Source organism: Clytia hemisphaerica, unplaced genomic scaffold (assembly GCF_902728285.1).
Source record: "Clytia hemisphaerica strain Z4C2 unplaced genomic scaffold, Clytia hemisphaerica genome assembly, whole genome shotgun sequence".
NCBI lineage: Eukaryota > Metazoa > Cnidaria > Hydrozoa > Leptothecata > Clytiidae > Clytia > Clytia hemisphaerica.
This window is the reverse complement of record NW_027103962.1, coordinates 2,045,760-2,290,404: the sequence shown is the minus strand read 5'-3', so window position 1 is coordinate 2,290,404 and position 244,645 is coordinate 2,045,760. Positions and strand designations below refer to the sequence as shown.

The 244,645-nt window shown below is 35.9% G+C and overlaps 15 protein-coding genes and 1 long non-coding RNA gene across 16 annotated transcripts in view; 11 read left to right on the top strand and 5 right to left on the bottom strand.

Annotated features, from left to right (window-relative positions):
- The first annotated feature begins 36,455 nt into the window (after positions 1 to 36,455).
- Positions 36,456 to 41,209, top strand: LOC136810279 (uncharacterized). Its single transcript, XM_067066847.1, has 4 exons — positions 36,456 to 38,287; positions 39,115 to 39,344; positions 39,583 to 40,560; positions 40,896 to 41,209. The coding sequence occupies exons 1-4, from the start codon at positions 36,460 to 36,462 to the stop codon at positions 41,175 to 41,177; spliced, it is 3,318 nt and encodes a 1,105-aa protein (XP_066922948.1). The 5' UTR covers positions 36,456 to 36,459; the 3' UTR covers positions 41,178 to 41,209.
- A 3,040-nt stretch (positions 41,210 to 44,249) lies between these two features.
- On the top strand, positions 44,250 to 44,849 carry LOC136810348 (cyclic GMP-AMP synthase-like receptor 1). The gene has a single exon (XM_067066903.1). It carries the CDS (start codon positions 44,250 to 44,252, stop codon positions 44,847 to 44,849), a length of 600 nt encoding a protein of 199 aa, XP_066923004.1.
- Positions 44,850 to 46,857: 2,008 nt separating this feature from the next.
- LOC136810317 (zinc finger HIT domain-containing protein 3-like) lies at positions 46,858 to 66,140 on the bottom strand. The gene is made up of 4 exons (XM_067066880.1): positions 66,005 to 66,140; positions 65,397 to 65,428; positions 64,220 to 64,432; positions 46,858 to 47,331 (listed from the first exon to the last, which is right to left on the bottom strand). The coding sequence occupies exons 1-4, from the start codon at positions 66,085 to 66,087 to the stop codon at positions 47,120 to 47,122; spliced, it is 540 nt and encodes a 179-aa protein (XP_066922981.1). The 5' UTR covers positions 66,088 to 66,140; the 3' UTR covers positions 46,858 to 47,119.
- A 991-nt stretch (positions 66,141 to 67,131) lies between these two features.
- On the bottom strand, positions 67,132 to 80,377 carry LOC136810293 (beta-1,3-galactosyltransferase 5-like). Its single transcript, XM_067066861.1, has 2 exons — positions 80,354 to 80,377; positions 67,132 to 68,673 (listed from the first exon to the last, which is right to left on the bottom strand). Exon 2 carries the CDS (start codon positions 68,580 to 68,582, stop codon positions 67,446 to 67,448), a length of 1,137 nt encoding a protein of 378 aa, XP_066922962.1. The 5' UTR covers positions 68,583 to 68,673; positions 80,354 to 80,377; the 3' UTR covers positions 67,132 to 67,445.
- Positions 70,945 to 73,691, bottom strand: LOC136810278 (uncharacterized). Its single transcript, XM_067066846.1, has 2 exons — positions 73,249 to 73,691; positions 70,945 to 73,047 (listed from the first exon to the last, which is right to left on the bottom strand). Exons 1-2 carry the CDS (start codon positions 73,488 to 73,490, stop codon positions 72,618 to 72,620), a joined length of 672 nt encoding a protein of 223 aa, XP_066922947.1. The 5' UTR covers positions 73,491 to 73,691; the 3' UTR covers positions 70,945 to 72,617.
- A 583-nt stretch (positions 80,378 to 80,960) lies between the features above and the next one.
- Positions 80,961 to 82,857, top strand: LOC136810316 (uncharacterized). The gene is made up of 4 exons (XM_067066879.1): positions 80,961 to 81,730; positions 81,884 to 81,993; positions 82,242 to 82,411; positions 82,629 to 82,857. The coding sequence occupies exons 1-4, from the start codon at positions 80,978 to 80,980 to the stop codon at positions 82,808 to 82,810; spliced, it is 1,215 nt and encodes a 404-aa protein (XP_066922980.1). The 5' UTR covers positions 80,961 to 80,977; the 3' UTR covers positions 82,811 to 82,857.
- Positions 82,858 to 95,327: 12,470 nt separating this feature from the next.
- On the bottom strand, positions 95,328 to 115,207 carry LOC136810347 (protein unc-80 homolog). Its single transcript, XM_067066902.1, has 23 exons — positions 115,091 to 115,207; positions 114,695 to 114,835; positions 113,852 to 114,039; positions 112,676 to 112,754; positions 111,267 to 111,317; positions 110,601 to 110,675; positions 110,188 to 110,295; positions 108,017 to 108,124; positions 106,199 to 106,359; positions 105,286 to 105,452; positions 104,599 to 104,804; positions 104,310 to 104,389; positions 103,446 to 103,563; positions 103,092 to 103,131; positions 102,623 to 102,678; positions 102,200 to 102,360; positions 101,681 to 101,817; positions 101,266 to 101,457; positions 100,513 to 100,608; positions 98,743 to 98,831; positions 97,868 to 98,210; positions 97,066 to 97,585; positions 95,328 to 96,232 (listed from the first exon to the last, which is right to left on the bottom strand). Exons 1-23 carry the CDS (start codon positions 115,205 to 115,207, stop codon positions 95,497 to 95,499), a joined length of 3,969 nt encoding a protein of 1,322 aa, XP_066923003.1. The 3' UTR covers positions 95,328 to 95,496.
- A 926-nt stretch (positions 115,208 to 116,133) lies between these two features.
- Positions 116,134 to 124,096, top strand: LOC136810345 (histone-lysine N-methyltransferase set-1-like). Its single transcript, XM_067066901.1, has 6 exons — positions 116,134 to 116,190; positions 119,841 to 119,867; positions 121,293 to 121,383; positions 121,570 to 121,726; positions 123,437 to 123,635; positions 124,016 to 124,096. Exons 1-6 carry the CDS (start codon positions 116,146 to 116,148, stop codon positions 124,094 to 124,096), a joined length of 600 nt encoding a protein of 199 aa, XP_066923002.1. The 5' UTR covers positions 116,134 to 116,145.
- Positions 124,097 to 124,814: 718 nt separating this feature from the next.
- LOC136810277 (uncharacterized) lies at positions 124,815 to 125,905 on the top strand. The gene is made up of 3 exons (XR_010847084.1): positions 124,815 to 124,924; positions 125,604 to 125,675; positions 125,893 to 125,905. It is a non-coding gene; the product is annotated as an uncharacterized lncRNA (long non-coding RNA).
- A 3-nt stretch (positions 125,906 to 125,908) lies between these two features.
- On the top strand, positions 125,909 to 141,017 carry LOC136810276 (uncharacterized). Its single transcript, XM_067066845.1, has 10 exons — positions 125,909 to 126,424; positions 127,943 to 128,233; positions 128,451 to 128,741; positions 129,655 to 129,768; positions 130,672 to 130,748; positions 131,633 to 133,709; positions 134,090 to 134,167; positions 137,701 to 137,796; positions 138,032 to 138,177; positions 140,189 to 141,017. Exons 1-9 carry the CDS (start codon positions 126,388 to 126,390, stop codon positions 138,175 to 138,177), a joined length of 3,207 nt encoding a protein of 1,068 aa, XP_066922946.1. The 5' UTR covers positions 125,909 to 126,387; the 3' UTR covers positions 140,189 to 141,017.
- Positions 141,018 to 144,725: 3,708 nt separating this feature from the next.
- LOC136810344 (sorting nexin-18-like) lies at positions 144,726 to 158,439 on the bottom strand. The gene is made up of 12 exons (XM_067066900.1): positions 158,345 to 158,439; positions 150,312 to 150,398; positions 149,823 to 149,897; positions 148,963 to 149,213; positions 148,585 to 148,678; positions 147,884 to 148,009; positions 147,521 to 147,635; positions 147,101 to 147,240; positions 146,772 to 146,875; positions 146,052 to 146,155; positions 145,684 to 145,761; positions 144,726 to 144,808 (listed from the first exon to the last, which is right to left on the bottom strand). The coding sequence occupies exons 1-12, from the start codon at positions 158,354 to 158,356 to the stop codon at positions 144,726 to 144,728; spliced, it is 1,269 nt and encodes a 422-aa protein (XP_066923001.1). The 5' UTR covers positions 158,357 to 158,439.
- Positions 158,440 to 161,834: 3,395 nt separating this feature from the next.
- Positions 161,835 to 165,246, top strand: LOC136810275 (uncharacterized). The gene is made up of 3 exons (XM_067066844.1): positions 161,835 to 161,995; positions 162,370 to 163,609; positions 163,809 to 165,246. Exons 2-3 carry the CDS (start codon positions 162,436 to 162,438, stop codon positions 164,570 to 164,572), a joined length of 1,938 nt encoding a protein of 645 aa, XP_066922945.1. The 5' UTR covers positions 161,835 to 161,995; positions 162,370 to 162,435; the 3' UTR covers positions 164,573 to 165,246.
- Positions 165,247 to 186,991: 21,745 nt separating this feature from the next.
- Positions 186,992 to 188,545, top strand: LOC136810274 (galanin receptor type 1-like). The gene has a single exon (XM_067066843.1). The coding sequence runs from the start codon at positions 187,050 to 187,052 to the stop codon at positions 188,436 to 188,438; it is 1,389 nt and encodes a 462-aa protein (XP_066922944.1). The 5' UTR covers positions 186,992 to 187,049; the 3' UTR covers positions 188,439 to 188,545.
- Positions 188,546 to 189,656: 1,111 nt separating this feature from the next.
- Positions 189,657 to 196,368, top strand: LOC136810273 (uncharacterized). Its single transcript, XM_067066842.1, has 8 exons — positions 189,657 to 189,883; positions 191,434 to 191,637; positions 192,059 to 192,150; positions 192,537 to 192,849; positions 193,141 to 193,371; positions 193,985 to 194,284; positions 194,482 to 194,670; positions 195,601 to 196,368. Exons 1-8 carry the CDS (start codon positions 189,769 to 189,771, stop codon positions 195,813 to 195,815), a joined length of 1,659 nt encoding a protein of 552 aa, XP_066922943.1. The 5' UTR covers positions 189,657 to 189,768; the 3' UTR covers positions 195,816 to 196,368.
- Positions 196,369 to 215,439: 19,071 nt separating this feature from the next.
- On the top strand, positions 215,440 to 217,440 carry LOC136810295 (uncharacterized). The gene is made up of 2 exons (XM_067066863.1): positions 215,440 to 215,626; positions 216,018 to 217,440. The coding sequence occupies exons 1-2, from the start codon at positions 215,492 to 215,494 to the stop codon at positions 216,501 to 216,503; spliced, it is 621 nt and encodes a 206-aa protein (XP_066922964.1). The 5' UTR covers positions 215,440 to 215,491; the 3' UTR covers positions 216,504 to 217,440.
- Positions 217,441 to 219,911: 2,471 nt separating this feature from the next.
- The window catches only part of LOC136810284 (uncharacterized), a 34,858-nt gene continuing 10,124 nt past the window's right edge, over positions 219,912 to 244,645 (top strand). Inside the window, exons 1-5 of the mRNA XM_067066852.1 lie at positions 219,912 to 220,341; positions 240,012 to 240,281; positions 241,246 to 243,672; positions 243,949 to 244,094; positions 244,246 to 244,519. Coding sequence (XP_066922953.1) covers positions 220,278 to 220,341; positions 240,012 to 240,281; positions 241,246 to 243,672; positions 243,949 to 244,094; positions 244,246 to 244,519 — 3,181 coding nt within the window. The 5' untranslated portion in view covers positions 219,912 to 220,277. The remainder of the gene's footprint in view (positions 220,342 to 240,011; positions 240,282 to 241,245; positions 243,673 to 243,948; positions 244,095 to 244,245; positions 244,520 to 244,645) is intronic.

Here is a 244,645-nt window from a genome sequence, read left to right as displayed (position 1 = left end):
ATAAAAATTTGGGCCATTCGGGGAAATTTTTAAGAAATTTTTTCTTAGAGGAAAAAGAATTGAGTAAAAGAAGAAAACAAGAGAATATTTCGCCATTTTTTTGCGGAGATGTGTACCCAATAAGTCCCACGCTGGGGGCAATTTTCTGAGCCACAGCAGTACAGCCTCGTTAATCGGCAGTGGTAAAATTCATCCCCTGGTGCTACCTCCGATGGTTTTCGAGGTCCGGACTGTACATATGCGTAACCTAACATCCCATGAGATAAGTCCTTAGAACGTTAGATGAACGTTGGAACAACATTATATATCAACTGTGCAGATACTATGTAACTATGATATTATGTCTTCTTATGTCTTTAATATACTACAATATTGATAAATATACACGTTTTTTATAAGAAAAAACTATATAAGAACATAAGGCTTTGATGGCCAAAATGTTAAGAACAAGTTAAGAACATTCTAAGGCTTTGCAAACTCTAAAACACCCAATTTCTTAGGAAAAAGGACAAAAATGCTCAAAAATTTTAGGCTTAAAACTCAAAAAGTTAAGAACATCCGAAGGCTTCAAAAATGATTGGCATGCCAAGTGCTGCTCCTTTTATTCATTTTATGAGGAAATGAAATCGTGTATGTTACCCAGTTTTGCGCATCTTTACCAGGAAAAAGTTTACCATGAAATAAATGTTCTTTTTCTGCGAAAATCCCCTTTCACTCACATTTGGCACGGAGAACAATCCTTTCAGCTACAAGCACATTTGACCAACACAACTGACATACTCTTGCGAAAGGTTTTTTTACATAGAAGGTATTTTATTTAGCATACTTGAGATAAATAAGAAGAATTTTTAATAGAAACGACCCTCAGCTCACGTAGTTGTTTCCGGAAATATGGATTATAGAAATTTTTTACCGAAAATTCAAACTGAAAAGTAAAATTTTTTAGAATATTTCGAATACTGTTAAAATAAAATATCTTTGTCCGTCATCCGAAAGCTCTCAAATTTAATATACCAGAGGGGTAAAAAAAAAGTATTCCAAAATTTAAAATCTTACAACTCAAGAATAGGTTATTTTTTGGACATTTTATTCATCCTATTACAGACCTTTGGTCAAAATTTCAAAGGAATACATTGATTTTTCGGGAAGATACAAGATTTTATGAAATTTTATAAAATTTTCATTGTTCAAAAAGCTGACATCAAAAAGATTATTGGGAACGATTCTTTAAATAACAAAAAAACTAACTACTACAAATCAAGGATAAACTGACTTAAAATCTAATAAACTGATTTTGACAAAGGTATGTAAGGCCTATAAAGATCTAAAAAAATCGTAACGAAGTAAGTATATGCCTTATGGGTACAGAAAGGTGATACCTTTGGTTTGAAAGATGAACTCTCTTGTTTAGTTTCCAAAATTTAAGATTCCAAGGCATATTGCAATCCCCCTGAAAATCGATTAAGAGAGCGTCAACTGCAATGTACTTAAATTATCTAGAATTCCACAAAAGTTCAAGGCTATGAAGGGAGGCTATGAAGCCCGAGTTCAATACCCACCGTGTCTCTACGATTCACTTGGCAAGTGAATATACCTTTGCCCGGATCAACCAATGCCATGTGAGGGGAATTGGGTACCATCACTCTGATACGATAGTGTGGGTAGATTAGACACTCATAAGGTTCGGCCTCGCGTGAGCATTGCTCCCCCAGTGTCGTTCGAGTGTCATGGTATACGCCATAGCTTGGCAGCTCGCGTCTGTCAAGTTGTAGTGTCTGTTAGCGCCGTGATTCCTGGGGCTCATATCCTAGGGCTCATATCTATCAAGGCTATGAAAAAAATCCCTCGTATGCAAGCAATACATGCACAAAAATGATGCACTTTTCGTGTGTTGATAGAATGCATGGGAGGGAAAACATGGCAAAGAATTTTTCTCAGAAAGATACAAACTTCATCTAGTTTTGATTTTTTGTATCATATACTGGCCTCTGATTGGCTGATCCATTGAACAAAAGGTTCAAATTGATTGGTTAGATTTTTGGATAAATTGAAGGGCTTTTCAGACTTAGAATCTAAGAAACTGCGTTCAAAAAGAAACGACATATCAGCTCAATGAAATAACAACTTTCAAAAAAATTTTCACGTACATACAAGGTAAGCTTTTACAAGATTGTCAAAATTCATCTCATCAAATCGTCTGATTCTGGACCCACTGTCATACATTCATGACTGATTTACCATTTTTGTAAGGCTTTGAGCTTGTATGTCTTTGAGGGAAAGGACACTCTTAAAGTCAACCAATTCGAACAATCGCTAGTTAGGGTGGAGAATGTGTAAGAGCTACTTCAAATTTTCTCTTCAGCAAATAAGAGAGCACTACGTTGATATTTTTGGCGAAAAAACTTAAACCTCTGTATTTCAAACTTTTCTAACTTTCTCACCTTCTTAACTCGAATTATTTTTCCCTGGCACTTTCGGCATGAAAGAATGGAATGTTTTTCTGAGAAAGAATCTTGATTTGAAACCCAAAATAAAGAGTCAAAAGTTTCAAAAAGATTCAAACTCCTCAATCCATGCATTATTTCTGTTTAGCCGATTAGATCTCCCAAACCACAGAGATGTCATTGTCTTCAGGTTGCTCAAACTCAAAGCTCTCTTCAAGAACAGTAATGAATCAAGCAACTGGCAATGGATCTTTAAACTACAGTTTGACCAGCAACAATAAACCATCACAAGGGACCAGTTATGGGACAACTTCATCAATGAACAGTCGAGATGTCAAAAGAGCCAAGAATGGGAGCCAGAAAAAAGGTGGTGCTCTCAACCCATCAACATCATCATCGTCATCAAATTCATAAAAAGGACGAATCTTATTTTGATCGAATCATAATTTTCTTACAAGGAAATAATTTATTTGAAGTAATTTTGAAAGAGTTTTTTGATTTCAGTTTTTTAGAATATTTTTAACTTTTTTAGAATATCTTAAATTATCATTTAAAGTTTTTTATGATCTTTCTGTAATATATTTAAATTGTTAAATTTTTTTCCAATAAGTCGAAATGACAAGAATCTTTCTTTAAAAAGATTTTTAATTAGAAAATTTATTTGCTGAGTTTTTATAAATAATAAATAAATATCGTCAATATTTCTTAAAATATTATCAAAATTAGTCAGATTAAAGGAAACAATTTATTTGGTAAAGTTTTAAGGGTTTCTATTTTTTATTCAATGTTTTTATAATATGTTGGACGGTGAAAAAGAATGCGGCTATTATATTTTGATTTTTCCCGACATGTTTCGGACTCGGTCCGTTCTCAAGGGAATGATATTTCTATAGCTTCTAATGTTTTTATAATATACATACGTATTGTTCTATAATATATTTTCGATTGCTTTCAAAGAATTTAAAAGGACGTGAGTTTGAATTAAAAATATCCAGCACAAATTCAGAAAAATTAGAGTCTCAGATTTCAGAAAACTGATTTCAAGAGCCCCTCAAGCCACCCAGCTGGCACACAACGTTGTTTCAACGTTCACAACGTCCTTTTAACATTAGGTGAACGTTGAAACAACGTTGTGTGCCAGCTGGGCAAGCATAAGAAAAAATAAAGCGTCTTAAGATAAAATCGTTTTACAAAGACACGAAAACAATTCAATTCAAAAATCTAGAATATTCCATCAAACGTAAATTAAATTGGCGCCCAACAGATTTATCATAACGGAAAAAATATACACCACTAACTTCCTGTACTCAACTTTTTCTTCTAAAATTTGGCAAAATAATTGGAAATATTTAGGCTAGGGAGAATGCCAAAATACTTCAGTATGTAGAAAGCACTTCAAGTTAAGTATAAGTTAGTTCTATTGTTCCTGAGGGATGTAGAATAATGGACCGAACTCGTAGCAAGCCCCTTAATTCGCTTTATACGATTATTGAGATAAAAATCAAATAGAAGTGGTAGTCGAATTCGAGTGTCTTCTTAATTTAAGCAAAACATCCATGGAAATAAATTCACTGAGAGTGAAGCAATCGCTAAGCAATCAACGCCAAAATTTATTGGCAATTTTGGGTATTTTAACGTTTTTCAAAATTTAAAGCTCACTTTGTTTGGTTGTATTTTTCGATTTGGAAGAGATTAACTGGGCTTCAAGACTATATTCTCAGGCTCATTGGAATATTAAGCTTTTACTTAGATCCTGAGATCCTTAGGTCATAAAAAAGAGAAAGTAGCACGGTAAGATTTCTACAACACTAACTTTTTTTTGATCGTGGTATAATGCAAAAGATAATATGGTATTTACAAAAGGGAAGCACCAAAACTCTTGAATAGAATAGATGAATTAATCTATGTATGAGGGAGTTAGCTTTGTAGTGCATTCAAGTTTGAAGTTATCATCAAAATAAAAGAATTAATGGAAAGTTTGAACCTTTTTTGGTCAAATGTTGACCCACAAAAAATAACACAAATCCGACTTTTGAAGTGTGGAAAAGGGGACCCTTAAGACAATAGAACACGTACGCCGGAAACATGCGAAGCAACGCTCGTTAAAAGATCATTACAAATCTTTTCCTTTGATAAGTTCGACAATAGGCGAAGCGAGATGCCCAGCAAAATTTATGAGGGAGTGCAGACGATTATGACATATTTCATTATATTTTGATAAAACAAAGACAATAATTACAGTGTCGTAAAAAACGCTCTCATCCATAAATTTTGCAGGGTATCTCGCTACACATATGAACATGGTATTAAACCGTCCATGCCGTAACCATAATGAAAGTTTTAACCTCGGACATATCGCAGCCCACGATCCCTGACCATATTCTATTGTTTATGGTTGAAAAGAGACTAGATTGTAATCAATCTTTTTCTCCGTGGCCGAGAGCTCGTACTCGATGTGGGTGCATTACTTTTCTTTTCTTCAGGTTGTTCGCACTCGCTTGGGTTTCTTGAGCGCAATTTACAATCATTGTTTTTCATCTGTAGACTACCATTCGAACATTTTTTGTACGCATCAAGTGTAGATTTCGATTCTTTAGCCATTGGTACGTTAGCCTGTAGCTTCTTCTGGTTTGACTTTAACGAATTCAAACTCATTATCTTTAAAGGGACGTTATCGATATAAGTTGTGTTTTTTAAGTTCTGCTCAAATCATAAAGAAAATAATATTTTGTATCACATGTCTCTTCAACGATCAAATTTTGTAAACAAAGCCAACTTTTATTAGAGTTCTACCACAATTGATCATACGAAACGATTCACAACAAAACTATCACCTTTAAATTTCAGTCTGTCAAAAATATTGTTTCAGATATAAAGCACAAGAACCAAACAAGACTATCAAGTACCAGCAATAATACATTTGCAAAGAAAAAGTCAACAAAGATATTTGATGCCTCTGGACTCAGGAAAACAGAATTTGTGTAGTAATTCGATGAGAAAACTTTTAAGTTCGTACACAAAAACACGCACTGCGAAACATCTCAATGGTCCTCTTGCAGCTTTTCGTATAACATTATAATGCTTCTAAATTACTGGTTATCAAAAAGTCAAGAATAAAATGATTAATTAACTCTTGATTGATTATTCAATCGTAATACAAGTCATATCATTAGCGTAGGAGTCATATCTTCCTTTCGAGTACTTTCACTTTAGCGTTTATAATATAAACAACTGATAATTTGGAAAGTGCCACGCGCTGGTATTTTCGCGACCAATTGCCGACCAATTAGAGTTGGTGAACACTTCATTTGTTCATAAATAGCATTTACACTGTAATCTGAAAGCTCCGAATTAATATAATTTATGATGACTACAAACCCGCAAGCGATTAGGATGGACTTGAATTTTTTCTTGATAGAGACTTTCGGTCCAACCGGGCCATAGAGCTTGCCGACACCGACGTCGTTCGTGTGAGCTGGTTCCCGTTGACATCTTGATTGAGTAAAGGACCATTGATACTTTTTGGATCGGTTCGTTTTGCGAGACAATATGTATTTTGATTGCACGAAAGATTACCCAAGGATGTTTTTCGAGTGTTCTTTTTCCCTTGATTCATGGTTAGCCAGCTACTTTCAGTTGTTTGTCTTCAGTGAGGGAATTATCTAGAAAAGCAACACAGTTTTGATGTATATGTTGAAAAAAAGTACAAGTTCCTTCACTTTCATCCGGATAATTTTTTTACGAGCATTTCTTTTAGAAAGTTAACAACCATACAAAGGAAATTGGACAGACTAAACATGAGAACATGGAAGCCTGGAAGCTGAAAAAGTAAGAACATTGCGAGAACATTTTAAGGCTTTCTTGACTTTAGAGCGTGCATATTTCCTCAGAAAATCATACCGAAAACATCTTATGACCAGATTTTGGTGTGATTTCTTAAGAAATCTACAAGGTCTAAAGTCAAGAAAGCCTTAAAATCATTTTAAGGCCTAAAACCCAAAGATTTAAGAGCAAATAAAATGCTTCAAAAGTACTTCTTAGACACTGAAACGTGTTTTAAAAGAACCTCTACAGACTTCTACCTCGTGAAAAACATCATGCTATCCGTTAGCATTGCAGTGGAGAAATTAGTTCCATTTATACTGAGACAGAAAAATCGTCGGAGACGAGTAGTTTATAAAATGTGATCTGTGGAGGAGATTCTATTTATTGAAACATGAATGGAAAGTACACTCCTCCATAATGCTCATTTTCTAAATTGCTCGTCTCAGATAAATTAATCGTCTCAGTACTATTCAGATTTTAATATTGGCAACGTTGTCATATGACATTAGAATGATTTGAATTATATTGTTTGTCCGAACTATACCAGTTTATTATTCAAAAAAGAATGCTTTAGAACTGAAGGGAGGAGGAACTAAAGCAAAGAGTCCTTTTTAAGCGCACGAAGACGGACTGCTGTGACAAAATCCTTTGAGAAAAATGTGCTGTGTACTCTATAGATGAATCAAAGTTGCAGCACTGTCTTAAGCTTGGTTTATGACATTACGAAATGTTTCGTCAGTTCCAAGAAAAGGACTTTATAGAATTTCAACAAATTTAATCTTTGTCAATGTTATCGTTGTTATAGCTTGTTATAAAACTGACATTTTTTAGCAAAACATAAACTTTACTGACAATACATTACAAAAATACCGCAGCTTCTTAACTTTGATGCTTAAAAAAATCTAAAATGATAACAAATATCGCCGAAAGAATTTAAAAGAATTCTGTTTTAGATTTTCAGAATTTTATTAAAAATTAGGTCGAATTAACACAGGAAAAAAATTTCGATTTCCAAGGTTGAAAATTTCAAGATTTCTTAAAGTCTATTCACGATAAGTGTGCACTCTTTTTTCATTTACCTATAACTTTTGAAGGAAGGAATTCTTCAATCTTTATAAATTTGGTATCATTGGAAAGATATTAATGAGTGGAACAATTTGAAATTAAGAAAACTTTAAAAATATTATAAAAATGAAGATGAAAATGAAGAAGAAAAAAATGAAGATCTTGTAGAAAATTGCTATAACTATCATTTTCACTGAAGTGAATCCTTGATCATCGAACGTCATCACTGTGAAAAAAATTCTCAAAAATAATCATTCAGTCAAAAGATATCAAACAAAGTTATAAGCTGATTGACGTCTAAAAACGCTGTTTTCTGCAGTTTTTTGCTGTTTTTTGGGGTCAATCACTTGTTAACTTTGTATCATAACTTTATATTGAATAAATATTTTATTGAAATTTCTTCACAGTGATGATCTCTTAAGATCAAAAAATCTCTCCAGTGAAAATGAAAGTTATAGCACTTTTCAACAAGATCTTCATTTTTTTCTTCTTCATTTTTATCTTCATTTTTAGAGTTTTTTTAAAGATTTTTTTATTTCAAATTGTTCCACTCACTAATACCAAATTTATAAAGATTGAAGAGTTCCTTCAAAAGTTATAGGTAAAAGAAAAAAGAGTGCACACTTATCGTGAATAGACTTTAGTTGGAAAATAGATAAAATCCAAAGGAAAATCCAACCTGGAAACTTGGACGCTCTCCAAGGATGGAAATTTTGCATTTTCCATGGCTTGAAATTTTCAAAAATCCAGAATGAAAAAAGCCAAAATCCAAGCTAAAAAGGTTGGAATTTTCAAAAATCCAGGTTGAAAAAAGCCAAAATCCAAGCTAAAAAAGGTTAGAATTTTCAAAAATCCAGGTTGAAAAAAGCCAAAATCCAAAAAGTGATGATAGAGATGTGGAAAAAGAGATCTTAAACAAGGTTTTTGTTTTTGTGAACATTCACTAGCTAGAGGTTGGCTTCTTGTCAAATACCTTTCTTATACTAAAAATTTACAACGTTTTCCTGTTCCCTCTCCATAATTTCGCAAGGATACCTATTAACTACTGTACAGTTAAACTAGGAATTTTGTTAACCGTTTTCCATGTGATCCGCGAGTCGCCAGAAAAGTCTTTCTTTAAGGTTAAAACAGACATCACGTGCTTTGTGCTACCGTACATGAAAAGGTCAAGCAAAACCAAACAATCTAGTTTGTGTTTAAAATTGAGCAAAAAAGGAAAAGCGAAACAAGTATGACACCCCCTTCTCATATACCCACTGGGTGGGACCCCTTCCCACTGGCAAAATTGGCCAAAATAATGTCTCCGGTGGGAAGTTTCTGCCCCCATTGAAAATAATCAAATAAAGCAATCCTCATTGCAAAATATTATGCAATTTTCCCCACCCTCGAGGAATTTTCTGATTTTAAGTCCACAGCCAAAAAGATATGGGAATATCAATCCCCATCGTGTTTCAGTCCATCATTTTTACCCCCACTGGTTGAAAAAATCCTACCGGTTCTGGTGAGAAGGGGCGTAGGAAGAATAGAAAAGAATGGAATTTATGATTTCTTTACAAAAAGAGGGTTTTGAACGTCAATAAAAGTACGAAAATAACGAAGTTCTATTTACCTATTTACAAATTAAAGATATTTACAGCAATCAAGTGGGTAATAAATTTAAAGGTTTAAATCATTAAGAATAAAAATATATATAAAAAAAACCAAAACAAATTGCAACGAAAATGATTTAGATGGCACCACACTTTGTAGTCTTTATTTGGCAATATTTTATCTCATACCAGCATAATACAGAATATTAATTTTTGGACATTAAGTCCCTGTGAAATCTTAAAATTTCGCAGATGAGCTCAAAGTCGGGGATTTAATCTCCGCAAAATTTTATCCCATGAAAGTACCTTTTAAATGTTTTAGAATACTTTTGTACAACACAAGAAGTTTTTGATATTTTAATCTTATGAAGATGTGCTTAATGACCGTTGCTTTGAAAGTGACGATCGGCTGTTCAATGAAGACAGGGATGATGATGAGGATGTCGCTCCCGATATCGATGTTGAGCGCTGGCGATTCCGACTTGCATCTTGATTTACCAAAGGTCCTTTCGTGCTGTTCACGTTGACTCTTGATGTAAGACAATAAGCACTGCCATTTGGAATCGAACTCAAAGACGGTGTACGACTTACTTTTCGTGTACCGCTACTCATCTTTTGAATGATTTGAAAATGTATGAACAAGAATAAAGAACCCAATGAATGTGTGTCGAAACAAGCAAAACCAAAACTGTCTATTCTGTTAGACAGTTTAACGTAAAATGTCTGCAACTTTCCCCAAGTGCCAAAGTTATGGTCTTTAAACAATCGTTTATTTTTATTTTTCACTCTAAAATGATAAAAGCATACTGTTAAACCCTTTGAAAGTGATCATATTAAAAACAGTTCAACAACAGAATTCCGTTCTACGGGAGTACTACTTTTACAATATTATACCTACAACCGATGTTATTTCTCCTTTTGTAAAGACTACGTTTCGCTATGATGACAAAGATATTTGAGATTTCAGATTGATTTTTTGTATATATAGAGTAAAATAAACCCCCTTGACTCAACCCTTGATTCAACTGTAAACAATAGAAATACAAACTGACGAAGGTAATCTTTTAAATAAATGTTCACGAGGTCACGAGATGAAAAGTAATGGTGCAATCCACCCGGAACTGGAAAGTAATCTCAATCAGTCAAAGCAAGGAATTTGGTTGAAGGTTTCTGTCCAGTTTTCTATATCACAAACATTTCAGTGGAGTCTTCATAACTCGAACCTCCGCCAAGAAAGCATATTTGTTCGTGTAATTTCGAGTAATGGCATATGATAATTGCAAGAAAACATGTTCGAGTTAAAGAGACATTCCAGTTACAGAGGTTCAAATTAAAATGACGCTATGGTATTATAAAACTTTTTGTTTATACTGTATTGCACCAACATGACGAAGAATAATGTTCTGAATCTTTCACAATGAATGATATCCGCATTTCAATCAACTGCTATAACCCACGAAAGCATATACTTTCCTCACCTCAAAATATAGCCTTTTTATACAACTAGGATCACATGATTGATTGTGATTCGTGGAAAAATTCGACATATGTAAAATTAGTTTATACACGTCAGCATATAATCGAAAAGGACATTCAAGACCTTTAATTTGCAACCAAAATAAATAATACGCTGCTGTTGTGGTGATTTGAAACTTTTTATTACGAGGGATAAAACACTAAATATAGCAACCCATTATCGAACCATTTGTAATAATGTTCTACTCGGTCATTATATTAAACTATAAGAGAATCCCAGGGAAGGGTCGTTAAGGGAAAATGTTTACCGAGTAAATACGATTCTTTCTAATGGCTGTAAAAACCAGCCCCTTCTTAAAAAGGGTCACAAAATAACGAAAACCAAGAGTTTCCTCCCACATAGATTCACAAGTTCAAGGAGCTTGGAAAAAATCGTTGAAAATTGAACAAAATCTGGGAGAAAAAACTCTCAAAAGGTCTCACAACCTCAAATTCTTTGGCTCGAGCCACTGGGGGATTTAAGACAATAGAGCAAGTACGTCGGAAACATGCAAAGGAGTGCAACGCTCGTTAAAAATAATTACAAATCTCTTCCTCTGCTAAGTTCGACGTGGTCTAAAACCGCATATGCGAACATACCCTCGTTACCTCATAACCTCTAATACCATTAAAGCTCATTTTATTTCCCTCGTCGACTCGACGACTATTATGGACACTAGCAAAAATCTTTCAAGAAAATTTTTATAATCAATTTAGTCAAGAAAGGTCAAACATCTTTTAGAGGTCATAGTTAGCCAGAAAAAAAAGTCAATTTTTGTAACTTTTTGAGGAACAATCACTACTACCCTTCTCCCACCCAGTGGTTAGCTAATGTATTGAAAGCACTAAATATAATCAAAATCCATAAATCACAAAACATCCTCTCGAACGTGTTTTATGATGTTTTCATTAAACCAATGTATATTACGATGTGTTATTATACCATCACGTCTTATCTATCATATGATCAAATTACAAGCTTTGACACACAGCGAGTTTAAAAAAACAAAACATATAATGAATTAAAGTCAGTGTTTTTATCTTTGATGATAAAATTATTAAATTCCTTTATTTAGATTTCCAGTGGAGTTTGTTTATGCGTAGGCGTTCTGGTATAAATTAGCATAATTAACAAAATGATGCTCAGTATAATTTATGCAACTCATGTTTTTGATGATGAAAAGTAAAACACGTCGTTGTATTTCGCTGCAGCTTACGTATGCGATGGACTCACGACTTTCGCTGAATACAAACCACTGGAAAAATATTCGTCACTTGCTGGTAGTTGGTAAACGCATTAAGGCCGGCAAAATTTTCGTCCGGGAAAAATATTCGTCACTTGGCCAAAATTTAGTCACTTTTCCCCGATGAAGTATTCCCCTACGTTCCTGTGTCCAAGGAAAGACAGACGCTTGCTAGTCTATTCTAAAGGCTGTCAAAAATATTTGTGGGTGCTTTACCATTTTGAAAATTTCTCAGCACGTCTTTATTGTTTCATAAGCAATATATGGTTGGGAAGATATTTCCAAGGAGAATAATCTAATAGAATAAAGATATGTATGTAAACCTGAAAATTGAATCCTGGTTGCATATAGTTTACTCACACTAATTAGAACAATATTAAGAATCGGATTACGGAGAGTAATTTATATGACTTCTCAGCTGAGGAACCAATGCTTTAATTCGAAATCTGAAAAAAAAGTTAACTGTTGCATCATACAGTGTCATTATTATCACATCGACAGTTGTTTCCAAGACAACTCTCCCCACGAACGTTAAATGTTAATCCCTGCATCCAAAAGCAACCTATCTCGAAAAGAAACATTATCACATTCTATTGAATTGCAATTAGTAGGTTGACTCGTGACTTGTGGACACAATCGTAATGTAGAGTAGGCCATTTAAAAGTCAGTTTACTGGTACTTGTCAATTTTCTGCTTTCCTCAACAAAAAAAGGTTTCGCTGACGCTTTTTATCTCAGTAGTCAATCAGGGTTTTTTTTGGCATACAACAATTGCGAAATGCAGGTTGTCAAGATGGAACAGGTCCTACAATTACTCATTAATCAGCAAATATCACATCTGTAATAAGCAAAATGTAAGGACGAGATTGCATCAGTGCAAAATGCGTGTTAAAGCTGGACAAGATCCTAAAACTAGTCATTAAATGACGCGTCAATGTTTAACAAAATATACTAGCAAGTAGCTGTTGCTATGAATGCCCCACAAACGCATTTATAATCGAAAATGAACGTTTGAAGGCCGCATTCCAACAGATCGTTTTATTGGAACGCCATCCAAAAAACGCACAGCTAGTCATTTCTATTCGCTGAGCGCTTGTCTCGTTCCTTCGAAACCATTGCGAACAACACAATATCGAAAATATTTTTACACAAGAAAAAACAAACACCAAAATCAAATCTTATTGGCTGACAAAAAAGAAACGAGGTGTACAGCTTAGCGCACACAGTAAAATATTCCTTGTTTACTTCGTAGGAACTAATTATCGAAAGGTATATGTCTGTCTATTAAGGGCTCTGACCATAGTGAATTTTTAATATTTGCCACTTACAAAATATAAAGTTCTACTTGATGTAGCCCACAGAACTGTGGCATGTTATACATATTCTGTTAGGTCAATTATCCGCGAGTCTGAAAATTTAAGAATGGCAATGAAAAGATTTGATGAAGAAGAAAATGAAGACTTTTGCGAAGAAGAGTATTTCAACTTTGAAGAGCTTGTTTTCGGCAAAGAAAAAACATTTTGAGAATTTTTTTGCGTTAGATGGTGTATGAAAATTTTTCTAAATGCTTATTTGTTCAAATAGTGCTTTTTGACCAGTTTTCGATCCCAATTTTTGTTAGAAAAACAGCCATAACTTTTGATGCTTTAATTTGAGAATTTTTCCGAAAAATTTAAAACACTTCAATATACTCTTCTCGAGATGCATAAATTTATTGTTGTCCTCATTTTCAAACAGATTTCATTGCTATAAAATTACATATTCACAATGATAATTGTGTTGTTTACACCTCATGAGACATTTTGAATTTCAAGTACTTTTTTTTTAGAGTTAACGTTTGCCTTTTGAGAATTTAAATTAGTTTCAATATATAATTTTATAGCAATGAAATCTGTTTGAAAACGAGGACGACAATAAATTTATGCATCTCGAGAAGAGTGTATTCTTTGCAGACAGTTTGAAAAAACTTCGAAACAAAAAGGTTAATTACCCATCAAAACTTTTCATAAAAGAAGGTGATACATACATGGTGCTGCGTCGAGGCAAATCGAGAAAAACATAGAAAACGTACTTCGAAGGGAAAAACAGGAGGAACGACAGATTCAATCCACGGCCTTCATGGTGTTGACGAATCCACTGAAGATTCAGAGGAGTCAACCAAAATCTACGACGAAGAATAATCGGAAAATTTTCGAAGGAAAAGGAAGATGAAAAACGCTATCGACCAATAAAAGTCCAATTTGCAAACGAAGAAGACACAAATACAGTGTTAAGAGCAATAACTAAAAGGAGAAAGATTGCCCTTCCGTGTGACAGAAGATCTTACGAAAAGTGAAAGGAAGACAATCAAAGAGTGGCGTATGAAAGCCCAAGAAATGAATACTTCGCTAAAGGATGCAAACTTTAAATTCAAAGTCAGGGGGAGCCCTAGGAAAAAACTCTATCTTAAGAAAATTGTAAACCGAACAAAGAGCGGTTCATAGAGGCCCATGTGCTCGCACGGTGGCCTGCGAACTTGTATAGCATTATTATTATTTAACATATTATTAATGTCTTTTTAAAGTTCATAACGTCACTTTTGCAATTAAATTCTTAATTACTCTTAAGGGATTTGGTTAAAAGGCAATTTATAAAGGCAATTCTTTGTTAAAAGTGTTAAAGAACCTAAAACATAACTTTTATCTTCAAATACTAAAATCAATTTTCCGACTATGGTCAGAGCCCTTAAACAGTTATCGAAGAAAGTCGAATCCGTAGCCCAATATTTTTCATATTGGATATTGGACAGTAAAGAAGCCAATCAAATATAGTTATTTACGCGCGTCGGATAATAACAAGAGTTATTGATTTGATGCTTATAAAGTAGATTTTTATAAGAAAAATAAATATGCTCATATTATGCGCCGTCCCTTGTTTACTTTGTAAGAACTAATTACCGGAAAGGTAGGCTAGTCACAGATATGGCTAGTCACCGAAAATAGATAAAACGATAGGTGCGCGGGAGGAAAAGGAAGAAACTATTTTATTACTTGAAACTATTTTTCTCGCGAAATAGCCCCCCAGCCGGCACACAGCGTTGTTTTAATGTTCATCTAACGTTATATGGACGTCGTGAACGTTAGATAAAAGTTGAAACAACGTTGTGTGCCAGCTGGGCCACTACGTGAAGCAACAAAAGCCCCAGCAGGACAAAAACGAGATTGCATCAGTGCAAAATGTGTGTTTAAGCTGGATAAGGTTTCAGGATTACAGATTACCCAATAATAAACAAATGTTCATTTTTGAACAGTCATAATACATAAGCAAGTAAACATCTCAGTTTGCGATATTTTCTTACTTCTAGATAAGAAATAGGAGCTCAAATCACCACCATTTTCCGTTTTCTTCTCATTAAAAAAAGTGATCACAAAATCAGTAGGTACGTGCACCCCCTTCTCACTGACCCACTTGGACCCCTTCTCATAGGAAAAATTGGACGATAGAACGACAAATTTCAAAAAAAACGACAAATTTCACCATCAACAACCCCAACCGAAAGTGACTGTTCTACCCCTATTCATTCCTCTTTGTGTTTTGTGTATAATAACGACTAACAGATTATGAAATAAAATATACGCATGCGTTTTAACTTTGTTTTGAAAATGAAACAATGGATGCGAATAGACACTTTCTCTATGTGCACTGGCTGAAAGAACCCTACCGGGTCTGCGAGAAGGGTGTGTGTACGTGCTACAATGCGAGTGCCCGAAGAATCATACTTACGTACGTAAAACTTTTTAAAAGAAACATTATCACATTCTAATGAATTGCAATTAGTAGGTTGACTCGTGACTTGTGGCCACAATCTAACGTAATGTAGAGTAGACCATTTAATTAAAGTCAGTTTACTGGTACTTGTCAATTTTTTGCTTTCCTCGACAAAAAAAGGTTTCGTAGACGCTTTTCTTCTCAGTAGTCAATCAGGGTTTTTTTGGCATACAGTACAACGGAATTGCGAAATGCATGTTTTAGAGATGGACCAGGTCATAGAATTACTCATTAATCAGCAAATATCACATCTGTAATAACCAAAATGTAAAACGAGATTGCATCCAGTGCAAAATGCGTGTTTAAGCTGGACGAGGTTTCAGGATTACGGATTACCCAATAATAAACAAATGGTATGTTCATTTTTGAACAGTCATAATACATAAACATGTAAACATAACTCGTAGAGAAAATGGTGAAATATTTCTTGAATAGGATGTGTGGTATTTAAAAGATTCTTTTACAAGAAGACTGCAAACAATTGTCAACATTTCAGTTTGCGATAATTTATATAAGTGCAAAATTCTCAGAAAAAACATATACGAGCCTGTCCAATGGGGATAGAAATTCTTTGTCTAATTCTCAGATAAAAACGTCCAGTGGGGATAGTCTTGGAGTGCAATTTTTTCTATTGAATTTTAAATGGGGATGAAATCAAAGTCAATTTTCCAGTGGGACTGAAACTGTAGGGTATTCCTCCCACCGGGGACGAAAATTTGGTCGAATTTTCAAGTGGGGCTGGGGTCCCAGCGGGTTTGCGACACAGGAGTGTTCTAACTCCCATAGTAATCATTCAGAAACACAATTCTCTCTTAGAGTAAAATAAAAGCAATTTGAAAGCGGAAATCTGTCGAATTCTAGATAAAAAGTAGGAGCTCAAATCAACACTATTTCCCGTTTTCTCCTTATAAAAGAAATGATGGCAAAATCAGTTGGTACGTGAACCTCCCTTTCTCACAGACCTACTGGGACCCCTAGCCAATGGAAAAATTTGGCCAAAATATCGTCCCCGGTTGAAATTATCCTCCAATTTTTTTCCCCACTGGATAATCAATCCCCAATGAATTTCAGTCCGCTATTTTTACCCTCGCTGGCTGAAAGAAACCTACCGGGTCTGTAAAAAGGTTGCGTTGACGCTTTTCTTCTCAGTAGGGGGGGGGGGTTTCAGGGGGTACCCAATTCCGCAATTCCGTCAATTTTTTCTCCAATTTCCGTCAAACCGTCTTAAATTGAACCAAAATTCCGTCACCGAAAATTCCTTTGAAATTCAATATTTTTGTCGAAAATTCCGCAAATTTTGAATATATTTTACCAATTCCGAAATTCCGCAAATTTTTTTGCTAAATTCCGTTTTTCCGCACTAAAATTGTCCAATTTTCCGTCTCCGTCAGAGAACCCAATTTCCGTAATTCCGTCTAAATTTTCGCCAAATTCCGCCACTCCGTCCGAAAAAAGGGCCGATTCCGCTCCTCCGCCAACCATGAAACCCCCCCCCCTCAGTAGTCATCAAGGGTTTTTTTTTGCACACAACAGAATTGCAAAATGCATGTTTTAGAGGGAATAGGTCCTACAATTATTCATTAATCAGCAAATATCACATCTGTAATAAACAAAATTTAAAATGCGTGTTTAAGCTGGACAAGGTCCTAGAATTAGTCAATAAATGACGCGTCAATGTTTAACAAAATATACTAACAAGTAGGAGGTTTATAGATTATTGAACCTGTTCAATATACACGCGCTTTTTATATAAGAATATACTTTATAAGAAATTGGTCAAAAATTAACAACATGAATGCTAAGAATACCACCATCTTGGAATTTGCATCCAAGCTTCTGATTGCCAATTTTAAAGTGACTTACTCTTAAATTGCGAATTTATCCAGATCATTGCTAAGAAGTCCGTCAAAAATGCCAAATTTTGCTTGAGGTATGTACCACATGCTAGATTTAAGGTGAGTTTACCCTGAGTATCAGAGGTTGAGTTTTCAAAGAACATACTGTATATATTATATTATATATCGCGCATGTTTCAATCTAATCACTGTAGAAAGAATCAAAGATGAAGAGCAAATATTACCATATTAATGTCTAGCAGACTGTATCAATATACATGTTTACTACCCGGGGGGGGGGTACTAGGGTTGGTGAATGAGGGGTATGTGCGGACGGGACCTCCGAAAACCGACCCTTAGAGAGACCAAATTTTAGTGAAAAAGTGACCCTTAGAGAGACTTTTTAGAAAAATTTTCTCTGATTTTGAAAAATTTCCTACCCTTAGTGAGACTTTTTTGTAATTTTTTCTCTCAAAATCAATTTTTTTTTCTAAAAATCGTGATTTTTCCCACCCTTAGAGAGACTACTTTGAAATTTCCTGATTTTTGTAACCCTTAGAGAGACTTTGAAAGGTGAAAAACCCGACCCTTACCGTCCGCACATACCCAGCACCTATTTTTGCCTAAGTACCCCCCCCCCCCCGGATTTACTATTGAAGAATTCCCTAGAAACCTCCAAGTGTAATTGAAATGAGTTTCTTTCAAAAGAAATCTTTTACATGATTCCCAAATGTATAACAGTAATTACTAAACTATTAATTATGGTATTATTACTTTAATGGAGTTGAAACAATTTAGGGTGTGGAGGAGCGGATACAAAATGAGGTCACGGAGGCGCACGATTCAGCAGGCTTATTTTGCGAAAGATAGAAGCGGTGCGCCAACCTGGGCAGATTCTCTTAGGGAGCAATGGTCTTTAGAGTGAATACGTGCCAGAGCGGAGTAATCGGAATCTTCTCGGAGGTTATATTCAAATCTGTATCTAGGCCGTTTATGCATTCTTGCCCCCACCTCTAGACAGGAATCATGGATTTACACCTCCTCGGTTGGGTACACTTCTCAAAATTCTGGAACATTTATTTTTTGAATGAGACTACTTGAAAATTTTCAACATATAAGCCTGAAAAGAAAATTCAAATTGCCCAATATCGATCAAACCTTAGAATTCTATAAAAATATTAATCGATTAATAATTGATGTAGAAATATTTCATAAAATACAAAATCAATTGTTCATCATTTTTGATACAGCTTGATTTTATTTTAGATTTCTACTCAAAGGACGGGGGTCATACATAATTAACTTTTCAATGAAGAATATGCTAAATCGTATTGTTTTCATTGATGTACAGTTTTGGTTTGATTTGATTGATGAATGAGACTTCAAGTCACAGTTTGGTTTGCGTTTAAAAAAATCAGTTTCAACGAAGCAATATTTCTAACAGAGGCATTACTTGTCACAATTCGTGATAGTAAAAATTAAAAATCGCAAAATAAAGCAGAATTTTAAAGATATAAACTTTGCAGTGTAATTATGAAAAAGAAAAAATGAGGCTTAATTTTTTTTAATGGAAAAAATGATTTGGTATTTTGTAAAGCTGCTTTATATCAGGTATCTATTTATTTATATTTTCTACGTCTTTCTATGTTCAAATATATTTTTTGGAATTTTTCTAGCTTATTTTGAAAATGCTCATAAAATAAGTCAAATATCTTGAGAAATTGTGGACTATTCCCCATTTTATCTCATTTTCTTGGACACTTTCGGAATCTTCATGATATTTTTAGTTTCTTTATAAAATAACTTTCAGATTATGCTGCAAGCTTTTGTTACCAAGATTTGCCGAAAATTCAAATTTTGAAGAACTGTCTTCTTTTCAGTTTTTCACGGAATTTTGATCCTGCTGAATTTTTTGATATTAAAAACATTTTCAAACTTTATAAATAGGCTTTTTATATGAGCTTTTGATACCAATAAGATACGCTAAACTTTGGACATCTAAGAAAGCTTTTTCGGGTTTAAAAAGTTAGGGAGGCATAGCATACATACCATATTCCCAGATGTCGCAATTTTCGGCTTTTCGAAAAAGATATGGGGATGAATTGTACAGACAATCAAAAATAGTCTGTCTTAAAAATTCCGATTATCGGACAAAATTTATTTTCAATCCTACCCACCTAAGATTGAGAATATATATTTGAACGATTCAAAAATGTTTACTACAATTTCAAAACCTCATCAAATGATAAAAACATCAATCCAGTATAGACTTGTCACTTTGTTTACGGGAGTCACAAATTGAATCGATTTCCTGGCATGCTGAGAGTCCATTCATGAAGTCGGATTACTTTTCCTCTTCCTTTAGATTTTTTAAAGAAAATCATTCTGAGTCATTCGGCGTCTTGCTGATAATTTGATTTTTGCTGATTCAGTAAATCTACATTTCTCATGAAGATATTGACACCTCTTGATTGTCCCTTCCTTCATCATGTATCGCTTTTGGTAAACCACTTACCCCGGTGGATTTCGGTTATGTGCGGTATTTCCGAACCCTGACTGAATATTACCCTTAAAAAGCTTTGTCAGTTTTTTCAATACACATTTCATAGTATGCCAATACTATAAATTTGGCTTTGGGAATACAAAATTATCAAAAATGTTTGGTGGAGTACAATGATTTGTTTTGAATTAAGCACCGAATCTTCTGCATCGAAAAAGGCTAATTTTTCGATGGTTTGCGACGACCAGAAAATTCCTATCCCGGTTGCGAAAATAAAACAACAAGAAAATTTATATAGACTAAACAGAACTGCTTAGTTGAGATTATGTTTAAACGCAAATTTTCATTCATTTCATGTTATTAGAAATTAGAAAATTCCATGACCAGTTTAACAGGTCAGAAATAATTCTGGGTGAGGTCATTTGGAGTAATATAAACATTGATTGAATAAGCCGAAAGGCAAGACAATGGATATTTAGAAATTAAAAATTGATAAATTATTTAAATTGCATTTTGTAACAACTAAGTAACACTGACCGCACGAGTTGTTTGATGTCCGGCCAACCTTATGTAAGCATGATCGAATGTGTGGTTTTTATGAGTACATTTCGGAGAAAAACTACTATGACAAGAAGGAAAAATTTTAAGTTAACTATTTTGAGCTAATCATTGATGCGGTAAATATTGAGGCTAATTTTATTTTTTGATAAAATGTTTAAGAAAGAGCAATCGAGTCAAAAAAACAACAACAACAAAAATTATCACTACTAGGTTAGTTGACCCATGAAACCAAATTTTGAATCTGCTGATCGCTGAGGTTCAAACAATGGAACCCTTTCTTATCCATAGGTTTGAGAATGTTTTGGAATAACATATAGCTTTTATTGAAAAGAAATTCTCAAACTTTAAGACAATTTCAGTATCTTATAAAAGAACACTTCCCTAACTTCAACTACCTAAAAATGATTACCACACTGGTCTAAAATTTACTTTTCATTCGTTTAATTGAGAGGGAATTGCAACGACTATCCAGTCTGTCCACGATTACCAATAAATTTTGGAGGTAGCTTAATTTGGAGGATTGTCGAAAAAATTTATTCGGTGAGAATTTAACTTGGACAGAAACGTTATTATAAGAAAAAAAACCTGTTTTGAGGCCTGAAACAGCACACATTTTGGGGAATAAATACATTTCATCAAATTTGGCGGATCACGGGAAAATTAAGTTTGGCAGATTTAAATTTCTTCCCTTGAGGTATTTAAAAACGTGTACAATAATATCTAAACACAATACTTTTCCCGTTAATTTTTTCAGCGCCCTGGTACAAACAGTGTTGTGCACCAACAAACCAAAGCCAGCCCTGGATAACAACAACATTACAATCTTAGCTGACATCTATCGCTACTCATTCAACCTCCAGAAAGAACTCATTGTCGACCATGAAGATGGGGATCTTCATAACCTCAAAGTCACATTGAAAACAAAGGATGGTTCTACAACCTCACAAGATAGTTGGATCCAATTCAATAATCAAGCAAAAGCACTCCAATTCTACACCTCCAGAAACCTCATAGATACATATCACCAGAAATGGTTGAGTTATCGCTTAGAAGCTGAAGACAGTGATGGACATTCAGCTGTGGTACCATTCAACTTCTATTTCGGATCCAAACGTACCATCCCAACATATGTTTTAAAACTCACATTAACATCAACTCAATCAGCAGTTTACTCCAGTAACAATGTTCAAATCTTATTCTTCATACAATCAAATATCCTTTTCCAATACTCAAACACGTATAACCAGGGTGTTGGCAATATCAATGATTTTGTGACTGAAGTCTTAACAGTAAATCGAGCAAGCAACGGTGATACATCCATTTCAATCGAATACAGTACCAAAGCCTTCGTAACAAACCAATGCAATACTCAAAACATCATTCAAATGAGATCTAAAATTATACCAAGCCCTTACCAAACAATTTTTAAGAATACATTTTCACCTCAATTCACGCTTACTAAGCTAAAAGAAAGTTTTAATGGACCGTGCCAATACTTATCCCCAGACTCCCCAATCTTGCGGAACAATGCTTTTAACAGTATGAATATAGACTATAGTGTTTATTTCACACAAAATGTCCCCTCGGACATGTTCTCAGCCCCTTCCTCTGGACCCAACATGCCGATCACATTGGAGGTCAGGTCGCAAAACGGCGACGTTTTGGGGCCAGAGAGTTGGATACAAACAACAGATGCGACGTTAGCAGACGGTATCCAAATCCAGGGCCTAATCCCTTATTCAACAGCCACTAAAGAGACTTCATATGTTTTCCAACTTGTCGCTAAAACACCAATCATTGAAACCGTGGCTTCCTTATTTACAGTGTCGGTGAAAAACTTTCAACTCTTGATCGAGAATTATATCGTGATTTTCAAATCAACATCTTCAAATACTATTCAGTACTCCTCATTCATCAAATCTTTTATCTCTCTAATAGCAACCTTCCTGGGAACTCAAGAATCGAGTATAATCATTTACAGTTACGTATTAATAGACGGTAAACCTGAACTCCGTTGGACTATTAAGGAGTTAAGCGGTACGTCACCAGATATCCGGAAAGTGTCAGAAGTTTCTTCAAAACTCTATCAATCAAAAGGAGTACCAAACCAATCTTTGAAACAAGAAATGGCGAAGATAAATTTCGATTTATCATCCATTGAAATTAAAGTTGGAGGCAATTTAGATAAACCACAAAATTTGAACCCAATAGAATCGCTCATGGAATGGAAAACCTTTTTCAAATTCGTTATTCCTCAAAATGCGTACGCGGATGCCAGAGACGGAGTACATCTCAAATTTGAGGTTCTCCCCGAAGGTAGTGCGTTCTCAAGTAAAAATTGGCTAACAGTTTATGATCAGAACCGAACAATCCAGGGTGTCCCGATCGGGTTTGTGGTGGAACCCGATACCATCTACTCATTCAAAATCCGGGTTACAAATAGTCTGGGAAACTTTATCGATGATACGTTCCGTCTTAAAGCTTCTAGTCCCATACCAGCATATAACTATTTGTACAAGTTCGATTTGCAATATAATGAGCAAGAGAATTCTTTGTCAGAAATGCTTATCAAAGTCATGACAAAACTTTTGGGTTATCTAGGCAAAAAAGACGAATCGTTGATTGTAACTAACGTTATTACAATCCCATCCTCCAGAACGATGTCTGTATTCTACTTTGACTCGTCCTTCCGCATGGATCCTTGTGACACTCAAGCTATCATTAACACAAACGCAAAAATGTTCCACGGACGTGACGCAAACCATGAACTGGTTAATGCCATGAAACCGGAATACATTATTGCTGAAGTGACAACCACCCCTTATGGCGTGTGCCGCCCCGAGAATAATCTACCACCCCAGATTAAGCCGAAACATCTTCCAAAGGCAGGACCTCATAATTTGAAGTGGGGTTACACAATGCTAAATACCATCCCTGAAGACTTCTTTTATGATGAAGAAGATGGCACAACAAGCCAGCTTACAGTCACCTTCCAACAGATTGGATCCAACATTGAAGTACCGATAGACTCTTGGATTTATTACAATAAGAAAACGTTGAGTGTTTACGCTGTTGCGACTAGAAAGAGTTTCACACAAATGGAATCTAAGAATGAGGTCAAATACGTCATCAGGGCGCGCGATTCGGGCGGTAAGAGCGTCGCCAGTGAGTACATTATAGTATTATCTGGACAAGCAACTACTTTGTATAATGTTACGCTTTCAATCAGACTTTTCAATATCGCATCTCTCTCAAACGCCGAGCAAATGTATGAAATCGTCAACAAGTTGGAGACCGTTTTTCGTTCAGCATTCGAAAACAAAATCTGCGTACAAAGTTATGACGTCACAAATAAAAATGGGAATGACGGATCGGCCATTCTGGTTTTTACACATCGTGAAATACCGTTAACAACGTGTAACTTTGAGTTGATCAATCAGATTCGTTCGGTAATTTATCAACCTGGTTCGAGTGTAATTAACAGCAAATTAAGTCAAAGATTTGATACTTTCCAAGTGGAGGGAGTTGTTGATTTGGGAATAGCAGCGTGCGGTTTAAATGCTCCTGACATCACAAACCAGGTAAACTCTTGTCTCTTTTAAATCGTGTACTTGACTGGATAAAGGATTATTTTTCATTTTCAAAGTTATATTTCTCAAAAAATTAATTTTGATTCGTGATACCATTGCAATGTATTCTGATAATTCATCAAAATCTCTATAGCTGATTGGTTGTAAGTGATGTCGAATCAGTCAATACGTCACTTGCAACCAATCAGCTGTTGGGTATGTCATGATGTCATATATGATGTAATATCAGACGACATTGCAATGGTGCATCTTACGAATAATGACGCCAACCATTTTAACATTCTTAAACAAGTGAAAGCATTGTTTACAGTTTGTCCAGGAAAAAATGGCACACTATTTGTATGTCGGTAGACACAGTCATAATTTATGCTAATTTTAATGACCCAATAAATTGATCCAGGATTTTTTTCCCTGTATTAGAAATTGATCATCTATAAATTGATTGAAAAAAACATCACTATCTAATTGCAACAACTCCAAACTTAGTAGATAAAACCATACAAGGATTCAAGACCGTTCCGCTTTTTGCGGACACCTTGTAAAATCATGATTGACTCAAAACACAATTCCGTTCTGTAAATTACACAATCTTTTTATCATCGCCAGGTTCCAGTACAGATAATAACGTTCTGTGGATTACACACCTATCAAATCCCTAGCAACACTTTTACGGATAAAGAAGATGGATCAACGAGAAATTTGAAACTCACTTTAACGAAAAGTAATGGTCAGCTTCTTGACGATTGGATGGAGTTTGACGACCAAACACAGGTTTGTTTGCTAATGCATGAATTTCGAAACTTTTTTATTGATGCAACTTTAAAAATCCTTACTGTATAGGCCATTTCACACTTGAAATGGATCATGGGTAATCAGGACTGATTGCGCCTCTATAACGGCTTTGTGTCGGCTATACGTAGAAATCTTCAACATTTTTCAAAACTTCGGACCGATAGTAAGTCGCCATTAGCGCGCAGTGGTCATGATTACCCATTACACTTTGCGACTGTGAATTGGCCTATGCTATTTAACTTTATTGTAATTTAATTTAATTTGCCATGGTGGCCAAAATCTTCTGACCGATATCAACACTTTCTAAATAAGTCACATTTTCTTTAAATTTCAATACAAAAACTTAAAAAAATTACCTTCCTTTAAGGTCTTGTGCATAAAAAATGTAAGCTGATTCACAGACCTCTAAAATTCCTGTGAGAAGCTTTTTCGTATCCTCGTGAGAGATTATTGTAATTAACTTCTTATTTTCAAGGTTTTATCGATGCTTTTGAAATCAACAATGGATGACGTCATCTTAGCTCGTCAGCAACAGTTCATTCTGACGGCTACAGACTCTTCCAAACTTTACAGATCCCAATTTCTGACTGTGAACATCCAAGGTGATGCTGAGGCTATAGATTTCAAGAAAATCATCACTTTTACAAAGTCAAGTCAATTTGTGGCCTCTGGTAAGAATACTTTCATCGAAATTGCACGAAAAGTTGGGAATTATTTCAATGATGCTGGAAGCTCCTTTGAAGCTATACAAACATCTAAAACCTCTGAAGGATATGACTTTTACCAGTTTGGTAATTGTAAGATCAAATCATCTCCTTGTGATGCTGTAGCAATGCAAAACTATCGACAACAAGTCAATCTGCAAAGTTTCTTGAATATCTTTCAACCGGAGTTCATCTTGAAATCGTCAAGTAATAGTTTAACAGGTAATTGGCATTTTATTTTTCATTAATTCTCTGAATAGTCTGAAACTTAGCAACTACCCTACTAATGTTAAAAGGAGACAAATTAAAGGGCGGTGGGTGTTTGGTTAAAAAAGGCTGCATAAGAAATCAAAGAAAAGTTGATTGACTCAATTGAATTACAAAAGTTTCACAGTAAGTTTTGACTGTTCTTTTCAATTTTCCCTATCTATGCTCAGGTCCATGCTCTAACGACGAACCACCCGAAGTCATGAGCAAAATGAATACAATCATTGTCGACATTACAAAAACATTCACCATCAAAATACCGTCCATCACTTTCAAAGACAAAGAGCAAGGTTTCACACCAAATCTGAAATTGGAACTGCGCGATTTCGCAGCCCAGCCTTTGCAGAAGAACTTTTGGATACAGTTTGATGAAGCAACTCAAACAATGACAATAGTCGCTACCAAGGACATTGCGTTAGCCTTGAGACCTGAAAAATCTAAAATCACAATTAAGCTATACGCTTACGACATTAAACAACAATATGCCGTGACCGAAATCAATATTGAAATTCGGTTACCGGTGAACGAGTTCAGCCATTTTGTGACCATGCAATTAACAGTTGTCTCGAAACCATTACAACAAAGCTCGTTCACAACCATATACAACACTCTTCGAAACGAGATCCTCACTTACTTTAACAGTGATTCGACGGATGGTATCGTAGCCTACACAACAGCCAGCAATATTTTCACCACAACGATGGAGATCAAATGGTCAAACACTACAATTTTCTCCACAGTGTGCGAGAACAATAAATTGAAATATCTAATGGAACAAATCTTCTCATCTGGTGTTACGGTTCACCCCGAATTTATCAGAGCTTTAAGTAGCTTCAACGTTATCAACGTCTATTTTTCGTATAACGGGATATGCGCCGACGAACGTAAACCCCCGACAGTCGTTAACCCGATCCCCGTCTTACAAACGTCTTACTGTGGCTCAATATCGTTCATCATTCCCGAAAATACATTCAACGATGAAATTGACGGCAATACCAGAAATCTACAACTATCTATGACATATCAAAATGGTAGCGATCTAGGGAGAGATGACGTAATCACATTTGACGCTCAGAATCAACACTTATATGTGACACCAGTATCCAGTTATTTTAAGGACGTTTTGCAACCAATGAAGGTCAATTTAAGAGCAACTACCAATAGAGGATTATACGTCACAACAAGTATAGAAGTCATTGTCCAAAACCCTCCTCCAAGATACAGTTTTTCAGTCAAAGTAACAGGAGAATGGTCCACAACTGACCTTTTTTCAAAAGTACTGCAAGATTTACAACAAAAAACTTCAACATATCTCGGATACTCGACTCCACAAGTCCATTTGATCAACACAGTGAGACACTCTTCGACCTTCACAGCTACTTTTGCGTTCTGCAATCTTAAGTATGAACCATGTGATAAAACACAGATCGGAATCATAACGAACCAAATTAAAGACCAGAACAATCCAAATCTAAAGTATAAGAACTCACTGGCACCTGGGATACGCCTCTTGACACTAATGACCATAACTAGTGGACCCTGTTCTGAAGGGGACAACCCACCAGTCGTGACTAGATCCATCCCAGATGTCACTCTGAACATGTGCTCGGCCTTTAAATACGATATGGACCCAAACACCTTCACTGATCTAGAAGATGGGAACAACCTTCAATTTGTTTTAACGTCCATCAATAACGTACCAATAGACGAAACGACGACATGGATATATGCGACGACGGATAAAACAGTCTTAGCAACGGTTGGTAATAGTGTTTACCAAACGTCGAAATCGTTCAAAATTAACGTCAGAGGATATGACAAGAAACAACAATATGCCGATACCATTTGGAATATCCACATCATAGGTCATTCTAAGAAAGTCTACCATTCCTACAAACTAACCTTAACACCAAATGTTCAAAGCAACCAAGCATTCAAAGATAAATATCGTATTTCCATGTTAACCAACACGTATTTTGGTGGAAATATCACCGATATCATCTCACTCGAATATCAAGATTCTGGCCGTACAATTCTCTTCGTTTTCTCATCGTGCGCGCTGCCCGAATACTGTGACCCAAACGGAGCAAGAGATTTTCTTTCTAGGCTTCAAACACAAGGATACAAAGATCAACTATCCAGTGATTATGTATTGACGGGAGTGGATATGCAATCAGACAGTGTTTGTAATGGCCCACTCAATCCTCCGACTCCATCCAGAATCGCTTGGGATTTAGAGGTATTTTATTGTTGTAGAATCCCGTAAATCTAAAAAGAGTCTAAATAATTGTAAACTGAAATATTATTTCTAAAATCTCTGAAGATTTAATAATTTCGCAAAAAGCATGATATAGATTTGTAGATTGAGCATCTAGAGTTATGTTGGTTTTTGCATGACGAAAATTGCCTCTAACTCTTACGATCATTGTTCTTTAAGACCGGCATTTCACACCTTGTATTTATTGTCTCATTGTTGTTTTCTTGATCATAGGTGAACGTATGTGGTGGATTAAATATCAACGTTCCTTCCAACATGTTTATCGATTCGGAGGATGGAGACACTCGAAAATTGACGTTGAAATTCAGCTCCTCAAGACATTCTATCGTCCTCCCGAAATGGATTTCCTTCGACACATTAAATCAGATGTTACACGTACTGCCAACATACCAAGAAGCTCTAGACTTCTCACAGACACAGGCTACTTATCGTTTAACAGCTACCGATAGTTCTGGGCTTTCCACTGATATTGTAACAAGATTTAAGTTCAATTTACCAAACCAACAGGCTAAATATCAATTCAGATTTCAATACAAATACACAGGTGTGACGTTGTCTGAAGAAGCGAGCCGTAGATTGTTTCTAGACAGTCTAACAGGCTATCTAGCCTCTGCACGAGATGCTATATCCATATATTCGTACACGCCAAACGTGTCTGCTGGCAACACTAAAGAAATCGTTTTTGGAGACTGTTCCATTACTTATTCGCCGTCTTGCGATCTGGCATCTCTGAAAAATCTAAAATCAAGACTAATGAATGATAATAACTTCCCACAGACCGCATTTCAACAAGCTATGCTGAAAGGTGGAATCAGCTTGTTGTTCGGTCTAACCGTAATAGAACCTCCGTGCACCGAAACCTATAATCCACCCAGGGTTGAGAATCGAATCCCAACAATAAAAATACAACTATGTGGTGGAACACAACAATATGTGGTGCCTAGCAACACATTTTACGACCCGCAAGATGGTAGAAATCTCGCGTACATAATGTCGACTGTTCAAGGGGTAGCTTTTGATGATCAGAGCTGGATTCAGTTCGAAAGTGGGACACGTCAAATATCAATGTTCCCTCTGGTTATTACAGGGATTGTTGAAGTCAGTACCTTTGTATACTCGGTGAAAGCTACAGATTCGTCAAGTCTTGCTGCTTCGACGCCAGCCACCATAACAGTTGAAGGACCTCGAGAGATACTGAAGGAGTGTCAAATCCGTGTACAACTTCGAGTTGCAACCACCTCTCCATTTAACCTTATCAAACGTCTTGAAACGCTCCATGCACGATTTACTAGTTTCTTTAGAATGACCAAGAATGAGGGAATAGCTTTTGTAAAATACACCAATCTCGGTCAATCAAGATTTACATTATCATTCAGCTATTGCTCGGCAATGTACACTTCATCTATCTTGAATGTCGATTACCAAAACTTCGTTAACAAAATTTTACGAAGAACTTTTCAAAATGATCGGAAGACACCAACGAGAAGCTTTCTCACAGCTTTTGGAAATGACTTCACCGTTGAGAAAGTGGAGACTCAATTCTCTGGTAGGTGTTTGAATATACCACCCGTTACACCTGAGAATCAACAACCGATATCTTTGTCAGTGTCTACTTGTGGTTACCAGCAAACTATGGTCAATGAAAATCTCTTCTATGATTTTGAAGATGGAACGACATCCAATTTGAAACTTGAACTCTACGATTCACAAGGTACGTAACTAATTTCTTTGGCTATCACACCCAATGAAGTATTAGCCTGAATAATCTATAATAAATAAGAAGTGAATCTCTAACCTTTCTCAGGCAAGAGAAAGTGAAACCTTAAAATACCCGCCGTATTTTTGACGACGGATTGAATCTAGTGATTCCTTTGTTATCGGTATATTTTAGTTTCAATCTAGCATTTGTGCAAAAACTAGACGGGTCGCGCTAGACCGCGCAACTTTGGTAGTATTTATTGGCTTCAAATCCTACCAAGGAGATTCGATTCTAGCCCTTCGGGCTTATACTTCATTGATCACACCCCTGTTTTGCAAGCACGGTGGAGCTTTATCCCACAGTGGAAACAAAAATTCCTTTCAAAATCCCAAGAGGATAGAAATTCTATAATTCCAAGTTTAAAAAACCGAACCCAATCAATCCAAAAATGAGGAAGGTTTTGGAATCAAATTTCGAATGGATATGAGATCAAAGTCAATTTTTCAATGGGTTTGAAACTGGAGGTTATTTTTCCCACCGGGTATGAAATCTAGGGAAAGTTTTTTCAGTGGGGCTAATTGAGCTAATTGAGCTAATTGAGCAAATCAATGGGTCTGTGAGACAGGGGTGTGTTATCAACATACATGCTTTGTATATAGATCGATTTTATAAGAACTTTATAAGTGTATTTTAAACCTTAACCTTTTGGACCCGAATGCCGTACATATACGTCCTTGAGACGTTCCGAATGTCGTACATATACGCAATTTGATAGGCATGTCTTTCTCGCGCAATATCTTTAATTGGCTTGCTTTCTGATCGTTGAAAAATAAAGAAAAAGAAAGTAGAGAGTCTAAGCTTTCCGTTGATATATAATGATGTAATGTTATGATCACAGTGTGAGTCAGCACTTTTCAAATAAAAACACTGATTCAAGATGGCAGACGGAAAAACACTGATTTTGGAGAAAAGTGAACAATGTTTGAAAAGCCCTTGTGACCAGTAGAATTGTTTTTGGATGCTAATTTTTGGTATATGGCTTCATGAGTAAGTATATATTGATAAAATAGTAAAGAAAGATTTTATAATTAACTTTCCCCCACTTTTTTTTTGCATAGAAAGTGAAAAATGCCAAAAAAGTGACATTGTCGAAAAATGAGGAAAAAAGCATTGGTGTATGTAAAGCTACCATTTAAGTTAGAATACTTTAATTGAACTTGTACCCAACCTAAAAGCTGCAAAACTTAATTAGCTTTTCAGGGATAGTTTACTTTTTGCCAAAAGATTTCTAGTTCTTGAGTTATGGCAAATTTCCCAAACCCCGCGTTTTCTCAAAAAAAGTTGCGCGCAGACAGCGTGAAAATATAAAAAACAGCGCGCTGGAAAGGTTAAAACGTTGTTTCAACGTTTATTTAACGTTCACAACGTCCATATAACGTTAGATGAACGTTAAACCAACGCTGTGTGCCAGCTGGGAGCAGTTGACCTGTCTAAGCATAAGTCTAAAAATTTCCAAAATAAAAGGCAGTTGTTAAGACAGTTGGGGATTAGTCTTGAATCTAGATAACCGAGGGTATCTTTCAGAGCAAAGTTGAAACACAAACTTAAACTCCTTTAAAAGCAATGATTTTATCTCTTGATAGGTATCCTTATGCCACAAGAACATTGGGTGAATATCGATCAAACCTCCCGTTCAATTATCGCTATCTGTAATGACCAAATACGAAACACCAAAGACACTGTTTTCATCTACCGCTTACGAGCGAGTGACGCGAACGGTGCAAGCAAAGATGTCTCTGTTCAGGTTATCAAAACAATGAGCACACAATATCAGATAGCACCTTTCGAAGTGACGTTCGAAGTTAGTTTTAATGGCAACCGAAATCGACCCATGGTCTACGAAACAATGTCTTTAATACAACAAATCAAATCATTTTATGGTATGACACAAAACCCGAGCATCTATATCAAGAAATATACTCAATCACCAGGCTTTCCTAACTACAAGACTTTAACATGGACGTCATGTACCAGCAATTTATGCAGCACAAATGGAATTCTCGACAAGACCAAAACATTGTATAATTCTCGGACGGGACAACTAAGCAATACCTTTGTCTCTGCTTTTTCCCCACAATTTGATGTTAAGCGAGTGTACTATATGAGTACCCAATGTACGCCGCCCACTGACCCGCCCAACGTACTGAGGTCGATTCCAGAGCTGACACCAAGCTATTGTAGTATTTTCACATACAATCTACCTAAAGATATTTTCTATGATAAGGTTAATGGAGAAACGCCAAATTTGAAATTATCATTACTCGATAGCACTGGAAACCTAGTAGCCTCGTCATCTATGTTGCAACTGAACCAGGCTAGATTGCAATTATTTGCGATCAATGTTCAAGGCTATACACCGAGAGCTGTAACATACCAACTAGCCGCAACGAACAGTAAAAAACTCACAACGACAACACAATTTCAAGTTAGGTACACGTCAACACCCTACATAGCTGATTGTCCAATGACAATGAGTTTCTCTTACAAACATTTAACAAGCACCACTTCAGATCTGGATGTCTTAATACAAATGGTCAACACAATAACACAATATTACAAAGACCAAACAATCAAAATCAAAGTCTTGAATTTCAAACGCCTAACAAATACAATGTTCCAAATGCAATGGACAAACTGCTCGTTCCAATACTCCACATATAAACAAGCTCTCAATGGACTTGCAGAATCTCAACGCAGTGAACTCACCTCTATTTTCAGTCAAATTGTTAATTTAAATGTTATCAACACTGACTTCAACAAAGCTGTTTCATCCATGTTTGATTTGAATTCAATTTCCTACAGTTTCAACTGCATCGAGGAAGGACCCATACCAGGCAACACCGAGCCACAGCGTGAATTTGCAACTTATTGTCAAAAATATGAACGCAAATTACAAAATGATTTATTCACAGACGAACGCGACGGTGATATACGAAACATGAAGTTACATCTCGCTTACATCACTGGTGAACCAATATCCAAAAGCGAGTGGCTGCAACTTGATACAACTGACCGAAACAATCAATTCTTGTACGGTATGGTCACACCGAACGTCGAAGCTAACACACCGAATCGAACCTACTTCTACGATATTGTGTGCACCGATTCATCAGGCCGGACAGCTAAGAAACGTCTTCAAATACAGATATACGGCTCAAAACCAAGCTCTTTCACGAATATCATCACGCTAGGGCTTACCAGTAAATACTCAATGGAGCTTCCTGATGCATACGTTTTAAGACAATTGACCGACCAACTGGCAAGTTATCAAAATCCTTTAGATACAAACACACGACTTTTTGTTTGGTATTTCAATCGAAACTCAATGCTCAGTTTTTCATACTGCCAGCTATCTTGTACTCAACAGAACATGGATAGTTTGTATTCGAAATTCCAGGTGATTAAATACAGAACACAACCATCGATTACACTACAAAGCGTACTTCAAAGTGGATTCAATATCGACTATGTTTTTATGGACACGTCAAGCTGTGCATCATCAACAAATATCAACATTATAGTCAACCAATGCCCATCCATCACAATCCCAATCTGTGGATCCTTCACACAAATGATTCCAAGAAGCTGTTTCTCAGACACTTCTGGAAGTGACACCAGAGCCTTCTTACTGGATCTGAAGACAACAACTGGAGAAAACCTACCAGCTTCTTCTTGGCTCCAGTTTGACATTCCCAGGCAGACGATATACGGTAGTGTGGTGTTTGACCAAGCCTCACAATCTCAAGCATACACAATCCAGGCTAAACATCCATCATCAGGTGACGTCGCCCTAAATAATATTCAAATCAACATCAACGGTTTTGACGATTATAAATCGATTCGAAACGAGGTTTGTAAGCTTACTATTGAGTTCACTGAGAAACACAAATATTACACTAAAGATGCAGATTTATTACAGAATCTATTATCCACAATCGCTAAGTACACTAATAACCCGTCCAACGCTTTAATGACCATGGCTTTCAAACGAGAACAAGGCATCTATAGGCTGACTTATGGCAACTGTACCTGGTTGCAGCAGCTACAGCAAGGGATACCAACAAACACCTATCTTCAATCAGTCAACCAAGTCTTAGAGCAATATTTCAGAATCACACAAACTACTGTTGTCGGGTTAACGTCAGATTTTCAAAGTTTCCTTTCAAAAAACGGTTATCAATATTCGAACGTCATGGCTTCAAGCGGCTGCACACAACCACCGAATCCACCGCCAACTCGTGTTAAAGATATAGACATTGTTGTGGAGCAGCCATGTGGAATTTTCGAATATCAAGTTCCGGAAGATGTTTTTATTGACCGGAAGTATGGCAACACACGACAATTGTTTTTGGAACTTTTCGAGGAGGACGGAGAAACTGCACCATCTTGGATTGGTGTAGATTCGAAACAAATGATTTATGGGATGATTGACAAGAAGGTCAGCCAATTACAGCCCACCAACGGATATAGTTTTAAGTTAAAAGCAACCAATCCAGTCGGTCAAAGTTCCATGGCTTCAGTTCATGTTCAACTCAAAAATAAAATCTGGACGTCCGAGTTTTTCAGTATTGTGATGCAAACGATCCCAAGTCAAGAAAAGAAAAATCATTTACCGTACAAAGTTGGTCTTGTCCGAAAAATGCAGGAATATGAGGGCTTTAAATATTTTACCGGTAATTTTTACGTGCAAGCCATGAACTCTATACCACTGTTCAACTTAATACGGATATCGTACTGTGAACAATGCAGTGCAACAAATCTCTTGATCGCCGAGACGTTTCAGTTATCTTCAGTTCAACAAAATTTGATGACATATCTGGTACCTTCGTTTACAGTTCAAGGAAATCTCATTATAGAGCTTCCTAAAATGGATCAAGTCACTCGTGAATGTCGAGGTTTGCCAGCAGCTAATATTAAACCAATTGAAATGACAGTCAAGTTCTGTCAACGGAATCTATGGCTACTTTCAGATATGTGGACGGGCAGTATCGAGAAATTTAGAGTCTTATTTCTTAACGAAAATGGTTCCCCGATTGAATCCGATTCTTGGATATACCTGGCTTCGGATCCGTATCGGATTATAGCATTCCCAACAGAAGAACAATGGCGACAACAGATGGAAAAAAGGTATAGATACAAACTTGAGATTCGAGATTCTAAAACGAATGAGCTTTTGGGTTCACCACATTATTATAATTTCAAAATTGAAGGAACACCCAAATCTGATGGGTTGACATACACGATGGCACTAGCAACTTCGGCAAAAGTCTCAGTAATGACCGATGTAAGGTTTATCAACGAAGCATGGACCAAGATAGATTCATACATGGGTGGAGTAGCTCATCTTCAGCATATTGAGTTAAAAAGGACTGGGGTGATTGCTGAGATCACGTGGTTTAATTGCTCATTACCGACAAATTGTGAAAGCGCAGAAACACTGGAAGTTAAAAATAAATTATCCATAGGAAACACTGTTAATGAAGGTCTTAAAACATTATTTGGCAGTGAGTATCAGATCCAATCAATATCAACAACATGCAGTGACAGCAACCCTATTGTCCAACCAGAGTTGAATTTAACCATCCCACTATGCGGTTGTTTCGTATATCAATTACCCGACCAATTTGCCGTTGACGAAAAAGATGGACAGAATCTGGATATCGAACTACTTGCTGAAAACGGTGTTACAAGGTTGACTCGTACTTCTTGGGTTGTTTACAAATCTTCTACAAGAACAATAGAAGCTATGCCAGACGCCACTGTTATTAGTCTTTATAACCAGCAGAAAGGATATGTTTACATCTTAAAGGTTATGGACACTACAGGCAAATTCTCAACCTCCAAAGTCACCATACGTTTGAATGTGACTGATACAGGACTTGACGAATATTTGACTTACACATTCTCTTTTCAAAGTAGTTATCCAGTATCATTCACATATGTTGATCTGAAGAAAACATTCTTACGGTATTTCGTGCGTGAAATTAAGCCTGGTCAGCAAGAATCGATAGAGGGTTACCAAGTATTATCTTTAGCGGTTATAGACCAAACAAGACAAGAATTTATGATTAAGTTTAAAGATTGTTCTGTTACTGAGTACACATGTCCAACGCGTTATCAAGACAAACTCCAAATATCTGATACATTGGTTAGTAGTGGGAGTACGCGGTTCATACAACAAATGTCCTTTTGGACAAGTGGCAAAATAACCATCAGTATAGGAGGTATATCTAAAACAATGAAAACAAGAATTAATCAACCACCCATATTCGCCAACACTATAAAAACCATTGATGTCACTTATTGTAGAAATGGGGGATTCGAAATACCGCCGAATTCATTTCGTGATGAGAATCCGGGAAAAATCTCTTATAAACTGTACCAGCAAGACGGAACACCAGTGGCTGTAACAAATTGGGTAAACTTGGTCGGGAATATGGTTTACGTGTCGCCTTTGACGTCTGTTCCACCGAATACTTATACGTACAAATTAGAAGCTATTGATGAATGTGATCTAAAAGCAGACACGGATTTAGTGGTGCGTCTATCCGGTGATCAAACAAGCACACCATATTCACTGATCATGCAGTTTCATTATAAAAATATTCAAAAGAATTACGCGCATTCCATTGCAAACGTTAGAGAAGCCGTTCAAAGGTGCCGTGGATTGATGACGTCAGATGCAATGATTACGGACGGAATAAAAACTGAACAATTCTTGTACGATTCAAGCGGTTATATGAGGTTTACATGGAGCGATTGTAATTTACAGACCAGACCATGCTTACAAGAAAATGTTGATAAGTTAACAGCCCCCATATTTTCGTCACCTAATCTTGTGAGTAACACTTTTAAAGAATGTTTCAGACCAGAATGTGAATTACTCGATGTCCGTGAATCGAGAACCGGTGACTGTAGACCACCAGAAACACCCCCGGCAGTACGGATACAGCCAAAATTCAACACAACTTTCTGCCGAGAAACCATCTTTAAAATTGACCCTAAGACTTTCATAGGGAACACTGGAAGTGACGCATTAACAATGCGACTGGAGCTTTTAACAGAAAATTTTGAACAACTCCCAAGCAATGAATGGCTATATTTTGATCCACTAAGCCTGCGGATATTCGGCTATCCACGAACCGGTGAAAATACACAAAATTTGAAGATGAAGTATAAGTATAAGTTGAGGGCGACTGAGATTAAAACAGGAGCCTCATCCAGTACTGATGTTATCATCAACTTATTGGAAGCGCCAACCGTCAATTATGTGATGCGGCTTCAAGGCACCAAGTCTGTTACGAATCAACCGAATATTAAAGAGGAAATAGAACTGATAAAGATTCTCATGAAAGGAATGGGTGAACAAAAATTAAACGATGTCTCATTTAATAGAAGTGGTACACAAATTGATTTCAAATGGAGTTTTTGTCATCTCCAAAACACGTGTGATTGTGAAAAGATAAAAGCGTTTAAAAATATGATACCCAGGTTGAAGAAAGATTTGAGTCAGGTTATGAGTGTGGAATCGATATCAAGTCAAAGAAAAGGGAAATGCAATGAAGGACCCATTGCACTGAATCCAATGCCAAAAGATCAAACCATCCCTGTCGGACAGTGTTATTCGATAGAATTACCGGACAATTTTTACTACGATCGCCAAGATTTAACAAACCTACAACTATTCATCCAATCAAAAGATGGATCTGAAATACCGGAAGATCATTGGTTGCAAATGGACCAATCACAGAAGAGGATTTGTGGAATATTACCGTATCAAACATATTTGATTGAAAGAGATCAATTTCCTGGGGATAATTATAGATACAAAGTTGGTGCAGAAGACCAGTGTGGAAACCAGGTTACAAATAACACTGAAGCTGCCATTGACCCCAGTACCTATTTTTCTATTGATTACGTTATAGTCGGAATTCTTCAAGAACGAAAAGGAGATTTTATGAGCAACTGCACGAGGATCGATTTGTTTATTACCAAGGTGGCCAATTATAGTGGAGTCAATAAAACTGAAGTTCTTGTTAAAGAGATTAGAGTTTGGAACGAAACTGTACAGAATCTAACGGAGATAATCTGGGGTTATCGCATCGCAAATTGTACCAATGAAACATTCGTGACATTACAACAAAAATTTATTGATGATCAAAACAAACCGAATCTGGAATTCCAAAAGTATATGAAACCTGATTTTGAATTTGAAAAATTACGTAATGAAAGTGCAGGTGACTGTGGTGTGGTTTTACCGCCCTTAGCAAGGGTGGACCCGGAAGGTAATTTCCCCTGGTGGGTATTATGGTGTATTCTAGCGCTTGCTTTGTTGATCCTGTTATGTTGGTTCCTCTGGATTTGTTGTCCAAGAGCGTGTCCTGGTTGCTGTGATAGAGTGCCTTGTTGGCGGATGTGTGGCGGTCTCTGTGGGGAATGTTGTACACGCCCTGGCACGTATTCTTCGTTCAAAGACGGAATGGGTGGAACGGGTGGAGCACCAATCGAAGAAGGTATACCGATTAATTTCAGTTGCAGTCTTACCTCAATAATTCAAAACTAGTAGTTCGAAACTTTCAACAATTCGAATTGAAAGTTAATTGTAACTTATTTTCTCATCCACAATTCAGAATTTTTGTACATGCAATTAGGCTGTTCCATTTAAAAATCATACAGGGGGGTGGACGAACGTTTTCAAGTGAAAAAGAAATTATTGAAAATGTGTGGATACCCCCTGGAAAATGGCAAAATTTGAAAGATTTTCATACCGTAAATAAGGGTGAACGAACTAAAATCTTTAAGTCTTTTACCCCCTGGAAATTCTGGAATAACTTTTTACCCAATTGGAAAATTGAAACAACATCCCCTGGAAATCTTTCTCGGATAACCCTCTGGAAATGTTCGTCCACCCCTGTGTATAGATATAAAATGGAATGGCCCAAAAATTGATAATCGAACTTGAAAAAAAGATTTTTGATAATGTTGGAACTCTCAGAGGGATTTCTTCAAAAAACTTTGGTAGATTTTCACCAATTTATTTTTAAGAAATCTTTTTTTCAATTTTGGATCCTTTTAACTCCCTGTAAATTGGTATTTGAAGCGCTTATAGCAAAAGGTACCCTTACCTCTAGCACATACGGGGTTGACTAATACCCTCCCCCCGTCCGGACGTCCGGAATAGAAAAAGTGCAACCTCCTATTACATAGGTGTCATCCCAGCTGGCAGACAACGTTGCTGCAACGTTTATCTAACGTTCACAACGTCCATTTAACGTTAGATGAACTTTGAAACATTGTGTGCCAGCTTGGGTAAGCACTAAATTCTCTACTATTCAAACAGGAGTACTTGCTCAACCTCGAACAGAACCTGAACTTTATGGAGAGCCACCAGAAATACCGGATATGAATTTCAACCGGCCAAATGATGGACCAGAAACAGCTCCTCAACTACAACCAGTAGATGAAATAGACGCACGACCGATCGTTGCCCAGCAACAAGAAGGTGAAATGGACCCTGGGTTCTTTGGTTCCGATGTTGAGGATTATCCTCAAGGAGCTGCTCTACCACAGGTCAGAATATTTCATTTTTTAAGGCTGTGTTTTGTGTTTCGTATTAGCAAGGTCACGCAAGTGTAAGTGTTGTAAACGCATTCTCGATGTGGTAAGTCCTTTTGCTTCTTGACCACTTCTCAAGACAAGATGCTACTTATATAATTGTCATGTTACGAAGTTACAAACTTTTTCATTTTAGTGGGTCACTTCTTAATTAGAGATCAGTGAATTTTAACGTCACAATTTTCTTGTTTAGAGCCAAGATACTTTGCCGACACCTCACCAACAAGCCACTCTCCCTGTACCACAAACAGGAGTATTGGCGGCACCTCATAGGCCCACTCAACCGTTGCAAGGGACCGCCTCTCATCTTAAACCAACCTCTTTACCAGACCCTAGAAAAATATCGGAGTCAATCATCCAAGAAAGCTTTGTAAAGAACGATGAAGCAACACCCGAAATGCAATCCGATTTTAGTGGCAACAAATCTGTCAAAACAGAATCATATACCGAAGAGCGCGTGGACAGTCTAGCGGCTGCGCATCAAGCATTAGCGGATATCCCATTAGATGAGGAGGTTAAAGTTGAAACGTACAGAGACAACAGACCTTCAGTAATAACTATTGATGAGAGAAACACATCTTACAGTCGACCAAAGAGAATGATGGTAAGAGGGCGGTCTAAAGAACGCAATTTTCAATACGCTGATGCACTTGTAGATAGTCCGATCATTTTCAAGACCAGACGAGTCCCGAAAGTCAGTGTTCGACATGAAAGGAGGAATAGTGAAAGCGATGGTCTTGGAATTAGGCGAAAGAGTAGATCATCTGTTCGAAGAGTCGGCGAAGAACTCCCTATCACATTGCGAGTGGAAGATAAACCAAAAACTAAGCGAACTAAGAAAGAAGCAAAACTAATATACAAAGAGCCTCGAAGGAGGAGTAGAGGAGCTGAATTTGTTGAAATAAAAGCACCACGGAGAAGAGATAAGGTCATCTCATTGGTTGAGGATGAACATTTTATAAGACCAACACGAAAGAGAGACTTTGTTGAGTTTAAGTTACCGAAAAAGGAGAAACGTTTCTCCACCATGGTAGATAATCATGGCTTTTACGAGGATGATTTTGATGATGTTTTGGTGGAAACACGAGGGCGGTCTAAAGAGAGGCGTGATCGAATACAAATGGCGAGTTGGGCGTCCGGGAGTACCGATGATTCTGGTATCTATGACCAGGTATATAATAGTAGAAAGTCTTTAAAGTTTTTAAGTATGTAAGGTTTTTTTTCAAAAAGTGCCTTAGAAACGGTTAACTTTGTCACTTTGAATCAAACATCTCTTTGTCACGAGAAGCAATGTTTGGAGGTAGGAAGAAAAGATAATAAAGTTTGATCAATCGTTTTTGATTGACAACTTGAAGCGAAAATTTCTCTGTGAATCTGAATACTAAGATTTGCAATCTGCCTCCCAGCAGCACTTGCTATATTTGAAGTCCCAATCCTTTTTTACAAGTTTTTCTACTTAGTAAATCTCTGAATGAAATATTCTCTTCACTTCAATATTTCTGAAAGGTACTGATCAAACCGTCAAGAAAAAGTAAACGATATAAAGAAGACACTGGAAATTTCATCTCCACTAACACTATCGCAAACAATAGTCGACGTCACAAGTCTTCAAGCCCTTCTCGACGACGGCATGAAAAAGTCTCGATGAGCAAAAGGTCGGGTGCTTTTGAAAGACAAACTAACGATGACTCGATGAACTTTGTGACTTCTAGAAGAAGCGGTGGAGGTGTCGGTAGTGGAACCACAACTCATTATTTTTCGAATAAATGGGACGATTCATCCGTGTGATAAATGTGTTACAGTATATTAACTTTAGATTAGATTTTTAAATGTTTAGAGCCAATTTTTCCCGAAATTTCAGTTAAAATCTTACATTCTTCTGTTCTTGAAATCCTTTGAAAAACCTTTGGTAATATTTCCCCCAAGTACCATAGAAACAAGGCGAGGAGGGGAATGTTAAAGGAGATTTTGTCAAAAGAATTTAAAATTTTTCCGAGCACACTGAAATAAAAAAAGACCAATTAGATTTAGGCTTTCATTTTATGGAAGATTTTTATTGTAAATTTTCATCTGTATGTATATTATATAATCTTGTATTTATTAAACCTAGATATTAGGAAGAGATTTTTACCCAATGAGCTAAAAAAGTTCTTCCACACCAAAACTTTTTTTGACAGTAGGAACAGTCATAATCTAACGTACTCTCACTTTCATGCTTCGCCCCGTTTATCTATTCCTCTTGTGAACGTAAACAAAAAATGTCAACAAACAGCAATATTAATAAAGCATGTATTTTTCAAAGGTCTGACTCGCGAAATTAAACCTAGATATTAGAAAGAGATTATTACCCAATGAGCTAAAAAAAATTCTTCCACACCAAAAACTTTTTCTGACAGTAGGAACAGTCATAATCTAACGTGCGAAAACATGCCATGCTATTTGAAATCTAGCTACATACACTTTTATATCAGCAGACGAGCTGTAGCGTAAATTTCTAACACTCCACGACGGTGCACAAGATAGAGTATTCTATCATTGGCCAGGTCATACCAAAGTTATCTATCAATCAATTCGGGAAGAAACTCTCACTTTCATGTTTCGCCCCGTTTATTTATTCATCTTAAGAACGTAAACAAAAAATGTCAACAAACAGCAAAATTATTAAAGCATACATTTTTCAAGGGTCTTTACCTCTTTCCGTTTGAGCTTGATACTGACATGTTCGAGAAAAATGGCGGCAAAAGAGCGCAATAAAATCGATTGTCGACATAACAATTCTAGTGACATGGTTTGAAACTTTATCCATGATCGTATCATTACCTACTGAAGATACATCGTCATTATTTCCCAATAAATATTTTTAAAGGCAAAACCAGAACTTTGTATTTTAGGTCAATGTCTGAGAGGTCTGTTATAACCAATCCTATGCTAATTGGGTCAAATGCTATCGTATGCCATATAATAATAAAATTATCCAAAAGCTTTTCCTGTATGAGATAATAATAATTGTCATTAGCTGATATCAGGGCTTGAGCCTTATCAATCTGGTTGCTTATAAAAAAATGCGTACGAGGCCTTTTGATTGACATATTTTTGGTGCGATTTGATCCTTGGATTTTTATCGCAAGTTGATAAACAAAAAACATCATCACTGTGCATTATATTAATCTCTAACTTTCATTTTCTGAGGGAAACTACACACAAAAAGTCCCTTTTGCCAGCAAGTTTTCTACGTATATAATGTTTTTATGTACAAAATGGTTTTGGTTTTGGTTATCAAAAGATGACTTTGAATTTTTTTTGAATCATTTTTTTTAGCGAGGTAAAAAATCGCGAAATCCACTAAATATTATCTCACAAGAACCAATCCGATTGAAGTTTTATCGTTTTCCTCGTTTATTTTTATCATCTTTTAATATTTAGTATCAATAAAAAATTTTTATTTAAATTTGGTGCATCAAAGAAAGATTACGAGAAAAATGTACATGAATAGGACAACTTATACCAACCGTTCGAATTGGGGGAATAGCACCAATGGCAACGAAACAACAACAGATGGTATTGATGAACCATCGGTTTATTCGATTATTTTCAAATTCAGCCTCGTCGTGGTAAGCTGTGTAATAGGTATTCTTATGGGATAAACTTTCGCGGGGACTAAATTTCGAGGTTAAGCTTATTCGTTCGCGGATTGGGAGACAATATTTTCACGAGCTGCAATATTTTCACGACTCTATCAAAAGTACAATCTTATAGTGCATTTCGAGGGTCTCAAAAACCTACCCTTGGCGGCACATGCCGTGGGTCGGTCCTTACGAGTGCCCCCTCCCCCGGGTTCCAGGCTCGTAATTGTTAAACTCGATCTTGAACCACTAATATTTTTTGACATGTTTGAGAGCCTCCTTTGTTATTAAAAGTGAAAATGTGATTTTTAATTTTTTTTAACAGGTATTTGGAATCATTTGCATCACTTTATTGATAAGCTTTCTCTACTGGGTGGTGGCCAGAACTGTCCGATCAAGAACAGTATTAGTATGTTGTGTGACTGGCTCCTTAATTGTATATATAGTATATTATGTGATTTGTATTGTTTTTTTGGGACTGGTTCCGTTTTATTACAGCAAAACATGGCTCATAATTATTTCAATGACATTGATATTAGCCATAGAAACTTTAATTTCGTTTTGCTTCAGGTCTTTATTGCATAGGCGTTTATTCAAACGATACCAACTCTTTTACAATGTTCATTTCAAGCACAATGTTTCATTAGAACAAAAACTTTTGACAATTGATAAAGATTTTCCAACTCTAGCTGAATTAAATAATATCAAATATCACGCTAAGAATACGATGGAATGGATCGTTAAAGAAATTTCAAAAGAATTTGAATATGCTGAATCATTCGACCTTATGTTAACTGGAAGCACATGCGAAAGACTCAACATACCTTTGACCGTAAACTACCAGATGAGCCAGGAAGAGGGTGTAATGGCTAATACACATGCATTATTAACTGATTACGACTTTATGATTTGCGATGAAATGAATCAAGCAGATTTCCGTTGTGGGGAAAAGTACGAAATTAGAAATGAAGATACGCCGCCTGATTCTGCAAAAATTTATTGCAATATGTCAAACACAATTGTTTCACCAAAAGAGATCAAACGCAAGATTTACACATTTATCATGAATATGCCAGAAGATCGATTACCTTTTCTTGACAATGGAAAAAAAATACGTGCATGTACGCAAATAAGCAAGTTATTTTTTCATGTATTTTTTACTGTATTAAAAGTTAGTCGAAAAGGACCAGCAATTAATATAAAAGTACACACTTCTGGTTCAAGCTTCCTGGTAGATATGACTTTTTCCATTAAAGCTAAAAAATGGCCGACAAATTCCGATTGGCTAACAAGAACAAGAAAATGGCCTTGTTCCGATCTTGTTGAGAAAATTGTACAAGAAGGGTTTCATTTGGTTCCGAAGTCACATCCAAAAGATAAAAAGGAAACAACTTGGAGATTTTCATTCTCAAAAGCAGAAGTCACATTACTAAACGAAATCCAACCAACCGCTAGAAAATGTTTTGTTTGTCTCAAAATTATTGTCAAAGATTTTCTCATCCCATGCAGCAACAAACTAAGTACGTATTATTTTAAAAGCATCTTCATGCATGTGTTAGAAAAAACGGAACCGAGTTATTGGCGGGAAGATGACATCGAGGAGTGTTTCTATTGGCTGTTCAAACACGTGACTGAAGCCGTCCAATCAAAACAATGTCCGCATTTCTGGTTGAATGGAATCAATTTCTTTGAAGAACTGACAGATAGAGATATGAACAAGTTGTTAAAAATGTTGAACAAAATCAAGCAAAATCCTTCAGCTTATATTGACGATTCTTTTGTCAGAGACAATAGAAATGAATACAACGAACTTTCTCCTCTTGTACAAAATGTTTGAATTATAATCTGGACAAAATAACTCTCCACCCAGGCTCTCCACTGTATTTATCAGAAATTATCAAAATCACGTTAACCATGAAATCAAAATTTACTATCATCCAAAAAAGGAGTTCAGTTGGTGCTTTTGATTATTGTTAATCACTTTTTTTTACGTACATGCATAATATTTTATGTATTATGATAGAACTTTGTCTGCCCTTTGTCTGACAAAATATTTTGATTCAAACATCATTTAAATAATATTTAAAGAAACATCAGCTGTGTTCGCTCTGGGATCGAGGGTGTTACTAGCCACAGTTTGAACTTTAGAAAAAATTGATTTAAAGGTTTTTAGTAAATTGGAAGTTGTCATTATAATTTCTTAACAAATTTTATCGTACTTTGTATTGTTGAAATTGTTTATTTTGTTTCGAAAATTCGTCATTATGTTTCTGAATTTTTTTTTGTAATGTTTTTTTTTTTGTATTAGAATTTCTTATTTTGTATTTGTTTGTGTTTTTGTTTGTTTTGTAATGGAATTTATAATCTTGCATTTATTTTTTTATTTTGAGTGTCCCTCCTCGGCCACCGTAGCACACCATTGTGGAAGTATTGCGAAAGAAATGCAGAGTATTGCACCCGGGGGAGTACTTAGGCAAACGGAGGGTACGGTATGTACCGCCCTTAAGGGTACCTTTTTGGATTTCCAAAGTCCCGCTAAGGGTCGGAGAAATAGGAAAATTTCAACTTTTTACTCCCGGAAAGATAGAGATTTGGTCAATATTGGTCTAATTTGATAGACGGGCAGCACCCCCTGTCAGCTCGCAACCCTAGTACCCCCCCCCCGAGGTATTGTAACACTACGGAGCTATTCAGTTTGCCGAATTGAGATAGCATGCAATATTGTTTAAACGTTCATTCAACGATATACGAAACGTTATAGAAGAACTTTGGGCTGTTTCATTAAATTTCCATAGAAAGGGAAAAGGATTCTTGGAAAATGGGAAAATTTGCAAAAGAACCCTTGGAAAAATTCTTTCATACCTTAAAAATGAGTGCGGACGATTTAAAATTGGTCTTTTACCCCCTGAAAATTTCAGAATATCCTTTGACGTAGCTCCTGAAAATTATTTAAAAAAATACTCCTTTATACCCCCTGGGAATTTTTTTCCATCCCCTGTATCGATAGAAAATGGAACGGAACCATTTGCCAGGATTTCTTTCCTCCCTTTCATTGGAGTCATTTTAACTGAAATGTGACTGATTTAACATAGGTTTTTGAAACCAAAATGATTTTCTTCTTTTTAGTACGATCTTGAAAATGACTGTAAATTCGTTATAATTCAAAGTTTGTTTCTCAATAAATTTTTTTTATTCCGATTTGTCCATCGTATCTGAAACATTCTCAACATACTGTATAAACAAGACGTTATTGACAGCAGCTAAGTTACCTCTGAGCCTTTATCGAAATAAGTCGATATACTGTTATCAATTCCATTTCACTTTGTTTATCAATACACCATTAGAGGTTGTTACTATAACGAGGAACAAGAAGTAACGAGAAGTAACGAGTAGGTAAAGAAGCATTCGGCGAGCCATTTGTACGAAATATCTGCTGTTCTTTACCAGGTGGTGGGTTTTTCTTTGAAAGTGACCAGCACATCCCATTTTCTAGTCTCGGCGCACGGCATTTTAGGCTACAGCTAATAGAGTATTCCTACACTTCATGATATTCATAACGTAATGTTTTCTACGGAAATACCCCGGTTTTAGCCAGTGGTGACAAATTTAAACTAGACAAAATTTGTATAAAATCTGCCACCAATGGCAAAAATCGGGATCTTTCCGTAGAAAACATTACGTCATGAATATCGTGAATTGTGTTCTTGATACCATCGCCGAGAAGAATTTCCCCTGTATTTTTGTTCCCAGTCTCCTTAAAAGCGCCGCAAAAGGTTGATAAGTGTATAAGATTATGTAAATCTCGGACGGTAAATTGTTTAAAGCAAACCATTATTGAAATCGCATTTGCTTTTCATTGTTCGTCTATTCATCACAAAACTCAAGATTTATATATTGAACACGAGATAAAGTGTTGTTCCACAACTTATGATTTTGACTACACGTCACACGACGTCAAAACAACGTCCATGTGACATTCATAACGTCCAAATAACGTTACTTGAACGTTAAAACAACGTTGTGTGCCAGCTGGGTGACTATCAGGTAAATCAAAAGCCAGATAAAAATACCTTTCAAAGGTATCTTGGAGTGTATGTACAATTTTTTTCAACTTGAAGTGAGAGATAGATCAAGGATTTGTTGTGGTTGTTCCTCATCAGGTTCGATAACGTTCAAACATTCGTCAACAAATTCGGTGAAAATTGGGATCTGCATCACCTTTTCCATGGTCTTGGATTGGTTTTGTGATGTGTTGATTTCATGTAACATATCACGAAGGTGTTTGTTGTTCAGTAAACCTTTCAAATGGTTTGAATCACCTGAAATTTTGAAGAAAGAATAAAAACGTTTGTTGAAGGAAGTCTGAAATTTACCCTTTGAAAAGCCGATCCATTAAGCCTCATTTACTTTACTATTCAGTCAAAACAGAGTTTTTCACTGAATATCAAATTAACCCTATCTGCCCTGTGGTTTAAAGAATTGTGATTGGCTACAAAAGAATTCCATCTGTAATCCAAAATTTTCATAATGGCGGCCTTAAGACCGAAAAACTTAAAATCGGCCTATCAGCTTGTCCTGAAAAAGTGACCACATGGTGATTAAGTATTTTCGTGGAAATCTGAACGGCCGTTTCTCCTATATCCCCTCTGAAAAGGCAAATCTTGAAAATATTTTGCTACCTCTTCGTATAATTTAACCTATTGTTCTTTTGGTTTCTTATTTTCCGAGAGAGGATGCTGTGATGTAAGGGGCTCCTCCCTCAGATATCGGTAAGGTATAAAATTTCGATTTTGATTAATAAAATTTTGGGAGGCGTGCTCCTACCTACGGGGGGAAGGGTCTTGACCTCTCCCTCTAGATACTATTAAAGCTCACAAGATTTGTCTTTTCTTTTTGGGAATTTTTTTTCTTAATTCATGTATCAGGAAACATAATTATTGTCATTACAAAATCCACCAGCACAGATATTCTACGCTCCTGACTGAAGGAAAATTATACGCCATCTTTACGATTTAGACCATACTCTCGACTTCTCTTGCCTAATCACCTCCCTTCACTTCATGTTGGCTGTTTGTTCTATCTAAACAAATAGTTTGTTTCATATAGTCCCTTTTTTGAGTGGTCTAATTTAAGCAAAGATTACGCGCTCTAAAGATTACTTATTTTTATTATCGTCTTTGATGGGATTTTAGATCACTATTTAAGAAATAAGCCCAAAGCCGAAGAAGATTCGCAAACGATCCCGCCGATTTTTTCCGTATACATATTTTTTTATAAGCATAACGCTTATAAGCATACGAAGGCTCAGATTTGCCAAATTCCTAAGCATAACATGAGCATATATGTCAGCCTAAAATATTTTTCAAGAGATCATTTTTATCTGTTTAAAAAGGTTTGGTAGAGGTCAAGTAAAAAATAAGACATTCCACGGCTCGCTAACATTCCACTGCTCCCAAAGTCTGAACAAATTTTTACAAAATTTCTGAAATTTAATTAAAAACTTGGCTCGGGGTGAATCATAAGCATGATTCTTAAGCATATACACGTTTTTTTTTTTTTAAGAAACACACTTTTAAGAAACATGAGGCTCAGAATGCCTAAAAACTAAGAAACATCTAAGAAACATGCTGAGGCTGAGAATGAGAAAATAGCATTTTTTAATTCGTTTTTTTTAAGAACTTTCAAATCAAGGTTCCAGAAATATACATACATACCAGTTAGAAACACTTCAGAAAGTCAGAAAATCTATAAAGAAGATAGGAAAGTACCGTAGATTAGTCAATTAGACTATTGTATTATCGACATGCGTCCTTTAAGCTTGACAAAGTTTAGAAACATGTAAGAAACATTTAAGGCTCAAAAGGCCGATTTCTTAAAAAACATTGAGGCTGCTTGGTAAAACTAGTTTCTTAAAAAAAAAAACGTGTAATAAGCATAAACTATGCCTGGATGCATTGAGAACTTAAGCATACACGAGACTGACCAAGGGGCATACACTTGCTTATAAAAAAAACATGTACTGCCATATTTTCCCGCCTTTACTATCACTGTACTCTTAGGTTCCAAATAAACGGGGGGTTGAATTTTAATAAACAGGGGTCGTAATTGCCGGAGGCGGTTGGAAATTGTACTTCTGAAAACCCAAAAATAAGGTAAATATAGGCTGAAATCAGAGAGCACAAAAAGGACCTTCTCTTTGACACCTGAAAATATTCTCACAAATAATAAACTGGGAGGTCCTAATAAGGTCCGGGGGGAGGGAGAGGGTTGGAAAATTTTTTGAAAAATTAACAAGCGGGGGGGGGGCGTTTATTTGAAACCTAAGAGTAACGAACGATAACATCGTTTAATGGGATTTTGGAATATGTTTTATACTTTTGTTGTTTTCAGATAATTTTTGAAAACGAAAGTCAAAAAATTCAAGATGACGATATCCTCTAGTTTATTTATTAGTTTACTCTACATTTTCTTTAATTCGAAGAAGTTTGCTGGTCTTTTCAGTTAAAAATGTCTTCTAAACCTGTGTCTATACCGTGTGTGTTTGGGTTTTGGAAACTCCACTGTAAAAAGGATCTGTCGTACATCCTGACTACTGCCAAAACTGGTAATGAGCCAGCGATGTTATTTATAGGTCGAGTCGACTAAAGATCCATGCTTTTGGGAAATTAACGGTCTTGTGCTAAAATAAAGGAGCTATGACAGTTTTTTTTATAAGGAACCTTAACTTTGCTCTGAGCCTGGAGTTCCTTATTTTTACAGACAATTTCAGCCTCAAAGTTCCTTATCGAGTTCCTTATTTACATAGCTGCTAAGTTTGGATAACCATCTCTTACTGTTCCTTAAAACTTGTTTTCTTATTCTCAGCCTGAGCAGTTCCTAAACAAATCCTTATTTTTTTTACCATTTTCAGCCTCGAGTTCCTTATATAAAAAAAACGTGTATGACGTTGAGATAAGAGTCGACTTAGAAATATCTAGGCAATGCGCTAAATAAAGTCACAAAGATTTACTCAACTGTGTTAATAACATTCGGCAAACACCATCGGTAAATGATCGCAAACAAAAGAGAAACAACTTTTTTCATTTCATATTAATTTCCATCGATTGTTTGAGGTGCTTTTCACGGATACTTATGAAGAAATAAGGAAAAAGGAAATTTCTGAATTTTCAACTTATTCGAGAAAAAGATGGTTGGTGGATTTGCCAAATAACCTAAAATATGTGCGAATTCCCAGAAATTTCTCTTCTCTCCGTATTTAAAATTTTATAGGTCATACCAAGAAACTTGGTTATACGCCGAGTCTGTACATCCACTCTTTTCTCTTAAGGGTATGTCGAATGTGATGATCTGACCTGGTTGTTCAGCCAAAACAATCAAAAACACCTTTTACTTGAAAACGAAAGTGAAAGCGACTGGGTTCTAATGTTCATTGTTGTGATTGGCTTTGAATTCTGCTGCGATTGTTTTGCTTTAGCCAATCGCTGCGCTCAAAAGCTTATTTGACATTAATCCCAAATCTGGATAAAAAAGATCAAAGCAATACACCAACCAGAGCAGATTCCCTTTCGAAGTCATGACCTTTAGAGTGAATACGTGCCAGTCTGGAGTATCAGAATCGGCCCGGAGATTAACAAATGACAGGCTATTTGCAAATTTTAACATGTCTTAGATTGGAATCGCCAAGATAAACTCTGCCAATTTGCAGCAAGCCTTACTTCCTACTTGCAAAGGGAAAAAGAAAATGCCTATATTTGTAATATTTAATCTGTTTTATTTGATCAATATATACAAACTCTTTAATAAACCAGCCGAGGCTGGAAAGTCAGCCAATATAGCTAGTTGGATAGCTTGTAAAGAAGTTAAGTAGCTGCGATGGAAGGAAGGACTAGATGCACAAAGAATCAAGCGAAATTGGAAAATTTTAAGAGCTAAAAACCACATTTTGCTTAAAAATGTTTGTCCAGGTTACTCAAAACTCCTAGTAGTTAGATTGAGTAGAAAATGAACATTCCGTATGTTAAGCATTTAAATTCAACTTTTAACATTTTTGAAGATAAAGTAAAAATCTAGGGACAAATTACAAATTACAAAATTTTAGATATGTCCTGTTATAAACCTGTACAAAGATTTTATCAAAAAAATCAAATAGACGAATCATTTACATTTATAAATACAAGTAGTTTTCTTTTTGAATAATAGTTCATTAAATTTATGCCAGTAGCATGTTTACAATAACCAAGCAAAACAAAACAATATAATTTTTAAAATATGCATGATACAGTAATTATGCATGGCTGTATCATTGTTTTTATGCTGGAGTACATAATTATTCAACATGGCTGCCTCTTTAAAAAAAGGTCTTAGACCTTTTTTTCAAAGAGGACGTCCTGTTGAATAATTATGTAGTCCAGCCATAAAAACAAATGCATAATTACTGTATCATTCATATTGTAATAATTATGCATGGTTTTATCATTGTTTTTCTGCTGGACTACATAATTATTCAACAGGACGTCCTCTTTGAAAAAAGGTCTATTATGAACAGGTGGGTGTTTCCAACCAAAAAAGCCCAAAACATGCGCCAAGGTCACAAAACACAATCTGCGTCCAGATGTGTGAACAATAAAAAAATAATATGTGATGGTCGTCATTTTATCCAGTGTTCTGGCGGCAATCAAATATATGTTTCGTTCATGTCAAAAATCTTCATAAAATAGAGTCAGTCAGTCGGTCGGTAGTAAATCTAGTCAGGTTTTTAGGAAAATGGTTTCAAAGTTTAGTTTTTAATATTTATTCGCTCGCTTGATGAAAAATTCTGACAATTTTCTGAATCCGCCAGCATTTTTGTCTGCCAAGTTGGTTGGATTGGTTGGCCGACGCAAACAGCCGGCGCGAACAGAACATATTTTTGATTGTCTCCCTCTGCTGTTGTTGTAGCCAAACACGCCAGTACAGTATGGATTCCACAAAATCTTGCGTCGAAGATATTTTTCCGTACAGCAAGCCTCACGCCAAGCAAAATTTCTTTTGTACCAACATTCAATTTTTAATAAGGGTCAAGATGGGAAAAGAGGCGCATGCGCCAACATAATTAATAAATTGACGCAAGCGTAAGCGAGCAAAAGCAAATTTAGCCAAAATGAAAGCTAAAAATCAATGAATTATGGAGTCATTCACGCCGAGCTGGAATTATTACTTTACACCAACTGAAAATCAAACAATCTTTGTAAGTACCCTTAAACCAATGCGTCAAAAACGTTTCAGTTGCACGTTATAGTTTACACGAAATCCATGCTGGCAAATACGTCCAAGTCCAAAAACATGATTGCATCCTGTCTTTATCAAATTTAGACAGTAGCTGTACTTTTTTATACTTTATCATATTCCAATAACATTATAACATGATCAATTCCACCTACAGCTAGAGGCAAACAGGAAAAATATGTTTATTTATTATGCAAACAAAAAGCAGAAATTCTTAAAAATAACAAAAACTTGAGCAAATTGCTAAACCTTCAACAAATATAAAAAAGAATCCCCTTGATGAAAATCATGTGTTTGATTTGCCAAGTTTCAAAGTCATTATAAAAAAGATATGACAGAAATTGAAGCTTGCAACATGCATTTTACTTCCTGCATTTACACTGAAAACACTGAGCCGTTTAAACCGCCATCTTGATTGAAACACCACATCTATGTTTTCTAAAAACAACACACGCTAAAAGTACACTAAAACTTAACCCGATCGGATATAAACTTTAGAAATCGGGGAAACACGGCTTACGAAATGAGCATATCGGGGTAACATGTTTTTTTCGATTTTGGTCTGATGATGATGGGGAAAAAGCCTATTTGAATAATCAGCTGTTGGCTGACTAATAAACTTAAAGGGATCGAAACGTTACAACATTTAGAACTTAAATGTGATAAATGACTTTAAAAGAAGATGTGTGGCATCCCTCCACAAAATAAATACAATTTTTGTATCAAACTACAATATACACCACACGATAAGAAATGACGTCAATCTTGCAACACGATCCTTGTCACTTAACCTAACATGCTACTTCAAGTCACAATTTTCTTTCGAAGTTAATATATGTACACGTTTTTTTAATAAAAACATCCAAATTTTTTGAAGCCAATGTTCTTATTTTCACCATTTTTACCCATTTTATTAAGAAATTGGGTGTTTTTGAGTTCACAAAGCCTTAAAATGTTCTTCACTTGTTCTTAACATGTTGGCCATCGAAGCCTTATGTTCTTATATAGTTTGTTCTTATTAAAAAAACGTGTATTTTGTATGTAACAATCCATTAGAACTGTTTTATTCCATAAGATTCAAACAAAAACCCAACAATAAAGAAGTCAATATCGTCCCAAGTTTTGATTACAAGTGATATATGCATAGAATGAATAAATGAATATTTTATCACCGATATACACAAAAGGTTAGGATGTTTTATCATCCGTGTAGGCGTGTACGCAAGAGGTTAGGATGTTTTTCTTCTTAACAGAAGACGGTGAAGAACAACTTTCCGTTCTACTCAACTCGGCACCGTCAGAGCTGAACGATTTCGTTACCGGTAATTTCGAAAGCTTAATACTTCCGACTTTTTCACATATTGCCTTTTGCGGAGAGTCATTCGAACAGTCAGATGCGGACGGATTTTCAACGTTTTCCGGTATTCGACCGGAAGAACGTGATGCATTGTCAGCACTATTCACACGGTGCCGATTCGGTTCGTTCATGTTATCCCTGGCAACGTATAAATGATAAGTTGGTGCCGACACCGTTCTAGAACGTTGCAGAAACGGTGAATGTCCGTTGCGCGATGTATTAGGAGCATGACGTTGTATAGAGCGACGTCGACTTTGTTCTTGATTTGCGTACGTTCTCTTTTGATACAAATGTAATTTCTTTAACGTATCTTCATCCATTTTGTTGTTGTGATTAGGATCTTCAATTTCGATTTCAACTGCTTGTTGGTGTTGTTGATTTTGTTTCTGTTTCTTGGTAAAGAAAGGCATAATCAACATTCTCGCTTTCAACACTGTTTATTGTGGGTGAGATGCCAGCGATTATTGTAAAAAGAACTTGTCTGATCTTTGAAGATTACCTGTCAATCAACTTCAATCAAATCAACTCTTGAAGAAGGCTATATAGTTGTTGGTGTAAGAATACCTGTCGGTATGATTAAGTCTACAAGGCCCATTAATTTTCTACAAATAATGTCTTCTTGCAGTTTTTTACTGGTCAAATGATTAAACGATTGCTAAACTAAAGTCTTATAATAAATTCAAGATCGGGATACCAAAGTGATGTTTTTTTAAATCAAGTTCCACTCAAGTTCAAATAAGTGCTCGAAAGATGATCCAATAACAAGGACTTTTATTTTTCGTAATGATATCCCAAAAATAAGCTCAACTTGAATGTTAGTTTTTAATATAATTTGACACCTTTCAACCAATGAACAGAGCGATGAAAAGTTGTATCGTATTTAAACAAACAATAAAACCTCAATCGCAGTATTAAATCCTTAAGCTTTGTTGCTTCTGCGTTGACCTCGTTGATTTCTCGTCTTGTCTTTAAGTTTTGAAGTTTGATGAGAAAAACAGCACACTTTTCACGTCCTTCTTCTTCTTCGTTCTTTCTTTTTCTTATTTTGAAGACGTCAGAGAATGTTCTGAAAGTCGTTGAACGCAACCTTGCATAGATACGACTAACTCAAAACGCGTTTTTGCGTCTTTTTTAAAAGATACACATGTCTAGAATCTCTCCTACGCAGGGGAAGTATAAATCTTACCATTAAACTTATACTGCAAAGTTAAATCCCGTAAGGTGGAGAGTGAAAACAAATAATAGAGGAGGGATACTTCCCTTTGTTCATCGCACTTTCGTTTTCTCGTTAAAATAAATAGAAAATCTTTTTAAGCGAATTAAAACGAAAACGAAGATGAAGAACTAACTCAAAAAATGTACACGTTTTTTTATAAGGACAAACTATATAAGAACACGAGGTTTCGATAGCCAAATTGTTAAGAACAAGTTAAGAACATTTTAAGGCTTTGCGGACCTTAAAACACCCGATTTCAAAGGATAATGGACAAAAATAATTAAAAAAGTGACGAAAATAAGAACATGTTAAGAACATTTTTAGCCTTAAAACTCAAAAAGTTAAGAGCATCCCAAGGCTTCAAAATTTTTGGATATTCTTAGAGAAAAACAACGTGTATTTTCATCAACAGAAAGATGAGGGTGAGGTCATTTCACTTCTTTTATTACCGAAAGTTTCTAGTGAAAAGCCTTCCAATATTTTTTGCCCTTTTTTTGATAAAAATGAAAATACGCGAATAACAAGATGTTCTTCTTTCTTTCAATCGTCTCTCTTGAGATTAAATGAAGAATTAATCCTATTAATCCTATCCAAAATGAAAATCAGATAGGAATCAGATAAAACAAACTAGATTTCGGTACAAGTGTACCTGATCAAATTTTGATGATTATGCAAATTTGTTATGGATTTTACTTTCCGTTTAAAGGTTTTATTTTTACATAAGTGTTTCCATTTCATATCAGACACATATTTCATGTCGGGACAGTGTCTTGCTATTGTTATATTTTGCTGGATATAAACAAAAAATGTTTTTCTTTCCCTCTTTCTGATCATCTTGCTCCACATCCGTGTCAGTCCAATATGAAAAACCTTGTAAATTAAATGTGATGAGTAAGCAAACGATGTCACTCTTATTTAAAAACAAAACCTTTACTTTAACACCTTGATTTCGAATGGATTTCAAATGATACATAACGTTATTTTATGATAGATGTTTTAAAACAGCCTACAAACTGGTCAAAATATAATGGCAATTCTGGGTATTTCTTCATATTTCGAAATTTTAAGTTCGGTTTACACAATACAGCTCCAGGCTTTCAGAAGTATTACGCTCGAATCGTTGGGGGCCTCTGTTATGGCACAGATTAACTGAAATATTTCCATTTGGCCTTAGTCTGAATCGCAGACCTCTATAGATATACTTTCTGTAAGAAATTTTTTTCGCTAGAGGATGAGCAGAAGCCTGATCCAGCCTGTGTTTATTAATCTTCAAAACGGGGCGGTAACCTACACTAGTTAATTATCAAATGTTTTAATCTACTCCAGACCTTTTTTGAAAAAGAGTTGAGGAAATGATTACAGAGCTCAGGCGTCTTGAGATAAATCTTCGAAAGATTCTCATTTCCTGAAATTCATTTTATCGTGAAATCATCCGATTTTTTGGAAAATAATAGATGAAAATAAAACGAGCGATTTGTTATTTTCAAGGAAAACAGTATATTCAAAGAATAAACTTCGACTGAGAATAGAACGTCAGAGAAATCTACAATAGAGTCTCCTTAACTCCGACGTCCTCTTAACTCGAATGAATATGTTGGCATCGTGAAAATTACCTAACAAACTCTTATAAAAAAGCTCTACTACTCGAACCTTCATAACTCGAATGTTCGGTGATTATAGGTGATTTCTGTACTGAAGACATTGAGTGCAAGATGTGGACAAAACAGCTATTTCTGGCTAAAAACACTAGTTTTAAGGGTCAGAGAGCTTTCCTAAAATATACAACTAGTATACAACAACTCTCTTTCTCAAGCCAAAAATTTCCATTAAATTTTGACCTTATGATTTTTCCCTGAGACCGTCATATTTGTCCGAAGAACGCACCAAAGTGTCCGAAAAAAAATTGGCACCCATGTTATTTTGATTCCCCTACCCCTTAGCTTTCAAAAAAATGTATATGTAAGTGCGACCTAAAAAAAAATCGAACAAATTTCCCCCTACTAATTGTTAACAATCCATTAAAGTTTTGATTTTCTTCATCTTCACTTTTCATCTTCATTTTTCCATAATTTCGAATTTTTTCTTAGATTATGCCGATTAGTTTGGAATATTAATGTATCCTGATTTTGTAAACTATGTTCACCGTTTTATGCTTGTAATATAAGTAGGAGTGGGCTATACAGGGTGATTTTTCAAAAAATGTCAAACTAAATTTTTTTGAGGTCTAAATTATAAGTGTAGACAGGATCAAATAGAATTTTTGAACAAAAATGAAGAAAAAAAATGTGGGAAGTCTTTTTGTAGACTAAGGTTTGTGCCCTCAAATCAATCTTTTTCCATCTACCCAAGGCAAAAAAGAGGAAGGCTTGACTATAAAGACGAGAAAACATTCTTTCCTGCTTAAATTTGGCACATTACCTCTTCAGGTGAAGATTTGTCAGTGTAAATGTGCAAAAATGGTTGAAATTTAGCAAAATCAAAAACATGAACGAAAAAACCGACAAAAAGCAAGAAAAACAACCATTTGAAGAAGCTAAACAAAACCAAACATGCACTCTCACCTCCTGCTCAGATGACGATGACCAAAACCGTCTAAAATGCCGAAAATGCCACCGCATGGTACACTACGAGTGCACACAATTACCGCTTTATCAGCTGCAAATTTTTGCCAACACTTATAACGAACAATATCTATGTCAGAATTGCGTGCGGATAACACGATCTCTAATGAGTAAAATAGGTGAGAACTCGTATCATATGATGCAGAGGGAGATTGAGAAGAAGGACGACGTCATTAAAAAGCTCAACAACCAGCTAGCCAAGAACCGCAGCCTTAAGAACGATATCGAAAACATCTTAACCAATAAGATGGCTGACTTTGAAATAAAAACCAAGCAGATTATAAAAGAAGAAATAAAACTAACGACGAATTACATAGAAAAATCATCAGAAAAAACATACGCTGAAATAACTAAGAAACACAAGGATAATATCAAATCAGCAGTGAGAGAACATCAACAAGAAAACAAGAATGAAGACAGAGACATCGAATCAAGAAAACGAAATATTATTATACATGGAATGGTGGAATTAGAGGTAGATAACAAAGAGGAACAACAGGAACAAGACAGAATAGATATTGAAGGTATACTAGGTAACATTGGCGTCCAAGATATCAAACCGTCCCACCATCATCGCATTGGACAAAACAGAAAAGGGCTACATTGGCGTCCAATCAAGTTGATCTTAAAAAGTATAGAGGAAAAAGAACGGATAATGCAAAATCTGCATAAGCTGAAACGATTCAATGAAATTGGTGGCTTTAGCATCACAGACGACTTCACCATCAACGAAAGAAAAATTATTAAAGATATGTGCCAAAAGGCGCAAAAAATGAATTCAAAAAATGACGATTTCGTTTGGCATGTAAGAGGAAGCCCTAGAACAAACCTTCGCCTAGTTCGAAAACCTAGGACAAAGACCAAAACAACGTCTTCTCTTCTGTCCATATCTTCTGACGACTGGACGACAGATGAAGAATTAGACAATTTATAAATCTAAAATTATTTCGTAGAGGTCGATAGACCTGTGAAATATAATTCTATGAATAAATTGTGAAATCTTAAAAATTTTATTTTTCCTACTTAGAGGGAGTGACTTCTCGTCCTAAATATATGAAAACTTGACAACCTTTTATTTCTACGATCTTGAACAACAGAAAATCCATCAAAATTTATGTTTGTGAATTGTAAGCACTTCTTCTATATCTGAAATAATGTAAATTCTCGTAGAACTGCCGACAATTTGCTCTATGTGATAAAAACACTTTCCTTAATTTAGCACTACCTCAGTGAAGTTCAGAAGACGTAAAAAGGGATCTGAAAGCGGAAAATTGAAACTTTTACATGAATTTCGACTCTGAAAGGCTTCAAAACTGTTCTTGGATCAAGAATACCAATTTCTAGAGGGAATTTCAATTGAATTACACAATTTATGAATGAGCCCTAGCCCGTCTATATTTCCCCTTTTTTACGGACATCAAAACAATTATTTACGAAATAACGAGTTAACTTTGGGAAATATTCTCAGGATTCGTCAAGATAGATAACTGAGGGTAGGTATGCAAAACTTTAGGGCAAAAATATCATTCCAAAGTTTTCTAGAGCTACCCAATCCTTTTTCCCTTTTTGGGGGTTTGGTCACGCCCTAAAACGTCCGATAATGAAATTTTTTAAATAATACTGACAAAATGTTATTATTGTTATTCAAGTTGTACCAAATTGCAGCAAAATTGAATGATTTTTAAGGTTTCCAGGTCAAATTGGGGGCCAGAAAAGGGGCTCCCACATTTTTTATATTTAAAATATCTCAAAAATTCTTTTTGATCCTGCCTAGATATGCCATACGGAGCTAAAGAAAATTTAGTTTGACATGATTTGACGAAAAAAATGACAATGACCCTGTATAGCCCACTCCTAATATAAGTTATAGAGCTTTGAGCAATCGAAAAATACAGTATAAAAGAAGGAATGATTTTACAAAAACAAGATGGTAGGTATCATTGAAAACAAAGAACAAAACAAGCTATAGACTCTCAGTTGGTGTTTGTAGTAGGTAGCCCCTCGTCGTTGTACTTTTCCTTCAAGCCTTATGTGCAAATCGTGGGCATGAAACTTGCAATAGATTTTTTTTCTTCGGTGAAAATCATTTCTTTTTTCCGTTTTTTTTTTCATCCCTACACGTCAGCAAACTGGAAACGGAAAAACTTACACAGAACAGATGTCAACCTGTGACTACTTTCGTACCACGCAACTACATGTAAATTAGTTCAAAAATAGATGCCATTTCGAGATTTTGACCTACAAAATCTATAAATGCTTTATTGACCTTACAAAAATACTGCTAATCCCAAAGGACCCCCCCCCACCGGGGGTCCGATTTAATTATCATACGAGTAAGAAAGGTTCTAATTATGGACTTTCTATTTTATCGTTGTTGAAGCAATGAAAATTATTGTTTCAATACTGGCAGTTTCATGTTTAAGACTTTCTATTTTATATATTTTTCTCACATCTCCAAATTGCAAGGACCTCCAAAAATAGAAGTTTTGAAACATCTAACGTAGGCATCGTAAAAGAATGCTCAAAATAGATTTTAAAAAACTGAAGATTATTTTTACGTAGCAAAAGCTAAACGTAATAATCTCTCGTGTCCGAACTCAAAAAAAAAGTAACAAGAAAAAGTTTTGCTGACGTATATAGAGGCGGGGGCTTGGACAGATATTTCTGGTACGGAAAACTAAGATATGGGAAGTTGGCCTAACTAAACTGATTATGGGACGTTCAAATGCGCATACAGGCTAGTGTGGAGCAAAAGAAACTCATGAAGACTGGAGAGTCTCTGAGAACTTTTAAAATTTTCCACCCAATACGTCACTTAAACAATAGAAAAAGTGACGTATCGGGTGGAATAAAAACAGAAAAGTTGCATATTTCGTGAAGTCGTTGCAGTGGTGCATATCATGAGTACACTTTATAACATCTTTTAACAAAAAGCAACTTGGAAGAAATACTAAAGCAGGTTGTAAGGTTTTTTTAGGTGATCAAAGCTTTAAGCTCATAAAAAATAAAACTTAACAAGCCCGAACACGAAACCCTGACTAATAGAAACGAAATCAAAGTCAATTCTTTTTTATTGGTAAAAAAATTAAACACATGAGTCAAGTAGGAGAAAATGCCTGAGCTGAAAATTAGAAATATGTAAATGTCCAAAGTGAAAATGAGAGAACTACAAGAACTACAACAGTTTCGCTTATATTTTTGGCCATTTGTTTATTGCCATTTGCCTACTTTTACTCGCAACAGTCCTAGTGTGTCACTGGCAGTTTTTGTTTTTTAATTACTTATTTATTCAACCAAACTTATTCAATCTAATTTATTGCCCTTATTGTAATTGGTATTAATGAAACTCAACGAAAATGCTTTTATCATAAAAAAAAATTAAAAAAATAAAAAACTTCCGCAACGATATGTTTATAAGATCAGAACGCCAATATGGGTCGTTGTAAAACATAGTCGAACGTGCGCAACGCACTGGGCTCAACTTCAGTGGCTTCAAATCATTCATAGGCCCAATTGTATACCCCCAGATATTCACCCAATGAACAAGTGTGCCAAATTTCAACCAAACCCGATCATTTTGGAGGCCTGTAGACTGCTCCAAAGCTTTAGCCTCGTTTTGGCAAAAAACTCGTTCCCAGGCCCCAAAAATCAAAATTTTTGAAAAATGCGAAGAGAGCCCTCAGATATTCACCCAAGGAACAAGTGTGCAAAATTTCAGCCAAATCAAACAATTTTTGAAGTCTCTAGGCTGCCCCAAAGTTTTAGCCTCGTTTTGGCGAAAAACTCGTGCCTAAGCCCCAAAAATCAAAATTTTCAAAAAAAGAAAAAAACACCCCCAGATATTCAACCAAGGAACAAGTGTGCAAAATTTCAGCCAAATCCAAGCATTTTTGAAGTCTCCAGGCTGCCCTAAAGTTTTAGCCTCGTTTTGGCGAAAAACTCGTGCCTAGGCCCCAAAAATCAAAATTTTCAAAAAAAGAAAAAAACACCCCCAGATATTCACCAAAGGAACAAGTGTGCAAAATTTCAGCCAAATCCAAGCATTTTTGAAGTCTCCAGGCTGCCCTAAAGTTTTAGCCTCGTTTTGGCGAAAAACTCGTCCCCAGACCCCAAAAATCAAAATTTTCAAAAAAGAAAAAAACACCCCCAGATATTCACCCAAGGAACAAGTGCGCAAAAATTCAGCCAAATCCAAGCACTTTTGAAGTCTCCAGGCTGCCCTAAAGTTTTAGCCTCGTTTTGGCGAAAAACTCGTCCCCAGGCCCCAAAAATCAAAATTTTCAAAAAAAGAAAAAAACACCCCCAGATATTCACCCAAGGAACAAGTGTGCAAAATTTCATCCAAATCCAAGTATTTTTGAAGTCTACAGGCTGCCCTAAAGTTTTTGTGACAGACAGACACACACACACACACACACACAGACAGACAGACAGACATTGTCAGATTGTAGCTCAACTGAAGTTGAGAATGGATTAGCTCCATGGAGTACTCCAATGGAGTACCTAATGGAGTACCCCCTAAAATACCAGTCAGAGCGATGAATACCACAAATTTGATAATCAACCTTTTCCACCAGCTGTAAACTTCCAATTTGTAGCAATCAAAAGAATTTCTCAAGTATTTGTTTGTGAAAAAATGGCTACCATCATTTCTGGCACTAAAGCTCATATAGCGCACGCTCTCTGCTTAAAAATCACTGTTGATTCTACAATTAACAGACCAGATTTAGCTTGCAGAATAGCTCTGATATATCAAACACTTTATAATAACGGAAATTCGAGTTATAGAGAGACAGAATAGCCTAACAATCTCCTGAAGAGACCGGAAAAATAGTTCGAGTTTATGGGGATAATCGATTTCCTAGTGATCTTCGGCTCTTCCGGCAATTCTTGAGGAAGTTCAATTGAAAATCAAAAACACTAAATATCATCGGGCATTATCATTGCACGCTAAAGTAAGAAAAATTCGGATGGTGCCACACGGTCAAGTCAAGCTGGCAAAATCATAATAAAGCTCTGACCCCTCATAAAAAGCCCGAAAGAAAAAATTACTTATTACGGGGCCAGCCTTGGTCGTTCCTGAAAACATTCGGAGGTGTGCATTTTCCGGAGTACTTTCAAAATCGAACGTGCGCAACGCACTGGGCTCAACTTCAGTGGCTTCAAATTATTCATAGGCCCAATTGTAGACCCCCAGATATTCACCCAAGGAACAAGTGTGCCAAATTTCAGCCAAATCCAACCATTTTTGAGGCCTGTAGGCTCTGCTCTAAAGTTTTAGCCTCGTTTTGGCGGAAAACTCGTCCCCAGGCCCCAAAAATCAAGACTTCTGAAAAATGAAAAAAAACACTTCCAGATATTTACCCAAGGAAGAAGTGTGCCAAATTTCAGCTAAATACGACAATTTTTGAAGTTTCCAGGCTGCCCCAAAGTTTTAGCCTCGTTTTGATGAAAAACTTGTCCCCAGGCCCCAAAAATCAAGATTTTTGAAAAATGAAAAAAACACCCCCAGATATTCACCCAAGGAACAAGTGTGCCAAATTTCAGCTAAATATGACTATTTTTGAAGTCTCCAGGCTGCCCCAAAGTTTTAGCCTCGTTTTGGCGAAAAACTCGTCCCCAGGCCCCAAAAATCAAAATTTTCAAAAAATGAAAAAAACACCCCCAGATATTTACCCAAGGAACAAGTGTGCCAAATTTCAGCTAAATATGACCATTTTTGAAGTCTCCAGGCTGCCCCAAAGTTTTAGCCTCGTTTTGGCGAAAAACTCGTCCCCAGGCTCAAAAATCAAAATTTTCAAAAAATGAAAAAAACACCCCCAGATATTCACCCAAGGAACAAGTGTGCCAAATTTCAGCCAAATCCAAGCATTTTTGAAGTCTCCAGGCTGCCCTAAAGTTTTTGTGACAGACAGACACACACACACACAGACAGACAGACAGACATTGTCAGATTGTAGCTCAACTGAAGTTGAGAATACATATAATATCAGTGTAATTATAGTATTATGTGTTATATTATTTATGCAACACCAGTAGGGCACTAGAGCTTTCTTAAGCAATATTTTTCTTTTGTCCTTTTGTCAACAGATTGACTTTTATAAAGAAAATATTGTGACAATCATAGAATACATAGCTTATCAACCCATTTCCAAAAGGAATTTTTATCATACTCAATATGATGCAGGTAGTATGAGTGGATATGAAATGGCAGTTGGGGACAGTCTGTGAGAGAGGTTACAGAGGGGTTTTAGATTATTAAATTATTCATTGTCATTTTATTGACAAAATACACTTCAATTAACAAAATAATAAGACAATCACAATAAATGGAGTAAGCCGAATTATTTCTTTGATATGAGAATTTCATACTCAATGTGATGCAGATGACATGAAAGGATATAAAAAGAGACCAACATGACAGCCACATTCTTGCTACAGAGTGGTTTTAGAGCAAATACAAAATTATACAGGTCTTTATTTTCCTCTCGCGGCGATCTAAAATCTGGTCTGCAATATTTTTAGAGTACTCCAATAGGTACTCCATTGGAGTACTCCATGGAGCTACTCCATGTTTTACAACGACCCCGCCAATAGGTATTACAGTGGAAAAGTTTTATTGAGTTACAGAAATTTGAGAACTGAATTACTGGTCTATAAGGGTTTGTTACCTGAAAGGGGTCAGAAAACTTGCTTGAGTTAAGGAGATATTTGGAGGAGAATCAAGGAGACATTCGAGTCATTCTTACCAAGTTTCCGAAGTAGTTCTTCTGGGACGCGATCGTTTTCCTCAGTCAATAACAGATGTTGTGGTACTGATGACTCTGGTGACGTTAGATTGTTGCTCATCCTTTCCCCTCCATCTCCCACGAATGGTGTATTTATGGTAGCTTCATTTGATGGTTCTGTATTTCTGTCATCTAACTTTGTCATGGATTGTTGAACAGTATTGGCACAACTCTCTGGATTGGTTGATAAAAAAGAATAAAGTACTCTTGCACTTCTATCATTCAAATTAAATTTTAGTTTCTGTCAAGGCTAAACTTTCGTAAAATACTTTCTACCATTCTGAACCTGATTCGAATAAATTAAACTTTTCGTTCGAATTCGAATTAGCGAGGGTCAACTGCGTCATTTTGATGTAGACCATTTATCGTTGATGGATCATTGATTTATAGAAAAGGAGATTATTTTGATATAAGAGTCGTGAAAAATGTTTGCTTAATACAGAAAAGACCAGTTGAAAAGAGACCGTACTACAAGTATAAACACATTAACATGGTATGTTGAAGTCAGGAATAAATTTCCGATTCGTGCGCCTTGATATCTCATTCACTAGCTATCCTAATGTTAATAACTCAACTCTCACTCTAACGCCAATCTCTATAATTCGAATCTTTCTGCAATTCGAACTAAAACATTGGCCCTCGCAGCTTAAGAGTGGTAAAAAAAATAAATAAAAGGTAGACCACAAATAGAGTCTTTCAAGGGAGGAGGGGGTCAAGATGGAGCCTTCTCCTCTGGTCGGAATTGAGAATAATTTGTGTTAGTTTATACATTTGTACTTTTCCTTTAAATTTTGTGTTGTACGCAAACAAAAAAGCGGTATTCATGGTATGCAACATTGCAATGTCTTCTGACATTACATCACGGACCCAATTAATTGGTTGTGAGTGACGTAAAGTCAGTTAATACGTCACTTTCAACCAATCAGCTATCGTGTCCGTGGAAGACATTGCAATGGTGCATATCATAAATACAAACAAAACAATCAACAATTAAATAAAATCTGGAAAACCTTAGGGCCAATATTTTTCAAACAAGGTTATGGGGGATATCAAGTAAGAAGGTTGTGTCTCAAAATCATTAATAACCCTAAGTAATAATGACATCTGAGTTAACAAAAAAACAGTAAAATCAAGTTACCTTTGTGTGGCTTGAAACATACCAGCGAACAACTGAAAAATGAAAAAACAAAATCAAAATGCCGTTTTAGTATTAGTGACCTGAGAAATAGAAAGGCTGCAAGAGAGGAGGATTAAGTTAAAATGAAAAAGAGATGTATAAGATCAGGGTGTTGATGTTTTCTCTTGTAAATCTACTTAAAATAGAGTTAGTTTTAAGAATGAGAACTAAATATGAGTCAATACAAAAATACATTTAGTAATTCACTTAGCGACCGACCCGAAGGCTCCCTTTTCTCTAGCTGTATGTGTACCCACTGGTAAGGGAGGGCGCCACTCTCCCTGTATTTCACCACTTAGTGTTAATCTTTCTCTTAACTGCTGAGCATCAAGCTAAGAAGAATCAAGCACCGTTGTGTAAATCTTAAGAATAACCCGGCCGGGAATTGAACCCGCACCCTTGCGTAACGTAGTTAGACGCTCTACCTTGACGTAGGGCCAATAAACATTGGAATTAATAATCTTTAATACATTGGAAACGAGAACCTTTTCTGCATTTCATCTACAGATCAAAATCAGCTGGATAAGATGCCTATAATATTGAAAAGTGAAATTGTGATAAATACTTACTATACGATCTTACATTTAGGGCATCTATACTTTGCATCTGTTTCATCGCAAACCAAACATTTGCCTTCGATTCTTCCTGGCATATTCTTTTATTTTCTATAGAAAATTATTTTTCTAATCTTTTGATTTATTTTTTACCTGAATAATAAAAGATGAAAGTGAACAATCGAAAGCACAATTTAAAAATGAGGATTGCATTCGCTCAATAATTAGGATGGTTGAGGAAAAAAGAAAATAGGGACCTAGTAAATTGGGGAAAAAACTTTTTTTCTATCCTCTAGAGACAAATTCTCACCCCCTTCTATAGAAAGTTGCCGAGGAAAATACCACTCTCAAAAGAAGCATTTCTAAAATATTGAAAAAAATAATTTTGATAACAAAATAATTTATTAAATTATGGAACGATTGACTGTTATTTTTGCTAATAAAAATTCCAAATAAAGAAAAAACTTAACTAATTTACAAAAATCTTGCATGCATGATAATTATTCTAATATAGGGATAACTAATGTTATGAAAAAATGACAAACAGCTCAACACAATCCAAGTATAATTTAAGAATAAAGCATCCAGCCATTAAATCAAAACTTTTTAGTTCTTTTTGAGCATTTGTTATTACATATAAGAATATTAAGAAACTATTTCCAATAATATATAATTTGTCTTTTTAAAATTATAATATCTTCAATCAAGGAAATAACACGTATAATATTTTAAACTGATCAACTGAACAACCAATAAACAGACACCCAGTGAATACATCTATAACTTGTAAGAACAATTCTATAAGAACAATGAGGCTAAAAATCGCCATAAAACAAAAAAAAACAATTTAAGAACAATCTGAGCCTGGAATTACTCAATTTCAAGCAATTCAGGGGTCAAAATAGTTCAATTTCACTCAATTTTAAATAAGAACAGAATAAGAAAAATTTTTGGCTCAAAGTGCCAAAAATGAGAACAGCCTAGCCTCATCAAAAATTTACTGGTTCTTATAAAAAAAGAGTGTCTTGGAGATTGTACATCAAGGAGGAAATATCAAATACCCCTTTTTACGTGTTCTTATCTCGCTTTTCGTAAAATGTAAATTTTTGTTAACAAGGAAACTCAAATCAATCTGAGCATTTGTTTTGCTGGAAAAGATCGATACCACAGATATCACAATACAGATTTCTCATGGAAGTGAGCTTAGTTTTATATAGTCCAACATGTTGTTTTCTAAATTTACTTTAAGATTTTCGAACGTTATCAACCAGAATTGAAAACAAGATAATTGGCTAGCCAGTTATGAAACTGGACACGTTTCCTTTTATATGGGTCGATAATATCTGAAGTATTTTGTGGACACCAGGGTATACCTTTATATATTAACATTCTCTCAAAATGAAAGGACTAAAGCTATTAAAAAATGAAAGTCCCAAAATAATAAAACCAAAATAATTTATTGCTTGTAATGAAAACCGATGATTCTTGCATTCTTCAAAACATTATATACAGTGACCACAATGATAATGATCAAACAAACCACAATAATTGTTGCTCTACTGTCCGTATAACATAAATATCTTGTCAACAACATATTCTCTGAAGCTTTGATTCTCTCATGGATGGAATAAATCATGTCTGCTTGGAAACTATCACTAATAGCAATGATCCGGTTAATAGCACAATCAGTAAGAGTGTACGGAAATGCTAGAAAAACTGTTTTGAAGTGAACAAAAAAATGTAGATTTTCCACTTCAACACCTATGTAGTACATTAGAAGCCCTACGTAAGCATCGTCTACATGCATGTACGGGACGTAATCAGCTGCGTATAAAATCCTTGGTAATAGATTACCACTGAACACATACATTGCTCCTTTGCAGTACGGTGGATAATAATCATCTTTGTACTGTTCTCTAGATATATAATGCCGGTGACCAACTTCGCGCTGCACCTTGCTTCCTTCTAAGACAATCCCACCATAAAAATCACCATCAGTTTCACGTAAAAGACCACCAAATAACTTGGGTGTGTGGATATAAACATCATCATCTGTCTTGAGTATGAACGATGGGTTCAAGCTGCTGGCCCACTTGAAAGCAACCATTAATTTTAAAGTGATAGCTGAATAACGATCAGTATAGTCAACCAATAAGACATCATTATTTTCGTTAGCTTCTTTTCGGATAGCCTCATCATGATCTGAGCGTGCTATGAAGAAGACAAGTTTACAAGCTATATCTTTAGGTAGGTGATGTGATTCACGATACATATTAAGAAGATTGGCACAATTACCCCATGTTTTACGGATAGCATCTCGTTTCTGACGATGAGCCTCGGAATGAGGGCTTGAACTAACCAATATCAGTGCAAATAAATTTGTACCGTGATCAACAGTCGGGTTTATAACAACATCTTTGTAAACAAAAGGTACTCGCTTTGTGTTCTGGCGGAGAGTGAACTGAATAGCAGGTACATGATAGAAAATACTCCGAAGAAACACTAATAATGTTAGAACAAGGCCAATGGTGTATTTACGACGGTAAAGTAAGCGCCATCCTCCATCTTTCAGGCCAAAACTGAAAGAGGGCATTTATCAAAACTCTTACACTACAACCATCAACAAGTGAAAACATCAATGTCAAATGGAAAGTGATCGATTTTTTTGTAATTTTGCAAATTATCTGAAATGAGAAAAATATAAACAAATAGTAAATCAATTAAAATTTCATTTAATTAGTAAGTAATTTGCAGAGCTTATCAAATGTGTGAAGTAAAATCAGAACCTAGAACTTAATTGCTAATATTACATCAGTAGTCTTAAGACCAAATGATTTAGCAGATGGTTGTTAAAAATAAATCCCTACACCATTTTTATCTTGGTAGTTATGCATTTTAATTGATAAAAAAGCACATATGTCAAGAATTTAATTCGATATTGGCAGGATATATTTTTTTCAAATCCACATTTCTTGGTTGATAATTTTTTTGTTCAAACCAATTCAACTTTTTTTTAAAGCCAGAAATAAAACCACTGGTCACGACCATGACACCCAAAATATTTTCCAAGAAAAGCTATTTGAAAACTTAATTTCTAGAAAATCTTAGTTACAGATTGACATGAAATGGTAAAATATTGCACTTTCAGCAAATCTTCCTATACTAGACCCCCTCATCTCAATTAGGCCCTCTTAACCAGGGGCCCTAAGAAGGGTATATTTATCAAGGCATCATCTATGCGTTAAAGAGGAATATAGACATGGAGCTCTACCTTAAAGGAAGAATTTTGGCGGGAATTTAATTTGGCGGATGGCCAAAAAAGTTTTTTAGATGGAATTTAATTTGGCGGATGGACGAAAAAACTAAATTTGGCGGGAATTTAATTTGGCGTTTGCTGAAAATTTTATCCTTAAAATGGCGTAAAAACAGCAAAAAAAATGCAAAAACACCTTAAAAGAGATCATATTTTCAAAAAGTTTAATTTGGCGGGAATTTAATTTGGCGGATGGCGGAAAAAAGAAATTTTGGCGGGAACTTAATTTGGCGGATTCTGGCCAAATCCGCCAAATCTGCCAAATTTTCTTTCCGCCAAAATTTCTTCCTTTAAGGTATTATGTAAAGTGAGGCAGGTGATTCCTTTGTAAGAAAATAAACTTCCATCAAAACAAATATAGCACATGTATTAATAACGTATATCGTCCACCTCTAGGCAAAACGCACTGTCGAATATTTTTAGACATCCGATAGCAAAATATCTCTTCTGTAGCAGCGAGCTTAAAGAATTTAATAGTTTTTTGATCAAATAATTATGTAAATGTCACTTCGAACGTTTTGTAATTAAAGACAAAAAACAATGAAATTGATATCATTAAAATAAGATAGTAAAACGTTCGAAAATGTCATGAAAAGAGAGAAAAGGCCGAGAAAGACTGAATGCGAAATAGTGAAAAATTAAAATGCTTTTCTGCTAATTGGTGAACGATAAACCATATATTCGACGTGAAAAATCGGATATCATAATTATTCAGTCTCGCTTATCTACCCTGATCTATCTGCTTAATACAATTCAGGAATAATTAATATCCGATTAAATTTAAAGGCTTTGTTTTTAAATAAGAGTGATATCGTTTGCTTACTCATCAATTTTAATTCACAAGCTTTTCCACATTGAATCGGTTGGCAAACGATATCATACTACAGGATGCATCGTCTCTTATTTTCCCCCCTATTTTCTACTTTCCTATCTTCTATCCTGATTTTCTATCTTTCTCAAGTGTTTCTAACTGTTTTCTAAGTATTTTTCTGAAATTTGCCCGTACCGGTGAAACAGGTGACCGACCCTGGCTCGAACCACCAAATGCAAGCAATTTTGGTTTAAAAATCCAATGCCTAACCGCTTGTGCCAACGAGACACGACAGAAAGCGTTGTGACTCTCGAGCTCCAACCCTAACCCTAACTAATAATAACCGAACCCCCGTCTACGTCCGCGGATTGAAAAATTTCACTTGCATCCTGGAGTATGATATCGTTTGCCAACCCATTGAATCGGCAGATGTGGAACAATATTGGTCAGAAAGAGGAAAAGAAATTTTTTTTTGCTTATATCAGCATAATATAACAATAGGCAGACACAGTCCTGATATGAAATATGTGTCTGATAAGAAACGAGAACACTTATGTAAAGATAAAACCTTCAAAACCTTGAGAAAGCATAGGTTATATAATATTAAAAGATGTACAAAAAAGTAATAAAAATATTAATCATGAATATTGCCCTTATGTATTACAATGAGGTGAATACAGTCGCTCTCATATTGTTTTCTGACCAGCCACCAGAACCGTTGGAAAACCAACGGATCCGGCGAGACTCGAACTCACAACCATGCCATTCGCGGGCATTTGCTCTACCATTGAGCTCATTGAGCAATTGAGTCATCGGGTTCCACATGGACCCGTAGCTCAATGGTAGAGCAAATGCCCGCGAATGGCATGGTTGTGAGTTCGAGTCTCGCCGGATCCGTTGGTTTTCCAACGGTTCTGGTGGCTGGTCAGAAAACAATATGAGAGCAACTGTATTCACCTCATTGTAATAAAAATATAATTACTAAGATTTTGAAAAAGAAAATCTAATAATCTGTAGCATCAACACAAAGCTTTAAAAATATCTTAATTTAAGGGGCACTTAGGCAAAACAGGCGACGGGTATGTGCTAGCCATAAGGCAACCTTTCTCTGAAAGCGTTTCTATTTTAGGCCTGGTTATACCTGTCACCTTGCAAACCTAGTACCCCCTCCCCTGGACCTTAAATTTTAAATGTCTACTTTATAAAAGACAAAAATAAAATAAAATAAAGATTTTTTCTTGTACATTTTAGAAGTCTGCTCAAGCAAGATTTTCACAGCATTATCTGTAAACTATCATAGTTCATTAGTAGTGCTAATTAGTTTTTAAAAATTCAAACAAGGCGCATTATTTTAAAAAACTATAGAATTAAGAGTAAATAAAATAGTACTTATCTAATTAATTAGATACTTTAGACTTTACAAACTATATCTTGCATCATGGTATCTGTGTCTTGAGTGCACAGAACCAGCGGTGTCTGGACAGCGCTAAGCGCTCCAAATTCGAAAGAAGAAGAATTCCTACTTCGCAAGGAGTAGGACCCATTTTCCACCGGGGAGGGCTCGTATGATATTATATCATATCATATCATATCATATCATATCATATCATATCATTACAAAGTATAATCTAAAAGTTCTCTAAAGTTATTTAAAATATGCTTAAAATAATAATTTTGTCGTCTAAAATAAGAGCATATAATATGTATACTTTTGTCATAGTTTGAAACTATCAGTTATAATCTAACAATAGGAATATATATTTAATAAAGATGTTTAAAATGTTTAGAAAATAATGACTTTAAAAAAGCAAGCTTTAAAAATAAGATCTAGAGTAATAATTATATTTTAGCAATTTAGATAAAAAACAAAACTGAATTTCTATTTAATTAACAAATAATTTAATCACGTGCCTTAGTAAAATAGCTACAGATTAAGAGTAAAAGTGAGACAGACTAAGAATTAAAAAAAAATAGACTGGACATGCTCACACAATGGGGTTCATAATTTTATTTTTCTAATTTACTCATTAATTTTTTGAGACTGAATTTTGAATTTTTTTCAATCAGCTCAAACTTGTATGTAGCTGATGATTGTAAGCATGAAACTTTAGGTTCTACATTTAAAAAAAAGTTTTGACTTATTTATCATCATATTGCTCCTTTACACTAGCACAGTCTTTGGTGAAACAAACCCACATCCTAATACTTACTTATATTGATAAAAAATTCAAAAATATAATCGTTTCTATAGAATTCTGTTGAGAGATTCTAAATAATTAATATGTAAATAATAATTTACTTCCACTATTAACACTGTCCTACAATAATGACCCGATAGTGAGGGTTGTATGAAAAATGGATGAAAAGATTTTTCTAAAATTCTTAAAGTAATTTTATCCGGAACCTAAAGAAGTTTCTATTTAGCAACAAATAGATCTTGACAATGTTTGGAACTTAAAATTATCAAAATATACTATTTTATAAATTTAAAGACAAAAACGCTTTTAGCAGCCTTTTGGCTTTACTTCCTTCCACCAATCATTGGGATAGAAATGCCTTTGAATTTCCATTCCCTCACGAGGTACAGAAATATTCATTCCTAAAAAAGGTAATTTTGGTAACGGCTTCTCAAACAATCTTGCTGGCGCCTGATGAAAATTACGAAAGTGTATGAAAAACACCCATGGTTCAATTCCAGTCCTTCCTCGATCACCGAACCATGTCTCAGAAAATATCATCAAATCACCGTGTGCTTTATTTCTTGAAATCACATACTCTCCTTTCCAATGCCTATACATCACTTTTATTCCTCGATCATAGAACTCTTGGAGAAATTTTGATTCATCAATTTGGGCAACTTCTTCGGACAATATTGCTAGATCAAAGTCATTGTCCCAAGGAAGAGGACCACCAAAGCGCATTGCACCGAATAAACTATTAAAATAAGAAACTTGTGCTAAAGAGTATAAAATGGTTTGAGCAGTGAAACTCTTTTATGGAAAAAGTGAGAAATATCCAAACTAAGACATTAAACCAAGATCTTTTTTTATTTCAAAAGGAATGATTCTTCAAAATCAAATTTTTTTTTAAAAAGGTCGAATTCCAAAACTGCAATCAAGGAAATGTTAAACTTACCTGCCATATATCAAAACATGTGTCAAACCAAATTTAGTTAAGATAATATGAGCATCACGAAATAAAGACTTGAGTTCATTCATGTAGTTATCAGGAGTCTCACAAACCTCTTGTTTTGCCATCTTGTACCAATGCCATCCTTGCACATTCAAGGTGTAAAAGATAAAGAAAGCAACAGAAAATAAACCACAAAGAAACAAAGGTTTGTTTTTTCTCCAACAATTTAAAACCAAACGATACATTTTTAAGTTAGTATATTGATTTTCTACTGTTGGCTAATCATTTTATTCCATTAACTGTAAGGTAGCAAAAAAATATGTTGTTCAATGAGAGTGACATGGAGGACAGTGTATCCCCGCATGGTTGAGCCTGACAAGTAATAGCAACCATACCACAGAGTTGGGCATATCTCCCAACACCCTTGTATCAGAGCCTGGCATGCAATTCCCCTCACATGGCATAGATGTACCTGGACGAAGCTATAATCACTTGCAAAGTGAATCACATCACTGAGTGGGAACTGAAACCTGAGTTCACATACCAAAGTCAAGACTGATAACCCACTACATGCAGTCATAAAATAATGAAATGAATAAAACAATAGAATAGTCGTTTCAGGTCGTTTAGGAGAATGCAAGAGTATATTGAATAACTGTAATTACTACAGCATAAATTTTTTTTATGATAACAGGGGAGCAGGTACCAACTCAGTGTTCTAACCCATAAGATACTTACTTGAATTTTCGATTTGTTTCCAAAAAACTAGACCACAACCCTTTTTATCACTAACTTTCTTTGGCAGCCAGAGCTTTGATTTCACCCTTTTAGTACACTGTACCTACATATTTCAATGAATTTCAACGAGTTTCAAAGAGTTTTGGCACCGCCCATTTTGTAACTTTTCCAGCCTTTTTGGTAAACTGAACTAACTTTCTTCCATGACCAGAGCTTTGGTACCGTCCTTTTTAAAACTCTGTTGAGTTTTTGCACGACCCTTTTAGTACTTAGTTGACCACATTTGGACACCACCCCATAATACTGCTGTAAAACTTTCTTTAATTTGTCACAGGGTGCCACATTTGCTTGGCCCATCAATATAGTCTGATAGAATTAGGTTTTACCTTGTTGAAAATAATAATACGTGGCTTAAATCTGACACAAAGGTTCCTTATGGGTCCAAGAAACACCAAACCAGCTGATTCTAATTCTTACGACATATATACAAGATTTTTTTAAAGTTTTCAAAAAATAAATTTCGACATTTCAACTAGAAAGATCACAACAAGTAGCTAACGACAATGGGGACATTTTGAAATAGTCGTTTGGGAGTACATGACGACCTATTGACTCTGTTCCTTATTTTTAATTACTTCCAGTTACTTCAACACTTTGGGCCGGAAATTATCTGCTCTGTATTATGGAAATAAAACCCTAATATAGTACTGAAGCTTATACAGTACTCAAGCTTATACAGTACTCAAGCTAATACTTTTTAGTACAGTCAGGCACATCCTGGCAAATGAACGGGGTATTTTTCACTTGCGACCATTGGCAAATGAACGGGGTCGAAAACGAAAGCGACCTAATGGCGCCGAATACCCAGTTTAATTGAACCGGGTTGGAAATATTTTGCTTCATTTCAAAGAACTGCATAGATGAATTTTTTTTTCCATGGGTCAATTTTGTCTACGAAGATTGAAGAAACTTTTAACGAAAAAATAAAGTTCCCAGTTTTCTTCATTTTTTCCCTTTTTCAGTTTGAAGTTCATTTTTATTAATTTTCACGCTTTTAGCCTGAGACGTCCTATCTCATTTACACTGGGTGACGAATACCCCATGCAAATGCTCACCCCGTTCATTTGCCAGGATGTGCCTGACTGTAGTACATTTTGCGGGAAGAGTTTACAGCGTTAAAATTTCTGGGAAACAGCCTATCCTAAAAATTATGTACACGCATAAGGGGACTAAAAATACCATATAGCACAAGTTTAATGGTCAACAAATAATAAAATGACTAGTTGTATTTTATTTTTATATAAATGGTTTTGAGAAGAAGTATATCAAAAATATAAAGATATCTAGAGAATTTGACTTTAGTATGGCAATCAAATTGATGCCATACAAGAGGAGCATGATACATAACTGGACAGTCAGCTTGACTCTGCTGGGTTGTGTGACTAACTGACAGACTGAAAGGTTTGTTTTAATTTTAGTTTGTATCTCTGAAAGACCCTATCGGAATTAGGCAGGGCTGTCGGATTTAGGACCAATCACGGTATTACTTTTCACGATTGTATATATATATTTGGAGGATCTAAAAACTTAAAAAAAATTCTGTTAAAATCCCCTCTCCCTCTGTTAAAGTTCACCCCTTTTCTGCTCTGTGTTTTGTAGGGTGGACTTTCCCTCCATCCACAGCAAGAGATCCAGAAAATAAAGAAAAAGAAAGAAAACAAAGCTTTTGAGGAACAAAAAGCACGACCCTGCCGGTGCACCCGACAGTCGGGTGTTGTCGGGTGTTTTGTCGGGTGCTGAAATTTCTAAATTTGCGAAAACACCCGACAAATAGTGCACCCGACAGTCGGGTGCTTAAATTCCTAACTTAGTTAAAACACCCGACGATCAACACCCGACATCGCCTAATGGGCATTTTGCGGGTTTACGCCCTATACTATTTCCCGCTATCTTTGCCATCTTTGCCGATGCCGTGGACGTCAGTCAAGGCGCTATTGTCACTGGGGCATAAAAGGGCCGGCGTGTAAAATCGAATCAGATATCGGAACTACCTGGGGCTTCGATTCCTAATCGGTGAAAACAATTTCGGGGGCAGAGGAAAGTGACGAAAATTCTAATAAGCTTTGGCGTAATAAGGGCCGGTGCATCTATCACCCAAACTCGAGTCGAACCTTAGTTTGCTTTTTTGATTTATGATATTCTGACAGCAATCTATTGTTATCCGTGAAACGATTGTATCGCATCCATCAGTAAAATTAAAAAGTGCGATGCAAGTGGCTCTGGGTACGATTTGGGCGCGCAACCTCGTCCCGTGTATCCTTGGTTCTTTTACGTTATTAGTGATCGATACGATAGAAAGGCCATACCTGACACAGGGATACGCTATAACATATCCCTGCCTGACATTAACCTTTACCCCCGGAAGCCGACCTCCCATACTAAATCTCAATATCAATCATTCTATTTTCAGAGTCGCAAATAAGAGAAAATGAATCAATTAGCGGAACAGGTGATCATTTTTAATTTGATATTTACATTTTAGTCGTAAAAAATTTGCCGTGTCTTTCTTTCGATTCTGTATTTTGATCAAATATCAAATCAATGTTTTGATATTCTTAAATTCCAGCCTGCACTCGATGGTCAATCTAGTTCTCCGTGTTTAGGTTTGAGCATCGATGGTTTGAGGCATGACAATCCGTTCACTTTTTTTCTCTTCTTTTCTTCGTTTTAGTCTTACATTCTGATGGTGAAACAACACGCTGACGTGCTCTGGCTTATCAAGGTAAAACGTATATTACCTTTAATATCATGATATAAATAGCTCGATCTCATCTGATATTTAGTTTCATAATGACGTAATTTCCATTGCGTTCTAAATAGCCTGTAAATGCGTAATTCAGCATTATAAGCTATAGTTTTAATTCAATAACGACGTAAGTGGAGAGAGATTTAAAATCGTGAAGAGGTACCGTGCGTGAGTATCACAGCTCGAATAAATTGCAATGCATCACCTTCCGATTGGAAAACCTTACCTCGTCCTTAGAGGTTAATATTTTCTCTTTGAAAACTTGGCCTCTGATACTCAGGGTAGTGAAGAGAGTGGTAGTCTATAAATAAATCTTTCTACTTTCTATCTCCCTCAGGAAGAAAACAAAAGAAACGATTGTTGGATCTATCGATGGATCAAATTCAAATGGCCTCATAATTTATATCTTACATATTTTTAATTATATATAATGTATTTCAAAGATTGTCTGTAAGACCTTGTTCAGACGTTACGGTTTCATATCGTCCCGGTACGATTTCCGTTACGGATCGATAGTGTTCATATTTGGTTTCGGAACCTTTTGGAGCAAGAAAATGGAGCGGTTCCGTTCCAATGAAACCCTTTTGACCTGTTTTGCTTAGTAATTGTAACGTCTTCTTTTTTGATGTTTCAAATTTTGGCGTTCACACTTGTTTCGGAACCGTTTCGTTTCGGAACGATACGGAACCGTAACGTCTGAACATGGTCTAAATTATTGTTAAAGAATAAAAAGGTTGTTCCAATTTCTTCTTTTGATCAGCATCACACATTGACCATAACGATATACCCACTTTTTTCTTTTGGGTGATTTATTTTTTTATTTATTTTATTTATTCTTTATTGCCCCCGCAGGAGCGCAGCGACGAGGAGGCACTCATAGCTTCACGCATATATATTGGACTGGAATCTCGAATCTTTGCGTTTTTGTTTGTAATTTGATTTCCGGCCAATTAAGTGTTCCGCAAAAATATGGCGGTAAATTATACAGGGGTAAATGTTATACATATTTTCATATTACGTTATATGCTATTACCATTATTATATATTACATTTCATTAGTTTTGATTTAGCATTGAAAAGCTGAAGCGAGTGTTATAAATGCAAATTATAGAAAAAGTATATAACTACACCATAGCACGAATTACAATATTACTTTTGCAAATCAAAACAAACAAAATGGCAGACTGGTTATGATGATGAGCTGATTCTTTCGTCTATGACTGGAAAAAGTGTTTTGTATGGCTAATTTTGTTTCTTGTCTTTAAAACTGAATATATACTGTAATTTAGTCAGAAGTTCATTTCAGCAATGATTTCATTCTTTTTCTGGAATCTTTAAAGAAGTTTGCTCAAGTTTTCAAATGTACATTTGTTGATAATTTTGTTCAAACTGTAATTTATCTTTGTCTGTTATTTTATTAATAACTACCTTTATTGTTTATAGAACTTCTTGAGCTTTAAAGACCATTATATGGTCGTAACTCAGGAATGTCTTTCTTAACTTGGTAAAACAAGATACCGGCAAAGTACAAAAAAGTAGAATGTATGCATATGAAAACAAACTTTTTTTTTCCTCTTCAAAATAGATTTACCTCATTAGAGTGTTTTCACTGTTTGTTCAGTGTGGTAAATCTATTTCAACTTTTTCAGTTGTTGCGATAGCCTACGTAATAACTTGCGCTCCAGTAGTTTGGTGAAATAGCTCCAATTCTGGCTTCCAAGTTAGGAGGGACCTTCCCGAAGGCATTTAACGGTGGTTAGACTAGGCACACAGACAGTCATACAGAAACACCATGAAGTGAAAGTATATAGCTATAAACTCAAAAAGTATAGCTTCCTGAAGGCACGTCTCTTCATTGTCTGCGTTGTGATAATCTTAATGGATTTAATCCTTTTAGCTTAAGGAGAGAAGATTGCATCATGAAAAAGTACTATGCACTTAAAAAAAAAATTAGGCGCATATCTACTTTTCTCGACTGTACGTCTGAATGGACCACAATGGCATTCCTTTATTTTTCTTTTGACCAATAACATAAAAGATTTTGCTTGAGAAGTGCAATCACAGCGTAGGCGAGTGGAGTCCGGGCCCCTTAGCTAGGATTGGTTTCTATTTCGCCCTATTTAAGATGGCGCAGAACTTTTTGATAAATTTTATCCGCAGTATCCTCTTGACTATTGTTTATTAGGCAAAGTAGCAATAGAGAATCAATCAATTAATCAATCAATAATCAAATCAATTAATTATTCCTGATTATTTTTTATGTTTCAATCTTTAAAGAATTAAAAGCTTTATAAATCTTTAAAGCATTAAAAGCTTTATAAATGCATGGCATGACCTTTCAGTGGGGGCATTTAGTGAAAGCTATGACTAGTTTAACGTTGGTACAAAACAAAATAGTACAAGAGACTAATTCAAACCAACATGACAATCTAATATTTACTTAATAGTAAATAATATAGGATAAAAATTCTAAAACCATTAAAAGATTGAGCACAGTTTGCAAGAACAATATATTTTTGCTTTCATTTTTGTTTTAAAGCATTCTAATGATTCAGATGTTTTGGTCTCATTGGGCAATCTATTCCAAGCCTGTCCTGATAAAAGAGAAGAGAAAAAAAATTGTCCCAGCCATCCAAACAGTTTGCATGTACGTAATGGTTACTTGTACAAGAACGGTGGTGGTACGCTAAATAGATAAAACAAAAAATTCGGCAAAGTAGTGTGTCGTTACAATACGAAAACCCAGGTAATATATAGCGTCCAGTTGACGAGGTTACTCAATCAGCTCAGACAAATTGAACGTTACTTAAAAATTTAAAGATACTCAACTTTCAGGTAGGTAAAAGTAGGAAAACCTACCTAGATATGATTTTAATACCCGGAATGTTTTTTTTTTTTTCACTTTGAAAGCCTACCTAAGTACTTGTGAAGGTTGCGTTGATGGTGACACATTAATTGATGAAATGTTGTCTGTTGTCTTCGTCGTTTCGTCGTTTTACCGTCGTTCCATCACCCCATGAATAAAAAGAAAAGGAAAAGGTTAATCTGTGAACTCCTTCCAAGAGAAGAAACATCAAAACTTGATCAAAACCCAAGAATTGGAAATCACATTGTTTGACCAAAGAGATTCGTTTGACAGCACAGAGTAATTTCGTCGAAATCGCCGCGCGCCAACTACAGGCGGGGCGGTAGTAAAAAGAACCCGTTTTCCGCCTCAGGAAATCGCCGCCCGCCCGTTGCATGTCGGGTGCTGTCAAGAGCGCCTAAGGTATAGCACCCGACAAAGTGCACCCGACTGTCGGGTGTTAAAATTTCTAACTTCGAGCACCCGACAACAGCACCCGACTGTCGGGTGCACCGGCAGGGTCGTCAAAAAGCTAGCTTACGGTAGCTAGCTTTTTAATCCTAAAAGCAAAAGTCAATCATTCTTGAATTCATTTTCTTCACTGATTGTTTTTGCTTAGGTATCACAAATTCATACAAAGTTGTACAAGAAAAACTTACATGTGCAGTTTCTAATGATGACAGTTTAAAAGCATGGTATAAAACAGTAAAAATACTTACATGACATGATACAAGCAGTCGAGTGTTTATAATACAAACGGTAATTTTGATTTATTTACTTTGACTTTTCTGCTGATTCAGCGTGTTATCGTTGGAAAACTGCTGTTTTCGGCAATAGGTTGCCGAAAAAGAAATAATTGCCGTTATTATCTTAAACACCCAACTAACAAGCTGACAGGGCCAACTGTATGGTGGCCGAGAGCTGCCACATAAGAAAATATTATTTTAAAATAGAAATAAAAGATTAAAGTTGAAAATTAAATAACTCATTGGCCGAGAACTGCCAAATCAAAATTAAATGTATTTTTAAAAATAAAAATAAAAATATTTGCTAGGCCGACAACTGTCATTTATAAAAATCTTTTTGAAATAAAAATGTAAAATACGACAGGCCGAGAACTGCCACAGATAGTTGTTTTGAGTTATAACCTTTAGAATGATTGCGTACTTCAAATAGATTGAAAGTTGGAATAATTTTCCCGCTAGTTGTTTTGAGGTACGACTTTTAGATTGTATATATTATTCAAATGGATGGTGAATAATATTTCGCGCCAAAAAAGAAAACATTCGATTTAAAAACCCTGAATTTTCTGACCTTTTTAGATCTGCCTGAGAGAATGCAAAATGGCGTACTCTTTTAGTTGGAAGAATAACTACGAACTTAAAGCTGCGTTAAAAAACTATGTGGCTTCAAGAACCAAAAGAGAGGAAATATTGGACTTTGTGCAGAGAGATTTTTCTCAATACCCATGGAGTTTGAGATCTCTTGATCGTCGATTAGCACATTTTGGCATTCGATACACTGATTACACAATTCCAATTGAACGCATAGAAAGTGCCGTGACAAAAGAAATGGCTGGACCTGGTGCTTTGCTCGGATACAGGGCTATGCACCAGAAAATTCGGCAGAAATATTCCATGAATGTGCCACGAGATGTAGTCCATAACGTCATGTATGATGCTAACCCTGGCCTACTAGAGGAGCGAAGACTTCAAAACAAAAAGAAACCAAGAGGTCACTTTTATTCAGCCGGTTCAAATTGGGTGTGGTCGCTAGACGGCCATGATAAATTAATGGGATATCAAAATTGGACCTTTCCCCTTGCTATCTATGGTTGCATTGATACAGCCAGTCGCAAAATTCTTTGGTTAAAAGTATGGGATACAAACAGCAACCCACAGCTGATTGGAAAGTGGCATTGGGACTACCTATCCAAATCTAATTGTATGCCTAATTTTATGCGAATTGATAAAGGTTCAGAAACTGGGACAATGGCAACAATGCAATCGTATCTACGAAACAAGACTTGTAGCGAAGACCAGGTGATTGATGAGCCAAGTGATTCTGTTATTTATGGTCCGTCGACAACTAACCAGGTATTGAGTTATAAACAATGAGGTCTGAGTCAAATGAGCAAAGGATAAAGTTTTTTATTTTTAGCGATGATGTCAAGCAAATTTTATTTAAAGGGAAGGGGTTTAGGCAAAATATAAAATTAATATTTCGAATTTCTCGACTTTAAATAACAGATTGAACGTTGGTGGCGAGAGTTACATGAGCGACTTGAAAAATTCTTCAAAGAGGGACTCGTTTGGCTTAAAGATCAGCATCATTATGATCCAGAAAATGAACAAGATAGGTACATTTTATTTCTGGAATACGTACAACCTCATTCTTTGATGCTTAATTAACATAGGAGGGGTCAAATAAGTTGCCCGGGGTTGTAAAATGTACTATTTAAAAACCTATAAAAATAGGTTATTATGAGGCTTTGTTTAGCAAAATGATGGACTTCTCTTAAGGTCGTTGAGAAATATTAATAAAATAGACTGGACTGGATGTTTTGATCAGTTTATTTCTTAAATCAAGTCCTATCATTTCTAATAGAGATGCAATGAAGTACGTTATGATTCCACTAATCCAACGAGAACTTGATGAGTTTAAAGATCTGGTTTGGAACACGCATAGAATAAGAAAGCAAAGAGGATGTTATTTACCTGATGGTATACCAAATCATATTTATTCATTCCCAGAGAAATATGATATGGAAAAATGTGGTAAGTATAGTTTTTTGTTGAAAAATAGGAAATTTATCTAGAAATTATAACAATAACGTGTAACAATAATGGTAAACAAAGACGAAATATAGATAGATCTTTATTGACCACCAAATTCCCGGCAGACTCTGATTTATTGACTAATTCGAATCACATAGCTTAAAATATTTTACAGAGAAAGAAGTAAAAGACAGTCACATTTTCATTTTTCTTATAGGCTTTCAAATCAAACCAGAGCAACTCCAAGAGGTAGCTGAATTGTCTGGGATTCTTGAAACACCAGAAGACTACTTGGACTTGGATACGAAATTGAAGTTTACACAAATAATTGAAGACCCATCAAAAATACCTTCACAAGAATATGTTAAGGCTTACCTCGATGTAAAATATTTGTCTTAAACAAAAAATTTTAAATGAAATAAAATAAAAAGTACACCTATAAGAGAACTAATACTTGGATATTCTATATTGGACCATTCAAAAAGTATGTACGCTCGAAAAAATTTTTGACTCCCCCTCACCGATTGTACGCTTTCGTACGCTTTATGTGTACCCCCCCCCCCTTCAGCGTACGTACGCTTTTTAGTACAACCCCCTAACCAAAGTCGAAACTTGAAACTCTTGTAACATTAGAATAAGTAGGTATCCAATCATATTTATAACAAAGTCTCAAGAAATTAAAAGAATCTACAAGATGAACAAAAATACCAAAAGAGAAATGAAAAATATCAATTGCAAAAACAATTTTTTGATGTGAAAATATTGCGGTTTTCTCTCAAGAAAGACATTTAGGAAACATTACGAGCGTACGTACTTCTCCTCAAGGACCCCCTCCCCCATGTACGCTTTCATATGCTTTTGGGAGTACCCCCCTCCTCCCTCTCGAGCGTACATACTTTTTGAATGGTCCCTATGGGAATAAAATCATCCTAATAAATTCTTTAGATAGATTGTTTTTAAAAAATAGCAAAAAAAATTAAGAAACTGAAACTCTAAACATAGAAACAGGCCTTTCTCCTAGGGCTTGAAAAAGCAAGGTCATAACTTATGATATCAATAGAAACAGTACAAGTAGGGTAGATGAATTTAAAAACAAAGAATAACGCAACGTTTCAGTGTGATTAAAATTGCACATTTTTTTTAGACAACTTTCATCAATCGTCCTTGTGTAAGTTAAAACAAATCTCAACAATTGTCATTAATAAATCTCGACAACTTTTGTAAAAAAATCTCAACTTTTTTTATCAGTCATATTGCAACCTATTCATTAACATCAACTATTTTCAAACTGTCTATTTTCAATAGTTGACACAATGTCCCACACTTGTGCATACGAAAAAATGTTACTATAGCCTCCTTGGACATATTCCCCATACAAAAATTAAGAGATCCGTTTTCATCATAGGTATCCCCAACTGTAGCAACCTCTGGATCAAACATAATTTCATTTGACCCTTGAATATCTAAAACCATAAGTTGACTGTTTGATTTTGCAAAAGTGAAGTGACTGAATGCTTCTGCCATGTCTTGCATAAGCCCATTAGTTGGAATAACATTACCATCATTGTTTACATACTTAAGAAATTGACCTTCAATAAATCTTTCCACCGTGACTATCTCTTTTGTTTCCATTACTGTACCAAGCATCAGACTATTGTACTCCATACAGAGATACTCATTGGGCAATTCGTTTTTCATCTGAGCTGCAAAATTTGAAGCAAGTGCATTCAATTGTACAGACTTTCGGGCATGGGCATTTGGAGTTTCTTCCAGTCTGTAAAGATTTTTCAACGATTCAGCAGTGTATTTCTTAAGTACATATTCTTTCCCGTCAAATGGTTCTGTTTTGGCTCGGAATGCGTGACGAAAACCTCCGGATGCAAATGGTGTCTCTCCTACCTTAAATTTTACTACAGTTGGCTTGGACCATCCACTGTTTGTTATTTCAAAGTCACTTAATTCAACATTCAAGAATGAAGAATTTATTTTAATTATAGGCTTTCCTAATTTCAACATGGAGGATACCCCAAGACTTTTGGGTGGTGCCACCATTTTTGATTTTAAAATTTTAGGTGGTGGTGCACTTTTCAGTATTTTCGGCAATTTAGTGCTGGTAGAGAAGTTGTGAGAGGGGCCAATCATCTTGTTAGTAGTAGATTGAGTAGTAGTGGTAGTGCTATGGCGAGTGCTTTCATATTCATTATAGTCAACTCGGGTAATCGTTACGCACTCCTAATTCTTACGCACTTTTTGAATCGCCAATATTTCATGATATACTTGGTTTCTAACCTTGAAGTAAAATTATTATGAAAGCCAAAACATTTCCCTACCTTTTGTACCAATAATTTGTTTCTGTTTTGACTTCCCGCTCGCCAAAATTCGCTTTAAAGAAAATGCGCTGTGGCGATACCATTTTGATAGTTTAGAAGGATGAAGTAACTTTTGAACTGAGGAGATCTGGGTACAAGATAGCGCGCAAATGGTTGTTGCTAAGAAACAGCCTATTCAAGTACGTTTTATCCCACCAAATGTTTTTTCTTGAATGTTCCGTGATAAATAACAAGAGCCGCGGATCAATTAGGTGCGTAAAATTAACGAGGGTAGCCCAATCATTACGCACCTTTTCAAGTTACCATTCAAGCTTAAAGTCGCCAATACATTGTTTCAAGTAATATCTTTTCAACACAGTTTAATAGCCAATTGGTTTTCTTAACAGTTTTCCGATCCACTGATTGGCTACTTTCAAACAATGCTTTCTCTCATATTTTCACGAGGGATTTTTCAATGAAGATTTCTTTCCTTTCAAGACCTTCTTCAAGTAAACATGTGCTACGATTACGAGCTAAATTTCTATCTTTTTTATTATATTGTATTTTCAATTGAATTATAATTGTTTTCTATTTTTTAGTAAAATAAAAAAGTATATAATGGCAAAGAAAAAAAACTTTCAAAAAGTAAAAGTTAAAGCAAAAAATCAATGGGTAGAGGAAGATATGGCAAACGCCATCCATGAATACCAGAGTGTTCCAGGTGTTAGTATCCGTGGAGTGGCAAAAAAACACGGGGTAGATGAGTCGACCCTTAGGTTTAGGCTCAAAAAGAAAAACAACAATAAGGAGCTTGGAAGAGGTGGAAGAAGGTATCTAGTTATTGCACTGGAAGGTTACTTTGAGTGACAATACTTTTGCCCAGCGTTCCTAACGAATTTCTTTTTATAAAGGTTGATGTTTTTGTTAGGGTGCGTATATAGCTTAATTTTTATGCAAGTTTTTCTTATTAACACCATAGGAATGCTTTGGGTGACGAGACTGAGGAAGAATTGGCTACGTGCATAGGAGTTGTTTGCAACCATGGCTTTTGCCCCACAAAAGACAACATTCTGGTAATTATGTCAGTTTTTGTCAAACGTAAATTCTGAGATTCTTTACTTTCGTAGGATCGAGCTCGTCAATTACGTGTTTTCCTCATGTTTTTATCTTTCTTTTATAATCAGGATATTGTGCAAGACTATTTGACTATGAACAAGATCTTCCCGACAGAATTCAAGTCGAATGATAACCGCCCGGGAATGCACTGGATGGGAAATTTTATGGCACGAAATAAGCTCTCTAACAAGAAAGCAGAAATGATAAGCGCCCCACGAAAATCCGCAACAGCCAACCCTTTCATCATTTACGATTTTTTTGATAAAATCGAGCAGGTGAATACTAGATATAGATTTTTTACTCTCTACTTTGATGAAATAACTAATTTCAGACAGGCAAATTCTCTAGCTTTGAATCGTTCATTTAAATTTAAGAAACACCATCTCTATATTCTAGGTTTTAAAGGAGAGGCCAGAAATAGACGAATCAAGGATTTGGAATTGTGATGAAAGTGGATTCCCTACCGATCCTAGCAAAGGAAAAGTTGTCACTATCAAGGTTAGTACTGATCTTAATGTGTACAGCATTATTTTTATATCTTTAGCATTTGATTCACTCAATGGAGGACGGGCTTATCTTCATATAATTAGATAGAAAAGTACCAAATCGTAACTTGTATTTTCTATATATTCCTTTCTCTTAACTTCATCAGGGTGAAAAAGCGCTAAGAATGCGCTATGGCGCGGGTCGAGAAAACATCACGGTTTTGGGCGTTAGTTGTGCTGATGGTACAGTGCTCGATCCCTTGATTGTTTTCAAAGGGAAGAACATTTTGACCTCTTGGTATGGAGATGAGGCCTTACCCAATACATGGTATGGGAAGTCTGAAAATGGTATGTTTCTTTAATACTTTACCTACTACTATTTTGACAATCTTGTCGTAATCAGGTTTACTGTAGATGGCAATTAGTATATTGCTACTTTTCAGTAGGGATTTCAAATTGTTTCAAAATTTTATTAAATATTATTATATTAAAATACTTTACCTTTCTACTCTTTTTCTTACTAGGTTGGATGGAGACATCAACATTTACTAAATGGTTTTTCTTGTTTTGCGAGAAGGTCACTGAACGCCCGTTGTTGCTGCTATTTGACGGGCACTTGACTCATATATCCATTGCTGTCATCAAGAAGGCGATTGAAGAGGATATCATAATCATTAAATTTCCGCCTCATGTGACTGATGTCCTACAACCGCTTGACGTTTCATGTTTCGGTCCATTGAAACGTGCGTGGGACAAGAATCTACATAACCGGGTTTCAGTTTTGGGGATCAAACAGCCCTTGACTAAATGCGAATTTGTCAACGAATTGTGTAAAGTTTGGCCCCGTGGAATGACAAAAGAAAATGCCATCTCAGGATTTCAGAAAACAGGTATTTTTCAATTACTAGGGGATTGCTATTTTTTGAAGAATAAATTTTAGTCCCCGTGAGCTAAGATATTAAGATTTGTGCTAACTGGTCGAAAGACTGATACAGGGGTGTCGAAATGATATGACACTACAGTCTAGTATGGTTTATAATTCCTTTTTTCAGGAATATTTCCTGTAGACCGTTCCAAATATCCAGAACGACGACTGGACCCGAGACTGTTGAAAAAGTTTGTGGAATGGAAGGCAACTGGTGAACCATTAGACTGGGATAAGCTGGCTGACGAGTAAGTTCATAAAGATTGTTACTCGTAAAAGGTTATTAAAGAACTCTTTGAAAATGAAACATAAGGTACTTTTCAACGGGTTTAACAATTGTCAACTTAAGTGACATTGATTATCTAATAGCAGGGTAAATTAGCAAGACTAAATTAGTTGATAAGAATCGTAAATGACAGCAGAAACTAAACCTAACCTTACCTTGATACTTGCTTGCACTTGCTTTTCTTTCTTCTAAAGTGAAATTGAATTTGATGTCGCTACTTCGACGGATACAACAACCGACCCCTCAAAATTACCGCAACCTGATCTGGACCAGCCATCAATTTCTACCGCCAATAAAGAAAATATTCAACCTCGATCATGCAATGTTTCAACCCCGAAATCGGCGGAACCTAACGCTGCACGTAACATTTCGTCAAAGTCCAATCAGGAGACCTTATTGACGCTGATTGGACCTTACCCATTTCAACCAACGCCCCCAGGATTCCATTGGATCCCGAAATGGGAATTAGTACCTGATCAAAAACAACAACAGCATCAACAAACACACCCTAGCACAACGTCCAACACAACACCTAACACAACACCGAGTAACACATCTTTTGAGGAGCTCTTCCTTAATCGGATAAAGCCTCAAAACGAAAAGAAGGCCAACAGAAAGAGACAAAAGTTGGATCTACGTGGTCAGGTAAGAAAAATTCAAATAACATTTCATCTTATTGATAATATTGTTCTGGGATATATTTCTCATAGACATAATCATAGTAACTGTGCAGTTGTGGCGGACGATGCAAAAACCTTTCTTCGAAGATAAAGACGTTTCTAATATAATTTCATCTGTTGCTTTATAGGTTGTTACTCAAAAGGAATTTTTGGATGCCATAGAAGCTAAAGAAGCTGAAAAAGAGGAAAAGGAAAGACAAAAAGCGGAAAGAAAGCGTTTGCGAGAGGAAAAGAAGAAGGAGACGGAGGCCGCCAAAAAGGAATCGACTGGAAAGAAGAAGGCTGCTAAAGCCAGAAAGAAGAAAAAATTAGATGATGAATACAATTATGGCGAGGAGAGTTTCGACGAGATGGACGAAGAGGTGTTTGAAGAAGGAATGGAGACAGAAGAATCAGAAGGATTGTCGTCGGAAGGAGAGCAGGAGAGCGAGTCGGTGATTGATAAGCCATTACCATTCAGGTCTGATTTTTCCAGGCTCTATGTCATGGAGGAGCTTTGGAGGAAGTTTTCTGCTCCTAATATGTCTGAAGATGAAATTGTTGGTAGTTGGTTTGGCGTCATCTTTTCGCACGACAAGTCCGATGCATTGTACATCGGACAAGCGAAAAAGAGATTCATTCATGACGAGGAAGGCATCACTGTCGCATTAGCAATGGATTGCTGCGAAAGAAAGCTCGGGACATCTGACAATATCCTAAAGAAGCCCCGGTCTGACGAAGATATCTTTCCAGTGGATAATATCATATGTGGTCCGCTGGAAATGATACCACAAGCCAATCACAAGTGGATTTGTCCCGATTACCAAAGGGTCCACAAGCATTACTTGAACGTAAAAAAAGTGAATCGCAAATGTATTTTCAATGATTTTTTTAATGAAATGCTCCCGAGTACATCTAAAACATAAGAAAAAAAGAAAAGTATTATGTCAATGTTCAATTATTTGTTGATTTATTTGTTTTCCCTTTGATCAATAACCCTGCGTAACGATTAGATTAGGGATGCGTAATCAGGGTTCTCAAACGTTACGCAGCTTCCGCAATCATTCCGCATGCGCGGAATCGATAGGGAAAAATGCGGAATAATTGCAGATTTGGCACCTAATCATTACGCAGTTGAAAAATGTTGTTTAATGAATTTTGGCTTATCGAAGATAGCTTATATGAATGAAAAAGGTTGGAAAATGCATTAGCTATCTAAAAAGAGCTCAACTAGCCTTTAATCGCAAGAATTAGCCGCGAAATCAACCTTTCTCTGAAAAGTGCGTAACGATTACCTGAGTTGACTATATTTCCATTGGCATTGGATCGGTCTTGGATTTTTATGAACCTGACATGGGCAAGTTTTTCCTCTAAATGGCTCAACTTTTCACACGACGGACCAAGATCAGATGTTAAAAGATCACATGTCATACCAGGTGGCAAGACTTTTTCAGACTTGTGTCTGAAATGTTTATTACATGCCTCTTTGATGGTTTCTAATGTAATCTCATCGAATTCAAAGTTGACGTACTCTTGAGATGTTAATCTTGGATATTTCTTGAGAGCACCTGCTGGGTCTGTGGCATGTAATATGCATTTAAATTCACCATGTTTTAAAATAGTCTCTTCAAGTGGAATAATAATTGCAGCTGGTGTTGTTTTATCCTTGCTTGATTTGCCATTTCTCGAGGTTCGCTTCACCTTCACTTTCCCTGCATGCTCTCTCCAATCTGTTTTCTTATCAAAAGTTTCTTGCTTCCTTTTAGACATTTTCAATCAACAGCTTTTCTTTTGTCTTTGACTGATTTTGTTTTGTGTAAAATAAATTTTCTTTTCATTCCGCGCTTATTTTTCTTCTTCACAATCCCATTAACAACCATCGTCAATAATAGTCATTGCCTGAAAGAGCAGTTGGCAGTCATCCAGCAGAAAGACATTTTTGGCGGCTCTCGGCCACAACGGATTTTTTTCTCATTTTTATTTCAATTTTGTTTTGAAAAAAGAAATTATTTTTTTTTTGGCAGTTCTAGGCCTAGAGAAGCATTTTATTTTGAATTAAAAAAGTATTTTTATATCTAAAGTGCATTTTATATTCATTTTTATTTTTAATTATTATAATTTTTTGGATGGCAGCTCTCGGCCACCATACAACTGCTCCTCGTTTCTTTTTTCATCTATTCATTTCTCTCCGTCGTTCGTGTCGGAAACGTTTCCTAATCAGAGGACACGTCTTTATCGCGTGTGAGGGAGGGGTACCGTGAGTTATCACCACAGCGCGAATAAATTCGAATATAGTTAATTCCGGGGGGGGGGGTACTAGGGCAAGATGGGTTACGGGGACACTCCGCTGGTCAGGGTACCTTTTTAATCCTCCACAAGTCCCAGGTAGGGTCGCAAAAACACCAAAATAGAAAAATCAGTCCCTCGTAGGGTGTCTATTTTTGGAAAATTTGGGGAAAAATTAGAAAATTTGAGAATATTTTGGAATTTCAGTCCCATTCAGGGTCACTTTTTTCGCAAATTTCGAGTCCCACGTAGGGTCCATTTTTCGAACCTCAGCGGAGCACCCCCGTCGGTCGACAAGGGTAGTACCCCCCCCCTGGGAGTTAATTTAATAATTTTTCTGTTTGAAAACTTGACCTCTCTGATACACAGGGTAAGGGAGGGGGGGGGTAACTCTTGGACGGGAATTTTACATACGATACGCTTCCCCTACTAAAAAATATCTATCAGGGGGGGGGGGTCAGGGTCAGAATTCGCCGGAAATTTGGCCGTCGAAATAGTTCCTCAGCCAGCGGAATAGTCGTCCGGCCCCGGGGGGGGACACTCATATGATCTGGCCTGCGTCATGTGCCGCGCTTAAGGGTGGGGTTTTTCAGCATCCCAAAATGCACTGTAAGGGTGTGTTTCTGTGAGATTGACTGCAAGGGCCGAATTTTAAAACAAATTCAAAATAATTGTTAAAAAGAAAGGTTTATTCATCTCATTTGTTTGAAAAAGTTTCTATTGTCTGATAATTACAGCTGACAAGAATAATTTTCTCAGTTTTTCTTTGAAACAGAAAATTTCCCAAGCTTTTTCTTTCACGTAGTTTTATAGCTGAGAAATATAGTGCACTATATATAAGGTACCTTTCCAGGCATATTGAACTGCACGCTTGTAAGCGCCGGCCGGGCGTCCGGCCGGCGGAAAATTGGCCGTCGGAAAAGTTATCCGGTCCGCAGAAAGTGAGGTTGAGTTATTTTTTTCGAGTTTTTATTTTGAGCTACGAAAAAACGAGTTATGACAATATTTTTCGTAAATTTTGGTTTAATTAGGATGTCATTCATCATCAATATCGTTATCGTTTTTTTTTCGCTTAATTCAATTGTTCGAGTTATTTCCTGTTTGTTAACTACTCGGCTATTTTAAATTGAATAAATTTAAGATTAGCTATTTAAAATTCCCTTATTTTGAACTATTCTATAACTCGGTTCCCGAATACCAGATTGTTGATAAGGTTATTATAATCAAGCCAAAAATTGCGAAAAAGGACGCAACAACTCGGTTTTTCATAACTCAAAAAAAATAACTCGAAAAAAAACAACTCGACCTCAATTTCCGCAGACCGAATAACTTTTCCGACGGCCAATTTTCCGCGGGCCGAATGACTTTTTCGGCGGTCGGATAACTATTCCGCCGGCCGGACGACTATTCCGCCGACAGAGGAACTATTTCAGCGGCTGAATTTCTGTCGAATTCTGACCCAGATCCCCCCTGATAAATATCAGAGGGGATACGTGCGGCTAATTATCGGGTTTATACGCTGAGAGTGCAAAGGTGACTAAAAGTATGCAAAAAAATGAAAGAATTTCTAATGCAATTTTCACCCTAAAATTTTTCCAAAATAATCAAAAGTCGGCTCTGTCAAATACACATCTTGAAAGTTAGGAAATTATTGAGACCCTGTCAGATATCTTCAGATAGCCTAGAAAAAGTGACCCTGGCAAGTGGCACGTTCTCGTACGTACCCAATTCCCCCTCTGCCCGATCTAACTAAGTAAAGAAACCTTTACCTTTCAACCCTCTAATACTAAATAGTATTTGGTGGGGCGTACTCTTGGGTACCTACCTAATAGCCGCCACACAGTTAATTTCTCAAAAATTTTCCACCCAGGACATTCTTATTCTTATTCAACCCCCCCCCCCATCCGCTCATCTGTTTTTGGGAAAATGTTTTTTAAAAGTTTCCTCTTTTGTCCTAATTCTGCTGTATTAGCCTCCTTTTCAAAAATCGTCCACCCACGACATTTTTTTTCCAACTCCCCCTGCTTATTAAGGTACCCGAGAGTTGGTACTTAATGAATTGTTACCCAATCTTCGGAATTTGTTCTTGTGAACAGGCACGGTCCCGTGAGCAAAAAAATGCATCATTAATTGCACAATAGTAATGGGCCATTCCATTTTATATCCATACAGGGGCTTTACGAATATTTCCAGGGGGTAATTTGAGCGAAATTTCCAGGGGGTCTGTAAAGAGTGTTTTTTGCATTTTTCCAGGAGGTAAAAAATTATTTCAAAATTTCCAGGGGCTAAAAGACTGATTTTAGTTCGTCCACCCCCTGTATGGAAATTTAATGGAACGGCCCAATATAACAAAAAGGAAAGAATCAAGAAGATGCATCCCTTCACCTCAAGCTTCCACAAAAAAACGCAAAGAAAATAAAGAAAGAACACTTTTCTATTTTCGAATGAAAATAGTATTATTCCAAATTGCTAATTTTTGATTTAATAAATAGAAAAATAAAATGATACAATAAACAACGTGCAATAAATAATATCTGATTCCCCCCAAAAAAAGGTCCCAAACATGCATATAAAAGGAATGGTCGGTTTGCAGTCCCGGATAATTCATGATATGCACCATTACAATGTCTCCGGAGATTACATCACGGAGCTAACAGCTCATCATTGGTTGTAATTTGACGTAAAATCAGACAATACGTCAATTACAACCAATCAGCTGTTGAGTCCGTGGAAGACATCGCAATGGTGCATATCATGAATACAAAAAGGTCTCTAGAGTTTTCCTACTGTGAGATTCTTGAAATGGCTACGTAATGCGAACCATCAGAAAAATTGCTGATTAAGAATTCTGCGGGATAAACTTTAAATTATTTCGAATCATTTCAAATTCAGCCTTCGGGGAAAGTATTTCAGCTAAAGAAGTCCCAGGAAAAATCAAACGATGCTATACTCCAAATAATAATAATGGATCAACAAATAAATAAAAAATAAAAACTTGATGACTGAACATAATAAATACTACGATATATCTAAGATTGTGCATATCGACTCCCTTGCGTCAATTTCATATGTACAAACAACGACGCCCTCTAATTTAATTTTCAAGATGAATTGGATTTCTATCAAATAGGAGCGTATTGAATGGTAGAGCGATGTTCATGAGAGTTTTTTGCCCTTATTTAAAGACAATTAACTTTTGTAACACAAAAGACCCGTGCCGGGACTGGCTCCGGTAATAGTATATACTATAAAAAATTAAGGGTTGTCCTCTAATTTAATTGGATTTTTATCAAATAGGAGCGTATTGAATGGTAGTTATTGGTGACTTTCAATATTATCGAATAATGGAGCATATCGAATAGAACGTCGAATTAGAGAGCGTTTATAGGGATTAGTCCTGAATACAAGAAGATGGAAATACCGAAAAGCTTGTTGAGAACTTTGAGCTATTAAAAAATATCGATTTATTATTTATGATTTTCGTATTCCACATAATTATCCATTTTGAATTATCTTTTCGAAGAGGTATACTCTACAACTCCAAACCAGTAAATCTGCTGCTATATGAATAAGTATGGTCGAGCATAAAGTTCGAGGAGAAATCTCTAATGAGGATACTATAAGATCGTACACAAGATCGAATCGAGGGACGCGAGAATGGCGCCATTGATCACCAACTTTGCCGCCCTTTTCCTTATTCACATAAAAAAGAGCAATGTTTTAAGAAAAAACGAGTAAAGTATCCAAACATTCCTTGCTCGCCAACACGCTTGCTTAGATCTTAGAAAGGCTACAAAATTATAAAATCAATGCAAAAATAAAATCTAAATATTAAATAATCAGAAAGAAAGCTCCTGTCTAAATGCTATGTAATCCAAATAATTTTACATATGTTACAAAAACGTGAAGAAAATTTTATGAAAAAAACTTTAGAAAAAGGAAGACTGCGTCGGTTAAGTACGAAAACAGTTGAAATTCAAGAAAGTGCAATGTGATGAGAACCTCAAATAAAAGCAAACGATTCGGTCATAGTCATTATATAAAAACCCTGGTCTGGTAATGTATTGTTTTAGCTTTATTGTCAACCTTTCCTTTGTTGTAAATAAAAGGCAAGTTGCGATTTAAGGTACGCAAGCTGTAACGGTTAAAAATAGAAAGAAACAAAAGACTTCAAAACCGGGGATTTTTATAATGACTATGATTCGGTGCGCGCGAATGGTTGTCAATGCAAAACGTACCATACATACGGTCTCCGAAATTCATTTATTACTAGAATGGGCTTTTCCAAAAAAAATTTGAATATGAGGGGGGGGTGGAGGATATAACAATTTTCAGTGATTTACCCCCCGGACAAAGTGACTTTTGCCCCCCCCCCCGGACAACAGGTTTTTCACCCTGAACAAGCATCAGTTGACCCCTCGTACAACCCAAATTACCTTCAAACAGAGAAAATTGCCCCCCCCCAGAGAAGGCAAATTTTGATGATTTTTCGCTACCCCCGGACAATATATCCTCCACCCCCCATGTACGGATATTTTCTGGAAGAGCCCAATTGTTCAAATTGCCATTGCTGGATATTGGTCTGGACATTGGTACAGAGTACTCAAGATAAGCTGGATACAATGAAATTGATATGCTCTTTTTTTGGTGTGGAGCATTCTCTTTGTCCCACATAGTGTACTAACTTATCTAGAGCCCTCTGTAGCTATCAAAATCTTTTGGCAAAAAATACAAAGCGAAGTGAAATTCAGAGGAAACTCGTGAAATGCCTAAACTACCGGGATGTTCTGGAGTTTTTATAAGATAGTTCAGTAATTGGTCATTTGAAGTAATAAAAATGACGCAATAAAATTGTTGTATTACTGGTTAACGACCAACCAAATCAAGAAAGAGCTTGTAAAAACTCCCAGCTTGTCCCAAACTACCACCAAACAAAAAGATTAAGTACGAAGATACCAATTTCCAATGAATATTTAGTTAGACTCAAATTGGAACCACTAATCATTTTCTTTCCATCAGTTACGGTTGAGGTTTCTGCATTTCCAACGACAGCTTCTTATGAATTTTCGCGATAGATTCTTCGTCAAAGGCGGGCGGTTTCGGGAGCGAACGTTTCTGCTGGGACGGTGATTTCATTTTGGTGGGCGGAAGCGTAACAGGGACGACAACTGGTTCTAAGGGCATCACTGATGGTAAAGGGTCTCGCTCGATTAATGGTGGTGATAGGGCGGTCGAGGGCGTGGCATCATCTTCGGGAAGAGCAACAGCCGGTTTTTGTCCATTCGGATCGTCAAAGAAATTAACGAAAGGTTGTAGTGAGGGAGAAAGTTTTCTTCTTGGTGATTGCGGTGATGAAAGACCAGAGGATGAACTATGGATTGAAGTTGGTGATAATGTATTGTTCCTTTCTTCTGGGAATTCTGTAGTTACAGCACTCAAATCAAGAGCAGGTGGAAGGGCGCTTTCAGGAGATAAAGCGGGCGGTGATAAGGAGTTACCTTGGCGGGTGGAGTTTTCATCTCCTTCATCGATGCTTTGGCGTTCGTCTCCTTTAGCGGACGAGAATCGGTCGCGCGACAAACTAGATAAACGCTGTGTCGACATTGTTGCTAGACCAGCGATTTTGAGCGACGGACGTTCATTACGGCGTTTGACGGCCGGTGAACGTGAGAGCGAAGGATTGTGGCTGAAACATCTTGGACGTTCTTTGAAACCATCATTGGAATCAATACTGGAACTCACCGACAGGGTATACCTGAAAAAGATAACGTAAGAGTACTTTAATGGGATTATCAAATTTAGCGGCTGGGTTCATCGGCGAAATTTTAAGATTTCGCGGAAGCTTAATTTCAATGATGGTTGACAATATTCTCACGATTTTGTGTATTTTACTGTCAAATCATGCATGTTGGTTGTTGAAATACGTATTATTAGTGCCTCTTTGATGCCAGTAAAAATTCTAAACGTATTTATTTGATATTTGTGGAGTTTTTGTTTAGGAATATTTCGCAAGACAAACTTAAAATTTGTTGCTCAATTGGGCATTATCAAGAAAGTGAATAAAAAGTGTGTAGCGCAGTAAGACGATGCAAAGGGTCAATGAGATCTATTATGGTGCCTTCTGGTGTTCTAGAGTTTATCAAACAGTAGGTTCGTCTTGCAAATCCTGCCATTGTAACACGCATGCGTAATTTGTCGTTCTTCTAAACCACATGTAGTTAATCTCCGTGATAAACATAAAAGAATGAGGGGTGGTACAGTCACTTTCGGTTGGGGTTGTGGACGGCAAAAATTGTCGTTCTTTTTGTCTATTTTTAGCAAAGCAGGATTGTTACATAGACCCCCTCCATAATAGCTACCACGATGTGAGTTCTCTTCAAAATGTATCTAGTAGATGTGATGTTATTTGAGGGGCGTCACTCTCGTTGTGAGAGTCTTTGCCCATTGTGGATTTAAAAGATAGGATGTATAGTTCTGTATCCAGCCCACTGAACAATAAAAGAGAGAGATTTTAAAAGACAAAAATGTATCTTATCAAAAAAAAAACACGAAGATCAGTCAGAAAAAAAGGCTGAGAGTGAGGTATACCTTTCACCATTCTTCGGTGATGTGATGGATTCGTTAAAAATTCCCTCTTCACAAAACCTCCCACCACCTCCACCATCTTTCTTGTCGTCATTATTTTCTGAAGACGCCGTGGACGAACTGGAGCTCTTCACCAGTTTCCCTTGACTATCATCTGACAATTCGTGATCATCGTGAAGGTGGCGAGGCGGGCTTGAGCGGGCCGCGCGGTCATCATCATTCGGTATAATACTTTTTTCGTCATCATCGCTACAGTCTGTTGAATCTTGACGCCGAAACATTTTCATGTGTTTGGTACGTTTCGATAGTTTACCGATTTTCCGACGCGGTGACGACAAATTTCTTGTCGGTGAAGATTGGAAATTCGTCGGTACTTCTTGCGTCGTCTCCTCCATGGTAATGTCGGTGTCATCTTCGTCGAGACTTGTTTTTGACGGCTTGAAACTGACCGTTTTGCGTAGACGTTCTTTTTCTTTCGGTGAAGCGTCAGACGTCTTCGTTTGACGTCGTTTCATGATTGAACCTGCAATTGAACAAAATCAAAACAATCAATCTCACCGGTCCTCATTTGCGTTATTATTGAGAGAAAGAGATGTAAAAATGACCGAGAAATTTTCGAATCGCATCCAAAATGCCGTAAAACTAAAGAAAAAGATGAAAATTATCTGTCGTTTCGCTCGAAAAGGTGCCCAATCATAAAATAAAAGAAATAAGTCTTGTGTTTGTTACAGAAACCAATCTGCACAATTTATTTATAAAATTGAAACAAGTCGAGTTCCAGAAGTATGCAAAACATTACTCATACCTTTAGGAGAGACACGTGACTTCTTAGTGTCACGGCGTCCACTTTTCCACGCGCGCTCTCTTTCCGTTTTGACGCGTTTGATGTACGATTCATCGTCTTCTTCTTGGGAAACACGGCGTACTGGAGTGTTAGATAGCTTGAAATCCGTCTCATCAATTTCTCCCTCTTTTACGGTATTGTCATCCAGCGTTCTTACTTCACCTTTAGCTAAGGAGCTGAGCTCTACCAGGAGATGATCCAAGACTTGAGAACGGCTTCCCATAACTGGCGGGTTAGCGAAATCTTTTTTGATACGCTGACATAGTTGTTGAATCCGGAATGGATAGCGTGAAATGTCGGCAAGCTGTCATGGAAAGAATTAAAGAAATTACACGGAAACTATTTTTCGATAAAGCTGGATTCATAAAGAAATCTTTTTGTTTTTTATTTCTAAGCTCCAGGTTGTACAAATCAACAGCAGGTCTCATTCATATATTAACAGAGCAAGCAAGATATCTGCTACTAAAATTGAACTGTTCTTTAAGCTTTAACTAAACAATCGTATTTGTCGCGTTGTAAATTACCAAAAACTGAGAGAAGGCCTTGAAAATGGCTTGCTCTTAAAATGCGTTGGAAATGACCGCTAATACACAGCTTGCAAAAATAAAGTTTGAAGTCAAATCACGCTTTTACTCGAAAATTTTATGTGCTTGTTACATGACCTTTATTTCTGATTGGTTCGAATTTATTAATACTAATAAGCTAATTAACTGTTGTAATTAAAAGTTGTAAAGCAAGTAACATAGGAATAAAATCAGGTGAACTTTTTCGAGTAATCGCATGTTTTGACTGCACTGCTATAATTTTGAAACCTGTGTATTGCAGATGACGATTACCTTTTTCCTGATGACGGGGATGAGGTGCATTAGTACCGGCGAACGATTGCTGACGATGTGTGAGATAAAAAGCCATACTGTGTAATCACCTATGAACATCAAGGAGAGTAAAAATCTACAAATCTTTGGCTTTTCAATCAATAAAAACTGCTTTGTGATGCTAAATGCAATTTAAAAAATATATATGTAGGCAGGGGGGGGGTACCAAGTCAGTGTACTGGACCATAGGGTACTAACTTGATTTTTGGTTTTTTTTCCAAAAAATTAGACCACCACTGTACTAACTTTTTTTCACGGCCGGGGCTTTGACACCACCCATTTAGTACACTATACTAACTTTCTTCCACAGCCGGAGCTTTGATACCACCCTTTTAGTACACTGTACTGACGTTTTTCCACAACTAGATTTTTATTACCACCCTTTCAGTACACTGTACTGACTTCTCCATGACCGGATTTTTGATACCACCCTTTTAGTACACTGTACTAGCTGTTTTTTCGATCAGATAAGTTTAGAAACCACCCCTTATAGTGCACTGTTCTAATTTCTTCTTGGCCAGATAAGTTTAATTGCCACCATATACAAAGGTTTTGAAGCATTTTGCTAAGAAAAGCACCAAATTATATAAAAGGAAAGATTTGGATATTAATGAGGTCTACCGGACGTGCGGCCCTTAAGGGTAGGTTTTTTGGACTTTGGAAAGTGCACTGTAAGGGTTGATTTGTGAGTAAGTGGGAAAAAGTCCACTGTAAGGGTGTAAAATTTTATAAAATACCAAATTTTGAGGTAAAATTTGAGAAATTTCAAAAAAATTTGCCCTGAAAAGGGCAAAAAATTTCGAAAAATTACACTATAAGGGTCGATTTTCAGCCCAATTTTTCCTGCACTGTAAGGGATCGATTTTAGAGACCTGATTTTTGGCCGAACGTACGGTCGCTTTCACCCCCTCCCCCGGTGATTTCACTTATATACAGATTTTTTTCAATTAACAATCCAACAAGGTTACTAAAAAACATAAAACAATAGAGCGGATTTGTTTTTATAAAACTTGTAAGCTTCGATTTGAACGTTTACACATTCAAATTCTTGTTGTTGCCATAATGTAGATAGGGCCTTAAAGAAAACGTAAACAAGATTGGACTAAGGCCGGTCTCCACTTGCGCATGTTGCCACTCTGAAACAAATCCAATCAAGTAAACAGGAAACATTGGGAGAAAATCAGTGTACCAATTTGTATAGCTTAACCAGCCTTGACTTGAAGGTCTCGGACCAGCTTGGACCTGGCAAATTAGGGCAAATATACATGGGAATTCACTGGGTTTGTGTGTTTTTACCACTGAAATTAGTACAATGTACTAACTTCTCAGTGTGTATCAATTCAGAACACCACCCTTTTTAGTAAACTGTACTAACTTTTTCATTGTATTTTTCTCAGAGGACCACCCTTTTAGTACACTGTACTAACTCAATTTAACCTAAAAAATACACCACTCCACCAGCTATGGGCCAGTACACTGACTCGATACCCCCCTGATGTAGGTACTTATAGGGTAGACCTTTTACAAATATAATACATGATGTTTTCGTCTTAAAATCAAGACATTTCGCATTCTTTCCACTGACATCTAAAAATACATAGTACTCGATACATAGATTCCACCTTGTCTCACCGCGAAGAATTGACATAGAAATCGACATGTATTTAATAAAGAATAGCTATCACAAGGGATGTCAAGAGTTGAGGAGAATGGAACATGAAGAACACCTACTTTCATTGAAGTCAATGTAATGGATGAGAGCTGAACGCAGCGACTTCCATAACTTTCCAAAAGCTTCGTTGAAAACATTCAATAGGATTTTCAAACCTGTATCAAAATCGAGTTTTTGATTATGTTTTTGAATTGTTAAAATACCGAACCCTGTTTGTTAGACGTTCAGAACACGCCAATTCTCTGTTATTCGAACATTATATACTTCAAACTAAAAATTTGATCCTAAAAGCTTGGGGACACGAGATGTTTTTTTCGCGTTGGTGCAATGCAACATGCTCCATCCCACCAACCTGAAACGCTGCAACATACTCCATCCCACCAACCTGAAACGCTTTCTCGTGTCTCCACCTCATTTTTCTTTCAATAATATTTGTGCTTCTTCTCACTTTTTGTCCCAGGGACAAAATCAGCGTGTCTTTTGGGTATTTCTCTCACTTTTTGTCCCATGAAACAAAAAGAGAAACCATGAGACACGCACTTTTTTTCGTGTGTTGGTGGGATGGAGCATGTAGCACTGCACTAACACGAAGAAAACTTCTCGTGTCCCCATACCCTTCGGAATTTTGAATCTTTCACCAGTTTAAAGAACATTTTGGTCACTTGAAGATAGAATTAAAGAGGATGTGACCCTGTGTGAACCTCTTAAACCAACTAAGTTATTTATTTTAGCCCTATTTGAAGTCTCATCGATTTAATGTATTAACCATTTTGAATTTTAAGACTTATATGACAAATGTATTTAATTCGTACCCAGGAAGCAGATCTGTGACATGGCCGGACTGATCGTTTGATGTTGTCGACCGAAATTGAAAGTAAAACTGGTCAACATGGAGAATGCTTGATTTGCAACGTGCGTGGAACCATCAGCATTCTTCAGTTGCAAAAGATTCATCAAGACGTTACTGACAAACGTGACGTCGTCCGTTGATAATGTCGGCATGTCTAGATCGAAAAAGTAAAAAGGATTGAGTAGAGTCATTACGAGTCATTTAGATTTTAAATGTTCAAGATAATGACAAAAGTCAGTCGAATAAGATAATATGCGATATTAAAAAACTCAGAGAGCCTAAGTGTTGTCATTGGAAGAATATTTGCATTTAGGCAAGAATGGACGTGTTTAAAACGCCTGGTATTGATTAGAGGGTCTCCTCCATGTAAAACTCACCATAACGGCCAGTACCCATGCGAATACATAGAGGTAACAACCAATGGATCAAGAATCGTTCGACTTTTGTGGCGTCAGGGTCTTGTAAATACATCATCATGTTTGATTCGAGGCCAAATTGATCGTTTCGTATGTACCTGTGATGGATGAGAAGTAGAAGATTTTGCATAACAAACTGATGGACTTTAGAATCATCGTAAAAGCCAGGAGTTCAACAACAATTTTCAATCTTGTGCAACAATAGTGTTTCCGTATAGATTTTTTCAGGTTTGCTAGTTTACACAGTTTCCACTATTATGGAAGAAACATTCGATTTGCACAAGTAATCGTTAACAAAATAACCTTGCAAAATGAAATAAACTTTATAAAAAATTTTATCAAGAAAAAAAACAAAAATAGCCATTTTTTTCTTTTTGGAAAAGAATACCATACCTCGGATTTTCAGCGAAGAAAAGTACCAAACTTTTACAGGCTTGCTTAAAGATCATACATTAGGGAATCTACATTAAAGATGCTTACAGTAACTTAGCAGCAAGCTTGATGACCATAGTATTGAAGCCAGGGGATGAGGGCGACCTAAGGCCGTCAGGAATGTCTGCCGTGGACGAGGTCGGTGCTGATGGGTCCAGTTGAGTGCTGAAATCTCCGATCATAACACGAGTACAAGTGTGTAGCAATGACTGAAAAAGAGATTATTACCAGTGATGACCTTCATCCTTCGGATCAAACTACGCTAGTATTATTTAGCTAACTATTTTTAGCCGAAGTGGAAATTGAGACGCAAATCTACAGAAAAAGATTAATCATTTATTCTCAAGCTCAAGTCATAGTTGAACCTGATAATCTTAAAAACAATTGAATTTTCTTTTGAAATGATTAAGATTATATCAAAGGTTTGACTCATTTGACTATTTCTACATTGTAAAAATGAAAGATGCTTACTCTCAGGTCTTCAACATCCGCTACGGATTCATCTTTCTTGACCGTCAAATTCACACCTTTGACATTGGAAAGAAAAGAAGAAACTCTCAGTCCAGGCGTTTATAGGATTGAGCTACATGGGATAAATGATAGATCTTTGATAGATCGAGCTTCGAGATGGACTGCAGTTGTTTATAATCCGTGTAGTATAGTAATATGGGTGTTATATAATAATAATACTATAGTTTTAACGAGCTTATATTTGTGCTTTTATTTAGTCGTTAAGTCTGGTGTAGTAAGCTAGACTAGCATAGAGATTAGGATACGATGAATTTTCTTTACAAGAAAGGCTGCTTCGCAAAAGAAAGCAGAATCTGCGATTAAAGATGTTTATTAGAATATGGCGGGAGGTTATTTGAAAGAAACCCATATCATTTGGGGGAAAGGGTGTCTGCTAATTCAAATCTCTACTCAACAATCAAGATTTTACCTTTAATCAATACTTCCAATCCATCCCAGTCCACGAAACTCTGGATAAGAAAAGTGAAATAGATATCTTAACTAGTTAATTTTCGCTGAAATTCATCAATGTAATGTGATGAAAGCTTCGCTGAATTTTATGATTTTGCGATAATAACAACTCCTTATTCAAACTCTTTAAATTATTTTTTTGCTCTTCGATTCAGCACAACATACCTTATAACGCTTAGATGTAAAAGCAATTCTATTTTAATTGTGTTACAAACTTCTATTTTCTTTATTTAATTACGTAAAATGAACTTTAACATTGTGTCTTCGAACTTAGTGAAAATATCCATTGGGATCAACTTATTTGACAACATACCATGTAAGCAGGTTTGAGAAGAAGTTTATTGAATATGCGGTTCATCCTCTTGATGATGATTGTGAAAGCTTCCAAACTCTCCGTCCAAGTGATGCTCGGCATTGCCTCCAATAAGAACCTTTAAGGGGAGAGGGAGAAATAAAATGAAAGATTCAGACTATTGAAATAATCCATTGCGCTCAATAAAGGCCGGTCTCCACTTTCGCGCGAAATGAGCGAAAAGGTAATTGGTCGGTTGAAAAATGAAGCAATTCCATTGGTCGAAATTGACGTACCAGATGAAAAAAGTAGAACTTTTTTTGTTTGCGCGAAACTTTTTTATGACGTAATCTTTTCATTAGGCAAAAAAGGTTAAGAAAAAAAACCGACCGAAGTGAGACCGACCTTAACAAAAAAACCACTAGAATGCTAGACTACGAAAGCCCGGGCTCGATTAAGGAAAACAATTTTATGGTCCCTCCTTGTGATATTAGAATTTGATTAATTTCATTTCTGATTGATCATTTTGGCACACAAGTAAACAACCAAATTTTTGAGCTAGCCTTGTGTGTTGTTGTTATTTTTCAAACAAAACCTACCAGTGAATTCAGAGATACTTTTGAGTAAAGGGAAGAGTATCTCGTTGCGTACAAATTCAATTCTGCACTATAAAACTTGACAACCAGTTGATAACCTTTAATTCGATTTTCAAGGAGAATTAGATTTTCATTGAGCATATCAAATAGCAGAGTGTCGTTTACGAGAGTTTATGTTGACAGTGACTTTCAATATTATCGATGGAGCGAATCTTATAATAGAACTTGTAAATAATATAATTCAGTTCAAGACTGAAGAAATTGCTAATTTATTATAAATTGTAAATACCTTTGGAGTCCAGCATTTTTCAGCACATTGTGATCATAAAACACCAATTGCAATAAAGACATCGCTACATCGATTAGGATCTAAAACGAAATTGGAATTTCGCTAAAACATGTATAGTGTAAGAGCTCGAGCACCTTGGCCGAAAGGATGTTCTTGGCAAGAAAGATTCATCACGAACAAATTAGTTACTCTTAGGTTCCAAATAAACGCCCCCTCCCCCGCTTGTTAATTTTTCGATAAACATAGGGATAAGAAACTCTTATTAAAACGGAAAAATACGAAATCTTACAAAAGCATTTTCTTCATCGATGATATCTGAGAATTTGGTGTCATTCTGCCCGCGCGTGTTGGATTTGAGTTGGGAGTAACGTTGAGTGCATTGAAGCGTGAATTCAGATGCCAGTGTTAATAAAACAGTTCGTGGTTGGTAGAAATCATCTAGTTGTTTCTTCTCATCTCTGTTGGTCGCGTTGACGAGAAGCGGGTTCTCACCATCTAACAGTGGAAAGAAAACACAATGAACGTCACTAGAAATCTTGGATTTTCACCAAAGTCAAAAGTCTCGAAATTTAACAAAAAATGGAATATCTAAGTTCGCGTTATCACAACTTTTGTCTCTCTAAATAGTCATGTTTTCACTTAAAATTGTCTCTCTAAACAGACTCACTCTTGCTGCCATCAAGATGTGTATCACGACACGTCAAATTGCATGACTAAATCAATGAAATAACTTCACGAAGTTGTGTACCTTTTATCGTTTTCTAATTCAAAAGAAGTTGCAAGGGAGCAGATTCTCAATTATCACTTTAGAAAACACAAAAGAGCCTTGTCATGTTACGTAACTTTCACCATAATGGAAGAAAACGTTCGAATTACGTAAGGGATCTCCTCTACAGATTCGAACGCTTACTTCCATAACTAATGAATGTAGGGAAATTTCGTCGTTTAACAAAACAAGAAAAACTTTATTTCTTACCTTCGAAGATATGTTCTGGTTCGTCGCCTTCTTGAATCATTTCGCCCGCGTTTCGCCACCAATTACGAACGGCCGTGTACGCGCTTTGCATGCGGTCAAGGATACCACTTGACGACGGGTTGTCAAGGAGATTGTCTGCATTCATACTGCTATCGTTCCGATATCGACTGCAAACAAGAAGAGATTCATCAATAAAATACTCTTTTCGATAATCTAATGCCGAGTTTGTGTATGTGCGTTTTTCTGCGACGGAGACGGTAAGGCTCTAATTGGACTAGATCCTGATCAACTGAAGACGACGGTAAATCAGCACTTTTACCGTCCTCGATTTTGCGGGTAAAACTGCGGGCTATTCCAAATCGCTTCAGTCACTTTACCGTTCTCAAAAGTGCAAATACATAAACTTGCTAATGTCGAAAATGGAGTGGGATCAAATTTTCAAGGGAGGAATATAACTGGGCAACGTCTTAAATTTGACGTCATTCAACCCTGACATACTCGGACCTAATCCGACCTAATCGCATTTATGTTACTTATGGTACAAGAGTTGGTAGGCATATGGATAAACTTTACCAGTACTGTGAGAGGACTAGTTTCGGTTTGATGGGTCAATGCAATGACTTGTAATTGAAGTTATTCCACCATAATTGGACAGATCCCATTGCATACACGTTTTTGCGTATGGGTCAAATGTAGGATAGTCCCAACCCTCTACTGTGTGTGTCCCCCTAAAAATATTTTCTATGTTTCTAAAACGATGTTTCCATGGAAACAAAACGTATAAAATGTTAATCCCTGCTAGATTTAGTCAATAATACTATGACATGGTGTTAGATTATAATCATGATACATTCTTTCAAGCCGTCGATTTTGCAGGTCTAAGAAAACAGTGAAAACAAATGATACAACTTACATCACAAGAGCTTCATTGTGTTCGATGATAGTTGCGATGTATTTGATGAGTGATTTGATCTGGCGCATCTCGTGCTTCTTATGATCACTTTCGTGAGGGTTGGCATCGGTTTGAGATTCCAAATATTTCAAATGGTATGGCACGATGGCGGATAACACGAACTGGAATAAAAAAGCAAAATAAATTTGTTAAAAACAAAGACAAGTTTTGTTTATACAGTTCTCGCTAATACGAACTCAAATGAGGAACTCGGCTTTTTCGAATTACAGAAAGATTTGAATCATTATAAGTGTTTTATGAGGTTTCCCACTTGATGGGGACTGAGAATTTGTTCGAATTATAAAAGGATTCAAATTATAGAAGGATTCGAATTATAGAAGGATTCGAATTATAGAAGGATTCGAATTAGGGAGAGTACTCTGTAACAAATAAAAACATAAGATTTCATCTTCATTGTAGATTTCACTTCATGTCAAAATAATACCAGTTGAATACCCCTATGAACTATCTTAACTTTTCACACGCACTGCACAGAGACTCCAAGATGCAGAAATCTAACACAATTTTACACTTAAAATCAGTATTAATATCATATTGTATTATCATAAGTATTTTTCAAAATCTGAGAATCAGGTCCTTCATGTCAAAATTTTGCAGGAAACGTACACATTTTTTATATAAACAAACTATATAAGAACATAAAGATTCCATAGTCAAAATGTTAATGACAAGTTAAGAACATTTTTCAGGCTTTGGAGACTCCTAAAAACTCATTTCTTAGGAAAATGAACAAAAGTACTCCCAAATTGGGAAAAAAAGAACATGTTAAGAATGATTTTGAGCTTAAACATGCTGAATGGACCTAAGACAATTGAAAAATGGAGATGCCTTGGAGTTTTACAAGATACTTCACTAATTGGTTATTCAATAGAGATGACGCGTTCTTTAGAAAAAGTAATAAGATTCTTTTATTACATCTTAACAACCAACCAAATCAAATAAGAGCTTGTCCCGAAAAATGACAACAATAGTATGAAAATGCAGAATAATACAAGAACAACTCGACAAATTCAAGAAATCCGGCGATTCTCGGCTGTTCTGGCGATTTTTGGAAAGTTGCTGTACCAAAATCAGTTTCGTTGAAAATGGAACTATGCTTAATCGTGGACATTCTTATAAATAATGTTTTTGTTTGAAAAAAACAAAGACATAAAACGAAAAAATCCAATGAAAATCTGCGAACAGTTTTTTCTCAAAAATCGAACTCGGCCATGTTTTGAGCATTGCGAAAACGCATCTCTCTGCAAAAAAATAGAAAAACTACGAATGAAAATTCGAGAAAATGTCTAAAATCCGGTTTTTTCGGCATATTTCCGGCATTTTCGGCCGGAAAGAAATGTTTTTCGACAATCGGGCTCTGTCACATTTTAGGTATTGTCATTTGGCATCAGTGTGCAAAATTTCATAAAAAATATAAAGTAAAGTTCGAGAAATTCAAGAAATACTGTCTTTCCGGCGAAAAAAGGTTTTTCCGGCGATTTTTAAATAGTTCCCGCTTCAAAAATCAATTTTATTGAAAATTGAAACATGCTTGATGGTGGGCATTGCTATTAATAATGTTTTAAAATGAAAAACAGCCAAATATTAAGGAAAAAGTCCAATGAAAATCAAGAAAAAACGGCGATTTCCGGCATATTTCCGGCATTCTCAGCCAGAAAAAAATTTTTCTCAAAAGTCTGACTCGGCCATGTTTGGGCATTGTTTTGGCAATTCTATCTCAATAAAGCAAACAGAAAAGTCAAACTAAAATACTCATACCATCATTTGCAGGGCGCGACTTGATTCTGGTTTATAAGCAATGATAGTCAACGCCAGACGAATGCTCAAGTCGATCTTATTGTGGTCATTATCTTCTAAAACGTCGTCCTATTAAATGAAAACAAGCAACATGCTGAATGGACCTACCTAATGATTAACATCAGATGAAAATAAGAAAAAAGTGACAATATTTGTACAAAAATTCAGAATGGAAAAATAAAGCTTGTGTGTTGAATAATGCAAAATGGTAAAAAGGAATGTCCTCAAATACGAAAATCACTTAAACCATTCAGACCCAAAAAACCTTTTAAGCTGTTTTTGACCCAAATTTGCCCCAAAAAATTTTCCTTAAAAATCTGGCTCCGTCACATTTTGGGCATTGTCATTTTGCATCATTGTGCAAAAAATCAGAAAAATATTATGAGTCAACATTGAGAAAAGCTATATTTTCTTATTTGGTTAAAGGGAATTTCCCCAAAATACGAAAATCCGTCTTTTAAGGCGAATAAGAATTTTCTGGGGAAAACCACTTCAGCCATTCTTTAGAGAATCTTGCCCTCCATCTTTATACAAAAAATCAGAAAAAAGTAATGACAGAATTTTGCACAAAGTCCAAAAAACCCTATTTTTAGGCAGTTTATGGCCCAAATTTGCCCAAATATATATTTTTTCGAAAATCGGGCTCCGACACATTTTAGGCCTTGCCATTTTGCATCATTGTGCAAAAAATCAGAAAAAAATAACGAGTCAATATTGAGAAAAGCTATATTTTCTTATTTGGTTAAAGGGAATTTCCCCCAAAATACGAAAATCCGTTTTTTAAGGCGAATAAGAATTTTCCAGGAAAAAACACTTCAGCCATTCTTTAGAGAATCTTGCCCTCCATCTTTGTACAAAAAATCAGAAAAAAGTAATGACAGGATTTTGCACTAAGTCCAAAAAACCCTATTTTTAGGTAGTTTTTGGCCCAAATTTGCCCAAATATATTTTTTTTCGAAAATCAGGCTCCGTCACATTTTAGGCATTGCCATTTTGCATCATTGTGCAAAAAATCAGAAAAAACTAATGAGCCAATCCTGAGAAAAGCTGGTAACAGACGGACGGACGGACGGACGGACGGACGGACGGACGAACGGACGGACGAACGAACGAACGGACGGACATGGGTTAATTTATAGAACCTCCACCGGGGCACCCGGCGGTAGGTCCAAAAAAAAGAAATATATGAGAATGCAGTCATGAATGTTAAATTCAGGTTTTTAATATAATAGTTTTTATCCTCAAGAATGTCAAAGTAAGTAAATGTGCGATCTGAATTGCTCCACTAGAAGATTATTAACCCTTTAAGTGCCGATGTCGTATATATACGACATGGGCTATATAGGAGGGCGAAGCCCTCCTGTAATGCCCAGTTTGAGTTAGAAATCGTTATTTTTGGTCGAACTCGTAGGAATTAGATTGTCCTTTATGGTCAAGCAAAAAAAATTTCAAAAATGAGTCTTTCCAGCGAGATTTTAAGCAAAAAAGTCAAAAAAATGCAAAAAATTGACAAAAATTCACTTTTTTGAGATTCTGACCGTTTTTTGACTATTTTTGGTCAACGAGTGATCCAAGAACCTCCAAATTTGGCCCTGTTTTACTTTATTCTGTCTTCTAGTGAATTGATTTGAAGTTTTACCACTGGGCACCTTTCCATCAGTTCAGTCAGGTCCGCGCAACTCAAAGGGTTAAGAAAAAGAGCCAAAAATTAGACAGTAGAATGCAGTAGATGATATTAGCTCTAGTTTAGACGGCCGATTTTCTGCCCTGCCTATTCTAATTGTTAGAGTAGGCAGAAAGTGGGCACAAAGTTGGCAGTTAAAATGTTTGCTTGTAAAAGATTGAGTGAAGTCATTGCATTGACGTCAAAAGAGGGCAATGTATTGACTTTAGACAGCCCACTTTATGTCCACTTTAATTCACAATTAGAAAAGCAGGGCGAAAAGTCTTGATCCGTCTAAACTAGAGCATAGACTGCGGACCCTAACAAGGATGTCACTTGAACAAGTTTTATGGTCTCTTCAGTTAATAATCCCTTTATAAACCTTCCTCCTAAACTCGAACAAATTTCAATTCTCCGTGCGTGTTCGAGTTATGGAGAATCCACGAAAAGCAAACAATGGGCAACATACATAAGGTCGTATTGGTTTTTCACCATCAACCAAACTCATGATGTCCAAACGATCTTCTATTTCATGATCTAATGATTCCAACAAGGCGAACAAACAACGAGACGGAATCTGTGGATACAAGAAATGAAATAGAGTGTCGTGTTGAGTAGTGTTCAAGAAGTACAAGGACCTAATCAATGCCGTATTTCATTATTTAGTACCGTCCCTCTGAAGAGGCACCATAGTCTCCAAACTAGAAAGTCTCAAAGATTTTTAAAGAAAGTTACGGCGCTTATAGCTAAGTTAAAGCTTCTAACAAAGTAATTGAATGCAAACGTTTGGAATGATACAAGTGAATCTTGAATTGATAAAACTTAAAGTCTACATCAAAATAAAGGGCATGGAATTTCTACTTAAAATTAGCAATTTCTCACCAATTCATATAGTTCTTCAGGTGTGAGGTCGATCATATCATCTGTCATCAGCATGGGAGATACACTGGCAAACATCTATGAAAGGAAAAATGTACATCTAAATATTTTTCTCTGTTAAATCATTAAAATTATAGCATAATACAATAGACACCGTTAATTTTTGGAGGCTACATTTCCTTGAACTTAAATTTTAAGATTAAGAGATTAAGCAAAGGAAACTTGCTACATCCATTTTTGACACCGAAAGCCAAAGCTAAAACCAAAGAAGGTGGATCTCCTTTCATTTGCTTCTACAGCATTTTCAACGAAAGAAAGGTCTTTTTCTCTCCCTTCCGCGATGCGTTAGCAAAAAATTTTGTAAATTTGCTGTGTCAGCAAATCAGAAATCTGTACACAGATCCTATATTTACAGCTAATTTCAAAATTCATTGCCTTAGAGGGTTTGTTGTCATTGTCTTTTCTAATTTGATATTTTTAAACCAACCGCTGCGATGGAGTGAGGGTAAGAGGGGGGAGACGACAAGATAAGTGTTGCTAGTTATAAATCAAACTTCATCACAAAGGTTTCCGTAGGGGAATTTTTTTATCAAACAAACAATGCTATATCATAAAAAGAATACCTTAAAGTAAAAAAGTTCCCTATTTGTGCATTTGGAGTTTACTAACCTGAAGTAAGAATGGGCTCCGATGAAGGTTGTAAAATTGTGCGATGGCAAACTGATGGAGAGAACGAAAATCAAAATAATTAATCTCCGTTAGTAAGTAAGTCTGCGACCGCAGTCGGAGGCGACCCGAAGGCTCCTCTTTCGATAGTTATCTACCCGAAGGTAGGGGAGGGCGCAAATCTTCTTCCCTGATTGCTCTACTTACCCTTGATCCTTCCCTTAATTGCTGAGGATCAAGCTCAAGAGAGGCATCAAGTACCATTTTTGTACGAAGTCTTTGGTACGACCCGACCAGGGGTTGAACTCACGACCTTGCGCCCCGTAGCCGGATACTCTACCACTGAACTACAGTCGCTGATCTAGGTATACAAATTAATAATGTGCTATACTAAATCGATTCTTAGTCACAAGAGCCCTAATATACCGTCATTTGGGGTTGCAAAGTTTGGGTAACCTTTACAGCCTCTAAACCAAAAATGTTTCTGTTCTTAGTTTAGTTATAAGTCATAAAGTAACAACACAACTTCATTACATTCTTGCCAGCTGGAATAGTGTCCGGGGGGGGGGGTAGTGAAAAAATCTACAAAATTTGCCTTGTTCGGGGGGTTAACTTGTTCTGTTTGAGGGTTATTTTGAATGTCAAGGGGGTCAACTAAGGTTTGTCCGGGGGAGGGGGTCAAAAGTCACAATGTCCGGGGGGTAAATTTCCAAAAATTGTTATATCCTCCACTCCCTCCCATATTCAAGTTTTTTTCTGGAAAAGCCCAATCTGCTGTTTGAAAGCTATGAAAGTTACCCCTTGCTTACGAAAGTAACCACAATTGATGGTACATTCTCATAGCCTAACTGTCGAGAATATTGTTAAAGAAAGTGTCATGAAAATGATCTGACAATAAACAAGTACAAGTGAGCACAAGAAATTAAGACAAATAATATTAATAGAGGGAAAATGCTAAATTTAATATACTGAGGACTTTGGGTAAACCCTACACTACCCTATATCTGCCATCTTTGATCGGGATTTTTAAGAGACATGGTACCTTAAATGGTAGCGCTACTCGAAGTGGGTAAAATTATAATTCTATAACTTTCAATACAAAATTCTTTTGACCAACACGGAGTAGTGGTACCATATGATAGGATACCACTTTCTTTCTTTCTCTAATCAAAGATTTAGTTTGACGGGTATTAACAAATTATTTTCGAGGTTTATAAAGGTCAGTTTAGAAAACAGATTAATTTGCAAAGAGACTCTTCGATAAAAAGTATTTTCATTTTTTGAACTGATTAACCATTCCGTTTAGGATAGTTTTGACCACTTTCGCATAGTGGTACTATTAGGGTAATGCAGTATACCCTGATTAAGGCTATGTTAGTTTGTGCCAAACCCGCATATGATTTAAAAGTTACCTCGAGGACTTCTTTGACGAGCATGTTATTTTCGTGTTGTGAATACACTTTGAAAATGGTCGGTAAAACGTCGAAATACCTGGGATTGAAAGGGAAAGAGAAAATTTGGTAGGTCAAATATGTTGACTAAGTTTATACAAATATTACATATCGGAAAATGACAAAAGTATATAAAGAAATTTTCTAATTTCTTAAACGTTTGATTTACCTTTATTGGAACTAATTTTCGCGGATTTTAATTTTCACGGTTTTGCCCTTTTTTGGACAAATTTCTTTCATTTTCCTAGGGATTTTTCAAATTTTTCGATAAAATTGGTAGACTGGAGTCGTTTATAATGCGTGTAATACTAATAATAATAATAATAATAATACGGGATTTAGTTTGTATAAACGACTGGAAGAATCCGGTGTTCCAGCCTTATAGATACAGGGGCTAGCTACGCAGAAACTTGCGTAGCGAGAAAACAATTTATCAAGCAACAACAAACTCTCAAAACGAAATCAACTCAAATGAAACTTTCAATCAATACACAAATCCACACATATTTTTTTTCTCAAGAATTATTTTGAGCAGGAAAAAATTATAATTGCAATATTGACACTTTTCTTTTGTTTCCAGTTAGTGCACAAAGGTTTCTAGACGACTAAAATTGTTCCATTCATTACTTTTTGTTTTATTTCTACTATGTATAAATTAGTCGTCTAGCTTGCTAGACTATAAAATTGGAAAAAATTGTATTTCGCGGAAATTAATTTTCGCGGTTTTTAACTCTCAAAATTTTTCGAGGGATCAAATTTTCGCGATTTTGACGAAAAACCACGAAAAACGGTAAAATTAATTCCTGCGAAAATTGGTTCCAATAAGGTACGTAAGGAATCGCCTCTATAAATTCGAACGTTTGCTTCCATAATTGTAACTTTGGCAAAACCTGAAACCTCAATTTTGGGAAAATAGTTTGGGAATTATTCTCCTTCAGTATCCCAAGTAAGTAAATTGAAATGTTGAGAGAATAATTAGGACGTTCTTTTGAAATTTCAAGACATAAAGAAGCTTTGTTAGGGACAGTGTGTATCGCCAACAGCCACTCGAAGCCATGAATTCGATACATTGCAAAGAATTATTATGTTGCAATATGGTATCTTATAACACCAACAATGTTAGATTAACATGCTTACCCATCGTTGGAGAATTTTTTGCCATACTCTCGAGCAACGTTGATAAGAGCTGCAATGGATGATCTTAAGATCATGACATCTTCACAATGCAAGAGGAGAGCACCGTTGATTGGCTCCAAGAATATTCCGATTGCATCTTCACCAAAATGGTGCATTGTGGATAAATGTCCCAGCAAGCTGTTGATAAACTGTGTGTGAAATGAATAAAAAAGATTGCAAAACGATTAGTCGAGTAAACGAGCTGAAAGTTGGATTCCAATCGTATATGTTTATCCTTTTAAAGACCTAAATGACGGATATATCCGACATGGTGTGCTCATGTGAACATTCATAAATCAGCTTAGAGTCGACATTACGGAACATCAAAAAGCACATTAGGTCGACATCTTCGTAAGGTCGACAAATTTCGTGTTGACCTAACGTTTGGCTCTAATTTAAGAGGAAAGGCCGAATCTTGATTAGATGACAGGTGCTCGAAATGACTCAGAACCATCGAGGCGCAATAGATTTGGCGTGGAAACGCCCTTGCAGGCGTCTCTCAGCCAAAAACTTCACTTTATTTTTTTCGCTTGTATATTACGCTAGGTCGACACGATATCTTAAATCATACATTAGGTCGACAGCAACTGAATACTCTTCTGAAACGCTCGAAAAAGCCGCATATTTAACTAATTTTGCTATTAGTGATCGCTCATTGGTCTAATCTTTTAATTATGCTACCATGCATTAAATTATTTGTTCTCGTTTCTTGATTATTCAAATTATTTAAATTTATGCAAAAATTTTGCACCACGTTTTTTCAATTCTTGAAAAAATATTTTTGCTGCGTGCATGCTTCCATACACCTTCCAACAAAATGGCGTCAACAGATCGTGTGGATCGTGTGACAAGAAGCAAGAAACCTTCATTGACCAGTGGGGGCGCAGATTGAGGAATCTTCTTGGCACTGGTCAAAATCCAGATAGTTTTGAAACTCTTAACAGACTTTCAACAATGAGAAAAAATCGTTGCAAAGTCGACATGAGATAAAAATTGTAGTTTTGTCGACATCTTTAACTTTAGCGAGTAAAAAGACTAAAGAGTAGGTTTTTGAATTCGGAATGAATTTTCTAAACAAAAAAAAAATCGTTGCAAATAAGTCGACATGAGATAAAAATTGTAGTTTTGTCGACATTTTTAGCGAGTAAAAAGATTAAAAAAAAGTGTAGATCAATTTTCGATTTTCGGTGTCATACTCACCCATTTGCCACCACTTATGACACTGAATTCCTTTATGGATCTTGTTTCTAGTGCTACAAAAAGATTGTGGCGCAAAGTCGACATGAGAAATTGTAATTTCGTTGCTTTCGTTGACATCACGAAAATGCTAAAAAGACAACTAAAAATGGGCTTTGAAATCGTGATTAAAAATTCAAATGTAGTAGGAACAACCTTCGCAAAAGTCGACATGAAATAAAAATTGCAGTTTCGTCGCCCGGGGGGGGGGGGTATTTCTATATATTTATTTGCATAAATTCATTAGAATTACTTTCGCAAATATGGGTACTTAGGCAAAATGGGTGCCGGGTATGTGCGAGCCACAAGGGTACCTTTTCTCATTCCTCAAAAGTCTCTCAAAGGGGTACAAATTCAAAAGTTAGTCTCTGAAAGGGTCCCAAAATCACAAAAATAAAAAATTTCTCTCTCAAAGGGTCACGATTTCCAAGAATTTTGACCAAAATTTGGTGAAAATCAAACCAAAATTTGGAAAAAATGGACCAAAATTTAGGAAAAAGTCTCTCAAAGGGTCCCAAAATCACCAAAATTTTGTCTCTCAAAGGGTCGATTTTCGATTTTCGGCTCGGACATACCCGTCACCTCGCAAACCTAGTACCCCCCCCCCGGGTTTCGTCGACATATTTAGCAGTCCAAAAGAACCCTAAAAATGGTTTTGAAGTATAGCGAATATAAATTTCGTTGCAAAGTCGACATGACACATGAGATAAAAATTGCAGTTTCGTCGACATCTGGAGCAGTAAAAAAACCCTGAAAGAGGTTTTGAAGTAGCGAATATAAATTTTTCACATGTCGGAACGCAATCGTTGTAATAAGTCGACATTAGACTGAGATAAAAGTTGCAGTTTCGTCGACATCTGGAGCAGTAAAAAAACCCACGACCTATTTTTTTCGCGGTCTTTGCCTTCCCAGAAGTCTTTGCGGTTGAACTTTGATCCCTGTCCCCCGCACATGTTTTTAATCATTGGATGCGTCGTCGACCTAAAGTGCTGAATGTGTTGGCGTGAAGTGAAGCAGTCATGCGGCGGAAAAAAGAAAGAATATGTCGACCAAAGCAGCCAAAAGTAAGTGAAATCTAGAGCTTATAAGTAAAATCGTATTTATTGTTCAATGCCTTAAAAGTGTGCTCTAGGACAACACCTTGTCACTGCAATTCGCGGACCTTAATTTTACTCTGAAAGGTGGTTTGTATGTCATGACAATTTTCATTCTATAACATGAACACCAATGGCTTATGCTAACACAGCAACATCAATCGAACCAACAGAAGCATCAATCACACCAACCGAAGCACACTGTATCAATTGTTTCATAGTACCACATCCTAATCCACATCCACAACTTCAAGCTACATGGCTTTCTGAGCAAGATACATATGCCATAGAGCTTCTGAAAATTAGATTTCCCAATATCAATGTCATCTTCATTCAGGCCATGTTCAGACAAAATAAAAGGGAATTAACCAGAACAATGAGATTTCTTGAAAGGATGGGATTGTGAAATATATTTGGTAAGACAGTCTGGGAAATCCTCTCAATTGCACGTTTATGTTCTGAGGGCGTAAGCGCGCAATTAATTGCATGGTTATAATTTACGCCTGCTCCTGCCCCTGTTGAAATTGCTTAGGGATTTCAAGGGGTTCAGAATTCTCTAATTCGGGCGAAGGCATGATGGTTTAACGGGCAATCCATTTTTACGGAATCTTCTTCTATGATAAAATTTGAGTAATACTGCCCTAGGCTTTTGAAATTCAACAGAGCTTTTCGGAAGGAATTGCGTGTCAAAAATATAAGAAATTTTAAAGCGTGCAATTGCACGCTTACCGCAAAAGCCGTCACCCGTCAACCTTGCTTAACGCTTACTGCCCGTTTCAGAACAATTTCGATAAGCGTGTATAAAAATTCTGCCATTTTGATAACCGTGCAATTGCGTGCTTACGGCCTCGGAACATAAGCGTGCAATTGAGAGGATTTCCCAGACTGTAAGAGGCAATGAATTTCTCATCTCATAGTGTGATCCTCCATGTAGTTAAATTGAAACATGTCATTTTCATGTTATTTTAAATTTTTTGGGTTATCGAATAGCTGAGCAAGCTAGACCTTCTTAGGTAAAGTAAAGGTAGGTATAATCCAGACGTTGATCAATCAAATTAATCGAACAGATTTCTAATTGAACTAATCAAACCTAATCGAGCGAGAGTTCGACTATCAAACTTAATCGAACCTAATCGAACACTCACAATTATTTATAAAACTTGAGTTCGATTAGTTTGATTAGGCAAAAAATAGTTTGATTAGTTAGTTATTCAAATCTTCACCTCCTTTTGCAAAACTTATCACAACTTCTTTGACCTTTGTAAAGCTGCTAGTCTCAGATATTTTGCTCGCCCGCATATTTTGCTTGCCCAGAAATTTAGTTGATTTTTTCCTTTAAAATCAGACTTTGAATGGTACAGACTAGTCAAACAAATTAGGTTGTCAAACTAATCGAATCATAATCAGGCGTAGATCACAAATAAGTTGTGTTCGCGTTGTCCGACCTACTCACTTTCTATCTTAAAAATCCGACACTTTTCAGTCGGAAAGTCAGAAATCTATCGGATTATTTATTACTATTTTTCAAAGCATTTTGTACATTCATCGTAAGTTGCCGATTTGATCATCCAGTGTGAGTTCAAAGAAGCTTTCCGTCCGTAATTTTTCAAAGATTGTTTGCGTTAAAAAGCGCTATGCAACTGTTTTTTGCAACCGTGATATGTAACAAAGATCATAATGCAGCTAGTGCACTTGATAATTCTTGCCGGGCGAACAAACCTATATTCAGGGTGCATTTTTTAAAAAATCGGTTCGATTAGTTCGATTGATCGGATCTGGTATAATATAATGTGATCAGCTTAGAAAATGTCTAAAAAAATAGAAAACCAGATGGTGTGAATTGAACAACTTTGAACGAAAATTGCAATCGAACCAATCAAACATAGTTGAACGCAATCCAATAAATTTTAGGTGGGGGATCTATATTTAGTGGTGGGACCATGCATGGGTCCATTTGTTTCAGCACCATTTATGCCACTTATGCCGCATTTTTCCCATTTGTTTCATCGAAATGTGTTCAAAAGTGTTGAAATTACTTATATTTTTACCACCTCGATTTACATTGATCATTTTGTGCTTTTTTGTCAAAGTGGAAGTTTGCCAAGCTTTTCCAAGCAAAAGAAATTCGCATTTGTTTCTACATTCTGGGTCAACAGTGGAAAATGTTATAATTGTAAGTGGTGGCAATTTCGAATGCATAATTACGATGCGTTTCACTTTTGTTTTCTTGTTTGTTTACATTTCCGACATAATTTATGCGGCTATTATTGACGTAACGAAGAGTTTGCAAGATGGTAGACTTTTGCATTTTTAACACGGTTTCCATTTGTTTCACACGATGGTGGCATTTGGGGAAAAGATGGCAAAAATGGAAGTTTTGAGGTAAGAAACAAATGGACTCCATATTTGATTTTAGGTGAAGAGGTTTTTTAATAGACCTTTTACAATGTTTCGATTTTGCCGGTTGCACATTTGCATTTGCTAAAAAGTCTGGAGGCAAAACACTTGATGTTTAGGTGTGAGGCAGTATGTTTTATATAGATATTTCAAAAAGTATAATAATACAAAATCTGCTTGCCTGCAGCTAATGTTGTGATCTTTTTGCCTCAAAAGCTTGGGTCGTTTTGTGGGCTGTAAGTCGCAAATATATAAATGACATTTCAAGTTAAGAGGTCTATTAGTGTTGGGACCTCATGTTTCAAATTCTCAACAGCATTAGCTTTTGGAATGGTATTTTGAATCCAGGTTGTCAGACTCTCGATAGAATCATTGAAGAAACTAGTGAGTTATGTCTAGGGTCGTTCAAATGAATAATTGACAGTTGTACAATCCGACTTCTTTTCCATTTTTCATCAGAGGTCTATTCAGCATGTTGCTTGTTAAATATGAGATAACAATCTTTCAGTAAATAGTTCAATGGAGAAAAAAAGAATTAGTGACATTGATAACAAAAGGCTTGAGATACCCTGCAAGAAAACTAGATTCAACCTCAATGAAGACAACAGCAGCCTTGTTTCAGATGACATACACCGTAGAAGGATGCAAGTCCTTTCACTGAAAGAGTTCTGTGAGAAAAGTATTTCAAGATACAATATTTTGCAGAAATATCTAACACTCCATATGTTTTCCATTGTAAGGCAAACCATAATTGATTTGATTGATATAGCCGTCTGTGGAGGTGACACAATATCTGCTGATGAATCCTGCTTTGATAGCTCTAGCAATGAAACAGGTAACTAAGATCTACAAAAAGGAAACAGTACATTAGACCCTGAATGCTTTTATTAATATAAAAAGTGGTGTCTAGTCTAAATCAACAAAACTACAACATATAAAATACAATCAAATGTTATTTAGTACAATGCATGGTACTTGAAAAAATAGGACAATGGAATGAATGAGCAGTTGGTAAAAAAGGCTATTGAACAATAATTATGTTTTTACATTTGATAATCACAGGCCTGGAAGTAAACAAAAATATTTCAGTGTTAGCAAACAGCACCTTTAAACAAAAAATCTTCACATTATAGTGTGCACATTCATTAGTTCATCAAATCATATAGGTCACAATGTTTGGCTTGTCATAATTTGAATTCATTACATTATGTTCATTTTTTTAGACAATGCAACCAAATGAAAGACCAAAGGTAAATGGATGGACCTTTTTATCTTTGTATCTTTTTCATACTTTTGAAGATTATGATCCCTGTTTACTTTTTTAGGCCAAGTTAAATTGATCTTATGTTTTGCGTAACAGTGGAAAAAGGCAAATACGGGATGTAGTTTCTTTCGGTCATAAATAAGCAAATGTGGGACGCTGTTTATTTGGATCGGAAATCAAAATTCAGGGGTCAATTTATAGAAATCTAAAACATAGATGCGATCGGTCAATTTTTCATAGAAATTAAAGAAAGTTGATTCGCTCTCTATTCCAACGCCTTTAATCCAGATGGCCTAGTTTTGCTATTTTGTTTCATGAAACAGTAGTGTTCAAATATCTTGAAAAGTTCTCACATTTTCGCACCTCAATTTATGTTGATCATCTGTGGCTCTATGTCAAAAGTTAAATCTTGTCAATCTCCTCCAGGCCAAAAACATTTCCCATTTTGTTTCTGAACTTTGGATCAACACTAAATGGCGTCATTTTTCATAAGCATAATTATGCAAAATTTGCATTAATTATCTGATTCTGCTTAACGAATCGTGCTTCTTATAGATAATGCTTAATAGTCTACTAATCCATTGTCCTGAGATTCACTGCTTTTAGCTGTATATCAGCTAAAGATATTTTTAGCTAGCACACTCGCTTGGAAAAACTTGTAAAAATGTTAAATTACGTAATGTTTTACGTATCTGTGAAACACCAAATCATGTATATGCAAGAAAATAGGATCATTAAAAATAACACAAAGCAACAGGCTCAAATAAAGTCTGTTTTCGTTTTACACTTTTTGAAGTATTATGGGGCTTTTTTGTGGAGTTGAGGAGTTTGTTATTGTATTCAATTTGTCTTTTATGATGTATCTTCTGCGTGCACCAACAAAATGTGTTATATATAACACAGATTTTAGCATTTACAAATAATTTTAGGCGTTTGTCAGCGTGGGGGTATGCTATAGCACGCAATTTACAGCTAGACCTGCAATAAATTGACCAATTGTGCTGGGTTTTTGAGATGCAGGCATGTTACGGAAAACATAACATTAATTTAACTTGTCACCCTTCGAATAAACGCCCCTCCTGAAATCGAAAAAATTAAAGTACAGTAATATGGTATTTTATAATTTGAAAAACATTCTCAAGAGATTTTCGTAAAAAATACAGTGTTTTTATTTAAAAATTTCAGACTCTTAAGATTCTATTTTTCACACAGATAGTACCAAAATTTTGTAACTTTTTACCAAGGGATCACCCTTTTTTGCAGTTAATAGAGCACCAAATTCTAATGTTGCACCACAGTACCAACTGGCATAATGTCTTGTACTAACTGCTTACCCCCTGAATATGGTATAATGCTTAATTTTGATGGATGTGTTTTGTCTTTAATTGAAGTCATTTACTATTTTTTTCAGCGACTCTCTCCAAGGGCTATGGCCGAGCATTTTATTCATGCGAAAGTTGATCCGCAAGATGTTTACAAAAAGTTTATCAACACGTCAAAAGGTAGATGATGACATTATTTGTTAATTAATCTAATCGTGATCACAAATGATTTATTTTTTGAAAGTTCTTTTTAAAACGGCTTAAAATTGCAGAGTTGTCTGGAGATTAGTAGTATGTTAAAAAAACTGGAAGTTAGCATATTATTAGAAAGCAGTTTAAAGACTTAGAAAACTATTTTCGTTTTAGGATGGGGAGTATTTGCAAAAAGAAAATTTCAGAAGTTTGACTTCATATTAGAGTACCGCGGAATTTTGCGACAAAAGAATGAAATGGATGTGCTTCAAAGAAAAGGAAAAATTCAAGACACCTATCTATATGATTTTTCCCACAACGGGCCAAAGTGGTGAGAATACAGGCAACAGTTTGAGAGAAATCTAAACGTCAGTTCAGCCCTGCTTTTTTCTTTGAAAAAGTTGAAAATCGATAAGCTTTGGGAAATTGGGGTACTGACTGATATATCAATAACACATTCTTAATTACACTTATTCCCAAAGTTTTCGTGTGGACTTATTTTCACAAAATCACGGTTCTGTTCCCAAAATTTTCTTAATGACTTGATTTCGCGAAAATGGCAGAAATTCGCAAAAACTGTGAAAATTAATCCACACAAAAATTTGTCCACTTAAGGTAGACACACAGACAGACAGACACAGACAAACAGACAGACATACTAGGATCATAGCTTGAAAGAAGTTGAAAATTAGTCACTATTGGCTTAAAACCTTCACCAATCATGCGGTCCTGAAACATTTTTGCGAAACTTTCCACTCCAACAAATTTTTATGTTTGAATTCACCCAGGTTGTGTTCAGCAAACAATTACTTTGACACTGACTTAACAAACTTGACAAGACATTACATCGACAGAAAACTGAAAGCTTCAGGTTTGTTAAATAGTTGGCACTCTCTTGTGTTATTGATATAACTAATTTGCACTTGAAATTTTAGACCAGGACACAGTAAATAGGATGTTCATTATTAAGATAATGAAACAATTACAATAAAAAACATACAAATCAATATTGTAAAGTTATTTTCTTTAAAATAATTTAAGGGTACGGTTTTTGCTATAAAAAAGTGCTATAATTTTGCATGAATTATGCAGATTGTGGGGAAATTCCCTGTTTTCAATCAATTTTTAACCATAAAATTGTCTATAACTTTTGATCTAGAAAAGTTTAGACTTTGATATAATACATTTTTTTGCTCAGTTTGAAGAGCTCTATCACGTGGTATAGGTCTTTTTTGATTTTGAAGACCCCCCCCCTAAAATCATGAATTTTCAGGGCTTACAATTTTGCCTAAAAACGCAAAAAATCCCAAATTTCTCAAAAACTGCAGGTTTTCAAGCTTGGTAACATTTAAATTCCGAATCAGCACCCTCAAATTGACCAAAATCAGTTCTAGAAGCTTGGTCACGGACATTTTGAAAAAAAGTGAAACGTTTGGTGGCCATGGCCATGGCCTAATTTCAAAAGTAAAGATTTCTTGGCTTGTAACTGCTTTTTTCTAACATAAGATTTTTTTTAAAGACACACCACGGTGGAGATCTGCTTTTAAGACTGCTTTTTATTTCTGGTACAATAACTTCAGTCAATAGGGAGTAAAACATAATAGACTTTTTTTGCATTTTTGCAATTTCTGCATTTTTATACATTTTGGGACATAACTCATCAGAAGGAGCTGATGCAGATGAGGAAAAAAATTTATACCGGAAAAATTGTAATAAAACATGAGCTAAAACCGTATCCTTGAATATCTATAAATACTTCTAGACTTTGGAAAATCATCTTTGCAAATTGAATAAACCCATACCTTTTGGTTTAATTTTAGGGGTCATTTTTCAATTCTTTGAAAAGGATTGTGTAAAAGAATTGCATATAAAATATAAAATATATATTTTCTATTAAAAAAGTCAAACTTTCATTCTCTCAGGTGGGGTTTTTAAGAATATTTTTAATTGACCCCTTTTAATTTATACTCATGTTAAATCTAATTTTTTTATAATAGATGTTTTAAATCTAATAATGCTATGCATGATTATTGTATTTCAGTCTTGATGCATCACATGATGATGGTAGTTTGGGAAGACTAGTGAACGACTCTAAAGATTTCCCCAACGCAAAAATGAGGATTTTCGAGATGGAAAATAAACCGCCCCGCCTTTGCCTTTTTGCTACAAAAACCATAGAAATGTATGACGAAATTCAATATTTTTATGGAAAATTCGATCAGCCCTGGTATCATACTCAGGTAAGAACTAGGTACCAATAAGGCCCTAAGCAAAGGGGGTTGGTGCATCCTATAACCCCCTGTCTATTAGGTACCAGAGAGCAGAGACTCAAGCAGTGTTCAAAGTTATTATGTCTCAGGGATTTTAAATCTCTGATCATCTCTTGAACAGTAACAGGTGTGATTATAACAGCATCAATCCTATCAGTTGAGGCTACTGACTAAAATTTTGATTATTTCCAAACAAGCATTAAGTTTTGGGATTTTTCTAACCCTCCTACATATTCTAAACCCCCTGTCTATTAGGTACCAGAGAACAGTCTCGAACAGTGTCCAAAGTTCTTATGTCTCAGAGGGATTTCCATCTCTTAGATTATCTCCTTGAGTTTTTTTAATTGTAGGAAATGCAGCAAATTGAGGTTGAACATAATGGTGAAAATTTCCCACAAACAAGGAAAAAGGTACGAGTTGGCTCAATATAACATACACTTATTTTGTTTTATAAGCATACGGTAAATTTCGGCTGAAGCTCACTATGCTTAAGTAAAGCTCAATTTTGAGCCTCGACTATGCTTAACCCTATGCTTGGTAACAAAATTATGAAGGGATGGTAAAAAAATTCGCGCATTTTCCCCTATCTTTAATCTTGAGAGAAATGAAGACATTCTATTGTTTTCGAATGTTTACCATATGATTTCTTCTGTTATTTTCCGAAGTTTTGGAAATTATGAAATGGAAATTTCTTTGCCTGAGCCTCAAGGTATGCTTAGCATATTCTTAATTTTTCTGGAAATTTGAGCTTAAGTATGCTTATAACCGTTATGCTTATAAAACAAAATGAGTGTACCTTAAGTGGATAGATTTTTGTGTGGACTTATTTTTGCGAGACAAGAATTTGAAGATTTAGCGTGGATTAATTTTCGCAGAGGCCTTTTTTATTTAATTTTGCATAAAAATCGAATAATTTTAGAAAAGTTTTTTCAAATTCATTTTTTTCTTTACAAAATTTGGATGATTAATTTTCCCAGCTTAAAGCTATGCTTAGCAAAGTGTATAAAGAAAATAACACATTTTTTTAGTTGGCAGAAATTGGACTTGAGCTAGATTTTTGTCCTTAAAGACCCCTCCCTTAATTCCAGAGAATTACTTCAATAAAGGCATTTTTTCAACTTCTTTAATTAATCATTATCGTTTAGGATGAAAATCAGTATCCAAAAATCAAATCACAAATGATTTTGAATCAACATTTAAAAACACAGGCAGAAGAAGAAGGGCGTGTACACTTTGACATCATCGCCGATGATGAGAAGGTAGTACTTTGTTTCATAAACAGAAGATAAATAGCTCAAAAGAGATCACCAGTATACATATCTTTACCATCTGGATAAAGCTATCACTACCTCACTAACATTCTTCCTATTGATAGTGTAAAGCAGTGGCATAGTGTATTTTGAAGGCGGCGCCGAAAAAAGAGGGTACCTCAGGGATCTAATTAGCGTATCGCAATTCGCGATGCGTTTTTGGATTACTTACAAGCTAAAAATTGAAAATTGATCCATTTTAGGATGCAAAATCATGCCTATCAAAAAATTGCGATGCACTTTCTATCCCTTATTTCGATGGCTGTACTTAAGGGAGTCTTCCAGTCGCTCTTCTCAAAAAAAAAAAAATATATTGGAAAACTGATAAGTCACGCTCCTTTAGTTCCAAATTTTTTCGCTTGCAACACTCGTTCATTTTCTATAGGAAAGTTCAGTTTACAAGCTCAGTTTTGTTAATATGATAAGTTATGTCTTATTCTTATAAACTGATGGACAGCTACGGTAGATTTTGCGAGTATTTTATATTGAAATTCTTTGATCTGCTCATAATTTTTCCAGTTTTCTCATTATTGGCATAGCATATGTGCCAGATTTAACCATCTTGTTTGATCATGTTGATATTTTTGACTATTGCGTCATAGTATTTTTTGAATCTTTCTCCTTTCAGGACTTGATAGACTTGACATCTGATAGAGACGACATGAGTGATATTTTCACACCAGAAATTGTATCTAAAATGGTGCGTATAAGTTACATAGTAGGGGGTGTTATTTTCCAAAAAAATGGTCAAGATTTGTAAAAAGTTGGTATTAAAAGATGAAAAAGTAATGTTAAAACCCAGTTGCACCGAATTTCAGACCCGTACTATTTTTACAATGTTAAAGACTTTTTTGAGCTCACTCGTATCCTTGAACAAACTTGTTTTAATTTTAGTATATTTTACCCCTCTTTTTTAGAAGGAAGATGTACAGAAGAGTGAGGAATTACAGAAGGACCAAGAGTCATTGCAAAGCGAAAAATTACATAATGATGATAAATCACAGAAGAAAGAATTATCAAAAGAAGGAAACTCACAAAGAGACGAAAAATTACTAAATGCCAAGGAATCACCAAAACGCGGAGAGTCTCGAAAAGACAAAAAATTGCAACATAGCCAGGAATCACCGAAAAACGAAGGATCCTTGAAAGAAGAAAAATTACAACATGACGAGGAGTCGCCGAAAGAAGAATTACCAAAAGACGAAGAATCCCTGAAAGACGATAAATCCTTGAAAGACAAACAATTAAGAACAAACAAAAAGCCACTTGAACAGAAGGATTTACAGAAGACTGATGGATCACCAAAGGATGACAAATTACAGAAGGACGAAAAACTACCCAATGAAGAAAAATTTCAAAAGGTGGAACACAAGCAAGAACTGGTTGAAAATAGTGATGATGACAGTGATGAAATGTTTGTACTGGACAAGTCTGACGTGTGGAGTAATAGTAAGTATCGAGGCTCTGTTTAAAATAGCGATACTAGCAGGGGAGGGTCAGTGTACCAGAAGGTGGCATGTATCCTGGGGTGGGTGGGTGTTTGAGAAAAAAATTTGTCATGTACTACCTGTGTACTATAATTGGGGTGTTGGGTCCAAAATCGATTTTGATTTTTACTACCTGTGTACCAAAATAGGGGTGTTGGGTCCGAAATCGATTTTGACTTTTACTACCTGTGTACCAAAATAGGGGTGTTGGGTCCAAAATTGATTTTGATTTTTACTACCTGTGTACCCAAATAGGGGTGTTGGCAGGTGTTGGGTCCAAAATCGATTTTGATTGTTACTACCTTTGTACCAAAATAGGGGTGTTGGGTCCAAAATCTATTTTGATTTTTACTACCTGTGTACCAAAATAGGGGTGTTGGCAGGTGTTGGGTCCAAAATCGATTTTGATTTAAATTACTACCTGTCAAAATAGGGGTGTTGGGTCCAAAATCGATGTTAACAGTGTGGAAACAAAAAGGTTAAGAAATTATCTGCTAAAATAGAAATGTAAAGTTGTTCTATTATAAATTGATCAAGCCAAGTTTGTCCAAGATCATTCTTCCAAACTTCTTGGAATGAATTGAAATCCTACCAGATCCCACTGAAATGAAGGTATGAGTCAATGTAAACATTCGAACATTTGAATTCAAACATTCAACATTCGTACATTAGAGGTGCCAACTCTCACGCATTAGGTGTGAGACTCATGCATTTCTACATGGTCTCACGTAATTTTTGAAAAGTTTGATTTCTCACCCATTTTGGATTTTTAAGAAAAATTTTCCTGTTTTTCCGATTTTTGGAAAAAAGTTTTCCCAATTTCCCGATTTCCCGAAAAAAAGTTTTCCCGATTTCCCGATTTTTGGAAAAATGTTTACCCGATTTTCCGATTTTCCGGGAAAAAAGTTTCTCTATTTTCTGGATTTTTCAAGGTAGTACCCAGTAGTAAATGGGGGGTATGGGGTGGTTTTGGTTTTTTACCAGGTACTACCTGAGTAGAAAATGGGGGGTATGGGGTGGTTTTGGGATTTTTTCATGTAGTATGGTGTACTTCAGGGGTGGGTGGGTGTCAAGTTTTGAAAAATACCTTGTAGTACACATACATGCCTCTTCTAGTACACTGACCCCCCCTGATACTAGAGTTAAAAAGTTACAAATTTTTGAAATTCTTTAATGGTAGTTGGTTGGGAGTCAGTAGTATCTTTAGCGTAATTAAGAAACGTTTTTTACCAACATTCCTATGACTAGCTGGCTGTATTATTTGAGGCGTGCGATAGTACGCGCACACCTCCACACACCTGAAATGTCTTAGGAGTGCGATTTATTGCAAGCCATAAAATTAGTTTTACAACTCAAAGTTGAGCATAGCACTCATAATCACACATCTAAATTACTAAAATTAAGGTTTTAGGAGTGTTTTTTGTACTCTGTACTAAAAGATGGCCGTAATAAACAATCTCGTTTTATAACAATTTTCCAGTACATAAGGACGATGAATCACCGAAAGAAGAATTACCAAAAGACGAAGAATCTCTGAAAGACGATAAATTCTCGAAAGACAAACAATTACGAAAGAACGAAAAGCCACTCGAACAGAAAGATTTACAGAAGACCGATGGATCACCAAAGGACAACAAATTCCAGAAGGACGAAAAATTACCCAATGAAGAAGAATTTCGAAAGGTCAAACACAAGCAAGAACTGACAGAAAAAAGTGATGCTGACAGTGATGAAATGTTTGTACTGGACAAGTCTGATGTGTGGAGTAATAGTAAGTATCAAAACTCTGTTTAAATTAGTGATATTAGAGTTAAAAAGTTACAAATTTTTGAAATTCTTTCCCTAATGATACTCGGGAGTCAATACAATAGTTCCTTTCGCCTAATTAAGAAACGTCTTTTACCAACATTCCTATGATAAGACATTTTTAGTACTCTGTACTAAAAGATGGCCGTAATAAACAATCTTGTTTTATAATGATTTTCCAGTACATAAAGACGATGAATCACCGAAAGAAGAATTACCAAAAGACAAAGAATCTCTGAAAGACGATAAATCCTCGAAAGACAAACAATTACGAAAGAACGAAAAGCCAGTCGAACAGAAAGATTTACAGAAGACCGATGGATCACCAAAGGACGACAAATTACAGAAGGATGAAAAATTACCCAATGAAGAAGAACTTCGAAAGGTCAAACACAAGCAAGAACTGACAGAAAATAGTGATGCTGACAGTGATGAATTGTTTGTACTGGACAAGGCTGATGTGTGGAGTGATAGTAAGTATCAAAACTCTGTTTAAATTAGCGATATTATAGAGTTAAAAAGTTACAAATTTTTGAAAATCTTTCTCTAGGTAGTCGGGAGTCAGTAGTTCCTTTAGCCTAATTAAGAAACGTCTTTTACCAACATTCCTATGACTAGACATTTTTAGTACTCTGTTTTTCCAGAGACAAATGGCCGTCATAAATACCAATTTTTGCCGTTTCACCAGGTTTCACACACATTATAGCTCCTGTCAGACTTATCCAGCATCCCCAGGAGGTTTTTGAAGAGCATTTAAAGCAGGATTTTAAAAGAAACCTCCTCTCTAAAACTTCTAACAGCTATATAATAAATTATGTTGTTGAGATATCTTTGTTAGTTGATTTTCCAACCTCTTCTTATGTTTTTTTTAAAACCAAACCTTTTTCTTTGGTCACTTTGGTGTTTTTCGGAGAAAATTAATGAAAATTTTAGCTTCAAAGAGAAAGTGACCTGTTATAAACCATTCGAAAGCTCCAAAAAATAAAAACAAGATTAGAGATGTATTGGGAGTATAGGTGGTTTCTCTACCTAACTCCGGATACTAAGCTTCAAAGAGAGCAAAAACCAGAGAAGACAGCTGTTCCTGGCTAAAAATCACTCAGAAATCATCTATACATTACCTGTAATATATATCTAATCTCACTGCGTTCGTTCCATTCGGCTCAATGTCAGTCCATTTTTTCTCGAATGGACCTCCTAAACAGTTACTTAGTAGTATGCGTATTATAACATGTCTCTTTTCTAAAGCCAAAATGTTCATTAAATTTTGACGCTAAGATTCTTGACTGAGACCGTCATTTTTCTCCCCGGAAAACACACCAAAATGTGAACATTGCATAACACAAATTGAACAGATCCCTCCACTAAGCTTTTTCTACGTTTCAGATGATACTGGAAATACTCGAAGATCCTCGAGAAAACGAAAAAAAACGATCGACTACAAAGGAATGGAATTAGAACATGATGGCCTAGAAACGTTTGGTGATCCTGACTTTATCCGTAAGCTACTTTTATTGTGTTTAACATTGAGGAAGTATTATTTAATCATAATCATGGAGATTTATGCTGTCGTAAAAATGAATGCAAGATATAGAACACATGAAAAATGAAACAGGAAATAAAATTTAAGAAAAATCAATCGCTTGTTTTAAAACGTTTTGGCTATATCTGAAAAGTGATTTTAATTCTCAGGTACCAAATAACCGGGGCTGGGCAGACAGGCGTGCGTTTGCGGTGATGGACAAAATGTGTACTTTCTCACTTTTTCTTTTTTGTACCATGGTACTAACTTGTAATTTACGTTCAAAATAGGGGGACCACCCCTTTGTACCATGGTACTAGCTTTTAATTTAAAATCAAAAGTGGTGGACAACCCTTTTAGCATAGGGTACTTTTTTAGAAATTGTGCATAATATTGACTTGGTATTGATAAAGTAAAATTATAGGAATTTTCTTATATCATATATTCTTTATCTTAAAACAAGATCCTTAAAACTTTTAGGGGATATTTTGTACAAGTAAAGAGAATACGTGTATGACATCAAAATACGTCATGATCTTTTTTGTTCAGTTTTGTTTACTGTTTTTAATAAGTAAAAAAATATACCTCATAGTTTGCTGTACCTATTGAGGGAATATAAATAGTACAGCACATTACAGTTGTTTCTTTTATTGATAGAAAACTGTGCGGTAGTTATAATATTTTACATATCATGAACAACTAAAACTGAAAAATAAAAAAAAGGATTAACCAATATTGGGGGGGGAGGGTTAAAAGGGAGAAAATGCACCCCTGAAAACGCAAAATAAGGTTGATAAGGTTAGGATTAGCACCTCTCTTCAGGTTTGACCCTCCTTCTGAAGTTTACCTTTCTCATCAAATTCTATACATTTTTTTCTCAGCTTTTGAAGACGAATTACAGGTAGATGCAGTTGTTAACCCAGATGATGCTTTGGAAAGGGCTATTGCTAAAATGAATGTAAGTTCGAACTGCGTTCTGCTTTAATGTTCCTTAACTTGCTTTAATTGGTTTGGATTGCTTTGGGATTATGTTTCTACTTTTTGTCTTGTAGGTTTTTGTAAAAACCAATTAAGCACAAAATAAAAAATGAAAACATGATAATCCCTGCCTTTTAAGAGAAGGTGGGCAAAGTGATTTTTTATGTCGAATTTTGTGATTAAATTTTTAACATTTGGAAACATAAGGGGATACCCTATGGGGAGAATACTTAAAAAAACTCTTCACAAAGCGCATTTTCAGAGTGACATTATGCCTTTTTTTCTCAATGTTAATTAGAAAAGTTTCCGGATGGACCATCCAGTTGTTCCTTCAACATAAGGTTACTTATTTACGAGTTAAAGTTGTAACTTAGGAGACATCAGACATTGCGTTACTCCAAGGGGGGATAAATCTGATTATGCTCATTTTAAAATGGACAAGTCTGATATTCAATATTTCAAAGTTTTGAATTTTTAGATTTGTAAATTTTGGAAGAATTAAAATGAACACGTCCATAACCCTAAGGGAGACTTTATTCCTGTGTGTTAATTGTTAGACTAAATTCTTGTGGTGTTATAAATTAAAAAAGACTTCAGCATAATGAAAACGTTGAAAAGAAGAACACGACTAGGGCAACCCAACAAATTAAGTCAAATCCCGTAAAACATTAAAACGGCAAATGTTGCAGCACTCCTAGCTTAAACTCACAAGCCTTTTACTCGTAGTGTGGCAGAGTGTCCTAGACGTGTTTTCTTTCTTGGGAATTGATGCTTTCTTAAACTTTGACATTTGGCATTTTTAACACGACTATAACCTGTATAAGACTAAATTTCAATTTTTTGTTGTTTTTTTTTCATTATTAGGAGTTATGTGCTCAGTTTGAAAAAGAAGATGAATACAGAGCGTCATCACCTGTGGATGAGATGCTGATTAAAAACGATTCTGCCATCGGCTTAGGATCAAGTATAGGTGAAATCATTGACACGTCAGCTGATGAACAGGAGATTTCAATACGAGAAGAAGAACAAGACATTGGACAAATTCAAGACAAAAACAACGAAAATCATGAAAGAAACATCGAAAAACAAAGGGAAAATGACGAAAAACAAGGAGCTGGTGCGGAAAAACAAGGAGCCGTTGCTGAACGGAAAGATGATGAGGATGGAAAAAAGAAAAAGAAGAAAAAGCCGAAGCGTCCTTGCCCTTATGGATGCGTAAGAAAACAAAGTGTTTTATCACGCCATTTGAAGTTACAGCACAAAGACGAACCAGCAATAATCCAAATTCTAGCAAAGCCGAAGGAATTACAAAACAAACTTTTCGACAACTTGAAGAAAGAAGGCATATTCAAATACAACCAAAAAGAAATGTTGAAAGACAATCCATGCTACATGAGAGAAAGACGATCTAAAGACTCTGCCAAAATAATAACTGCCAATGACATTGTAGTTTGTTCCGAGTGTAAAGGGACATATTCTAAATCATTCAAAGCGCGCCACCAAATTGAGTGTGGAAAGACTGGAGGAAAAGTGATGATTCCGATGATACCTGTGAAAGACATGATTGTAACCGAGTATCCAGCTGATTTTAAAGATGTCATAAATAAAATGAAACTTGATGAAATATCAAAATTGGCCAAAACTGACCAATATATATTAATCGTTGGTGCTCGTATTTTCAACGGCAACAAGTGTAAATCAGAAAAGATGCAAGAAGTCGAAACACGTGTACGTTCACACATGAGACTCCTGAGTCGTCTTCTTTTAAAATTTATCGAATCCTTGGGTATAGCAACAGATTTGAGGTCAATGTTTGATAGAACAAATATGAAACATTTGCGATATGCAATTGAGTCTCTTACTGAAACTGAAGCCAATGAGCAGAAGTCCGGATTGAAAGTGCAAATTCAAAATGTTATTAAGCTGGCAGCAAAAACATTGGAAGCACATTTTCTTATTGAAGGGGATAATAACTCTTCTATAATGATCTGTGAATTTGTTAAAGTGTTTCATTTGGTTGAGAACGAACTTTTCAATGGAGCACTTTACAAAATAAAGCAAAAACGAAACAAATCAACGAGACGCCCGGAAAATTTGCCAGATGAAGAAATCGTTCAGGATCTGAAAAAATACCTCCTTGATGTGATGTTAAAAGAAAATTTCATTTTCAATCCCCCAAGCAACGAGTACGTCCAAGTCAGAGATGCAACATGTGCCAGACTAACCATGTTTAATGGGCGCAGAGGAGGTGAACCGGCAAGGTTATTTACCTATCAATGGAAAGAAGCTCTTGAAGGGTTATGGCTTCGACCCAAAGTGAGGGAACAATACAAAAGAGAGGTTAAAACGAAAAACAGAATCACCTATCAAGAAGGAAAAGGTGATAAACAGGTATGCGTCTTCTTTCCACCAGACACGGTCGATGCTATGATTTTCCTCTGTGACGAAAAAGTGCGTGTCGAAGCTGGTGTATCAAAGCTAAACAAGTTTGCTTTTCCATCCACGGGAAACAGCCTTCTACATACTGATGGATGGGCAGCACTTACAACTTGCTGTAAAAAAGCAGGGATCGATTCAAAAATCAACGGAACCCTCAATCGCCATCGAGTATCGTCTATTATGGGTGCCCTTGATATGTCGGAGAAAGATAGAAATTTATCTTATGAACACTTCGGACATTCGGAGGAGATGAACAAATATGTTTATCAGATTCCACAAGCAGAACAACAGCTTGCACGAACTGGGGAGTTTTTGGCCCTTATTGACAACAACCATAATCCTTTTGAAAATATTGACCAACCTGCTGACATTAACCAACCTTCTGGCGTTGTACCAACTCCTGACATTGTTCTGTCATCTTCTGAAATTGGCAAGCCTTCAGACAGTTTTTCAACATTCAATTCGAAGAGTGAAAATGAAAAGAATGGACATAAAGAAATAGGTATGAATTAAACATGAGCTAATTATTTAAATAGGTGACAATTTCTAAATGCCTTTTTTGGAGATGTCAACTTTACTGTATTAGAGGATTTTAGAGATTGAGGATTAGAGGATTGTTTTAAGATTGAAGTTTTAGTCTTTCCAAACTCATGATCAATACTACAAAAATTCATTTCTTTACTATTTTTTCTTTTCTTTTAGAGTTTTTCTGAACAACTTACAATTACATCACAAATTATTCCACTCAATGATATTTTTCCAATGGTGCTAAATTTAAGCTATAAGGAAAACAAATAAGGGTGCACATTTATCGTGAACACACTTCAGTAATGTAGTGTGGTGAATAGGGACAGAACGTTGATCAATGTCATTTTTTATCAGGTACAAAAAGACAACGGAAAAGGAAGACTAAAGTCGAAAGTGACCCTTGTGATAGCGATGAAGATGATCCAGTCCAAAGTAAGCTTATAGTCCAGGAGCCAAATCCTATTCTATATCTCTCTTCTTCTAGGGGGTACTTTTTACCCTTTGTAAGGATTTGTTAAGGAAAGTATCTTTCCATGTATGATATAATTTGCTTTATCTCATTAATGAATTGACAAATTGCTTTGAAACTTTGCCAAAATTTTCAAGATAGATTGGTGATCATCATTGGAGAAAAATTATTTTGGGGTATAGGGAAAATTTGAGTATTTTCACTGAATTTTGACACTTTATAAGACTGGGACCTACCAAAACAACTTTTAATGAGGCACATTTATGATAAAATTTGATGCGATATACCAGAAAAATTTCTTGTCAACTGTATTTGGTATCATTTTCAATGCTTCAGGGGTAAAAATGCCCATTTTTACTGAATTTTACCTAATCTGAGCAATTTTCACTGCTTATCTTGCCTGTCTAAAATGTTTTCAAAAGCAGTTTTATTTGATTTTAGTGTAATATACTCTGGGAAATTACAATTCTGACTTGAAACTATCACATTCAGAGTGCAACTGGACAAACCAGGGGGTAAAATTGCCCATTTTAGTGGACTTTTATCGGTTTTTATTTATTTTTGGGCCCATTGGATCCCTTAAATATTAAGGTGTACGAAATTTGATTTCTAATTACTGGAAACATTGATACTTTCTGATAGACAAATTGAGGAAAGCAATCTGTGGTTTTTATTAGCTAGCATCAGGGATACAATTGGCAAATCAGGGGGTGAATATACCACTTTCTAGTTTGCAGTCGCCTGAGTTTGGATGTTTTTCTTGAGAAGTTTCCTCAAAAACTTAAATTTTTAGGAAGGAGACCACCTCTGACAAACTTTAAATACCACTCAATCATTTCTTAGTCCTTTTAAAGGCAACTACACAACATTTTGATGCTTTTAACTGAAGTTATGGCTACATAGTTACAGTGATTTAGTGTAATTTTGTCAGCTTATACTTCCTGAAACGGTCACTATTGCCCGTTTTTAAGTAGAACTTCTTATTTTGAGGCAATCTACTGTTATAAGGAAAGTAAAATAGCGGAAAGAAAGAGAAGTCACTCCAAAGCATGAACTTATAGAGGACATCAAGTTCTACTTTCATCGAAGATGATTTGGCTTTCTTCATCAGGCAGGCCGTACCCCTTTAACCCGCAACATATCACTTTAATTTATACGCCTTCTAGCAAATATTTATCAAGTACAAGACTCCAGATAATAATTGTACTTAAAACACTGCTAGTAGGGACCTTTTTGGGAGTACAAAAAATTTCAGAGCAAAAGCTATCAAAGTTACATTAAGTTACTTTAACAATGCAGCCATAACTTCAGTTAAAAGCATCAAAATGTTTTGCAACTGTTATCAAAAGGACTAAGAAATGATGGAATGTTAATTTAAGTCAATAGAGCTGGTTTCCATCCTAAAAATTTAGGTTTTTGAGGAAACTTCTCAAGAAAAACATCTAAACTCAGGCGACTGCAAACTAGAAATATATATATTTTCCCCTGATTTCAGGGGGGGGTCCATGTACAAAACAGCGGCATGTATCAGTACTTTGTAGCAAATTTCGATTTTAAACACCCACCCACCCCTATAGTACAAAATGTACAAAATACTATCCAGCAAACTCCCAAAAACACCCCAACACCCCCTATAGTTTACAATATACTATCCAGTACTATCCAGCAAACTCCCAAATATAACTCCCAACACCCCCTTACTCTTAGGTGCCAAATAAACCCCCCCCCCCCCGCTTGTTAATTTTTCGATTTTTTTCCAACCCCCGGACCTTATTAGGACCCCCCTGTATATTAATTTTTGAAAAAATTCCCAGCTACAAAAAGGAAAATTCCTTGTTTTACTATAAAAGCCTAAATTTAGTCTATTTTGACCCTTTTTAGGGTTTTTAAAGGTCCATTTTCCAGCTCCCCCCCCGGTAATTAGGTCCCCCCGTTAATTTAATTTGAGAAATTTTCCAACCCCCCCCCCATTTATTTGAACCCCCCCCCCCCCCCCGTTTATTTGGCACCTAAGAGTACATAGTACAATATACTATCCAGAAAACTACCAAATATACCCCTACACCCCTTCATAAAATAAAAATTTTAAGCCAAAAAACTTGAAACTTTGGGGCAAGTTTTTTATTCTTCCCATAAAAGAATTTTCAAAAAACTTTCTTAAAAATTGACAAAAACAATTGAGAATTCAAAAAATTTTCGACAAAAATCTAAAATAAATCACAATTTGATTTGATTTTGGCTTTTTAGTACACAAATACTAAGCAGAAAATCCGAAATTTGACCCTGACACCCCCTGTATAGTACACGTATACTAAACAGCAAATCAGAAATTTGACCCTGACACCCCCATGTTTAGTACACAAGTATTAAACAGCAAAATTTTTTTTAAAACACCCACCCACCCCATGATACATGCCACTTTTTTGTACATGGACCCCCCCCTGCTGATTTACCACCTGTATCCCTGAATGACTGACAATGAAAACCACGAATTGCTTTTTTCTACTGCCTACCAAAAATATCAATGTTTCCAGTAGTTAGAAATCAAACTTTGTACACCTTAGTACTGTTCTATGGGTCAAATGGGCCCAAAAATTAATAAAAACTATAGAAATTGTCTAAAATTGGCAATTTTATCCCCTGGTTTCTCCAACTGCACCCTGTATGTGAAAGTTTCAAGTCAACATTGTAATTTTCTAGTGTATATTACACAAAGATCAAGTTAAAACTTTTTTCGAAGACATTTTAGGCGAGATAAGCAGTAAAAATTGCTTAAATTATGTGAAAATTCAATAAAAATGGGCATTTTTACCCCGTGGAGCGTCGAAAATGATACTAAATACAGTTGACAAGAAATTTTTCTGGTGTATCGCATCAAATTTTATCATAACACAAAGTTTGGTGCCTCTTCAAAAGTTGTTTTGGTTGGTCCCAGTCAAAATTCAGTGAAAATACCCAAATTTTCCCTATTTTCCCCCAGGTAAACCCCCAAAAATAATTTTTCGGAAAACCTTTTTGCCAATGATGATCACCAATCTATCTTGAAACTTTTGGCAAAGTTTCAAAGCAAAAATTATATCATACATGGAAAGATATTTTCCTTAACAAATCCTTACAAAGGGTAAAAAGTACCCCCTAAACTCGGGCACAGAATGAAAAATTTACCAGGAATTAGGGTTGGGGACCAACCATTTCTTAAACTATGATAGTTGAGGATTCCAAAATGTATAGTTTACCCTGTAGAATCTTGGGTTAAGCAAAATGCCATTTTCAGGTTTGGCTCCCGGACGATTATAGAAAATTATTGAATTAAAACTCATTGACTGGTTCCAGTGGTCATTTTGATTACCTAACCCTATAGAAAAGTTGTCTTTTGAAAATTCATTCATATTCCTGGTATGCTTTTGTCCTAAATGTTAACACAGAAAACTTTAATCTTAGATCAATTCGGTAGTGGAAAGCTAAATTTTAAGTCGTCAAATTTCTTCTTTTATAGCCAATCGATCGTTCAAATGGAGCGAGAGATTAATAGAAGCCTTTGATAAATCTTTCCAAGGATATGTGGAAAGAAAAGAAAAGAAAAAAATGCCAAGTAAGCGAAAAAAATGTTTTGCTATACACCCGAAAGCTTTGTTAGCTTAATGGGCTCTTCCAGAGAAAAATTCTTTCATAGACTTCAAATATATACTTCAAGCACTTATCCGTTGACATTTTGTTTTCCCCACATCGTTGTGCATGAGTCAAATTAACCCTTTTTCAAGAATTTATTTGCCTCGGAGCATTTTACCCTTCACTTACCCTTTACTCTTCATTTGATACCATTTTAGGTGTTGAAGAAATGAAAGAATTTATGAAAAGCAACGGTGAGGATGAACGTCTGTTTGGGAAGGTAAAGATACGTATCAATAATGCGAGATCAGCAGTAAAGTCACGTGCTGCAAAACGAGCTAAAGCGATGGGACTTGAAAAATAGGTATGTTTTGATTCTTTGACGTTCAGTGGATTGCAAGGATTTTTTTATAGAATCTGGAAACATGAAAAGTCAAAGGGCAATCAAGGTGTTTCTATTGTTAAAAAAAATGATACGCAAGCTTCTTCCTGAAAGCACAACTGTCATAGGGACCATTCAAAAACTACGTATACGCTCTGAGGGTGAGGGGGGTCACTAGAAGGGGGTCTATCAAGAATTGTATGTTGGGTATGAATAAAAAGATAAAGTGTTTTTTATAACTTAGCGATACCAAACGATTTAGCGAGTTTCAATTTTACGAAAAGGGCGAAAATTCGCGAAAGTGAAAGGGAGGGAGGAGCTGACCCTCCGATATCATCGGACCGGGCCCTATCCCTGGATCTAGTTTCTCATCCCTAGATAGGAAATCACAGCGCTTACCAGACACATAGACGCGCTGTATCGATGATGATGTTCGAACAGTACGGGAGAACCTTACGTTCTCGCAGGTACTGAACACCACACCACATTAATGTCCAGCATATCTCCCCATACTCTTGTATCAGAGTGATGGTACCCTATTACCCTCACATGGTATGAGGTGACCCGGGCCAAGGTACATTCACTTCCCAAGTGAATCGCAGCACCGAGTGGGAATCGAACCCTGACCTCCAGCACGGAAGTCAAGAACGAGGACCACTACACTACTGCGCCTCAGGACTCATCTCTCGAAAGTTAATCCGATTAAATTAGCTTTTTTAGATGTAAGACTTTCATAGTCAAACAACAAAACAAAATATTTGAAAACGGTATTGTTCAAAAAAAGAAATAAAAATCTCTTGAACTGCATTTTTGTTTTATTTCCAAGCGCGGACTGGATCGAGTGGTCAGGACATAAAACTAACAAGCAAACCTAACGTTACCTCCAACTATACTGTTGTTTGAACGAAGTCGTTCTTATTGAATAAGCGTTTGGGGTTGAAATAAAAATGTCTTGGGTGGAAAATTTTCGAAAAGGAGGCCAATACAGCAGAAATAGGCAAAAGAGGGAACTTTCAAAAAAAATTCCCAAAAATCAATGAGAAGAGGGGGGGGGTTGAAATAAGAATGTCCTGGGGGGAAACTTTTGTTAATTCTTGATTTTTTTCAACCCCGTAAGACCTTATTAGGATCACCCCGTCTATTCTTTTTTTGGAAAGAAATCTAGGTCACTAAGGACAATCTCTCATTTTGCTCTAAATAGACGATATCAGCTTCATATGAAAACTCAGATTTGACCCCCGAGAATTCCCCACAATGCGAAGAAAATTTTACCGCGAACTTTTTTCCGTGCAAAGCATTGTGGACAATTTTTGGGGGTCCAATATGAGTTTTCATATGAAGCCGATATCGTCTCTGGCCTCCTAAAGTTGCTATATTTCAGGGTATAGTGTCCTCAGAGTCTCAACTTCCCCTAAGAATTTCTTGTCCCCCCATGTGAGCTTTTCTTCCCTTGGGGTAGAGTCATGCCTGATAAGACCCCATCAGTTTAAATTTTAACTCGTCCCTTAAGCGCCAAGTAAATCAATGAGTGGTTCGGCCTGAAAATTTTTCTAATTTAGGACTCACAGATCCTCTAAAAGCAAAGAATCTTTGGTAAAATTTAGACCCTGAAGAGCTATTATTGAAATGATTAGAAATCTATGGTTCAAACGTTTCTAGGCAGCCTTGATTAACGTAAATCTGAAAATCCCCCCCCCCTTCCAGAGACTTTTACGTATTATTCCCCATAGGACATTCCCTCCTTATTTTTCAAAAATTTCCATTTGTCCCCCCTTCTCTAAGGGGAGAGGCACCATGCGAGGGTTTCCATCCAAAAAGTACCTTGAAGTAGCATCCAGAAATCAACCCAATGAAGTAGCATCCATTTTAAATCATCCCAATACCCTACCAATACCCTAGAGCAGATTCAATTCAGATCATTTTGTTACAATTGATAACTTGAAAAATCTGGTTGAGAAATTTTATCATTGGGTAATTTTTTATTTGTTTACAGGCTTCCTCATCTAAAACTCCTATCGCCGATGCGAATTTATTTTTGTACATGGTGGGAAGTATCCTCGATGGTCGGAAGTATTCATCTCGAAGGTCGGAAGTAGCATCGCCAGTCGGAAGCATCTCGAACTTAGAAAACATAGTTTACGATGGTCGTATGTATGGCGATCGTGGTCGGAGGTATGGTGATCATAACAGCTAGCCTTACTCGCGAGGTCTGTTCATCCGTACATCCGTACATGTTTAGTATACATTTCTTTTTTAAACTAGCCTTGGCTTGGGGCCATCCATATAGTACGTACGCAGTGAAGGGGGGAGAGCAAAAGCGTATTGCGTAAGTACTATATGGACGACCTTCCATTTATTACCACCGTCACCCTTTGCTCGGCACTTTTTTTCTGAGTTTTTAGCAAATTTGTCAGGTCAGACTTTAAATCTCCTGATCTAGAAGGTAGTCAGACTGGTTTGGCAGAGGGGTAGTAAACATCAAATCAATCCACTAGTGGACAGAATTCAGTAAGTCAGGACAAAATTTGGTGACTTTCAGTTCTAGTGTGGTCGTTGAGTATAACTTACAGGAAAATAATATAATTTGGCTAAAATTTTGACCCGACCTCCTTTAAAAAACGATTATGCCTCAGGAAAAATTTCCCCAAAATCCCACTGGTGGAACACCCTTTTAAGGGGCAATTTCTATTTTCCCCAGGCAAAATCCCAAGGCCAATTTTTTTTCGAATTTCAAAATTGATTTTCATGACATATCATATATGCCATTCGAAAGCTTTCGAAAAAGTATATAGAAGACTTTTAAGCGAGTATAGCCGAATTCTTAACCTAGCTCAACATATTTTGGCAAAAAAGGTCAATTTTTCGATCAAATTGAAAGTCACCGTCAAAATCAAGAAGCTCTCAATAGTGTCATTGTGGGTTGGTTGCCCCTCCCCCCTTGAGATTTAAAAAATTCTGGTCCCACCCCCCCCCCCCATTTTAAATCCCCCACCTAGAGTTTGAAAAATTTTCTTTGCCCCAATTGAAAAAATTTTGGTAGCCTGGGAGGCCCCGCAATTTCATGTGTTTTTACTCAAAATTGAGATTACCTAGAGATTTTCACACGTGCACCTAATCCCCCCCTCCTTTGGCATTTTTTTCCAAAAAATATTTACGTTCGAATTAGAACTTAAAAATTCGATTAAGGGCTACCTTTGACTTGGAGTACGAGGAGTAAGTGTTCTTAGAGTTTCTTTATTTGTTTCTAGAAAATAATAAATTCTTGCTTTGAACCTTCTTTGTTCTTTGTCTACATTTTCTCATTGACAGATGCTGCATTCGACGTAGAGTAAAATTACTTGCAAATGAATAAAGCCGTCGTTTTGTCTGCCGTTGAAAGCAAGATTTGGCTGATTCTGCAATAATACGTTTTAACTTCCGACCGTCGAGAGAAGATACTTCTGACCATCGAAATTAGATTTTCTAAGTTTAAGATCCGACTTCCGACTGCCGATGCTAATTCCGACCGTCGAGATGAGATACTTCCGACCATCGAGGATACTTTCTACCAATGTGCGAAAAAAATCGCATCGTCGATTATGATAATCAAGAATTTGAAAGTTGGAAATTAAAGATGTTTTATTTGTTTAAAGAAACTGCCATCATGGGTATCATAAACATTGGTTACTTAACCTTAACGAAAAAGAGTTGCTGTTCCCTGATGTAAAAGTTTTATAGGGTAACTTTATTGGCCATAATAATGAATGAACAAATTTTTCGGGGAAGACTAGCGATTCCTTGAAAATTTTAAGCGAACTTTAAGGTCTGAGTCAAACGGCCGACTTTCTGCCTTCTACCTCTTGGGTACCTAATAGCCGGGGGGGGGTGCACTAATTAATTTTTCAAAAATTTTCCACCCAGGGCATTTTTATTCTAAAAATTTTTGAAAGTTCCTCTTTTGCCCTTTCTGCTTTACTAGCCTCCTTTTCGAAATTTTTTCACCCAGGACATTTTTATTCCAATCCCCCTGTTTAAGTTTTGAGATTTTTCCAAACCCCCCGCACATTCCAAATCCCCCGGCTACCTTAAAGGAAGAAATTTTGACAGAAAAAAAAATTGGTGGATTTGGCGTCGAATTTAATCTATCCAGCTTTCCGCCAAATTAAATTCCCCCAAAAATTTCTTCCTTTAAGGTATTAGGTACCCGAGAGTATAGAAATGCAAAGGGTCGGCAGACAAAATTTTTGTTTGGAAAGGAATTTTTGCGAATTAGCCAAAATGTGCGAAAATTAGTACGATTAAGGTACCCTTTGTTGTTTTAGTTAAGTTTTTTTTTTTCTGGCTGTAAACGCTATTTTCAATCGACGTTGTTCGGAATTAACTTACTTTAATAGTTACTAGATTATTCATTTTTCTTTATTTTTGATACCTTTCAGAACAATTTCTATATTTTTGACCGAAATCATTCTAGTAAACTTACTGCAAAGTTATTTTTATTTAGGAAATCTTCTGACGAAAGAAAACGGGTTTCTCCTATTTCTCTTACATCACTATGTACCGCCTTTCCTGCACTTAACCTAAGAATTTTCATTTGCCTTGTGTTGTTGAATGTATTTTTAAACGTACGCTCGGGTGCCTTATTCCAACCCCCCCCCCTCCCGCACGCTCATTGATTTTCGGGAGAATTTTTTTTGATTGAAAGTTCCCTCTTTTGCCCTAATTCTGTTGTAGTAGCCGCCTTTTCGAAAATTTTCAACCCGGGACATTTTCATTCTAACCCGTCTAAGCGTCTTTACTCAATTTTATTTGACGTCAAAATGGGTCGGTAACTTACATATTGTCTGTATCCTGCGATTGATAAGTTTGTCCATACGAGAAATTTTTTCCTCAGATGTCAACATAGTTCACACATTCTCTCAATTCCACACCTTCGGGCAACATTTCTTATCCTTCGTGTCGACTTAATGCTGTTTCCAGTTTTTTCTGAGTAAAATTTAAATGTCGACCTTATATTGTTTTGAATACACTTCTTATCCTTCATGTCGACTTAATGCTGTTTCCAGTTTTTTTCTGAGTAAAATTTAAATGTCGACCTTATATTGTTTTGAATACACTTGTTATCCTTCATGTCGACTTAATGCTGTTTCCAGTTTTTTCTGAGTAAAATTTAAATGTCGACCTTATATTGTTTTGAATACACTTCTTATCCTTCATGTCGACTTAATGCTGTTTCCAGCTTTTTCTGAGTAAAATTTAAATGTCGACCTTATATTGTTTTGAATACACTTCTTATCCTTCATGTCGACTTAATGCTGTTTCCAGTTTTTTTCTGAGTAAAATTTAAATGTCGACCTTATATTGTTTTGAATACACTTCTTATCCTTCATGTCGACTTAATAATGCTGTTTCCAGTTTTTTTCTGAGTAAAATTTAAATGTCGACCTTATATTGTTTTGAATACACTTGTTATCCTTCATGTCGACTTAATAATGCTGTTTCCAGTTTTTTCTGAGTAAAATTTAAATGTCGACCTTATATTGTTTTGAATACACTTGTTATCCTTCATGTCGACTTAATAATGCTGTTTCCAGTTTTTTTCTGAGTAAAATTTAAATGTCGACCTTATATTGTTTTGAATACACTTGTTATCCTTCATGTCGACTTAATAATGCTGTTTCCAGTTTTTTCTGAGTAAAATTTAAATGTCGACCTTATATTGTTTTGAATACACTTCTTATCCTTCATGTCGACTTAATGCTGTTTCCGATTTATTGCCTTTGCCTACAGATAAATTTCACCCCAAAATCGTATGACCCTCACCCCATCTTATTATGACCTGGCATTTTATGAATTTTCTTCCAGAGTGCCCACCCTCTAAGCACAGTAGAGCATATTGTTTTGAATCCACATTCCATCAATTATGTCGACCTAATGTTGATTCCGATTTTTTCTAAATGTCGACTTATAGTCGATTAAATGTTTTCAATAACGCAAGGGCGACATTGAAGGTATGCAAATCGTTATGTCGACATTTTTTCTAATAAATGTGATTCCTCAAAAAATCAGAGACTACGGTTCTTTTGGTTAATAGGAAAACGCTCTTCTAGCCAAAATTTTGCGTCTAGTATGTGTTTAACCGCGTAAAAACTGTGTCGACATAAGGTATGATTTTATATAGTGTCGACATATGGTAGATCGGTTGTATATAGAATAATTAGTGCAGAGCATATGATGGGGAGGGAATACAAGGCTGATTCAAATGGCTATGAAGATATCCTGATGACTTGAAGGTAATCTCAGGTAAACCTTTTTTTGAAGTATACACAATTAAATATTTTACTGCATAATACTATATAATAAATATTTTACGTTCAACCCTTTCCGTCCCCATGTCCTCATGTCAAGTATATTTGACATGAGCTAGATCCGGATATATAAGCCTTTTAAATGTTCCAACTAGCGATTTTCTTAAAAAAACTTAGAAAAAAAGATCGTGGCACTTAAAGGGTTAATTCAACTTCAATTTGTCTCAAGGAAGACAATATTTAAAATCAAACCTGTTCTTGGCAGAGATCCCCAATCTCACTGTAAGTGTTTGCCGTGTGTTCCATGGCTTGCGTTAGTGCTAACGAGTCTGTAAGGGAAAATAACACACCAAATAAGATTGCGAACTACTGTAAATGATAGATATTCATGATATGCACCATTGCAATATCTTTTGACATTACATCACGAACCCAACAGCTGATTGGTTGTAAGTGGCGTAAAATCAGTCAATACGTCATTTTCAACCAATCAAATGTTGAGTCCGTAGAAGACATTGAAATGGTGCATATCATGAAAATAGTGAGCAGTGATGATTATATACTAGGTATCATTGACATCAAAAAGGGAGAAAAAGGAGTGAAAGATGGTCAGTAAGAGTAAAGCATTTTTTGAAAATATTTGAAAAATAGTAGCAAGGGAATCCAACTAACCTGCTTCTACAAATGGCCCCTCAGAGTCTATACCCTGCTTGCTATCATCTATTTCCCTTTCTAATGAAACATTTTAGTCAACCCTTTTTGTTTCTTGAAGAAATTATTACCCCCTACAAAAATGTAGGTCCGAACCCTTGTTTTAAACACTTGTTTATTGTCACTTCAATGAGCTGTTCCGTTAAAAAATCATACAGGGGGGTGGACGAACCTTTTCAAGTCAGAAGAAATTATTATAAATGTTTGGATACCCATCCCCCTGGGAAATGGCAAAATTTGCAAAAGTACCCTTTGAAAAATTCTTTAAATACCTTAAAATGAGGGTGGACGAACTAAAATCATTTTTTATCCCCTGGAAATCTTAAAATAACTTCTTACCCCCTTAGAAAAGTAAAAAAAATACCCCCTGGAAATTTTTTTCAAATAACCCCCTAGAAATATTCGTTCACCCCCTGCATAGATATAAAATGGAATGGCCGAATGAGTTTACACTGATAAGGGTGAAATACACTAAGATAGAGCCAATACATACTTGGTGCATTATCTGTGACGAATGATGAAGCGATGCTTTCAAAACCACTTGATAAATGCTTGTATTCTTTCTTGTGTCCTGTAAAGAATGGAATAATATTTTAAGTTAGAAAGCTTCCTGATACTATCGTAACTGGTCTTTAAAAGAATGAATGATAAACACAAGTTATGCTCGAATACTCTGTATAAAGTATGCATACTAGATTCAACAGCTACAGAAACATTTAGCCCAAAAATTTCAAATGCCTTGGTAGAGTACTGTATACATTTTCTCAAATAAAAAACCCTGAAAGAATAAGAAAAGCTAAAGATATAATGAGTAGAAAAAAGGGCCTCGACTCTTGGGGTGCCCTATTCAAATATACTTACCCCTGGAGACTTTATCCCAATTATTTTCACCGATTTCAATCATTTTTTTCGTGCTTTCGTCCATGTTTTTCACGAAATCTTTGAACGTGTCAACTTCAATTTCACTGTAAGAAAGAAAGTAAATAATTCTTCGACGCCGAAATCTTATGGTTTGGTACTTTTCTCCATCAAACACTCACTGGATCATGAAAAATTCTTCAGACCTCAACTCCAAGACTTCAAGACCTCATGTTTAAATATAGTTGTTTTTTTGTATTTGACATTATATAAGTTCTTCTACTTTAAGTCAATACCAGCCATAATTTAATCATTCAAAAAGAATATGGGTAGAATACTAAAAATAAAACTATAGATGAATAATGGGGTAAATTTTCGCAGGGATGAAATTTCGCAGCTGAGATCATACGCGAAATACTAAGATTTCATGAATCATGGGGACTTAATTTTGCACTAGAGGAAGACAATATTTTCACGATTTTGTGCCTTTTTACGCCAAATTATGCATGTTGAAATACGCATTATTAGTGCTTCTTTGATGCAAGTAAAGGTAATAATTGTATGAGTTTTTTTTCTTTTTTTTCTCAAAAATATTTCGCGGATAAGGCTTTTCCAAATTTCCATTGCGACTTAATTTTGCGGATGACACCTAAATCCATGAAATCCACAAAATTTAATCTGCGCCAAAATTTATCCCATTAAAATATCCAGCGCATCTCTTACACTTTATGTGGAGGTAGGTTCATCTGTGGTGCAGTGATGGTGTAAAAGAAGTGGGCACCAACTATCTTGTCTTGTTCAGCTTTCCTTTTCCCTTCTTTCCATTCCTGAGAAAAAATTAAGAGTTTTTTGAAAGATTCCTATAGCTTCACTTCAGGAGTAAGGGAGTGGAGGGATTCACGATTTTCGAAATTTTACATACAAGATAATTATAGTCTCAGATTCTTTAAGTAAAGTTGATCATGATGCTGAGGATAAGGACAATGCTATGATTCAAAGACAAAAGATAAGCGATTCAAAGGAAACCAAATATAGGAGAGTAACAACGATACCTTTTCTCTTTGTTCAGAGCAGACATTAATAAAATGTTGGAAAACAGAAGATTCTGCGAGAACGGGATGCCTTGCTACACGGTTGATCCATTTCTCAAGGAGGTATCGCCTTTTCTTTACTAAGTCTTCTGAGTATCGACCTAAGAGAGAAAGAACAAAAATAACACTAAATTCTAGCTTAATTGAAGCGGAATAAAGCTTTCCTGTCATCGGTTGGAAATGATGAAACCTTAAACCAAACCAAAAGCATGGCTTCATTACTGATTTTATCTATCTGTGTTTTTCAACGACAGATACAGTTAGCTTTCGATTTGTCTAATAGATCCTGATGGACTGAGGATGAAGGTAAATCAGCACTTTAGTTTCAGAACAGAATGAAAGAAAAGCTCAACGTGTGAACATGAAATTTATGATCCGTACCTGTCAGTTGTTTGTCGGGCAGAGGTGGTACAGAGATACAGGGGAATTTATTGGTCAACCTTTCGTGCAACCAATCAAAATGCTTGAATCTATGAGCAACTGAAACTGACGTATGCTGAAATGGAGAAAAAATGATTTAAAAGACTTACATTGAAACACTTTGGACATCTTGAAATAGAAAAAAGTGTTAAATTCTTTAAGATCAAGTTTCTGATTTCCAAAGAATCGAAGGACAGTCATAGAATTAATTATACTCTTAATAATGTAATCTTTTGTCCCTTAAGATCAATATGATGAAACTCAATAATGATGAAGTAAGAGTCTTTTGCAAAAAGGAATATAGAGATTTATATCACAACATACTGAGGGTTGAATTTGGTAAGATATATAGCTTTTCATTCCTTTGAATTTACTTTTCTTTTCTGGTTCTGTTATTTTGATTGTGAATGGTATGGAAGCTGGTTGCCACATTGTCCCATCTGGACCATCCTAAAAGACATAACGGAAACGTCAGATAAATTATTACAAAGAAAAGGGAAAAGTTTTTTTTTCTTAGTGATCCAAGAGGAACTATAAATAAAAATTTAAGAGTGACAGACGATAAGTCTTGGGAAAATATGTCTACTTCCATCATGCATGAATAATGAGTTGGCTGGCTATATATTTTTTTTAGATTTTGATCAGGTGATTCAGTACTCTTTTGTTCGAGACACTTAACTTATTAGACTCCAAATCCTTTTCTATATAGGGCTACATACACTACACAATATATTGTCGGGCAATATATTGTCGATATATTGCTGAGTGCCGGCAGTATATTGAAAAGGTGTCCGCAATATATTGTCAGCTTGATTTGCAATATTCTAACAATATAGGGGGATTGTTTACCGAAAAAAAAATTCCTTTTTATAATAGAGTACCAGTTGTTTACTTCGTACATTACGGTCCGCAAACCATATTGTCGAATATTGTTCGTCAATATATTGTGTAGTCTAAGTAGCCCTTATTGTAAATGTTTTAAAGACTTTCGCATGGGCATTGAAATAAGCTTATTGGGCACTTACGATGGTCATAAGTTGATCATATTGAGGAATATCCCCATCGCCTTTGTTACCCAGTAGAAAATCTTCTCCACCAGACTTCACAAAATCTGAAAATCTTTCAAGTAAGTAGCAAAATTAAGTGAAGTTAAGTAAAAAACTAATTATCAATTCAGTTGACTTTATATCATAGTTTTTATTTAATCGATATCTACACTCGAAAAAATTTCAAGAAAGGAAAATGGAAAGGAAAATGTAGACAAATTTTCGCTAATTTGAACTTAGTAGATACACAACTTGACTATTCCTGTATCAATATCAATTCATTCTTACTCTAATGTTTAATAAGGACTAATGGTGCTATAGGATGCTATGATAAAAAGTTATAACAAAAACATTTACCTGTTTATACTTTTCTTTACTGTCCCTGACCTTGACATTGTATTAGATCTTGGTAGGTTACCAAAGCTGTCATCACCTTGAGATATAGTATCTGAGCAAGAAGACCGACTGTCGTTCCATTCTCTTGGTTCTAGTTGACCATCTGGTTGCTCTTGTTGGCCCCATGAGTCGTGTGAAGACTCAGAGGAGCCTTGGTCAAAGTGATTGGTAGCTTGAACACTGATACTTGGAACAGCTGGAGTGCCTAGAACCTGTAAAAAAGTAAGCTTTGTCAATTTTTAACTTATGGTCCTGCACTCTTAGGTGCCAAATAAGCGGGGGGGAGGGGCTTCGAATAAATGGGGGGTTGGCTAAAATTTTGAAATAAAATAAACGGGGGGACCTAATTACCGGGGGGTTCGAAAATGAACCTTTAAAAACCCTAAATTTAGGCTTTTTAGAGTAAAACATGGAATTTTCCTTTTTGAAGCTAGGAATTTTTTCTATAATCAATAAACGGGGGGGGGGTCCTAATAAGGTCCGGGGGGTTGGAAAAAAATCGAAAAATTAACAAGCGGGGGGGGCGTTTATTTGGCACCTAAGAGTAAAGATTAACTAATAATTATCAATTTTTCAATTCAAATTTTAATTTCTGATATCTTCTCTGGTCCTGATCATAGAGCACTCTCTGATGAACAGCAGCTACTTGACACTATTGTGAAATTTATCTAAAATTTTCAATTAAAGTTTTTTACTAAATGTTCTGTTTCATTGTAACGTGCTATCTATTTCAGTTGTGCCGAGGTCATCTACTTTACTTTAAAACACTTTATTTAAGAAGAAATTTTGACATACATAACAGGTATAATTTTCTTAGTTACCTCCACATATCCATAAGGGAATAATCCAGGAGTTCCTCCATTTATTGTGCCTTCCCACCAACCATCTCCGATATCCTAAAAATAAAGTGAACTTTTTTAAAATTTGAAATTCCTGTAGATGAAAATAATATTTTTGAGGAAAGTAGACCACAAATCAAACCAAAATCTGGATGCTTTTAAAGGGACAGTTGGGTGGTTCAAGATCTTTTGCCTGGGGATTCGTGGATTTGTGGACTCCTCAAAGAACTTTGATAAAATAACCATGTAAAAACCCTTTTATAGAGATTTCAACTTGAGTTCAAAGCCAAAACATTTGGCTGTTTTAAGTCAGGACCATCGAAGAAACCTACAAGCAAAAGATGTCAAACCATGTTTAGTTCAAGGATTGTCCCTTTAAAATGAAATTATGGAAAAATAAATTGACACATCCTGGAATTAAACAAGTTGACAAATAAATAGAAAAAATAATTATTTGTTTAAAACTCATACCTGGTTAGTGACAACAATGATATCACCTTCTCGTATAGTGAGCTCACCATTATTAACATCTCCTTCAAAATCATATAATGCCCGCACCTAGAAAAAACATACAAAAAGTTTTGGCAAATGAATTTTAAGCAAAAATGAATGCCCTAGAACATGGTGCTAGTTGGATTGTTCTGTTAAACAAAAGTTAACATTGAGGATTGAATTGAATTCAAATAAACCAGCCGAGGCTGGAAGGTCAGCCAATAGAGCTTAGCTAGATAGCTTTAATAAGTGGGTTAACAGATGTAAGAGATGTACTGAAACAGAGTAGACTAAAAATGTTGAATAATGTACAAAATGTGAAACATTTGATAACTTGATTTAAAATTATTTAAAACAAGCCTGAGAGCTCCTCCACCCCCCCCCCCCCACGAGAAGCTCAAAGTATACTTCTCTTTAGCATTGTAGCACTGTTTCTATGGCATCAAACAATTAAGCTATAGTTCATTACTACAAAATGAAAGAGAAACATAGTGTAATTAAACTTTTTGTTAATTTCATTCCAGTCAGTTATGATACATTTTTTCTGTTGGATGTAGACAATATCCATATCTGACCAAAGTGTTATATATACTAGAAATAAATAAGAAAATTGCCAAAACGTCAGCAGTCTGCGTAAATAAATTTTGTAGTTTAGTACCGTCAAGTTACACAACATGCACACAACCATCTTGAAGACTTTGCTGGTCGCAAATGATAATTGAAAGCAAAACTTAAAATTCATAAGTAGCTCATTTTTCCCCCGTTTTGCTTTAAACTCGCTTTTGATTGGTCTATGAATTTGGGCGATTGATTTACCGCCTTGGCGGAATAAACACACGACCATAATAAATAAATTCAACAGGGCAGCGGTGTAGCAATTAATTTCAACTGGGAGTCCTCTCTTCTGTACCAAGCACTGGCAGTGTTTTTTAAACTTTAAAACAATGTTAAATGAAGACCAGCTTGATCTGTTTGTTATGGCTGTGCAAGTTGTGACGAGAGTGTGCATGTTGTGTAACTTGACGGCAGCCCGCTTTCTGCAAGTCTGATAAGAGATATCTATAAACTGTTATCGCCATTCATTCTATTCCATCATTCAGTCAAAACGTGCGCCAAGGTTAGAAAATGTTAGAAAAACACAATCTGCGTCCGGAACTGCGTGAAAAATAGTTTGATCAAGTTCAACAAGAACTGTATATATTAATATTAATATAAATGATCAAATTCCAAAGACCATTTGTCATAATTTTGCAAGTCTAATAATAGGAGATATGATGTCATCATTTGGTTCCCGTCATCTGACCGACCCTGATTTACGGTCAGCAGGTAGAGTTGGAGGGTCGGAAAGCTTTTCCGCTGCTTTGCTGGATTTCCACTCTGTGTTTACAAGTTTTCAAATCGAAGTAGAGAGCTGCATGCTTATGGAGAGTAAACCGAAAACACCAGTTTATCCACGGTTTCTCAATTTTAAAATTCGGATCAGTCCAAACGGATTCCCTATCAACAAGATGTAGCTGCTTCTTAACAGAAAATTATTTTCGACCGACCGACCGAACGACTCCCACTTTTTAAAGTGGAAATAACAGGAACCAAACAATTTTTTGCGATTCGCCTTTATATCATTTATCACAAACACGTCCAACACCAAGTCCAAAACGATTGCATCCAGTCTTTATCAAATTTATACAGTAGCTGTACTTTTGTAAACTTTATCAAATTCCAATAACATTATAACACCATCAATCCCCCTAGAGGCAAACAAGAAAAATATGTTTTTATTGCAAAAACTATCAAAAAGCAGCAATAGAAATTATCAGAAAATTCAACATAAACAAAAACTTGAGCAAACGGCTTTAAACCTTCAAATGATGTAGAAAAAGAATCCCCTTGATGAAAATCATGTGTTTGATTTGCCGAGTTAAAAAAATAAATGACAGAAATTGAAGTTTGCAACAGATTTACACTGGAAATACTTTGGTACAACAACACTGACTTATCACATCTGACTTTATCGCTTGAACCGCCATCTTGAAACACTACATTATGATCTGTAAAAACAACGCACGCTAAAAGTACCCAAAAAGTTAACCCGATCGGAAGAAAGTTTAGAAATCAAAGTGAGATCGGAAAATCAGATTTTTTTTTTGTCGTCTTATGGTGGAACTGGAAAATTTTACCTATTTGAATGCTCAGCTTAGGCTGACCAATTATTGAAATTACATTATTCTCTTAAGACTGGCTTTCAGGTCAAAAAAGTTTAGCCTAAAATTGAAATTCTAGCATGGATTTTTCACTCATACTTCAATTTTTTTTTAACTTTGCAGACTTTAGTTTGTTTTGCCTTCAAAAAATTCTACTTTTCAGTTATAGGAAGCCCCAATTCATATTTACAAACTTTAAAAGCCCCACAACTTGATATCAATTGCAATTGAAGTTAACAGTAAATTTCTTTGATTTTTGACTATTTCTTTTGTTCAATCTTTTTACAAAATATTGAGCTCAAAATCGCACAGTAAGCTGAACTGCCTTTATTTTCATTTCTAAAACTTTTGCAAAAAAAGGAAAAATAAAAAAAGTTGTAGTATTTTTACGTCACACACTGAATTTGATAGATCTATGTGGCGTTTTTTTGAGAACTTCATAAAACTGATTTTTGTCCTGCTTTTGCGGGACTTTAGCTTAAGTGCTTGTGTGCAGCATTGGGTACAAAGTCCAAATATGTGTTCCCGTAAATTTTACATGAAGAGTTGGGGCTATACTGATTGTAGCCGGATGTTTGTCTAGATCCAGTGTACCCGATTGTTTGAGATCCGGTGTACCCGGATGTTTGTCTATCTATCATCCGGAAATAAAGTAAAAGTCCGTAGCCCATTTCTGTTGCAATTTTGCCTGCAGCAGCATGGAGGAATACTACGCCCCAATAAAACCGCCTCTGGCATTGAAAGGATAAAGGAAAAGTCTGTATTTATGTTATCAGAAGTAATTTCCCAATTTTAATACCAAGTTTGGCTTTTAAGATGTTTTTATTTGGCACAAACAAAATTGGGCTATCAAACTGATCAAACTGCAACTGCATTGATGGAACTTGATTCGATTGACCACTCCATCTTTTTAATCTTAGAGTTCAATTAATTTTTTTGCTCAAACTGTAATTGTTCAATGGAGTTCGATTAGTTTGATTGTTCGATTGATTTGACAAGTTCGATTGATTTGACAAGTTCGATTGATTGGGTCTGGCATAAATCAGCGTTTCATCATCCCCTTTGAATATTTTTTTTTCTTGGATATTTCAAATTTCTGAAGATGTCTTCCCTTTAGAAATCCTTTTTTAAATAGCTCACCATCAACATCAAAACACAATATAAACAGGAAATTTCTGTAGCTGCCTATGGCGTATTTCAATAATATGTTTCGTTCGCGTCATAAAACATCCCAAAATCCAATCAGTTGGTTGGTCGGTAGCAAATGTTGTCCGATTTTTTTAATTTAGTAACTCCTGAAGAATCCAGTCGGCAAAAAACAGAATCCAAAACCGTTGACCTTAAAACCGTACCCAATTTTTGGCCCTCAGAGCTGCTGGCTCTACCACGTCAGTGAATTTCAACTTGACAATTTCAATGAGGGTGGACAGAAAAAAACTCAAACAAGACTCAATAATGTGGGAGAAGTAAACAAAAACTCGAATGGTGATGTAGAAAAGGCTTAGCTAGGGGTCACTCACATATCGATTCTTCCCACGACTAACGTCAAATTGACGCGAAGGGGTGGGGGTGTTAGAGTCTGTGGCGCTAAGAAATTTGACCATAAATATCAATTTTTGAGACGTTTATTCCGTGACAAATGTTACTTTCCATATTTCGTTTCCTTCATTTGCTTTGCTATTTTATAGAACAATTTTAACCAAAAAAAACAGCCAGATGTTTATGTCTCGTGTTCCTTTTGTTTAGACAGTCCGCGCGACCCTTAAATTTCGTCGACGGTCTATCTTTTTTTTATGAAATGCCGCTATTCTGTTGATTAACGGAGATAATCAATTCCGGCAACTTTCCAAAAAAAAGTTTAGAAATTATCTCCATTATTTTTAAAATGTAAACTGAGCAAGCCGTAGCGAAAATTATAGATGGCTGACAAAACAACAATGAAAGTGAAGGGGAGACTTTCATCGATTTTTGATGATTTTTTAAACTTTGACGTTAAGATAGAGGTGGGGGTGGGGGGTTTTTCAAATTAGCGTCAATTTGACATTAGTCGTGGGAAGAATCGATATGTGAGTGACCCCTATCAAAAAAAATTTCCGACATTATTGCGACTGGGTCGACTCGGGATTTATGTTCTGAAGGTGAGTCTGTCGGACGACGCGAACAGAAGATATGTATTATTGATGGTCGCCTATTTAGGCAGCAATCACAAATATCTTCGTTTCACGTCGCCCGACCAACTCTCGAAAATTGAGTAGAATTGAGTTGGTGAGTCTGCAAATTTGTCGGACTTTTTTTGTTGATGACGTTTTTATTATTGCTGATTTTTTGCGAGCGATTTCTAGCGCATTCGCGGCATTTTGACTTTGTTTATCATTACACGCCCCATTTTGGGTTGGAGGTCACAGTTTTTCAAAAGGTCGTAATTTGAAACCACCCATATAACACACGGTTGTTTTGGCTGCTGGGCTGACTGGCAGTTTCCTTCAAGAATACACTCTAAAAATGGATGATTGAGGTCAGACGAGAAGAAGATTTTTCAATCGACCGACCGACCGACTTTAGACCCAACGAGGACGCGAAATGAAGATATTTTGTGATTGCTGCCTTAGGGGTCACTCACATATCGATTCTTCCCACGACTAACGTCAAATTGACGCGAAGGGGTGGGTGGGTTAGAGTCTGTGACGCTAAGAAATTTTACCAGAAATATCGATTTTTAATACGTTTATTCCTCGACAAATGTTACTTTCCATATTTCTTTTCCTCCTTTTATATACCTAAGTATTCGTTCCGGCAGGTACAAAATGCATAAAACATAATGCATATTGCATAATACATAACAGTATTGTGTAATTTACAGAACGATTTTATATTTTCTAAAACTCTCCTTTGTAGAGGCTAAAAACGCAAAAACCTCTTTCTTAAAAGTAAACATTCCAATCAGAGGGATTTCCCTAGAGTCAGACATGATATTTACTTTTCGAATCCGAATGAAAGAGAAAACATTTCGAATCACAACAACAAAGGGTTTTCTGTCAGCATAAATAATAAGAAGATGCAACAGATCAGAAAGGTTTCCCTCTTCTTCTTTCTCAAAAAAGGTAAACACATAAACATTCAAATGTAAATTGATTCGAAGCCTATTTTCTTTGATCTAGCTTTCGCTAGCTGGGAGACCCGTCTACTATGTTCGTGTGATTTCGTAGTATAGCATTTAGTTAATAAAAGGAATAAAAATATAGAAATAACAGAGTAGCTTCTGATGGGACTTTTGCTTTTATGCGGTGTAAGTTTGAATAGAGAGTATGGATCTCCAGACTAAGCTTTCGCATGAAGCTTTAATTTATAGGCTGGATATTGGCCTATCTAACAAAAAGCATTCACATGGTTAATGCTTTGTAAGAGGGAAAACCCGTTGAAATTTATTAGAAATTGTTCGAAAAGATCTCTGAGAAAACCCAGAATAAAGATCTTGCTATAAAATTTACGTTTTCGAGTTTTCGTTTTCGAAAAGTAATATACGGATAGATATTTTCGTGTTTTTTCTACACTATACTATGTTCTGTAAAATACAACTATGAAAATCAAAATGGCAACAAGCATTTTCAGTGGATCATGGATTTTCTTCATCATCCAAAATTCAAATTTACAGCTTTCTACCCTTTATTTTCTGGTAGAAAATGGTATATTTGTTTTGTTGAAAGTAGTATCTTTCAAAATCTCCTCTAAAATAGACATTTTTCAAATATTATGCATTATGCATTATGCAATATGCATTATGTTTTATGCATTTAGCACCTGCCGGTATTCGTTCACTTCGCTATTTTACAGAGCAATTTTAACCAAAACAAAAGGCCCGATGTTTTATGTCTCGAGTTCCTTTTGTTTAGACGGTCCGCGCGGCCCTTGAATTTCGCCAACGGTCGGTCTTTTTTTTGTGAAATGTTGCTTTTCTGTTGATTATGATTATGGAGATAATTAATTCCGGCAACTTTGCGAAAAAATTATCCCCATTATATTTAAAATGTAAAATGCAGCTGAGCAAGCCGTAGCGAAATTAAAAATGGCTGACGAAACAACGATGAAAGTTTAGAGTTTCATCGATTTTTAATGATTTTTAAACTTTGACGTTAAGAGGTGGGGGTGGGGGGGTTTTCAAATTAGCGTCAATTTGACATTAGTCGTGGGAAGAATCGATATGTGAGTGACCCCTTAAACTGAAAAAAATTCTGGAGTGGGAAAACGGAAGGTGATAGAAATTGACCGTCAACCGAACATCCTCCTTCTGTTTTTCTACTTCCTATCTCTCTATCCCAGACCCGATCAATTGAACTTGTCGAACCAATCGAACAATCGAACTAATCCAACTCCATCGAACGATTTTAAAGTTCGATTAAAAAAATTAATCGAACCTAATCGAACACTCACAATTTTTGAAGCAATAGCAGTTCGATTAGTTCGGTCAGTAAAAAGTTCGATTAGTTCGATGATATTAAATCCTCATATCTTCCCTCGCTTGCAAAAACTTTGTCCTGGCACGCGATTGCCATTTCGACAGTTCCGGGAAATTTGTCTATCCGGAATAAAGTCCGTAGCCCCCTCTGTTGCGATTTCGCGCGCTGCCGAGTGGCGGAATACTACGCCCCAACAAACCCCGCCTCTGGCGCTATAAGGATACAGGAAAAGTGTGTAATCCGTTATCGGAAGTAATTTCCCGATTTACATTCCGAATTTGGCTTTGAAAAGAAGCTAATAGCGAGTTTATGTATTTGCACTTTTGAGGACGGTAGAGTGACTGAAGCGATTTGGAAAAACCCGCAATTCCGCCCCGCAAAATCGAGGACGGTAAAAGTGCTGATTTACCGTCGTTCTCAGTTAGTCAGGATCTACTCAAATTAGAACCACCTCACCGTCTCCGTCGCTGCTCGCTGAAAAACACACATACATAAACTCGCTAATATACGGTGGCGGAGCAGCACAAACTTGTCGAACAAAATTGGTTTATCGAATTGATCGAACCGAAACCCATTGATCGAACTTAATCGAACACTCACAATCTTTTAAAAAATCTTAGAGTTCGATTAATTTTTTTAATCGAACTTTAATCGTTCGATGGAGTTCGAGTAGTTCGATTGTTCGATTGGTTCGACAAGTTCGATTGATCGGGTCTGGTCTATCTCTTTTTCTATTTTCTGACTTTCTGAGACTTGTTTTCTGATTTCTACTAACTTTTCTATGAATTTGATATTTCAAACTTTCTCCACCATATATCGACCTGGCTGGGATTCGAACCAACCGCCAAATGAAAGAATCTCTGATCAGAAACCCAGCGCGCTATCCATTGAGCCACACTCGCACAGCAGAAAACAAAATTTGTAAATACTTATAGAATGACAAAAAAGACGGGGGTAATGTTATTATAATTTGGGTAAAAGTACCCCTTTTTTAACCTGACTGAAATTCGAGCCGTTACTAGAGACCCTGCGGGGCCCAAGGCGCCGAGTATGCACCCGGCACAGTGACAAGCCGTTACTAGCAACCCTGACCCTACCTAACTGTTAGTTAATCAATTCTAAACAACAAAACCCCCGGAAACACAAAATCGTAGATAGGAAAAAAATCCATGTTCGACTGACGGTCAATTTTTATCACCTTCCTGGGAAAACACCCACAAAAATAGAATTTTCCTTTTCATTGCAAGCAGCTTTCGATTGAACAGACATAAAAATACAGACATTTAAACCAAAAATCAAGAAAATTGGATCAAAGTGTTTGTTCAGAGTGTTCAAATTACAAAAAAATTTTCCTTACCTGTGTCGCCATTTTGATTTTTGGGCATGTTCTGTGTACTAAATTTACGCGACCGACCAAAATAAACAAACTTTTTATCCACTTTTCGTTTTTGGTATTGGGCGTTAAGGCGGGTAAAAAGGGCGGCGGGTTGGTTTGCGCAAAAAGCGTTTTTCGTCTCTACTTTTAAGTCATTTTTGCCAACCTCGTTTCCGTCGGGGTTCCCGTGTATCGCAGGCATTATTTACGTTATATTTGGGGCTATCGCAGTAAGTATAAAAAAGCTGATAATACGCAGGGAAGTGGAACGAGTTTGAGAAAGGATACAGCCAACCTCGTGCCCGTGTATCCCAGGCTTTATTTATACTACTGATGGACGCCAGAGAATATCTAGCGCTATCAGTAAGTATAAAAAAGCTGATAATACGCAGGGAACGAGGTTGGGATACAGCAATACACAATTTGCTTTCACAGTGTAAGTAGTAAAGATAGTGATTTGTTCATCCTTTGCCAGCTACGAACAATCGAACGAAGTAACTTTTGCAAATTTATTTGTGAGAGCTTAACTCCCTGTACTCCAAAACTCTTCCAACAGTATTCCTTCAAACATACGGAATATCACTGGCTGCTAAAAAAAGATTCATTCAAAATTTGTAGGGGTTCGAAATACCGTTTTTCCGTCAAAATTTTGGCTGAATCCCGGAATCCCAAAAATTCAAAAAACTAATCACACCGTCACACCGGTATGTAGAGGCTTGAATACTAGAATATTGACAAAAAAAGAAGGCTGATCACCATCACCGTCTGATTTTCGTTTTCCCATCTTGTTCTTCATCAAATCCCGTAATACCGTACTAAAAAAGGGCCGATCCCATCACACCGTAAAAGACAACCCCCATTCAATAGAAACGTCTCGACAAGTATTTGTGCTCTAAACCTGACGAACCACACAATAAGTCAAGAAAAACAAGATAGACTGAATCAAGTGCTATTATATTCCATCAAAATCACATGTGTTGGGCTCAACAAGCTGGAGATATGAACATCATCAAATCAACCTAAAGTATCCCGAAGTAAGTATAGAGCCCAAAAAAGATACCCTGACCTAGTCTGAATCGCAGACCTCTACAAAATAAGGAGCACGAATCCGTTAGTGGATGCAAGCAGCCCAACTCCGACCATAAGCGGCACGTCCCCGTACCCATTTAAGAATCTATTGGACAATGCCAGGCATTCTTTCGTTCGAATTCATCGATGATTGGCTTGAAGAAAAGATTTAAAAGAATTTAAATGCAACACAACGCAACGGATACGGCATGTAGGTACGACCAGATTTTTACAAAAAAACCCGGAATTTTCCTCTTCGTTGGTAAAATCGCTATAAAATCACCTAAATTTCCTTATTCGTCGTACCAGATATAAAATTAAAAAGCTTCCATCGTGCCTGAAATGAATATTATTACAGAATGGCTGGCATACATAGAATTGGATAGTGTCAAAAATCGCTAATTCAACGTTAGCCCAAGCGAATTCAAGTAATATTTTTTCGGGATCCAAAACTGCAAGACAACTGACCTGTCTTTTGGTTTCCAAAACATACATTATACCAACATATTCTTCTTCGAATTCGAATTCTTTAATTTGTGGAACTAGCCTTACCATGTACACTTTAAATCCTTTATCACAAAATTTATTTCAAAACATAGAAAAGTTACAAATTAAGTCGCCTTTTCACTGTAATTTTTCATAGACTTGCACTATAGGAACAAATTGATTATACATGCTGGTTTAACTGTGCTCAATTCAATAACATCAATAAATGTTTATAAAGTTTAAAAGACTGAGATCCTCCTTGTCGAATAAATTAACAGAAAATTAGCGAAACATGTTCCCCTTTTATAAACTCATCGAGGATAACTCATCGTATTTTTTTTTTTTTTTGGTCATCCAGCCTCTTCTCTCACACTCCAAAGACTGGGTGGTCATATTACAGGTAAAACACTGTATCCTTTAAAGCGGTAGCATATCCATGTGAAAATGCCATAAGATTTGAAATACCTCAAAAATCTTATTAAGATCTAACCCTTTTTGGAAATCGCAAAAAGAGAAGCCAGCCAAAAAGAAAATGAACTTATCCTATTCATAGCCACCCCGATCGGTCTTTTGAGCTGAAACTAAAGAAATTGATAACCCTATTGGATTTAGATATGAATAACTTTATCTTCACAAGGTAAGAAAGACCAAGTATCCTTGGAAAGACCCAACAAGGGATTGCCGCATCGCAACTTTTTTATAAATCTCTTTGGCTGTAACCTTAGAAAATAATTAGGGATGGAAAAATCTTTTTATGGAAACCACGTTTTATGCAGTGAGGACTTCCACTCCACTAGTAACAATTATTATTCAACTAAGCTTTCGTCTCTTCTCGGCTACCGTAATATTTTTGTACAGGAACCGTACTTCCTGTACAATTTTTAATGATGAAGAAAGCTGTAACTATGGTAACTACATGCTTATCCAAGGCAACGGGATTTGAATTAGAGAATTAGAAGTGATTATTATAAACTTAATGTTATCATACGAGGCAGTGTGGAACAATTACTATATACAGATATGTTTGTTATGACTAAGGAATGTTATTGCTACCTTTTCACCAAATGAAACCCTGTCAATTAAATTTCCTATATAGGCGTACTGCTAATTAATCAAATTTTGCTAGGGCGATAAGATAATCTCCTTAATTACGACGAAGCTGATTTAGATGTGTATTTTACAGACCGGTATCGGTATATTCCATTAATGCTTTTAAAACGCATTAGGATCAAGCCTAGAGAAACTAGGTCAACCAGGGCTCAAAAAGGGCTCTTTTTTCATAAGAGTCTGTATATTTATGATGAGATTCGGCTGTTGGTACTTTCATCGAATTTCAGCCTCACTTTGTTCAGTATAAAAGTGAAGAAGGAACTTCATTTCATTTGAAAAGCTCTCTCCAGGTATAAAATAATCCCGTGCATAATTGCTATTAATTCGCTTCTTTCGTTCAATATAATTAGATGGTTCATACAATATCTATAATAACGAAAGATTCCTGAAATCCTGTTTTCTTCACCTCTCTTTTCCTAGGCTGGACATGTTCTTAAGTTGTTCTTATTTTTTTTTGCCGAATTTCAGCCTCAATGTTCTTATAAACTGGTTTCTATTAAAAAAACGTGTATTCGAGCCTTAATTTCTTAAAATTCAGGCATTTTAGGCTCAAAAATGTTCTTATTTTTTTCATTTTTTCATTGATGATTTTTCTAATAATGTTGTCTATGTAACATGTTATGTAGTGCTCATTTGAAATCTTTTGGAAAATGCAACACTGCCATGCAAAAAGATCTAAAATTTCAAAATGTAATATAGAAATCAGAAAGATTTCCATCAGAGAATAAACAAGCACATGCGCATTTCTAAATTCTAGAGGAATTTACACATTTTCAGCATAATTATTATTCAAATTATGCTTAATATAGACAATTAAAGCAGTTTTCGAAAACAAAACGTTTTGTTTCAAGCATATTTTGTTCTTGGGGAGGTAGTAACAATATTACTATAAAAAAAACAAAGAAATTCGAGGATTTCAAGGGGCATTGTTATATTTCCATATATAGCATATAATAAGCAAAGGCAAAGGTACGAGAGGTAGAGTATTGAAAAAGCGTCAGTAATAAAAAGGAGAATTGTTTTATTGACTAATGTATATGGCATTTTTGAATGATTTTGTTGAAAAAGTTGAAGTAAAGGAAATTTTAAAATCTTCTTCAGAAAATTATTGTAAAAGTGAGAGGATCAAAATACAGAAAACGTTATTTGGATGATTTTTTCCAATGTCGACCCAAATTAGATCCCCTATACTTAAACAGAGAAGAATAGAACTTATTCGAGTGGAACATTTTAGTACGAGACTAGTACGAGAAATCATATCTATGAAGAATATTAAAATCAAAAATGCTGATAATTTCATATTATATTAACTCTAATCTTTTATCAAATATTCAAACTTTTAGAGACTTAACGCACACACATACACTTCCTTGAAGAACACATGATCCGCCGCATTGCGTGGTAAGAAAATGCAGTTTTACAGGGTGTTACTTCTGGTAGTGATACTAAACGTCATTGCTCAAAACCATTGTCATCGAAAGAATCATTCAAGAAAGAGGCGTATCAAAAATGGTAGCGGAGTTGCGGAGAAAATTGATTTGGTTTTCATTATCGACGAAAGTGAAGGAATGTCTAAAAATGATTTTGAAATTAGTGTCAAAGCAATGTACAAACTTTTGAAACATTTCAGTATTTCACCTGGTACGACCCGTGTTGGCTTATATACTGTTGGTCGAAAATTCAAGAAGCATTTCGAGTTCCGAGATCATGTGAACCGGGAATGCGTCATGAAAAGCATTCGGAAACTTGTCTTAAAAACGAGCCCGAGGAACAAAAATTTCACAGAGAACCTACGTACAGGGTTCGATGAGATCAAAGAGAAACATACAGATATTGAAGGGCAGCGTCTAATCTACCTGTACATAACGAATAAGCCAGAAGATGTCAAGCTGATTAATAGTGAGGTTGAACTGGAAAATGGAAGTGAAATGACTGTCCTCTTGCTGGAAAAGGCAGTTCTGCTGAATGAAAAACATCGACACCATAAAACGAAAGCGAAAGAAAGATCTCACAGTAGCCATCATAAGAAAGAAACATCAAAGAGAACTCCGGTCAGTGAAAAGCCATCTAAAAAGGTTACCATCGAAAGAGCGGGTAGCAAAATACAAGTGGTCAACCTACCAGTGGAAACTGAACACATTCTATACAAGATTAACGTAGAGAATAAACAATATGGTGTTTGTGAGCATAAAAAAGATGGTAGCCCAGTCATGGACGAATGTGATCGTCATTGCACATGCGTGAACCAGAAATTGACCAATTGTTATCGATTACGTAAAGAATTCACGTCAATGACGTCAGAAGAGCGTCGACGTTATTTGAAAGCGTATAAAACTCTAACGACGAAATCACCTTATAAAGACACATACGAACGCTTCATATTCATGCACTATAAATACTTTTGTTGGGGAATTCATAACAGAGAAATGTTTTTACCATGGCATCGATGGTACCTATCCATAATGGAGGATTTGTTGCGACAGATAGATTGTGGAATTACAATTCCATATTGGGATTGGTCTTATGCGAGTCATGATCCCTGGAATCGAACTAATCTGTGGCGATCTTCGGATGATGGGTTAGGTAAGAGAGGTATTTGTGTGTGTGAGCTCTTTACAGGCCTGAATCAAATAACATATGTAGAAAAAATAACAACCATGTTTAATTATGGTCTTTTTTAGTTAAGTCGAATAGTCAGTAACTAGTATCAAACTTTCCAAGCATTCAAGAAAAAATAGCCAATCTGGTTTTAAATTAATTATTCTCCATCGTTTTCTCTTAGGTCCCAATGGCAATCGATACAAAGGTTATTGCGTACAAAAAGGTTTATTCCGTGAATCACAGTGGAAAACCCCTTACTGGGAAGACCCTATGGATATCGTTCTCTCATCCGCTGACCAGTTGGGCGGAGATATTGAAGACCAAAGGGGACATTTAGCTTTCTGTTTACGAAGGGCATTCAAAGGTCATACGCCTAGTTATATCAGCGTACAGCGTACATTGTTGCTGCCTGCTCGTCATTTCAAAGACTTCGATATTCAGATGCGACACAACTTCCACGACCGAGTCCACAACACCATAGGTGGTACCATGTGCACCCATTATGCCGCAGATACGCCCGAATTTCATTTCCACCACTCCTTCTTGGATAAAATTTGGTTTAAATGGCAATCCATCAGCTCTGATCATAAATGGGTTCATTTCTTACAAAGGAATCACACCAAAATGTTAGGAACTGAATATAATCAATTTGAGTATACAAATTGTGATAATCTACCTCGTTGTATTAAAGTCACATATAAAGATTTTCCTAATAGAAAACACACTAAAAGACACAGAGAAAGAAGATCACCCATAGATATAGATTCAATGGGACGAATGACGAAAGATTACTGGCAGAGTTATTTGAATGACAGCTGGTATTCAAGTTTTCCAAATTGTTCTCGATCGAAGATAGAGAAAAAACGAGCCAAATTTTTACATTCGATTTTGGATGGTCCAGGCGAGGCTTCCGCTGAAGATTTAAGACATAAGCTTTATGGTTGATGTTGGGAAAAGACTTGAGTTTACACATCATGTGTGTCAGCTGACTGGTTGTAAAAACAGCGCTATTGTGTGTGGATCGATATTGATGAAAGACTTTTCTTTACGATGGATGCTGACAGCATTTGTATCAAATGAGACAAAATTATAGAGGACTTTTGTAGACTTTCAAGGAATCTGTTTCGTTTCAGATTTGGACTCATGGAGGTTAACTAAACATCACAAAAATTATGATAACTTTTACATTCTTTTAATATGCTAACACGGGTGCCATTACATTCATGTATAACCAAAAGGTAAGAAACCTTCATAGACATTTTTATGGGAAGATAGGATTGTCTTTAGATTCTTAAATAACCATTTGAAATTCCAAGAGAATCGCAAGCTCGTTGGTGAACGTTGTCATTGTCGTCAACATAAATCTGAAAGTTCGGATTTGGCGATTGATCTGTTTGTCGCTAGTTTGCTGGAATACAATTTATTACATATCATTTTTCAATGGTAGATATAATTTCATCATAAAATATATGATCCATAATAATTGTACATTTAAAAAATTGAACAAACATTTTGAAAATCTCAAAGATTTCTATCTATATATAAACTAAAAATATACATTAAATTTCTAGATTACATAGAAAATCATGTCTAATCTACCTCAGTAAAGGCCCGTTATCAAACAAACAGTTTATGAATATTTCACTGAAGCCACAGATATTATACTATAAAACACTAAACATGGTTGTGAAGCTACTCAATCTTGTGCAGGCTACTTTTATAAAAAGCTAAATAGAAATCATGCACCGTCCTTGCTTTAATAACAACCCTATAAACTATACATCTTTTCGACCGTAGCCACCAATTGCCGCACGGGCATTTTTTGTACGTTTTACCACCCTAAACTCGATCCAATCCTTTTTTACACTTTTTTCTATTGTCTTTAGGTGTGAAAAAAGACTGGAACGGATTTAGGGTGGTAAAAAATGCCCACGCAGCAATTGACGGATACGGTCGAAAAGGTGTATTGTCCATCGCTCCTTACCACTTGATAGCACAAGTAAGTGTATTCATCTGGAGGATGTCAGCAGAGCATGGAGCGAGGGAGTCTAACCCCTTTTCTATTTGCACTAGTTCTGGGAAGGTTGAATGCTGAAGTTGAGCACCACACATACTCTCAGCTCCCAGGAAATTACCACTTAGATCAGATTACCCTATCTAAGCTGAGCTATTCTCTTTCGTTGAGTTGGCAGTGACCAGGGGTCGAACCCACAGCCCTTGGATTTGAAGGTGAATGCTCTACAGACTGAGCTACCCAGTCTGGCCTACACACGATTATAACGGTCATAAACCAAAAGCTTTTAGTGAGTGGGTGAACAAGCCTACGAGCTTGTATGCCATTTTGAAGTTTTTTAAATTAAAAAAGAATTGGAAGAAAATCAGCCTTAAAGACTTTTTGCGCACCGAAGGGTCAAAGATATCGCATAATATAGCTTTGCCAAGGATAAAGAAATTTCTTTTACTGCTTTAAAGAGGATATCTGTGTTTGCCACCCTATTGGGCGACAAATCTATCACAGAGAGAAATGTTTTTGGCCCACACTGAGTTATAAAGCCTTATAAACCTATATCCTTATGAAAATGATATTTTTAGCGGTTTGTGAAGGACTAAAAAGGATTTCTTTCGAAATGGGGATATCTAACATGAAAACAGAGGGAAGGGACCTAATGAAAAAATCTAATTTTGTATTTATAAACTTTGATTCAAAGGTTGTTGGAATAGGGTTATTTTGTAGTCAGAAATGAGCCTATATAAAAGGCACGAGTCTGGGTTTAATGTTTTATTGGTGAAAGACTCGGATTAACGTCTTAGGGGTTCTTTTTGGTTTTTCTTTTCGTTTTAAAATTTTTGTTTGTTATATTTCCTAGTGTGAGACCAAGAATATAAGAATTAAGAAATCTACACGATAGATTTTTAAAGGAGAAACTTTTGATTGATGCGTTCAAAAAAGAGCAGCGGTATTTTTGACTTGGGTGTTGTACTTACTTTGGTATAGCTTACTGGATGACAAAACTAACCATGTAGGGTAATTAAGATTTAGTGATATAATGAGAATTTTAAAGGGTTGGATCAAAACTCATCAAAGGGGTGTGGTCGTGTTTTATTCAAAATTCAATAAGGTGTAGCCGAAGACTAGAAGCCCCCGGTGGGGGCGGCAGGGCACTAGGGTTGAGGGATGCTGCGTACCGGACCTCCAAACCCTGTCCCTTAGAAAGACTGATTTTTGCTGAAAAGTTGACCCTTAGAGAGACTTTTTTACATTTTTTTCTCTCAGAAACAAATAAATTTCCTAAAAATTTTCCGACCCTTAGAGTGACTTATTTGAAAATTTCAGATTTTTCCGATTTCCGACCCTTAGAGAGACTTTAAAAGGTGAAAAAAACTGACCCTTAAGGCACGCACATACCCAGAACCCATTTTTGCCTAAGCCCCCCCCCCCCCAGGGCTAGAAGCGAATCCTTTTCCCAGGCAAGAGAAAATTATATTTGGGTATATTTGGCTTCGTGTGATTCTCTGCACAATATTGAGTGCTCGATACTTTTTAGGTAGAGCGTGTTACATTAATTAGAAACAGAGTATTTCTTTAATCCTAAACTCGCATTAGTATCTTGCTGTAATATATAAAGATAATACTTTGTCTCATAAAAATCTCCTCTCTCACAAAAATTTTACGTCCCTCTTTAATCCTTGTGATCTTTGGACTTCCAAGAACATTAAATGACTAAAATCGGAAACTCAGCACAAGAGTCGTGAGTGTACCAGTAAACTCTGAAACTCATTCGTCTTAACCAAAACTGGTAAAATGAACTTTCTTTTTGATGTTGATCTTTAAACCTTCTGAGCAAAAAAGGTCTGCAGACTTTGTAAAAGATAACCTAATTTCAATGTTGAGTTGATCCATCTTTTTCAGTTGTCAACCAAACTCCCTAAATCAGAAGAAAATTGGGTTGAATAAAAACAGGTTTTGAAAGTTTATATTTGACCTTTATTTCATCCGAGGAAAAATTACCGAGCATCCCTCCGTCCTTCGACTTTTTGTTGGACGCTACCCCCTTAAGAAACCTCAAACCCCCGAATCATGGTACACAATTTCTAGTTTTTAGGTTTAGAATTCGGCACCTTTTTTCTACAAGTGTCGTAAATTCAAACGTCATTTAAGGCAAACCGTGTCAGCTGCACTCCTCAATGATGGCGAGCATCTAACAAAACCCGGGATTTTTCATTCCGTTTCTTGGTGAGTTCCACTTTGACGATTTTTGAAAAATAGAACCCTTTCAAGTGCCCTGAAGCAAATTCGATTTTTTCGCTAACTACAGGAGCTTCGACAGTTAAAAATCACGTTAAAAAATCGAAAGTTTAAAGCCCAAAAACCTGGGCTCTAAACATTCAAAAAAGTTACAAAGTGGAATAGACGTTGATTGCGTAGAAAAAACGCAGGTGGCGTCTAGTATAGGCTATCCTCAAGGGCAGAAATTAGAGCTTAAAATTCAAAGCGTAGCCAGATCAGCAATACTGTGTCTGATTTAGAGTCTCTAAGTTATGAAAGTTTCGGGACCGATAGACCGATTTCCTGTGAACTTTGACAGGGAATACCATTTCGTAAAATGGAAAGAAGATTTTGGGAAAAGAAGTAAATAGGAAAAGTATGAATGAAGAAAACACGTTTTTTTATAGGAACATCCAAAATTTTGAAGCCTTCGGATGTTCTTAACTTTTTGATTTGATTTTGAGCCTAAAAATGTTCTTAACATGTTCTTATTTTGACCATTTTGTGAATATTTTTTTACCATTTTTCTAAGAAATAGGGTGTTTTTGAGTCCACAAAGCCTTAAAATGTTCTTAACCGTTTCTTAACGTTTTGGCCAGCGAAGCCTTATGTTCCTATATAGTTTGTTCTTATAAAAAACGTGTAACGATTCCTTTATAAAGAGCAAAAGTTCACACCTAAACCAATCAAAACTGTATGATTTCAAATTTTCTCCGTGCGTCAAAAAAGTGTAGAGTGTAGAATATTTGGGAAAATTCATCCATACTAAAGCGTCTGGTAATGTGTTTGACTGGAAAATATTTTTATCGTATTCTGTTATTTTAAACATTATATGTAGACGTTAAATCCGATGTTTTAGGGTTTTATGATGGCTTTTTGAAGGTTAAGACCATGTTCACACTATACCGGATAGCTTTTTGTGACGATTGAAAGTGGTTAGTGTGAACACCCTATCCGATATGATTTTCGAGACGATAAAAAACCTATCGAACCGATTTTTGTAGCGGATAGGTGTTGAGACGATACGATGTCCTAAGTGCTACATCACGTTCCGTCACATTCTGGACCGGTGCATCTTTTGAGTGTGAACACCCTATCCGATATATGATTTTCGAGACGATAGTTATTTTTTGAGATATTTTTCAATCTTTTTCTAGATATTCAACCTCAAAAGTTGTTTATTTTTTGTTTACTGCGAAATAAATACTCTTAATTTATGTTTATCTTTTATTTACTACAAAATAATTTTCTCGGCCTTTGAAAAAAGAGAAATCTGCTTTTCCCTGGTTTCTTTTTCTTGACTGCTGCAGGTCTGGAGATGATGACTGCCCTCTACTTCATGACTTCGAAGGCTTCAAATGAAACAAGCGCTAGACTTTTTCTGCTTTCTCTACAGTTCAGCTAACCGAGAGAAAATATTACTCTTTTTTACCGTTACACCGTCTCAAATGAGAACACAATAAACAATGATACAGTTGAACTCATGTAATTCGAATTTTCAAGGGACCGAGAATTTTGTTCGAATTACATGAGTTTCGAACTAAATGAGTTTTCATATTTTTGACCTGACTTGATGAAAAAAGACTTTCCCTGGTTTACGTTTGAACAATTTTTGTATTTTCGAGCTACAATAGTATAATACTAGTATAAATAATCTTGACACGGTCATGTTTTGAAATTTAAAAGTCAATTCATAATTTTTCAAAAAAGTCTTTGATTGTCGATTGTTTCATTTTCTGCTTTCTCGTTTCTTGGAATTCTCCTCGGATATCTTCTGAGCCAGTGGGATGACGTTCGATGATTCGAAAAGGGTCATCTTTTTTAGAGTGTCGATAGCCTCGTCAATCAAAAAAGTCGAAAATTCGAATTACATGATTAAAATTTCTTGATGAGACCTGAAAATCTGTTCGATTTAAATGATTTTTCGAATTACATGGGTTCGAATTAAATTAGTTTTCTTGTAAGGCTTTAAAGGTTATTTCTGAGGGGACCACAGAATCTGATCGAATTAGGTGAGTATTCGAATTATAGGAGTTCGAGTTACATGAGTTCAACTGCAATCCTTCGTAGCGTTTCATGCCGAAAGGTGTTCACATAATGCCGAATGGGCTATCGAACCGTTTCGAAAAGCGATCCGGTATAGTGTGAACATAGTCTAAGTTACGTAAACTTAGAAAATATTTTATCTTTCTAGATGGTACTCATTCCTTGACGTAAGTATAGAAAATGAGTATGGTCCATGCATGTGAAAACGCACTTTTACACGCATGTGGTTGTCTCACTTTTACATGGAAAAACTTACCTCCGAAAATGGCGACTCCCCACGCGGGAAATAGCTATTTAACACACATGGGATTTCATAATATTTTCCTGCAAAAAGTTTCAAGTTCTTTTTACAGGAAAATATTATCAAGACTTTTTTATTCAAAAACCACATGTTTAATTTTTTTTTAAATTCAAAGCTTTAGCATTTTAGCTTTTAAAAGTCGAGTGGTCAGTAGCTATAGCCTTAATTTTAGCAATCGGTATAATGACTAATGTTGAGATTTATACAGGTCACTGGTTTGAAGGGTTTAGAAAACCTTCCCTAATCCAAGCATTTTTCAGCTATCTTGATATGGCTTTATTTTTCTTTGTGATTTTATTTACGAGAAAAAGAAAGAAAGATGTTGGCGTGTTAACTTGTTACTTTGGTCACATTAAGTCACAAATCAAACTTCTTCAGCAAGAAAAATATTTCAACAATATCGGATATAAAAGAATGATTAAGATTATAATGAAAAATGATTGCACCCGTTGCAGTGTAGGTAGTTCCATAGTCATTACAAAAACACTGGTCTGGAAGGCTTTTGTCTCTTTTTATTGTTAAAAGAGGGAGATTACGTACCAAAATCGATTTTTTTTGCAAACCTTTTGATTATGTGATTAGAAAATAGACCAATCCCAAGAGGAGATTTTGGTAACGTGATCAAAAAGTATGCAAATCGCAACTTGTCTTTAGTTTGTAACAAAAGAAAATCTAACAAAAAAACTAAAACAATACATTTTGCCAGACCGGGTTTTTTTATAATGACTATGATATGGTAGTTCCATAAAGTAAAGCGTAAAAGGGAATATAAAAGCAGTATTATTTTTGTCTTCTGCGTGGAAGGTTTGTCTCTGATGGGTGGACAAACAACGGCGTAACTTGTTCGAATGTCGGCTTGGAAAGATATAAAACGTCGAGGAAAAATAAGATCTCTTAAATGAATCTGAATGAAGGATATTCAACTTTTCAACCTCTGACATAGCGAGCACTTCACCAAAAAACCGGGATTTTCCATCCCGTTTCTTAGTGAGTTGGATGATTTTCCAAAAATAGAAGCCTTTCAAGTGTTTTGACGCAAATTTGATTTTTTGATACTGCAGGAGCCTCAAGGCCGGTCTCCACTTGCGCGCGCTTCGATCGCGCTTTTTCGAGCAAAGCTTCCACGCTATTGGTCAAAAGAAAAATGAAGCAACTCCATTGGCGCGAACTGACGTAACGGTTGAAAAAAGTTGAAATGTGTTCAACTTTTTTTTCAAGCGCGCGCTACATTTTTATGACGTAATCTTTTTTCCAAGCAAAAAGGATTGAAGCCAAAAAGTGCAATCGCAGCGCACGCAAGTGGAGACCGGCCTTCAAACGTTTAAACTGACGTCAAAAAATCGAATGTTTAGAGCCCGAAAACCTGGGCTCAAAACATTCGAAAAAGTCTCAAAGTGGAATAGACGTTACAGCGTAAAAAAAGCCGTGACGTCTAGTATAGGCTACCTCTGACGAAGTGTAAAGAAATTAGAAGAAAGTAACTAAGTTAGATATAAGACTTTAACGAAGTGTTCGTTTCTCGGTAATTAAAATATTTCAACACAAAATTCCTATCATTAAAGGAAATGTTCTCCCTTTAACTTCCAAGAATGGTGTCAATATCAAACTTGTGAAGGATTTCAAATATCTTACTGGCTCTCATATTAACAGCCCAGAAAACGATTTTAAAATTAGGAAAGGTCTAGCTTAGAAAGCTTGTAATAAGTTAAACAAGATATGGCACTCTAATTTTAGAAGTCTTGTCGAGCCCATTCTTGTATATGGCTCGGAGACTTGGACCATGACAAAAACCATGCTGAAGAGCCTTGATGGCTGTTATACAAACCTTTTGAAAAGAGTACAGAATCTTGATCCAGGGTCGGATACAGGAGGTAGGCTATCTTATTCATGGAGAGTAATTAGTTTCCATATAAGGTAATACGATAATAAAGTGCACTCTCCTCCATTGGTTATAGCCTCCCTCTGTATCCGAGCCTGTTGATCGGCGCAACCACCCAACCCTTCAAGAGATCTATCATGGACTCCCAAGAATTTCCTCTGTCTTGACCAGCAGGATGCTCTCTTTCTCAGGTCACTGTTTCCGTGCGAAAAACGAAATCGTATCTGAAATCCTACTTTGGTGTCCTACTGGCCCTAGGCGCTCGAAAAGCGCACATTTCTTGATATTTTGAAACGGGAAACAGGGTTAGAAAGTGAGGAATTGAGTACTGCAATGGGTGATTGCGAGCTGTGGAGGGAGGGTTATTGTTTGTTTCCGACCTAGGTCAAAAAGTTTAAAGATATGTTTCTGTTTGTTGGGAAACTAATGTTAATAGCTCCTGAAATAATGAAGTTAACTTATGTGGCAAAGATTTTTGTGTCAAAATTCATTCAAAAAGATAAACTATCCGATAGCCAACCATCATTCCCGTCGATTTGCATAGGATTCCCATTTCCGCACTAAGATTTCTTTGCCACTTTTCTAGCAGAAAAAAGACCAGGAGTATTCGGGTAGCTGAGAAATAAGCTTCGGAAGGTTAGGTTGTTTCGTGAGTAAACGCAAGATTTCCCCTACCTTTAGAAACAAACCTTTTCCAATCTCATGCCGGTTATCCAGGGAAAAATAGCAGAAAGATTCCAGACAAGAATCTTAAGTGCAGAAATGGGAATCGTATATAAAACGACGGTATTAGAACGAAGCCTACATAGAGTTGAAACAAACAGCTGCACGAGGAACATGTAGAAGAATTCCCACAATTCAGTTTCACTTAGGCACATGCGCAGTATCGAGCCAATCTCTGCCACAAGAGCGAATTTATGTATCTGTGTTTTTTCTGCGACGGTTAGGTACCTATTTGCCTAGATCCTAGATTGACCGAGAATGACAAGGATAAATCAGCACCGTTACCGTCCTGGATTTTGCGGGTCAAATTTCCGGGATATTCTAAATCCTCTCAGTTACTCCAATGTCCTTAAAAATGCAAATGCATAAACTCGCTTTGAGATGAGATTAAAAGAAGGGTGAGTGATTAATATATCTTCTATTAGTGTGAAGCATATGAAAACGTTTCCAGCAAGACGACCAGTGCATCGGATCTGGCTACAATGTTGGACAAAATAACCTTTGAGATAAAAGAAATCCCCCCCCTCTTCCACCCCCAAAATCAATGTTGATAGGTGGGAATGACTTGCTATTGTTTACCAAGTCTTACCCAACATTGAACTGGGGGTAAAAGGGGGCTGGGCCCAAGTTATCCGCTGGAAACAAGAAAAATCGAGTTTTGTCAATATATATTGTCCAGCATTGTAGGAAAAAAAACAGATAAACAGGTTTAAGTATCCAAATGTCCTTAAAGAAATATCCTTAAAGTGTAAATAAGTAAGTCTGCGACCCCCAATCGGAGGCGAAGTTACTTCTCTTGATTCCTGGGCTTATCCACTTACTCTTCTACTCTTAATTTTAGGGCGGTTGGTACTCTGGGAGAAAATCCATAAAATGGGGGGGGGGTCAATATTAAGTGATTTTGGTGTGATTTTTCCCAAACTCCCCTAGGAAAATAAAGGTTTTGGCACTTTTTTAGGAAAGTTTCTTTTCCCGAAAAAATGCAAAGTGTTCACCCCTGCAATTAAACACAGAAGAGTACCCTTAGTGACCTTGTGACTGTAGTCGAATGCTCTACCTTTGCACTTCAGATCAATGGTAAGTCAAGTTAGAGTGAATTCTATAGCTCACAAGATATTGCAGCGGTAAAGAATGATGTCATGTGCCCGAAGCTGGCCGTGCCTGTGCTACTGACAACAAAATTTATATTTAAAGTTTTCCCCGGATATTGGCCTGACTTACCGCTGGAAGGTAAGGAGACGGGTTGGTACCCTTTATAATTCCTGGGTCAAGGCTCAACAGAGTGAATACGAATTTAGTTCATAATAAGTACTCAATATTAAAACACGATACCAACAATAAATTTAATAGAGCTTGGTAGGGTCTGGTTCTTTTTATAGGATAGGAAATACGGATAAGGATATATGGGGGAATTATGCTTAAGAGAAGGGACATTTTTTAATGGAATGAAAGCAAATCTGCTGTGGAAAGTTGAAGTTTTGAAGCCGATTAGAATTGATATCTCTCCTTGATCCCCTTTTATGCTTTCGAAGAGATTTTGTTTGATAAATTATAGGAAGGAGAAAAAAGTCAGGGTTTGAGGATACAGATATTTGTGTTGTTCTGGTTGGCTTTCTCACGAGATGTTTCTATAATCTGATATCTCCAACTACTATTTTTATATATCTGCGTGATTTCAAAAGTTAAAGGCAGAAGTACATTGGTAAGGGGAGGCAGACTATTTACCCCCTAAATGGTCACTTTTAAGGAAGCCCCCAAGCGCTTTTCCTGATGACGTGATAGGGAATTTTTTGGCAGCGTGATTACGCGATTTTGAAATATTTTCTTATCGATTGCGTGATGAGAGGTCAAAACGTGATCATGATTTGAAAGATTTTTGAGCCGTGATACGTGATTTTGACTTTTTCGAAAGAGTTAAGTATGATGTTTCCCTTTTCGATGTTCCAGGCAGGCTGGTCCTCTTGGTCAACATTTTTACCAGTAGCCAAGCTTCGTCTCCCTGGAATCCACTGGAGTTTTGTAGGAAAACGAATATACATTTTGTCCGGAAAAGGCGGGAAAGTTTTGATCGTTTGATTCTTCGACGACTTTAGGAATTAGTAAAAAGTTAGTATTGATCGTAAAAAATTTCATCTCGTAGTAACGATTCTACAGTTAATGAAATGAGTGATTTTTGTGGATTTTTATCTGTACAAACTTAGTTCCGCTCTTTCCTGGACCCACTTCATGCTACATCGCTACCAAGAAGCTCGAGTAAACTCGAAATTCAGATGGAACTTTCGTTTCAATAATGTCAATAGCAAAAGCTTTTTTCCACTTATAATTGCATGCACGAATGTCAATTGGAATACGAAAATTTCACAGGCGGTCCGAATGGATTCTTACAGGGCAATATTAATTTTTCTGGATTTTGGGAAAAGAAATAAGTATATTCACGAAATCATTAGGTGTCCTAAGGTACTTGACATGATAGGGAAATCCTTTTTTTAAATCGATGATTTGCGGTTTACTTTGAAAACTAAAAGTAGATGCCCTGTGGCGAAAGGTGGTACCTGAAAGATATATTCTTCCCGGTTTTTCTTTAATCGAAAGAAAAAACTTCAAACACTTTAGCACTCTAAATTTGAAATATTCCGTTACTTTATGGGCTATGTGGTTTCTTCTTCACCTTATAACTACCTAGAGAAACTGTTCTTATTTTCAGCATTTTGTGAGTATTTTTGTGCAATTTTCGAAAAAAACTGTGTGTTTTAAAGCCCATAAGTACAGTCGTTGAAAGGGTCTTAACTTGCTCTTAATATTGTAGCCATTGAGACAGGCTCGGATACAGCGGGAGGCTATAACCAATGGAGGACTTTATTATCGTATTACCTTATATGGAAACTAATTACTCTCCATGAATAAGATAGCCTACCTCCTGTATCCGACCCTGTGAGAGATTAAAAATGCTCTTAAAATGTTCTTGTTTTCACCATTTTGTGAGTATTTTTGATGTGCAATTTTTTAAGAAATGGTATTTTAAAATGTTCTTAACTTGTTCTAAATATTGTATAATGCCATCAAAGCATTGTGTTTTATATAGTTTGTTCTTATATATAAAAGTGTACGTTGAAAGCACTTGAGATGAAAGTTGGATATGTGTGAGCAATTTCAATGAATTATTGCACCTTTTTTCAATTTTCATCGGATCAACCAAAATGTCGCTGGTATACAAATTTTGTTATGTTCTTGTTGAGTTTGATGATATTGAAAACAAAATTGAACTTTGTTAAGTTGATGATGATTTAAAAAAATTTCATCTTCGTTAGTATAATAATGAAAAAAAAGACCTGGGAACTATTAAATAAATTTTAGCTTCTGAGTCTTCAAGACACTCGTTTGTATCTTTCAATTATTTTATCTTTTTTCAGACCTCCGGTCCTCACAACAATAAGTGATGGTTCCAAAATGTCCGGGGGCTATCCAAGATCTCTTTATCTGAAATTTAATCCTTTCTACCTATGACTAAAATTAAACAGAAAATGCATTTTTATAAGAACAAATTTTATAAGAACAAATTAGGAACAATTATGTGAGTCTCAGCTGATTTTAAAGTCATTGTTAGGTTAAATTCTTTACTAGTTTACTGGTATTTTTAAAATGATATTTTTAAATTTGTGAAGTGCATCTTTGAAACCCCAAAAGACAAAAATACTCAATTTATTGGTTCTACTAGGGTAATTTTACTCATCTGGAAACTTTAATTGTTATTTGTTTAGGTTGAATATTTATACTAGTTTTTACTGGTTTTTAAAACATGCTTTTAGTCCTTTATGTAGAGAAACTTATAACTGCAGAAAACCTCCAAGGCCCCCTCCAAAGGTCGCAAATAAATTAAAATATACAATTTATTTAGTTCTATAGGGCAATTTAGTCGTCTGGAAAACCTTTTTACTACATTTCTTCCATCTTCTTTTTTTGCTTTTTCTTGTCTTTTCTTTGATTTACTTGCTTTCTCACCAATGCTCTAACATAAGGGGGACCTTTTTACATTTTAACATTAAAACAAGGTCCAATAAGTTTTATTTATAAGATCATGAAGAGTCTAAGATGAATTAATTTGCATCGCTGGCTTCTCAAATTTTTGACATATTTGAGATATAATGTCGTTCCAAAAACATGATTTGCTTTAATGCTAGGTTTCTGGGAAACTGGATATTATGTTTGAAGTGTAGCCACAAGGCTAGAAGCAAGAGACAAGAAAACGATCTGACAAGGTGAAATTCTTATAATGAAAAGTCTATAGAGAGTTAGACTACTATTTAAGATGGGGAAGTTTTTTGAATTATTTTTAAGATATTGGTGTTTGTTTGGGCTCGAGATATTGATATACTGGAGTTAAAGGAAACATTGTGGAACATTTTCTATGAGAAAAGCCTTCCAGAAATCATACCCTATTGTCATTTGAGGGATATGGAACTTTATGTGATATTATTAATGCGGCGAGTTGAAAAGGAATTGTTAAACTCATGTTTGATGATTGGTGTGTCAAACTGCTTGGACAACGTTTCAAAAAGTTGTTCATTGTGACAAGTTGGAGATTAGAATGTTGGATGTGGTGTGCTTTGTTCAAATGAAAGGAAGAGGATATAGAGAACTTACTGCGCATGCCACGCTCTGCTCTGACCTTTGCTTGAAAATAGACCATTCCATTTTATATCCATACAGGGGGACTAACATTTCCAGAGGGTGATCCGAGAAAAATTTTCAGGGGGTAAAAGACTAATTTTATTTCGTCCACCCTAACTTTAAGGTATGGAAAGAATTTTTCCAAGGGTGCTTTTGCACATTTTGCCCATTTCCAGGGGGTATCCACACATTTTCAATAATTGGCCCAGAGCGCAGCAAAATGGGCCTTTAAAACACAACTGGTCGAAAAAATTTGACTTTGTCGGGGCCTATGCGCGCAATTATCAATCGACGATTCCAGGCTAAAATCGAACTACCTGAATGTCTATTGTGCGCACGCGTAAGAAAAAACCACATATAATTAATACGTCCAACTTATATGGTCAAATCTTTCTTTCTTAATTAGTAGAAAAAAGTTTAAAGTAATAAATCTTTATTGCTCGCCCGAGTCTTCACATTGAAAAAGTTCGCTCCTGTTGTATGGCGATTCTGCAACGGAAAAATATGATGACAGTGCCAACACTGCTGGGCCTTTACGCCGCTTAGGCTTTCTTGTTATTTTTTTTATTTGAAAAGGTTCGTCCACCCCCCTGTATAGCCCAAAGTCACCTGGTTCCGCTTAAATATAAAGAGTATTGGGAATTATCAAAATTAACTTTTTCAATAGCAAATTGTACGTCAATAGCAGTAACCGTGAGCGGTAATTTGAAAACAAATCTTTTTATATAAATGTAAGTTTATATTACGTGTGTAGTTCGAGCGATAAATAACTAAACGCGAATTGGATTCAATCATTCTATTGCATGTTTTGTAGGTTTAAATCACGAAATATTTCTTCTCAATTTCTTCTTCAGTTTATCTGTTCGAATTTTGTCGTCCGTCACTTTCAACCTGATAACCTGATAACATGTCTTCTTCTAAGGGGTAACGGCATGGCGTTCTAAAGTTACAGGCCTAGCAAGCGTGCATTGACGTCAATTCAATGGGGGCTGAAAAATCGAAAATTTACAAAAACGACGCCAGATCTTTGTCAGTGAAAGACATAATTTTTATCTGAAGAATTTTCACCGGATAAGGTTTCGCGGTTTATATGTTCGAAAAAGCCAAATTTAAAGTTCACTTTACTATTAGTGACAGGGTTCTTTAGAACGTAATGGGTAACGGCAAACTTCAATCTCTTTTAGCAGTTTAGCACGCAACTTGAACTATGTTGCAGGTGTTCAAAGTAACACTAATAGTTTTTAGTCTGTTGGTTTACTTTCAATAAACTTCATGGCCCCGCCGACGGGGTGCAGGGATGCAGGGGGCAAGGGGCAGAGGACAGGGGGCCATGGTCCCCTCACTTTCACTTTTTTGCAGACTAAACTTTTCAAAACTTATTATCCAATTGCATTGTGTTTTATGGTGTTTCGAGGGTGCAAAAAGTGAAAAGCTTTCTTTGTCACCTTACCGGTGGGCGACAATTTTCCCCGGAAACTTTGATCCCTCGCTTTAAGGGGAAAGGTAATAAAATCCTTTGATTGCTGAACCCCCGGACCAGTTAAGGGGAGAAAACCAGGGGGTAGTTAAAGAAAAAACGAGTAGGAAGGAGGTGAAACAAAAAGGGTGGACAAAAGAAGAGTATCAAAGCGACAAATTGGATACCTTGTAACCTTATAAGCTTATCCCTTCAAAGAGAAATGAAAAATATTTCAACAAGAATTCCAAGTAAAAGGGATATATTTTTCATGTTTCAATTTAAAAGTGACTCATACGAATAAGTTTTTGGCTTAATCAAGTTTTCTTTATTTTTTTAGAAAATTAGATAAAAAGTTGTTCTATTTTTCAGAAAGGTCGATCAAGTCTGGCCAAATGTCGCTTTTTTGTCAGTTCAAGTAGGTATGTTATTGTCATATCACAGTGCCGTAGCTACCCCAATAATTTTTTTAAGAGTGATTTCTTTGAGTGAGTATTTTACCTTTAAATTTTGCCTTTATTCGAATTATTTGAGTGTCTTTTTAGCCAATTTAGAGCTCTAGATTTCGAAATTTTCCCTCTCGAGGCCAAACCATGGTTGGCCCTCACGGTGTCACTGAACTTATGCCCCCCCCCAATGTCAAAATACTTCCTACGGCACTGTATCATGTGTAAAATTTTGACGACGGTCTAATCGTTTCATATCTTTCTTGTTCCGTTAAAACCAGTTTCGCAAAAGTTTATTTGATATTTTGCAGCAATATATATTATTTTTTTTGTAAGATACAGTGAAGTCTTCATAACTCGAACAAATATATGGGGACATCGAAATTAATTCGAGTAATAAAAAATTCACGTTAAAGACTTTTTTAAGAACTTATTGCCTGAAGGTAAGGAGAATACCTTCAAGTAAAAACATTCATTAGTTGTAAAGGTTCGAGTTATGGATACACTACTGTCTGAAATCTGGACAGAACTAAAATTCGATTCAACCTGATTCAACTATTCATCCTTTTTTGACAAAACTCTTTGGAACACATGTTATGTTCAAATACTGTAAAAAAACCTCGGGGAGCCAGACTGCAATCAGACAAACCAATTCAAATTCCAGATAGGAAAATTTGATACATATAGAATAATTAATTTCGTGTCTGAAGTTACTTGCTTTTGTAGTTTTTGGAGTAGGGAAATCGAAATTGTATTGACGAATCTTCAAATATTCTCAACTATTTGGACTATGAATGACGGTTCTCAGCTATGAGAAGAAAGTAAATCTGCTTGAATTGCAAGATTGCAAAACTTTATACTTCGAAAGTGTATGAAAGACGTTAAGTTATTTAATCCTATTTGTTATTTTTTTATTGTGGCTATTTACGGGGATTTTACTGTTTTGCTAAGATATATGGCTCATAAGCAGGATAGGTTGGTTCTTCATGGTCCAGCAGAAAAATACGCATATTTGTCTTTTGACCGATATTCTTTTGCCCTTATTTTATTTCATTCTATTCCTCTAAACCAGGACTTGGACTCACTCACTCCACTTTAAGCCAGGTGGTCACAAAGACCTCAGAAAAATGATACTCATCTAAGCTATTCAACTATGAGCGATCTCCCAGCTACTTCTAGAACCGGAGATATAGCGACTTAAAGTTGAAACTAGTCATTTTTCATAAGAACTTTAAGCCTTGGTACTTGATAATAATAAGGTATACTGCATTTACAATTTTGAAAGGTGATTCCTGCGTGTTGATCAGGCATATGATTCGCTAATCCATTAAATGCCACTGGCTTCTACGAGATCGCTCTATTTTTTCGGTCCTGTGCTGGTAGGTCTGAGTCTTAAAGCGCCGCGACCATGCCACCTTTTTTGTCAGTTCGGACGTTTATGAGCATTTGAGATTAAAAGAATTTGAAAATTTGAAGTTACAGAATGATGCATTTAACGGGTTAATTACTCAAAACATAACACAGATGTATATAGGTACTTTCTTATGTTCAAGCTGTTTTAAGAAAAAAATCACCCTAAGTGGTATCTAGAATCACTTTCTGATTTACAAATGTTTGAATTATGATATCAGCATGGTATTTATTGATAAATTTACTAACATCAAGTCGGCACAAGAGAAATAATTTTCGTTATTAAAAAAATAACTTAAAAAAATAAATTTTGGGATATTTATCATTTTATTTGTCGCCGGTTATTCAACTCCGGCTAAGAAGTTTCTTAAAATCAGTGTTTTTCATTTGTAATTGTGCGTAAATCCGATCAGTTGCGATAGTTGGGTTCGATTTCCCAATCTTTCCGGTTTGATTTCCAAATTTGGTTTGCTTTTGCGCTCGCACTTACTAGGATAAACTCTTTCAAATTTTATGTTAGAAATATCAAGAAAGGCTGACCACGATAAAGATGTTTGCATAATGGTTTGCTATTTAAAAATGACAATTATCGGAGTTTGCAGCCGTCATTACGGCTGTTTTATTTTCCTCTCAGCTACATTGAATCGATTTGGTTTGTAAATCAGGAATGTTGTATGGCTTTGGATTTTTACTAATGGGAAGTTACCTCTAGAAAGTCTTGTCCTTATTCAAAAACTGACTTTAAAAATATCTGGGGAATTTTTGATGGTGTTTGCCACTGATTCCCCCCCCCCGTTTGATTCGAATTTTAAATCAGGATTGCTACATGAGTGATAATTTATTTTTTGAAATAATACTTTGGTCAGAGAGATTTTCCCGACAGGTTATTTGCCTGGATAATTTGTCCTTGTCAGTTTGGGGGGGGGGGTCATCTAAGTTAGCTTTCTTCTGTCACCTTCCAACATATCAAACCAGACCCCATTACTCGTACTCGAACTTTCCAAGCCGCTTTTTTACTCGAGCTTTTTCGAACTCCTCACAAACTTTTTCGAACTCCTCACAAACTTTTTCGAACTCCTCACAAATTTTTGAGTAAAAGAATTACTTGAACTTTACTTGTCCGAGTAAGTTCGATCCTCGAACTTTTCGAGTAATGGGGTCTGGATTAAATCCAATCTTTTTTAAATGGATGATCGTTTGTTAATGTTTTTCTTCAAAAGATTACGTCATAGTTTCAATAAAAATAATATTTTGGATCAAAATGAAATTCTTAAAAAAATCCAGCGTAAACAAATGGCGGAAGATATTCTCGATTTGAATTGAACTAATTGTTAAATCGGCCAACGTCTGCTGTGTGTTATTTTCTTGTGTTTTAGGGTTAAAATGACCTTAATCATGGATTTGGTCGCTTAGATGGCTTTTGGCATCGTCTAAGGATTAACTACACTTATTCAAGATTTACTGAGACATCTGAACACCCTTTCTCACTGGCCCGGTAGGATTTTTCTGTCAGTGGGGGTAAAAAATAACGGACTAAGACTCGATATGGATTGATATTACAATGTTTTTTATGGTTGGGGATTTGAGTTCCATTGTTTTCAAGTCAGTGGGAATGGAAATAATAGCACAATGTTTAGTAGTGAGGATTTGCTTAACCAGTTATTTTCAGCAGGTACAAAAATTAGAGTATGTCAGAGTATTTCACTGGGGACGAAATTTTGGCCAATTTTTCAAGTAGTAAGGGGTCCCAGTGGTCTGTGAGAAGGGGGTGTATTTGACATGGTTTTCAGTCCCTAGGATATATTTTGATTTTTACTAGCAGGTGGTGACAACTAGACTGCACGCATAAATTCTGGGGGTGCGTGCAGCCTAGGTGACAACTAGATACTACTAGGTCACTTAGAATCTTTAAATATACCAATAGCTGTTAACATATGATCCACACAACGCTGGACTTTAAATAGAAGTTGGCTCAAGTTAGATTAAGAAGTTTAAGTTTCGGATAAATGATACTTAAAAGATTATCTCTGAAAGAGTACCGCAAATCACCCTGTTAATAGCTTCTTTTTTGGGTCACGTGCTTTACATTCCCGCTGACTTTTTGTCAAACTCCTTTCAAATCGTCTTGTGAAGTCTTTCAATAAATTATTTTGGAAATCAACCTGAACTAAACTTCTCACGTTCTCAACAAAGACAACGTTTTTTTATAAGAACATCCAAAATTTTTGAAGCCTTCGGATGTTCTTAGCTTTTTTAGTTTTAAGCCTAAAAATGTTCTTAACATGTTCTTACTTTCACCATTTTAGGAGTATTTTTGTCCATCTTCCTAAGAAATTGGGTGTTTTAGAGCCCATGAAGCCTTAACTTGTTCTTAACATGTTGGCCATAGAAGAATTATGTTCTTACATAGTTTGTTCTTATAAAAAAACGTGTACTTGGAAAAAGTGATTTTATTGTTTGCTTATCCATCTTTATTTCTTTGGACAATATGATTCTTAGTAATATTTGAATATATTCAATGACCTTTAGGATTGCAGTGGAAAAGCTCTTATTTCAGCATTTCTTTTCTATTCTTGTTCGGAAGCTGAGAAGTTACTCGAGCTGACAGAAATATGGTAGTGTGATTTAAGAGCATAACTGCAATATTACTTTGGAGATGGAAATTATGACAAGATCCCTAGAGACCAGTTAGTGCAACGCAGTCTGTATGAATCCTTGCAAATGAGCATGCGTATTGGATGTCAATCGTAAAGACATCATCAAAACAAAAACAAAAAAATAGGTTCCTGTTCGATGCTACAATGGAAAGGTTTCCAGCAGAAACTTTTGTCTCACGTCGAATCAAAAAGACAAACAAAATTATCAAAGAATCTTGGCTGATGTTTCCAGCTCACCCAAATAGAGACTTATACGCATGCGTGGTTTCTTTTGAACCATACTGTATGCAGTTAATTCCCATGATAAACAAAGAGAAATGAATCTGTAGGGGTGGTACAGTTATTTTCGGTCGGGGTTTTGGCCGGCGAAATATGATAGTTAGGGTTAGGGTTTGTCGTTCTTTTTGTCGCTTTTTAATAGTTATTTGTTCGTTCTTTTTAAATGGTCTAGAAACGTTAGATGAACAGTCTTATATCATAGTATTCTGCTCATTTCGAAAGTCAAGTGGTGTATAACGCGCTGTAATATATAGTTTACTTTGCATTTATCATTTAATGAGGCTGATTAATTAAGCTCAATCAGAATTAAGCTTCTCATTAATACGTTAGAACGAAGTATTAAAGCGTTGGTTCAAAGTACAAAGGTTTGAAGGATTGAAATCTAGAAATGTTAGATTTGAAAACTACCAGGCAAAATGAATTGCTCAAAGCAAAGAATATGTTGCTATTGATGTAGAATCTCCCAAGGATATTGATACATAAATCATAATAAAAGTTTCAACCCTGGCTCATTAAATTGAGATTTTTTATAACATGTTTCTAATAAAAAAATATATCGAAAGGCATTTTACTTTCATTTGTCGCCTTTGATAAAGCCCAGTTTACATTGATTGATCTGAAAAGCCTTTTTAGAACAAATGAGCTACTTCCCTGACCACGAAAACACTTGCTTTGATACCAGCCAACCATAGACATAAAAGCCATTTAGCATTTATCCAAACCCTGGATGAAAACTTGAAAGGGGTACAACTTTGCAGACCTTATCTTACCCCTTAAGAAGCAAAGGCAATAACAGCGCATGCAAGCCATACAACATGCAAGTATGATGTTTCTTGAATGGGAGATAATAGGTTTGACAATTTCTCCAGCCTAGAATCACGGGTTTGCATCTCAAGAACTTTTCTTCGTGCATGCGCTATAGGAATACATCATACCTTTTTGTCTATAGTAATGTACTTTACGAGCCTCTTAATCCTGACTGATTGACATCCTTCATCCGTTGCCTTCGAGTAGAAAAAAATTGGTAAACTATAAGCAAATTTGACAAAATTGAAAAAGTTTTCAGATTAATCCAATAACAGCAAGAGTTAATAAAAATGATAATAACAAATATTTTACGTGGCATGCTTCGAAAAATTCAACATCTTTTAGACAACTGAGGAATTGTTTCCACGAAGGGCCACAAAAAGAGTTACATTAAATACGAGGCGACCAGATTAACCTAGATTCCCGGGGGGGGGGGGGGGGCAGCTGGGGGTACCTTTTCCAATATGTTTAAAATGCGCTGTAAGGGTCGGAAAAACTAGAGATGCACTGTAAGGGTAGAAATTTCAGAAAATTTTTGAAAAATCTAGATATTTTGACCAAAAATGCTAGAATTTTGACCATCTTTTGCACGAAAAGGATCGAACATTTTGGGGAAAATGCACTCTAAGGGTATGATTTTCACTGATTTTTGCTGCACTGTAAGGGTGCAATTTTAAAAGCCAATTTTTGGCCCGTACATACCGTCAGTCCGCAAACCCAGTGCCCCCCCCCCCGGGCCTAGATTAGCCTGCTTGATCATTATCAGCAGGACCTTCGGTAAAGGGTAGTTTAAAAGATCACAGAAAAAAATCCAAAAGTAGTTTTTGTGTAATCTTTAATGCAAAGTAATAAAAATGAATATTATAGAATTAGATTGGGAAATTCAAAGATTTGAAATAAATTTGGTAATGGTGTGAAAATGAGGAACTATTGTTTACGTGGTGCGTGATTAGATAGACCTTGGTATATTGAACAAGCATTTCAATCCTTCCGTGAGGGAATAGGATGATCTAGTCTGCTTTCTTAAACACTCTTGTCTCTCATTTTGTTGTCAGACAGGAAATGTAAATCGAGGTTTAAAAAATTATGGATATTAGAGCAGTCTGTTTTCTGATCTCACATTAATCCGTTAAGCCGATTAAATATTTTTAATTGCACTCAACAAAAACTAATGATTTTCGAAGGTATTTGATAAGTAAATGAAGTAATTGATATCGTCAAACTAGATAGGTAAGGATCAATTTTCTGATAGATAGATAGATGGATAAACTGATAAGATAAATATGAGAAAAAATGAGTATCTGGATACTGGTACTTTCAAATGATTGGTTGGTTTAAAAATAGACTTAGTTTAATGGATAGAATATTTCAGTAACAAGGCATAGCTTATACATCATATTACAAGAAATTAGGCAGTATGTTCTTATACAAGATAAGCCACCAGATTTTACCAGTAATTTTTAGGTACAGAAAACTTAGCTTTTGGGTATTTTGGTATTTTTGATGTAAGTCTTGTGAAATAAATTTTAGTTAAAATTGGTACCCAAAAAAAAATTAGTAAAAATCCACAATTATGTACCAATGTAGGTACGTATAGCTACTTTTTGGTAGAACGACTGGTAATTTGATCACTGGAAAATTTTAAAAGTTCTTTGAAGACTCTCCAGTGGTGCATATCATGAATACCCTGACATAAACGATCGTTTTGCTAGCCAAACCATATAATGATAGCTGATGTAAACCACTTCTTATATCGAGAAAATCCTGCCTTTAAAAGTGCATTCATCAGTAAAGACCTTGAAATCATTGAAATGCGTTGCCAGTAAGTTTTCAGATTCTCCCCAATATGTCACTTAAAATAGAAAATGTGACGTGAATGACATGAATTTGAAAAGTTAGAAGACTCTCCAGTGGTGCATATCATGAATAAAGCCAATTGGTTCTTGAGAAAACTTTTCTATTTTTAGTAAATAGCTTGCTACATATTTGCGAAGAACAGTTGAATCTTTGGAAAAAATTCTGGTGTATAATGTAGGTCTTTTAGTCCCTTTATTCCAGAACCGACCAATAGGTCCCGAACTAAAACCTTAAACTATCTCTCCCCACTGTCGTTTTGTACAAGATTCCCATTACCGCACTAAGATTCTTGTCACTTTTCTGGAATCTTTCCGCAATTTTCCCGTGATAACCGTCACGAGATTGGAAAGGGTTTGTTTCTAAAGATACGGAAAATCTTGTGTTTACACACGGGAAACTGCCTAACTTTCCGAAGCTTATTTTTCAACTAAGTCCTGGTCTTTTTCTGCTAGAAAAATGGCAAAGAAGTCTTAGTGCGAAAATGGGAATCTAATGCAAAACGACTATATGCCAGCTAACCTCAGCTATAACAGTAACTAACATTTTTTAATCTTCTATCTTTAGATAAAACACGACTACAACTTTATTATGTAAAAAGACGAAAGTAAAAAAAAAAACACAAAAAGATGACATCATCCCACTTCATCAACCATACTCTACATTACACACACCACTTTAACGGTACGAATCATACTGGCCATCATACGAATGGCTATCACAACGATTCATTGCATCATAACAATTCATTACATCATATGCAACAAAATATGCCACCGCCTATTATCCCATTATGGTTCCATAAACTGATATTTGCATTGTATATCTTACTATCTTGTGTCGGTGGCATCGGTAACTTTCTTGTTTGTTTAGTGCTTATACGCCGTAAACAACGTGTACGTAGTATACATTTATTAACGTTAAATCTAGCTGTATCAGATCTTATAGTCTGCATAATATACGTACCCACACAAATGTATCAAATCCAAGTCAACTATTTATGGGACCTTGGCGTTATAGCATGCGGCGTGAGTTTCGGCGTCAATTCGTGTACCGTGAATGCGTCAATTGGTACGTTAATCGTAATCACGTATGACCGTTACGTAGCTGTCACGCAACCGATGGTAGCTCACCAGCGTAACACAAAGCGAACTAAAATCTTGATATTCGTAGTATGGTTGATATCAGGTCTTATTACGATACCGTTAATGATCGTTGCAGATATACACCAGGGCTATTGCACTGAACACTGGCCCAGTCGTGAAATGGGGAATATCTACTGGGTTATTATATTCGTTGTCCAGCTGCCTTTACCAATGTTGTATATAGTCGCTGCTTATTGTATTATTGTGTATGCTGTTAAAAGCTCACATTCGCAATTTGAACTTGTTAAACTACATAACGATCTACAGAAACAGGAAGAGAGAAAATTGAGAAATGGAGCTTGTTGCCATAATGATACAAACAATAACAAAGATGGTAACCAAGCTGTGGATATGGACGAGTCAGTATTCTCGAGTAGATTTAATAACAAGACCCGTTTACCGAATCGAAATAACGGACGTCGGTTATCCGTAACACGTCGTAAAAGACGTCGTAGTAGTAACGGTTCACGTAAGAAACAGCAGAATAAATTATTGAAAATGTCCATTATATTGGTCATTGCATATACAGTATGTGTCACACCACAACACGCCGTTTTCTTTGCAGCAACGTACGGAACGTTAGCTTTGAAACCGTACGCAGCATTCTTTTTTATTGTATCAAACTTTTTGATGAGTTTAAATTCAGCAATCAATCCTTTGATCTATGGGACTTTGAATGACGAAATGAAAAAATCATTGGTTAGATTGTTTAAATGTTCGTCGGCTGATGACAATAAATTGACAAGGAATGTTAGTAGCGCGCTAACGACGTTGCGTGAAACAATACGTCTCCGGTTTAAGCCGTCGTCAACTTTCGGTAAAAGCCGACTTTTGCAACGGACCCGGAATATGACAGAAACGTCGGCTTGTTAACAGGTACAAGAAGTATCGGTAGCAAGATAAAAAATGAAATTGTAAATAAAAAGATAATATTTATAATCTAATGAAAACACAAACACGTTTAATACCCACTTTATAAACATCACAAAATTCAATCGTTGGAAATTTAATGTTAGTGCTTCTAGAAGTGCAGACTGCAGCAACCAGAGTGATAGTTTTCGACTTGTTTATTTTCCATTTCAGTCCATTTTCATTGGAAAGCAAACTTTTTTTGAATTATTTCAGTCTGGGATTCTTTCTCCCTTTTCAAAGCACAGGCGAATCTTGCTAATTCAAAATTTTACTATTTGAAAAATATAAGATTTTTAAAGGTAAGAGTACGACAGACCTTTTCATAAATTATGTCACGAGAATCACTTGCCTCGCTTTGAAATTTTTGCCATGGTGATTAACTCCCAGCGGATTTTATTACAACTACTTTCTATTCATAAAAAAATCATTTAATGTTTCAGTGGATATAATCACCATGGAAATTGTTTGAATACGAGGCAAGCGATGTTCGTGACGTAATTTATGAAAAGGTCAAGAGTAAGTATTTCGCGAGAAAAAAACTTTGTAGGGACATGAATTACCTTGGGTTGGAGTTTGAAGACTTAAGTTTTTCCTAAGGGCCGGTCTCCACTTGCGCGCGCTTCAATCGCTCTTCTTCGAGCAAAGCTTCCACGCTATTGGTCAAAAGAAAAATGAAGCAACTCCATTGGTGCGATATGACGTAACGATCAACTTTTACATTCAACTTTTTTTCCAAGCGCGCGCTGCGTTTTTATGACGTAATCTTTTCTCCAAGCAAAAATGATTGAAGCCAAAGTTGCGATCGCAGCGCGCGCAAGTGGAGACCGGCCTTAAGGGCCTTTCTCCCGACACGAATTAGAGAATTAGTTGTTTTTCCTTTTAGAATTTCCTTTTTATCATACGCACAGAAAAATATTATTTTTATAGAGGACGTCCTTAAGAATGACCTTTCCAAATTGTCTTCTTTACGTTTTTGGTGTCGGATTACTAGCAAAACGCTCAGATTTCAGAATTTAAAACAATGCAGGAAAGAATCTATCAGAAAATTAACTTTGACGTTAATCACTTGAAGCTAAACAAAATACTGTAAGTTTTCCCAAATACTGTTTTCTGATTGGCTATGTAATCTGATGACGTCACTCTGAACCAATCAAAATGTTTGTATAAGGACATCAAATAGAGAGCTCTATTTACACCTAAAAACTTGGTATAGATCAGAAAGAAAATCAGAGAGACTAAAAGGAGAAGTTCGAAATTTAACGAGTAAAGCAAAAAGTCGATCGATTCTAAAATGGAGAAGTTGACATGGTTTTTAGTCGTTGGATTTGGATGTCTTTCAGTGTTTAATTTTGTACAGTATCAAGAGATCAATTCTCGTTTTGTGGAATTACAACAAAATTCTCAAGGTAAATTTGCCTTTTTTGAAACTTTTTTCTTTATTCACAAGATCATTGCGACTAGATCAAAAATTACTGTCGAGTATGTTCAATCGAGGGTTTTTGGACCCTGTATAAAACAGGGTAATGCAGAAATGTCTAGTCTGGATCACAGACCCTTACAAACCAAACCGCAGGTAGTATAGGTAGTCGCGCGGCTGAGGTTGAAAAACGTTTCATTTCGTGATACATCTTTTAGATTCCAAAAGAAATAACGGAAACTCGCGAATTAGTATGTGTAGATTACAAATCAAAAAAGTTTCCACGATATTATCGTGCAAGTAACGAGTAATTGGCGATTTTTTGCGTTTCCAGGCAAAATTGCGAGGCCTGTAAATTCATGATTTTGGGGGGTCTTCAAATTAAAAAAAAACCTATATCACATGATAGAGCTCTTCAAACTGAGCAAAAAAAGTGTATTACACCAGGGGGGGGCACGCAGTTACTACAAGACATGATGTGTAGTAAGTGCTTTTTCAACACTTTTTTTCAGGACCACCACCCTTTGCAGTTACTACACCTTGGTAGTAACTGTTTTCAGAAAAGATTTCCAGGTACCACCCCTGTTTTTGAGTGATATCATCAAAAACATGCTCGAAATTACCCTAAATTGCGATTATTTTTCAACCTAAAGCCATTTTTGTGCTAGATTTTCTTTTAATTTACTTGGTTAACAGCTGTTGAGAACATTTTAATGATAATTAGGGAAAGCATAATTTCAAAGTTGGGTCTCAGAAAAAAAATTTTTCGTCCATTTATAACAAAAATATTTTTTTTAACAAAGAATTTTTTCACAAAAAAATTAATTTTTTGTGAAAATTTTTGAAAGTTCTCTAAAAGAATTAAGATATAAGCACTTACTACACCAAAAGTGCTACTTTTAGTGTTTGGCACCACCCCCAAACAGCAGTTACTACACTGTGTAGTAACTGTTTTCATAACTTGTGAATACAGTACCACCACGGTAGTAAGTGTCATACTGTCTTGTAGTAACTGCGTGCCCCCCCCCTGATTACACCAAAGTCCCAACTTCTCTAGATCAAAATTCATTGGCCTATTTGTGGTGAAAAACTGATGGAAAACAGGGAATTTCCCCACAATCTGCATTAATTTATGCAAAATTAAACACCTTTTTGACCACAAATAGGCCCATAACTTTTGATCTAGAGAAGTTGGGACTTTGGTGTAATACATTTTTTTGCTCAGTTTGAAGAGCTCTATCATGTGATATAGGTTTTTTTTTAATTTGAAGACCCCCCAAAAATCATGAATTTCCAGGCCTTGCAATTTTGCCTGGAAACGCAAAAAAATCGCCAATTAGTCGTTACTTGCACGAAAATATCGTGGAAACTTTTTGATTTTGGAATCTACATATACTAATTCGCGAGTTTCCACAAAAAAAAGTTAGTTCTAAGAGGTGTATCACGAAAATCATTTTCTAGCCACTTTTTTCGACCGTTTTAAAAGGCTTCGGTTATAATCACGCATTATTGTACGGCATTCGAAAAATACATTTTCAGGTGAGAAAATCAGGACCCGGAGAGATGTTACAAACGATGAAAATAATAATTGGTCACCGTTCTTTGATCAACAAAAGCTCATCAATTTCATACAAAAACAATCCAACCAAACAATTTACAAAGAAGTAAACCGAATCTTGAAACATTTCACATCGAACTTTCCTGTAGAAAAGTTCTGTAAAGATTTAAGCAAATGTGAGAGAGGTAAAATCTTGTTGTCTTGATCTAAATTTATAGATTATAAGTTTCTTGCAACATGATATCCGAGTATGAATTTACGTCCTACTCTAGACACCTTCTCGTAGACCCGGTAGGACCCCCTTAAACTGAAAAAATGGCTGAAATATCATCCCCAGAGGAAAATTACACTGAAATATTTGTCCTCACTGAAAATAATCAATTTAAAGAAATCCTCTCTTCAAAATTTTGTGCTATTTTTCCATCCCAACTGAGTTTTCTGACTTAAAAACGATGGAATTCAAATCCCCAGCAATGAATAAAACATGGGAATATTAATCTCAATCGAGTTATTTTTACCTCCATTGGCTGAAAAAATCCTACCAGGTCTATAAGAAGGAATTTTTTATAGTATTCAAATTCTGAAGATGTTAGTTAATTTCTCTAGAAAAGTGTAAAGATGAAAGAGAAACAGTGGTTAGTGAAGACAAAACTGGCAATGGAAAATCAAGGTGTCTTCAAGGACCACCAGGGCCTCCGGTAAGATAGAGAGAAAGGGCGGAAATAATTCTTTGACGAATTATTTTAAAGTTGAATTATTAAAGTGGGAGAGTGGAGCTTCTACAAAAGAGCTTCTGGGCAGAGATTTTTAAAAGGTTGATTCCTGTGCAGATTTAGCAGGGTATTAGGGTATATTCAAATTGTGTTAAAAAGAGTAAAAAACCTCAACAAATGTTGACTTTTTAAGTAACTTTAAATAAGTTTCGACCCTTATTAACACACTTCGTAAAACCTAGTCGAACAGGATATTGGATTTAGACCTGTAACATTCTTGATACCTTTATATATATTCATTGACTAAATATTCATAAATCTCAAAACAATTCCTCATTTATTTAATGTTTTTTTGTTGTTCTGCTCTCAAGGGTCCACCAGGTCCAGCAGGACCAGGCCTCGAAGAGCCGAAGCTTGTATCAAGCACACTGAGCAATGGTCAAGTTAACATCACAAAAATAAAAATGTTCGAGTGCAAATTTTATGGTAATCCAATTCCCGACATTGAATGGAAAGTTCCAGCAAAGAGCTTCCAAGTAGATTCTACAGTTGACAAAAAAAAATTCGAGATCACGAGTCATTTGACGATACATAACGTGTCTTGGGGTGAACAAGGACGTGTTGAATGCAGTGCTAAAAGTTTGCTTGGTGAAGCTTATGAATCTGGCAATTTAACTGTTTTAAGTAAGTTATAGAGAAATTATGGAGAAATGCCAAGGGTTTTTAAAAGACTATATTCCATGTGAAAAGTTCATGTCCAAGTGCAAGTAAAAATAAAGCATCCCTGTGTTTAAATCTCTATATAATTTTCGGTGGAATCAACTTTTATGGACATGTTAAATAATCTAAATACTTTATTTGACTAGAAATGGTCCCTAGCAAGATTAGTATTGACATTGTATCATTGTATCGGGACGAAATGGAGTTTTTACAAACTCCATCTCATCTGATCATTTTCTCTGTATATTTTTTTAGCAAAGCCACAAATTCTCAGTAAAGAGACTTTAGTGTTTGCACCTGAAGGAATCACTTTCGATTTCCCAAAATGTGACGTTCGAGCAAATCCACCAGCAAAAATCACATGGAAAAGAATCTTTTGGCCGTTACCAGCTGGTCGTTTCACAGTTCAAGGAGACAATCTGAAGATATCGAATATCCAGTTCAAAGACGAAGGATTTTATGTTTGTGAAGCTGAAAACTTCCTTGGTAAGATACAACGGTGAAATTCTCGTCATCGTAAATTAGATGAAAAGACTTTTTAGATTTTCCAAAATTTTACCAAAAAACATTTTTTCGTTTTGCTCACTTTTTACACCCTAAAAGTGCACTTTCACTCATCTTCATTCATTTTGATCCGTATATTACATTGGGCTTTTCCAGAAATAGTCCATGCCCCCCCCTGTTAAGGATATCGGATATCCAGGGGGTTAACGATTTTTGTTCAAAAGTGGATATCCAGGGGGTTAAATATCTACAAGGGAGTGGATATCCAAGGGGTAAAGTGTCTTTTCTAAGTAAAAAATACGATATCCAGGGGGTAAGCATCTTTATAAGAAAGGATGTCCAGGGGGTTGAGCATATTCTTTAAGAATAGAATGTCCGGGTTCGGGGGTAAAATTGTTTTAGGGGAAATCCCATTTTTTTTTATTTTGAAAAACATACCCTTAAGTAGGTCATTGACCTTGAGTGCCCCCCGTCCCTGTGGAGAAATAAAAGGCATAAAATGCTAAAATTTGAGTGAGTCCGTGTGGGGATACAAAATCTTGATAATGCATAACATTGGATATTCTTATACAATTCATTAATGATTAATTTTCAGGAAAAACAAAAGCGAACATCCAACTAAAAATTAAGGCAATGGAAATCGAAAAATCATCACCAGCCTTTATCAAACTAAAGAGAGGTCAAGTTGTAGAGATCCACTGCTCAGCATACGGAAACAGCCAAAGTATGTCCGGTAAAATTACCCGGGTAGGATCCAGTGCACTTATTCAAGAAGAGACAACTAGAACACCGAACTTGATTTCGGTTAAAGCTTCTTTTCGTGAAGAGGGAACTTACCGCTGCACGATTAAAAACAACAAGAGTGGAAAACAAGTTGAAGCTTTTTCGCGAGTTGGTGAGTAAAAATCTTTTTAGGTGGTTTTAGTTAGAAAATGGAACTGTTCAGAGTAATAGTAAAACATGTATAATATCAAGGTTTTGAAATATCCAATTAAATTTATATGATTTCACGCACATAAATAGAGTCATAAAGTATAAACTAAGTCAAATATGCATGAAAATACTTTTGATTTCTATCTTTTATGGAAACAGAGGAATGTCATAGTGGCTGGACAAAGTATTCAGGGAATTGCTATGTGTACATAGATCAAAAGAAGACCTGGAATAATGCAGAGTCATATTGTATTTCAAAAGGAGGTCATTTGGCAAGTATTATGGACAAAGGAGAGAATGATTTTGTGTATGGATTGACACCTGGTAAAAAGAATGATTACTGGATAGGTAAGTGAGTTTGGAATTGCAAAAACAATGGTTTTTAATTACCATAATGGTAACCAAAGGTCTTTAATTACCAGAATAGTAACCAAAGTTCTTTAATTACCAGAACGGTAACCAAAGGTTTTTAATTACCAGAATGGTAACCATAGGTTTTTCATTTTTCATTACCAGAATGGTAACCAGAGGTTTTTCACTACCAGAATGGTAACCATAGGTTTTTAATTACCAGAATGGAAACCAAAGGTCTTTAATTACCGGAATGGTAACCAAAGGTCTTTAATTACCAGAATGGTAACCAAAGGTTATTAATTACCAGAATGGAAACCATAGGTTTTCATTATCAGAATGGTAACCAGAGGCTTTTCATTTTTTTGTATAACCAGAATGGTAACCATAGATTTTTCATTATCAGAATGGCACCATAGGTTTTTCATTACCTGAATGGCAACCATAGGTTTTCATTATCAGAATGGTAACCAGAGGTTTTTCATTACCAAAATGGTAACCATAGGATTTTCATTATCAGAATGGTAACCAGAGGTTTTTCATTACCTGAATGGCTTAAAACAACGAGCTTATACATAGCCTGGATATCCAAGCTTTAAACTATTTCACAGTCTATTTTTTGATATTTTATGTTCTGGTTTACAGCCTGGTCTCCATAGAGCGATTTGCATTCTCAGATCAGAATGCAGTTCGCTTGCTTGCGCTCACTCCGCTTAAGTCGTAAGGGCTGATCTACATGGCGTGGAGCAATTCTGCAACAAAAATGGGTCAATCCCCCCCTTGTTAGTGTAGATATAGCTACAAAGCTACAAACGTACAAAGTTTACCTAACTCGTTTTATTAACTCAAAGAGTGTGTGTACCATTATATTAATGTAAACGTTTTATAAATCCAACTCTGATGAATTGAGTTCTTATATTTTTATAGGTTTGACAGATATGCGGTCTGAAGGCTCATTTTCTCGATGGAGTGATTCTTCAATTGTAACATACAAGAATTTTGCAAACGGTCAGCCGAACAATGGAGGTCACAATAGATGGTACAGTCAAGACTGTGTATCGTTTTTATATAGTGATGCATACAAATGGAATGACTGGGAATGCAGTAAAGAATTTGCATTTGTTTGTAAAGCGACAATGTAGACCAATTTAAAGCCAAACCATTGTGGGAGTAGATTTTTGATGAATAAAATCTCACATATGTAATCTTCACTATATCTACTGGCTTGTATGAGACGTTTTTTACAAGCATTGGCCATTCCATTTTATATCCATACACATACACGGAGTGGGCGAACATTTCCAGGGCGAAAATATTGTGTTCCAGGGATGAATTGAAACGTTTTAGGAATTTCCAAGGGTTCCAAGGACCTGATTTAAATTTCCAGGGGGTTTGATTTATTCGAAAACATTTAGGGAATAAAAGACTGAAATTAGTTAGTCCACCCTCACTTCAAAGGTACCGAGAAGAATATTGTCCTTTTACAAATTTTGCCATTATCATATTCCACATATTTCCAAGAATTTCTTTTGGCTTGAAAAAGTTTGACCACTCCCGCCCGTATATATCTCAAATGGAACAGCCCATTATAGGGTAAATTTTGTTTACTTGTTAAGTTAAGAAAAAACTGTTCAATTATTTTTTGTATAAAGTACTTTTAGTACATTTAGAAAATATTTTGAAGCACTGCTGAAATTTTACCTCAACCTTATGATTTCCAAAGCTTTAGCAAAAAATGACAAAATTTAAAGCATACAACCATTTTTAACTATTCAAAAGGATACACAGGACTTTTAAGGGGGTAAAGTTGATTTCTGACCTCCCAATTAGACAAAATAATATTTCTTACTGTGATTCCAAAGGATATACCTAAGATAAGCTGATACCGGTGTGCTGTCACAGCGTAAAGCTGAGCTACATGCCATTCCGTTTTAAGGAAACACTCTCTTTTCTGCTAAGGGGAATTTCCTTTTCGCAATTACGTGCATGATTGTTAGAAAAAAATAATTTATCGGAGAGAGAGGCGTAAAAACAAGAATTTTCCACAATACACTAATTTTTAGTATTTTCCAAGAAATGTTATAATTTTTTCAGACATTCGGAAAGTTTTATCTTTACTGATTAAAAATATTTAAAATAAAGGTTCAGAAAAGGGCTAGGCTTGCGGTGCAGAGTGTGGGTTAGGTAGACAATTTGCTTGATTTGATCAATTCCAAGAAAAACGAAAATAACTATGCACAAAAAGTAAAAACAAAATCTCAAAGTAAAATGAGAATTTACAGACTAAAAGATTTTATCTTAGGCACAGAGAAGTAATTTTTTGGTTAATTCGAAAGAAACGTGACACTACCCCGGGTGGGGGGGAACTACCCTTGCCGACCAACAGGGGTGCTCCGCTGAGGTTCGAAAAATGGACCCTACGTGGGACTCGTTTTTTCAAAAATTTTGCCGAAATTTGCGAAAAAGTGACCCTGAATGGGATTGAAAGTCCAAAACTTTCTTAAATTTTCTACTTTTTCCTCCAATTTTCCAAAAAAGGCACCTACGAGGGACTGAAATTTCTATTTGGGTGTTTTTGCGACCCTACCTGGGACTCGTGGAGGTTAAAAAAGGTACCCTGACCAGCGGCGCCTCCCTGTAACCCATTTTGCCCTAGTACCCCCCCCCCCCCCGGGACACTACGCACCCTCCGTACACTCTTTGTCATAGAAGTACCAGTAAATTCTTTCTGAGGCTTGGCTGTTCCCATTTTTTGGCACTTTGAGCATAAAATTATTCTATCCTGTTCTTATTTCTTGAGAAAAAGTGGTTTCAGGCTTACGACTCTATCTTTACTATTTTACCATTCGATATCTTAATTTCCTTAAAATTCAGTTATTCAAGGCTCAGCATTGTTTTTAAATCGTTCGATATGGGTGGCATGAAACTTAAAGTTCTAAACAATAAATCAAAGTCTCTTTCTTTTAATTTGAACAAGCTCTGATATCATCGATCATTCTCGGCAGATAGAGGAAAATAGACTTGTAAAATTGTTCTTATAAGAAAGATAGATAAGATATAGATAGATATTAAGCCCTTGTGGTGTTCATCGCGGGGTTGAACCTGTGGTGAGTATTGTAGCACGTCACAATGCTTTGAGCATCTACCGCCACACTCTTGTATCAGAGAAGTGGTACCCCTCACATGGCCACTCCCAGCCAGTCCAAGTTCAACTTTAATTTCGTTAAACCGACACTTTTTGGTACGAATTAATCCCCCCTATAAAATCAAAACCCTCATTTAGTCATGGCTCAACCCTTCATCAATATTTCCCACTTAAGTTTTTTTCAGTTCACGCATTCACGTAAACTGCTGGTGGGGGGCAAATCTTATCAAATCTAATTGCTAATTTATAGAAGTAACGCTGATTTCAGCCAATGGTTTCTTTCCTTCCCAGAACTGCAACATGGCATACACGTTTTTTTTATAAGAATGGTGTAAATCCATTTCATCATGGATATTCTTTACTTTTTTGGGAAAATCATCCTAAAATATTCTTACAGCATTCTTAGGTTAGGATCCCAATTCAGACTATATTTAACATTTAGTACATACGTCTCAAGCATAAAATGGCATTTTTGTGAAAGAAGTGAGCCTAACTTGGGGGTAATTGACAATTTATAATCGAAAATGCTTTAAAAATGGCATTCTTAGCTTTTGTTAACCGGATACTTAAAGCGGGCTACACGGCTTATTGCGCACTGCAATTGGTTCTTTTCGCATGATGACGAGCCTACACTGCCCAGAGTTGCCCGTCGTTAGGAAAATTCATTGTGACGTCACTTTTTCAAAGGAAAATGAACAATGTCGATGAAATGACCCGTCTGGTTCACGAACGGGTCAATGACTCGCCACAAAAGAAACTTTCCCTTAAGATTCTAATGATATTGCCGTGTCTTCTTCTACAAAAACCAAGTCGAAATTCCAAGTTAAAAGATAACTCTGATGCACTCAAACGGAGATTTCAGCAATGGAAGAATGGTGACTTCGACGCACTGATTCGTGAAGCACGCTACCTCCAAACTCAACTTGTGTTCCGCCAAGGCAACCGTACTTTTGAAGAAAAAGCGAAACACTTCCACGATTTAATGACCAAAGGTAAAGTCGTTCCTGTACTCCGCCTCCTCGACGACATCGAGTCAAGTGGCGTTTTAAACCTCACCAAAGAAACGCTGACAACGCTCCAAACAAAACACCCAAATGGACAAGAGTGTCATGAAGAATACCTACTGGAAGGTCCGATCGACAAAGTCGAGGGTACATTTTCGAAAAGATCGATGGCTCTTTGATAAAGAAGCTAGCTTGTCAATTGAAGGGAGCAGCTGGTCCTTCAACACTGGACGCTGATGGCTGGAGAAGAATTCTGACATCTGCCTCCTTCGGAAGCCATAGTTTAAACCTTTGTGATGCTATCGCAAAAATGTCGCGAAAGTTATGTCATGAGCCTGAACTTTGGCAAGATGGTTCGCTGGAACCGTTGCTTTCCAGTAGATCGATCCCCTTGGACAAGAACCCTGGAGTTAGACCCATCGCAATCGGTGAAGTTCTTAGGCGGTTGATCGGCAAATCCGTCGTGACAATCTTGAAACCGAACGTTTTAGCGAGTGTTGGTGATCTTCAGCTATGTGGTAGCCAGAAGTCCGGATGTGAGGCTGTAGTTCATGCCATGGGCATCATTTTCAAAGAAGAGAATTGTGATGGGGTACTATTGGTGGACGCTGATAACGCATTCAATCGTATAAATCGCCGGGTGATGATCCACAACATCAAGATCATCTGCCCTCAAATCTCTACATATATCGGCAACACTTACTCGTCGAATTCACGATTGTTCCTCTCCGGTGGGTTTGAAATCATTTCTTCAGAAGGAACCGCTCAAGGGGATCCGGTAGCAATGCCCCTCTACGCACTAGCTTTAGTCCCTTTACTGGAAAACATCAATTCGAGTGACCAACCAGGTTGCTTATGCTGACGATCTAACAGCAGCTGGTAAATTGAAATCCCTCCTGAAATGGTGGACAATGCTTCAAAACGTCGGTCCATACCTCGGATACTTCCCAAAAGGATCAAAATCCTGGCTCGTCGTAAAACAGGACAAATATGAACTAGCTAAAATCATATTTAAAGATACCAACATCAAAATCACAAAAGACGGAAAGCGTCATCTTGGTGCAGTTGTTGGGACCGAAACATTCAAATCCGAGTACGTTAAGAAGTTCGTTCAAGATTGGGTCAAGCAACTGAAAGTCCTTTCCGAGATCGATAAAGCATACCCCCAATCAGCATACTGTGCTTTTACAGCAGGGTTCGCACATAAGTTCAACTATGTCAACCGAACCATCCCAAACATCAAAGAAGAGCTGCAACCTTTAGAAAATATCATCCGACACCATTTTATCCCCGCTCTATGTGAAGGAAGAACATGTAATGATCATGAGAGACAGCTTCTTTCACTGCCTGTCAAGATGGGTGGCTTGGGAATAATCAATGTCACCGAGATGTGTGATCTGGAATTTCAACAATCTATCAAAGTCACTCAGAATCTTGTTCGTAACATCGTAAACCAGAACGAAGTCATCATTACATCAACCGAAACCAGTATTCCAAATACCGAATCAAAACTGTCGCTCAACAAGAGAAAACTCGAACTCTTGAAATTAAATTCATCAGCAATGGAAATTAGAGCAATCGAAATCGCCAGTGCACACGGTGCATCAGCATGGCTGTCGTCACTCCCCATCAAGTCAGAAGAGTTCTCATTGACAAAAAGAGAATTCTTCGATGCAATCTACCTTCGGTATAACTGGGAGATGAAAAATCTACCGAGCGACTGTGTCTGCGGCTCCAAATTCAGCGTCGATCATTCACTACAGTGCAAAGTTGGCGGTTTTATTCACATGCGGCACAATGAATTGGTTAACATAACGGCTAATCTATCTGCAATTGTTTGCAAAGATGTTGAGAAGGAACCAATCCTTCAAAAACGTTTCGATCATGACTCTGAACTCCGCGCTGATGTTACACTAAGAGGATTTTGGCAGAGGCAACAGAAGGCATTTCTTGATGTGAGGGTTTTTTCCCCTTCAGCCAGAAGTTACCAAAACCAAAATCTTGCTAGTGTAATGAAGCAAATGGAGAAAGAGAAGAAAAGAAAGTATTTACATATCGCACACTCGATCAAGAAAACGGTACTTTTACACCACTCGTTTTTTCTGCCAACGGTGGAATGAGCACAGAAACTAAGCGATTTTACGCCCGTTTAAGCGAGCTTCTATGTGAGAAAAATAAATCTTCATTTTTCGGAAACATATTTTTATGTGAAAAGAAAAATTTCTTTTAGTCTGATTCGGTCAGCTGTGGTGTGTTTGAGAGGCTCGAGGTCCTGGAGGCACCGAAGACACTCGCCTTTCGTTAACACCACACTGCTGACGCAGAAGTCACAAATTTCATTTGTAATATTCAATTAAAGTTTTCAATAAGTTTTTAGTTTTTTTGTTTTTTTTTATTACTATATTTTATTAGACACGTATTTTTCTATACGTATTTTTGGACATTTTTTTGAGTTTTTCACACTGGTCTTTGCAGGGTTTCAGTTTAATGTTTGCCTTTTCTTTTTCCTCTTGGTCATTGCTCACTGTTTTTCAGATTCTTCATCTTAAAATATATTTGATTTCTATTATATGTATATCCAAATAAATTTGTGATTTATCTTATTTAAAAAATAACTTCACGAGAAAAATAAAAAAAAAAATAAAAAAAAAAATGCGTTGACATCATTTCTCTCATTTTTTATTTCTGACGTCAGAAATTATAACAATTTTTGATATCTTTTCGCTTGTATTTCCCACTTTATTTCGCTATTTTTCCTGGATAAAGCGCTAAAAATCAATCGAAGCTGAAGGAAACGGTTAACAAATACAATAATGACCGGTTTTTTCGGGCTGTACTGAAAATGTTGCCCTCGGTCGTTACTTGACCTTGGGCAATATTTCTCAGTACAGCCCTCGCTAACCGGTCATTATTGTATCAGCGTAGCAAAATTCCATGATGGTGATATTCTTATCATTTTCATCATGGACATTCTTATAAAGTGTATTCTTATAAAAAAAGCGTGCATTACGAAACATAACATGAGAATGAAATCCGATTTTCGGAAGCAAAAGGCTCACAAACGAAAAAAAACAAGTCAAAAATATCTCAATGGATTAAAAAACCCACTCTGTATATCAAAAAAAAATTAAAAAGAAGAGAAACTGAATATTTTGATTTTTCTTGGAAAATATCAAACAATATGAGTGAAAGATTGACGACCTGTCAAAACAATCTTGACCACATATAACAACTAGACTGGTAGAAAACCCTTGAAAAAAATAAATCCTCGTCAGTGCCGTAGCAACTGGGGGGGGGGCAAGGGGGGGCTATGCCCCCCAATAATTATTTCAAAAATGGTTATTTTGCAAAATGCAAAATTTTTCTTTTTTAATTTGTCATAATTGTCTTTATGTGCATGTTTTGAGTGTATTTTAAGGAATCTAGAGCTCAAATTTTCAAAATTTCCACCCTCGGGCCAAACCATGGTTGGCCCTCGCGGTGTCACTAAACTTCAGCCCCCAATATGAAAATGCTTCCTACGGCACTGCTCGTAAATATACCTACGTTGACACTTGACACTCTTTAATTCCATTTTCCAGGGGAATTTTATTTTCATTGAATAAAGACACCACCTTCTCACAGACCCACTGGAACCCTTTCCATTGGAAAAATTGGCCAAAATCTCGTCCCCTACGGAAGATTATACATTAAGTTTTGTCCCGCTGAAAATAATCAGATAAGCAAATCCTCGTCACTGCAAAGTATTGTGCTCTTCATGTGTTTCCCATCCACACTGAATTTTCTTGCTCGAAAACAATGAAATTCAAATCCCCAGTCATACCTTATTGGAACTAATTTTCGCGGGAACTAATTTTCGCGGTCGAAAAAAAAAATCTGAAAAATTGCATTTCGCGGGTTTTAATTTTCGCGGTTTTTTCCATTTTGGAATTTTCGCGGGTTTTAATTTTCGCGGTTTTGCCTTTTTTTGGACAAATTTCTTTCATTTTCCTAGGGATTTTTCAAATTTTTCGATAAAATTGGAAAAAATTGTATTCCGCGGGAATTAATTTTCGCCGTTTTCGACTCTCAAAATTTTTCGCGGGATCAAATTTTCGCGATTTTGACAAAAAACCGCGAAAAACGCTAAAATTAAAACCCGCGAAAATTAGTTCCAATAAGGTAGCTAATATGGGAAAATCAATACCCATCGAGCTTTGGTTCTTTATTTCTTCCCCAACTGGCTGGAAAAAAATCTTTCCGGGTCTGTGAAAAAGGGCGGTATAAAATAGCGCATCAAATAGTTGAGCGTCGTTTATGAGTTTCTTGTTGACAGTGACTTTCAATATTATCGAATTAGTGGAACATCGAATTAGAGAGCATCAACTGTAAACTTATCTCAAAGAAAAAAAAATACAGTGGACCTCCAATTATCGGACTCCATCGAGGAATAGGGTTAGTGTTTGTTAATACACCTTTTCGAACTTAGGCGCCAATTGCCGCGCGGGCATTTTTATCCCACTAAAACCGTCCCAGTCCTTTTTTCGCACCTATAAACAATAGAAAAATGTGTCAAAAAAGGACTAGGACGGTTTTAGTGGGATAAAGCGGACAAAAAAATACCCGCGCGGCAATTGGCGGCTACGGTCGAAAAGGTGTATTAAAAGTGAACCCATTTCAGAAACTTTAGGACATGGAAGAACAAGAGAATGACTATTCAAAAGCGACAATTTAGTTTTTATGAATCATGTAGTCTATGAGGTCCCTGTAATTTATCATTTTTATGACGTAAGCAAATTCATCCAACTGGATAAAGGGAGCGCTTCAAACGTCTTTGAGCAATTCTCGTTTATTGAAACTTTGAAGTGGTTAAGAAATAAATCTTTTTTGGATTAATCCTGTCTATTTTGTTTAAAGTCTGTGACCAGTTTGACCGTGGATGTTCGCTCATTTAGAGAGGAAAAAAGGCCATTTCGTGCACAAAAATTGGTCTGCTAATTGAGTGTCTTTCTTTTGGAAACTTTTTTATGAGGACTTGACTAGGGAATAAGCGGGGGAAATAGAATAGTCCGTTTAGAGTGTCCGTTATGTAATTAGAGGTTTTACTGTATACTGTAAAGGGTTGTTAGAAAAAGTTGGTTTAAAGCAGGCATAGTTGCTCGACAAAAAAATTTGGAAGACAAGTGGTGGTCAGAGGAGACTTTGTAAAAAATCGGCCACTGAGTTGATAGGATTTCTGAATTGGCGGAAACTTAAAATTTATCTGCACTTCGTCATGATTAGCGAGTTTATTTATATGCTTTTTTAAGGTTTACCGTCGTCCTCGGTTAGCCAGAAGCTAGACAAATCAGAAGGTAACTGAAAAAAAGACACCTACGTAAACTCATGGAAAAACTTACTGACAAAGTGCAACTATGGTTTGTGCCGACCGAAGAAAATTTCGATTTTAACATACTTTTCTTATTTGGTTAAAAACACTATGTTTTAGAATGGTTTTACTATTGTAACTAAGTACCTCAAAAAGCTCTTTTTATAGATAGTTCGTTAGTTCTAATTTGAGAATTAGGCAACCTTTCTTTGAGAAAAGGGCAATAGCATGGTTGCTTGACCAAAATTGGGGAGGCAAATCAAAGAAAGGCAACCTGCAAGGTTGGGGAAACATTTTAACAAAATAATGCGAGCGAAGCGAGCGCGAAGAATGTGTCCGCTATTGTGGCTAAAAGTGTGTTTTGTGAAGTGAAATTAGAGAAAGGGAATCCATATTGGTTTAGTCCGTTCATTTGCCTTTGGATCAAATTCTACTGTAATAAAGACACCCCTGTGTCACAGACCCATTGGGACCCAAGCCCCACTGGAAAATTTGGCAAAAATTTCGTCCCCGGCGGGAAAATACCCTGTAATTTCCGAGGTAATTTCAGTCCCACTGGGAAAGTGACTTTGATTTCGTCCCCATTCGAAATTTTATGTTTAAAAATAGCACTCTTAAAAAACCATACCCATTGGATTTTTTAACCTTGGAACAATAGAATTTATATATCCCCATTGGGATTTCAATAGGAATTTTCATCTCCACTTCACAAAAGTTCCGGCGGGGTTGTGAGACAACAGAGTATAATAAAGAAAAAAGTGCTTGAGAAGGTAGGACTTTTTTTGTAAAAAATCATTATTTAAAGGAAAGTGGATGGACTATAACCACGTAAAAGTTGCCACTAGACTGACTAGAGGTGGAGCTGTTTCTGACCCCATGTCACCACGCAACGGTTTGGGAGCTAACGTGGTATATACATACTGTGTCAAAACTGATCGTTTTAGATAACATAGGTGTAGCTTTTTAAAATTTTAAGAAAGTTTAGCGCCGCAGGCGATTTTGGGAGTCTCTTTATGAAGAAAACAGTTCAGAAAGATTTTAAAGTTACTGAAACACCGAAGTTTTACGAGTAAATACCGAAATACCGAAGCATTTTAGGCAATTTACCGTCACCGGTAGCATTTCAAATACCGGAATACCGTACTTTTTTCTTAAAATACACGCTTTTTTTTTTATAAGAATACACTTTATAAGAATGTCCATGATGAAAATGGCCAAAAAATTAAGAATATTGTAAGAATATCACCATCATGGAATTTAGCAACTGAACCTAAAAATGCCATTTTTAAAGCATTTTAACCTGTAGATTGCCAATTTCGATCTTAACCTAAGAATACCGTAAGAATATTTTTGGATGATTTTCGCCAAAAGTAAGAATATCCATGATGGAATGAAAATACACCATTCTTATAAAAAAAAAGCGTGTACCGAAATCCCGGACAGAAAAAGGCCGATACCGTGTCACCGTAAACTTTGACCCCCCCCCCCCCCGATATACAACTTTTGTATGTAAATAGGATTCCTTCACAGACAATTTTTAAAAACAGCAGGATCAAGACAAAAATCATAATATAGAATTTTCTGATATGAAATCAAAACATTATCAAAATGTCACATCACAACACAGATATCAAAAAAAGGGAAAGAGAGAAAAAAATGAGCCAATCAAAGGAGGAATATTTATCAAATAGCGTCATAGTAACCTCGTAACCAAATGAATAGAATTCTCAGAAATTCACATTAACATTAATAAGATGCAATAAAACATTGTAATATAGAGAAAGAGGGGGACAAAATTCTGTTCTTATGAGGGAAGTGTTATAGGGAGAAAGAGAGAAAAGAAACGCTAGAGACATATTCCGAGAAAAAAAAGAGAATGTTCAAGTTCAATACTTGGTTTTAGTCAACACATTTTTTAAGTAATAAAAATTATTGTGTAGAGCGTATTTAATTATTGATCGATAGTTGATTGATCAAAATTCCAAGAATTTTCGTTATTTGTGTTTTTTCTTGGATTTTTTAAGCTTTTTTCGTTGTTTTCTCTATGTGGTGTGTGTGACATATGGTTTTAGTTGCTGGTGAGAGATTGGCGAGTATAGATGGAATAAAGACTTTGAAATTCTTCGAAGAATGTTAAAAAGATCGAAGGATTGTCTTCAAGTCAACATTACAAAGAAGATCTTTTACATGATGGAATATATTCAAAATTCTGATTTCTAGCAATGGATTTCCTTTGGAAAGGAACTTCTCTTTGAAAGCTTTGACACATAACGTTGACGCTAGTTGAACGTTATTTGTCCTGGTAATTATGGATCAACATCCATGATTAAAATCAACAGGAAAATAAAGTTTTTCCGAGGATAATATCGCCTTTCCAACACGAATTCCATGAAAAAATGGTGGTAGAAAGGAAGGTGGATATAAAGATTTACAACCCAGCTGGCATCTAACGTTATACGGACGTTGTGAACATTAGATAAACGTTGAAACAACGTTTTGTACCAGCTGGGAAGAAACTAACATACTAATTGAAAAAAGGTTTCTTGTGGGGGGGGCTGGGGAGAAGAAGAGAAGGAAGTTCAGAGAAGGGATACTTTGTATTGAAGTTAAGTAAATCATGACACAATGCCGGACAAAAGGTTGTAGACAAATGAAATTTCAGTGAAAAATGATGAGAAATCCCTGAGAAATAGAGCAAAATGACTCTTCTATGTGTCTGAAAGGGGATGGAAGTTAAGAAAAACACTTTTGAAGTCGTTGCATTGCTTTTGAATTGCTTTTGAGGGAACCACAAGCAAAAAATCAGCGTTTTGATACTGGTGTAAGGCAGTTAATCAAGCCCTTGTGGTTTGCCCTTGCGGTTAGACTGCAGTGGGTGACTTTCAAAGACTTGAACAGCTTTGAATGGGTTTGGAAAGCACCCAGAGCCTCTTGGGAACTTGTTTTTGATCGATATTGAAGTATTTTGCAAATATTGCAGAAGTCTACCAACCTTTTGTCCAGCATTGCAGCGGACGAAAAATGTAAACAATTATTAGTGAATTTCAACCAATCAAATTCCGTATTTTGACTAGCCTATTCATGATATTGATGACGTAATGTTATCTACGGAAAGACCCCGGTTCTTTCCAGTAGTGGGAAATTTAAACTAGACAAAAGTTGTATAAAATTTGCCACTACTAGCTAAAACCGGAGACCTTCCGTAGAAAACATTACGTCATGAATATCATGAATTTCAATTTTCGTCGGTCGTCGTGATTATCCTGGTATACTTAACCTTAGACTAGCAAGCGTCTGTCTTTCCTTGGACACAGGAACGCGGGAACAGTGCTTATAATAAAGAGTTCTTATAAAAAATAGAAATTGCCGTGGTAGAGTGGTTTGGAAAGATGTATTCAGTGAACATATAGAAAAATAGATCCTACTATTGCAAGTTTAATCTTCAGCGAAATACAACGACGTGGTTTACTAAACCTCAGTCATATGTCATAATGATATGGATGATTTACATTTTCTTAGTATTCTTATCTGATTCTATTTAACAAAATGCTTAGAAACTAATGAACAAGCAATTTAGTTAATTAGCAGTGCGTCAATTAGTTTCCCTTACTTTGTGATTGACATGCAATGTAAAGACGTGACCTTTTCTTGTTGTAATTCACTTTTATTCGAGACAGGGGTGAATAAAACACAAGAGGGCTGGGCTCGAGTTTAAAAGGCCCGTGTAAAGAAAAATGAGGCCACACCGGTTTTTAGAGGTTGAAATACCGGAATACCGACAAAAAAGGCTAACCCGCGTCACCGTCTGATTTTTAAATACCGTTTTCCCGTCTCTTTTTTCGTCAAATCCCGTAATACCGTACTAAAAAAGTATAATACTGCGACACCGTAAAAGTACAACCCCCCTTAAAATGGTTAAATAATGTATCATTAGGGAATATCTGCGAGCGCGACCATGTAAAGACATTTTGACGGCAGGTAAGGCGACCCTTTAAAACTAGCTCTCGTCCCCCTTTCATGTAACTTTTGGCGTTAAAAGTTGATATTCATATTACCTTATCAGCCAAAACTTAGTCGGCCTTAATTATTAGTCGGCCCTAATTTTAGTCACCAAGCCAAAATTTATTCACCTAGAGCCGAATAAGTTTTGGCCGATAAGGTAGGTCAAGAAAGTCCTGTTATTTAATTTCCGGTAAATATAGTATAAGTTTGGGGAATAGCAAAATTAAACAAGAGGCTTTTTTCGATGTCAAAACTAAGATATTCACGGTGATTGATTTGTGTATCATGTCGCTACAACGACACTCAGACCTAGCGCAAAACGTTGTTTCAACATCCACCTTACATGCATAACGTCAGTATAATGTTAAATGAACGTTGGAACAACGTTGTATACCAGACTAGCAGACCTCGTTATAATTTTCCCGCAGAGGCATTTCACAATACACAAGTTCGAGTTTTTCCTGCGCTGAAACATGGCGGAGACTTTCGAAAGAGAAGAAAAAGATTGCTTGTTTAGCCGCCTTATGGTGACATGCTGTGCTAATTCGAAAACATAAAAACTCATTTGTCAATGGCACAATTTTCATAGAAAACTGTATTACCTTTCCTACTAATAGCTGCTTAGATATTATCAAAAGCATCGTAATATACTAGATGTGTTGACTGATTAAGATTAGAATTTTATTTGAAAAGAGAAATCAGCGTTGACGAAATTCGTGATGCAACTTAAGTAAACACACATTAGGTGTCTGTTTTTACCTAGCAGCAATCAAAGTCATTTCAACGTTTATGTAGCCGTAGGTGGCACACAACGTTGTTTCAACGTTTATCTAACGTTCACAACATCCATATAACGCTAGATGAACGTTGAAACAACGTTGTGTGTCAGCTAGGATGAATCTGGTGGATGTTAGATAGACCTTGTCATTGTTATTGTGACTGCTTTCTGCTAATTCATACTTCTAAAGGTTGGCCATTTATTTAGACTACTACCTTTTCAGCTCTTTTTACGCCGGCCCTTATTAGCGTTATTTTCTCGTCGCTGGCGTAATAAGGGCCGGCGTAAGGGATCGGCATTAAATTAGCGCAGGATTAGAAATAGAAAAAAATTAAACTTTAGAGTAATAAGGGCCGGTGTAAATGGGGTCGGTATTAAATTAAGACAGGGCTAAAAAGGGCAGATAAAGTAATTTTAACAATGAACAGCGGACGCCTCTTTCGGTTTGGGGCAGACTCGTAACTCACAGGGTCACCGAAACTATATAATACACGGGTTGCAAAATTATATCAATGCAGTTAAAACATGTGAATACTCGAAAAAGTTCACATTCATTCCCGAAACAACCTACAGCTTGCAAGTTCTGATCGGATCTTCATGTCAGTAGAAAATAAATTTGACCTACTATTTCTTTTGATCAGATCTTAGCCGGCTAAAAGGTGGATTAAGTTGCTAATAACGCAATATAAAAAATTGCTCAAAAATAGAATTCTAAATCTACATGAGTTTAAAAAGGGAGGTTATAAGAGGTGGGTGGGTTTGTCCCTTTACGGTGTGACGGGATTTGCCCTTTTTTAGTACGGTATTACGACGGGATTTGGCGAAGAAAGAGACGGGAAAACTTTAAAATTCAGACAGTGACGGTGATAAGCATTATTTTTTGTCAGTATTCCGGCATTTTAGCCTCTAAAAATCAGTTTGACGATGCTTTTTAATGTCCAAAATTCTGGGATTTAGCCAAAATTATGACGGGAAAACGGTATTTCGAACCCCTACAAACCATCCCCTTATAAAATATTGAACATGTTTCTATTATCAAAGTTCCATTTCCGTTTGACTGCGCGCCAATTGTCATTAGCATTAGCGCTAAGGGAAAAAGTTTAACTAAATTTAGTATAAAAGTTGTTGAGGTCAAATTTCGCTTTTGATAAAACAAATAACAAACATAGGCAAAACTAATACACGATACAGCGTAGAAAAAGTATTTTTACCAAATCTTTTGATAAATGACGACAAAACAAACATTTGAAGTAATCCGTTTGATAGAAATATCACTTTTCGACAAAATAGAAAGATTCTATTTCAAAACAAGCGTTCACTCGAAAATGACAAACTTGAGTGCTGCTCCGAAAGAAAATCCTAAATCAAAAAAGCCCTTCTAAAATAAATCTAAAACCTAATTTTGGCACGGATTTCTCTTGACCTAAAAGTTGAGAGTTAATTTGGCTTTCGCAGGTCTACCAAATAAATTTAAATCGGACCTCGCAAAACATTCAAAAACGACCAATGGTTAATCTTCTCTACACGTTCTTTTTATAAGAACAAAATATATAAGAACATAAGGCTTCTGTGGCCAAATTATTAAGAAAAACTTAAGAACCTTTTAACGCTTTGCGGACTCTAGAACACCGAATTTCATAGGAAAATTGACAAAAATACTCAAAAAATGGCGAAATTAAGAACATATTAAGAACATTTTTAGGCTTAAAAATCAAAAAGTTAAGAACATCCCAAGTTTTCAAAAAATTTTGTTTTTATAGAAAAAGCGTAAACCCGGTGAGCTTTCTGATTAACGTTCTACTGAGACAGGGATGTGACGTTGATATTTCTCTAAGTAGCGGGAGTGTGAGATTTTGATTGTAGAAATATCAAAGACTTTTATAAAAAAACTAGAATGAAGCCTCCGTATGTTCTTAACTTTTTGAGCTTTAAACCTATAAATGTTCTTAAAGAATGTTCTTAATCTCATCATGTTGTGAGTGTTTTGTGCAATTTCCATCCTGAGATATGAGGTGTTTTAAAATCTATTACCTTAAAATGTTCTTGATATGTTCTTTATATTTTGGCTATCGAAGACTTATGTTCTTGTTTATATAGTTTGTTCTCATAAAAAAATGTATCGCATGGAAGATTACAGATTTTAATCTCTAAATAAGCAGAGGCGTAATGCAGTCGTCCTCATTTGAAATGTACGTCAATGGTAAGAATATAGAGAGAGATAAGCCATTAAATAATGAACAAATTCAAAACTTGTTTGATGGGGTTTATTTTTCCAAGAAAATGATCTCTGTTGTCATGTGATTTTCATCATACGTGTCTAATAAAAATAATTCTCTCATGCTGTTAGGAGCTTTTGATCGATCATCTTTCTAAGAACAATTTGTCATGTCATTGTATCATTTTTTTATTAACTAGTAAATTTTTGATAAGGCTTGGCTGTTCTTAGGTTTTGGCACTTTGAGCCTCAAATTGTTCTTATCCTGTTCTTATTTATAGGGTTGGTATTTTAGACATTATACCCAATTTTTACCCCTAAATTACTTGAATTTGAGTAATTCTAGGCTGAGCAATGTTCTTAAAATCTTTCTTATAAAAAAATGTTATTATTAGCTTGTTATTATTTAGACACTGTTGACATGGAAGGGTCAAGACCAATGTATACACTTCTTTATAAGAATCAATGAGTTTGGTATAGTCTCGGCTGCTCCTATTTTCAGATATCATTGAATTGTACTTGTTTTCTTCTGGAGTGTTTCAAATCAGCATCTCTTTCGGCAATCAAAGCATACTACTCCTTGGTCAATGATGTAATGCATGTCAATGATGCTTCATGTTCTTATAGTACACCATTCTCATAAAAAGTCTACAATATATACCATTCTAATATGTTGGACGGTGCAGGACGGTGAAAAAGAATGCGGCTATTATATTTTGATTTTTCCCTAAAGCTGCTAGTAACATATACAGTATCATAAATCTTTTCCGAGAAAAGGCGAAAAACAATATCCGGCCGAGCAGTACAAATCGTCTGAAATATAAAACAATAGCCACGACATTACATCTTGAATCTAGAATTGCCAGAATTCTGGTTATCCGGTCTTTTTTATCCTCTGTTTTATTCCGTTATTCGAATCCCATATTATGTCGGATCTTGTTGAGTTTTTACTGGTTCCCTAGTATTCCATCAAAAAAATATTCGAGATTATATCTTACCCTTTAATGGCATGACGTCAACGATTTCTATGTAAAAAATCTAGAGTCTGATTGCGCTATTCCAGTAAAATTTGTACCCCTATGTTGAGGTTGACCCCCTGGATTTTTTTCAATTTTTGAGGACCCCTTTGATTTTTTTTCTGATTTTCTAGACCACCCTGTATTTTCGACCTCGTTTAATTGACCACCCCGGATATTTAACCTCATTTTACTGATCAACCTGGATTTTCCACCTCATTTTATTGACCATGGATTTTACACTTGAAAAACTAGACCACCCTGAACTTTTTATTTTTTAGAACACCCTGAACATCACAACTCCTCAACATAAGGGGTACACACTATTTGCGGAATAGGCCATTCGCATTCCTTAGAACAGGAGTCAGAGGGATAGCGGTAACCTTCGGAAGCCAACCCCCTCCCCAACAATAAGTAGTTGTATTTTTTTGCCTCGGGTTATATAGATGAGGTGCCATCAATAAATCAAATTGAGCAGACATAGTAACATTTGACTTTTGGACAATAAACACAAAGAAAACAAGGCTGATACTTTTCACGCATGCGTGTTCTTAGAGAGGTTTCATGACTTTGTATGAAATCATAACAATGATAAATTAAAAAAAAATGGATTCTGAGAAAATTCATGTTTTCATTGATGAAAGATCACTGACTCATCAATATTTTAATATTCAATTTTTTTTAAGCAGAGTTGTGTGCTTTTTAGGATGGAGAAAAGTTGATTCGGAATTCACCTATAGAGAGACTTAGAGTGCGTTTACCATGGAAAGGGCTTATAAAAGATAAAGATTAACGTTCATTGCTTAAGTTTAATAAGATAGAAAGGCTTTTAGACAGATAGCTTGTGAATCAAAATGTCTCTAATCCTACGAAAAAAGTTCCCTTAGTCCCTGCTTAAAAGAGACTTTACTGTATAGGAAATATAAACATTGAAATTCTCGGAAAAACATGTGAATAATTGAAATTGTTTTGTTTAATATATTCATACGACCAAGCTTGTTTTGTTCGGAAACTTTTGCTATTTCTTGAATGGACTTGTTATGGGAAGGTGGTGGGACGATGTAGAAAAAGAATAACTTATTTTCTTGAATTGGAGTGTGCATTGAAAACTTATTTTCTTAAAGTTCTTCAAAGCAAACAGAATCAGTTCCAAAAGTAGATGATCCTATCGTCTACACTCGGGGGGGGGGCACTGGGTTTGCGGACTGACGGTATGTGCGGGCCAAAAATTGGCTTTTAAAATTGCACCCTTACAGTGCAGCAAAAATCAGTGAAAATCATACCCTTAGAGTGCATTTTCCCCCAAATTTTCGATCTCTTTCGTGCAAAAAATGGTCAAAATTCTAGCATTTTTGGTCAAAATGTCTAGGTTTTTCAAGAATTTTCTGAAATTTCTACCCTTACAGTGCATCTCTAGTTTTCCCGACCCTTACAGTGCATTTTAAACATGTTGGAAAAGGTACCCTTAGGACCCGCACATACCCGTCGGTCCTTTTGCTCAGCTGCCCCCCCGGGCGTCTACACGATGTCACTGAAAACGGAATAATTGAAGAGGCGGGATAAATTTGAAAACAGTTACGATGTGTTTACTGCGTTTCACCCCAACGTTTGTTCCAAACTCCATCAGCATTATTTGGTACACCCCTTCTCACAGACCCGGTTGGATTTTTGCAGCCAACCGGGGTAAAAATAAATGACTGAAAAATTGATATTCTCATATTTTTTAAGGCTGGGGTTTTAAATTCTTTTGTTTTCAAGTCAGAAAATTCACTGGGGATGGGGAAAATAGCATAATATTTTGCAGTGATAATTGGTTTATTTGATTATTTTAGTGGGGATAAAAATTGGCGTATAGTTTTCACCGGGGACGATATTTTGGCCAATTTTTCCAGTGGGAAGCCAATGGGTCCCAGTGGGTCTATGAGAAGGGAGTGTATTGTAGCGTATTAGAATGAACAGAGGTGTGCAAGTTTATGTATCCGAACATTATTTGTGGCAACAACTTCCCTTCTCTATTATATAAGGTTTTTCAAGTTGACTAAATTACGTAACTTCCACCACGGAAACAAACGCTCGATTTGAGTGAAGAGTCGGCTCTACAAACTCGAACATTTGGTTTCATTGCGGAATTTTTCTTAGGTTACATAACCTGAAAAACCTCTATTTATGATATTCATGATGTAATGTTTTCTACGGAAAGACTCTGGTTTTAGCCAGTAGTGGCAAATATAAACTAGACAAAAGTTGTATAAAATTTGCAACTACTGGCAAAAACCGGGGTCTTTCAGTAGATAACAGTACGTCATGAATATCATCAATTGGTTGAGCTACTGATTGGTTCAAACAAGGACACTTGTATATTCTTCGCTTTACAAGTGTCCTTGGTTCAAACCATTACAAAACAACTTCTTTGACTGAGTTTATAAATCTCATTTCGTAGCCTCCTATTCTATTTAGATTTCCCCATTTCTTTCTCATACCGATTGTTACCTAGAACCTATTATTTGACTGAGGCGTAGACATAATACAAGTGGATTATATCTATACATGTTCTTTTTTATAAGAAAAAACTATTTAAGAACATAAGGCTTCGATAGCCAGAATGTTAAGAACAAGTTAAGAACATTTTCAGGCTTCGCGGACTCAAAAACAGCCAATTTTTTAGGAAAATAGACAAAAATACATAAAAAGTGGGGAAAATAAGCACATGTTAAGAACATTTTTAGACTTAAAACTAAAAAAGTTAAGAATATCCGTAGGCTCCAAAAATTCTGGATGTTCTTATATAAAAAAACGTGTAAAATTAGATAAGATTAGATCAAGGAAGTTACTTTCAAGCACAATTTAAAGAACTCTTATCGTTGTCATGTAGGAAGTTATACAATAGAAACCAAACTGGTGATACAGGATATGGAAGTTTTATGAAGTGCTATGCTTCGATGTTTATGAAAGTGATTTCAGTTGCTGACTAAAAACTTAAGGATTGCTTACAAATTGTGTATCTAAATATTAGACAAACCGAACGTTCGCTAAAAAATACTTAATTACCAGCGATGCGATGTATTATGTCGCACCTTTAGGCCATGTTTGCACGTGACAGTTCCGTTTCGCTCCGAAACGAAATGAAGCCATTCTATTGGCTACATTCAAATGTTACGTCACTTCTAACCAATAGAATGGCTTCATTCCGTTTCGGAGCGAAACGGAACCGTCACGTGCGAACATGGTCTTAATGTAATTTTTTGATAAATTAATAATATTTAATATCTTCTTCTATTTCTAGTGTGAAAAATAAAAGGAAAAAAAAAACAATGGACGGTTTCAAAGACAAACAAAAGAAGAGTCTCTTACTGTGTTGTTTTTGTTTCGACAAGAAATCCGCCATTTTTGTTATTTCAGCGTTGGCAATCTTTCATTCTGCAGTAAACATCACCTTGGCAACAAAAGTAAGTACAAATCAGTACTTATCACGAACCAATCTCGATTTCAAGCCTCTATACACTTTTTACGCGCGTAAATTTACCCCAAATTTAACATATAGAAAATTAGAACTAGTAGCCTAGTAGATGTATACATTATACACGGCCAGTAAAAATAAAGGAAACAATTGCCTTCCTCGACAACCCTAAATTTCTTTTTGTGGTATGCGTAATTTTGATTATTATATATGGTTAAAATATTGTGTAATATAGACTGAATAGCCAGGAATAGCAGACCTCTATAAATATACTTTCTATATTTCTTACCATGCTAGGTCAAAGTTTTATATCTCACAAAGACAAAATGTCTTAAATCCGAGTTTAAATTGTTAATGATATTTTACACTTTCGCTTACAGGTTGTGACAGAGGATTCACCGCACCACGTCTACGTTATCGCAATCTCCGTCAAAGCTTATGACGCGCCGTCTCACGTACAAAACATTTTTACACAATTGGCACTAGCCAAAATCGCTGTATTCATAACACACTTGCTAGCAAGCATTTCGTTAATTTTGGCGCTTCGTTGTGGAAAGAGATATTTGTTGATATCGGCACCTGTTTTCGTGATAACTGAGATATTAGCATTGATATACACAGTGGTGGAGTGTCTGTTTACAGTTTTTCAACTGGACGATTCTACTTCTCAAGGACTAGTACTGATTGCTATGTTTATATCAGTAGCTTTCATGGCTTGGTGTACCATTATTGTTGTGACGTATGCAAGACAAAGTTACGTGACCGAGCAACGAAAAAATTGGACAGTGTTGAATAAAACGTGTTTAATCGCGTACAGTAAAAGTGTTGAAGTGGAAACCACAGAGTTGACGACTGATGAAGTCTAATGGAAACTGATGATCTGTGGAAATTCGATTGGGTCGCTTGTACGAACCCTATATTTCTTGCCCCGGGACGTTCCGAAACTAACATTCTCGATCCGTGGTAACGTACTGTACCGAAGCGATACAAGACCGTAACGTCTGACCATAGTCTTAGTACAAGACCTATCCTTTTAGCCAAGGAGAGCTCTGGAATCACAACGTCCCAGTTTACGAACCGTATAATAACACATTTCTTAAGCCTTAAGGATATTTTAAATCATACCCTCCCCATTTGAGACAAAGGTGTTCGAAATAACTGTATTTACGCATAGGCCATTTCACTGTCGAAATGAAACTTCTTCAAAACATGTAGTTGCGAAGACCAAGGTTTTTTATAAAAGGTTATGAGTAATCTAAAAATCAATACACTTAGGTGCCAAATAAACGGGCCCCCTGCTTGTTAATTTTTCGAAAATTTTCCAACCCCCCGGACCTTATTAGGATCCCCCCACCCCGTTTATTAGTTTTTAAGAATACTTTCAGCTGACAAAGAGAAGGCCCCTTATTTTGCTCTAAATAGCCTGATTTTGGGTTTTCAGAAGTACAATTTCCAACCCTCCCGTTTATTCAACCCCCCCCCATCCGTCTATTTGGCATCTAAGAATAATTAATAATCAATAGTTTTGATCTTTACACCATCTCACCATCTCAGCCACGAATTTGGGGTTTGTCTTTTGTGTGTGAATGACTCTTGCTAAGAGTCATTATTCATTATTTAATTTGAAAATACGAAAATGTCCAGGCAAAAGTAATAATATCATCAAACTATCATTAATCTCAAAATTATGACAAAATATAAAATCTTCTGTGTTATGCAAAATTTCTAGCTAGTTATTATAATTTTTTAGAGTTTAAAAGGAGACATTGTGTGATTTATTTTAAAAGATATGCTATAAAAATATACTTAAAAAGTCTCAAGTTTTGAACACCCTTGGCTTGCTTGTTAAGGTGTTGGCTCGCGTTCTCAACTTTATTGGCAAGATTAATTGCACAGCTAAAGATCTATACACATTCTATACAATATTTGATCAAGCGTGGGAAAGCGATTGCTCTCGCGAGTGCTTAACAATGCGAATACCTTATCGGGGAAAACTTTGTCGGGGAAAATTTTCGTCACTTGTTGGTAGTTGGTAAAATTTTCGTCGGGGAAAAATATTCGTCACTTGGCCAAAATTTCGTCACTTTTCCCCGACGAAGTTTTCCCCGATAAGATATTGACCAAACTCGGTTCCAGCCCCTTAGCTCGCTTCTTGATGATTCTGATAGCGCCCACGAAAGGTATCGTGTCCAAATAAACCGGCACCTTCGGCCGGAAAAGTATGTTTATTGAAAATCGTTCTCCGTCACATTTTAGGTATTTCCATTTTGCATCAGTGTCCAAAACTTCATGAAAAAAATATAAAGTACAGCTCGAGAAATTCAAGAAAACCTGTTTTTCCGGCGATTCTCGGATTTTTAGAAAGGGTCGGCTTCAAAAATCAGTTTAGTTGACAATAGAATCAAGTTTGATGGTGGTTATGAATAATGTTTTTGTGTGAAAAAAAACAACGAAATATAATGAAAAAATCCAATGAAAATCTGCAAAGACAGCAATTTCCGGCATATTTCCGGCATTTTCAACCGTAAAAAAATCTTTTTTCAAAATCGGACTCGGCCATGTTTTGGGCATTGCGCTGATACAATTCTTTGTGCAAAAAATCAGAAAAAACTAATGATAAAATTCTGAGAAAGTGCCAAAAAGTCTTGAGAAAAGCTGGCATCAGACGGACGGACAGAAGGACATCACAGGTTAATTTAAAGGACCTCCGAGGTAGGTCCAAAAAAGGCTCTGAGTACGAGATTGAGTAACGACTTAACCCTAGACCTTTAAATTAGATTATTTTGCTGTCTTTGAGTCTGACAAATGGCAATTTAGAGATAAAAATGCTCTAAAATGGCATTCTTAGGTTCTGTTACCGAATTCCATGATGGTGATATTCCCATAACATATTCTTAATTCCTTGGCCGATTTCAAATAGTTCGGTTCGCCGCCTCCAATTCGTACATATTCACACTAATCAATACACTGGACGTGTTAATAATTCTCCGGCCAAGAATCTAGAAATTACCGGAGTTAATTTTTCAGTCGCCAACCTACCAAAAACAAAGAAAACCCTGCCTATGGTATAACAACACAAAAACCAACTGACTGTGTGTTCAGTAAACAAAATATTTTAAACCAGTTAAACCATAGTGTTTAGTTTTACCCTCGACATGGTGCCATCTTATTGGTTTAAACAACATCACGTGATTTTCCGGGTCGAAAAATAGGCATATCAAGGTAAGTCAAATCACTTTAATTCGAACCTCTCCTGTTCGAATCTTTCTATAATTCGAACAGTCGAGTCCCCTAAGCTGAAAAGTCGTATGAAATATTCTCTGCAATTCGAGTCTTTCTCTAATTCGGAAGAAAAACATTTAATACCTTGAAAGTCGAATTATAGAGAGTCAACTGTGAGGAATCTCGTTAATTCAAAACTGCAAAAAAAAGTCATTCACCCTGGGAAAATTTGATCTACACGTTTTTTTTTATAAGAACAAACTATATAAGAACATAAGGCTTCGATTACCAAGATGTTAAGAGCAAGTTAAGAACGTTTTAAGGCTTTGTGGACTCTAAAACACCCGATTTCTTAGGAAAATTGACAAAAATGCTCATAAAATGGTGATACTAAGAACATGTTAAGAACATTTTAGGGCCTTTTTAGGCTTAAAACTCAAAAAGTTAAGAACAAGGCTCCAAAAATGTTGGATGTTCTTATAAAAAAATATAGAATGAAGGAAACATAAAAAGACAAACGAAAGAAAAACAGTTTTAAACAAACAAACAAACAAAATAAACGAACTAAATTAACAAAGAATAAACAACGCAAATCAGTTAAAACACGTTTCAAAAACACTGTTTCATATCTTCTAATTATACTTAATGCTCAATGATTGAAGTCAAGCATGAACAAATTTCTTGAAACACTTTTAGTGCATGCGTAAAACGTCCTTGTAAACAGTAGAATCAAAGCTGGCCGATATTACTGTTTTTGACATGAATTTATTGAGAAAAATTTCAAAGATTTTATCAATTTGATTGTCTTTTTGTTTTGTTTTTTTCTGGAAAAAGTTGAAAATTTGAGTTGAAATTCGAGAGCTTTTTCCAGCTATTGTTGATAGTATCTCTTACATATAGTAGTTTTCAGATCAAGTGTTCCCGGGGGGGGGGGGGAACATATTTTTTCGTTGCAGAGTCGCCATACAACTTAATTTACAGGAGTGAATCTTTTCGATATGTAGAGCAGCTCGAATAGGGCGAGTAATGAAAATTAATTTTTCTGAAATAAGGATCTCCATAAGATTAAAAAGATTTGACCATATCAATCGGAGGTATTAATTGTTTGTGGTTTTTATTTTCTTACGCATGCGCACAATAGTAATTCAAATAATTCAATTTCTAGCCTGGATTCGTCAATTGATAATTGCGCGCATAGGCCCCGACAAAGTCAAATCTTTTCGACCAGTTGTGTTTTAAAAGCCCATTTTGCTGCGTGCTGGGCCAATAACTTTAAAACACCTCAAAATCTTGTTTTACCATAGAGAATTTTATGTACAGACAAGACGGAAATTTAGGGAAAAAATCACACAATGAATTATGATATCTGTTGACAAGATCATTTTCGAAGAAGACATCTGGTTAACTTTAAATCAAATATGATGATTTGGATCAAATTAATTTTACTTATTGGTTTAAGCCTGACAAGTCTAACAGCACAAGGTGAGACTAACGTAATCTTTAAACCGAAATCATATCTGAGCCAAACCCCTTTCTTTCTTCTGTTTTTACATATGCGGCATCCACTGGCCCTGCGGAAGCAGGGAGACTGGGGAGACTTCAGCCTCTCCACTTTTGAGCAAATGAGATTTTTTTCTCAAATTTCTAGCGATTTTCATCTCATTTTGAGCCTTGAGCCTCCCCACTTTTACGGTTGTTCCGCCGGACCTGATCCAGTTAGTATGGTTTAGTACTGGCTAATTATGAGTAGACCCAGCTTTCCTACGAGGCCCGGAAAACCCGAGTTACAAAAACTCGAGTTACAAAAACCCGAGTTACAAAAACCCGAGTTACGACGAATGTGACGTCACAAGTCTCAAATTATGACGTCATGTGGGCTTTTTAACTCGAAAAAGTTTTTTACTGTTGTTTTGTAACTCGAAATATTTTTTTTAAACTTTGTTTTAGAGTTACGTAACTCGAAAATAAATTTTAAATTTCATTTTTCGAGTTACGTAACTTGAAATTGTAGTACATTATTTGAACTTTCGAGTTATCTTCAGGTGAAACCAAGTGGGCCAAAGATTCTAGAATTCATATTATTAATAAATATACACCATTTCTTTCGAGAAGATTCAATAGATCCGATTAGAATAGAAACTGGAAATTATAGAAACAGCGTCAAAAGATCTAATTTACAAAACAATAAGAGAAAGAGCAGACGTCATAAACAAGATTTTGAACAATCAGAAAAATCTTAACGATTAAATTCATTATATCATTTTTGTACATTGTGCAACGGAATCTTTTCAAAGAAATATGTGTTTGTTTTTATAAGATTTAGTTGAGCCTTAAAATCTTCTTAAAATGTTCCTTTTTCACTATTAGCATTAAGGCGAGACCACATTAATTTGTTGTTTCTACGGGCGCGACCGACCCAGCATTTTCTGCAAACGAAAATAATAAAATTGGATTTCCTGTGCCACAAATTTCTAATAATCATTTAAAAAAATTACACTTAAAAAAATTGAAAATAATCTAGAATCATGAACTCTATGCACGAAAGATTTTAATACAAACTCATCAAAAGATAATGATGAATTTTCGGCCCAAGATTATTGAAAAATATTAACTTAAAGCCTAATTACTTCCTTGATTAATGAAAATGTTATTTTATTTTAAACCGCGACCGACCATATTTTTGCTAACGATCTGCCCGTAGAACAACAAATTAAATTGGTCTCGCCTAAGTGAGTATTTTCTGCAAATTTTTGAGTCCATAAGGCCTTAAAATGTCGAGAAATGTTTCTTAACTTATGGTTACTATTTTAGCCCTCGAAACATTCTGTTCTCGTATGGTTTGTTCTAAAAAAATTGTGAAAAACCTAAAGAAACTACAAGTTCTACCGAAGTTTTTAGCTTTTAACGAAAGGACAATGAATTTGAATTTAACAAAGATAGATTGTGGAATACAAAATGTATTTCGAGTAATCGAATCTTTTAGATTTTAGTCTACTTCACCATAGCTTATTGACTTCACCCAACAAAACCTTCAGAAATTCCTATCAAAATAGAAGATTGTTTACTGTCCCCTTTCATTTTTATTCCCTTCCTTCTCTTCTTTTAGTTTTATTATAGATCAAAAACGGCTTATGATACTTTGCGCAAAGTAACGGAATTTCGTTCCGTCTTTTTCTCTTTTCTCTTTTTCTTAAATCAGGGGGTAATGTATATCTACTAAAATTGATCTTGTTTATCAAAGAGTGTTAAACAAATTAAAAAAGATTTTTTTATAAGAAAATCAAAGGATTAAGATTAAGTCTTCAGACTTCTCCAGTATGTAAGATTTTTTTTCTGCTCTGTTTTTCAAAGAATCAAAACAAAAATTTATTGAAAGAAAACTATGAATTTTCGAGACTGGGATGTTAGACTAATGAACCTTCATTTAGCGAAATTCCATCTGTTATATCAATAAACTTTGTACTTTTTAATCGCATGAGACAGGAATGTAAGACTAATGAACCTTTATTTACAGCTTGATATTTAGCGAAATTCCGTCATGTATCAATAAACTATGAAGCCATTTTACTTTTTAATCGCACGAGACAGGGATGTAAGACTAATGAACCTTTATTTACAACTTGATATTGAGCGAAATTCCGTCATGTATCAATAAACTTGAAGTCATTTTACTTTTTAATCGTATGAGACAGGGATGTGAGACTAATGAACCTTCGTTTACAACTTGATATTTAGCGAAATTCCGTCTTATATCAATAAACTATGAAGCCATTTTACTTTTTAATCGCATGAGACAGGAATGTAAGACTAATGAACCTTCATTTACAACTTTATATTTAGCGAAATTCCGTCATGTATCAATAAACTATGAAGCCATTTTACTTTTTAATCGCACGAGACAGGGATGTAAGACTAATGAACCTTTATTTACAACTTGATATTGAGCGAAATTCCGTCATGTATCAATAAACTATGAAGCCATGAGACAGGAATGTAAGACTAATGAACCTTCATTTACAACTTGATATTGAGCGAAATTCCGTCATGTATCAATAAACTATGAAGCCATTTTACTTTTTAATCGCACGAGACAGGGATGTAAGACTAATGAACCTTTATTTACAACTTGATATTGAGCGAAATTCCGTCATGTATCAATAAACTTGAAGTCATTTAACTTTTTAATCGTATGAGACAGGGATGTGAGACTAATGAACCTTTATTTACAGCTTGATATTTAGCGAAATTCCGTCATGTATCAATAAACTATGAAGCCATGAGACAGGAATGTAAGACTAATGAACCTTTATTTACAACTTTATATTTAGCGAAATTCCGTCATGTATCAATAAACTTTGAAGCCATTTTACTATTTAATCGCACGAGACAGGGATGTAAGACTAATGAACCTTCATTTACAACTTGATATTGAGCGAAATTCCGTCATGTATCAATAAACTATGAAGCCATTTTACTTTTTCATAGAATGAAACAGGGATGTGAGACTAATGAACATTCATTTACAACTTGATATTTAGCGAAATTCCGTCATGTATCAATAAACTATATGAAGCCATTTTACTTTTTAATCGCATGAGACAGGAATGTAAGACTAATGAACCTTTATTTACAGCTTGATATGAAATTTAGAGAAATTCCGTCATGTATCAATAAACTATATGAAGCCATTTTACTTTTTAATCGTATGAGACAGGAATGTAGTAAGACTAATGAACCTTTATTTACAACTTGATATTGAGCGAAATTCCGTCATATATCAATAAACCTTGAAGTCATTTTACTTTTTTATAGAATGAAACAGGGATGTGAGACTAATAAACCTTCGTTTAGAACTTGATAATAAGCGAAATTTCGTCTTATATCAATAAATTTTAAAACTAGATTACGATGTCCTAAATAGAAATAGGGATGTTATGAATCAGGGACTTTCGTTTAGAACTTGATATTTAGCAAAATTCCGTCTTATATCAATAAACTTTAAAGCTATATTACAATGTCCTAGATAGAGACAAGGATATGAGCCAGGAACCTATTTAGAACTTCATATTCAGCAAAATTCTGTGTTGTATCAATAAATTCTTAGTCATCAAACATCATAGCAAGAGAGAGGGGTGTCAACATGGACTATTCTATTTGAACCATGACCAACAAATTAAGTTTTGAAGTTTAATTTCCATTCTGTAGCTGTATCATGAAAAGAAAAATGGAGACTCTAATACGGCAATCTAGAATCTAGAAATTGGCTAAGTTTTATCAATAAATTTGGACTCTATATAAAATACTTATCATAAAAAGGTGTTGTAGATATGATAGATGATAGATATTATAAGTCAAGATTAAGCTCTTTTTTTATTATTTGTTTCTGGGTGTCTTTCAATTCTTTTCTTGTGTTATCGTCGCATTTTATCAAGCCCTTCCAAAAATACGGATGTCTTTGACGAAGGCAACTTTTCTTCAGACAATAAAACTTTTTCCCAAGTTGATTGATACCAGTGATCGTCATTCTTATGAAATTGTTATTATCGTCGTGGACAGGGCGTTCATATCTTTCTTTATGGTAAACCACGAGTTCCTGATAGATGCTTGGGTTTCTCTTAGGAAATACCATTTTACATGAAATACATGCTTTTGCACGGCTGCATTCTTTTGACGTGATTTTCACTATATGGAAAAATTCTTCGTTATGATAGAACTCAGAGTATTCACACGCGACTGGGAAGTCTAAATCATTCTCAGTATATTCATTTTCGATGACCTTTTGTGTGACATTGTTTTTTCCCTTCCTCTTCTTTTTCTCTTTTGGTTTTAATCCTGCCTGTTTGGGGTTGTTATTTAGCATTTCATTTAAAGACTTTTGTGTTTCCCTCTCAATTTGGTCTAAAAACTGCGAAAGGAAACCAGCGTGATCAGCAACAGCTAATGTATGAGCACAAATACTTTTCGCACTCAAAAACATATTGCAAGTACAACGAAGTGAATAGCCGGCCTTCTTTGATACTGTTGCAGCAAATTCAACATCTGGAACACAATAATTTCCGCTTACCAGATTTTCAATACGGTGATTTTCACGAATGAAATCTGCTCTGCTGAAAATTCTCTTTAGGCGGTATAATGGAAGATGGCAAATCCTTTTTGCAAAGTCATCGAATGACAAAGAAAGTGATGTTGTAGGTAGAATTACTTCGAAAGGCTCGTCGTTTAATTCGGTGTGTAGGATTTTCTCAGCTTTTTTCTTTCGTTGAGCTTTTGTCATTTCTTTCCACATTGTAGGTGAGATGGCTTGGCTTTCGTCAACGAGTCGGTATTCCCCAAGGCCTCTAATTGCCCGGACCATCTCCTGTTGTTGAGTGTCGAAGACTCTTTTCTTAAGTCTTTCTAAAAATGTTGCTACATCAAGCACTTCGTTTCCTATTTCCTCTTTGATAACGTTATGGAGACACTCTGCAACGTTATTGTCCCATTTGTTAGGAGGATTACCTAAACCAGCTGCGATTCGGACAGGTTTTATCATTGACTGCTTCATCATTTCCGTGAAAGAACGCAACCTACCCTTTGTGCAATCCAACCATGAAATAAGGTCTTTGGGTAAGCCAGGCTTGACACTTTCAAATGCTCTGTCAAAGTCCTCTTCACTTTCATGATCCACTAAACCTTTGCATCTTTGACCATCGTGTTCATACCCAAAGAATTGGTTAGTGATTCTTTTGATCTCCTCACACGAGATCTTCATTGATTCTAAAAATCGCTCCATGTCATCTTTAGCATGTTCAAAGCAACGTAGATGAATGCTCGGGTTCGGACCTGAAAAAACGAAAAATAAAAATCAATAAAAAACATCTTCACGCTTTTTATTTTATAAGAATAGTGTACTTTAGATGAGGGTCTAATTAAGTATTCTTAAGAAAGTGCCAAAATTGAGAGTGAAATGTTCTTAACATAATATTCTTACTTTTTTAGACTTGACTTATTTACAAACATGAGAAATGGTCAATTTGAGAGTTTTGGACTTTTGATTGAACATTTGGGTTAAAACTACATTTCTTCCTCAATTTATCTCTAACAAAGGAAGCAGTTTTTTCTGTTAATCAAATAAAAAATGACTTCTTATCAAACTCTGTGACATTCACCCTAGAGGGTATTCTTAGGATATTCTTAGGGTACTCTTACGATTTGGCCAATTTTCACCCTGATATTCTTATAGAAGATATTCTTATAAAAAAAGCGTGTATGCTTACGACAATTGGAAAAGGTGCAAACGATGTCCTTTAACGATGTTAAAAGTGTTTCAGCACCCCCTCTCAATTTTGTTACAAAGTCACAAAGTCTTGCAGAAACACAGCAAGGGTCATCATAAACTAAACTATTCGATACCTTTTGTTGGGTATTCCTTTTCAAAACTTTTCTCCATTGCCACTTCACCATCCGTTCCGTACACTATGGCATCAGCTTTTGATTGTCTCCTCAATGAAGAAGCAATATAGGCATAGTCATTTTCGTCTTTCTTTGAAGTAATAGCCACACCCACCGTTATAGCCGGATTCCTTTCGTTGTCTCGATACTTAAACGTGGGTATTTTTATCGAAAATGTCGTGGCATAGAAATGACCGATTTTATAGGTCATATCTATGCCCAATTGCGATAATGGTTTTGAAGTTTGACAATTTTGCTTTATCCATCGTAGATGGGAGTCGGTCGCTGCAAATATCCTTGGTGTTGCTGTTTTTATTCCTGAGTTAATAAAAGAGAAGCATGCCCAGTTAGTCTTTATGGTGAATTCCTATCTACCAGTAGTACGCCTTAAATTCAATGAAATTTCGAGAAACCATAGTATAAGAAAGCCGGGGCTTTCTTATACTATGGAGAAACTATTCAGGGTTTATTCGAGAAATATTTCTAAATGTCTTTGAAATTATGAAAAGAACCTAAAGTAAAGTCTCCATAAAGTAATCCATAAAGAAGAGAATCAAAAGAACACTTTAAAACCATAATCAAACTAGTACCTTTTTGGTCCATTCCGTTGAGGGAAACATCTTTCACAAACGTATTGTCGCATAGCATCATCATAATTTTAGAGTAGTCAGTTAATTTTGGCTTTCCTGTGTTTCTTGATTTAGGGCGATCCGGTATTTTTCTTGTTTGATTGTAAACCTAGAGTATGACATACATGACATACATGAGAGACATGACATACAGTTATAAATTTGCAGATCTTTGGTAATTTTGACAAAGAAATCAAAATATTTTGACACCCCTGTCTCACAGCCCCGGTGGAACCTTTTTCCTTAGTGGGGATACAAATTCCTATTCCAAAATCCCAAAGGGGGATAGCATGTGGATTGTTCCATAAGATTAAAAAACCCAGTGGGGATGGTTTGGAGTGCAATTTTTAATCATTGAATTATGAGTGGAGATGAAATCATCAAAGTCAACTTCCCAATGGGGCTTAAATTTCTGTCATTTTCCCACTGGGGACGAAATTTGTACCAAATTTTCTAGTGGAACTTGGCACTTCAAGTGCCAATTTAATATCCAACGAGAATTAGTTTAAGCGACTCATTACAATTTTATCAAAACAAATGTTCCAGATAAAATGAGCCATGATTTATTAATTATTACCACGCATGTTTTTCTAATTAAAAACATTCCTATTTTAAAAGTCATGAAATATTACCTGGCGCCTATTTTTAACTACATCGGATTGACAATCTGAGGCAAACATTCCCCCAGCGTTGTCTTCTATTTCTGTGATGACATGTTTCGGTTTCATTGATTTACCATGGTGACGAATATCATTCAAAACAGATGGTTTTGTCCGGACAAAGGGATCTTTCTTTTTGGAGTTTCCATGGGGCTTTGCTTGATATTCGTACGCTGAACTTTCGATTAGCCATTTGATCTTATACGTTACAATTACATAACGGCAAAGTTTTCCGTCAGTGTCCGAAATTCTGTAAATAGTGCGAGTTAGGCTATAAGCAGGCTCTTTCACAGTTGAATACGTACGTTTCATGATATATTGCTTAGTTTCATATCCAATGAACTCTCCTTTATATCCTTTTGCAGTCTTCACATCATGAAATGCATTACCTTCATCAAGTGATACGATTATCTAGAATCCAAATTTGAAGATTAAGCATAGTAATGTTTCTAATTAGGACTCATCTTTAAATGAAACCCAAAACGTGGTAAAAAAGATACCTCCTTTTTGCTAAATCTGTTTTAAGTACCTCTGGTAAAGACTTACCTTCTCAGAAGGTGACGAGAATCTGTTATAAACAATTGCATCACTTGTCACGTCTACTGGCTTTATCTTTGTCATGTCTAGCACGAAAGTAGCGTTTCTTAAGATTCTTTCTGGGACTTGCTCACATACTTTGGCGTAGTCGATTACCTCACCAATACATATTTTTGAGATCTCAAATAACGATAATGTCCTGTTTGAAAATGTTGGTGTCAAATCTAAAATGTAAAATGGATTTATTTTAAAGGTTGCTGACATACTCACAGTACCAAATGAATACAATTCAATATTTTTTTTTTATCTGACAGATTCACCTTCGATAATTAAACTTTCATCTGAACCCGAAAGATCATCTGCTTGTCCAGCCGCATGCTCATTTTGCACATTAGCAGACGGTTGAGTACTGATTTCATTGCTTTCGGTTGAAGAATCATCTTCATCATCATCATCAGAGAGAGTTATCGTCTCGGCTTCTCCATTAGCACTGAAGTAAGGATGGAAAAGCTCCTAAATTCTATTGCTTACAGATTGGAAAATACAGTGGTAAAAATTTTAGTGATAAAGAAACGTAGTCAAGACGTTAATCGTATTGATCCGTCTTCTTTTCAGCAGGCAGGGGTAAGCAGGTTTGTGATACAATATATCAAAGTTTGTCAAAATTTGACATTATAAAGGCCAAATTATTTGACAGTTGAATATGCTTTTAAAAAGCCTTACAAATCCTACGATAATTTTAACGATCATGGGGCCGTCCACATAGTACGTACGCACTAAGGGGGGGGGAGGGGGTCTTTTCAAACGCGTATGCTTGCGTACAGGGGGAGGGGAGGGGTCAAAGGAAAATGTATTTACACCGAGAAAAAAAATTTTCATAGCCCTTTTTTGCTTGTTTTTTTGTCGACTTTTACGCTTCTCATACGCATCAAGGAAAAGAAAAAGTTTCTTAATAAACATTGAGTTTCTTGTATGAAATAAAGGTCCAAACCAAGCGATTTGAATTCGAAATTTTCTTCAACCGAGGGGGGGGGGCTGAATGAAATAGTACGTACTTACCAGAGGGAGTATAGTCATTTGCGTACGCTTGCGTACAGGGGGGAGGAGTACTCGATTTTCGACATTTTAGTTTGGGTACGTACTATGTGGATGGCCCCCATCAAGCCTCTAGGCTACCTGTTATGGGTGGTATGGACACAGTAGAAAAATCTCACAAATAAAATGAACTTACTGCCTTACGAAATCGACTTTTGGTTCCTTTTTATTTGTAATAATCGTAGTTTTTCTAGAAGACAAATATAAAAGATTTTCTCGCAGAATCTTTATTAATTTTTAGCATTATAATTCTTTAGAGACTAAATTCACGTTTGAAATTTACCCGATTAATGGTGTACTTAGATAAAGATTCGGAAGTCCTAGCTAAGGTTAAAAAACTTGAAAAAAGAAACATCAGATTTCGTAGGGCTTCTTTTTTAAGATTTTGGAACAAAGCAATTAGTTTTGAGAAAATTTTGGAGGTTTATGTCTAGTTTTTTTCAGAAAGCCAGCCCCACTTAGGGCGCACCTAGGAATGAACTTTCCCAGTAAATTTTGATTTTATTAATTTCAACAGTGAGAAAACGTGTAAATAATAAGTCCTTATTCTTTGAACACCTTGCCTATGACCAATGTATTTTTTGAATAAATGTATTGCAATTCCACCCTCTGTCATTAAAGGGATGGGTAAATTTTTACTCACTTTATTGGGCTTCGGTCTGTCAACGATTTCTTCGAAGGAAGCTCTGAAAGTCTAAAATATAATTCATATTTCTTTAATATCTCTTTAATATCAATGAATAATGAAAGGTGCGAAGGCTTATCCTCATCGCACAAAAGTGAGTGTAAAAAACAGTTTTTTGAACGTTTTGATTATTACTGACAGTAAAAAGACTTTATAACTCAGCTAGATAAGTCGTGAATTTTAGTCTTACCCGTTTAAATCGCCACGAACACGTTTGTTTGATTTTTTCTTCTTTTCTGAGTTAAATTCCTCGTACTCTTTGTCGAAAGAACCATTCGTTCTAAAACATAATTACATAGTATCTAGCTTTAACACGCTCAAAACCTCCAGATTTTATATTATAGTAATAATTGTCTTCGAGTAATATTTTAGTAAGATTGGCCATTTAAAGAAAAGGATATCTTTACTTACTCTATAATTGGCCTTTGCTCCGCCAACAACTTTTTCGGAGGATATTGCCCTTCATTCCTACCAGTCACATCTGACAAACTAGAATATAATTCTTGAACTTCTTTAATTTGTCAGACGTACACAGGATTCGAAAGAGTTTTTCAAACAAGTCCTCAAACGTGAAGAAGTTGTGTACACATTATTTTTTATAAGCAACCAAGTTACTAAGGCTCGAACCCTGAAATTAGCTGATTTTCCACTATCTTATATTAAACGAAAAGGGTTGATAAATCTTTCAAATACTATTAATTACTAAGGGGTAGGGTAGGGTCCGAATATGTAAGAATTTCCAGGCAGAAAACTTTCAAAAATTTAATTCTCAAGTGCCAATGAATTTTATTTTACCTTTCGTCATCTTCTTTAGTTGAACCAGGCTGTTTCTTCGTTTCGCAAGGTCTATGGTAGAACGTTTTTTAAGAGAATTAAGTAAGTTATGGCATGTCTCAAAATCTGAAAATTACAATAATTTTTAGATCGCATTAGTCGACAGAAAATAACCAAACAAATGACCCAACATGAAGGGTACTATGATGAAGTTTCTAACCTGATGTGTACTAAGGGCATTTCAAATATCTTGCGTGATACACCTCCCTTAGTTAAGGGCGTTAAGTGCTCTTCTTTGACAATCGCACTAGTGCTAAATTCAATACCTTCTGGTTCATTTTTCTAAAATTTCTTTAATTTCTCTTTTACAACTCACCTATTTAGTTTTCTTTTGAGAATACCTGATGGTAGTTTCTCCCACTTTTCAAATTGATCGATTGAAACCAAATAACGAACAGGTTTACTGCAAATACGCTTTCCCTGCCGTTTTCTACGACTTTTCTTTCGGGATATGCTTTATAAAATTGAGTAAAAGATTCCAATCAATATTATTATTAAGTGAACTAATTTTCTATTTTTTTATGAAACAAGGGGAACAGAATGGTGCAAACTGTATTTTTAATGTAAGGTCTTATCTTCTTGTTGAGTTGAACTTTCATCAGAAGAGTCCTTGACCAATCGGAATCGGAAGCATATATATATTATTGTCGAATGAAGTTTATGTGTTTTATTATGAAAGGTCTATAAAAAAAACTGAAAAAAGGGTAGCAGGGTCTTAAACTCCTAGTTTCATACATCCAAATTATTTAGGATAGCTCAAAACGCACAATATTGTTTACCTTGTAGGGGGAGATTTCTGACCAATTTCATCTGGTTGACTAGTTCTATCGGTTGCAGTGACTTTGCTGAAAAGATAGAAAGAGGAGATGATTTAAGGGAATTATGAAATTCACAGGGCGTGATATTGTTGTCTTTATCAAAGAGTCAAATTATTTATGACAATAAACAATATTGTTTACCTTGTAGGGGGAGATTTCTGACCAATTTCTGCTGGTTGACTACTTCTATCGGTTGCAGTGACTTTGCTGAAAAGATAGAAAGGAAAGATGATTTAAGGGAATTATGAAATTCACAGGGCGTGATATTGTTGTCTTTATCAAAGAGTCAAATTATTTATGACAATAAACAATATTGTTTACCTTGTAGGGGGAGATTTCTGACCAATTTCTGCTGGTTGACTACTTCTATCGGTTGCAGTGACTTTGCTGAAAAGATAGAAAGGAAAGATGATTTAAGGGAATTATGAAATTCACAGGGCGTGATATTGTTGTCTTTATCAAAGAGTCAAATTATTTATGACAATAAACAATATTGTTTACCTTGTAGGGGGAGATTTCTGACCAATTTCTGCTGGTTGACTACTTCTATCGGTTGCAGTGACTTTGCTGAAAAGATAGAAAGGAAAGATGATTTAAGGGAATTATGAAATTCACAGGGCGTGATATTGTTGTCTTTATCAAAGAGTCAAATTATTTATGGCAATAACCAATATTGTTTACCTTGTAGGAGAAGATTTCTGACCAATTTCTGCTGGTTGACTACTTCTATCAGTTGCAGTGTCTTTGCTGAAAAGATAGAAAGGAAAGATGATTTAAGGGAATTATGAAATTCACAGGGCGTGATATTGTTGTCTTTATCAAAGAGTCAAATTATTTATGGCAATAACCAATATTGTTTACCTTGTAGGAGAAGATTTCTGGCCAATTTCTGCTGGTTGACTACTTCTATCGGTTGCAGTGACTTTGCTGAAAAGATAGAAAGAAGAGATGATTTAAGGGAATTATGAAAGTCACAGGGCGTGATATTGTTGTCTTTATCAAAGAGTCAAATTATTTATGACAATAAACAATATTGTTTACCTTGTAGGGGGAGATTTCTGACCAATTTCTGCTGGTTGACTACTACTTCTATCGGTTGCAGTGACTTTGCTGAAAATAGAAAGGAAAGATGATTTAAGGGACTTTATGAAATTCACAGGGCGTGATATTGTTTGTCTTTATCAAAGAGTCAAATTATTTATGACAATAAACAATATTGTTTACCTTGTAGGGGGAGATTTCTGACCAATTTCTGCTGGTTGACTACTTCTATCGGTTGCAGTGACTTTGCTGAAAGATAGAAAGGAAGATGATTTAAGGGATTATGAAATTCACAGGGCGGATATGTTGTCTTTATCAAAGAGTCAAATTATTTATGGCAATAACCAATATTGTTTACCTTGTAGGAGAAGATTTCTGACCAATTTCTGCTGGTTGACTACTTCTATCAGTGCAGTGTCTTGCTGAAAAGATAGAAAGGAAAGATGATTTAAGGGAATTATGAAATTCACAGGGCGTGATATTGTTGTCTTTATCAAAGAGTCAAATTATTTATGGCAATAACCAATATTGTTTACCTTGTAGGAGAAGATTTCTGACCAATTTCTGCTGGTTGACTACTTCTATCGGTTGCAGTGACTTTGCTGAAAAGATAGAAAGAAGAGATGATTTAAGGGAATTATGAAATTCACAGGGCGTGATATTGTTGTCTTTATCAAAGAGTCAAATTATTTGTGAAAATAAACAATATTGTTTACCTTGTAGGAGAAGATTTCTGACCAATTTCTGCTGGTTGACTACTTCTATCGGTTGCAGTGGCTTTGCTGAAAAGATAGAAAGAAGAGATGATTTAAGGGAATTATGAAATTCACAGGGCGTGATATTGTTGTCTTTATCAAAGAGTCAAATTATTTATGAAAATAAGCAATATTGTTTACCTTACTAATAAGGTATTATTTTCATATATCTACTTTTGCCTAAAAGTATACTAGCCTCTCATTAGTCATAAGCAACATAGAGGTTTTGAATAAGCATCTTACATGTTTCGGGGGATATCAAGGAAATACAGTGTTTGAAGCTCCGATCCGGTGATATCATTTTCGTAAAATCTATTCCAAAGCCATTTGCAAATACTTTTCAGCCCTCCTTCGTTGCATTCAGCGGTGATCATTAAACTCGTCTTTAATTCTTCCCCGGAAGGTTTCTTGATGACGTGGACAGGGTGTGTATCTACTAAAAAGTATTTTCCGTGAAACTTCCCCACCAAAACAGTAAACGGGTAACAAGTGTAAACACCAAAAAAATCGTTCGTTTTCTTCGCCAGCTCTCTTCTCAAATCTCGCATTCCCTGGCTTGAGAATGCTTTATTGTCAATTGGACAGGGTTTGACAAATACTTCTTTGAATGAGCGATCAAAACGTTGGAGAATTTCTAGCCCTGTTTCTGGATCTTGTGACTCAGCGAATTCGCGAAAAAGGTTTAACTGTCTGGGGTAATTCCATATTACACTCTCGATCGTATCTAAAAGAGATTTATGACACACATTTTATCCATGTGAAGCTTGTCAAGATCTGGCTGCTATTCATTTTTTCTCTTGATATTGTGAAGAAAGTCAAGTTACACATATACAATTTTTTAATAATTTATATCAAGTATTTGGTATTTTAGCCTTATTTCTTGTTGTTACTCCGGTATTTTAATCTCTAAAAGCTGATGTGACGATGTTAAATATTTTTTAATTTCCAGGATTGCGGGATTCAACTAAAATTTTGACGGGAAACCCTTCAAACCACCACCCCCCTCCCCGGAAAGAGGACCAGCTAGAAACCTTAAACATCTTTTAAAATCAAGTTTTTGAATTTAAGTTAGTAAAACGCAAATGTCTGTCTATGGATTTTAAATAATTAATAATAAATTGTTCCTTTTTTTAACCCATCCTGCAATAAAGGTCATAATATTTTGATAATTTTGGTTATTTTAAAGTTCCGGCGAGAAAGTCGATTTTGGGCTATCTCTTTAATTTAATCGAATATTTCGATTTGGAAGGGGTTGACAGACTTACAGGCTATATTCTGAGCCTTATTGGACTATTTTTGAGCCTTTCGATCCTCAGATCCTAAGGTCCTTAGTCTTAAGTCTCATGTTAAAACTCAGAGTTAAACCTCTACCCTTCCAACCTACTTTAGAGCACTTACAAATCGATTGTGGTTCAAAAACTTCCCGGTGTATTTTCCTTTTTTCTCAAATATTATGACCTTGATTGTGCAAGCAGAATTGTTTCAACGTTTATCTAATGTACATAACGTCCATATAACGTTAGATGAACGTTGAAACAACGTTGTTTGTCAAAACACAGTTAGTACGTCCTTCACTGTGAAAGGGTTGACCCGAACCTGCAAGAATAAAATGGAAATCAATATACCTTGAATTTCGTCGATCGGAAATTCAATATTGTCCTCAAATAACTCGAAAATTTGCTGGGCGATCTTCATGCATAAAAATGTGCAAGCGTTCGTGCCATCATTTGGTATATCTCTTCGATCTTGAACATTCTTCACTCCTTTGGCTATCATTTCTGATACCTTACGGTCATGTTGCATCCGTGCGGTGTCTTGACTAACTGCCATGGGATACAATTTAGCCTTTGTTTGCTTGCTGTGTAACACCTCCAAAACCTTCGCTAGCGATGCTCTGTCACTTGCTTCGTACACAGCAAGTATATTGTAAGCTTGGACTATTCTGTCCCAAAAAATACTGTGATGCAAGGTGTACTTACTAGAAAATTCAGGTAGTCGCTGAGAATTTACCATTTTCCCTAAGAAATTGTCATAGTCGTTAATATGACAAGAAGACATTCGCTGAATTTCTTTTTCAAATGGTGCAGACACGTTACTGTTTAAAATAACGTAAAAGGTCATGGCAAGTTGCCATTTATCTATCGCAAATAATTGCTCTTGCGAGGCTTTCGATAGTTTTTTCTTGCCGGGCAACTGTTCAGGCGCCATGAAAGGCAGAGTACCTCTCCTAACATTCACAGTATGGCTTTGAAAAACAGTTTTTGTTTTTAAAGCTTTTGATCTGGATTCGCCAAAGTCACCAAGCTTACATTTCAATGGAATTCTGGCCAAAATATTGTTACGCTCAATTTCGTCAGAAATCTGAGCGTAGTGCTGGTTTGTCACTAATACATTAGCTGGTTTCAAATCTCGGTGGGCTATGCCATTCTTGTGTAAATAGTCGAGGCCTCCAACAATCTCTTTTGCAATAACGATAGGAAACTGCTCAAGCTTTTCAAAAGAAAATTCGTTAACAAACCTCAAAAACACATCTAAAGAACTGCACTGAAAGTTAGCCCCCAAGGGAGTGAAATCGAAGCTGGCATATTCCAACATAATACACGTATTGGGTTCATAACTGATTCCTTTGAAGCCAATGATATTTTCATGAGACAGGTTTTCTAAAATCTTGGCCTCCTTTACAAACTTTTTACATTCTTCTTCGTTATTTTTCTCAAAGAAAAACTCCTTAACAACGACATCACTATTCTCATACTTTGCTCGATAAACAGTACCAAATGATCCATTGCCAAGCTGTCCGCTCCTGGTCACATCTTCCATACGAAATTCAGGCAAGGTTTTGTCCTTGGGAATACAAAAAGGTGTCTTTTTGTATTTCTTTGGTATCAAAAAAGCCATCATTCGAGTTAAAAAGAATTCTCTTTAAGCACAACTCCACACGTCGAAGGTGAAAAATTATAAAAACGCGATAAAAACAACCGAAGACAGAGACAAAGATATAAGCATAGTATAGCAAAATTTCAAGTCTTAATTAGAAAATCAGCTTCCAACAAATTATGTTCAATTAGAGGTGACATTTTTACGAAATAAATATACAGCAAATAAAGTCATGGCACCACCGCACGTGCCAGTAAAGATTTCTTTTATCTGTTTAGGTCATTTAGAAACTTCCGAGCTACTGTATTCAATAATTCAAATTCATCAAATTGTTAATCAAATTTTCAGTTTAACTAAGGTTCCTGATTCATAACATTCCTGACTCTATTTAGGACATTGTACATTACGGCCCTTAGAATTTATTTTGATATAACACGGAATTTTGCTAAATATCAAGTTCTAAACCAAAGTTCCTGGCTCATAACATCCCACATCCCTGTCTCTATTTAAGACATTGTAATATAGCTTTAAAGTTTATTGATATAACACGGAATTTTGCTAAATATCAAGTTCTAAACCAAAGTTCCTGGCTCATAAATCCCTTCTCTATTTAAGACATTGTAATATAGCTTTAAAGTTTATTGATATAACACGGAATTTTGCTAAATATCAAGTTCTAAACCAAAGTTCCTGGCTCATAACATCCCTGTCTCTATTTAAGACATTGTAATATAGCTTTAAAGTTTATTGATATAACACGGAATTTTGCTAAATATCAAGTTCTAAACCAAAGTTCCTGGCTCATAACATCCCACATCCCTGTCTCTATTTAAGACATTGTAATATAGCTTTAAAGTTTATTGATATAACACGGAATTTTGCTAAATATCAAGTTCTAAACTAAAGTTCCTGGCTCATAACATCCCTGTCTCTATTTAAGACATTGTAATATAGCTTTAAAGTTTATTGATATAACACGGAATTTTGCTAAATATCAAGTTCTAAACCAAAGTTCCTGGCTCATAACATCCCTGTCTCTATTTAAGACATTGTAATATAGCTTTAAAGTTTATTGATATAACACGGAATTTTGCTAAATATCAAGTTCTAAACCAAAGTTCCTGGCTCATAACATCCCTGTCTCTATTTAGGACATTGTAATATAGCTTTAAAGTTTATTGATATAACACGGAATTTTGCTAAATATCAAGTTCTAAACCAAAGTTCCTGGCTCATAACATCCCTGTCTCTATTTAGGACATTGTAATATAGCTTTAAAGTTTATGATATAACACGGAATTTTGCTAAATATCAAGTTCTAAACCAAAGTTCCTGGCTCATAACATCCCTGTCTCTATTTAGGACATTGTAATATAGCTTTAAAGTTTATTGATATAACACGGAATTTTGCTAAATATCAAGTTCTAAACCAAAGTTCCTGGCTCATAACATCCCTGTCTCTATTTAAGACATTGTAATATAGCTTTAAAGTTTATTGATATAACACGGAATTTTGCTAAATATCAAGTTCTAAACCAAAGTTCCTGGCTCATAACATCCCTGTCTCTATTTAGGACATTGTAATATAGCTTTAAAGTTTATTGATATAACACGGAATTTTTGCTAATATCAAGTTCTAAACCAAAGTTCCTGGCTCATAACATCCCTGTCTCTATTTAGGACATTGTAATATAGCTTTAAAGTTTATTGATATAACACGGAATTTTGCTAAATATCAAGTTCTAAACCAAAGTTCCTGGCTCATAACATCCCTGTCTCTATTTAGGACATTGTACATTATGGCCCTTAGAATTTATTTTGATATAACACGGAATTTTGCTAAGTATCAACAAGATCTAAATGAAAGAGTCCGTAAGTTTCCCCTGTCTCTATGGAGTTTAAATGGCTGGTGATAACCATTACATTTTCTTATGAAACGGCGAACCTGTAAAAAGCACATCTTAACAAATGTATCCGTAATCAATCTTTTGAACTTTGATACTTTAAAAGAATGTAATATGCTTACAAAAGTGAATTCTAAAATGTAAGGGGAAAAAACGAGTAAAAATCATACAGAAAGCTATTTAGTTTACAAGTTTAAGATTTATTTGTTTAAATTTTTTTCTCTTTCTTGTTGAGGAAGAGAAGTAACGAAGCTCTCTTTTTTCAATGTTCTGACCCCCGTGTTGAATAAAAAGACAGTTTAGTATGTAAAAACGTGTTTTAAAGGATAACCCTTTTCCATGATTCTAGTAGATTTTTTGATTGAAATTTGTGTTTTAAAGCAATATAACACTCCTATCTGCCTTTTGGGAATAAATTTTCAAGTAATTCATCAATTTAAAAGAGATTTAGATTTTTAACGGAATTCCGTTACTTTGCGCAATATATCATAAGCCATCAAAAACCCCATTCGTAAACTAAAAGAAAATAAACCAGCTGCGCTGGAAAGTCAGCCCAAAATGCTTAGAAGGCTTAGAATGATTAATAGGAAGTACAGATAAGAAATCTGGCTTTGTTAAAATCTGAGCAGCTTGAAAGAACGTATCTATTTGCTTGAAACGTTCAGAAGAAAACAGAGCAGTGCATAGTGGAATCCGTATCCAAAGCAGAAGTCGGTGAAAAAGATTTATTATGTTGTTGTTATACTCTTTCCATGAGAATAATAAAAGACCCAGATAGAAGAAATAGTCTACAAGTAGTATATAACTTTTAACATTATTCGAAGGAAAAAAATTTCTTTGATATACTCACTTTCTCCATCTATATGCTTTCTCTATAATTAGCTCTCTTTGTTTACAATGCAAAAGCATCTTTTATTAACTATTGGATATGACGATATATCTCTTCTTTTTTTCTTATTAATTATAAGGCTTCTTTTTATGTTATGTGTTTTTTTCGTTTCTTATTTTATCTTGCTAAGAAAAAATTATTTTCGCGCGCTAAATAATCCCGAAATCCTGTTTCCCGAAAATAATCCGAAATCGGAATTAAAAATAAAAGTCTTAACGACGACGACCAGCGGGAAAAAAATTGTCGAACCGATTTGAAGAGTCACCGGGGCTGACTAAAAAGCGCTTTTTAGAATTTTTGGCCAACTTGGTTGCGCTTCAACATAACTCGAAATATTTTTTAAAAATTTTGTTTTAGAGTTACGTAACTCGAAAAATGAAATTTAAAATTTATTTTCGAGTTACGTAACTCTAAAACAAAATTAAAAAAAAATATTTCGAGTTACAAAACAACAGTAAAAAACTTTTTCGAGTTAAGAAGTTCCCTTATGACGTCATAATTTGAGACTTATGACGTCACATTCGTCGTAACTCGGGTTTTTGTAACTCGGGTTTTTGTAACTCGAGTTTTTGTAACTCGGGTTTTCCGGGCCTCCTTTCCTACTACGTCTATCTAGTTTTAATTCGACTCAGATTTTATCAATATCGGGAAGTGTAAAAGTTTAATTTGGTTATCAAGAAAAAGATCAAATGTGTTGAAGGAATTCAAAATATAGAATGAAAATTATTTTCCTGTTTGAGAAAAAATTAGGACATGAGATGAGAGATAAATGATTTTGTCACTGCGATAACCTCAGGCGAACTAGACTATAATGATACAGTCGACTTTTCATAAATGAACTGAATCATATCTCTAACTCGAACTGTTTTCTGAGGTCCACCGAGAGAATCGCTTAAGTTTTTTTATTGTACATAACTTGAATTCTTTATAGACTGCATTTAAGGTGAATTGAAATAGTCCATCGATAAGTCTAAATTCAAAATTCTGTATGAAACTAGGAGACAAGCTGAACGCTAGAGAGTTGCTCAAAACGATTGCACCGAAAGCCCGCCCTCCTCATTTACCACCCGGATTCACCGCCCTCGATACAATAAGTACCGATAAATTTCGTTACAAAATCACTAAGAAGAATATCATTGTGACAGCCAACTTGGATTACGAGGAAAGTGTTCAATTGTTTCCCGGTCAAATAACCGTGTCGGACATCAAACTAAAATTTGTACATGATAAAGAATCTGAGAAAAAGGATTGGGAAGCATTGGTGACAGGTAAGATGGTTTTCAAATTTGATAGAAAAGGAGGGTATTGAAATACAATTGACGCTCTCTTATTCAATTTTCAAGGGAATTGGATTTGTTTCGACTAAGCAGGCACGACGGAAGCTTTTTATATCTGGTACGGCGAATGAGGAAATTTAAGCGATTTTATAGCGATTTGACCGACGAAGAGGAAAACTTCGGGTATTTTTGTGAAAATCTGGTACGGCGGCCGCCGTACCTGCCGTACCCGTTGCGTCGTGCCTGCTAAGGGGGCGTATAGAATGGTAGAGCGTTGTTTATGAGAGTTTCTTGTCGACGGTGACTTTCAATATTATCGAATAGTGGAGCGTATCAAATAGTAGAACAAATCGAATCAGAGAGCATCAACTTTGATTTCTAAAAGCATAACATGTAAATTCACGTAAATTCTTTACTATAACAAGGAAAAAGTTGGGTAAAATCTAGCGAGGTAAAATTTCGTTATTCTTTTAAATTCAATGATGTCTTTCGACATTATTTTATCTGGATAACTTAGGATATGATTTCAATTTGATTTGACCTCGCATGAAAATGTAAAAATGAAAAATGTAACGCTGAAAAACGTTTTGAAAGTCCTGTAGATTAATGGGGTGGGCTAACAAACCAAAGTATCTCTAGTATCTATCACTTTATCGTTTAAAACTTAATCATATTACACGCCTGTCTCACAGCCCTGATGAAACTTTTTCCACAGTGGGGATAAAATTTCGATTGAAATCTCAATGTGGATAAAAATTATATTGTTCCAAGATTAAAAAATCAAGTGGGGATGGTTTGAATGGGGATGAAATCAAAGTCAATTTCTCAGTGAGGTTGAAATTTCCCACCGGGGACAAAGTTTTTGTCAAATTTTCCAGTAGGGCTGGGACCCCAGCGGGTCTATGACACAGGGATGTAACATTGAATAAACTTATTAGTCTTGTTCATTTGTCAGGTATCTGGAGATTTGGTGAACGAAAATTGAACCTTGAAATCAATTCAAATGGCACATTCAAATCCAACGTAAACGATTTAACATTCAAAGAAATCGCTGACCATTTTTATAAAGACAATCCAGATGACATCGGAATCGAATCGGAGAATATTAAAATCCGAAATTGTTCAATATCGGGTGAAATTGATCGTTCCGGGGATACTTTCGAAGTATCTTTCATTGGTGATTTCTCACTGCCTGACAGCGATGAAAATGAAGCAACTAGAATCAAAATAATCGTTTCAAAAATCACTGAAAAACCTTTGAAATTATACGCAGTAATGGATTTTAAGGATGAGATCCCCGAATCGGTGTTAGAGACAATACTGGATGACAAATCACAGAATGTTCCATTCTTTAAACATTTGATGACCTCCAGTTCTCTGTTCACTAAGGAGAAGAGTGTATTCGGGCTAACGATCTCCTTCACAGAGGTTTATTTCTATGAAGATCAATCAGCGGCTAGTCAGACATTAGATGCTGTCTTACAGTCTAATATTCCAGTTGGGGTTACCATTCTTTTTCCAGCAGATGATAAAAAGCAGACCCGAAAACATAACAATCATGGTTCCCCAAGAAACAGCGTTAATTTAGCGTTCGTTATGAAGCGACCAGTCTTCGATTTACTGATAGACGAGAAAAGTCATATGTCAGTAAATGACGTGTTACCTATAATTTCGAAAGAATTCACCGCTGGTAACCGTAGAGACATCTTACCTAAATACATGTCTAATCTTCACGATGCATACACTTCACATATTAGTTTCGACTCCTCACTCGGTCAGTTTTACGTTTTTGTACGTTTGAAAGTTATGATTGAGTTGATTCCTAACCTCCTTCGTATCAAAGTCACAAATCTTGTTCTACACAAAAACATCAAAGAAATCGGAACAAATAGCAGTAGTTGGAAAATGTCGGCTAAAGGCTCTTACGATATTGGTGACGCGAAATTTGACGTACAGTACACTGAGCTAGAAGACGAAAACGAAGAAAATGCTGAGTCAGCAGAAAGTCGATTTGGTCTGACTGGGCATGCGCAAGAGTTGACTTTAAGTGACATTATCGAAGAATACAATCCGTACTTTTATCCAACAGACGAATCAAGAACGATGATTGATAATACAGAAATTGAAAGTCTCAAACTACACGATGTTAAACTATTCTCGCGAATCCAGGCTAAAAACGGGACACCGCATGTATTAATAAGTGGATATACAAATATCCCTCAATGGGAAAAGAATATACAAATTGCATTACTTTTATTGAGGCAAAAGAACCATTGGGGAATCAAATGGGCCATGAGTTTTAAACATAGTTCATTAACAAACATCATCGAAGCTTTGACCGGATTCGTAACAGATGAGATACCGTTTCTACATAATTCCCATATTATGACAACTCTTATTTCATCACCACTGGAAAGTATGTCTGTATTACCTCCTCATATCATTACTACACCCTTATTACGACTTCCGGTTAAAAAGGGACTATCCGTTATCAGTTTGATCAAATTTCCGGATGAATGCGGAGATGACCGGATGTGTGAAGCGGCCATTCAACTTTTGGATCCGAAGAAAGTTTACACTACGAAAGGGACTTTATCAACCACAGGTTTCAAGCTAAACGCAGCTGTCAGCAATGATCTTGACTTTTCTGACCAATTAAAAGGCGTAAATAATTCTATACGGTTCATCATTGGGAATGCTTCGCGTATGGATGTTATGACTACAGTTACATTACCTCAAACAGGGATCACTTTCCAAGGGCCAATCCATATTTACGAGAATGGTGAAGTGAAAATGCAGCTTGCGAGTGATACAAAACGCTGGTTAAATCCATTTGATATGCGTAGTATCTCAATCAAAAACTTGAAATTTGTTTCAACGTACGATAAAAATAAAAGTAACTTGAAGAAACTCTCTTTAGAAGGTACAGTTTATCTGGGTCTCCAAGGCAACGGTGCTGAAATCGAGGCTCCAGTCTCACTTTCATACAATACAATTAATCCAAAGATGAGTTCGTTTTACGCAAATTACACTGATATTACACTTATAAAACTATTAAAAGCGTTTACAATCGACGTTAAATTGCCGGAAGTGTTGGAAACAGCAACATTCCCGTCGGGTCTCATGATGACATATTCCGGCAAACATAAACTGACGTCCGACTTTCAGCTTCATGGCGACTTAAATATCTTCGGACGGTCTTTGTATTGCGCAATCTCGTTAAGCCATCCAGGGAGAATCAAAATAGTGACGGAAAATAGTCCGGCACCGATAATCTACGCACGTGGTTTGATTATCGTACAGGAAAGCCATAATTCAAAGTTGAAAGGACCAAAGATTATTTCGAAGATATCCCATAAAGACGCATCGATCTCCATGAAAGGTATGGACACTTGTTTCTTTAATTCTTTTGTTGAAATTTCTTATAACTAATGTAAAATTTTGCGAATCAGAATTATTTTTCCTAAACTTTTTTTAGGAAGCTTCCCAAAAATGATTTTACAACGTAACTGAACTACACAAGAAGCGTCTATTTAGTTTTTAAAAACTTTAAATCTAAAGAATTCTTATTTTTAGAGACAGTTAATTTATTCTTATAGGCTTTAACCAAATTTAAGTCTCGTATTCGTATGGAAAAAACTTATATTTCTTCTCCAAGGTTACGTGAAGTTACTAGGATTGGAATCAGATGTGGATATTGAGCTGACAGATGAAGGCATCAGTTTTGAAGTCGAAGGGAAATTAATGGAGTACAAAAACACTAAATTGAAAGCTTCCTCTAAAGATACACCAGATAAATTTCAAGTAAGACTTACATTTTTTGGAAAAGAAAAATACAGAAAGAAAGACGAGCATTTTTGATTGGCTGAATTCAAACTGGGGCGCAATAAAGTTCTGACTTCATTATTACCTACATATAAAAACCTGTCTTTCGATTTCCTTCTAACTTTTTTAGGTCAGCGGTTGTCTACCTGACGTCACACTTGAAGTTCAGTTGTTACTAATAGAAACCATTACAAAATCAGCCAATCAGAGCGTCGTCAACATGCAAAAGGCGGAAGAAAACTTTTTGAACGCGCGGAAATTTTACACACTGGCGGACGCGGAGGAGATTCAACGGCGTGATAATAAATATCAAGCTAAGTCAATATACGAAGACGCTTTGGTAGACTTTGGACGTTATGACATCATAGCAAAAGATACGTGTAACAAAGAAAAATGCAGCTTGAGTAAGTTGGAACCATTAAGTTCAAAGTATATTCATGATATGCACCATTGCAATGTCTTCCACGAACCCGACAGCTGATTGGTTGTAAGTGACGTAAAATCAGTCAATACGTCACTTTCAACCAATC

Excerpts from the sequence above, each read along its gene's own strand:
- LOC136810279 (XM_067066847.1), top strand. The coding sequence starts at position 36,460 with ATGATTACGGACGGAATAAAAACTGAACAATTCTTGTACGATTCAAGC. Across the intron at positions 38,288-39,114 it reads TGGAGCACCAATCGAAGAAG|GAGTACTTGCTCAACCTCGA; the intron begins GTATACCGATTA and ends CTATTCAAACAG. Across the intron at positions 40,561-40,895 it reads ATTCTGGTATCTATGACCAG|GTACTGATCAAACCGTCAAG; the intron begins GTATATAATAGT and ends TATTTCTGAAAG.
- LOC136810348 (XM_067066903.1), top strand. The coding sequence starts at position 44,250 with ATGACTTTTTCCATTAAAGCTAAAAAATGGCCGACAAATTCCGATTGG.
- LOC136810317 (XM_067066880.1), bottom strand. The coding sequence starts at position 66,087 with ATGCCAGGAAGAATCGAAGGCAAATGTTTGGTTTGCGATGAAACAGAT. Across the intron at positions 64,433-65,396 it reads ATGTTTCAAGCCACACAAAG|AGAGTTGTGCCAATACTGTT; the intron begins GTAACTTGATTT and ends CAACCAATCCAG. Across the intron at positions 47,332-64,219 it reads AGAACTACTTCGGAAACTTG|GTGATTCAAACCATTTGAAA; the intron begins GTAAGAATGACT and ends TCAAAATTTCAG.
- LOC136810293 (XM_067066861.1), bottom strand. The coding sequence starts at position 68,582 with ATGCCCTCTTTCAGTTTTGGCCTGAAAGATGGAGGATGGCGCTTACTT.
- LOC136810278 (XM_067066846.1), bottom strand. The coding sequence starts at position 73,490 with ATGTATCGTTTGGTTTTAAATTGTTGGAGAAAAAACAAACCTTTGTTT. Across the intron at positions 73,048-73,248 it reads CATGTTTTGATATATGGCAG|TTTATTCGGTGCAATGCGCT; the intron begins GTAAGTTTAACA and ends TTATTTTAATAG.
- LOC136810316 (XM_067066879.1), top strand. The coding sequence starts at position 80,978 with ATGGCGTACTCTTTTAGTTGGAAGAATAACTACGAACTTAAAGCTGCG. Across the intron at positions 81,731-81,883 it reads GTCCGTCGACAACTAACCAG|ATTGAACGTTGGTGGCGAGA; the intron begins GTATTGAGTTAT and ends TTTAAATAACAG. Across the intron at positions 82,412-82,628 it reads ATATGATATGGAAAAATGTG|GCTTTCAAATCAAACCAGAG; the intron begins GTAAGTATAGTT and ends TTTTTCTTATAG.
- LOC136810347 (XM_067066902.1), bottom strand. The coding sequence starts at position 115,207 with ATGTCAACGAAAGCAACGAAATTACAATTTCTCATGTCGACTTTGCGC. Across the intron at positions 111,318-112,675 it reads TCGTCAAAGAAGTCCTCGAG|TTTGCCATCGCACAATTTTA; the intron begins GTAACTTTTAAA and ends TCTCTCCATCAG. Across the intron at positions 110,676-111,266 it reads GGAGCCCATTCTTACTTCAG|ATGTTTGCCAGTGTATCTCC; the intron begins GTTAGTAAACTC and ends TTCCTTTCATAG.
- LOC136810345 (XM_067066901.1), top strand. The coding sequence starts at position 116,146 with ATGCGGCGGAAAAAAGAAAGAATATGTCGACCAAAGCAGCCAAAA. Across the intron at positions 119,868-121,292 it reads AACCAAATGAAAGACCAAAG|CGACTCTCTCCAAGGGCTAT; the intron begins GTAAATGGATGG and ends TATTTTTTTCAG. Across the intron at positions 121,384-121,569 it reads GTTTATCAACACGTCAAAAG|GATGGGGAGTATTTGCAAAA; the intron begins GTAGATGATGAC and ends TTTTCGTTTTAG.
- LOC136810276 (XM_067066845.1), top strand. The coding sequence starts at position 126,388 with ATGTTTGTACTGGACAAGTCTGACGTGTGGAGTAATA. Across the intron at positions 126,425-127,942 it reads GTCTGACGTGTGGAGTAATA|TACATAAGGACGATGAATCA; the intron begins GTAAGTATCGAG and ends ACAATTTTCCAG. Across the intron at positions 128,742-129,654 it reads GGCTGATGTGTGGAGTGATA|ATGATACTGGAAATACTCGA; the intron begins GTAAGTATCAAA and ends TCTACGTTTCAG.
- LOC136810344 (XM_067066900.1), bottom strand. Across the intron at positions 146,876-147,100 it reads GCTCTGAACAAAGAGAAAAG|GAATGGAAAGAAGGGAAAAG; the intron begins GTATCGTTGTTA and ends ATTTTTTCTCAG. Across the intron at positions 145,762-146,051 it reads TTGGGATAAAGTCTCCAGGG|GACACAAGAAAGAATACAAG; the intron begins GTAAGTATATTT and ends CATTCTTTACAG.
- LOC136810275 (XM_067066844.1), top strand. The coding sequence starts at position 162,436 with ATGCAGTTTTACAGGGTGTTACTTCTGGTAGTGATACTAAACGTCATT. Across the intron at positions 163,610-163,808 it reads ATCTTCGGATGATGGGTTAG|GTCCCAATGGCAATCGATAC; the intron begins GTAAGAGAGGTA and ends GTTTTCTCTTAG.
- LOC136810274 (XM_067066843.1), top strand. The coding sequence starts at position 187,050 with ATGACATCATCCCACTTCATCAACCATACTCTACATTACACACACCAC.
- LOC136810273 (XM_067066842.1), top strand. The coding sequence starts at position 189,769 with ATGGAGAAGTTGACATGGTTTTTAGTCGTTGGATTTGGATGTCTTTCA. Across the intron at positions 192,850-193,140 it reads TGGCAATTTAACTGTTTTAA|CAAAGCCACAAATTCTCAGT; the intron begins GTAAGTTATAGA and ends ATATTTTTTTAG. Across the intron at positions 194,285-194,481 it reads TGAAGCTTTTTCGCGAGTTG|AGGAATGTCATAGTGGCTGG; the intron begins GTGAGTAAAAAT and ends TTATGGAAACAG.
- LOC136810295 (XM_067066863.1), top strand. The coding sequence starts at position 215,492 with ATGGACGGTTTCAAAGACAAACAAAAGAAGAGTCTCTTACTGTGTTGT. Across the intron at positions 215,627-216,017 it reads ACATCACCTTGGCAACAAAA|GTTGTGACAGAGGATTCACC; the intron begins GTAAGTACAAAT and ends TTTCGCTTACAG.